The sequence below is a fragment of the Pelodiscus sinensis genome, chromosome 5 (assembly GCF_052426305.1).
Source record: "Pelodiscus sinensis isolate ZL-2025 chromosome 5, ASM5242630v1, whole genome shotgun sequence".
Classification (NCBI taxonomy): Eukaryota; Metazoa; Chordata; order Testudines; family Trionychidae; genus Pelodiscus; species Pelodiscus sinensis.
The window spans coordinates 69,311,346-69,513,497 of NC_143056.1; the positions used below are offsets into that span (position 1 = coordinate 69,311,346).

Here is a 202,152-nt window from a genome sequence, read left to right on the forward strand (position 1 = left end):
CAAAGCCAGAATGTCCACATTGCTCTTGCTCGCATACTAACTCTCACCCCTCTAGCACAAGTCTGGCTTCCAGCACCGGCAGACGCTCTCCCAGCTGTGGTGTAGATACCCCAAGTGACGATGCATTTATTATTTGAGTGCTGAGAAGGTGCTGCCGTGGTAATTATAAATAGACACCAGTGAGGGAAATTCCACAAGCACCACAGCTCTCAGGTTTCTCTTTTATAACCACACCAAAAAAAAAAAAGTTTGAAGGGTTACATCAAGCCAAGTGAACAAACCCTTTTATGATGTTTTGTTCTTAAGCCATCTCTTTGCACCTCTCCCATAGCTGCGGCTAGCAGAGGGCGCTGGCAATGTGAGAATAAGCTTGCAAAAAGAAGCAGAGGTTTGAGGCCTCCACATTTCCCGGTGAAAATAACACTTATAAAATTAAACCGTGATTTCACACATCCTGACACTCTGTGAACATGATTTGATTCAGCGTCTGGCGAGGAGGGAAGGGTCTTGCTGAGATTTAGTTCTTTCTAATCATGTTTTGTTTTGGTTTTTTCCCAAGTGAATTCAGTGTTCATGAAAGTAACCAGGAGATTGATGTCTTGATTCGTCCCCAGAACAGGAAGAACAGACACATGGTAGTGCAGCTTCCCTGCTGCCTAGCCGCTGTGCCTGTCCCTTGGGAATGCAGAGGTATCCATTTTTCATTGAATTGCTTTAAAAATGAACAATAAAAAGTTCAACCTTAGCTCAAATATGTTCACTATAGGCCAAGACCTACATGCATGCAAACTGTTGTGGAAATTTGACTCGGCGTCCCAGAGTATGCTTTGCTCCTTCCAAAAAAAAGATCTTTTCAATGTCTTCATTGTAGCAAAGCGGGATAATCAGGCAAGGGCGCTACGTGTGGATCTGTCCATGGGTTTCATACTGTGCTCATCAGTGACCTCTGAATTGTAACAAGCTGAGTGGATTGCCACAGGCTACTTCTGTGCAGAGCAGGTGGAGGCAGAATGCCATTGGAAGCGCTGGGAGTGCAGCACTTATTGTAGGCTGGAGGAAACTATGATGTGTGCTTCACACAGCGCCTTCTGCCAGATGCTAATAGATACCTGTGGATGGGTCCTTGGCTCTGCCCCCCCAGCCTGACTGGCAGTGTGGGTTGTGTTAGCCATTGGCCTCCAGTGCATTTGTGGAGTCACAGTAGCAGCATTCTGCCTGGGTCTGTGGGAAAGGAAAGGTGAAGGGTTTTTTTCTTTTTTTATTGGCAGAGAGAAGAGGGAAGTTCCTTCTGCTCTCTCCTCACCAGGGGAAGCTACTGGAGGAGGGAAGATGACATAAAAAGGGAAAATAGAAAACAAAGGTACAGGAAAGTGGATTTGTAAACAAGGGCCCAACCCTGTTTTGGATTCACAAATCAAACTCCCACAGAAATCTTATACAATCAGTAAGATGACCACAGGGAAATGTTGCATGAATCAAGGTGCAGTGGGGAGCTCCAAACCAGTTGAGGTAATTAACAATATCCCAAACAACCCTTATGGAATTAAGCTAACCCTTACCGCATGAGGGCAATGCCTTTTGGGCACATCCTATTTATTGTTTATGGGCTGCTGGGGCATTCATGTACCTTCTCTAGTAGGGAATGGGGATAACTAATGAAATTCCTCAGTCATGAGCCCTTTGAAGCATCTGAGACCTTCATGCGCTAGTTCAAACTGGATCCTCCAGAGACCAACAGTCACAGATTTGGGTTTTAAACTGACTCCTGAGCCAACAACTGACAATAAGAACGTCCATACTGGGTCAGGCCGAATGTCCATCTAGTCCAGTATCCTGTCTTCCAACAGTGGCCAATGCCAGGTGCCCCAGAGGAAATGAACAGAATAGGAAATCATCACGTGATCTATCCTTTGTTGCCCATTCCCAGCTTCTAGCAAACAGAGGCTAGGGACACCATTCCTGCCCATCCTGGCCAATCACCGTTGATGGGCCTGGATAGATTAGGGGAAGATTGGAAGGACTTATCTTAGAGGAGCTGGGCAAGAGGGCCATGGCCCCATCACTTTTATGCTGACCGTAAAGGTGAGCTATTGGGGCGGGGGGTGGTAGAGGGAAGGAGTGGTGTGGGAGGATGGGGGCAGAGTTTGGGTGCTGATGGCCCCTCCCCACTTTTAGGGAGCTCCTGTCACTCCTGACTTGACCTACTGAGGCCTGATAAGACTGGGTACTTATTCAGAGTTGAAAGCTCTGATGAATTTGTAAGCACAAAGAAATCTCTAGAGTGGGGTGATACCCTGTAAGCTTATTAACACGTGTTTAGGTGACTTGATTGTTTTTACGGTATTTTCGCTATCTATATGCTTTTCGCGGTATATATGCTTTTTACAGCACAATTCTTTCTAAGCAAGCCCATCTTATTCTTAAGAGCAGCTGCCCTGAACTGTGGCACTGGCATAGTCTGAGAGTGTGCAGTGCCTAGCACAAGAGAGGCCTGATCCTGGCAGCCCTGGGTGCTACTGCAGTATAAATGCTCAAGGGGTGATAAGAGAGAAGATGACCCATTTCCTTTTTGGTTCATACCCCATGCAGGCCAACAGGAGTCAGTTTCACTCACATGGCAAGTGCTAGCTAGTGGGGAGACAGAGTCTGCTTAATACTCTGCCCCTCTATAGTGTGTTCCATACTCTGGCCCTGTAGGGTTGCCAACTCTGATCAGAGTGGTTCTGGGAGATTTTTCTCCACCATGATGTAGAGTTTATAGGCACCAACTATCTCTCTAGCCTGGGGGTGCTTCACCTGCAAGCCCCCCCCCCCATGTTGCCTCTGCCTCCACTCCCCCACCTCCTCCCCTGAGTGCACCCACTTCTCTCCCTTCCTCCAGGAGCTAACCTGCATGCTGTGAAATAGCAGTTCTTCTTCGAGTGGTTGCTCATGTCCATTCGAAGTAGGTGTGCGCACCGCGTGCACCGCGTCTTCCGGAGCATTTTCCCTAGCGGTACCCGTAGCGCCAGCAGGGCGCCCCCTGGAGTGGCACCACCATGGCGGGGCATAAGTACCCCTGCCGGCGCTGCCCCACCTCAGTTCCTTCTTACCGCAGTAACGGTTGTTGGAGCATCTCTATATCTCTCAGTCTCTTAGTTACTTAATGGTTCCCGTTCTCACATTGGTTTGTAAATAGTTCTTGCAGTTAGATAGTTAGGTTCTTTGTTTTGTTCCTTCCCCCTTGGGGGTAAGGAATGCCAGGGCCGCAAGGCTTCAAGACGTGCGCTGACTGCGGGAAGTTTATGCCCAGGGGCGACCCACACGACAGTTGTCTTAAGTGCTTGGGTAAGGCTCATCTGGCTATTGCCTGTAAGATCTGTAAGTCCTTTAAGCCCCATACCAGAAAAGAAAGAGTTTCCTGCCTGAAACTTCTCCTCATGGAGACAGTGCTTCAACCTGTGCCGCCGGAACAGCCTGCGGTGCGCAGCGCACCGGCCTCCACGCGGGAGGCTCCTCACCGGCACCGTGCGTCGGCGTCGAGGTCTCAGCACCGGTCTCACTCTCCTCCGACTAAGAGAGTGAAGAAATCCCGGGGAAGGTCCCCTTCGAAGAAGGCAACTTCGGCTGGGTGCCGCGGCGTGGGCTCACCGGTGCGCGTAGCGTCCCCACCGCACTGTCGGCGCCGAGGAGGCCTTGATAGTCCTGGTCGCCTGCCTACACACCACCCGTCCACGCCGGACACGTTTGAAGTGGTGCAGGACCTTATTAGCCTCATGACGTCCCCTCCAACCTTGGTTGACTCGGAAGGGTCGAGGTCGCCATCGTCGGAGGCTCGACTGGCTATGGCTTCACCCCAGCATGGCCCAGGTCGGCATGCTAAGGTGGCTTATGCATCGGGACCACCCCATGTGGGGTCAGTACCGATCGCTACTTCGGCACCCTTCTCGACGCCAAACTGTCAGTCTCAGGGAGTTTCCAGCCATGCGCGAACTTCGCTGCAGATGAGCTCCTTGCCAGCTCCCCGCCTGGCGGTACCGGTGCCGTATCTCAGTAGCCTGTGGCATCCACTCAGACATCTCTCTCCTCCATGGAGGTCACCCTGGAGCCGGCGTCCGTCTCCGTGCTGTCATCTGCACCGGCATCGACGCAATGATCTCGCCAGGCACCGGGCCTGGGTACCCCTGTGCCGCAACTGCCGACCACAACTCAACCAGTACTGGGCCTGAGCACCCCAGTGCCGCAGCCATTGGCGGCATCTCAACCGGCACCGAGCCTGAGCACCTCGGTGCCACAGCTGCTGGCGTCTCAACCGACACTGGGACTAGGCACCCCGGTGCCGCTGCTGCTGGCGACTCAACCGGCGCTGGGCCTGAGTACCCCGGTGCCGCAACTGTTGGCGGCTCAACCGGCACCGGGCCTGGGCACCCCAGTGCCGCAGCTGTTGACGACTCATCAGGCACCGGGCCTGGGCACCCCAGTGCCGCAACTGCTGACGTCACAATCGGCATCGGGCCTGAGCACCCCGGTGCCACAACTGGGTGCCGTAGAATCCTCAGCACCGGGTCTGGGTCCCCCGGTGCCGCAACCGTCAGCGAGCCTCCTGGCACTGGGCATGGGTCCCCCGGTCCCACAGATAGTGTGGCCCCACCGTACTCATGTGGGTAAGCCTGAGTCCATGGCAAAGTTTGCCCCGCATTCTTCTTTGGCTCCACCCTGGCCGGAGTCCGATTATTCCTCAGACTCGGATGCTGTCTCCATCCGATCGGGGTCTTCAGGAGCATCCTGGGCCCACAGGTCCAGGTCCAGACATCGGAGGACCACACTCAACAAACATGGCCTCCGCAACCACAGTGGCCTTTTTGGACCTCCTGGGCCTACCATCAGTGGCAAGGTCAGCTGCCTCCTTCTCTGGGGTTGGAGAACTCAGGGCACTGCTTCCAACCATCGGCAAGCCTGTCTCGAGCCGCCCTCCACCTCCCCTCTTCAGGCGCCGCAATCCGATCCAGCGGCACCGCAATCGCCGGCACTGGAGGCGGACCCATCGGGAGCGCAAGCTGCCCAGCCGGCACCGCAGTTGGCGACAACCGTTCCTGTGCCAGTTCAGGAGTCCTCGTCATCGTCGTCTCCGGACGGGGCACTAGCAGACCCTACACCGAGTCTGCCGTCAATGGATGCTCACACACACCAGGATCTCCTCCACCGCATGGCTTCCAACCTGGCCGTTCCGGTGGAACCTGTCATCAAGGACACGGATCCAATGGTGGACATCCTCACGGAAGATGCGCCTACGTGATTGGCCTTACCGCTTAACAAAACGGTGTCAAAAATTACTAATGCCCTGTGGCAAACGCCGGCAACCCTGACCCCTACCTTAAAAGGGGTCGAGAGGCGTTATTACATCCCGCAATCGGGGCATGATTACCTGTACTCACAACCCATCCCCGGGTCCTTGGTCGTGCAGGCCGCAACCCAAAAGGAAAGACTCCCTCAGCCCAGTCCTTCTCCAAAGGCGGGGGAGCCAAGCAGCTGGACCTGTTGGGCTGTAAGGTTTACACCACAGGGGCACTACAACTCCGCATCGCAAACCAGGAGGCGATGCTAAGTAGGTATGCCTTTAACACCTGGCAGGCCGTCGAAAAGTTCCGAGACAGACTCCCTGTGGAGGACCATCAGGAGTTCGCGGCTGTTGCCTTGGAGGGTAAAGTCATCATGCGAACCGCTCTCCAGGCGGCTCTGGACACTGTGGATTCAGCAGCCCGCACGATGGCAACTGGTGTCGTTATGCGTCGGGGGGCATGGCTCCACAACTTGGGAATTCCCCCGGATGTGCAGCATACGATACAGGACTTGCCTTTTGAGGGCAAAGCTCTGTTCTCGGAGCACACCGACTCTAGGCTCTATACCCTAAAGGACACAAGGTCCACCTTGAAATCCTTGGGCATCCACACGCCGGCCCCGCAGCGGCGGCAGCTGCCCTATATAGGCAGCAGGGGAGGGCGCAGCCCCAGGTCCCCCGTGGGGATTACTGGAGGCGCCGCTCCCGGGCCTCCGGTGGAAGTTCCGGGGCGGCTGCGCACCCTCAGGGGGCTAGGGGTTGATGTCGTCGCCCCAGGACCGATACCCAGCGGGGAGGTCCTCACGGTCCTTCCCATCAGGGCAAGCCCCAATTTTGACGCCCTGTTCGAGAGTCCCGTACCAATCTCCTGCCCTGGCCCCCCATTTGGGGCCAGGCTATCCCTTTTTGCCCATGCATGGGCCATAATAACATCGGATGCCTGGGTTCTGAACATAGTAAAAGGAGGCTATTCTATCCCTTTCCTAGGCCCACCGCCCTCAAAACCCCCTTATCCGTCCTTAGTAAGTGACACCCCTCACGAACACATCCTGTGTCAGGAGGTGTCTGCGCTCCTCGAAAAAGGAGCAATAGAGGAGGTTCCTCCGCATCTGCCAGGAAGGGGTTTTTACTCCCGTTATTTTGTTGTCCCCAAGCCGTAGGGAGGGGTCCGCCCCATCTTGGACCTCCGAGATTTAAACAAGGCGGTCCTAAAACACAGGTTCAGAATGGTGACCTTGGCATTGGTCATCCCAGTGTTACAATTAGGAGACTGGTACACGACTCTTGTCCTCAAGGACACATACTTCCACGTGGCGATCAGACCCAGCCATAGGAGGTTCCTCAGGTTTATGATGGGCCAATACCATTTTCAGTTTACGGTGCTCCCTTTTGGTTTATGTACGGCACCGAGGGTATTCACGAAATGCATGGCGGTGGTTGCCGCATATCTCCACAAACAAGGGGTGCACGTGTTCCCGTACCTCGACGATTGGCTGATCCGAGGTCGCTCGTACGGGCAGGTAGTAGCTCACGTGGCACTCACAAGAGCCCTTTTCCTAAGGTTAGGACTCATGATAAATGTCAAGAAGTCGTCTCTGACTCCCTCCCAGCAGATAGAATTCGTGGGAGCCCTCCTCAATTCGGGGGTGGTGAGAGCGTTTCTGCCCAACAGCAGGTTCCTCTCCATAGTGGAGCTGATCTCGGGGTTAACCCGGTCCCCTAACACGACCCCTCGGGTCTGCTCCAGGCTCCTGGGCCATATGGCGGCGTGTACGTACACGGTCCACCATGCCAGAATGAGGATGAGACCCCTGCAGGCGTGGTTGGCAAGGGCCTTCAGCCAATCCAGGGGTCTTTGGGACTCGATAATTACGGTGCCCACAGAAATTCTGGACTCCCTCCTATGGTGGACCCAGGAAACTGTGGTACGCAGTGGGGTTCCTTTCAATGCCCCTCCCCCCTCCCTGACGCTGGTCACCGATGCGTCCGACCTGGGCTGGGGAGCACACCTGGGGCGCCACAGGACTCAAGGCCTCTGGTCCCCCTCCGAGCGAGCCCTACACATAAACGTCCGGGAATTGCAGGCGGTAAGGAGGGCCTGCGAAGCCTTCCTGCCAAGGCTCGCCCACTGCTCGATCCTGGTTCGTATGGACAACACAGCGGCAGTCTTTTACCTCAACAAGCAGGGTGGGGCGCGGTCGCCTCCCCTCTGCAAAGAGGCCCTACAACGTTGGCACTTGTGCGTCACGCATGATATCACACCTCAAGCGGAATACCTTCCGGGGTGCAAAAACCTGCTAGCAGACACGCTGAGCAGATCCTTTGGAGCCCACGAGTGGACGCTCAAGGACTCTGCCCTCCGCCAGGTTTTCCGCAGGTGGGGTTATCCCCGCCTAGGCCTGTTCGCCTTGGCACGCAATGCCAAGTGCAGGAACTACTGTTCCCTGCTGGGGCTGGGGAAATATTCCTTGGGGGATGCCCTGACGACCGTGTGGCCAGAGGGCATTCTCTATGCTTTTCCCCCGTTTCCCCTAATTTCCAGGGTATTGACCAGGGCGAGGACCTTTCAGTCCTCGATCATTCTCATAGACAGTTCTGGTTCCCCATCCTAGTGGACATGCTTATCCAGGACCCAATAGCACTCCCTCTAGTCTGGGACCTGCTAACTCAACCCTGGGGCAAGGGGATCATGGTTCACCCGGATCTCCGGTCTCTCCACCTAACGGCATGGTTTATCCGTGGTTGAGCCAACCGGAAAAGGAATGTTCCCAAGAGGTTCAGATGGTCCTCCTCAGTAGCAGGAAACCCTCTACTAGATGGTCGTACGCTGCCAAGTGGCAGCGCTTCTCGTCTTGGGCGTCCCGGAGAGGAGTACACCCGTCCTCGGCTCCTATTCCAACTATTCTTGACTATCTTTTCCAGCTTCGGTCTAGTGGCCTATCTTTTTCTTCTATCAAAGTCCATGTGGCATCTCTCTCTGCCTTCCACGTTGGTACGGCAGGAGTCTCCCTTTTTTCTAACCTGGGGGTTAAAAGGTTTCTTACTGGCCTGGAAAAGCTGTATCCCTCGGTGAGGGCCCCGCTTCCCGCCTGGGACCTTAACGTGGTCCTCCACAGGCTTATGCTACCTCCCTTTGAACTGCTGGCCACGTGTTCCCTGCAGCACCTTTCATTGAAGGTTGCTTTCATCGTGGCCATTACCTTGGCTCGAAGGGTATCTGAACTAAGGGCGCTAACTATAGACCTGCCCTACCTTGTCTTTTCCAATAACAATGTAAGGCTACGACCTCATCCAGCCTTCCTCCCGAAGGTGGTATCACCATTCCACCTGTCCCAGGAGATTTATCTCCCGGTTTTTTCCCCAAAACCTCATGCCTCCTCTAAGGAGCGGGTGCTTCACTCCCTGGACGCCAAGCGGGCGCTGGAGTTCTAAATTGATAGGACCAAGCCGTTCCGTAAATCACAACAATTGTTTATTGCGTTTGGGGACAGGGTGAAAGGGTCGCCTATTTCGACACAAAGGCTATCAAGATGGGTGGTGCAATGCATCATAGAACGTTATCAACTGGCTGGTAAAACCCCACCCAGGGTGAAGGCACACTCTACCAGGGCACAGGCGTCCTCAGTGGCCTTTGGTGCCCAGGTACCAATCACAGAAATTTGCAGGGCAGCCACTTGGTCTTCCCTTCACACGTTTGCAACACACTATGCGCTACCTCAGCAGGCCAGAGAGGATGCAAGGGTGGGCTCTGCAGTCCTCGAATCTGAGATGTAAATATGTAAATATATATATCCAGTTGTCTTTGTTCTTAATATGTGCCTTATCAGTGTTGGATTGTTCAAATAAATCCATTTATTGTTCACCTTCCTTCATGACTCTGGTGGTCTGACTGCTCCAACCCCTCCTCCGTGGGGTTAGCTTGGTAGTCACCTACTTCGAATGGACATGAGCAACCACTCGAAGAAGAAGAAAAGAACGGTTACTTACCTGTAACTGTTGTTCTTCAAGATGTGTTGCTCATGTCCATTCGGCTCCCACCCTACCTCCCCTTCGTCGGAGTCTCCGGCAAGAAGGAACTGAGGTGGGGCAGCGCCGGCAGGAGTACTTATGCCCCGCCATGGCGGCGCCACTCCAGGGGGCGCCCTGCCGGCGCTACAGGTACCGCTAGGGAAAACGCTCCGGAAGACGCAGTGCACGCGGTGCGCACACCTACTTCAAATGGACATGAGCAACACATCTCGAAGAACAACAGTTACAGGTAAGTAACCGTTCTTTTCACAGCAGTTGGGAGGCACTGGGAGGGAGAGGGGCGCTTGTCTGCCAGTTGGAGCTGTAGCACCCACTAACTTTCCCCAGCCCTGGAGCAGCCATGGAGTTGGTGCCTATGGTAATGATTTACACTGTGCCTATTCACATCTCTGGGATGGCTTTCAGTAGTCACTGGGTGATCAGTGCTGATTGCGATAGCGTCCTGGCCAATCCAGGAGGACTGGAAATGCTGCCTGTGAGACTGATGAGCTCCTCGTGTTCTGGAAGGAGAAACTGAGCACAATCAGTTTGTCTTGCTCAAGGTTATACAGCAAGTCAGTGGCAGAGTTGGGAATTGATTCCGGCTCTCCTGGCTTCCAAGCCTGTCTTCTCTCTCACTTAGCAGTGTGATTGGTTACCCAAGTGAGCCTGTGAGGAAATAACTGGTCTGCCCCCACTCGGGAGGCCCTACAGAGGTGGGACAGCACATTGTCAGTGGAGGCCCTTAACCTTGGAAACTGCCCACTGATGACAAATCTGAACTCACTCCTAGCCATAGGGAGGCGTAAATCCTGTCCCAGCTCCACAGAAGGTATTGAATACAGTAGAACCGGTGTGATTTTGCTGGTTGGGAGCGGAGAAGCGATAGGGAGAAGCAAAGTAGCACCACGGGATACACACAGCTACGCAGGTATACCTTGGGCCTAAGCGTTAGGTGACTGCAGAGGCATGGCTGGGTCACAAAATCATGCCATGTGGCCACCTCCAGGAGGATGCATTTGGGAGTGTCCACAGGGGCTTCTGAGGCTGCAGCAATGAACACAAGAGGTTTTTGTCTCCCCCACAGTCTGCAAAGACCTCGCCAGTGAACACTGCCTGTTTATTCAGGCTCAATGCTAAATCTAGGAGTGTGCTGGAAGGACTCCTCCGACCAAGCTTTCCATTAACCACACAGGTTCTTGAAGCCACTGGCATTTAACTGACTTGACAAGGTTTTCCCATCCTTTTTCTTTAAGAGCAGCAAGTTTGGTGTTGCACTCTGATAGTGATCCCTATTTTGAAGTTGGAGACATTCCCCTGGGATTTTTATTTGTAGGGTTCTCTGAGGCTGAGAGAACTCCTTGATTGCAAAATATGGTGGACTAAATGTTTTAGCTAGTTTTGCATTGAGGTGTGGCATTTGTACAGTCGAGGGGTTTCCTGAGTTGCCTGTGATTGGAGTATTGTCTTGCCTCAGGAGGAAATGCCTAATTTCTCCATCAAGCCCTCATGGGGTGGAATGTTCCCAGGAGCTGAAGGTTTTCAGGTTCATGCCCCAAGTTTACTTCCATCAAGATGGTAGTGGCAGTGCTTCTTCCTTGGCTTGAGTCACTGCTACAGCTGCCAGTGTGATGCAGTGTGTCTCATGAAACATACCGCAAATAGGTAAAAATGATGAAATTTTTTCATCTGGAGTTTCTGTTCATGAGCCCCTGGGAGTTCTAAATTGTCCTAAAAATGAGTAATTTTGTGAGGAGCTTATGTTGTGGACTAGTTAGAAAAGTGGCATATATCCCTTTTCAGTGGTAGTAGATTGGTTAAGTGGTTTTCCTCCCCACCCCACTGTCAGGTCAAATAAGCAAAATGACCTGTTGCCATGCAGCCCCAGCCATGAAAGGATTAAATGTACATGCCATTGCAGGACTTTAACAGGGTTCCCCCAAAAAAACAAAAAAAGAAACAAACAAACAAAAAAAAGCTAGATAGATCACAAAGGTTAGTTCCATCAATGGCTATTAGCCAGAATGGGTAGGAATGGTGTCCATAGCTTCTGTTTGTCTGGAAATGGGTGACAGGAGGGAGATCACATGAAGATTATCTGTTGTGTTTCTGTCCTCTGGGTTATCTGGCATTGGCCACTGTCGGCAAACCAGATACTGGGCTAAAGGGACCTTTGGTCTGACTCAGTATGGCTGTTCTGATGTTGTTATGACACCCTCCCAATATCTGAATAGAGTAGGCTTGCTAACTCAAGGTTTAGGACAGCTAAGGGAAATGTTCCAGCCATTCCTAAGTTAACCCCCCTATTGACTTCAAAGCAGTGCTCCTGTTTTGAAAGGCTGCTTTGAATTAGCAGCTTACAAAATGGTTATTCTGTAAACCAGACCTGCAGAGAGAGCCACTCCAAGCCCATAGCTTAAGTGACCCCTTGCCAGTGAGTGATAGCCAAGCACGTGTACTTGCAAAAACAAATTGAGGGTGTTTGATTCAGGGTGAGAGACGTTGGCTTTCAAGCAGTATGTGGAAAGAAGCAGAGGACAGTGAAGTGTTTTGGCTGGACAATTTGAACATGGGGCTGGGTATCTGTTCTTTTTGCTCTGGTCGTTCTTATTCATAGCATTAACAGAACTGAGTCCCTGCTCTAAACAAAAAACAGACTAGGAAGGGCCCTGAGCATATATGTCACTCTTTCTTCTCTCCTGTTTGAGAAGTCTAGCTGCTCAGAAGATAGGAAGATGCAAGCCAGATGAATGGATGTGGACACCTGGGGTTTGGGGAGGAGGTTGAAACCCTCATCTCCCCCCAAAATGAAAGAGATTGTATTAACAAATAACACTGGTTGGAATAGATATTTTTTTCTCATTTTATTAAGTGGGCCCATTGAGTCATGAAATAGAAATACCCATTGAAGTGACAGACCACTGCTATTATTTTTAACTCTAGCCTGTCCCCTCTCAGTTTTAAAAAAAAAAGCATTCTGAACCCCTACTGTGTGACAGCAAGAGGTTCAGCATCCACCTATAAGCCCATATTTAGAGCCCTACCAAATTCATGATGCATGTTGGTCAATTTCATGGTCATAAGATTTTAAAAATAATAACTTTCATGATTTCAGATATTTAAATCTACAGTTACAGTTTTGACCCAAAAGGGTACAGTGTGTGTTCCATTCAACCCATTCAAAAGCCTTCTCTTAGTTGTGGCACAGCAGCATGCCAGTGTACTCTGGGGCTGAGTGCATTGATGATAGCTGCATGTGTTGCCAGGTAAACTGCAATCTACAATAACCCCTGGGTCTCAGTTAATAGTAGTAACAGAGTCTAGCCTATCAGCAGGGACCTTGGCAACCTGAGTGAAAGCTGGATGGAGGAATCTAGATTGCTTGAGGGAAGTGTGTAAAGAAGGCGTCAGGAAACCAGTCTGTGCACATGGCTTCACTGCTAGCTGGCACTGCAGCACCTCTGTAAATAGTGCTCTTAATGCAAAGCCAGTTTAAGTTTAGAAACATGGAGCCCTCTCAATGTATTGCTCGGCATATGGTACATGAAGCAGCAAGTATCTTGGTATCAGTGTTTTAAAAGGAAAGTACCTATGTTAGAGGCATAATCACTCTTGCCTTCCAAAATCAGTGGGAGATTCATTGATTTATGGAACTCGAGATAAGTCTGGGAAATGTACGTAAATAAAACGACAGGATTGGGAGTGTGATTCTTTGTTGGATCTTAGTATCATGCACCTGAGAACCCATCAGAACCCAGAGACTTGCCTCCAGGCTCCTAGTCTAATCTCTTTGCTTACTGACAATACAAACTTTTTCTACACTGAAAGCTCTTTATTCACTAATGGCCAAGAGGGGGTTTCAATAGGTAAACTCATAGTTGCACTATACTTCAATAATCTGGTCTTTGTTTATTTGGATCTCACCAGAGAGAGAAACACTGTCTAACAACTTACATTTTGGGTTGTAGCAGAGGTACAAGATTTAGCAATCACTCTAAGATGTCAAAGTATTAGTTATAGGTGCCTTTCCACTCCACTCTCCACCCAAACCCCCCAAGAGTTTTCCCTTGCTGTCCTCCCTAAGTGGCAACCAATACACTGGGGGGAAGCCTTTTAAAATGAAATCAATTAAAAAGAAAATCCTATTCCATACCACTACAGTGTGTGTGTTGCCTCATCTACTTCACCACAGACCAGCTGTCAGGTAGTACACTCCAACTCATTAGTCCTATCACCCTATTCCTATGCACTCTTTCTGCCCTAGCAAACCACGTGTATGCCAATACAGCTGTTAATAATCAAAGCTAAATGGAAAGCTTGGAACAAATGGAACACTGAGTGTCCTAGAAGCTCTTTCTCCACAATAGCCAGCATCTTCTCTTTCCTACTTATCCTTCCCATCCCCTCCTTCACTTCTGTCGGTCACCATATGTACTCTTTGGAAGACATCTGTTCTATTTACAGGTCCTCTGGGCCATGACTTGCTTCCACATCAAGAGAGAGCATCTGCTAGTCCTGTTTCTTTCCTCCTTCAAGTACAATTCCAGCTCTTCTAGGAACTGTTCATGCTCCACTACAGTACTGTAATACAACAATGTCAATTGAATGCCCAAATGGGAGTGTATATTGGCCTGGAGCAGTATTTCAGGAATCCTGCTGAGCTCCCTTCTCGTTCTTAACGTAAGCGAAGGCATCTTGGAAATAGACGCCTTTTGTCCATGGGCCTCCAAGAACAACTTGGTGCTGTAATAATTTTCATTAAGGACCTGATCTTGCAAAGACGTATGCACAGACTTGACTCCCTACAGGACTGAGACCAAGTTAGCTTTATCCTCATGATAATGCAGCTGTACAGTCTTACCCCTTGGGCAAGATCTGGCAGCTGCCTCTGGAAATGGTGTGTTATGTGCTATGCACGTAGGAGTGCCTTTCTCCTTCACCAAGAGTTCTCTTAGCAGTGTTTCCTAGGGTTCCCTTTTATATTCTGCTGAGTGCTTTCAACCTTCTATTATTTCTTTCCTTATTCTCAAGATCATCCATGTTTTAGCTCCAGATCAAGCTCCTTGCCTTCCAAGTCCCTAATCAGTTAGTGCATCTGGACATTTTGTTTCTGCCTCCACTTCAGTCACTCAATTAGCAAGTTCTTTTGTGTTTCTCATTAATTCCCCTGAGCAGGTTTGCATCTTCCATCCCATTGATCTTGATTCAGTCATTAATTCTCTGTGTGCCTTTGTGGCACCCCTCTCCTTGCCTTCCTCAGTTAGACTTAATTTGTGATGGCACGTTGGGACTTTGGTGACTTGCACACACAGGCTGTGCTGATAGAGAGGGCTTCTTTGCAGGCGTAAGTTTCATGGTGGGTTGTTTTAAAATGTCATGGGTAAAGTCTCATGGAGTTCCATTAAGGAGCAGCCCTCTTGCTGGAGTGACAGCTCCACTCGCTCTTGCCAGCAGAAGTCCATCCAATGAAAGAGATTCCCTCATCCACCTTGTCACTTTAGTAGCCTGGGACGACCATGGCTACCACCACACTGCATATATCACCATTCCTTGGGTATTTGATCATAGTGAGTTATGAAACTGATCAGATAGAAGAGAGAGAGAGAGAGAGAAAAGTTTGTGGAGGGGAGTCTGGTAGACAAAAAGAGCCTGTCCTTTTGACTCACAGCAACTCCACTGGTGGGTTCTCCAGGGAAGAAGGAAGCAATCCCCAGTCCCTGCCTGTTCTGAGCTCCCAACAACCCACAAGTGGGTCCTCTATTCTTTCACATCAGTAAATCTTAATACTTAGGCTGGCATCAAACACCGCATTGGGGATTGTATAAGCAGTAGCTTTTTTTCAGCAATAGGTGCACCTACACTTGTGCCTTTGCCACATTTAGGCTGGGTTACTGCCCTGCACTCTGATTGGGGCTGCCAAGTTGCTTGAACACTACTCAGAAGCGACCATAAAACAAAAGGTGGTCTGTCTGCTTTGTGGAGTGAGCTGACACACTGTTCCTGTACTCTGGGAACTGCTTGAGTTCCTATTTGCTTCCAAGGGCAATGTAAGGTGTCTCTAATCTATACAGGCCCTCCAATGTATAGGATCAAGCTACCTTAAAGACCACCTTTTCCCCATATGCACTATCAAAAAAAGCTAAGATCAGCTGAGGCACTCCTGTTTCCAGTCCCTAGATATCCTATCTTGAAGAATGGGTGATGCATTGGTGAGTTCCTGACCAGGGAATATGCTCCCTATTACACCGCGAGTTTGATTTTTCTGAACATCATGCAAGGACGATCCTTCTGGTCCAGAAGTTGTTCTGTAGCTCACATGTATGGAAAATTTTCCTGGGGTAGCACAGGACAGGAGATGTTTGGAGCATCAATTGTTTAAATCCCCATATTGCTCACTTTTAAGTATGTTTTTAGGTGCCAGAGTGCAGAACCTTCAAAATCATGGCATACTCATGTAGCACATCCCACCCAACATTGGAACATAGCAATGTAGTTTTTGACCCCCTAAATGAAACATTAAAATGAAGCTCCACTCGGAATAGATATGGACATTTTCTTCTCACACAGGTCTGCCCTACTGAGTAAAAGGAAGCCCTACAGCCAGGCTTCCACAGTCTAGTGATTTAAAAGATTTTACTCCTGTTTGCCTTGCAGAGTCCACCTAGCTCAGAGTAGGAGGGACTATAGTCTATTCTGCCTTCTGCATCGTCCACAGAATTCCAGTTACGGGCTCAACCAGTCACACCTGTGAATGAGGCTAATGGGGCTGCCCAGCAATCCCTGGGATCTTTCATAAATGACAATGGGGTTGCACAGGTGACACCAAAGACACGATTTGCCCTGCAGCTTCTTTATTGCTAGTGATGATGATGCCTGAAGAGTCCAGTCATGCTCTGAGTCTTGGCTCTGTTTGCAGAGCTGGCTGTTAGAGAAACCAGCATTTTCCCTGTAAACTGAGCTCATTTGCTCTGAAATCACTGACCCATGATGCCGTTTGTTTGTTTGTTTGTTTGTTTGTTTTGCAGTCACTTTTCAAAGTAAAGCTTCACTTTTAGGGTTCTCCACCTGAAACCCTACTAGCAAATACTACATTATCCAACCCCTCCTGATACTGAAATGAAGCTTGATGGAAGCTGAATGAAGAAGAAAAGCAGAGATATGAGAAACATATAGATAACGAAAACCAAATGATCCAAGGCCAGGTTTGAATGAAAAGGGCTACTCTTGTAACACAACGTTGATTTTAGTTACTTGGAGCCTGTTTGGGGACAGACAATAAGGTTTTCAATGTTGTGTTGAGTGCTGAATGAATGGGACAAAGGTGAGTAAAAGGAATACATATTTGAAACCCAGTTGCAGAATCTAACTTGTGAAGATGTTAGAGGAAGGAAGAACTCAGCTGGACTTTAAGATTGTGGATTGAGTTTGTTGCATGGACAGGCAGAAAAAAAAATCTCTTGATATGAAAAACTGCACACCAGCCCTGCAAGTCTTACATGGCCCAAGTTGTCAGTATGAGTTTTGGAGATGGCTTCAGTTTTGAGTGTGCAAAATATGTGTGAGTGGTTCCTTGATCTGGAAGCACTGATCGAGCACTGAAGATAGTATTAGCAGGACACTCTGATCCCATTACCACACACTGAGGCGCTGAAGGGGAATATTTTACAAAGGCTTTTGTTTTACCTCACACAGTACAAATAAATAATTATCAGCTATGGTTGTCATGGTCTGGTATGTGTTTGTGGTAAGACAAGAAGGTGTGATCCATCTATGAAAATGAAGATAAAAGTATGTTGTTGGAAATAGTCCATTCGTTGCACTTTGCTGTTTTCTGCTTGGTTTTCAGTTAACAAAAATCACTGCTGCTGAAGTCCAGTATGAAAGTGAAATCTAGGTCCGTAGTGGAAGAATGTAATCTGAAATCTAGTATCTGTACTATATACAAGACTAACCTACAATAAGGTACATTTTTCATTGGCAGATTTGGATACTTGCTTGCCTGGGTGATATCCAACAAAAACCTTTTAAGATTGAGAAAATTCATCCCCGTATAGAATGGGGGAGAAAAAAAAGAGGGAAATGTCTGGGAGCATTTCTTATCTGTATTAGGCACAATTTCATGTACTGGATAGTAGAGATGAGATAGTAGAGACACAACATGGCTGCACAACGAAGAGTTGTTGTCTTAAATTTATTATCGAGCATAAATGTGTGTGTTGCCCCCAGTCCTAATTCCTATCACCTAGCTATTGTAACCTGACACCTCAAGTCTAGACCTGCTCTAACTGAGAATTAAACAAAAAATAATTTTCAAACCACATACAAATGAATTGTGGCTTAGAAGAGCTTCTGCACCTGCCATTAAGGGACACAGCCTTTTCTACTCAAGAACAGAAGCTATTGGTTTAAATCAGGGGTGGGGAACCTAAAGCCCAGGGGTTGGATGCTGCCCCTGGCTTGCCTGGATATGGCCCCTGAGGTTTGGGCTCCCCCCCTCCGCCCTTAGCATTGGCACTCAAGGCCCCCACCATCCTGCCTGCGGAACTGGAACACACGAAATCTACTAGCCTGGGCCCCCTAGGCTCTGGTGTGCAAAGGAAATGTGGGGAGTGTTTTTCTCCTCAGTCAGGGGCCATGTCAGTGAGGTGTTTTTTTGGTTTTGGTTTGGGGGTTGGGTTTTTTTTTTTTTTGCTTCATTTTTCACTTGTGTGCAACCTCCAACTGATTTTTCTGTGGGTCAGTAGCTCCTGACCCAAAAAATTTTCTTCACCCCAAGATTAAATCCAGTCCTGAGTTATTGTAGTGAAATTCCATAGTAACTCCTTCAACCACAATAAAAGTATAAGCATCAACTCAGAGACAGCAATAAGGGCAATCTGAGGAAAGGTGTGTTTGAGGAAAGGGTTCAGTCTGGTAAAATGAAGTGCCTGGCATCAGAATAAACCTCATAAGTCATGCATACATTAAGAAGTGGAAAGCAGTAGCACACGAAAAATGTGGTGCCGAACACTAGCCACATGTGTCTTCTTGCTATAACCACAGCTCTAGCCAGCTCCCTAGGGTCAGTCAAGTAATAGAAATAAAGACTCGTTAACATTTCTCCACAAATGTTTGAGGTGTGCAATGATTTGTGGTCAAATTTTCAGACAGTTGCTGCCTTGTGTGTGAAAATATTTGAATCCTGAATATTCACTAATCAGAGCAGGAATGGTTATTTGGAAGAAGATGTATACCTGAAGCTCATCATTCGTTGGTCTCTTGTTTAAAATGTCATCCAATCAGGGGAGCCAAAACAATAGCATGTACCATGGTGATGACCCACATACCATGAAGAATGAAGAGTGAACAGCTCACAGACAACCCAGGAGCTAAAAATTATTCATCCATATTATGTGGTGAATTTCTGAAATAACCAACATGTTAGAAGGGCAAAAGATTAGGATCAGCTTTTGAAGAATTCATTAACTAAAAAGAGGGCTAAATTTTTTAACGTGTTAATTATAATGTACAACCAGTTCCAGTTTCTATACATCAAATTGACAAGCATTACTAGCTAATCTACCATACACGACAAAAGAAGTACAACAGTGCTTAATGTAAGTGGCAACCACCAAGCAAGTTTGACCAGGAATATTACAGGACTGAATCCTGATCGATGGATTACAGTTATCATGGCATATCAATCTGACAAAACAAACCTCTGATCCTCACTTTAGTGTATCCGATAAGGGTTAATATTTAATAAATTCACAGATGGGCAATATAATCTATCTAATGAAGTCTCATGCCACCCCTGTATAAAAAGCGTGTAATTCATGTTTGTATGACAGTAGTGCCAGAGGATTGGAGCCCCCTTCTGCTAAGCACTGTACCAGTTACTGTCCCAGTGAGCTTAGCCTCTTTATAGACATGTTAGACCAAGGTAGGAAGTAGGAGCTCTTGCTGTTAGGGTTGTAAAATCCTATTTATTTGGTTAACTGGTTAAAAGTTATGTTTAACTTTTGCTTAAACAGTTATGGTTAACTACTTAAACAGGGACAGGCAGGGGGCTGATTCGGCCAGGCTTGAGCGCCCTCCACTGGTTAACTGTAATCAGTAAGCATCACACCTGGGCAGGCGTGCCTCTACCCCACCCCTCCTGCTATGGTGGGGCTGGAGCAGCCCCCTGCTGTGGGGAGGGGCTGCTCCAGTCAGGCCCAAGCACCCTCCTCCTTGTTTAACCATAATCTGTAAGGGTGACGCTTACCAGTTAACAATTCACATCCATAGGAAATTGAATGTCTAGGCCAAGGTCACACACAGTGGCACAGATGGGATCAGAAATTAATACTTGTTGGCTCCTGGTTCATAAAGCTGTCCTCCTCCATCATACCTTTCTCAGTCAGGGCTCAGGATGAGTAACACAAGGAAAGGCAAACCACTGGTACCAAGTCTATTCTTACATAATACAGGAATAGGTGTAGTGACAGTCACATGACTGACAATGGCACCAGGGCTGGTGTTGGTCATGACTCAGGCACCATGTATCAGAAGAAATTGAATGAAACATGACCATATGTGCAGCTGCCTGTGGCTTAGGCAAAGCATTCTAGCCATCCCCTGACATACATAGATTCCAGGGAGCAATGCCACACAGCTGGTTTCATGCATAGATATTAATTGCTGGTTTCTGTGTGTCAGGAAGTAAGGATGGTAGAACTGTGGAAACCTGAAGTTGGCCAATAGTGCTAGAGAGGGCACCTGGTTTTTGTTTTACGGAGGCCCCATGTTTGTGTGTGGGCTACAATGCTGTGTACCTATTGTGTTGTGAGTGTGCCTCGTACTGTGCAACTGAGAGCTGCTCCCAGATCCCTTTCCCTCTTATTGCCAGGTCTGCCCCAGTTACTCAAATGAGCTGCCTTCCCTGTGTCAGGAACAGCACATCTTCTGTGTTGCACAGGTGGGTGTTGCTTGCTCTGGAGGGAAACAGCTGGCTAATTTGCAGACCTCGTTTCTCAGGCTCAAGTCCTCTGCCAAGATCCCTGATGCCTGTCTGGTTTCCTAGAGGGAATATTTACTCTCTGCCCTGTGTAGGCTAGAGGCCACGTTTGTACTGCTGACTCTGCAGTATGGGCTGGGTTATTTGTGGAGAGCTGGAGTCATGAGCAGTAGTGGCTGACTATTGGGAAGCTGGGTGTGCTTTCAGCAGCTAGAGTTCACAAGTACCATACGTGTGTGAGACTTTGTATCCTCCGTATTTCGCTAGGCAGCCCTCTGCTATAAATGCATTTTTTCTGTAGGTAGCTTTTTTCTGACTTGTCTCGCCTTCCTTGATTAGCTTCTCACATCTTGGCATCCCTTTCCTGTCTTACCTGAGACTGCTATGTTTCTGTATCGTGGCAAGACTCAATTTTTTTTCCAGTTCTCTAGATCCTGTTGTGGTACGGTTGGATGGGCCAATGGCTCCTCCTTGGCTTGATTCCCACACATATGAACCATAAATAGGCTACTGGGGATTTCATGGCTATGGAAAATCTTCCCACCTGTTATCAGTCTGCCTATTGATGTTGCTGACTGTGGCCTATTTGTGCCTGTTCTTACAGATTGACTGTCATTTAAAGCAGCTTTTAAGTTAAGTTACAGGGAACAGATATGAGCTTTCTGCAATTCAGGAGCCACATAACTGCTAGTTGCCCCAGACCATGTCCTTTTCTCCATGTGTACATCTGCTGTTGTGACGAGCCAGGACTAAGAGCAATTAAATGGTTCTGGAATAGATTCTGAATGCTCCTGTTCTGCTTTGTGTCACTAGTCAACATAGTCACTTTTGATATGGCCAATTTGCACTTGTGTAAGTGCTTAAGTCTTCAAACTAAAAGCTGTTGCTTCAAAACACAGCACAAGTCAAATGATGAAAGAATATACCAGGATGAGGAGTTTACACTAGAGCAAAGAGTAAAAACAGTGCATCCTTCTACAGGGGAGCTTATTACTCTTCTGTATGCTGTAGAGTTTGAGGACATTGCTCTACAATACTGTGGTTTCATAATTCTTTCAGAGGTAGCGGTAGCCTATGCTGAAAGGTAAATCTTATGAGAGATATTCACCAAGTTTGTGCATGACAAATATAGAGGCAATTGAAGGCTGTGAAAAACATTGTGTGTCGACATAATTTTGTGTCCTGCACAAAATGCAAACCCATGTTCTTTTCTGTGGTAGTGAAACATGCCCAGCCCAGTCATCTTATGCCAAATCAAATGGCAACATGTGAGGCAGCACATATTTTTAGCCTGAAAATTATTTGCCACCTCACAAGTTATTTGACTTTGGTTAAAAAGATGAATGGGTGGATGCTGCAACCACAAAACAAAGCATGTAATTTCAAATGGATACCCAGGGCGCAAAAGCTAGAACTGACTGTGCCTATATTATTTTCTTGTCTATATTTAATCTCTCAGATGCGTTTGGCAGATACTTTGCAAATCTTAAATTGAATCAATATCTTTTGCTCTGAAGGTGAGCTCCTGATAGCCTTCCTTCTGTCTGAAATACACAAGGAACAAAGTCAAGTCAATATACTCAGAGGTTACAGTGGTGATTCCTGTTCAGTGTGTGTGAAATGTAATAAAACGGGTCTGTATTTATCTGGGCAGGGTTTGTCTGTGGGTTTCTTGTGATTGTTTAAAGCAAAAAAAAAAAAAAAAAATCTGGCAGCCTCCCTCCGCCCCAATTGCGAAGAATAAATATGCAGGGCTTGTAATTCTGTTGCAGTTCTTGCTCCCAGCTGATAGGGTGACGTGCGGTTTGGAGGCTTGGAGATTGGTTTTTTTGATTTGGCTCCTTGCTGCAGTTGTGCAAACCTCGTTGTCTGTCAGAAGTCAGGCTCAGCGGCTTGCCTTGTGCTGTCATGCCGGCAAGTCTCCGCTGAGCCCCGATGGTGTGGGAGAAAAGGGGGAAGCCCGGCAGATTCGATTGCAATTGGGGCACAACCCAATTTTTCCCTCTCCAATCCCCAGTCATCGCTCTCCTCCTTCCCCTCCCCACATCTCCCTCCCTCCCCAAACTATACTGCACCCCCCTGAAGATCACGGCTGGTGGATTTATCAACATTCAACCACCCCTCGCTCCCCCCACCCAATTTCCCGATGCACTTCCCCGCTCACCCTGACAGCTGCAAAAGAGAGCTGAGGTGTTTTAGCAAGCGAGGCAAGTTGGACTGACATGCAAGGAGGACCCCGCGCCCCTCTCCAGTCAGTGACTAGCCACCAGATGCAATGAGCTCTCTTTAAGAACCAGCAGGATCTGTATTGGGGAGCAAGCAGGTCCCCCCGGGAGCCGGCAAGGCAACTAGGAGGGGTAAGTAAGAAGGCTCTATCCCCTCTATAGGCAATGCAGGGCGTGTGGTTAAGTTTCCTGCTATGAAGCGGGTCCGGATTTATTGCACGCCAATTCCCAGAGAGGTACGTGTGTGTGTGTGTGTGTGGGGGGGGGGGGGGGGATCTCGCTGTAAGATCATCCAGCAGAGAAGGTGCTTTAACGTGGTGAACCCTCACAGATTTGTCACATTCGTGCTGTTTTCCTGCCCCCCAGCCATAGTCGTTGTGGGGGGGGGGGAAGACGCGCACAGATGGAGATAAGCCGCCTGCTGCAGCTTCGCAGCCCGGCGCCAGCCGCCCCCGCGCTTGGGCCACGCGCAGGCAGAAGCGGGTGGCTCCGGGGCGTCTCGCTTTATTCCCCTCCCCTCGGGCATGTCCTTTCCCGGGGCCCAGGCGCCGGCCGGCCGGCTCCAGCTGTGTACAACGCCGCGCCGGCGGGAGCGCGGGGGAAGCGCTCGGCGGGCTCGAGCCAAGCCCGGCGCCGCCGAGGGCCCTGCAGCGCGGGCGCGAAAGCCAGCGGCTGCCGGGCAGAGGCGGCAGCTCCCTTGGTGCGGCGGGAGAGGGGCGGGCGCGCTAGCCGGAGGAAATGCCTCTAATGCAGTGCTATAAATTTCGTGTCTTTTCGCGGCCCGACTCGGGCTAGGGGAGCATCCGGCGGGCAACGTGCAAAGGGGCTGGCAGCGGCCAGGTGCACTTTCCCTCGGGACACGGAAAAGCTGGCGGGAGCCCCTCAGCGACTCTGCCTGCCTGCGGGCGAGGGCGTTTGCTTCTGTTTGGTCAGGGGAGGGGGCCACTGACCCCCCCTCCTGCTAGAATCGGGGGGCAGGATTGAACCCTTCGAAGCAAAGGGAGCCCCCCGCTGTGTCTGCCTGGCTCTCGCGGCGGGCGCGCTTAATCGCGCACAGCTGTTGTGCTCCATCCACTTGTGCTGAGATCTTGTTTACCTCGGGTTTCAAATATAGCTACTGCGCCATGCTCTTCCCTAAATAGGGCAAGAGCGGGCTCCTGGGTAGTACCAGACAGGCTGGGATTTCTGCGCTTGGGAAGGGGGTTACCCTGCCCCTCATGGCTGCTTATGCTCCCGAGAGGGAGCAGCCAAATACTGCCAAGCTTAGAAAGACATAGTACTTTCGTCTGTACCCTTTTAAACAATGGTTTCTTCCAACCCCCACAATCCTCTGAACACACACACACACACACACACAATTTGACCTAAATGTTGGATAATTTTATACTCCTCCCTCTCCTCTTTATTTGATTTTTTCACCAATAGGTAGCACCTTGGGCCTGAAAGCAAACACCTGTGCATTTAAAAAGTGACATGGCCATTTTTCTCAAGCTGCACTGCAATGCAACAGTGGGGGGGGGGGGGTCTCCATTTGCGTGGGATGCCCCTGCAACTTGCTTTTAGGGTTAACCCCCCTAAATGTATTTAAAAATTAAGGATCTATGAAGGCCTCTTGGTTGGGATCTCAAAGGAGTATTTATTCACACCATCCTCTTTTTGGTAAAGTTCATCATTTTGGGGGTAAAGGACAGTTTTGCGGAGCCATTTTTTATTCTGAGAGGAGTTCCTAAATAGGGAGCACTGGCAGACTGTAGGCAACCTCTAGCCCGCACCTTCCCATTCAAAAGCTTTCTGCTCTTACAGTCCAAGAGAGCAAGCCATGGCTGTTGGGGTCTATTGAGCCTTAGAGGCTTGGTGCAATTGGGAGCAGCAAGGCAGCTTTCAAATATGGCGCTGACAGTCTGAGCAAGTTTATAACTTTTCCCCATCTTCATCTGAGATATTGGCATTTTATTTCCCTTTTGTGCAATTTTTGTAATGAAGGTAATTTGTGTTTGGTAGCTCATGTGCTTGATATGAGCCTAGGTGACTGTCTGCTGCAAGACTTTTTTTGTTCCCTGGATGGAAGTAATGAGTTAGAAGGAGCAAAGGCATAAAACCCCTATTAAGAATGAATGGTCCACGAATGAGGAAGAGTTATCTAATTAGAGCTGTGACATGGGAGCCGGAACTCCTGATTTCTCTTCTCAGCACTGCCACTAACTTGTAATGTGACTAGGGGCATGTCCCGCAACTCCCACCCCCCCCCCCCCCAGTTTACCTATTTGTACATAAATGGGCATCATACCTACTGCTGGAGGGGGAGGGAGTAGTTGAGGCTTTATTTATTTATAAAGCCCTTTAACTCCTCAGATGAAAGCTAAAATATATCCAATCAGAAAAGGCTTAGTTAGTCTAATTACCCATAACACCAATTAACATTGTTCCAAATTTAAAACAATCCAAACACACTGTCCCAGGGTTGGAAACGGCATGCATCACCAAGGACCTGCGGTTCAGATGCTGCATTTAGAATAGGGGAGCCATGGTTTCACTCCTTGCACAAGATCCCAGTGAGCCTGTTGAAGAAGCAACTCACTTAATCGCTCTGCAGCTCAGTTCCCTATCTGTAAAATGGGGGAAATGCCATTTCCCTACCTTCCAGGGGTTTTGCAAGATAAATTCATTTATAACTTGTGAGGTGCATAGCAGCACTTGCACCATTCAATATTCAGCATACATATCCCACTTACATGTATAAAGATGATTTAGATTATGACTAGTAGTGACTAGTATCCAGACTGGATAAGCCATCATGATCATGCAAACACTCTCCATTTTTCCAAACACCAATCTTCAGAACTGCACAAACTAGGATATTACCCTTGTATTCTAAATATTAGTGGAATGCTTAGGTCATGTGAAAACTACATCATATCCCAGATGTTTTTCTGTTGCACTGAGCACATGCAAGAATATGAGCTGTCCAGTACAACCTGTATTAAAAATAATATTTTTGTTACTAATGAATGTTGGTGGAATACTATAATGTGTCTTTTGTAGATTCATTTGAAATGCTGCTCCTGAATTTTCTTAACTTTCTATTTCAAAGTTTATAGAATAAAAGCTGGAGGTGTATGAGTAGAGTAACAGCAGGGATGAATTTGTCTATGTAGATTTTCATTTTCCTCTGGGTATAGAAGCTGGATGGAGAGAATGTGAGAGTCTATGGCAGATCCTACATTTATTGCTGGTTAAAAGGTGGTTGGCTAAGAGATGTGAGTAGGCCATTGAGTTCTCTTGTGTTTCCATACAATTGAACAGTTTCAGAAAGTCCTGGCTGAAATATACATCCTTCCTTTCCAGTGCGTGTCTGCAGTTATTAGAAGCCATATTAAAATGAATCTTTCCACCATCAAATATTAAACCAACGTTTATAAATATAAATGGACTGTCCCTTTTATTCAGTCAAAATACAGCAACCCCCCCATCTCAAACCTTCCTACAAATAACCAAGAAGCCTTTTTAAAAACATGTTTGCATGTTCATACAATTAAAAATGGCTTTGCCTGCCAAATTTAATTTGTTTTTCAATCAGGCTGTAATATGATCTAATTCTGTACTGAAAAATAAATAAATAAAATAAATTAAATTACACAGTGTGTGTGTGTGGGAGGGGGGAAATCTCTGATGTTAAAATAGAAAAACCTCTGAAGCCAGGAAATTCATAGCTGAGATATTCTAGCATCCAATCACCCCTCTGTGTCCAGATAATTTCACAGTTGTTATAGTTTGTATATCATTTATATTACAGTAACTGCTAGAGCAGGGGTGGGGAACCTCAGGTCTGGGGGCTGGATGTGGCCCCCGGCTTGCTTGGATCTGGCCCCTGAGGCTCTGGGCTCCTCTGCCCCCTCCTCCGAACATTGGGGAGCCTGTGCCTACTGCAGGACTGGAGCACACAAAATATACTAGCTGGGCCCCACTAGACTCTGGTGTGCAAGCGGAATGTGGGGAGGGGAATGTGGGGAATGTCTTTCTCCTTGGTCAGGGGCCACGTTAGTGATGGATTTTTTTTTTTTGGCTTCTCACTTGTGTGCAGCCCCTGACTGATTTTTCTGTGGGTCGGTGGCCCCTGAACCAAAGAAGGTTCCTCAACCCTGTGCTAGAGGCATCAGCCAGATTGGGGGCCCATGTTGCTAAGTATTATACAAATGTAGTCAGTGATAATGTGGATCCTATAGAGCAGTGGTCCCCAACCTTTCGGGCCTGCCGGGCGTCCGGGGGCGGGGCCACTCACATGCCGGGCACCTGGGGGCGGGGCCGCGCACGCACACCGGGGAAGGGACCACCCATACGCTGCATGCCCAGTGCCAGCGCCACCCATGCACCGCACTCCCGGGGCTGGTGCCCCTCCTGTGCTGCACACCCAGGGGTGGGGCTACCCATACGCTGCGTGCCCGGGGCCGGAACAGCCCATGCGCTGCATGCCCGGGGCCGGCGCCACTCCTGTGCCGCGCATCCAGGAGCCGGCAGCGCCCATGCGTCGCGTGCCTGGGGCCGGTGCCGCTCCTGAGCCATGTGCCCAGGGGCGGGGACGCCCATACACCGCACACCCAGGAGCCGGCAGCACCCATGCGCCATGCACCCGGGGGCGAGAGCAGGGCCAGTCCGATCACTCGGCGGGCACACAGAAATGGCCCGGCAGGCGCCATGGTGCCCATGGGCACCACGTTGGGGACCACTGCTATAGAGCTTATTCATCATTAATAACTTGGTCTAATTCTGGTTGTTGATCAGGGTGCAGGATGGGTGGGTGGAATTTTCGTGGCTTGTGATATATGGAAGGTCACACTATGATTTGGTGATCCCTTTTAGCCTTAAACTCTTAGGGTATGTCTACACTACCACCCTAGTTCGAACTAGGATGGTAATGTAGGCAACCGGAGTTGCAAATGAAGCCCAGGATTTGAATTTCCCGGGCTTCATTTGCATCTCACTGGGTGCCGCCATTTTTAAATGTCCGCTAGGCTTCCTAGTCTGAACTACCTAGTCTGTGCCGCGTATAGCCGCGTGGCACGGAGTCCGCACTAGTGGAAATTTAAAAATGGCGGCGCCTGGCGAGATGCAAATGAAGCCCGGGAAATTCAAATCCCGGGCTTCATTTGCAACTCCGGTTGCCTACATTACCACCCTAGTTCGAACTACCCTAAGGTAGTTACAGAAGATCATCATCTGTTCTTGGGAAACCACACCCTGCATGGCTACCTAAGAGCCTGGTCCTCCTGTGCTTGTTAAATTAAATAGCAAATCTCCCTTTGATTAAAATGGTGCAGTATCATACCATAACTGAGTTTTTGACCTAACTGGGGACACTTACCCATCCCCCACAAGAAACCTGGAACATTCCTGAGTTTCCTAGCACATGTGGGAAAATTAGAGCCCTATATTACTCTGGGGATCATCACGCACATAAATTACTTAGAATCTCCTTTCCTGTTTAGCCTTTTTTGCCTTGGATATTTACATTGTAAACTTTTGGAGGGGCAGAGGGGCAGCTGTACAACATCTAGCACAATGGGCCACTAATCCTGAATGGAGACTTGAAGCATTACTGTAATGTCAATTATTCATAACAATAAGGCATCATTATGCAATGATGTGTCATAATGCGGTGTCACAACCCATCTTTCCAATGACACAGTGAAAAGAACCAGATGTCATATAGCTGGTGATGCATCATCACCGAGTACTTACGTTATCCCCTCCAGCAAATTATAAGCAGGTAGCAGCTCCAGTCTTAACTCTGAGCTTCCTGATAGTTCCAGTTTTAAAACCAGCCATTAGCCCTCCTTATCATCCAGGTGAATGTCCATTGATGTCACTTAAACCAGATCTATGCTCCTCCCCCTGGTTGATGTAATCTGCGTAGCTGAAGTCAACGTACTTACTGCTGCATCTTACATGCAGTAATTTCAGCGGGGGCTCCTCTCCCTTCGATGCCAGCTACCCTTCTTGTCCTGGTGGAGTACAAGCATCGACAGGAGAGCGCTTGGAGATCGATTGGTAGTGTCTAAACAGATGTGATAAATTGATAGCCAGTGGATCAATTGCTGCAACGTTGATCCAACATAGTGGACACAAACTGCCTTTTATCTGAGTCTCCCAGCTACAAGTACAGGCAGAAAAATGGTGGTAAAAACAGCAAGCAACAATATTAATATCCTATACATCTACAGAGCTTTTTATCTAGAAAGATTTCAAAGAACCTTAAGGTTAGATCCACAAAAGGATGCAGACCCCAAAGTCCAACATTTAGGTGCTACCGAGATCCTCAGTACCCCATATCACCTGACCGCGGAGATTCCTAAAATCCCTTGGCACCTGAGTTTCTAATAATGAGCATGTGCACAGCCACCTCAGGCATGGTTGTGTAAACCCAGCAGGACCCTCAAACCAGGCAGCCCCCAGATCCAGTAGGCAGACTCAGAGTGTGCTTCAACCCACACAGAATGGCCTGGCAGAGGGTAAGGGGTGGGGGAGGAGGCAACAACAGCCTCCTTTGGACTAAGGATGTTAAGCATAATGTAATTGACTAATTGAGTAGTCAATGCGTTTTTGCATTGACTATTCGATTAGTCGATAGGGCGGCGCTGCCACTTTGAGAAACCATGGCAGCGTTTTAAAGGGGTAGCGCCGCACGGAGCCCGGGATCAGCTGTGTGGCACTGCCCCTTTGAAATGTTGATAGAGGCAGCAAGGGAGGGGGAAGTGACTAGTTGACTATCCTGTCAACTGTAAGCATTTTGCTTATCAGATAGTCGACTATCCTTAACATCCCTACTTTGGACCAGTAATTAGGGCACTCAACCACTGGGCTGCAGAGCTATTCCTGCTTTCTCTCTGTCCAAGTGCATATTATTTATACACACTGGAACAGCTTCAGCGGGGAAGACTGAGATACCATCAGGGTGGCTGACAGAATTGCCTGGGATATGTGGGGGGTGGCTCTGGGCCCTGGAAGGGGTGGAGCCTCACATGAAAGGATGGGGACGGTGCTAGCCTCTTCCAGCCAGCCCTTCAGGGCTGCATGGCACACACTGCTCAGAGCTCCAGCTGCTGCCACGGCCGCAGTAGCAGAGGCAGCTGGGAGCCCCAGGCCCTTTTCAATTGCACTGTTGATGTCACTTAAGCCAGTTTCTCTCACGCACCCACCCTCTGTAAGTGGCACTGGCTCCCATAGTCCACAGTATTGCATAGTTCTATTATTACAGCACTCACCTGAGAATTGTATGGGTTCTAATTCCTGCTCCCCAGCCACTAGAAAAGAGAATTGGACTTGGTCTTCCAAATGCTGGGTGAGTGCCCTTAACTCTTCTCCACACATACAATAGAGCTTTCTTAAGTGCCTGACTCCACAGTAGGTTTCCTTGCTGTGCAACCCAAGCAGCGATAGGGGTCCCACTCCAGCCCAGATTTAGGTGCCTAATTCCCTGAGTGGTGGGAGGGAGGCCTTGTGACCTACCCCTCTTTGTTGGCATTTCCTACCAGCTAGCTCAGACAATTCTCTCACTTGGCATGCTGTTTTTTTGGGGTGCCTAACTTTCCCAGTGTAATGTATAGAGAATCTGGGCATCTAATTTGGGACTGGATGACAAGGTGCCTAAAAGTCCCTTTGTGGATCTAGCCCATGGAAAGTATATACTTTTAGTAATCCCTTGAGTCTCCACACTGATAAGCAGCCACCTCTGAAGCATGACATTGCAGCTGTTTAACAGCACAAAGCATTGCTCTACAGCTGTTTAGGCAGTAACGTAGAATACTGCTGTGACAGATTGACAATATCCTGTAATACATGGAAGAAACCTTATGGAATTGAGATAAGGTTTACTGAGTTCAGTTTACCCCATTGAATTAGAGTTAACACCTTTGGTATCCATTATATTAAAAACGCTTTTGTGTACATGGTGTTGTGAAATTATGGTACCTTTTCTAGTAAGCAGCAGTGATGCCAATGTACTTCAAATGATTGATAACAGGAGAAGACATCACCCCAGGGAGATATTCATACCCTAGTTCAAACTGGATTCTCCAGAGACCCACACACAAAGACATTTGGAAAACCTCAGGATTTTCTTCCTGGTCCAGCAAATGGAACAACTCCTGGTCTGCAGAGGGCCTTGAATCCTTATGGAAGGATTGGATGTACTTGGCCTACTGAGACCCTGTGAGACTGTACCTGTTCTGAGCTGAAGCTCTGATGAACTAGTAACCACAAGACTGCTCTAGAATGGGGTATTAAAACTGCAGCTGACAGAGCTAATGTGAGAGCAGTAGTGATGTCTATAATAAACTTGTTAGCATGTGTGTGGGTCCTTCCACTGGTTTGAACTTTTTCCATGTAATGCTTCTTACACAATTACACTGATGGCCCTCTCTGGAGAGAAAGATAGCAGGAGTCCCAATGCAACTTCTTTGTGCTGGGAATGCCACAGTGAGGGCAACCCAGCCTGGAAATACCCCTGTCAGAAGGACGAGAGGCATGTGTCTCCACCCAAGAGAGGTCACAGCTGGGTAGCTGAAAGCCAAGTTTGGTGGCATTGCTGATCACTAGGCAATGGTGCAACTAGAGGGGTCTGGTCTGGTATATCGTACCACTAAAGTATTTATAACTGGTATGATGTGCTGGAAAAACTCAGGAGAAGCCCACCCCCAGTCCTTCCACTCAGCTTAGTCTCCTGAGTCCCCCTTCGTGGAATCTTTTCAGCAGAAGTCTCTAGTACAGTGGGAGGATGACAGAGCAATGTTTCTGGTATAATGGGAAGGGGACAGGGAGAGTGCAGAGGACTGGGTGGGGAGAAGTCGCTTAGGGAGGCCAGATGCCCTGCCACCCTTGTGTTCCTTCTATGGGTGTGTCTAGACTACAGAGTTTTGTCGACAAAAGTGGACTTTTGTCGACAAAACTATACCTGCGTCTACACTACTGCTGAGTTCTGTCGACATAACGTCGACAGAACTCAGCAGTTTTGTCGACGCTGGTAAACCTCATTTTACGAGGCATAACACCTTCTGTCGACAGAGTTTCTGTCGACAGAAGGTGTTATTGAATGTAAACTGTCCTTTGCGTCTACACTACCATGTCGACAAAGCAGCTTGCTTTGTCGACAGAACTCAATGTAGTCTAGACGCTCTTTGTCGACAGAAGTTTTGTCGACAGTATCTGTCGACAAAACTTCTGTCGACAGAAGCCTGTAGTCTAGACGTACCCTATGAGTGCAGCATGCCAGCAAGAAATTATTTCCACTTGCACCACGGTCTGGGAGAAGGGAGGAAAATCCAGGTGCAGTTGCCCTGAACTGTGACAATTTCATTAAATACAAGCTACAGAGAGACCTTAATAGGGTGGAATGTAATAATGTTAGTTGGGAATTCTGGCTATAATGCTGAGATGAACAGCTCCTATTATTACTAAAATTATCATGGGGTCTCTAAAACCATGTAATGCTTCTTACACAATTACACTGATGGCCCTTTTTGGAGAGAAAGCTAGAAGGAGTCCCAATGCAACTTCTTTGTGCTGGGAATGCCACAGTGGATCCTTTAGGATTTTTTACCATTTACCTTTTTCAAAAGGGGGTATCCATCAGTAGCTCAGTAGCCCATAATACTACAAGTTCCACACTGAATATTATTTATCCAGAGAGACGTGTGTAACCTACTAAACTACCAGCACTACTCCTTGAACACTTTGTACTTCCTTGCTGATCTTCCATGTCATTAAAATCAGTCTATGGTTGTGTGCCTGTTAGGTGAGCAGCAGAAACCAGTGATTTGGTCAACTTAATGTACTCTCTGTACATACATGCACATCGCACACCATTTGAAAGCCGATTGTTGCTTTAAAATAAAGTATGATGTGAAACTTTCAAGTGGTGCCATAACCATGGAAACAGTGATAAACACTGACACCATCAAGATGTTAAAATGACTCCTTTGAAATATTTGCATTACTTTGTTAGTTTAATAACTATGCATTATTTTAAAACATCAAACTGGATTTATTTGTGACCTCAAAAGATCGCAATAGCCGTCTAAAGGGTAAAATAATCTAATAATAAATCTATATATGTATCATTGACACGTAATAACACAGGTGACATTTCTAGTCAACATCATTCTCATCATCTTGTTCATCACTGTTCTCTGTCAAGAGTGCCTGGGACACCACAGTCTTCATTGCCTTAACACAGACACAGTCCTGTGCAGGGAAGGTTGTTCTCACTATAGACGAAGGTGATTGTGCAGTGATCTCTAAAGGTTCAGGGACAAATAGAGTCTTGTAGAAGCCCAGGTCCCATTAGGCTCTGGAAAAATATAGAAAGTAGTTCATCTCCACTTTTCCATCCATGTTGCAAAGGTGATCTAAACTGTGTGAAGGCATCCAAGTCTTTGTCACGATGCTCTTTTGAAATGCTCTTCAAAACTGCCCGCACATGGTGGAAGTTTGTCCTCTTTGATGGCTAAATGGAGGTTCAAGCAATTCAGGCATCTGTGGGACTTTTGTGTCTCGCTCTGGTTAGACAGCACCGCTAACAACTTCTTTGCTGCAGAAATTGTGGCTTCTCCATCAGTCTCTCCGGCTACGTCTATACTGCAGAGTTCTTGCGCAAAAGCGCGTCCACACCTCAAAGTGCATTCTTTAATGCAAGTAAAGCTCACACCAGCATTTGAGTTAATATTGAGCCACCTCTAGCTCTCACTTTTCTCTTGCCACGCTTGCTGAGAACACCACATTCAGCAGAGATGTTAAAGCCCATGGATAAACATTGTATGGCTGGGAGCTGAGTGGTTTTTTGGGGAGGTGGAACACTTGCACTAGGGATTGATCTGAATTCAAGTCTAGTCAACTTCGGAGCACAATGCAAGTAGTGGCTCTCTGGGCAATGCTCCACTTTCAAGGAAGGCAGCTGATTATATTCTGCCCAAAAAGGAGATGGCCTGTGACATGTTGATATTTCATTGTTTTTACTCTGGTAACCAACATGCAAGAATTATCCTTCAGAAAGGTTATGACAGGCCAGGGCAGAGAATATAGCCCCAGTCAGTCAGCACAAATGCTTGTACTAATGCTTGCAGTTGGCACCTGCGTTATGATGATGGACAAATTAGAAGCTGGACAAATGAACAGATGATGGACAAATTAGAAGATGAGTCTTCTCCTTATCCTCTTGTAAATTACTTGCACGTTCCAAGCATCTTTTTTCCTTGTGTTAAACTTAAAGGATAGCTTCAGGCTTGCTACTTCTCATTATGGTTTCCTTTTCCTACCTTAAATAATCCATCTAGCCAAACACAACCTGACAGACATTGCCCTCACTGTGACACTGAGTGTGCAACATGCTGCATGAAAATCTGGCTATGTGGGTGAACGTGGCATGAGCAGTGACCCTCCTAGCATCCCTGCTAAAAATAAAACTCGACCCTTCTGGCAATCTTGGGGTTGCTTTTAATAGGTAGCCAGTCTCATCCCAGGCTTAGCGTGCCGAATACTAGGAGCTGGCTCATCTTTGGGAAGCTGCACTGAGGTAGTGAGGATGAGATCGACCATATGCAGAAAGTGTTATCTCAGTGACTTCTCCACAGACTGCCAGGTTATCTGCCATGTATAGGTGTGATGCTCTGTGCTTCCTAGCCCATGTGTTACATACATCTGTGAGCCTCTCGGGCCGTGTGTTCCTCCTACCACCCAGCTTCCTTGATACTCCTTAACGTAACTTTATCTTCCCACTTGCATAAGGCTCTCACTGTCCTTGGTTGAAACCCCAATTACCAACTCAACCCTCTGCCAGCTGACTTTCCCTTTTAACACCCTGCTCAAAGTGTTGCAGATCAGCACCCCTCTCAGCTGCTGGTTAGCTGTCCCTCTCATAGGAAAATAGATATTGCCATGCTAGACCAGACCAATGGCTAGGCACTCTTCAGAACTAGATGCTTCATTATGAGTGCCTTTACACCTCCGTTTACAGCTGCAGTAAAATTCCTATGGGAGGTAGGTTTTGTTCTAGGGATGTAAAATCCCATTTAATTGGTTAACCAGTTAAATAGTGTTTAACTGGTTAAAGCGGGGCGGGAGGGGAAGGGGGACTGCCAATCGGAACATCCCCTGCCTGAGATGGGGCAAGGGGGACCACTAAAGCCTGGGGGGGTGGTGAGTGGGTCTGCCGGCTCCCGGTCCCATACAGGGGCTGGAGCAACCTTCTGCTTGCAGCTGGCCATGGGCAGGTACTGGTTAACAGTTTCCAGGTAAGGATCACCCATTAACGATGATGGTAACAGGTTACCTGATCACATCCCCAGTTTGTTCATAACCCAGGGAAGCTAGTGGTTGGATTATATACTCAGTGATGAACCCTTCTTTGAATCCCACCAACTTCTTAATTTATATTGTGGAAATTAGTTACACAGGGCATATGCTATTTTGTTTTTAATTCCACCATTTCCCCGAATAAATAGGTTGGAGCCTACATGCTTCTCCAGTCTGTTTCCCTTAGAAAAATCTTGATAACAGTTCCACACACCTCTCCACCCCTCTCTCTACAAATGCTACCTTCCACAAGTTCCCCATCTCATACAATGCCCTAATTTGAGGGTTCCAGTTAATTATGAGAAGCTCTGTGATTTCCACTAGCAGACTCTACTGACCTGTGGAAAACAGGAGTGCTCTCTCTGCCATCCCTCACTATTGGCGCAGATTGATTTACCCATCTTTGTTTGACAACTGAAGGGCATCAAATCAATGGTTCCCTGCCAACTTTTGCTGAGTTTCTGCCACCAGGCGTGGCAAGATAAATTGACTTCAGTATACAAATGACATACCCAAGAAGCAAAGTAACCAATTTTAAGGGGTAAATTAATGCTAAGTAAGAGTTAGTCTCCTGCATATTTTCTTGTGCATAATGTTTATTTTAAACTCGATGGTTTAATGCACACACCTCTGCGGGCAGCGATATTAGCACTGAGTAAAGCTGGGTGGAGAAGGCAGTTCTGTTTAGCAAAAATTTTGCTCTGCCCTGGAATTAAAACTAATTCTTCCAAAATGTTTTAGCAACATGGGTTTGTGTCAAAAAGGTCATTTTTTCAGTTTCTGTCTCCCACACCACACTAGAAATGACCAAAGTGTCATCCTTGGATCTCAAAATCCTACCAGCTGGAAATGCACAGCATTCTTTGATGAAAAAACATTTAGTGGAAGATATTCTGACCATCTCCAGTGCTAAGTGCTTTTCAGGCTTCCAGCTGGTAGAAGACATGCTTACTCCAGATAGTAACTGCCTTGTGGTGGTTAATATGGTTAACACATTTTCCAGCATGGTGTTTCTTCTTCAGAATAGATGAGTTCTATAGTGGATCCATATTCATGGCTCATTCAGTCCTTGTCCTTTTTGCTGTGGCTTGACAAGTGCTAATTGAGATGGTGGGGTTTTTAAATAATATTTGGATGCGCATGGTTTTCCACAAGAGCTGATTTGTGATACTGTTTAGAGGAGTTAAATGACTGTGGGAGCCTTCTACAAGTTTGGGTCAAAATTTAGTGTTGCCATCCCCAAACACTCACTAATTAAGAGTCAGACCCCGCAAAATCATGAAGTTGGACTTAAAATCAGAAGATTTTTAAAATAGTACTTTTTGGGATTTTTGTTTACTTCTGGTTTCCAAATCTTATGGGTCCATTGAGGTCATTTTTCAAGATTTTTCTCTGCAACCAAAAGAGTAGAAATTTTCTCCCCCTTCTCCCTTATGAAAGCTGAGATCCTTGTACAATCTCTTGATTCCAACAACTTGGACATTAATAAAAAAAAAGAAATATCACATGACTGCTGATAAAATCAGTGTCAGTGTAACCCACACACCTAGGCTATGTCTAGACTGCAGAGCTTTTCTGGGATACTGGAGGCATCCAGGAAAAGCTCTGTCGTGTCCAAAGAACGCATCCATTTTTTGGAACAGTTTCCGAAAAAGCAGATGTCTTCTTTCGGCATCCCTGTATTCCTCTCAGTGACAGGAATAAGGGATGTTCCAAAAGAGGAGGTTTTTCCAAAATTTGGCCCCTTGTAGATGGCGCCCCCCGGGGGTAACTGCCCCCCCTCTCACTATGCCACTGGCTGGGGATTTCGATAAAGAGCTGAGCTGAGTGACCCTCGCTGGAGAGGGAAGTTTCAGAGGAGTGGAGTGGGGAATTCAGAGTCTGGTTGTTCTCAATCTTTGTTTCATTTTGAAAAAGGACTCTGCAGGGCCAGAAGGTTTTGGCCTCTTGAAAGGCCTGGCTGTAGGCCAAAGGAGAGGGGTGCAAACTTGAGGTAGAGTTGCTATGCCAGACCTTACTGTACCTTACTGTAATTAAGCACCTTGACAGCGTTAACTCTTAAAAGACAGCCACTGTAAGGAAAGGAAAGGAAAACTGAAGCAATGTTTCCCATTGGTGAGATCTATGGTATTGTGCTGTAGAATAGTGTCCCAAGGAGAGCTCTGTGAGTCCCATTTAAAGCTATCTCTCAGGAATATGCTGTTGGGCACAGAACATCTATATGGCATTCAGGAGATACAAGCTGACTGGTCTCTTCCAGCTCTAGTTTATCAGGCTTGGAAAAGACACCACTTAAAAAAACAACACGACCAACTTCATGCCTTGTTCATCTTTAGAAGAAACTTGCTTGCCTTTGTATTTTTTGTTAAATCTGGGGCATATATTCTTCTCGCTTTGATGTGGATGACCCCCCCATACTCGTGATAACAGAGGTGTGTCTACCTCAAAGAGGGCAGACTTACAGTTTAATTGTTCTCAGCATGGAATTGTTGTTCTTTGGAGGTTTTCTGTAGATATGTAGGGACACTTGTGGCAGTTCCTTCTATTCCACAGAAGCAGGTTTACTCATTTACTTTCCACAGATTTCTCAGATGACAGGAGTGACCATAAACTGATCACTGAAATGCGGGTCATGGTATGAAAAGTCCTTCTGAACTCCTGCCTCAGATGTTCTCAAGTCTGCTCTCGGCTGCATTGCCCATGAGAGAGGGATTCTGTGCCCTATTGGGGATTCTGATCTTAGCTGAGGACATAAACTTCACAGCAACTGGACCACCACCCTCTTTTAATCTCTCCTCACAGACATGCAAAGAAGGAATTGCTACAATACTTAAAGCATATGGGGTCTCTTTCCTCAATTAAGCCAGGGGAGTGCCTATTCTCTTTTCATTAGGTCCAATAGGAATGTCTTGAGTATTTCCTGTACACCTCCATAATAGCATGGAGTCTGCCCTCTCTTCGCTTAGTGGTTTGAATAGAATGCCCAGCTTGCATATGGGCGTTGTTTTAGACACACATTATAAGTAAATCCTTACTCTGAATGTCCAGGAATCAAAGGTGCTTTCAAAAGCAAATCCAAAGTGGTTCATCTCTAGCCACATAGTGGTGGTTACTTGGAGCATGCCTCACAATTATGATGCTCCCCAGGCATACCTTGCTATCCTCTGCCCTTAGCGTAAGGAAGTCTTGTCTGTGCTTGCTGTGGATCACCTCTCTGACTCCACCAGCTGCTGGCAACACAAGCACTATCGTCCAGGCTCCACAGGCCTTGCTGTCTCTGTGCAGATTAGTGACAGGCACACAACAGCCCCTGAGTCCTATGCGTATTCCTGTGGAGTACTGATTCCCAGCTCCAATAAACACTCACAGAAGTTTCAGGGGGTGCGTCTACACTGCTCACTTATTTCAAAATAAGCTATTCTGGAAGAAATACTCCAAAATAGCTTATTTTGAAATAGCATGTCTACACTACAGGGAAGCCTCAAAATTAGTCCAAGGCAGGCTTCCCTAATGTGGGTGTGCTACTTCAATTTAGAGCCTCAGGAAGCACTGGGGAGTAATTAGTTTGAATGGCCCAGGGCCATTTTGAAATGGCAGCAGTGGAGTGTCCACACTACCGCTATTTCAAAATCGCTATTTCGGAATAGGCATTATTCCAAATGGGGTTTACAGTAGTTGGAATAAGCCGTCCATTAGTTCGAATTTATTTCAAAATAGTGGAATTGCTGTGTAGATGCTCATATTGTTATTTCAAAATAATCCTGGGTCTCTGTTCTCAAAGGAATACAGGTTAGACCTCCCTTGTCTGGCACCTTTGGGACCTGGCTGGTCCCAAACAAGGGGATTTGCCAGACCAAGAGAGGTCCCTTTCCTCATGGCCCATCAGACTAGGGCTCCAGCCTGGCCCTGCTGCTGCCCCACCTCTCTGGGGCTTTCTAGCTGCCACCAGCCCCACTGCTGGTGGGGCTAGAGTGGCATGGCTGGAGCTCTGCAGTGGTGGTCAGAGCTTCGCAGCTACTTGGCTCCATGGCCAGGGCTGGGACTCTGCAGCTGCTTGGCTCTGTGGCCAAGACTCCACAGACCCCGCCAGAGCTGGGGCCAGAGCCTCATGGCTGCCACTGGGTTGTAGCTCCCTGGCTGTGGCCAGTGCTCCATGGTCACTGCTGGGGTTGCAGCTTCCAGGCTATGGGCAAAGCTCCTTGGCCACTGCGATTAGAACTCCCTGGCACTCCCACCCCACGCCGACACTGGCTTCCAACTGAGTTGCCAGTCCCCCCTACTGCATTCTTGCCCGGATGCCAGGCCTCCCTGTTCCTGGGCTCTGTGGTCCAAGAATGTCCATGGTCGTGCCAGACCATGGATGTTGCCGGACCAGAGAGTCCCGGTTAATAGAGGTACAATCTGTAGTACATACCAGCCTACTAATTTCACCTCAAGATCACCGCTCTGCTTAACACACAGCATGTATATGTGTTTACAGTGAAAACAGTACTGTTTATTATCTAAGAACAGATTCAAATGATAGTAAGGAAGGATATTGGAAACAAATGTTTACATATAAAACAAACCCATACTTTACTTCCTAGAGTCTAAACTTAACAAGATGTTTCCCTACTTCCTACAGGCGCTCTCACCTCAAGTCCTTTCCCCAGTCGTTTCAATCAGAATGGCTGAGACCCTCTTTTCATAAGATCAAGGCCACAGGCAGCTTGTCTTCCTAGATTGAAGGAAGCCCCCACTTACATCCCAGAAGTTCATTGTCTTGAATGATAAACATGGTAGCCCCTGCTGTTTTGGTAGCCCCTGTGGTTATCCTTCAGCACTTGCAATCTATTCATTAGCATTTGATTCAATATGCAAATAGACACCAATTGTACAATATACAACCTGGTAAATACGTGGTTCCCATTTCTTGTCTAGAGAGGTTTGTCTCACCTTTGTGTGACTTGCCTTTAAGAACAAGGCCTTATGTACATATATAATTCATTGTATGTTATTTGCCCTACATTTTGCCCATACTGTGATGCATGCTTTGAGAGACCTTACATTACTTGTTCTGGCATGTGCACCATTTTGGTAGGTCAGGGGGCCCCTACAGATGCACATACTGGCACATTGCTTGCTCTTCCTCTCACTGTCAGGGAGTGAGGAGAAAGTACTCTGCTTGGATGCGTTTCTTTCATTCCCAGCTGCTGAGTAGAAGGGGAAGAGGAGTAATTGGCACAAGCTGCATACTTTCCCCTTGCTCCCTGATTGTGAGGGGAAGGGGAAGAAGAGCAAGCAGCATCCCGGTACATGCAGCTGCAGCCCCCCCGCGCTTCCTAAATGGCGCCTTTGCGTTTTGGTGAACCTAAAGGATTCCTGCAACCATCTGTATTTCTGTGCTCTCTTCCAGTGGGTATCGGTGGGTCCGTGGGTCACAGCAAGGTACTATCCAGGCCTTTTTGTACCAGGAGGTGGATCTGTTGTTGTGATGAATGAGGGTTTTCTGTATTTGTCCCTTTGGGTGCGTCTAGACAGCACTCTTTTGTAGGAATAAACTACGCAATTTGCACTATGCAAATTGCATAGCTTATTCTGAGTCAAAATCGAAAGGGCTTATTTTGAAATTTGGCACTGTCTACACAGCACCAAATTTCAAAATAAGGCACTCTTCCAACAAATCCCTTAAACCTCGTGGAATGCGGGTTACAGGGACACTGGAATAGCACTCCTGTTATTTTGGGAAATAGCGGGTGCTTTTAAAGATGCGGGGTTGCTATTTTGGGATACTTCTGGCATTCCAAAAGAGCAACACAGTCTAGATATACCCTTTCAGAGCTGTCTTCTCTCATGACTCAGCCACTTCATATATTGATTAGTTCAAGCAACTTGGGGGCTGTTGAATTAGGACCTACTTAGGGTTTGCCAGTTTGGAGTGGCATATGGTAGGAAAATGAGTTGGGATAAGGAAGGGAATGGCAGGGATGGAAGAATTGTATGTGAGAGAGAATGAATTATGAGAAGGGAGGTGGACGGAGGTTTCCTATTGAGCAGTAGATGGAGTGCTGTCAATACATAGGGTCTGATGTTTCACTAATATAACTCACCATAACTTGGTCCAAGAGTCATCTCTATTCTCTAAAACATCCTTCAGCTGAACTTGAGGGGACAAGCAGGCTTTTGGCCCTCTCCAGACCTGAAAGAGACTTCTCATTGTATGGTCTCTGCACAAGGAGGCATTTTGGCAGAGAAGGGATGGGGAAGAGGGTAAATGGTGTTCTCAAGAATACTTGCATCCATAGTTGGATGTGAATAGGATATCTAATTTTAGAATCCTTTGAAAACCAGGTCTTTTTTAGGCAGCTGAGATTGACTTTTTTGGCCTAAGCGACTTACCCAAGGTTTCACAGATTTCTTGTCTTCTGGAGAAGGAGGTAATGGAAATTCATTAATAGGTTTAAGCTGTTGAGGGAAATCCAATCAGACAGAGCCTGATTTTTTTCAAAGGTACTTGGGTGCCATTGTTTTCAATGGTGGTTATTCACCTTAGAAGGTCAGGTGCTTCTGAAAATTCCACTAGGTACCTATCTGTATCTTTAGATTTCTAAGGGTACGTCTACACTGCAACATTATTTCAAAATAACTAGTGTTATTCCAAAATAACTTAGTCTGCATCTACACAACAGGCAGTTATTTTGAAATAGTGTCAAAATATTGTCAAGCTGGAGGACTTCTTACTCCAACACCTGTAACCCTCATTGTACGAAGAATAAGGGAAGTCAGAGGAAGAGTGCTCTATTTTGAAATAAGTGCTGTGTAGATGCTCCCTATTTCGAAATAAGTTATTCTGAAATAAAATACGCAATTGACGTAGCTCAGTTTGCATAGTTTATTTCGAGTTAAGCCCTGCAGTGTAGCCTCTCCCCAGGGGCGGATATAGGGCAGGGCGAATGGGGCGGCCGCCCCGGGCCCCGCGCTTCAAAAAGCCCCGCGCATGCGCCGTGGCGCTGCTGCGCATGCGCATGGCATCACTGCACATGCGCCGTGGCAAAGGGGGGGCCCCGCATAATTACGCTGCCCGGGACCCCGCAAAACTGTCATCTGCCCCTGCCTCTCCCTAAATATCTTTGAAACTCTGGCCCATAGTGTTTCCCTTGCTGATGTGACGTACATGAGACATTGTCAGTTGAGGCTGAAAGAAGTAATAGTGTTGCAGAGGAAAAACATGTATGGAGATATTTCTCTGGTTGCCAAGAGTTGTGTAATTGTTTGCATCCTTGACAAAACACACGGCCAGCTGGCTGACAAGAAACTGAGGATAGATAGTAACCCAGACCTGAGGTCTAAAGGCAAATGTCAAAAGAAAGAAGCAAGCGATCCTTTCTGAGGAGACTGTGGAGGAAGAAATCCTGGCCTGTCTGTAACATAGCCAAAGAGAACAAAATGGTGTATTGCTTTTTGCATCCCATGAGAGATGTGACCAAAAAAAAAAGAGAGAGAGAGAGTGGGAGAGTAGGGGAGTCAAAGGCCTGAACAATGCTTCCTCTTACTGTAATCACTGTAACAGCTGAGTTTCCACTTATTGCAGCCTATGTGATCGCTGCAATTACTGTATGATAAATCTGACTTCACTCTCTAGTAGATAATAGAGTTTATGTTAGAGAGAATCTGCAGAAAAATAATACATAACTGAACAAAGAGCAGTAAGCAGCCTGCACTTGTGAAGAATTAATCATGCTCAATTTAAAAAAAATTAATTACAAAATTAGCAGCTGAATGAAATTCAGTTGCTGTGACGTATATGAACGTCAGTTAAGTAGCTGCTGTGTTGCACCATGAAATCTTAGTTGAGATATTAAGTTAAATGAGGGTGAAGTAAGCATTGTCACTTACCAAAACAGGTTGGAGTATTGAATGTGAACAATACTGTCAAAGGCAGCACATTGAGCGTGGGAGTGCTGGTGTGGTGTGGGGTAAGGTTTGGTGTGAGGCAATCCGGTTTTAACGTGTATTAACAATGTAGAAGAGGGGCTAAACCAACTAATTAAATGTGCAGATAATAGTAAACTGGGAAGTGGAGTTGTGTGAATTACTGATTTTTGGGGGGGGGTTGGCAGAAAAGCTGGAAAATAATGATGATTAATTGTGCATTGACCTAAACACTTTATTCATTTATTTTGGTAAACTGAAAAGATTATTTCAGGTAAAATGATTTTTTTTTACCTCAAATGAATAGTTCACTTTTTGAGGTGTTTTTCTCTTAAAAATTAATAAAAATGAACAAAAAGTCATCTTGGTTAGAAACATTGAAATATTTCATTTCGAAAATGTCAGAATGTTTGGACTGCTTCAGATTTTGGGAGGATTTTCTTTGAGGAAACAGTTCAGCCCATTTGACACAAATTTTCCATGTTTCCTTTGACCTGGATCTCTATTTTTGTGAGGATGTGCGTGTATTATAATTCTTAGTCTGAGAGTCTGACATTTCAGTTCAAGCTATAGAAACTCAAGTTTTTAGCCAGTGCATTCTCTGGTTCAGTCCCTAGCATGTTGGCCAAGATTACAACCCTCCATCACACAAGCACTAGAGAAAACAGGCAATTCAGTGAGAAGGGAAAAATCTCTATAGACTAGTTAGAAACTATAGAAATCTCTATAGACTATTTCCAAACTATTTTGTACCGCAGACCAGCAGACCCATTCACAAACTTTCAGCGGACCGGCAACATTTTATTTGCATATTTGCCCCCAAAGCCTCCCAGTCCCAGCACTAACCCCTAGAGCTCCTCTCCCCCAACCCTTCACTACCTCCAGTGCCAGCCACTTCCCCCGGTGTTCCCTGCACCCAACACCTCCCAGTGCCAGCCTCTTGCCCTCAGAGACCTCCCAGTGCCAGCCCCCATCCCAAACGCCTCAGTGCCCACCACCAGACCCCCAGTGCCAGCCTCCTGCCCTCAGAGACCTCCCAGTGCCAGCCCCCATCCCAAACGCCTCAGTGCCCACCACCAGACCCCCAGTGCCAGCCTCTTGTTTCCAGAGCCCCTCTGCACCCAACCCCTCTAGGACGCCTCCTTGTCCCACCCTCAGACCCTAATATTAGCCTCTCCCAGTGCCAACCTTGCCCCCATAGTTCCCTCACTACTAATCCCATCCGCCAGAGCCCCCCGTTGCCACATTCCGGCCCTAGTGCCCCCCAGTGTCAGCTCCCCACTTCTTAGAGCCCTCCACCTCTTAGAGCTCCCTAGTACTAGCCCCATCCCCAAAGCTCCTCAGTATTAGCTTTTCCCCAAGAATCTCCCAGTGCCAGCCCCTTGCCTCTTAGGGCCCCGCACCCGCAGAGCCTCCTAGCACTAGCTGCGCCCCTGGACCTCCTAGTGCCTGCCCCGTCCCTCTCACCCAGCCCTGCGCTGCCTCCCAACTGGTGCTAGCTGTCTCCCAACTGGTCCCATTGCTGCCCCGTGGCTACTCTAACGCTGCTGTTCCAGGCTCTGTGCAGCCCTCCTGCCGCTCAGGGAAGCACTTCTCCATGGCCAGGAAAAGACCTCGCCTCTGCCTGGCGCTGGTTGGCTGAGAGACGGGGCAGGACACACCTTTCCCAACAGCTGTGACAGGGGAGGTGCTGAGCGGTGTATCCCAGCCTCGGCCCCCAGAGCCGCTGTGGCCCAGCAGCCAGCAGTTCGTGGCCCAGCGCCAGTCCGCAGACTGGCAGAAACAAAACCACTGCTATGGACAATAAAATGAGACCGTCTGTCAGGAAAATTGTGATTCAATGTATCTGGCAAATCATCACCATCGTAATCCCAAATTCAAATATACAGTAGAAGGAGAGGGAGGAAGCAGGAAAGCAATAACAACAAATTAGATAGGATGACAGCGGATAGCAACTGTAACTTGAGTTTCAGCATGGTATCTTTCTAAAAAAGTCAGCATCTACAGTGGCATAGTATCATAGAACTAGAAAGGATCTCAAGAGATCTCATCCAGTCCCCTGCACTCACAGCAGGACCAAGCACCATCTAGATCATCCATGACAGGTGTTTTGTCTAACCTGCTCTTAAATATCTTCAGTGATGGATGCTCCCTAAGCAATTCATCCACAAGCTCCCTAAGCAATTCATTCCAGTGCTTAACCACCCTGATAAGAAGTTTTTGCTAATGTCCAACCACAACTTCTATTTCTGCAATGTAATTCCATTGATTCTTTAATTTTTCTCCTTCCTCCTTGTAACAACCTTTTAGATATTTGAAAACTCTTATCATGTCTCCTTTTCATCTTCTTTTCCAGACTAAACAAAACCAGTTCTTTCAATCTTCTCTCATAGGCCATGTTTTCTAAATCTTTAATCATTTTTGCCTCAGAGCTTTTCTCACGGTTTGTCCAGATAATTTTTTAATTATAATCCCATCCCATGTCTTCCCGGGGGGTTGCAGCGCTTAGATCTGGCTGTCCGGGGGTTGGGTGCGGCCGCATGGCAAGGTGCTTAGATCTGTCCAGCTGGTGGCTGGGCCAGTGCAGCCTAGATCTGGCTGGCCAGGGGCAGTTGGCGGCCCCCACGACACGGGGGAGGGGGGCGCAGATCAAAAAAGGTTGCGCACTATTGGTCTAGACTGCAGAGTTTTTCCAGGATACCAGAGGTAACCTGGAAAAGCTCCACCATGTCCAAGAAAAGCGTCTGCTTTTCCGAAAAAAATTTCGGAAAAGCAGACGTATTTTTCGGCATCCCTGTAAACCATGTTCTACGAGGAAGACGTGATGTTCCAGAAGAGGCTTTTTCTACAACATTTGGCCCAGTGTAGACGGGCCAATTGTCGGAAAAGCCTCTTTCAGAAGAAAAGCGGAAATTTGCAATTTGCGTATCTTTTTCTGATAGAACTTCGTAGTCAGACACAGCCTCAATGGAAGACGTAGTAATAGAGATGTAGCTGTGTTAGTCTGGTCTTGCTAAAACAAAAGACAGGACTATGCAGCACTTTAAAACTAACATGATGGTTTATTAGGTGATGAGCTTTCTTGGGCCAGATGTTACTGACATCAGTGGGAACCAAATCTGAGATGCTGGGCTCCTGAATATTAGTAGGGTTATGACTAGCTAGAAATGAGTGATGATCAAGACAAATGATTAAATGGCTGACTGGGCTAATTGATGAAGGAGAGAGAAAACAGGTGCTGTCTTGCCAAAAGATTACTCTGGAGGAAAAAGCTATTTTCAAGTAACAGAAGTAAGTACGTTTCTAGGAGGGAGGCGAATGCTAGACTATACCCAGGGCATATAAGAACCAGTAACATGAATGTTTTTAATTCCTTCCTAAACATAAAGAAAGGACCCAAATCTCTGGGATATTTCTTGAGTAATGTAAAAGTACTAGTCAAAATGCTGCACAAAGTAATACTCAGTGTTTAGGGAACAAATTAGCACTGGCTGCTGAGGTGATGGGGAACTTTTTTTTTTATCATTTTTGGTCAGGGACCACTGACCCATCGAAAAATCATTTGGGGACCACATATAAGTGAGAAGCAAAAAAGAAAAACCACCCTCCAAAACTCACTGACCTGGCTCCCAACAAGCCAATTCCCCCTCCCCGCCCCCCAATTAAAAACCTTTACTGACTTGGCTCCCATCAAGCTTTGGGCTTCCACCAGCAGCTGGGCAGTCCAGTGCTCACACTTCAGTCCTGCGGGGGGTGGGGAGTTTTGAGGCTGAGGGCTTCCTTGGGCAGCAGGGCGAGCTCACACTCCAGCTCCATGATGGTGAGGGGCAGCACCGAGGCTTGCCACATGGCTAGAGCATGAGCACCAGCTTGCCTCACCATGGGGGAAAAGCCCCGAGCTTCACCATGGTCCAGATCAAGCAAGCTAGAAGCTGGAGCTGGCCCACGGGCCATAGGTTCCCCATCCCGGAACTTGATGATTTAAGAGGCCAATTCCATCTCTAATTTTAGTAATCCAGAAATCTTTAGTAATTGGGCTTAGCCAGAACCTTTGCTAACCATTTCAGTACCTATTGCACGGAGAATTCTTAGCTCTTCAGTTTACAGCTAAGACTGAAAAGCTATTCTTTTTTTCCTTGGCAGCAACAGAATATTTCTGAAGATCAACCTTTTTACCCTTCCATTTCCTATTGTCAGTCTCTTTCCCTAAAATCCTGGGGAATAGAGAAGTGTGAGATCTGGAATTTCTGCCGTGAGGACATTTTTGTATTTCTGGGGGAAATTGATTTGAATTAGAATGAGAAGTCAGAAATTCAAAAGTTTCCATGGTTCAGAATTAAAAAAAAAACTTTTGGAGAACCAAAATGGAATTTCCCAACTGCTCTCCACCAGCCCATGCAGCTTCGTGGACAGCCAGAGAGTCTGGAGGAATAGGTAGCCTGCCTGTACAGATACCTGGTGTGATCAGGCAGATTACCCATGAGCCAGCTAAAGAGCTTAGGCTCTGGGTGAAGTGTCAGAGCCAAGCAGGTGAGCAGCAGAGGTGTTGGGGATTGGAGGGGGGGGAGGGGGTGGAAGACCAAGCTGACCAGCTAGTCTGGTGTCATGTTCTTATATAAAGTTTAATTTCCATGGAACTAGTATTTTCAAGTGGAAAATTGCTCTTAGGGAAGACTTAGGACAAGCTATAAGTGGTTCTATATATATGGGGAAAGTAGTGGACATGAAATACCTGGACTTTAGTCATGCTTTTGATATGGTCTCCCACAGTATTCTTCCCAGCAAGTTAAAGAGGGATGGCTTGGATGGATGGACTATAAGGTGGATAGAAAGCTGGCTAGATTCAGGCTCAAAGGATAGGGATCAATGGCTTGATGTGTGGTTAGCAGCTGGTATCAAGCATAGAGATGTAAGCGAGTACTGTAGTTAGCTACTTGACTATTTGCACTTCCTGTCTTCCCCGGGGAGGTCAGGGGAGGAAGCAGGAGCAAGTGCTGGGGACAGCCAGCTTAAAATCTGGTCCCCCCCAGCACCACCTCCATGGTGCCATCTGCCCCCTCTTCCTCTGCGGTGCTTCCTCTATCTTCAGAGGCTCAGGCAGCAGCCCAGGGGGCCAAGGGAGGCCACTGCAAAGCAGCCTTTGCCTGTAGTGGGCCCAAGCACCGTGGGCAGAGGATGCTCTGGCAGCAGCCCCTGTCCACGGGGCTTCCAGCTTCCTGAGCAAGCCCGACTCAATTCTGGCTGGTGCCAAGTCCGGGACCTACCCCCAGTGTGTCTCCACAATTTAAATGTAGTAGGAGCTGGGCTGCTTGCCGCCCGGCTCTTACAACATTTAAACTGCAGAGTCACAGCAGGGGTAGCTGCTGGACCTGGTGCGAGCTAGAACTGAGTGCCTTCCCTTATCGGCTAATCATGCAATCAATAAAAATTCTGATGACTTCACGATTAGAGAAAAGCCCACTTCTTAACATCCCTAATCAAGTGGAATGCCCCGGGCACTGGTCCTGGGGCAGTTTGTTTAACATCTTCATTAATGATCTGGATGAGGGCATGGATTGCACCCTCAGCAAGTTCATGGATGACAATAAGCTAGGGGGAGAGGTAGGTAGGGTCCAGAGTGACCTATACAAATTGGAGGATTGGGCCAAAAGGAATCTGAGGTTCAACAAGGCAAGTGCAGATTAAGACAGAAGAATTCCATGCACTGATACAGGCTAGGGACTGACTGTTCTGCAGAAAAGGACTTGGAGTTTGTCTGGAAATGGATGACAGGGGGGGATCACGTGAGGATTACCTATTGTGTTCCCTCCCTCTTGGGCATCTGGCATTGGCCACTGTCGCAGACAGGATACTGGGCTAGATGGACCTTTGGTCTCACGCAGTATGGCTGTTCTTTTGTTCTTATGGGTTACAATAGATGAGAATCTGGATATGAGTCAACAATGTGCCCTTGTTGCTAAGAAAGCTAATGACATATTGGGTTGCTCTTCTCTGAACTTTCTCCAGTTTGTGCATGTTTTTCCTGAAATGTGGAGGCCGGAACTGGACACAATACTTCAGCTGAGACCTAATCAGTGTGGGGTAGAGCAGAAGATTTACTTCTGCTGTCTTGCTTCCTACAATGATATTTGCTCTTTCTTCAAGATTCAGATTTTGCTTGTTACACTGACTTACATTCAGCTTATGATCCACTATAACCCCCTGATGCCTTTCCCGAGAACTCCTTCTTGCGCAATCATTTCCCATTTTGTATGTGTGCAACTGATTGTTCCTTCTTAAGTGGAGTACTTTGCATTGGTCCTTACTGGATTTCATCCTATTTACTTCAGATAATTTCACCAATTTGTCCAGGTCATTTTGAAATTTAATCCTATCATCCAAAGCTCTTGCAACCCTTCCCAGCTAGATATCATCCACAAACTGTATAAGTGTACTTTCTGTGCCATTATCTAAATTACTGATGAATAATGTACCTACAGACTACTCCAGACTGTAATCAAATGGCACATTGAAAATAATTTCCCCATATTACAGCAGTCTTTTGGAAATGGGACTGCTCCAAACCAAATTGGCAGGGTGTATGTGTGTCTGACAGAGAGGATAGGGGAAGTGTTGCACTTTGAAGACTGTAATGTTTTTTGCTCGACAAATTCAAATTTTCCCTGGTGGTCACCTGGGGTCACCAACTGGTTAGGACCAGCCCTGTTTATTCTCCTCAGCCTCCTAAACATTCAAGGAAAGATTTTCAGCCTCTTAGCTGGCCTTTGATTTCACCCATAAAATTGTGAGCACTTGTCCCTTTAATCCTATCAATTTTGACTGTAAAAAGTAGTGTTTGCAGGCAGAGTTGGGTGTGCAGTGATAAAAAGGCCTCATTTGTGCTTACAAATAAGTGTAGGCACAGTAACAGAAAGGTGTTAAAATCTGACTTCTGTAATGGAGCCTTCCAAACTTAAAACAAAGAATGGAAATGCATAGCTGTCACTTAGTCACCCATGTGTCCTGTTGCAGTTACTGCTATAATGAACATCAACCCATAATTTCTTTAACACAGTTAAGTGTATTCACCCTGCCTACTCAGCTTTTGGCATAGTGGGGGTTGCAGTGTAAATAATTACTGTTCTAAAGGACATGGCTGAACCCTGCAATCACAGATGTCCCTCTAATTCCTGCGTCCATGTTCTTTAAATATTTATACAGGCAGTATAAACCATTCCTCTCTCAGATGTGCAGCTATATGAATGGATCTTCCCTGAATGGGTGGCGTGGGGGTGTACTCACATTTCTTCAGGTGGTCTCCTGTGTTGGTACAGGATAGGGTCTCTCCACACCATGATAGTGTTCTCTCTGGTCAACCTCTTACCCATGCCCCACTTTGGAAGCTGCTCTGTTTGTTGCCCAGTTCCAGAGGGGCTGGACACTTTGTCCCTACCCCCACCTCATACTTCTGCTCTCTTAGGTTATGTCTACACTGCAGCGCTATTTCGGGATACTGGGGGTATCCCAAAATAGCTATCCCACATCTTAACAGCAAGCCCGTTATTGCAAAATATAATAGGCTCACTATTCTGACATCCCTGTAAACCTCATTCCATGAGGAGTAAAGGAAGTTTCAGAATAGCGGGTTATTTTGAAATTTGGTGCTGTATAGACAGCACCAAATTACGAAATACGCTATTTCAAAATAAGATCGAAATAAATACGCAATTAGCATAGCTCAAATTGCGTATTTTATTTCAACCTACAGTGCAGGCAGAGCTGGCCCAAGCTACGGGCTGACCGGGCTACTGCCTGGGGCGCCCCATTGTAAGGGGCACTGCACAGGGCTGCCGGACTGGGTGGGGCGGGGCCACGCATGTGCTGCACTCCCAGGGGTGGCGCCATGCTCCCGGGACCAGGGGCCCACGAATGGCTCGGGCCAGCCCTGGGTGCAGGTAGATGCACCCTTAGAAACTGGACCTGCTTTGCTAGCTAGCAGGATCATCCAGAACGCTTCCTCTGCCAAGGTCTAAGTGCACCTCAAATCAGTGAAGAATCTAAGGTTCCCTCTTGGTTTGGACATCATGAAGCCTGATGCTGGTCTCCTCCAGCAACCACTTCTCTTTCTCTCACTGCTGTGCTTTGTGCCCATGGGGCAGGCAGTAAGCACAGCAATGCGGTTCTCTTATTGCATCACAGCCTGGAAGAGGACCAGGAAATAGTGGGGCTGCTCCCTTTTCAGCTCAGAGGGCAATGAATTACAATCCATTATCATGGGACTTGGGGGATGGAACATCAAGTACATGGAATGCAGAGCAGTGGTAAAGGGCCATAAAGGAAACAAGAATCAAGCCAACGAATATTAATTTGCCACAGTCATCCCCTCCCCCCCCCCGCACCGCCCCATGACATAGTAGCTTTTGTGCATGAACTTGCTTTGAAGGAAAGGGAGCTGTATTAACACACATTCATGGGATTATTTTTGTAGGCAACTGAATATGTTGCTATATAAAACCTAGATTTTTGGCACATTCACTGTGGAGCACAAAGCAATGACAAGCAAGAGCCGCCTACTGTTTCCTCTTGTGACATTTTTGTTAGGAGCCAAACTAAGAGGAATACATTGAGGGACTGATAATGAAATTTGGATGTTATCCTGCTGTAAATCGCTGGTTCAAATACAGCCCAGGAAGATAGGGAGCAAAATCCATGAGTATTTCATAACTATTTGGTGGCCTATTGGAAATGAGATGGTAAATCTCAGTCCAGTTTCCAGTAGAGACTTATCCATCAACAAAGTTCTCATTAAGACTTGGTCTATATTTAAAAAATTGGCACTGCTGCAGCAATCAATGTACTTACACTGGTCCAACTTTTTTAACCTGGACGAGCCTTAGCTCACACTCTTGTTGGTTGCCCTAGTGGTTAGGCCAAGGATCAAACAGCCTTGACTGGAGCTGATTGAAAATGTATTTTATTTCCACTGAAAAACTTTGAATATTTTGTTTCTTTCAACACTTTTCTGTGAAAATTTGAGGGATTTTGTGGAAAATATTGAAGATATTGGGTCCTGAAAACTGAATTATTTGGATTTCAATGTTTTGATGAAAATCGAAAACTTCAGCAAAAACAGATTTTCCCAGGAAACCTTCTGTTTAGTCAAAAAAACATTTTTTTCATGAAGACAAAGATTTGATAAATTTTGACCAGTTCTGTCACTGAAACCAAACTTATTCCTGCTCTGAAGGGGCAAGAGGTGGGGCAACTTGGAGGAAACTTACACTGCAGCAGCCTGTACTGTTGTTCTGTTGCAAAACATGGGACTTTACTCTGCCGGATTGCCAGTCTGGTATCTATCACCAATGCAAAATTCTGAATGTGATGAAAATAGCCCAACATTTATGCACAACAGCAAGGGCCCACATGCAAACCTGGTGTGGGAATATGGATTCACATGGATCTGAATGTTCTCAGTTGCTCTGTTTGTCTTTGTTGTCCTTTTTTTGGCAAAGGGACAGGGACTGTCACGTTCATCCGTCTGAGATTTGAAGGCCAAATCACAAGGTTCTAATCTAGATAAAACTCCTATTTTTGCCTCAGTAGCAAGTGAGTAGGGACTCTACTTTGACTTTTTATTTGTGACTCTCTTTCTTTATTTAGCAGCCTATTCAGGAGGGAACATGTAGCTTTGTTGTGAAAAGCAATAGTTCCATGCAGCAATGCATTATCTTAGCAGGAGGTCAAGGACACCCCACTTCCTTGCTCGAGTACAGGTTATCTGGGTGTGCTAGCTTCAGGAGACTCCTTCTTTCCCCAATCCCAGCTCCATTCAGCAAAAGACCTCATAGAGGCCCTTCAAAATTACATTTGCTTTTGTTAGCAGAGCTGTCCCACAGCATGAATGAGAGAGAATGACTTTACGTTTTGTTTGAGTAGAGCAACCTGGCTGTGGCTTTGGTGGCATGTGGCGAGCAGCCAGCACTTACCTGCTGTCTTCAGGCAAAACAAGCTGATTTGCTCTTTTGTTTGCAGATGCCTGCATGAATGTAGTGGCTGGCAATCTTTCAGAGAGAAGCAAGCTATATTGTGAGGGGGAAAAAGCTCTCATGCAAGTAATTGTTTACACTTGGGTAGGGCGTCCATGCCTGGAGTTTTTCCCACTCACAGTTGCAAGAATTTTGCTACCCAAGTGAGGAAAGGAAATCTAAGGTAGACAAGGCTTGAGTCTTCTCAAATTTCTCTACTGTGATAACATAAAAACCTACTGTCTAGTCTCCTTAGTTAGCTTCCTGCCCAGGTTTAAAGTGACAAGATCTTCGAGGCACTATCCGTGCTAAAGTTTGGGTTTTGTCCAGCAATATTTTCCAAAAGCTTGAAAAAAATTGTGGGTAAGAATTGTTAGCTACCATAGAATGGGGAATTTTTCTTGGATCCTTCTAATCAGAAAAGCTGAAAACCATTCTAGAGACCTGGGATTGAACACTAATTCTTGAGCTATTCAATTTATATTGCAGCTTTTGGCTTCCTTTTCCCTACGCTCTTTTTTCAATAATTTATCATTTATCTCTGTGGTGCACACTCACCTGGTATCTCTTTCCCTATAGCCATTTATCAGTATGCTTAAAGTGGTAGCTGCAGGAAGGCATGCAGTTGCATAAGCAGTTAAGTGGGCAGCTATGTCTGATATTATAAAGGTAAGGGATATAAACAGGGAGAGATTAATAAGCCATTGTTATGCTGGCATGTGATACTGTATGATCAATTTTTAAACAATTAGAAGCATTCTGAGAGGTGTAGTTAGTGCTATTAATGCTAGACTTAGATTTTCAGAGTCTGCATGTGAAAATCTATGTGCATAATCATGTAATTTGCAGTGCACATGTAAATTAAATCTCATATCAGAGTTACTTTTGTGCATAATGTCCACATACTTTTAGCAAAATAGGTGCCCTCTTCTTGTTTAACCTACTCACTTATTTTCAGCTTCTCACAATGCATTTACAATATCTGTTTCATTGAAAACATGGCTGTTGACTGTGCAGACTTTCCATACATGCAGCTTATCTTTACTGCAATTAACTGCTTTGCTTTGCTTACTGTAGTCCCCAGTTCAGAATCTGAGACAAATGCAGATGATGAACTCCATCTTATGCTACTCTAATGCTGAGAAGATACAGTGACAAATGTGGTTTTCCTTTGTCTTTCTATGGGGCCCGAAGAACAATCTCTTATCAGAGATTGAGTTTAAAGGGACACAGTTACAAGAGTGACTTGGGGTAATGGACTGATTAATTTAGACTGAAGTCCTCTCTCTCACCCGAAATAGAAACACTACCATGGCAAGGTTCTTCCCATTGTCCTCCTGACATGCCCCAACACTGACCTGTAGAAACAACCTGTCTAGGAGAAAGCAGGAGTTCAGATTTCACAAAGCATTCAATCCTTGAGCTTTCTGCTAAGAGTACCACACATTGGGACAACAGTTGTGGTTTTGTGCAGTAGGAACCGGTTTGAGACAAACATTACATGGTACCTGGCCCCCCCTCAACAGCTATCAAATGGTGTGAGATTTGGTTACTTCCTCTAGCCCCCACCATGCCCCACCTCTTCCTGTCCCCACCCCACCTCTGTCCGTCCCTTTTCCCAAAGCCCCATCAATACCCCACCACTTCACGCCCCCTCCCCTGAGCATCCCCCACCATTGCTCCTCCCCCTCTCTCCCAGTGCCTCCTGCTATGCTGAACAGCTATTCCACGGTGTGCAAGCAGTGCTGGGGGAGAGAAGAAGGAGCTGATCAGTGGGAAGCACCAAGGGGAGGGGGTTGGCTGCCGATGGTTGCTGAGTAGCCATTAACTTTTTTCCATGGGTGCTTCACAGAATCAGTGTTTATGGCTATTACCATCTTGAAGACCATTCAAGAGACTGTCAAACAAAAGGGATTCTTTAAAAAAAACTCTCTCCAGCTAAAGGGAAAAAATATAAGGGATTTTGTTAAAATAAACCCCTTATTTAACACTTCACAGGTCATAATAAAAAGTTAAGAAAATTATTACAACTGTTTTGCCATGGTTCTAAGCAGGCTGAGGTCTCTCTTTACTAAATCCCAAGCCTTGTTTAAAATTGCTTGATGATGGACAATTTCAGGGACTTGTTAACAATATGTTGGAGTCTTTGGGCACATCTATTCCATCTCTCTTAATACAACAGCTCCCACCCATGTTGCCATGGCCACGCAGCTAGTGCATCAGCTTGTGTAAAGTTAGTGCATATCTGTCTCCTTGGGCTAGGAAGCACTCTCCCAGTGTAGAGGTACCCTCAAAGACAGGAAGAATGCTGCAAGCAGTGTTGGCTGGTTCTCCTGACTCAAGAGATGGGGAATAAGCCACACTCATCTGAACGGCTGACACAGAGACTAAGCCAGTGGTCTCCAACCTTTTTAAGCACAAGATCACTTTTTTAATATAAGCGCAGTCCAAAATCTACCTCAAATATAAATACCCTTGTCCCGCCTCCCTCCTGTCTCTTCTCCGAGGACCCTCCTCTGCACACTCCATCATCCCTCTCTTGTCCATCCTTACTCACTTTCATCAGGCTGGGGCAGAGGGTTGGGGCACAGGCTCTGGTCTTGGATTAAGGGATCTGGAGTGTGGGAAGGGCTGTGAGCTGCTCTTGGGGCAGGCAGTTGGGATGTAGGAGGTTCTAGGTGCAGGCTCTGGGATGGCATTTGGATGCAGGGGTGCTCGGGGCTGGGCCAGGGGCTTGGAGTGCAGGAGGGGGTTCATGACTGGGATAGGAGTTCAGGCTGTGGGCTCCAGCTGGACCCTGCCTACCTCAGGTGGCTCCTGGGTGGTGGTGCAGTGGGGCTAAGGCAGGCTCACCCCTACCCTGGTTCTGGACCACTCCCTAAACTAGTTAGCAAACTCCATCCCAAGTCCTGTTGTGCCCCCTCTGTGCTCCATGGAGAAAGGATGCAGAGTGGGAACCTTGACATCAGCACTCTCCTCTCCTTCCCCTGCCTTGCACAGAAAGCAGGAGGCTCCCCAGGGGAAGGGGCAGCTCCAAGGCAAAGGGCAGGACAGGAGCAGCAGTGGGGAGAGGAGCAGCCGAAGTGTTGGCACTTGATAGCCTCTTAGCCAAACCAGTCAGGATCACCTGCCAGAGGCTCCAAGATCTACCAGGTGACCACTGGACTAAGCACTGATAAGGAAATGTACCTGTAGATCTCTTTGTTATTTTTCACCCACTTTAAGCATAGCATACCTTACAGGTGCAATAAATCCTACTTGGTTTGGAAGTAGCTGTTTCTGTCTCCTTGCAAGTGTAAGCTGTCTCAGGCTCCCAAAGAGAAACCCTGGAGGGATCCAGTTCAGTTGGATCCAGTGAAGTACACTTCTTTGGGTACCAATGGTGAGTAACTCAGAGACCCAGTCAGAGAGAACTGGATCGGGAAATCACACCCCAAAAAGCAGTGGAGGGAGGCATGGGCCTGCCACATGAAAAGGATGCAGGGAGAGCTGTGCCAGTAATATAGAAGGGCTAAAGTTTAAAAGTGAGGGTATCCTTTGTAACAGAGTATTCTGTTCTATTTGTGACAGTGTACTGTTATTTATATTTGATTTAATATACAGCCAGCCAAATTCTGCTTTCAGAGAAGCACAGGCAACTCCAGTGATTTCAATCTGAGTTGCGTAGATGTATACGAGGACAAAACTGGATCTTGCATAAGCAATGCAAGTGATTTATGGTTGCAAAGAGAACCTTAGCTTTTGCATTTCCTGACTTATGAATGTTTAATATTTACATTAATGTTTTATTAATATAAATTTTTTAAATCTAGTAAATGTATCATTGCAAAGTACTTTTGCATTGGTTCCCAGAGGCCTATGGAGGATGCTGTATTGCGGTTTTTAAGACAGTTTAACTTAAAACTGTTATTTTATTGAAAGCATATTAAGGTCTTATCTTGCAGTCACTATGCAGACAAAATTCCTTTGGCTCTCACTGGAGAATTTTGTCTGTTTCAAGACAGGCAGGATTGGATCACTTATTACACTGTCTCTAAAAATGATTTTGACTTCTGCTTACGGGAAACCGGGCCCATCGCAAGAGTTAATGAACAAGAGAAGAAATATGTTGCTAAGCTTGTGTTTTTTACTCTGGTACCAGAGTCTGGGTTTGGAAACCCAAAAGTATAAATGGAAGCTACCAGCAAGAGAGGTTGCTTTAGAAATCTCATTCAGTTAGTTTGAGGAATAATCAATACAATTATTCATTAAATATTTTTTTTAAATATTGGCTGGCCAAGCTTCAGAGTAGCATGAGGAATGAACTGCAGTAAAAGCCAGTAGAGCAGTGTTTCTCAAAGTGTGCTCCGTGGAGCCCCAGGGCTCCACGAAACATCTCCAGGGGCTCCGTGAGGTTGACAAACTTGAAACATCCATAGGTACAACACATACAGTCAGTGGACCGCTGGGGCTCCGCATAAATACAACACATGCAATCAGTGGACCGCTGGGGCTCCGCATAAATACAACACATGCAATCAGTGGACCGCTGGGGCTCTGCATACATTTTTAAGCATGTAAAGGGCTCCGGAGCCCAAAAAGTTTGAGAACCGCTGCTTTAGAGCAACAAAATACAGATACATAGAATCCTAGGGGTGAATGGCTAGAATGGACTGTATGGAAGGTGGACCAAGTAAACCTAGACCATCCCTGGTGGGTATTTGTCTAACTTGTTCTTAAAAGCTCAAATGACATGGATTCTATGACTTGCCTTGGAAGCCTATTCCAGGGCTTAACTCTCCATATAGTCAAAGCTTTTCCTAATATCTAACCTAAATCTCCTTGTGTTAATGATAGAAGGTCAGAACACGGAGCGGGAGGCTGGTGGTAGCAGTGATTGATTTGAGGGATGGAAATGTCATTGCTAATCCAGTGTATGGATGAGAGTCTGACTTTGAATGATACTGAGGCACCAGTCACTTTTGAAAATGGAGTGCAGTTGTAGTTGTGTTGGTCCAAGTGTATTAGAGAGACAAGGTAGGTGTTTTATGTTTTATTGAGTCAACTTCTGTTGAAGGAGAGCTTGTTTCTCTCTCCAACTATCAGAAGTTGGTCCAGTAAAAGGAATTATCACACCCACCTTGTCAAGTCTGAAAATGGGATGACGGATGAACTGTAGTAGAAGCTATTACAGCTACAGAAGGCCAGATAAATAGAATTATAGGGGTGTATGACTGGGTCGAGGGGTACGATTGGGGGTTGTCTTACTCTGGCCTGCCCCTCAAATCTAGGTACTTTAAGGGTGGGGCTCAGCTTTCCTCCAAGGCCGCTCACACTCCCCCCTCACCCAGAGCTAACCCAGCCAGGTGGCCTGCATCCATATACCAGTCTGTTAGTGACACTGAAGCTCTGAGGCCTAGTACTCAGGTGGGTCCCTTCTGTTAGAGGCAATACGGCCCAGAGCTCTAGTCCAGAGATAAGCCTCCAAACTTCTATGGCACTGATTTGTTGTGGGGGAACCTGGGCCCTCCTGCTCTACTGGGTCCCAGCACAGGGCCTTGGTGGTGGTGGAGCAATCTACTGCCTGCTCAGTGGGGAGTCCTACCGCAACACGCTGAGTGCCCAGAGAACAATTCTGCACCCTTGGCTACTTCCTACCATTCCTGGCTCGCTGCTTCACTTTCATTGCGTTGCTTGTGGGTAGTGTCCTTTCAGACGGCCTCCTAAGCTGCAGCTTCTGCTGAAGGTTCTGGCTGACTCCACTCCCCTGTGCATCCTCTTCCTTCTGTAGTTAGCCATGACTAGGGTTGCCAGGTGTCCGGTTTTGAACTGGACAGTCCAGTATTTGAGCTTTCTGTTCAGGAAACAAATTGAGAAAATATAAATGTCCGGTATTTTCTAAATAAGATGTAATGTAGATTTTTATGTAATGTCAAGTGTGTCCAGTATTTTTGTTGAAGCCATCTGGCAACCCAAGCCCTGACTGAGTGGCTCCAGAGGTTTTTATACTCCTGGGAGCATGCCCAGCAGGGCTGTGGGGGCAGAGGCCCTTTCAGCCAGTTGGGCCAGGGCAACTCCCTGATTCTCAGTGCAGGGTTGATACACCCCATCACAGGCTGGAATGGACTTTACAAGTGCGTCTAGTCCTGCTTCATGTGCTGAGGTAGGACCAAGTAAACCTAGACCATCCATGGCAGGTGTTGACATTTCCTATTGCTTTAGACAGGGTCACACTGAGACATGTTGACAAAGCAGGGTGGGGATCAGGCATGGTTACTGCCTGTATTGTACCTGTTCCATGGATACTTTCAATTCTGAGTCTATCAGTCAAGCACTGTATAACAGTCATAGGTTAAAAAAAGAGAAACAGAAGGATAAAGCATAAAAGAGAGCAAGTTGGGAAGAGTCTGTCATTTCTGAATCCATTCAGGTAGCATCAAACAGGTGTTTATTTCTTTCCATCTTTTTCCATACCAAAGGGGGTGATACGGATTTGTGGTTCTGATACTGCATAATCAATCACTCCTCTTCGCTGTGCTTTGTCAAGGATGGCTTTGTTCATTTGCAGTCTTTGTTCATTCTTTCCTTCCTATTTTGCTTGTCTCTATAGATTCTTACCTGGATATTGAAAACATTTTTGTAGATTGAGGGAGATTGTGCCTGCTTTTGAGGAGAAGTGAGTGACACAACAAGATGATGATGATCAAATAGCCGTTGCAATGCGTTTGTTCACACCAGTAACATTAAAGTGCTGCCTAGAATAGACACGGTGCTCTCAAGCCTCTTGAGGAACTTGTGATGGGGTTTTCAAAAGCATCTAGGGGATGGATTTGTAAAGGCACCTAAATGCCTTTTTTAAATCTGTCCCTGAGTGACTTGGGAATACAAGTCCCATTGAAAATCAATGGATATTGAAAGTCCAGTGGACGTGTGGTCCTAAGATACTTAGCTGCTTTGGAAAATGCTGTTGTTAAGATCAAGGTTCCATGTGGCACTCTGTTCAGGTTCAAGGGACCCATTATAGATTAGTTAACCATGTTACTAAATACCTCAGAAAGCACACTGTGGCTGTAAGAGACAAAATTGCCTATTCTGTGGCAGCGTATACTATTTAACCCCAATTGTTAACAAATGGAAGGCCTATTAGCACAGAATACGAGTAGCAAAATACAGTAGGTGGGCCTGGAATGTGATGTACTAAGTTCTTCAACTTGGTCATCTGTCCTGGTTAGATTAGAGGAGAGGCAACGTTTACTCTATATAGAATTTGAAAACAGGTAAGGTTGTGTGTTGTGTCTAATCTGTCTAGGGGAATATTGGGAACACCAGTGGGTACTTGAATTTGCCACTGTATATTCATTAGCGTGGCTCTTCTGGATCTGTTAGTACCAAGCCTTTAAGCAGAGCATTACTAAGTTCTTGGGGGTTTTATTTTGTTTTTCTAAATTTAGCGACACACTGGTAGCCCTGGAGAGTGGAGTCATCTGTGCATAGTATGGGTACATAATGACAGTTGTGTGCCACACTCGCCTGCCACCATGTCTACCCTGACTTGCAGGCACTTCTCAGGGAAGAGAGAATGTCCATCTCTGCTTTTTGTTTAAATTTCCAACAAGGGAGCCAATTGTGATGGTTGTTTGGACATGTGAACACCTCACTTAGGGTACGTCTACACTACAGCGCTAGTTCGAACTAACTTAGTTCGAATTAGTTAATTCGAACTAAGCTAGTTCGAACTAACGCATCTAGAACTAAAAACTAGTTCGAACTAGCGTTTTGCTAGTTCGAACTAGTAAGTCCACATTGAGTGGACTCTGAACAGGGCTTAATGATGGCCGGAAGCAGTGCCGGCAGGGCATAAAAGGAGGACTTAGAGCATGGAGATACTGTCTCAGGCTAGCCGAGGGCTGTGCTTAAAGGGTCCCGACCCCCACCCCGGACACACAGTTCTAAGGGGTGCCCCGCTTGCAAAGAAGTTCTGGCTTGGAGTGCCCTGAGTGCCCACACTGGGCACATCACACCACTCGGCCATCAGCCCGGCTGCACTTGCCGCAGGCTGCCATCTGGGGAGAGGGAGTAATTGGGGGGCTGCAGGAGAGCTTCCACCCCCAGAAGCCCGCAGAGCCAGCCCAGTCCTCCCCATCGGGGGCTCGTACCCCATTCCTCCCTCACCTCCTTCCACTTGCCCTTCCCTAGCCCCCCTTCTTATTGATGTACAAAATAAAGATAACGTTTCTTCCAACATTGACTCTGTCTTTATTGAAAAAAACTGGGGGAGACTGGGAAAAGGAGGTGGGAGAGGGGAAGAGAAAGGCTGGGAGAGGGGAGGGCAACTAACATGATCAGGGGTTGGGAACAGGTCCCAGATGAAGAGAGGCTACAGAGACTGGGACTGTTCAGCTTAGAAAAGAGGAGACGGAGGGGGGACAGGATAGAGGTCTCTAAAAGCAGGGGTTGGGTGGAGAGGGTGCATTCAGAAAAGTTCTTCCTGAGTTCCCATAAAGAAGGACTAGAGGACACCAAAGGAAAGGAATGGGTAGCAGGCTTCAAACTAGTAAGAGAAAGTTGTTCTTGACAAGGCAAATAGTTAACCTGTGGAACTCCTTGCTGCAGGAGGTTGTGAAGGCTAGAACTAGAACAGAGTTTAAAGGGAAGTGAGATCAAGTGATGGAGGTTGGGTCCATGGAGTCCTATTAGCCAGAGGGTAGGAGTGGTGTCCCTGCCCAAAGTTTGTGGAAGGCTGGAGAGGGATGGCACGAGACAAATGGCTTGGTCATTGTCTTCGGTCCATCCCCTCCAGGGTCCCTAGGGTTGGCCGCTGTCGGCAGACAGGCTACTGGGCTAGATGGACCTTTGGTCTGACCCAGGACGGCCATTGTAAGCTCAGGGCTCAGGGTCGGGGGTCTCAGTGGACCCCCTTGATTTTCATGCACACCTGGTCCTGGGTGGCCAGGCTGGCAGCTCTCCTGCCCTAGACGGCCACTTTCCTGTGCCTAGTGCGGAGATCGTGGACGAGGTCCACGATGTCCGCACTAGCCCAGGAAGGTGCCCGCCTCTTGCGGTCCAGGGCAAGCTCCTGGGAGCCGCCAGCCTGGTCCCGGCAAGAGGGGGTGGGCTGGGGGGCATCGGGTGGGTGGCTCTGTGCCGTGCCAGGTGCAGGGTCTGCTAGCTGGGTGCTGGCAGGCTTCCACCTGGCACGGGCACCGTAGCCAGCCCGTGCCCCTTTAAGGGGTCCGGGGCCGGGAGGGGGGCATAGAGTTTCCCTGGTGTTGGCCAGAGTGGCCACCAGGGAAACCTGGGGAGGGCTAGCCTCCCACTAGTTCGAACTAAAGGGCTACACAGCCCTTAGTTCGAACTAGCTAGTTCGAACTAGGCGTTAGTCCTCGTAAAATGAGGTTTACCTAGTTCGAACTAAGCGCTCCGCTAGTTCGATTCAAATTCGAACTAGCGGAGCGCTAGTGTAGCGCATAGGAAAGTTAGTTCGAACTAACGTCCGTTAGTTCGAACTAACTTTCTAGTGTAGACATACCCTTAGTTTGCTGGCCTCAGTTCCTCTTACTACTTTCATATACAGGCTAGTCAACAGCCACTTCACCCTCTTTCAGTAACAGGAGGAGGGCACAAAGGAGGCAAAGTAGATAATTTCTTTGTTCCTTACACCACCCTGATCCAACTCCAGTTTATTTTGTTACAAGAGGATTTGCCCAGTGTTGCTTATGTCCTTAACTCAATTTTTGTTTTTCTTCATTTAAATCGTTGTTCCGGGGTGGGGCCAGGGATGAGGGGTTCAGCATGCAGGCTGCCGTAGGAGCAAGGACTACCCCATCCTTCTCTCAGTGCAGCAGCTTGGGTTCAAGTGAGAAGCGCCTCCCCATGGCCACTGCAGCTCCAACAGGCACAGTCGGGGGAGGGGTGCATGTCCCTTGGCTGGGGCAGGTCTAGGTTAATCTGCCCCCTGCACTCCCCAGCCACATTGAGGAATGGAGCAAACTGTGTCCTTCCCCCTCGCTCTCTGACCAGCAATGTTCCTGTACGAATGTGAGGGAGCTACAGCCTCCCCATCTTCCCTAAAGGGGCCCTTGGGGGTGGGAGGCTCAGGGCAGGGTCAGTCTCGGGGGGGGGGGTGCCCCCATCCAGCCCCTTTCATTTACCTGATAATTCTGTCTCTTTTCTTTATGGTTTTATGCATCCCCATACGCATTGGGGGGCAGCTTCAACACCCCACCCCCGCACAACCAATCCTTTATCTTGCTTTAATTTATAGTAAGAGGAAGCTGCATACCAAATTTGGTGGTCCTAACTCTTACTGTTAGGAGCAGTTACTGAACAAATGGAGAGACAGACTTGCTTGCTCACAAACTCTCCCAAATATATGGAAACTTGCAGCTGGGTACTTGTTCCCTAAATTAAACAACTTGTTTGTCAAGATTGGGTTAAGATCATTTCCTTCTCAGTTACTTGTTTATCAGTTCCTCTCTCTGTTCAGCACCTGACCTTCCAAGACAGCACTGCTCTTTCTGATTTACTTTTAAAGAGTCTCTACCACCGGTAAAAAAAAAATGTTCATAAGTGGTGGAACACAGCCCATGTCTTTCTACTACTACTCCTTAGCAGTGAGGTACTGAAGTGCATATCTATGAAAACATTGCTTCTTGTTTCCCTCTATCTCATGCTTCCCTCCCATTTGTTTTGTTCATTTCAGATCCTTGGCGTTTTCAGAAGACTGTTGAATCTACACAGTGGAAGTCAAATCTTGTGTATGGCGTGGTTAAGGTTGCAGCCTCTCACCTCAACCTTCCTCCACTTTGGGCTGGTTACCTTTGTGCTGTTTTTGCATAGTTTGCAGGTGGATGCTGGCATAACAGGAGAGTCTCTAAGTACAGGACAAAACATCTCATGCTCAGGATCTTCTGATTGCAAGGAAGGTGTTATCCTGCCAATATGGTACCCAGAAAACCCATCCCTTGGGGACAAAATTGCCAGGGTTATTGTTTATTTTGTGGCACTTATCTACATGTTCCTCGGCGTCTCCATCATTGCAGATCGTTTCATGGCATCAATAGAGGTCATCACGTCACAAGAGAGAGAGATTACAATCAAGAAACCAAATGGGGAGACCACCACAACTACCATTCGGGTTTGGAATGAAACTGTTTCCAACCTGACCTTGATGGCTCTAGGTTCTTCTGCTCCTGAGATTCTTCTGTCACTGATAGAGGTGTGTGGTCATGGATTCATAGCCGGAGATCTGGGACCCTCTACCATTGTTGGCAGTGCGGCTTTCAACATGTTTATCATCATTGCCATCTGTGTCTATGTGATCCCGGATGGGGAAACAAGAAAGATAAAACACCTGAGGGTCTTCTTTGTCACATCTGCATGGAGCATCTTTGCTTATATCTGGTTGTACATGATCCTTGCTGTCTTCTCTCCAGGAGTGGTGCAGGTCTGGGAAGGCTTGCTCACTTTGTTCTTCTTCCCTCTTTGTGTCCTCCTGGCTTGGGTGGCAGATAGAAGGCTGCTCTTCTATAAGTACATGCACAAAAAGTATCGTACTGACAAGCACAGAGGCATTATCATTGAGACAGAAGGTGAACATCCTAAGGGAATAGAAATGGATGGCAAGATGATGAACTCCCACTTTCTGGATGGAAATTTAGTGACTATGGAGGGAAAAGAGGTAGATGAATCTCGCAAAGAGATGATCCGGATCCTCAAGGATCTGAAGCAAAAGCACCCAGAAAAGGACTTAGACCAGCTGGTAGAGATGGCCAACTACTATGCCTTATCTCACCAGCAAAAGAGCAGAGCCTTTTATCGCATCCAAGCTACCAGAATGATGACTGGAGCTGGCAACATTCTGAAAAAGCATGCCGCTGAGCAAGCCAAGAAAAGCACCAGCTTGAATGAGGTGCAGGCGGATGAACCTGAGGAATTCATCTCCAAAGTTTATTTCGATCCTTGCTCCTACCAATGTCTTGAGAACTGTGGTGCTGTCCTCCTGACGGTGGTGCGGAAAGGGGGCGATATGTCCAAGACCCTCTATGTGGACTACAAAACAGAGGATGGCTCTGCCAATGCTGGTGCTGACTATGAGTTCACAGAGGGAACTGTGGTCTTGAAATCAGGGGAGACCCAAAAGGAGTTCTCTGTGGGGATCATTGACGATGACATCTTTGAGGAAGATGAGCATTTCTTTGTGCGGCTTAGTAACCTCCGAGTGGTTGAGGTTGAGGAACCTGCCGAGCTCAACAATTCACCTTACCCAAAGGCTCTCCTGGCTTCCCCTTGTGTGGCCACAGTGACCATCTTGGATGATGACCATGCGGGCATCTTCACATTTGAGTGCGATGTGATGCATGTCAGTGAAAGCATTGGTGTGATGGAAGTCAAAGTCCTTAGGACTTCAGGTGCTCGAGGTACAGTCATAGTCCCATTTAGGACAATAGAAGGGACAGCAAAAGGAGGTGGAGAGGATTTTGAAGATGCTTATGGGGAGCTGGAGTTCAAGAATGATGAAACCGTGTAAGTACCCCTTAATTTCTTTTCCCTCATACTTAGGTTAACTCCAAGTTTGCCTTTATCACAGGAAACACAGACAACAGATAATGGGCTATTTTCTCCAGCTCTCCTTCAATTTCCATACCTACCTCTTCCAGGCAAGAACCCTACAGCAGGATCTAAGAGGGAAATACCTCTTGTCTCTCCCCTCTCAGGCATGACAAAATGGGGTTTGGAAATCTTAGTGAGAAGACTCATAGGGTATGTCTACACTACCCCGCTAGTTCGAACTAGCGGGGTAATGTATGCATACCGCACTTGCTAATGAAGCCCGGGATTTGAATTTCCCGGGCTTCATTAGCATAAGCGGGGAGCCGCCATTTTTAAATCCCCGCTGCTTCGAACCCCGTGTAGCGCGGCTACACGGGGCTCGAACTAGGTAGTTCGGACTAGGGTGCCTATTCCGAACTACCGGTACACCTCGTTTCACGAGGAGTACCGGTAGTTCGGAATAGGACCCTAGTCCGAACTACCTAGTTCGAGCCCCGTGTAGCCGCGCTACACGGGGTTCGAAGCAGCGGGGATTTAAAAATGGCGGCTCCCCGCTTATGCTAATGAAGCCCGGGAAATTCAAATCCCGGGCTTCATTAGCAAGTCGGTATGCATACATTACCCCGCTAGTTCGAACTAGCGGGGTAGTGTAGACATACCCATAGTCCTCAAAATCATGTACTCAAACTGGCTAGTGAGACTTGGAGACTGACCTTTTCATAATCAATCGGTTTTGAGGATAGCAGGTATGATAGTGAGTAGAGGACAAACGCATTTTGTGGTCCTGTTGCAGACCTTAGTTAAAATACATAGCTACTGCCAACATAAATGGGCAGATTATCAGTAGTTGCTAAATAGGGTTGGATTTCCAAAAAGGCTCCACACTGGCAGAATTCTGCTCCTGTTCATGTCAGTGGGAGCTGCAGAGAGCGAGCAGCTTTGAGCATTTTTGAAAATCCCACCCAGAAGAGCTAAGGTATCACTGAGAGCAATGGGAGCTGTTGGAAGCTGAGCTTAATCTGGCTCTAGGTGATGTGAGAAATAGCTGCAAGATCAGGCCCTTGGTCACTAAATTGAACCTTTATTGCATCGGTACGTCTTCCATTAATCGCCACTCCCTATTAGGGATGTAAAGGGTTAACTGGTTACCTGGTAAGCATTTGCCTTACGGGCATGCTTATTGGGTTAACGGGTGCCCAGCCCAGATGGTGCCACCCCTCACCTGCAGTGCAGTACGCTGGGCTCAGTCTGGCATGGCCAGAGCAGCCTCTGGTGGGTCAGGCACAGCTGGCTTGGAGCAGGCCCGCTGCCCACAGTGCTCCAGCCCAGCTGCGCCCACTGCAGCGCAGGCTGGCTCACCAATTAAATGTATAGATTAACATTTTAAATGGGATTTAACATCTCCGCTCTCAGTCTCTTTTATTTTCTTCCCTCAGCAAAGAGCACATTGAGGACTGATTTCCCCATGCAGTAGAAGTGTTAGTTATGAGTAAAGGCAGAAGGTAGAGGGAAAAAATCCTCTCAAATAGTTTTTAATGGACTCTTGAATATGCTAGTTTGGGATATTAAAAGTCCTTCTGTAGGTATGGTTTTTAATTAGATCAGCCACCTCTCAGTAAATATAAGCCACTTACCTACCATGGGCTCTTCCCCTCCCTCGAGCTATACAACTACACAACTACGTGGTCTGTCTGTGCTGCTTGTACAACCAGCTGATCCATGTGGTAGCTAAATCCACGATTGGCAGCAAAGCACACCCTCTTGCTGGCTTGTGGCAAAAATTCCAGTCGGTGTGCCCTTGCTGCCTCTGACTAGAACTGTTTGAGCCGAAGACTACTCTACCCAAAGGCCTTTCTTTACATGGATCCTAACATAGACATTAAAGGGGTGGGAGACATTTTTAGCTTTTGAGTAACCTTCTGTGTGACCATTACTGAGTAAACTGCTTTTCCCTGTGAATTTATTTACTAGTGATTCCCCCCTTAAAAATACTGCAGTATTTTTCTGTAAAGAACGCTGCAACACTGCGCTTCCCTGTGGCGCCATGACCTAGTGTTTTCATACAAAACAAAACACAAGCACTCCTCCAGCCAGAGGAGGGAAAGGATTTCATGGCCTCCAATGGTGTGGACCCATCCTGTTATTTCAGCTCTTTCATTATGTACAAACATAGCTGATGAGAGAGTAGTGAGTAATAAAGGGCAGAGACATAATAATGTCTACCTGCTTTAACTACCTTCCATTAACATTAGTGGAGGATGAGGAAAAATCTCTTAAGAGAGTAGAGAGAAGTGGTGTATGGAATAGGAATGATGGTAACATTCCCTAATGCTGAGTGCTCAGGTGTCTCTTGTTAACACCAAGTCACTGAAGAAATCAAAGGTAGAATTGTGCTGACTTGCAACTGGCAGCAGAGAAAGGAAATCACTGTACCAAGGCTCCTTATGCAATACATATGTAGATACTGGTACCCTGAGCAGGGGTGCCAAACTCTCACATCTTCCCTTGGGCTGTGCCTACCTGCCATATGCTTCTCTCCTCCCTCCCCCCCCTGCTTCCTGTTGATTTCTGCTTGATTGTACTTGGCTATTCTTCCTTGATAGATGTACAGACATTGCTGGTTGGCTGAGATCACCAACAGTAAAAAAATTACAGAAAGGCAAAATAAGAAAAATGCTGATTGGGAAGGTATTTGATTTAAGGAAATTGACTTTATATATTTTGACAGGTGATGTTGACAATTTGTGTTTCAGGCATTCGCTTTTTGAATCTCATCTATTAGCCTTAAATATCCTGGCTTTCCCTCATAATTTCCTGCAACTGTGGCAAAGTTACAAAGATAAAAATAGAAAAAAGATTTAAAATAAGCTTCAACGTGATCTGTCAAAATTATGAAAACAGACAAACTGAATTGTGCCAAGCCTGAATAAAAGATTGAGGGTGATTAGCTTTGTCCTCAGCTTGCTGCTCCAGGGAGAAGGTGATCATGCTTCTCTGCTACTACAACTGCTCCTCAGGCTGCACTCTCTGGACAAAGTAGACCAAGGTCTCAGTTAAAATCTGTTGTGCTGGGGGACACACCTACAACATGGTTTAGTTCTGATTGTGTGGGGCACAGGAATGTTTTAACTGGGTTCTCCATGATACATATTACTGGGGCATTTGGAGCCCAACAGGCTCAATTAGTGACAGAACTAATATAAACACTGTAATATTCCAGCCAGCCTCTCCTCTGCCACTAAAGCTTTCTTCTTTACAAATAGGGTAACATTTTAAGGTCCTGATCATGCTACCACTAAAATGGTTTACGCTAAACCATGTTCAGCAGAATCATGTTTGAGTCTGTTCCCCAAGATAGTCATTGCACTTGCACACAACAGACGCTGCCATTTGCAACACTTCTCCTTGATCTAGTCAAATCACAGTTCTGTTTTTAGAGCGGGGGTATAATAGAACACGCTCCAGTGAGACAGTGGGTTCCCATCTGTACTTCAAAATGGAATTGTGCTGGGGGCAAATATATTGTAACGGAGGCACCTTACCCTTCAGAATGACACCAACTAGTCATAAGTGAGCCTCAACACATCTGAAGTTTGAGTTTGAATAAGTGCCTATTATTCTAGACATTTATTCAGACATTAGACAAATCCTGAAATGGTGTGTGCCAGTGAAGTCAGTGAAGATGCAGTTGCTTACAGCATGGCTGCATTTACCCTCCGAGCCTCTTGAAACGTTGGTGAGGATGTTTCCTGCTGGTTATGAAGCATGGTGAGCACAGCTTTTGTTGCCATATTGGGAGAATTTGGCTCAGAGACTCAGCTGGAATAAGCAAGTGAAGAGCTGTGAAGAGCAGTGATTTTCCAGAAGGGAAAAATAATTTTGGGCAGATGTTTAGGGTAGAAACTGACCACTGTGGAGAATTCAGATCCATGTCTGAGCTGCTTGCAAAGATCAGCATTGCTCAGATCCCAGGTTTGGGTTTGGGCACTTCTCCAGTTTAACAATGTGTCTGATTCATATACAAGATGAGTGATGTGAGGTGATCTTTTCATCACCACAATGTTGTATGAAAACACTGGGTCAATAAAGTATCTTTCTTCACTCACTATGGATTCACTACCCAATTCCCCCACCTTTATCCACCCGTCACTCATTTAGACTCATTCTCTTTGTAGTACCCTCGTTAAGGAGTCTTTTGCTCATGGAGGAGGGAAGAGCTATAACATGTGTGCCCCATTCCTGTGAACACTTAGGGTATGTCCTTAGGGTATGTCTGCATTGCAATGAAACACCCACGTCTGGCCCTTGCTTGCTGACTCAGATATATAGGAGTTGGGCAGTGGGTCTGTTAAATGGCAGACTTGAGCCCAGGCTTTGGGACCCCATGAGGAGAGAAGGGCCTAGAACTCAAGCTCCAGCCCAAACATCCACACTGCAATTTTATAGCCCCATAGCCCAAGTCCTTTGAGCCTGAATCAACTGACATAGGCCAGACATGGGTGTTCTATTGCAATGTAGACAAACCATTAAGCATGTGCTTCTTTTGACTATCAGGAATAGTCCCATTGAACTGCCACCTGCACTGGGACCACTCAGGATAGTAAAGTTAAGCATGTGTGTAAGTATTTGTGGAAATGGGGCTAATGAGACTTCCAGGCCCTCTGACTGACTATGCAGATTGATGTAACTTACACACTAAGGAGCTGGCGTAGGGGGAGAGCCTCATTTTTCGTTCTCTTCTGGCTCTTGGTGAGCAAGTTACTGATTTAGACTCCACTGAATGGTGGGCAGAGTGGCTGTAAGCAGCTCAATGGGAGTCCTACTGAGTGTAAGAGTGTCTACATCAATGCTTCAGAGGGGTAGCGGAGTTAGACTGTAACAGGATAAACTTAAAACACAACAAATAGTCTGTAGCACTTTAAAGGCTGACAAAACATGTAGATGGTATCATGAGCTTTCGTGGGCACAGACCACTTCTTCAGATGACTGGAGTGTTGAAAGTCCAGAACCAAGAATCAATATGAGGGGCTCAAAACTCCACATCACCTCTCTATTGGATAACCCTGCAGTCTACCAAATCCCTAGAGCCAGCAGTTGGAGATGATTTCCCCGCTCTCTTTGAGGGAATTTCACTTCAGTTTAAAAAGATAAAAGAAACCATCCCTGTTTTTAAGAAAAGCGTTGAAGTCCCCAGGGAATGAAGGGTTAAAAATAGCTGCACTGATGCATAAATTAAACTGTGAGAGGGAGGTAGATCCTGCCTCAGGGTCTTGCTTATTGCTTCTGTGATTCTCTTAATCCTAATATGGTCAAAGTTTCCTTGCCTGTATATTGGGTGGGATTGGGGAGTGAGCTGATTTCATTTGAGATGTGAAACCTCAACGATGCTATTATTAACCAGCCCTCTTTCTATGCTCTGTGTGTGTGTGTGTGCGTGTGTGTGTGTGTGTCTTTCTATGGTGTGTGTGTGTGTGTGTGTGCGCGCGTGTGTGTTGTGGACCACAGTGGTAACCCTGCACTCTGCTATCTAATGAGAAAAGTGAGTAATCACAAAAGCTTCAGACTCTTGGTGTTATACCATTTTAAGAAAATAAACTAATACATGTTACTGCCCGTTGCCATCATCTAGCACTGACACTCCAGATGGTGTCTTTCCATTTTACATGGCAAAAACAGCTGATTGAGAACTGTCATCTCTAGTCTGGTAATACTCATAGTGAGGCTCGTGCACCACATATCGCTCTTTAATGTGTTTCCTGCTGCTCTTTTCAGCACATGATATTAAAACACTGTGTGATTTAACAATCAGGATGCTTTTATTTTGTTATTAACCAATTGCAGATGATAAAATAATATTTGGCAGTCATGTTGTTATGAGAATTATACTATATATAGTAAATGAAACAATGAATTCACAGCATTGAGGCTCTTTTAGGTAACTCTGCTAATTTGTCTTTTGAACAACTGAGGTCTGAGTGTCACTGTTCTAGTCTATTAAAAGGATACTGTCAATTAGATTAGGCCGAACATTTAAGTTTTATGAAAGGTTATGCAAACAAACAAATAAACAAAAGCCATAAGAATCGCTGATGTAAAGCAAATTGTGTTTTTAAAAATATTTTTGCCTTCTATAATAGAGTTACTAGACACACAGGGAAGGAATCTGCATCGTACAGTTCCAGGGTTGTCACTTTGAAGCCTAGGATGTCTGAGTCAGCGTGGAGCAAAGGAAACAGAAACAGGCATGGATGAGGGCTTTTTGTTTAGCAGATCACTGGGTACAATCATCACTGGGGTTTGTAGTCTGTTACCATCCACCGAGTAAGTTCTCAGCCTCTTGAATTTGACTTATACCTGTGCAGTATATAGGAAAGCAGGTATTTATACCATGCCAAGAGTCATAGATGATTAGGATATCAGAAGTAACACAGCCAGTCACTACCCTTACTCTATGGTAACAGTTTCCTTTGTTCTAAGAGGGAGACTGCATGGATAGTGGATTACTTGGCCAAACTGTCACCTACACAAACACAAATCTCCCAGATTTCCACCCCCCCACACACACATCTCCCAGTGCAACCTCATCGTCACAAATCAGCACAACTTCCCACATGATAATACAACCAGCACACACCTCTCATTCCCCCTCCAGAACACAGAACCACCCCAAGCATCACTCAGATGTTTGGCTTTTTTTATGCCTATGATTTTATGAATTACACCCATGTGACAGCACAGGCTTTCAGTTACTAGTAATACCTTAATTTATAATTAGACTGACTGTGTACCTTCTTGCATTTGCCTGTGTCCATTTGGAATGACACACATGCTATTAGAAGCCAGTTTGCATGCCATTTGGAAGCCTAAGAGCTAAATTATATTCTGTGTTCCTTGCTGCAATCTCCAGGATTTCAACCTAGAGCTCAAGCAATAGATATACTTGGCTGCTTGCCTTTGTCACTGGGATCAAAGCGGTTTTTGGGATCCACAGCCGTGTATGGCTGGAGATTAATTTTTGTTCAGGACAGGAAGGAGTGTGTCTCCTCTCCAGCAGTGTAGCTGTTTGCCACAAGTCCAGAATTTTGTAAGCACTGTTTCATGGATCAGAAAGGGTATTAGGTGTCAGCAGAAGCTGTAATGTTAAACTGGTAACAAATGGCTTGCTAACCCTCTTGGCAAAACAAGCAGCGCTGAGACTTTGGATGAAATGCGTGTGGTAACATGTGGCCATTTCAGTGGGAGGTTTTTATGCTAAGCTTGCAATAGAGGTATAAATGGCAAAAAAGCTGAAAGTAGCTACCTCCTCCTGATTTGAGAGACTCTGCCTCACACTATCCAAGAAATTAAGGAACCACCTGATAAGTATTTTATACAAGAAACAGAAAAACATCAAGAATGACATTTGTGGAGACTGAGGTCTTGAAAAAGTTTATTGCCTGTGGCTTAAAAACAACGCTGCCTTTCAATATTTTTGGAGGTGCATTTTTTTGAAGCACTGAATAAGTAGTTACCAGGGAGCAGGAGATTTTGGAGTATGAGTTGCACTGGCACCCTGCTTCTGAGTTCGCTACTGAATCACTACACACGTGTTATGTAAGCTCTGTGCTGTAGGGACTATCTTCTTGTGGTTCGTGTGCCTAGTACTATGTGTCTAGGAAGCACTTGGTGCTGCTGCAGTACAAATAAGAAATTCCAGGTTATTTTGGGCTTTGAAAACAATCTCCTTGCTGGAAACAGCAATTGCACGGAATATGGGGAGTTCAGAAGATGGGGCTCAGGATGGGGCATGGAAGACAGACTGGCTCTGAGCTGTTTGGAAAAGACCACGGTGGAGCCTGTTGTAGCCATTTGTGCTTCTTTTTCTAGAACTCACCGCTGCAGGAAACAGTGTCATTTTCAGTTTGATGAACCACCCAGCTGAGGTGGCGTGATGATTTGGGGATTCAGCAATTGTCTGTTTGGGAAGCTCTTCCTGTCCTAGGCTCTTCCTCCTCCGTAACTCAAGACCTTGAAGAGCCAGCTCAGACTATTATGTGCTTCTAGTATATCACATAGGGTGACCATATTTCCCCAAACGAAAATGAGTCACATAGGTGGGGCTAACCTGAGGCCACACCTCCATGCAGGGCTGGCTGAGCTGCTCTCCCAAACCCCCAAATCCCACGCTGCTGGGAGTAAGACGTGCCTTTGGCATTGCTGTTCACCTGAGCCCTGTCTCCACCACTGCATGGGACTGGCATTGCTGCTTATTCCCCCACACATTCCTCTGCATCCCATTTTTAAACAAGCATCAGCATTTGTCCTGTTTGCTCTTGCCAAGTGATCAAAAAAGTCAAGATGGCTGAGATAGGGCTTAAAAAGGGACTGTCCCAGGCACAATGGGATGTATAGCAACCCTATTATTTCTCCAATCCCGTCCTCTTAATCTCTCCCATTAACATGCAGGATCATTCCTGCCTTCTCACCCTTCCCGTCCAGTAAAGGAGAGGTGACACCTGACTGGTTCTGATCCCGGGCTTCTTCTCTGACCCAGGTTAAGAAGCAGTAGTACCAATCTCCTGGGATACTGTGCTCCCACATAATGCTCTTCCAGGAGCGGTCCCTGCATTATCCTGTAGCCAGGTTTTATCATTTCTGAAAGAGGAAGGTGCCAGTACGTCTGCTCCCTTGCTTTAGTTAGTCCATGTGTCTGTCCCACTCACTCCATGCAATCCATTTTCCCCCAAGCTCTGATTTAGTGATCAATGTGGGTCATCTCTCGGCATATCTCTAGCGTGAGAGATGCTGTGTTTAGTCTTCATTCTGAAATTCCCTCCTTTAGGTCCTGCTAAGACTGCTCATTCCTAGCTTACCACACTCCATCTACATTTACTACAATCCACTGTGACTTCTGTGTTGACTGATCTGGTGAGGCTTCCTATGAGATGCTGGTGGAGGATATCAGAAGAGTGTAAAAAATCAGCCTGCAGAAATGTGAGACTGAGACCAGCATGTGAACAAGAGAAGCACTGACCTGACCTTTACCCTCTCATAGTCTTGGTGACAGGTGTTGAGTAGAGATACATGCCACCTGTCCATGAGAAGGACAAATGACATCCTGTCTGGGGCTATGACTTGTTGCCCATCAAAGGCATTTAGATGTATTATATGACTGCAGCAAACACGGGGGCGTTTAACCTCAGTAACTCAGCCTTCAGTCAATTTAGGAAGGCATAAATATGGGCCTGATCCTGAGAGGGATTAACCCTCTCAAATAGCAGTGAAGTCAGTGGGAGTACAAAGTAAGCGTCACCCTACAGGATCGGGCCTTAGATGGGGAAGAAATGAGAATATTTCACAGTGGCCTGTGTCTTCCTTATTCTACAGAGAGCGCTGGGACACTGCAGCCCCAAAGTGGATTAAAAAGGTTAATCCCAATTCAGGTCAAAAACTAATTTACTGTGGGTTGGGTTGGGTTCAATTCAATCTGATTACCTGAAGTGTCTCAATGAAATGTCAGTGCTAGTGACACAATCCTGCCCTGTGGGTTTGAAAAGTTGGCAGATATGCACTTTGCACACATGCCTTCATTGCCCCATTTAAAGACTCTCCCTCCTTTTCTTTTCCCTGCACATACTGCTACTAGGAGGAAAGGAATCTGCTCCTAGATGTTTATGATTCGGTAGTGTCTGTAATGGTCAAGAGCACTTGCACCTCTATTCCCCTCTAGATCCTGAAAGAGCACTTCCCTTCAGGCTTTGGCTTCCCGGCTATGGCCTTTCTGGGGCTAAGACCCATGTCTCTCTTCCTTCTGGCTGGGATAGCTCTAGGCTGCACAGTCTGCTTCCTTCACAGTGTCCTTCTCAGCAAGAAACTCTGCTTAAACATGCTAGCTTACTTTCCCTTCAGAGACAATAACAGAGTAATCACCCACTATATGGTACCACACAGCACTTCCTATACAATCCCATCATAAGGCAAAAACACTCAGAGAAAACATATTAACCAATAAAAGAACCTACATGTGTATGAATAAGCTTACCTAAAGATCACTCCAACCCTAACATGAGCTATGGCTGAATTAGTCCTTCAAAACCCCACTCAAGGGATTTCCTAGTGGTTTGAAGTTTCTCACAACTTTGGTTTAGACCAAGCACACTCATGACATGCTTAGACCATCCTTTATACAGTTCATGGGTCTTTGAGCTGACATTTCCAGAGCCAATAATGGGTGGACAATAGATTTCTCTTTCCAGGGTGTAGTTTCAAAAGGATGGCTCTAAAGTTGGTCATTTACATTCCCCTCACTTCTCAGGTATTGCTTAGGAAATCCACTTTATTGCATTGTTCAAAAGTATTTTTGATGTTCTTCCCATCTTCCTGAAATGGTGATAATCTTGTCTTCTGGCTCTAGAAGTTTGAACGTTTCCATAATAGAACATTAAATTTGCATTTTTCATAAATAGGACCCCAAGATATTGAGCTGCATTCACAAATGTTAAACTATTGAATTAACTTAATCTTAATGTCATAACATTTGTCCAGAATATTGGGGAATATTTTCAGTCTGTCCCAGTATCAACCTTTAATAAATGTATCTGTGGAGCAGGGTATGGCCAGGAACTGGCTAGCTTGGATGACGTGTATTGAGATGACATTCACATTTGACTCTGGACTTCCTGAGACAGCTTTGGATCCCCGGAGAAAGACACATGGAATTGAAAGGATTTAATTTTGCACAGAGAATTCCCAACATCCTACCTCCTCGACCCGTATGATCTGGAGAGACACTGTGACTTCCTCCAGAAGAATGGAAGGTAAATAAAGGTGAAGAGGTGCAAGAAAGATACAATATATGGATACCAAAAATGGGTGGATTGGTGTTTTCTGTTCCTTTTCACCTTCGTAGTCAGAGGACAGAGATGGGTCTCATTATCCATTGTCTGGCATGTTGCAGTGATGTGAGAGACTGTGGAACACATGTGCCAAGTGTCCAGTCAGAATGGTAGCATTTTACACCCGCTCTTTGAAGGTGTGATTATAGACAAGATGCAAGGCGGTTGAGAATGAAGCCCACCAATGTCCTCCGACCAGTAAGATGAAGAGGAGCTGCAAACATTAACCCTCCCACTAGGGAGGTGATAAGAGAAACGACATCTTAACCTGAGGGGAGGCCCAGGCAGCAACTGGCAGCCTGGGAGATGCTGATACTATTATGTACTGAAAAGGCTCTTTAAGCACTCTTTAAGCATAAAAATGACAAGGTGGGCAGAGCAACACAGAGAATGCACAAGCACCCACTTGTGCTGATGCCTTGAATGGTATTATCCAAACTCTCCCTCATGTTTGCATGAAAAGAAGCAGGATGCTTTCCTACAAGCCCATTGATAGAGAGGTATCAGCTACCACATTTCCATTCAGCAACCTGAGCATTGCTCTTACAGATGAATGTGGCTTGGGCCTGTTCAGTGCATCAATGGGAGACTGCCAAAGATAACCCAAGGTGCTTATGGAACTGGAATGTGACACGTCGGGCCAGTGTTCCTTCTGACTCTAGGTATGTTAGATTGTGCCACAGTAACACCTGATGACTGTGTAGATGTACCCTTAATGTTAACTTAAGGCCCAGTTATTTTGGAGGGGCATGTGGGGGGAAGAGGAAATGTGTGGCTAGCCAGGCCATCTTTCAGACTAAATATAAACCAGGTTCTGACTGTAATTTTCCTTCCTGTCAATCCAGCCAGGCAAAATTCCACTTATGCATTTACCTGAAGTGAATATTTTTTTAAAAAATATTTCTTTAGTGGGAGAGTCACACAGTCATTAGCCATTGTTAGCATGGTATGTTGGGGGGGGGGTGTTCTATGCGATCTCAAGTTTATGGAGGGTATGGTATGATGAGATTGGCTTATAGCCCATCCGCAACTGCTATTAGGAAATATCTCCAATGGCCAGAGATGGGACACTAGATAGGGAGACTCTGAGTTTCTACAAAGAATTCTTTCCCAGGTGTCTGTGGTGGGTCTCATCCATATGCTCGGGGTCTAACTGATTGCTGTGTATGTGGTGGGGAACATTTTTTCTTACAGGTCAGATTTGCAGAGACCCTAGGGAGAGGAGGTTGCCTTCCTCTGCCTCATGGGACACTAGTCACTTGGTGGTTAGAACTAGACTATGTGGTGGACACCATTGGTAATTTGACACCATTAAATCAAGATTTGAGAATTTAAGTGACTCATCCAGAGGTTGTGGATCTGTGACATGCAGGAGCTCAGACTGGTTGATTATGATGATCCATTGTGACCTCAAAGTCTATGAGTAAATGCCTTAGGATGGGCCTTTGATGTGCTGCAGTGCCTGGATGCACAGAACAAGATCCCAACAAAGCCTAGAGTCTCTTAAAGTGTGTCTACACTGCAGGCTTAACTTGAAATAAGCTACACAAATTAATCTATCTCAATTGCATATCTTATTTCAAAATAGGGAGCGTCCCACAGCACTTATTTCGAAATAGAACACTCTTCCTCTGACTTCCCTTATTCCTCATACAATGAGGGTTACAGGAGTCAGAGTAAGAAGTCCTCTAGCTTGACAGTATTTTGACACTATTTCAAAATAACTGCCTGCTGTGTAGATGCAGACTAAGTTATTTCAGAATAGCTCTAGTTATTCAAAATAGTGTGGCAGTGGGATACCATAAAAGCACATGAGGTAACATTATGGAGCCACCACTAAGGGATGTTACACCAGGTTTATATGTTCCAAAATCCCTTGCTCTATGTTACCCATAATTGGTGTAGCCTCAGAATGTACGGGAACAAATGGCTAATGGCAGGTCTATATGGCAAGAGAGACATAATGGACCAAATTCATCTTTTTTTGAGCTCCAGGAAAGTCAGTGGTTTTAGAGCTAAAAAGAATCTGGGCCAGAGATATGGCCACGCTGAAGCCTCCCACATGGTTTAACTCCCTGGATGTCTAGGTGTCAGAGTTTATTGCCTGTTTTTTTGCAACTGAGGCTCAGTTGCAGCCAGATCTGATTGGCTAATCTGGACTCCATGCCCCTTGCCAGAGTCTGGCTGGAACATGAATTGGAGTTTGGCATTGGAATTTTCTATTTCCTGTGTCGGTCCATAGACCTGTTCTTCCTAGAGTAGACTAAGTATCTATTCTTCTTGCCAGTTATCAGCTAGCTGTATCTGCCCTGTTTTGATCTCCTCCACCACAAGTCACATTGAAAATACTCCACCCATACTAAATCTTTATTTTTTTCTAGTCTTGCATTTGCTTGCTTTGCTTAAGCTGTATTCCCCTTGTTCCTTGGCCACCTGCTTTGCTTCTGTGCCTACCTTTGTCCCAGGGAAATAGTCAAGTAAGCAAAATTAAGTCATTCTCTCTCCGGCCCAAAAACCTTTCAACTTCCACTGCTTTCCCCTGCAATCACAAATAATTTCACACTATCCACTCAAGTTGTCACCAAAGAAAGTGTTGGCAATAATTTCAAATTATGCCACTCCTTATGAATGTCAGCGAATTTAGGATGGGCCATTCCTGGTTATTGAGCAAGCCTGGAGACCAAGCAAATAAAGGTTTAAGATCTAGCCTCTTGATATCTTCCTTACATTGCATATTTTCTGAATCCAATGGGTGTTAGAGATGCTTGGGATGAATCAGCTTTATCCCCTCTCGCTTTACTCCTTCCATCCCCATGTGCACTATCCAAGACAGAAGTTTTGTTGTGCTTTCACTTGTGATCCTTTCCAATGGGCCCCTCCATGGACAGTTTATTCAGGGATTTACTTTCTTCCTGCCATGTGTGTTAACGTATATTGTAGAGATCACCTTTTTGCCTCTACATTTTTTTCTTTCAACGAGAGAAGCAAAAACATGCCCATACAAATCATAACAAATGTCTTGCCTTGTATTTATAGCTCCAGTTATCGTATGATAAATATGCAAATATTTAACTTGGAAATTCTGCTAAATTAAACTCTGCTTTATATCCTTTCCCTGATGAATTAAAGGATTAGGATCAATGTGCAAATCTCTCTCCTTTGCCTCATCTGATTGATCCTCTTACTCTGACATTCCCATCCTCTCCTTTCATCAAGACGCACCTGGCAGAATGCAATGTACCAGGAATAGTTTACTGACCTTACAAGGCCAGTTTAGCTCTGTGTAGTTTTCTAAGACATCAGAATTTATCTTTAAGATGCCCAATTGCTTAAGGACTCATTTTAATTTTTCTCCAGTGAAGTGTGGGTTGTAGAACAGGAGTATTGTTGCATTTTTTAAGATAATGTGCTCTCCGCTGAAAATAGAGTGGATAAAACTGGGGAGAGGTGCGCTCTTTCTAAACTCAGAGATGAATGGAGGATGAAATATACTGTAAGGTATATTTCAGTTTACCCAGAAGCCACTCTCCTTGAATTTGATCAGTTTTGTACTTGGGCCAGCGAACAGTGGGGGTACGTCTAGACTACAGGCTTTTGTCGACAGATACTGTCGACAGAAGCTTCTGTCGACAAAGAGCGTCTAGATTACATCCAGTTCTGTCAACAAAGCAAGACGCTTTGTTGACATGAGAATGTAGACACAAAGGACAGTGTAGATGCAATAATGCCTTCAGTCGACAGAACTCTGTCGACAAAAGGCGTTATTCCTCGTAGAATGAGGTTTACCGCCGTCGACAAAACTGCATAGTTCTGTCGACGTTATGTTGACAGAACGTGGCTCTAGTGTAGATGCAGGTATAGATTTGTCGACAAAAGACCACTTTTGTCGACAAAACCCTGTAGTCTAGACACACCCTGTCTGAATAGGTAACAGAGTGGACGTATGTTAAGATCCTAGCTATTTCTGACATAAGGGATGCAGCAATGTTGAAGTCAGTGCAGTTGTGTGTTTGTGTTTGTCTCAGAGGTCACTTTGATGCTATGTCTGTAAGGCCGTGGTCACCAACCAGTAGATCGTGAGCTACCGGTAGATCTCGGAGGCTCTAAGAGTAGCTCTTGAGCCCTCTCTGAACTGCGTGCCTGCATAGTACATTTACATTAGATTTCCTCATTTCAGGAGCACAGGGGAGTAGCTGCGAGGAATGGTGGGAATTTTTTTTAAAGTAGCAGTATAAGGATTGGGGATAGCAAGTGATGGAGAGGAGGAGAATAGAGAGGGCGGGGCTTCAAGGAAGGGGCGGGGTGGTAGATCTTGGCTTGGTCTGTCATTTAAAAAGTGATCTTGGGTGTAAAAAGGTTGGAGACCACTGCTGTAAGGAGTTCTGCATCTCCTATAGGTCTCCTGTGCATGGAATAGAAAGGCTTCATGTGGCCTGATGGAACGGTGTTAGATGGGGAAGAGAATGCTGTTAATGGATCTCAGAGCTGAGGAAAGCTTTGCTGGTCATGAGACTTGTTCACAATATGCAGCTGGTGCTGTCTTTCCCCTAAGGAAACTAGTACATGGGCTAGGAACCTGCTTTTCCCATCCTTGTATGGCACACAGCAGCAGGAAAAGACATAACAGGTGCACCATCTGCCCCAATTAACTGCAAGTTATGCACAACAGTAGCAGAGCGTGCAAGAAGGAGAACAGGGATTGCCACTTAAATGAACTCTTGAGAGTGCATGGTGTCCCAAAGGGGGCAAAGAGCGGGGGAAGAGGTGGGACCATTACCCTCCTGCCTTGTCATCTAGGCAAACCAGCACAGCTGATTTCCCACCAACAGAGCAACTTACTTGGAATAACAAAGAGATAACAGAGATCAAATGGACTCAAAATCTTTTACAAATATATATATAGGGCAAATGCATATTTAGGAGCCTAAATGCACACTTAAGAGTATAACTTTGGGTACTCAAGTCTGAACATTCTGTCCCCAGAGCATTTGTTAATAGTTACTCTACCACAGGATCATTTCCACCACCTCTGGGCCATAGCATGGCAACTATTTAGAGCTGCACATGTTTTTTGCAGGAGAGGAAGTGTCGGCCAATATCATATTCAATTGAAGCCACAGAGGGAATATCAGATAGGTGAAATGCAATTACCTAGATTGGAATTCAGCCAAGAGACTGGAATTGATGTCTTTACCATGAGTGGTTAGGACCTCTGTTCTACAGCTAGCTGAAAGAAAACCCCTCCATCGACACTGATCTTCCTGACACCATGCTGGGGAGTCAGAGCAGTATCGACTCCATGAGGAGAGAACGCAGACTAGAAAGCTCTCCTTTGGTTAACAAGCAAAAATTCCATTTTATAGAATTTGGGGTTGCAAGAGGTGGGCACACAGGGTTCAGTTGAAGAACTGGAAAAATAAAGCAAAATTCTTCATAAAAAGATAGAGGCCCACAACCTACTTTTTGGGTTTTTTTTTTTAATAAACTAGTTCATAAAGTACCAATGCACTCCGTGGAGGGGGCCTCTAAATGAATTAGAGGGTGTCTCTGTGTTGTTCCAGGCAGCAAGAGAACAGCACCACTTCCTTTAACCACTGCCCAGAATGCTTGTGAGACACCCTATAATTCAATTAGAAGTACCCTCCAGGGAGCATATAATTATATCATATCTGTGAAATGTAATGACAGCCCCCTCATATCACATGGTGAGCAACTCTATACTGCTGCCCAGAACCTTTCACCGGTAAGGAACTAATCTGCTTAGCACAGATTGAACTCGGCGGTGTACAGCACTTACCCAAATGCTTCTGAAAGGAATCCCTGCCAGCGGAATAAACCTGTTAAAGGCACACACTTACCACACACTAGGGCTAATGCCTTCCCCTTCTCTGCCCTCAGAGCCTGCCCTGACCATCTTGGTCACTCTGGGTATGTCTACACAGCAAAGTTATTTCGAAATAACAGCCGTTATTTCTAAATAACTTTACTAGCATCTATACAACCAAACCACTATTTCGAAATTAATACGAAATAGCAGCGCGCTTATTTCAAATTTGGTAAACCTCATTCCATAAGGAATAACGCCAAATTCAAAATAGCTATTTCAAAATTAGTGCTGTGTAGACACTTATATCAAAATAGGGGGTCTCCAGCCTTCCCAGGGTGCCCTGGTGGCCACTCCAGCCTCAACCAAGAACACTCCTCTCCCTCCCCGTAGCCCTTAAAGAGGTAGACTCTTGTCACAGTGCCTGTGCCAGCGCCAAGCCTGCCAGCCCAGAGCCAGCAGTCACTGCCCCTGACCCAGTGACCCCAAAACATAAGCCAGCAAGCCACTGGCAGCCAGCCCTCCACCGCTCCCCAGGAGCAGTCTGCCAGCTCCCAGGAGCCTGCCAGGGCCTGGAGAAGGTGGGCACCTTCCTGGTCCAGGGTTGAGATCATGGACCTTTATTCAGGTTTGGGGGGGATGCCCCCAACGTCCATGAGCTCCACACTAGAAGGAGAAATGCAGCCGTCTATAGCAGGATAGCTGCCAGCCTGGCCACCAAAGGCCACATGCAAACCCAGGAGCAGGTATCCATGGAAATCAAGTTGGTCCAGCAAGACCCCCAACCCTGAGCCCGAGCTTCCTCTCCCCCTTCTTCTCCTTGCTTCCCCCTTCCAGGTCCCTCCTCCCAGGTTTCCCTCTCCCCTCTCCCACCCTCTCTCTTCCCCTCTCTTACCTCTTTTCCTCAGTCTCAGCAGAGTTTCATTCCTGCTCCCCCCAGGTTTGTTAAATAAAGAGAGTTTGTGTTCATGAAAATATGTGTATTTAATTTGACATCAGGAAGGGGGATTAGGGAGGGGTAAGTGGAAGAACATGAGGGAGGAATGAGGCACAAGCCCCCAGTGGGGCAGACCAGGGAGGCTCTTAGTGCTCCTCAGGGTGGAAGCTCTCCTGCAGGGCCTCCTGGATACTGACAGCCCCCCGATGGACCTCTCAGATGGCAGCCTGCAGAAAGTGCAGCCAGGCTCGCAGCAACACATCCAAGAGAAGCACCAGAGTGCCCAGGGGCAGCTTTGTCTCCATGTTGCAGAGTGCTGTGGTGTCCCAAGTGAGGGCAACCAGAGCACACAGAGACAAAATGCTTTGTTGTCCCTCATCGAGGTAGACAAGCAAGCAGGATACCTGAGAACTAGCTGTCCATGGGGGTGTCCCTTTAAGCACAGGCCTCAGATAGCTTCAGGCAGCAGCCACACAAAGTAACTCCTGACCGAATGCCCTGCTGGACCTGGTTCTGGCTGGCCTTAAATGCGATTAAGTGTCCACTCAATGTGGACGCACTATTTCAAAATAGTAAAATGCTATTTTGAAATGCATTTTGTGTGTAGCTGCGTTATTTCGAAATAACTTATTTCAAATTAACTATTTCGAAATAAGATATTTCGAAATAACGCTATAGTGTAGACATACCCCCAGAGCCTCCCTGGAAAGGCTGGGATTTTAAAGGAGACAGCTGAGCTTCTCTGTAGCCCTTTAGCCAATATTGGATAATTCACTTAAAATCAGCATGTTGGGTAGATTGGATTTTATAATGGGCAAATGTCCCTCTTGGATAAACGTCGTGAAGTTTCTATACAGGCCATACACTTTGTGTGAGAGAGAAGTAAGTGCACTCATCATGGAAATGCAGCTACTTCTGGTGTGAAACTCAGCAACCCTTCAACAAGCAGCCTGCAACATTATAAACTATTCAGTGAAGAATACTGTGCTGTGCTAAAATTTGAATTGGATACTGGAATTTCAATTAGGCAGAACACGATTATCCAACAAGAAATGTTGGGGGTGTTTGAATCTGAGAGCATGCGCCTGCATTGGCAAACTTACATCCTCTAAGCCTCATCTGCCTGAATAAATAATGTGGCTCAAAGAATTAGATGAGTGGGCTGCTGGTCAGATTTCATTGGAAGAGGTACCTCTTGTTAGTCACCAGGAAGAGGCCATGCTTCTGACAACACTGGAGCTGACCAGTAACAGGAAGATTAGAAAGAAGATTTTCATTATAGTGAAAAGCAAAGTGGGGGCAGGTTGAAAGTGGAGGGTGCCCCATCCCACTTAAAGAAATCCTCTTGGAATTTCTCCACCAACCATGGAAAATGGTCTTGCCAACTTCTAGCCACATTGTGGCAAAACGAACCCGGATGAAATCATCCTCCTTACTCCGAATGAGTCTGAAAAATGCTCTTGCTCATCTGAGTTGCCCCCCATCCTTTTCCTTTTTCAACTGATATGCCTGTCTCCAAAAGATTTTTCGCTCCAGAGGAATAACTAAACCAATATCTGTCACCAACGTGTATTTAATTCTAATGCTTTAACATTACTGGCTGTCAGTCTGAAAAGTGTCCTTTACAGCTTCAAATCCCTGAGGTCTGAGTGAGTTGGATGCCACTTGAATGCCAGATAAAAGGAGCAAAGAGCAGCTCTCTGAGAAAAGACTGCCAAAGCAAGGCCTGTTCCCATCAGAAGGCAGGGGAACTGATCTGAATCCCCAGGTAAATCTTTTATGGGAAGCACAGTGTGAACTGAGTCAATTGAGACGGATGGGGAGCAAGCGCGGTTAGGCAAAATTCTTCTGTTCTCAAGAGATGATTTCCTGAGGAAGCACTAACTAGCAGGGCCACTGGGTTGAAATATGAAGCTATTCAAGAGGGAGCTGAAGTGTGTTTCTAAAGACACTCAAGAATGAGAGAAGGGTTTTGGGAACATTGTAATGCAAAAAAGAAATGGGTGAGAGCAACTTGCCTAGAGCTGCTTTGGCCTCTGTTCGTAGGACAGAATGAGGTTGGAAAAAGGTTATCTCCTTTGGTTAGGGTTTCTCAGCCATGACCAGGAAGTGGATTGAGGGGCATGGAGGGAATATATATAATTTGACATGAGCTAGGATCTGTCTGGGGCTCAGGCAGCCTTCCCACTTTCTGCAGGTGCATCTCTTCTGATGCCAGCTCAGTTCAGGGGGCAGAGGAGGAAGCAGTGTGTTCTTCAGTCAGCACTGCCCTAGAGCTGTGTTGCATGGAAGGGAGGGAAGGGAAGAGAAGGGGTGGCCTGAAGAGAAAATGTGTCCCCATCCATCCTGCACTCAGCAGGCCCCGTCCCCTTCCTTAGCATCCAGAGCCTGCCATGTTCTTTCATTTGCTATGATCCAAATCCCACAAGTCCGAAGGATATTTGGCTTGGCTGGGTTGCAGCAAAATACCACCAGATTAGCTCTGATGTGGGAGAAGGGGGGAATGCCAAGGATGAAGATGACATGGGACCTCAAGTGTCTTGTCCTTACTAGGCAAGTGCGATTTCTGAGTAAAACGAATTGTGAATAGAGCAGGCGCTTTCCTTGTTTATGCGAGGGATTTCCTTTTCAATACACTTTGGCAGCATATTGCAGTGGGTACTCACATTTGCCCCTGCTATCTCGCGGTGGGTTTACAGTCTACAAAATGATACCAGTGCTTCAACAAAGCAACAGGTCGGAGCTCCGAAGACCTGCATTAGGAAGCTGCTCCCCAAACACCTCCTTTTACCAAGGGACTTGTCCTTTGGTTGCTCTTAGACTGCTTACATTTTAAGGTCAACCAAAGCCATCTGAATTTTTCCTTTGTAACTGGACAGCAGCAATCCCCATGTTGCCTAGTTTTCCATCTGCTGGAATGCCTAGGGAATAGCGAGGATCTGCTTAGTTACCATAAGCAGTCTCGTGCATCAATTAAAAATACCTTGTATTTGCATAGCGCTCTTCAGATTGAAGGGCCCCAAAGCACTATAGAAATTATTTTAAATTCACCACTCCAATACAACTGCTTCTAGGTATCCGCTGCTTCACAGCACATAGTACGCCAGGACAGGATGTGAAGAAGAATGTGCACTGACATTTCTGGGGGAACATAGGAAGGCTGCATGTAAGGCTCAGAACTGGAATTTGGGTGGAACACAAGGATTAACACTGACCCGTGCAAATAATGGAATAAGATCTTTAATGACAGCAGGTGAGCAGGACACATGACCTATAACTGGAGCCTGAAAGAACTGGGTTTGTTCAGTTTAGAAAGAGAAGACTGAGATGGGACATGATAGCAGCTTTAAAGTACCTAAAAGGGTGTAATGAGGAGGGAGAAAAATTATTCTCGTTAATGTCTGATGATAGGACAAGAAAAAATGGGCTTAAATTGCAGTAAGGGAGATTTAGGATGGTCATAGGAAAAACTTCCTAACCGTCATGCTATTATGCACTAGAATAAATTGCCTAGGGAAGTTGTGGAATCTCCTTCATTAGAGATGTTTAAGAGGTTTCTTCCAGTTCTAGTATTCTATTAATCAGTTTTACTTTTCAACTGAAAGGAGGCACCTGCAGCAATGCAGTGCCTCCTAACATCTCCATGGAGCATTGTCTCAATCACAGCTAATAGTAAAGAGTGATCCTCTCTGAATCCCTTGTACCACTTCTTGCAGGGTCCTCGAATGTCCTATGGAGGCTAAGAAAGTTGTTTAATGAGGGAGCCTTTGATTAATAAGGGTTGTAGCAGCCATTGGTACTAGGGGTGTAAAATCCTGTTTAATTGGTTAACCAGTGAAACACAATGTTTAACCGGTTAGCTGATTAAAGTGGAGGCAAAGGGACTATGGAGCCCTTCAGCAGCTGCGGCGGGGAGGGAGTTGATCCAGCTCCCACCAGTTAACCAGAACCAATAGGCTTACCTGTTAATCATTCACCTCCCTAATTGGCACCACTTCAAATATATGAGAAACCATGTGCTTATTCTCCAGTTGGAGCTGCCACAAAGGAGAAGAGCTTGAGAAACCAAATGGTTAAAATGACAAGAATAAAGGAGCAGCTAAATCTCCTAATCCCCTAGCAGCTGAGTCAGTGTGCTAGGAAAGAGCAAGTCATTTGCCATCCTTGGAATAAGAGGAAGGATGAGCATAAATTCACTGGTGGTGGTTTCGAGGGCCTAGATGCCCGTTGGTCATGGGGGCACCTGCACTGGATAGCATGAGCACATAAACAGTCACCAGTATGTTTTGGTGAAGGCAGATTGTAGCTCCTGTTTGTCTGAAAACCATTTCACCTCTCCAGGAGAATATGTTTCTCCGGATCCCAAACCCTAGAAAGTGGCTCGCAGCAGCTGAGTTCCAGCACTACTTGGTAGGAAGTCCAGTCTGTTCATTTGAATCTGTATATGCTGCAGCCTGTAGTCCATCACCCTGGTGGCCAGCTGGCAACTGAATGGGTGTCAGTAATGTAAGTGGTTTAGAGAGAGAAATGGAGCAGCATGTTGTTTAAAAATCAGACTGAGTCAGGATAGCCAGGTAGGGCTGGAGCTAAGATTCAGGGAGCTTGAAAATGCCAGCTTGTGTCATCATCAGCAAAAGAGCAAATGAGATCAAAGCCTGCATCCCCACATCGTTTGTGACTGAAATTAGAAATTTGGGACATCATATCTCCAGGGGTGGCCAATTTAGGACAGCCCCAGATGCTCATCAGTCATTGCAGACACATGGAGCATGTAGATTCTTCTTGAAAGCACGGATCTTGTTTAGGCTTAACGTTTATTGTAGCGCTGCTACCTCATGCCACCTCTGAGTTCCCACAGTGCACTGGAGCCCACCCTTTCTGAGCAGATGATGTAGATCTAAATGTCAGTTATTGCTTCAAGGCTGCTGCAGGGATGTGGTTACATACCAGAGCCCTGCTGCTTAAAACATAAACCTCTTGCTAACCCCTTTGCAGCGTGGAGATATTTATCCACCTCCTTCTTTCTCTGTTTGCCATAACAAGCATAGCTTTTCTTTCTCCGGTACTCTGTCTCTCACACAAGCCCGTACACTGTGTACACAAGAAGAAAGATAATTCTATCACTGCCCCCCTCCAGTTATAGTTCTTGCCTCTTTTCCTACAGATACCTTTGTGATGCGGATGGGAGGGGCTTCCACACTCCAAGGCAGTCTGCATGGTGAGCCGGGGATCACGGATTCCAAAGTCCCTGGTTCTGGGGTAGCCCTACCATGTGGGCTGCCCTAATGCCAGGGCCCTATTTCTTCCCAGAGAGTTTTTACATTTTTGGTTTTCACTCCATCTCAGAATGAAACCAGTTCTGAAGTCGTGAAACCCTCTGTGAAAAAGAACGACTTTTCCCCACACAGCTCTGTCCACTGAACTTGGCGATTTTTTGTCTCAGACCCCAAAAGAGACCAGGTGGAATATGTGGTGAGGATGCCACTTTATCATCTTTCGTCACAGAAAATTGAATCAGTCTGGACTGTCCAGTGACTTTGGACCCACCTGAGCTCGATATCAGATGCACGTGCCGTCATCCAGTAATTTGGGGAGTACATAAAGGGCTGGAGGGAATGTGTACTGAGTAATCAGCTACCTTTAGGGCCCTTTCCTACACTAACTCAAGTAATTTCAATGACAGCAGGATCCTCATAACTATATGCTCTGTAGCAAAAGCATTAAACATCAGTGATCAGGTTTGGAGATGAGACATGGGAGATTAGATCTGGGATCCCATTCTGCTCCTGCACCGATAACAGGAACTTATCGGGCTGCCACTTTTGCTTTTATTACTGATGCTTGAGATTGAAGAAACTGAAAGATAGAGATGGGAAGTGACTATTGATCGGCAGTCAGTAGAGGCTGAGGCTCTTTCATCAGCCATGTGCAAGTGCAGTGCATGTTATAGCAATCGGCAAGTCCCAGTGGTGCCAGTGTGGATGTGGGGAGTTATCGTGACTGCATGCTGTACACTCTGATGTGAGAAGTGATCAGACTTGAAATGTAGTGTCCTTGGCGTTACCCCCACCCCCATGTAAAATGGAGCTTTGTGTGACAGACTCGCCAAGTGCCCAGTCTAAGGTTAGCAGCAAGCGAGGGGCAACAAAGAGCAAGGGAGGGAGGAACAGTGTGTGAGGCTGCGTCATGTTTCCCTAAATAGCAGTGCTCCACTTCATGGTGCTTTAAGCAGTATAGACTTGTGTTCTTACGCATAAGTCAGGGACACATCTGTCAGTGAATCTGAGGATGTGCCTGAAGTCCCCAGATGTGTGAATGGGGGCCACACTCAGTGCCCTTGGTTCCCCTTACTTTTCCTCTCTACCTTCTCTGTGTTCCCTCCCATTTAGATGACCCGTTCCCTCCTTTTGTCATTAGATATCTCTTCATTTCTTGCTTCAGCTGTGCTTTCTCCTCCAGTCTCTCTATTGCTTCCTTTGTTTCAGACGGTAAGCGTCAGGGGAGGGGACAGGGTCAGGGAGCACGGCAAAGAGTGAGTTTCTCTTTCCTGTTTTTCTCCCTGAGAGAACATGATGAAAAAGGGCCAGTGTCCAGGGCTTTGGATGCTCTGGGTGGCAGACACGGACAAAACAGGGTGCCGCTCCAGTAGCCAAAGGAAACGTGAGATTTAACATTCCAGAATTTTCAAAAGGACAATCTCTCCTCATACCTCTCCCCCAAGGGTAGCCTCCCTCAGGCACTGGTCAGTCAGTGGAGTGTACCGCCAGCTTGTGTCTGTTGTGCTGCCTATCCCTATCTCACACACACTAAGGGGAAAAACTAGCTAGTTGGAGGTTGAACTTCCTATCCATCTCTGTCAGCCTAATGCTCAGTCACTAAGGAGCAGCTCCGGTAGCAGAGCCCAGCAGAGACTTGGTTATATAACAGCCTGAAATACGCAATCTCTGCTGCTTATTTCCTTTTAAAAATAGCCCTAGATTTTAATTTTTAAACTGAAGTGCTGCTGTAAGAGTGATGCTGCCAAGGTGGCAGAGTGACGTGGTGCCTTCCATTTGCTGTGGCTTATTGATTTTTGAAAAGTGACATGTATGAAAAGCCAACGCGATTCTGAAAAAAAACCAGAATCTTTTAAAACCTGCCCAGTGATAATGTAAAGGTAAAGTTCAAGGCCTCTGGCTTGTATTTGGATTCCCTAGTGAAGATCCTTGCGCCCATGCAATGAGGCATTGACTTCAGTGATGCTCTACACAGATTCAGGTACCTCCCTGTGCAAAGTGTATAGAAGGCTCAGGCCCTTTGGTGGTTGATGTCATCACCTGACATAGGGTGAACAGACTCCAGAATTCAGGTCTTCACGGGTAAGTAAAAACGGAACAGATGTTCCGCCATGTTCTGCAGTGTAGTATAGCTGTATTTTTAAGAGTACCTGTGTATTTTGTTACAGATTCAGGATCTTTTTAATTTTTAAAGGGCACTTACCAGGTTATGAATCTAGATACTATATGTTTTAAAACAAAATGTTTAGACAAATATTCTTCCCTATATTGTAAATAACAATTTAGATAATTAAAACAGAAAGAATTTTTGAAATGTTATTTTCCATTGTTTCCACTGCTTGTTTCCATTATAATACAATGCAAAAAGTGGTTGGACTATGAATATGGATTAGTTAGTTTGGGGTCCACAGGGGTTCTTAGGCATTGTGTGAAAGCACCTAACTTTTAGGTGGCTATAAAATCACAGGGACAACACTGTTATAGATAACACCTGAGGCTAGGTATACACTATAGCCTTTTTTTGGATTGCTTTTTTTGGATTCGCATAGCTTTTTTTGATTGCTTTTCTGGAAGAGGCTTTTCTGCCATTTGGTCCCGTCTAGATGGGACCAAATGGTGGAAAAGCCTCCTCTTTCCTCCTCTTTCCTCATAGAACGAGGTATACAGGGTGCCCTGAAAGAGCACATCTGCTCTTCCAGGAAAAAAAAGCGGAAGAGCAAACGTGTTCCCTGGATGTGGCGAAGTTTTCCCGGGTTACCTCTAGTATCCTGGAAACCCTGCAGTCTAGATGTACCCTTAGGCACCTCAGCCTCCTATACAATGAATGGAGAGAGATAAGTGCTACAGCATGAGACCCACAAAGCCAGCGCAGTAGGCAGGGGCCTCTTAAACTAGCCAGTGGGAGATGCCGGCAACAGGGATATGTGCTAAGGCCTGCCTCTCTTTCCGAGGCAGGCACCGAAGTTCTAGCTGCAGGGAGGTGCCTAGCTCAGCGAGTGATCCATAAACTGGGAGAAGATTGGTGTTGCATGTGGGGCCCAAAACAAACTGTTCCCACCAGGAGAAGGTGGCTTGGAAGTGGCCTCCCTTACAAGTTTTAGCCTGTGCATGGAATATCCTTGGTTCAAGCCCCCCTTCCTCCTGAGGGAGTACGGGGATTTAAACAGGGAGATGCCAGCTCCTTGACAAGTGCACTAATCACCGGGCTAGAGTCATTCTAACTGTCCCTGGTCCAGTTAATTGTCCAATTGTTTAATTAAAGCAGAACAACTTCAGTGGGAGAGATTGAGGGAGACACATTTCAGAATATCCTGTGCCTTGGTGGCTAGGCACTCCCGTGAGAGGTAGCAGATCTCTGTTCGAGTCCCTTCTCCCTCTCAGGAAGAGGGGGGACTTGAACTGGGCATTTCCCATGTATGCTAGGTTAAAGGTTATAAGGGCAGTCTTGCTGGCCCCAGCCCCCAGTCATTTTATGTGAACATGCCTAAGGGGCCCACTGCAGTAGGTATGCTCAGAGGCTGCCTACCAGATGCGGCACCAAACAGAATGTAGCTCCAGATGTTTTTGGAATTCCACAGTAGTCAGGGATAACTTTGATCTGCCCCCTATGTCACAAAGGCCATAGAACTGCCTTGAAGGAGCCCCTGGTTGAATTAAGCGTAGCTTTTAGAAAAACATCCCACTTTGATCTAAAAACTGCCAGTGGTGGAGAATCTGCCACAGCCTCTTAGTAAATTACCCTCACTGTTAGTTTGCCCTGCCCTAGCTCTAGCACTGCTACAGCTCCACTGCTGCTGCCAGTGCTCACACAGCCCTGCTGTTGCTGTCTTACTAAATGACATCCCCTCCTCCCCCAGCAATTATTAGCTCTGGAGGGAGTAATGCTTATCTCCCCTTCTCCCACGCACATTTAGGAGTCACTCAGAGGGGAAGATGGAGCTTTCTGAGCCTGCTGCTTAGTGTAGGTCAGCTCTTCCTCTCTTCCCACCTGCACTTCATCAGAAGGGCTGGGAGGAAGTTGCAGCTGCAGCTAGGAGCAGCTCTGTCCTGCTGGGCAGGTAGCAGGAGCTATGCTCTGGAGTCATGGAGACCTGCAAGGCCCCCAAGATTTTAGTATGGGGGGACTATTTGGGTAGGTAAGGATCTGAGCACCAGTCCAGCTCCTTCTCCCCAAGTAAGGGGTGGGACAGAGAACACAAGATGGGATGGGGGGTGGTGTGGGGGACACATCCAGGAAAGAGCTTTGTGGGGTTGGAAGAGAGCACAGGCTTGGGTGGAATCTTGGAGAGGGAAGAATGAGGGGTATTCCTGGGAGAGGGAGACAAAAATGGAGATGGGGATGTTGTAAGGGGTCAGTGGCCATTTAGAGGGAGGTGTTGATCTTTATTGTTGTTGGGGGATATGTAGGAGGAGATTTATACTGCTGCACTCAGGGGGGTGGTTGTGTTTATAGGGCTGCCAGGTGTCTGGTTTTCGCCCAGACAGGCCGTTATTCGTGGTCCCTGTCTGGTAAAAAAAACCAGAAAATACCAGACATGTACATTTCCTGCTTTCCTTGGACAGAAGGCTGGTGGGGACAGTCTTCCCCTGCCGCGTCTGGCGAGGAGATTTTTAAACCGTATGTGTGTGTGACACTGTAAGGAGGGCCTGTGGTTCCCCCTCTCTGACGAAGACACCATACTGAGCATGGGGTACAAGAAAAGCGTTTTGAGGGAGGTGATATTTAATTTGTCCCCCTTTTTCTTAATAAATAAATAAATAATGAAGAGCCACCCTCAGGGACAGGTCTGAGCAAAATCCCCTCTGCTTACTTCAGAGTGGAGACTTGTTCATTGGATTGTGTCCCTGCTGGAGGAGGGATCCAACCTTTGCTTTAAAGCGTGTTAACATCAAATGAATGACAGTGCAAACACTGGTCCCCCAGACCTCACAGATCTGCTTCCGGGTGCCCTGACCATCTCATGTGGAAAGGACCCTATGCTGGGATCTAGGAACACTTTGAGGATGTCACGTAGTTCCCTCCAAATTTGTCTATTAGCAGGTGGAGGCACCCCACTGTCCTACACCCAGAGAAGAGGCAGAAGGCTTATCCATCATAATTTGGCCTTTCCCTGCAATCTTTGTGGGTAATGAGGGAGCCATTGAGAAGTTGTGTCTGCCTCTTCCAGATTTCCCTGCCTTCCTTTGTTGCCCTGGCTGCATAGCTGCACTGGATTGGCAGGTCAGGCTCTTCAGTGCAAAGAGGGCTATGCAATTAGTTACACAACTTGAAGCTGTATGAATTTCATTGTTGATTCTCTGTCACGTTGATGTGAGTACATTTCTCTCCCCTCTCCTTTGCCAGATATGCTGAAAATAGAACCCATGGGCAAGGGGAGGAAGGGTACACACTTCTGTAGCGATAGTTGATCTCTCTTTTCCCACTCCACACCAATTTCTGAATTAAGAAGGGGAGATTTATATAAAATCTCCAGCGCATGGTCTGTGTCTGTTCTCCATCTCTATCCGCTTTGCCAACATGTTTAAGCTCCTACAGATGCAGTATAGCTTCAGCAGAATGAACTGGAATTGTCCTGTAATTTTAGATTGCAGGATCTTTGTTAGTAGGAATAGGATAAGAAACAGAGGAGGGCGTGTTTGAATCTCACATCCCAGGCTGCATTTGCTGTGCTGGCAGTTTAAAAAAAATCTTTTTACTTGTAAACTGAGCATATTTCATATGGAATCCATTGGGAGAACACAAATTACAGAGCCCCTCTTCTAATTGTAACTCCTCCTTATGCAGCTAAATCTGTCATCCTCAAATATTCCAGGCATCCAATCTGCAAAACCAAGCAGTAATTGAAGAGACCACTAGTCTTCTTGGAGTGAAACTCTCCTTAGTGGTATCATTTACAAGGTCATCCCTTTCTTACTCTTCTGCCCCTCCCCAAAAGTGGCATACTGGAGAGCATCTGCATTCCATTTCCCGTGCCAGAGAGTGACAGGAAAGGTGCAATGAAAGATGCATGACTGATGGTAGCAGAGTCTTGTTAAAATATTGCTTGTTTTGGGGGGAGCAGAGGTTTGCTTTTGGGATGCTGGATCCTAAATCATCTGCCTTTTGTTCTTTTAAAGGTGAGCTGAAGAATTTTTAGAAAAAGAAAAGAAATGATCCACTTATTTAAGAACTCACATCAGCACCAAGCAATGTTTGTCTTAAGACACAGAGATGCATTTACTTTTTAAAATTAAAACAGAAAATTTAGTTCCTCATTTATTTATTCTCTACCAAGGCCTGAGTTCAGGTTTCTGCTTTTCTCTAGCAATAGCTGATATTGCTGCCTCCTAAATCAATATAAAGACTAATTGTACATTCTTGTGCCTTACTTCTCTAAGCACTTCATTCTGTACACAGACATTCCTTTTCCAGCTTTTGAGGTGCAGCTGCCTCTTAGGTAATCTTACAGCTTTAATACAATACACAAAGTGTAGGCAGGAGTTGCAAAACATATTTTTTTCCCCATTGAAATTGCTGAGGAACTTTACAAAAAGATGGACCTACTTTGGAATTTGGCCAGGACGTCCAACTTAACACACCTACCCCTTGAAAAAATGCTACATCAGACTTCATTCGGCTTTATTCGGCTCTGGTGAGGCCACATCTGGGCTACGTCTAGACTACATCCCTTTTTCGTAAAAGGGATGTAAATTAGACGTATCGCAATTGCTAATGAAGCGGGGATTTAAATCTCCCTGCGCTTCATTAGCATAACAATGGCTGCCGATTTTTTTCGTCACGGAGCTTTGCCGGAAAAAAACGCCAGTCTAGATGCGGATCTTGCGGAAAATAAAGCCTTTTCCGAAAGATCCCGTATCCCTTATTTCAGAGAGGGATAAGGGATCTTTTGGAAAAGGCTTTATTTTCCGCAAGATCCGCGTCTAGACTGGCGCTTTTTTCCAGAAAAGCTCTGTGACGAAAAAAAGCGGCAGCCATTTTTATGCTAATGAAGCGGGGGAGATTTAAATCCCCGCTTCATTAGCAATTGTGATATGTCTAATTTACATCCCTTTTACGAAAAGGGATGTAGTCTAGACGTAGCCCTGGAGTATTGTGTCCAGTTCTGGGCCCCCCACTACAAAAAGGATGTGGATGCATTGGAGAGGGTCCAGCGGAGGGCAACCAAAATGATTAAGGGGCTGGAGCATATGACTTATGAGGAGAGGCTGAGGGAGTTGAGTCTGTTTAGTCTGCAGAAGCGAAGAGTGAGGGGGGATTTGATAGCAGCCTTCAACTTCCGGAAGAGAAGAGGATGGAGAAAGGCTGTTCTTAGTAGTGACAGATGGCAGAACAAGGAGCAATGGTCTCAAGTTGAGGTGGGAGAGGTCCAGGTTGGATATTAGGAAAAACTATTTCATTAGGAGAGTGGTGAAGCACTGGAATGGGTTACCTAGGGAAGTAGTGGAGTCTCCATCCCCAGAGGTGTTTAAGTCTCGGCTTGACAAAGCCCTGGCTAGGTTGATTTAGTTGGGATTGGTCCTGCCTAGAGCAGAGGGCTGGACTTGATGACCTTCTGAGGTCTCTTCCAGCTCTATGGTTCTATGATTCTAAGCCAGGATTTTGATTTTAAGTTTCACTCAGCACCGCTAGAGCCACAGGGCCCCCAGTGCCATGGTGAGCCATTGATTCCATCCTGAAAGGGAGGAACACCATCTTCCTGAAGTGTCAGGACCAAAATCTGGAGTACTTCTTTATTCTGTAGAAGTCACTTTCACAGTCACAAATACTGACCTAACCCTGCTTCAGTTAGAGCTGGATTCACAGTCCTAGGTGGTATGTCTGAAGGAATGAGTTTACTTGGGCATGGGACTTGTGGGAAATAAAACTGGATGAGCCAAGACATGGAAAAGTAAAGCAGAGCAGATGGAACACAGCCACAACCCCAATGTGTGTAAATTGACATAGCTCTATTGACTCCATTGCAGTGCAGTGATTTGTATGAGCTGAAGAGTCTGAGTTCCAGTCTCCTATAATATATAATTTGGTCTTAAGTAGCAGCTTCTCAGTCCCTTTTACAAACATTTATTTAGTGTCACAGCACCCCATTTCACAGCTGAGGGAACTGAGAGGCAGAGGTTTTGTATCTTACTCAAGATCACCCATCAAGTTGGTGCAGACTAGAATCCAAGTCTCCAGATTGTTAATGCTTTGCCTTGCTATAAAATCACAGAATACTAGAACTGGGAGATACTTCAAGAGGTCATCAAGTCCAGTCCCCTGCCCACACAGCAGGACCAAGCACCATCTAGATCACCACTGACAGGTGTCTGTCTAACCTGCTCTTAAATATCTCCAGTGATAGAGATTCCACAACCTCTCTAGACAATTTATTGCATTGCTTAACTACCCTCACAGTTAGGATTTTTTTCCTAATGTCCAACCTAAACCTCCCTTGCTGCAGTTTAAGTCCATTGCTTCTTGTCCTATCCTCAGAGGTTAAGGAGAAGATGAGACCATCCAGTCTTCCTTTTAAAGAACTTGGGGATTTTTCAGCTTAGAGAATTTCTTCTCCTTCTAAACAAAACCCCAGCTGTGACACATTTGATAACCTGTCTGCCCAGGAGCGGAGGAAGGCTATTGGATGGCGGTGTTACTCTGGTAGCTGCTATGTGGCTAGGGTCTTGAATGGTGAAAGTATGAGTTTCATACAGAATTTCAGTCAGTGGCCAGATTGTGTAGCATCAGTGATGAGTTGGCTGGGTACACCACAAGTGCTACTGGGAGTCAGTTTGCCAGTACTAGAGAGAGTCAGTTCAGAGCGTGTTGGTGTTTATGGCAGTTTGGGGGTAAGCAAGGCTGCTGGAATCTGACCCTGAATGTTGCCTTCCCCCTACACTAATCCTGTGGAGGAGATTGTGCCCATCAGGCTGTTGCTTCCTAACCAGTAAATGTAACTTGGGTCTCATAGCCCTACATAATGCCTTATTAACTCGTACAACTAGTAGGGAACTAAAGGAGGCAGGATGTTTTGGTTTTATTCATGATCCCTATACCTCTTTTGATACGAGTTCCAGTTTCATTTAAGACACAAATAAAAGGTTCATACAAAGGAATCCTCATAATTCCTATCTATCAACAGTGCAGATCCCGCATATACAGTGCCATGATTGTTAAATATCTTCATAGGAGGTACTCAGGACTGGAAATGCAGACGATATTGCAGCTCAGGACTCAGGTATGTTAGCAAAGATAGATGATATAACAGAGGTTCTAAATCAGGACTGAGGTGGACTGACAGGTTGTAGGAATCGAAAATTGACATCCTAGAATTGTGTCCGACTCCCGGGGTATGTCTAGACTATTGAGCTTTTCCAGGATGCCTCTGGTATCCTGGAAAAGCTCTGCCACATCCAAGGAACGCATCCGCTTTTCAGAAACAAAATGGTGGAAAAGCGGACGTGTTTTGTCGTCATCCATGTAAACCTCATTCTACGTGAAAGAAGGTTCCAAAAGAGGGTTTTCTTCTGACATTTGTCCCCATGTAGACAAGCCTAATGTTGGAAAAGCCTCCTTTGGAAGAAAAGCAGAAATAGATATGCAAATTAGGTTCACAATATACATATCTTTTTCCGACTTTTCTTTGTAGTGTAGACACAGCCCCAGCTGCCCGATACCTCATATCATTTCCCTTTCTCATTTTATTGTTCTTCTACCTGAGTTCTTAGAAATGGAAAAAATAGAAGAAAGCCTCCTCCTGGTTTTATTTGCTCTTCCCTTTTCTTTGCACGGCATTGTTACACGGGATGCAAATGCATTCAGAGGAGCAGAATTACTCTGTCACAGTAGTCACGTCCAGTGGGGCTGCTGTTTGTGTGGTCTGCCCCTGAGATCGTGCACAGGTTTTATTAAAGCACAGCCTGCTTAGGAGATTCCACCCCTCTTCATCTTTCTTTTTATTGATGTAATAAATCCCACACCATCTCTATCCTGGGTGGAGGAAGAGGGAGATTTCCTGTGTAGTGCATTCCCAGGTTTTATTGACTATCCAAAGTGGCAGTAAATCTGAAGCAGCAGGTAAATTCAGCGGTGGTGAGTAGATCACGGAGCATTGTCGCCTGTGGCAGGTGAGGATAGATTGGAATTGCTCGCTATTACCATGCGAGGTTTCAAGGTTTCATTCTGTTTTTATAGTGGCTTTTGAGGGATTGGAAAGTGAGCTATTTTTACCTCAACTTTAACCTTTTTTAAATTTTCTGATTGCTAGTGCTGAAGAGTGAGGGAAGCAGTGTTTAAATCTCCCTCCCCCACAGGCCCTGCATATAAAACACCTATCATCACGGCAGCTTTCCATCAGCTGAAGGTGGAAATAATTTGTAGACTCCATTCAACTGCTCTGAGTAATGCTTTGTAGATCTGCTAGCAGTGTGTACTGCAAGAACAGGTTCACTTACGCTTTCCTGAAACTGAGACTGGAACACAAACGTGTCTCACACTGGCTGATTTTGCTCCAGTGCTCTGCTAGTAGAAGAAACTGAGAAAAGAGTAGCTCACATTCTTGGTCTAGCTGAGAGGATGGGTGATAGTCTTACCCAGGGTTCAGGTCAGTGTGCCTTTGGAAATCTGCCATCATTATGGGAGCTGTGTAAGTTCACTATCTGACAATCTATGCTGGAATCTTCTAAAATGTACGTCTTTGTGCTGGCAGGTTTCTAGTCCTTCGCTTAACTTCGGCCAATTAGTAAGATTTTCTGTATGGTACAAACTCCATCTCCAACCCAGAAGCAGGCAGCACTTTACTATGTTTGCTTTTCATCTTACCAGTTTCTCTTCTCCATTTCAAACTGCTGTTTACGACATAACCACTGGCATGACATTTTTATAACCCCTTTCAGACAGAAGGATATTACAGTGCTTATCAGTCTAATCTTCCAACCCCTAAAATGTAGCAATTTGAGGGGTGGAACATAGTGGCAACACTATACAGCCCTTCAGGACAGGGAGAGAAGAAGACTCCTGCATCTAATTAAATTGCAGGGAAGATTGGCTGGCAGAATGGAATTGCCAACACTGGCAATCAGAGTCTTTTCCTCAATATCCATGGGCTTTATATGATAAGGTTTCCCACTATATCCTCTCTCCCTCACTGAAGTTGTGGAGCATCAGCAGTTTCCAATAGTTCACCACTCCAGCCACTAGCATTGCCTGACCCAACAGGGGCGATTGATTGTTTGTTTCCTTGATTAGGCATCAGTCTGTTTTCTAACTGGGCCATGGCCATGCAGGCAGCCAGATTTCCTTCTGAGGACCCACCTCCACAATAATTGCAGTTGTCTAATGCCCTGGGACAAGGATACAAAGAAAATCCTCTTGGTGAGTTGCTGAGGAGGGGTGCGGGCGGGGGGGGGGGGAGGAGCTTTCTCCTGAAGGGAGGAGGTGAATGCCTTGTGTCCTCCACTGGAATGTGTCCTCCACTGCTAACACAAGTGGGGTCTTGCACAACTCCATATGCTGTGAATGCTATTCGGTTTCCCAGCTCATCTAAGAAGTGTCTAGACTATGGCTCCTTAACAAAACCATGCTGAGATTTGGTCTGTCATGACATGCTACACACCTGCCATAAATATTGTGTAGTCACCTGGGGAAGGGGACATATTAAGTTGCTTTCCTCATCCAGATGGCTATATAGCTCTCAAAACGGTGAGAGGCAGCACATGGATCTAACATCAGTGGTGTCCCCTAGGGGTCTGTGACAAAGGTTCACTGGCTAACATGTGTGGTGGTGATCTCGATGAGGACTAACAGAGCACTGGTTCTTTCGGTCACCTCCTGTAGGTTCCCCATTTGTTAGTCACAGAAGTGTGTGGTGCCTTCTGGATGAGCTGGTAGCTCCGCATAGCCTGCACCTCTGTGGGGTTTCTTCTGTGGTTCGTTTATGCTGTTTAGTGGGTTTGGTCATGTGAGACGCAAAGCCAGTTTTACCCTTTTCCTCCTCCTCCCTCAACTGCCTCATAACATACTGTACCCACAAGTATGGATGGGGTTGTGAGTGGCTGATGCAAATCCTTCTCAATTCCCTTGTCTTCCTGAACCACCCCACAAGTTTGGCCCTGCCCTAGTCCCCGAGCTCTTAGCAAGGGCTTGCTCTCTTTGTCTCTATCTTTGCATGCGTCACACCCAGGCTTTTCCGTGTGTTTGGAGTTTTTTAAATGAGTTTGGAGCAGGAGTCTGAGGTGTTAGTTAGTAGCTTAACTTTTGTTTCCTGGCTTAACTGTGCCCCTCTCTTGAGTTCATGGGGTCTCAGGGCACTTTGGGAAATGCAGTTTGGAAACTGAGACCATTATCCATGTCCTGGTCCCACCTCATGGATCAGCATGCAGAGTGCATGCATAGGGCACTTGAGATATGACCAGACTCCTTTTCTGAACATCTCTGTGTCCCAAATTGCATGAAGTCCCAGTTAGAGCAAGCAACAAGCCACTGGTGTCAACACAGGCTTTGGGAGAATGTGGTCAGAATTTCTTCCATTTCACAAGCTAGAGATTTTATTTTCTGTTCCCAGGTTACCCAAATCAGGTGATGAGGTGTGAGGAATCATTCTGGGGGCACTGCAGACCCCAAGGCCCAGCTCTGGTTTTGCAGTACATTAATGTTCAGTTAGACCAAGAGACAGTGAACCAGCCTATAGAAATGTAATAAAGAGAGGGAGTGTGCATGGTATTCGGCAAGGAGTCAGGGGAGAGCACATTTTCTTTTCCAGACTTCATGGGTTAGATCAGTTCTGAGATCCACATCAGTGATCAAGGGCCACCCTGCAGGAATAGAATTGTGCAAGTGTATGTGCTGGGGGATTTTCTCAATTGATAAAAGGGATGGATGGCAGAGGCAGGGCACTGGGCAGTGAACCACTGACAGATGGCACTGTTACTAGGGAGGGCAGGCAGGGTAAGACTCCTTGTTTAGTAAATGCTTCTCCTCCACTGTACAAGGCATTTGCTCTCTTTTGCAGTGAACATGTATATGAATTAATCATTAGGATCAGACTTTTCTGTCAATAAGAATAGCATTTGCAGTTACATTAACAAGGGGTAAGAATCACCAGGGCTCAGACTTCAGGACATAAACCAATCAGTAGTTGGGATCAGGAAGAAATTCACACTCCAATGGGACAGATAACATAGGTACATTATGGGCAAATTTACACTTTCCTCTGAGCTACAGTCAGAGACCAGTTACCAGACCACATGGGTCCTTTGCTCTGTTCAGCAAATTGTATGCTATGTTTTTATTATCCCTAAGTGTCAATCCTCCATTTTCTAGGGCTTAAGAATTCTAGGTTGTTTTTTCTTTTGGGAAAGTAGTCATAATAGCAGAAGCTACAAGCTTAGAGGTAGATTGGATGGTCAAAATGCCTTTTCCCCATACTCTGTTGCAGGTTTCCAGATGACACTGCTAGGAACATTAGGAAATGTACTGCATCAGCTCAATGGTTTGTCTAGTCCAGGATCCTGTCTCCTACTGGCAGCACAAGATGCTTTAGACAGAGGAAGGTGCAAGAACAGATATGGGATAATCTGTACCCAATCAAAGTCTCATCATAACCCCTCAGAGTTTTATTGGTGGATAAGTCTTGAAACATGAAGTTTTATATCCCTTACAAAAAATTTAAGAAGCATTAACTATTCTGATGATGGATATAACTATTCTGATGATGGATATCCTTTTTATTCATATAAATGTCACTCCTCACTTTAAATCTTGCTAAGCTTTTCACTACTATGGCATTCTGTAGCAATAAGTTCCACAGTCTAGTTATGCATTATATGAAAAAGTGTTTCCAGTCATCATTTTAAAATGACCTTTTTACAATGTCATTGAATGCCCCCTTCTCATGCCCCCTAGGAGAGAGGCAGAGCAGAAGTTCCTGGTTTACTTTCTCTAAGGCTTCGTCTACACTGCAGCACTATTTCAGGATATTGGAGGTATCCTGAAATAGCTAATCTGTGTCTTAACAACAAGCCCATGATTTCGAAATATAACAGGCATGCTATTCTGATGTCCCTGTAAACCTCATTCCATGAGGAGTAAGGGACATTTTGGAATAGCAGGTTATTTCGAAATTGACTCGAAATAAGCTATGCAATTTGTGTAGCTCAAATTGTGTAGCTTATTTCATGCTATGGGTACAGTGTAGACACACCCTAAATCAGCAGCTATTTCATATACTTTTAACAGGGCTTTCCTATTTATCTCCTATCTAGGGCAAACAATCCCAGTCTTTTCAGTCAGTTTTCAGAAGAAATGTTTTCTATTCCCCTAATCATTTGGTTGTTCTTCTCTAACTTCCTATATCTGGAGAGCTCTGCATCTTCCCTTTTGTTAATACTTTTAACAGTGAATACCATGCTAGAGGGACGGCATTGCTGACTGTACAGGACAAGTACAGATCTGGCAGCAGTAGAGCCTCAAACTGCCCTTTGCCAGTGGGCCTCAGTCCTAACCAGGGATGGGAATGGAGTCCAATTTCCACGGCCCATTCAATCTGTGGTCTGACTCTCTCCCTCCAGATTGCCAGCAAGGGCATTTAGGGCCAATTGTGCTGTTATTTTTGGGATGAGGACCCTATTCATTAGAAACTGAACTGGCCGTCGTCCATTAGAGAACATTTGGTCTCTACCACCTTGGGGCTGGAGTTGAACCAGTAACCTCAAGATGAAAGGTTCCATAATCTAACAATCCTCCACATTCTTGAGTGCCTAAAAATATTCCTTACTTTATTTAGCCTGTCCTCACTTCTCAACGTTTGCTGTTTTTGATGGCTGCATGAAAAGCAAAGGAGAGAATAGTTCTGACCCCTGTGGGTCGTATATGGCCATGACAGTAGGTGCACCACTCACAAAGAAATATGGTGTAATGGGACCACAACTGCTTAACTGCAAAGGTGTAAACTGTCTGCCTGAGGAATGGTCTATGGCCCTTCCCCCACTCTCCCTTGCCCAAGGTCACATATAATTCAGTGACAGATTTCAGGGGTCCTGACTCCTCCATCAGTTCTCTGCTCCTGCCCCTAGATACTTTCCTTTCCTGCCAGCAGAGAATGGGTTAACTCAAAAGAGGAATCTTGCATGCAGCATGGTACATTGGTTGGAAGCATCAGGAGGAAGTGGATGGAAAAGTGATTTCAGTGCCCTGTGGAATGCACTCGCAGAGCTATATTTGGCCTTTTTAGGTTTCATCTCCAAGGTAGCTTGAAATTCAACCTTTCATTCCAGTCCAAAATATCGCCACTGGCCTAGTGTGTTCCTTGCCCTCTCTTCCCCCTGCTCCCCCCCCCCCCCCCACAGCTCTTTGTGTAGACTGGTTCACACGAGATGTCCATAGTGGCGAGCACTCTCAATGGACACTAACATGACATGCAGAGCGGAGCTGCCAGGGTTCTGGCCTGGGTTTAAGCTCTGGTGCTCAAACTGCTGCTTCCCAGGCCTCTACCCAGTGCTTTCGTTAACATTTCCCTGTGGGCGTGTTGGGGGGGCTAGGGAACAGAAAATGTCCCGGGGGGGAAAGTTGAGAGGGGGGGGAATTTTCCTCATTTTCTAGTTGGAACAGAGAAGTGGTGGTTGAGATTATTTGGTTTCTCATTTGCCCTTTCTATGTTAAGGTTCCCAGCAATCTGTTTCTCCAGTTCCCTCACTCCTCCTCATTCTGTAAGTACAGACTCTCTGAGATAGATTCTGATCCCACTGATGCTGATGTAAATCAGGAGTTACATCAGTGAAGTCACTGGAGCTAACTGGTTTAAATGCTTACTTTATATGGGCTTAAGTTACAGGTAGGACAGTTTAGGTTGGACATTAGGAAAAACTTCCTAATTGTCAGAGTTGTTAAGCACCGGAATAAATTGCCTAGGGAGGTTGTGGAATCTCCATCACTTAAGGTTTTTAAGAGCAGGTTAGACTAATACTTGTCAGGATGGTCAAGATCTCACAAGAAATATTTTGGTGGTCTCAGAGTGCAGCTACGAACTCTTGCTGGTGGTCGCACTGATGTTTTTTTTCTAAAATACTTAATTAACTTTAGGAAAAACAAATTAATATGCACTCATACATGTTCAAACCATTGTAATTTATTTATGCAGGGTTTTTATGCAGGGTTTTTTTGCCGACTCGGTAATAAAAAATAATGTCGTTTTCTCTGTTCTTTTCTGTACTTAGAATAGAAACAAATAATGTGTTTTGCATGTTCCTGTCCCTTTTTTAAAAGACTTGCTAGCTAGTAAGTCTGTTTCTGTCAAGAGTTATATCTATATGTTCTTAAAATCACGTTTCACAGCCGCAGACATGCTAGCTAGCAGGGAGGCACTGAAAAGTGATATTATCAAACATGCAAATACCCCCCGCCCCAGTAAATTTTTTAGAATCTGGCTCAGTGCCAGCAGGCGCAGGGTCTGGGAGCTACCCCCACTGCAGCTCTGCATTTAAAATACATTAGGAGCTGGACGTGCAGGCTGCCTAGCTCAGTCCTAGCTTGCGCTGGGTCCTGGGAGCTATCCCTGTGAGCGTGAGCTGGGCTGCCTGACCACCCGACTCCTAAATTACTTTCAGTGCAGAGCCATGGCGTGGGTAGTTGCCAGACCTGGCAGGAGCCGGGACTGAGCGTTATCCCTTATTGATTAACCGCATAATCGACAACATTTTTGTTGACTACACAATTAATGAATTACACACGTCTTAACATCCCTAGTCAGAGCCCACTGCTGCATGGCTGGAGCCCAGGGACAAAGGAGACAGTGGGTGGAGAGGGTGAGCCTGGGGCCAGGGCTGGGCTCTTGGGTCAAAGCCCATGGCCAAGGGATGGAGCCTGCTGCCTGCCATCCCAGGTCCGAAGCCCAAGCCTCACTGCCTGCCTGCTCCTCCAGAGTCTGTGGCTCCAGAGGGGGACACCACCCAACCCCTACTGGCAACCCTGGGGGAGGGGCCACTGCTTCCCTCTTTATCCCTCCCTCCCCCCCGCATCATGATGTAGGAGGTTGTGGCCAAACTAAAAGCTCTTGATGGCTGCATTTGAGAAATGCTGGTAGATAATACTTAGTCCTTCCATCAGGGCAGGGGGCTGGACTAACAGGTCTCTCGAGGTCCTCTCCAGTCCTATGATTCTATGCAAGGAGTATCTCCCCCATCCCTGATCCCCCATTCATCCCACTCAATTCCTGTGGAACAAAGTCACATCTGGATACTATGAGGGAGCCACAAAGAGAGTGTGGAGCTGATTTTAAAATCTTACTTAACAGCAATTACACTGAATGAAAGTCTCACATATGCCCAGTAACAGGGCCAGCTGGCACAATGGACATTTGAAAGAAGAGGTGGAAGATTGGCCAGTGTCTGGAGCCAAGAGGACTGGGTATGAAAGCTGGGAGACTGGGCATTCAGTAAGCAGCAGAGAGATAGTGCTGTGGGCCCTATAGGTTTGTAGGCCAAATATTCTTTGTAGCTATGTGATGCCACGGCCTGTATTTGATAAGCTGCCCAGGATGTTTGCTAGCTGTTTACATGGACACAGGCTCCTTGCTGTAAGTCAAGGTTTCCCAACCTACGGGTTGCAACCCAAATATGGGTTGCCATTACATTTCAAAAGGGTCGCCAAGTGTCTCCCCAGGTGGCTTTGCCCTCCTCCTCCCCCCATTTTTGAATTGCTCTGGGTCACCAAGTCTTCCTGAATTGTCAAAATGGGTCCCCATCTGGAAAAGGTTGGGAACCACTGCTGTAAATGGATCTCCAAGTTTATCCTAGTCATTTTTAGCAAACAACCACCATAAGTGTTTTCCCTTTTGCTGGTTCAGATTGTCCTTCTCACCTGTCTGCCTTGCAACAGCCTTGCTAGCTTTCACCCTTCGCGTGCCTAGCTGTAGTGTATACCCATAAATTGCCTGGATTGCTGCAGCTTAGTTTCTTTGAACATAATGTCAGTCTTATCGGGGTTCTGAAGAGAGAAAGATTATCAAGGGCGCTGATCTGCACTGTTTGAAACTATACTTCTGCTCTGAGTAGAAGGTGAGGAGAATTCAATTTACATTTATATGGAGCTTGGAGGTAGACATGGCATTAATGTTTTACCTCTGGAAACCTCAGCTCAAATGCTGGCTGGATAAGAGTGCAGTGAATATGAGGGCATCTCCTCTTAGTCTCCAAAGGATAATTGTATGTTCTACATAGACCCCCACACTGCTCAGCATAGTTTGCAGTCTGTGGGGTGGGTGCTGCAGGGCAAGGCTTAAGAGCTGCCTGCAGGGCTGGGAACAGGAGAGAAAATGGTGCTGCAGATCAGGGCTGAGATGTAGCGCTGCATGGGGAGTCTGGGGTGAAACAGCAGGGAAGGCTGCATGTCAGAGCTGAAATGTTTTGGTAGAGCTGTTAGAGACTCTACGGGAAAACTCTGCTTCATCCATTCAGGACAACTGTCACTGCTGCTGTTGTCTGCTTACAGCTGCACATCTCTGCTACTCAATTCCCACCTGTGCAGTGACAGCAGTTCTAAGACTCTGGTGCCTCGAACATGAAGGTCTGATAAGCTATGATCACTTGTAGCTGTGCAGTTCCCCTCTCTCCCTCATAGGCCTCTTCTCCTCCCCTTCTGTGCTACAGTGAAATGGAAAATACCAGTCAGCTAAAAATTGTATTACCGCTGCTGTTTCTGTGCTGCCAAACACGGAATCCCCCCCACAACCCAGCCTCCCCCTGGGCCTTCCTATAAATCTTACCTACCCAGAGTCCGGCGCTCGGAATATACAAGTGGTTGTTCAGGAACAGAGGGTGAGCGTATCAAAATACATTAGTGCATTGATCTACCAGTTGCCTCTCCCCCCTCGCCCCCTGCTGCCTCCTGTCTGATGGCATCGTTTTATTTCTGTCTGCAACCTAATTACGGCAAGATTAGAACTTGAAGTGCTGTGTGCCTGCTGAAAGCAGCAACTGTGCTGCAGACTCCCACAAAAGCCATAGGGGTTGGAGAAGTGTGTGTGCACGTGTCAGCGTGGGGGAGAGGGACGGAGGCCTCAGACGAGCTTTCTTTAAAATTCCCACTCAGCATATGGTGGTGGATGGTGAGATGGCACTTGGAAGGCTGAAGGACTCCAGAACCTTCAGTCGTCCCCATTTTGCTGAACAATGCTCTGTGTTGTTTTTATCTAGAATGCCCCCAGTGATCTGCACTTTGCCTGCCCTCCTGTGCTAAGTGTTGTGAAGAAGGGGGACAGGGAGCAGATGTGAGAATGTGCCAAAAGCTCATTCTGTGGGAGATGGAGGACACAGAACTACAGAGGAGGGTCCCTTTCTAAAGCTGCCACCATGAGTTAATACTAAGAGTGGGGAGGGATAAAATTAAGCTGGGATGGGATTTGTACAGCCTCAGTGTATGAAGGGTAGGTGGCAGTTGCTTCTGCAATAACATCCTCCATGACATCCTCTCTTGGACCTGCTCAGTTCCTGCTGCAGCCATGCCCTGCACCCTCTTACTGGTGTCCTCTTACTGAGTCTTTGTAGCTGGCTGAGACATATTGCCTGAAATAGTGCACCCTGCTGGCAGGTGTCAGTCCTGCTTGGAAAGAGTTAACTTGGGTCTGCTGTCTCACTGACGAGATGCCCAGTTACTCCACGGGTGCGTAACCAGGTGGGAGTGGCTCTGTAGGGTACTGAGGTCTAAAGTTTGTGCAGCACGATGGGCTTGGCTGGGTAGGAGTAGCTCCCTGCTGCTTCGACCAGGATGCACCATGGATTTATATAGCAGCCACAAGATATTCTCTCTCTCATAATCTATCTCTTTCTGATTGATTCCCAACATTCGGTTTGCTTTTTTGACTCTGGCTGCACATTCAGTGGATGGTTTCAGAAAACTATCCACAGTGACCCCAAGATGAATGGTAACAGCTAATTTAGTTTTCATTATCATTCTCTCCTCATGCTCGTCTCTGAATTTTCTCCAATTTGTTCACATCTTTCCTAAAATGTGGTGCCCAGAACTGGACACATTCCTCCTAATATCTTCCAGGTTGATGTTTGCTTTTTTTATTGCACAGTTCACTAGTATCTAGCTCAAGGGTAGGCAATAATTTTTGACCAGCAGCCACTTCAGATATTTTTGAAATGGCCCTGGGTCATCCGGAGATGGTGGGGCCTCAGGTGGAAGGGGTGGGGCCAGTACACTTCCATGTTTCCCCACCCACAGATAGTGATTGGCCTGGAGTGGCGGGAGCTTGCAAAGTCTTTGCCCCCTACCCAGAGGGAACCGCCAGCTGTTCTGAACAGCTGGCAGTTCCCACTAGGTACCAGTGCCCCTGGCAGTGGGTGGAGACTTCACATGCTCCCCACTGCTGCCCCCAGGTCAATCAGGGCCTGGAGACGGGGAGCACATGAAGTCTCTTGCTCCCTGCCCCCACCCTGCAAGGGAGTCCCTTGCTTAGAGTCAACTGCCAGCTAAGCCTGCAGGGCAGGAGGAGACTTCCCCCGCCCCTAAGCCCTGATTGACCTGAGGGCAGGGGGAGCACAGGGAGTCTCCCCTCACCCTGCCCCCGCCCTGCAAGGAGCATGCGGTGCTTAGAAGCGCTATGCGCTCCTGGCAGGGTGAGAGGAGACTTCACGTGCTCCCCGCCCTCACACCAATCAGGGCTTCAGGGTGAGGAGAGCACACGAAGTGTCCTCCTGCCCTGCAAGGAGTGTGCGGCGCTTAGAAGCACCATGTACTCCTTTCAGGGCAGGGACAGGGAGGAAGATTTCCTGGGGCAGAGGGAGCAGCTGGGCCTCCATGGGCCAGATCAGCTCTCTTGGTGGGCTGGATTCAGCCCACAGAGGCAATTTTGCCCACCCTTGATCTAGCTTGTAATCTATTGTGATCCCCAGCTCCTTTTCCACAATACTTCTTCCTAGGCAGTCATTTTCATTTCCCATTTCCCATGTGTGCAATGGATTGTTCCTCCCAAAGTGGAGTACTTTGCATTTGTCCTTATTCAACTTCATCCTATTTTCACTTGACTATTTCTCCAGTTTGTCGAGATCATTTTCAACAGCTTGGTATCATCCACAAGCTTTATAAATGTACTCTCTATGCCATGACCTAAAAAATTGATCATGGAAGGTGTAATAGCCGTCTGTATTCACTGATGCAATTATGTGCCCCTTCTGGGAAATGCAGACTTCCTCAGAGACCGCAGTTTTTGGCCTCTGTGTCAGGGTGCCATTTAGGATTGCCAGGTGCCTCTGATTTTCAGACCAAATGTCCAGATACCTGCAGGGTGGCTCCTACAGATGATCCAATGAGCAACAAGGTGAGGGGGGAAAGAGCAAGTGATGGAGGCAGGGCCTCGGGGGAAGAGGTGGAGTGGGGGCAGAGCTCAGAGGACACAGCAGAGCAGGAGCAGGGCCTTCAGGGGAAGCAGAGTAGAGGTGGGGCAGGTTACCAGCCTTTAAAAAGGTGGCAACCATAGCTCAGTGTGATGAAGGAACCAGTGGCTAATGACTAATTTAGCCCTTCAGGCAGAGCAATCCCACCATCCTCCTTGCCTCCTCAGACCTGGTCACTGCACCTCAGTTCTGCCTTTCCAAACCTCTGACTTGTTTAGTGATTCTTGCCCAGGAATGCTCTCTAGGGACCACAGAGTGTTTTCTGGTCTGAAATCTGAATGCATGGCGTGTTCCTTTTGGTCATATTTCCAATAACTTTGCAAGTTTGCTGAAGGTGGTTGCAGTGATGGGATCCGAATAATACTCTTCTGGGTATTTCCCCTGCTGCACTGAGATGTCTGGGTATAATCCCTCTAGTTCCCCAGCTACATGTGGGGAAGATAACAACAAGAAGGGCCTGGGTTATAGTCCATCCTTTCACTGTGGGGGAATGTCTAGACTGCAGAGTTTATCCGGGATACCAAGGTATCCCAGAAAAGCTCTGCTGTGTCCAAGGAATGCGTCCGCTTTTCCAGAAAAAAAATTCGGAAAAGCAGACGTGGTTTTTTGGCATTCCTGTAAACCTCATTCTATGAGGAAGAAGGGATGTTCTAAAGGCTTTTTTTCCAACATTTGGCCCTGGGTAGACGGGCCAATTGTCAGAAAATCCTCTTTTGGAAGAAAAGTGGAAAAAGATACGCAAATTGTGGTTCTTTTTCCCTAAAGAACTTCATGGTCTAGACACAGCTTGGAAGAAGAAAGGTGTCCCTTTGAACTCTTCTAATCTCTGGAGTTTGAGGAGTCTCTTTTTTTCCTAGTCCCATTTCTTCATACGTTTATTCTAACTGACACTTCGTTTTATGCATAAAGCTAGTGCTTTAGGTATAGAGGCATTACTGTAGGTTTCTAGATCCAAATTCTGCCCTCACCCGTGTGTGAAGGCAGAATTTGGTCCAAGCTATATATATGCAGATTATTGGAAGAGAGCTGTCCTTGGAAATTAGACATTTAAGGTTGCTCCAGCTAAAGGCAAAGAAAATTCAAAGGAAAACAAAGGACAGCTGCAGGGTTTTTTCCCCTTTCAAAAGCAGTCTAACTCAGCTCTTGGCCTTGCAGTTTGAAGCCCCTACAGACACTTTGACAATAACTCCTCCTCCAACCCAACTATCAAGCCCTCTTTCAGCAAATGACTGTTGATGACCTCATTTGGCTTAGGCATGGATGAATCACCATGTGCATATGTCAAGTTGAAAGGAGCAGCCTCCCTCCCCTGTATGCACTTGTGTGCGTGCGCGCGCACACATATACACATAGAGGCTTTTGAAATATTTCACCTGGAGTCCATGCAGGAGATGATCTTTCTCCAGTGCAGCGGGGGCACCCACCCTATCTGCAAAATGTCTGAATGAAAATAAAGATTTGGGATTTTTTTAAATAAAGGAAATAATAGTTTCCATGTATGTGAAAATGCAAGGGTCTAATGATTTGGATTCTGGAAGCATAATCAAACAAAAGGAGACTGGTTAGCTCAGGGGATTAGTGAAGTCTTTTCCCCTTCTGTCCCTGTTAGCACCTGATAATAGTCCAATGACTTGTATGAAACTTGAAACATGCATTTTCACATACATGGAAACTATTATTTCCTTTATTTAAAAAAATCCCAAATCTTTATTTTCATTCAGACATTCCCACTTCTCCTGGGCATGTGTTCACATCTCAGCAACCACTGTCAGACCTGACACAGGCCCATTCAAGAGGCCACGGCTTGAGTGGGCTTGAAAACTGGTCTTCCCTTTCGCTGGCAAGGTTGGTTCCTGCAGAGGAGCGTAGAGACTCGCGAGCAGAGCAGAGGATGAGCACTTTGCAGTTGGTGATATACTGCCATAGTATGAATATGAGCCTCCCTCAGAAGTGCCCCACCTTGGATGGCAACGCGTGTGACATTCTTTGGGTGAAACACATTCTGTCCCCTCCTCTGAAAACAGTAAATCATCAATTCCACGCCCACCAAAACATTTCAGTCCTGCCACGACCTCCCCCTTTTTTCATTTCCCCTCCCTGTGTCTCACACTAGTCAACCCTTCCCTCTCCATTGCCCTTAGCTACAGTCCTTCACTCATCTCAGCACCCTACTGAAGTGCTTGACCGCTGTCCTTCACAGCAGCTCCAGTGACAGAAGGTGGATCATTCTGTGGCCCAGTGCTGAGTGGTGGAATTGTCTTTCAGACTCCATCTGCGGGTGGAGTCTGGGTCCCTCTTGGCAGAGGGCCAGCTAGCTTTGTGGGGATGGACTCTTCTTGGTTAGTGGAGTAGCCAGTTCTCCACTAGCTGGTGGATATGTGAATGAATCTTTCTAGGTAGGCCTGTAAAGTAACTCTTTGCACCACCCCCAAAACTACCTGCCTCTCCGTTATTCGCCATTGATCACGCCACCATAACCGCCGAGCTTGAGGCTTATGGGGAGAATCAGTGAGACAGCTGTGTGACATATAGCTCACATGTCACTGACTTAGTTTACATTAAACACCTGTTAAGATTCAGGACAGAGGGGAAGTGTTTAGGTTTTTCCCCCTCGCTCAGCCTCAGATTTCTGCTGCAGAAATGGATCTCAGCTGCTTGTTCCTTTGAACTTGGAGCTCTCTGTTTATACTGGATTACATTTTCTCAGGCATTTCTCATGGGAAAAACATGAAGAGGAAGAGTTTCCATCGGGCCCACAAGCAAGATTTATATAATTTTCCCCACAGCCCTGCCCCTGTGCAGCCAACATGAAAGTCACTAGAAATGACTAATTTAGAAGGCTAGAATGTAGAATGTTGGCTAGTATTAGAGCAGGGAATGGGAGTCAGGACTCTTGGGCTTTCTTGCCACCTCTTTCACTGGGTTGCCAAGTGTTCATAGGTAGGTCATTTAACTTCTCTGTGCATTAGTCTCCCCCTATGTAAAATGGGAATAAATCCTACACAGGGCTGTTGTAAAGCTTAAATAACATTTTGGAAGTGCTTTGAGATCCTTCATGCAAGACACTATTTAAATGATGTCATTATTAATTAACACAAGCCTGCTTTAAACATAAATCAGATCAAATGACAGCCCCCTCTTGTTTTTCAATTTGCCAGCAGCAGTACCTTGTTTAGTTTGAGCATCGATGCTGCTTTTGAAATAGAGTTCAGGATCCCAGAATCGTGATGTTTTCATTTTTACATTCCACACACAGGCAAACACTTCACACATGCTGTGTCTTCCTTAAGACATTTCAGGACATTTTAATGTGCAGCACGCCTTGCCTGCAGAACCATATCTCTGACCAAAATTGGGGTTGTCCTTTGAAAATCAGGAATGAGTATTAGAAATCCTGCTTCACGGTGGTTGCCTTAGTGCTGCTATTCGTCCTACAGTCAGAATGTGTGTGAGAGGCTGCAATGAATGGGAAAACACATGTGTGGATATGTATTTGAGAGTTCTGCTTGTAGAACAAGCCGACTGCATGTGTCCAAGCCCTGAGGGGACTGTAGTATGTAATATAACTCCAATGAACCTCAGATGCTCAGGATGAGCATTGCCCAACTGTGGAAAAGATGTAATGCACAGGATAAGTGCAATCAAATTGTCGGTTAGTAGCTGGCCCTCTGAAGATGAAAAACCTTCCTACAATTGAAAGCTAATACAGATTCACATATAGTCCAAGAAGCAAAGCGTGGTGATTCTGGAGTCTAGAGGTTTTGGGTTCTGCACCACATGGTTGCATGACACTTTCTGTTCTCTTTCATGTGTGTGCTTGTGGGTGTTAGAGAGGAAGGGAAGGGCGTGGAGAAGATCAAAGGAAAACTCCAACTCTTTTTCCTGTCCTATAGTACTCATTTACTGAGCAGGAGGAGGGATTGTACCATTGGGGTCACATTCTGAAAGTGCAGGGATGATCAGAAGGGTTAGCTCCAGCAGAAGGAAGCTAACAAGAAACTTGGCAAGATATTTCTTTCCCAGTCTTTCAGGCACCAGGGGCTTGCCTAAGTTTGGTAGAAGCATTGACACTGTCAGGCCAGAAATCTCAAACCTGTACCTCTGGGTGCTGACTCGCTAGCCCAAATCTACAGCAATAACCACAATTTGTGCAGCATGCGACAGTGTTCACAACGTAGTGACGCTGCATTGCGACATACTGACCAATGGCCACAGTAACGAGGCACAAGTCTGAACTAAAACCTCACAGCCAGACATCATCGCTGATCTCTCATGCTGTAAGAGTGATCCAGAACTCAGGATGTGGACTCCCTTGAGCTTTGGGTAAGTTTATCTAGATGTAAAAATTGCATCTCTGGCCTGTCTTTGCAAAGCTACAGTCTCCTGATGAGCACATCCTCCAGGACAAAGTGTGCAGAGTAGCAGCCCTCTTCTGCCAGCATCCTAGACAGAAAAGAGATGGCCAAGGGGATCAAGAAGACTTGTTATAAAGCAAATCCAACTTCCCCCCCACTCCCCCTCCCCCGCACATGTCAAAATATAACATTTGTGTGGGAGGTTGGGTTTAGCTATTTGTGATTTTTTTTTTAATTTGGAAGGAGAAAGAGGGGAAAGAACCTGAGTACACAGAGCAGTTTACTTACTGACCTGGTATCCTAGCTGAGAGGTGGTGGAGTGAATAGTCTGCATAGCTGAACCCCTGGCATTTGACAATAACCCAGTCTTCCTTCACTTTGCTTTATCTGGACCTTGGGCACAGGTGATATTACAGCAAGGCTTTCTCTTCTTGTTTTCCACCTCCTTCAATTGGATGTCCTCCCAGATGTGAGATAGAATTACTTCTTTGTGCCTCTCCAGAGTATGTGCCAGACCTTTCCTTCAAGCCTGGCTGCTGCGGAAAACAGTCTCTGTCTGTTATACCTCAGTCATTTCCCATCTTTCCCAGCAGGGACATTGCAGGGGTTTCTGACTGAGCTATCATTGTATCATAATTGCAACCAAGGCTGGGAAACTGGGCACAACCTGTTTGTCCCCTGATTTAGTTAAAGCCTGTGTCCAGTGTGTAATCCATAAGGAACTGTAAAGATGTTTCATAAACCTTGGACATGTCCCAGAGTCCCCTGCACAGAGACACTTTCTCATCAACATGGCAAAGTGAAACCATACTGCAGCCAAGCTCTTGACCTGATTATAACTGAAGCATGTTTGGGCCCTCGCCAACTCTCCTCTTCCCACACAGTCACCTGGCTGCAAACTGCCCAGGACTGGACACTCCCTAGCAGTAGTGTTCCTGTTCTGTTCTGCTCTCTGTCTGTTTGCTTAGGTGTTAGGACAGGTGGACAGTTGGTCAAGAACAGAGTGGAATAGAGTTCCCGGCCACCCCATTCAAGCCTCATTGCCCTCACCTGTCCCTGAAAGGGGCCTGCCCCTTATCTGAAGGCAAAACCTTTTGAACTGTCTCCTCCTATCCCTCCTCTTCTCCTCACCCTTGTCTCCTGGAGCAGTATGAGAGTGAAGACTCTGCTGGAGCATATACCTCACCCCCCTGCTGAGGTACAATACCGTGCACCCATAAACACAGACTACGATGACTGGAAGTGGGCATGATAAGTTTGCCTATAATCTTATTGCCTCTAGCAGAGGAGGTAGCATAGGCGTACACGAGATCTCCTGTCTTCTGGTGGGGATGTTGTTTAAGCATATGTATAATTAGTTACACAGTGATAGTATATATTACTGTGTACACCTACACATCTATTATTTCTATTGTAGGAATACAGAACCTGTTATCTCCAAGTGTGTAGCAGAGGGGTTTGTGGGCATACGTGTAGGTGATTGTATTTCCGAGCTGACAAAGGTATATGCATAAACACTTCTGGGTGGTTGCATATGCACATAGAGTGCACATCTGGAACTCTCTCGCCATGCTTCCCTTAGGTAAAACTTTAGGAATCTTTTGAATCACTTCTCAGCCACTGCCACTCAAACTATCCAGTGACACCTAGTCATCCCACCACTTCAGCTTCTAAGTAGAAATTCAAGGGGCTTGAATCTTCCACTGGAGAACACAAGTGATGCCTGTTGCACTTACTCGAATTCTGCAAAGGGAGAGCAGGCTGCCAGTGTTGTCTTCTATAACTCTTCTTATTCCTCCTGTTGTCCATTGTTAGCCAGAAGAGTGCAATAGAGGAAGTTTCTGAGTGTGCTGCTGAGAATATCAGTTCAGAGTGAATTGCTTAGAGGCAGGGCTACGTCCAGCCCAAGTCTGGGAGTTCTCCACTGTAAGGCACACCAAACCAGTCACAAAGAGCACTCCTGTTCACTGCACTGGCTAGCAAGAAGTCACATCAGCAATTCCCATCAGACGTTCTAGTTCACCTGTATCCCCACCAGTACCACTCCCTATAGAGGTGAGAGGTTATGAAAACCAATCTCACCAGAGAAGAACAGGTTCCTCTGATCTCAAAGGACCAGCCACATTCCCAGGTCCATTTGTAACTCAGATTTTACCCCAAAGAGGTTAGCCAGTCTCATAGAATCTAAAATCTAAAGGTTTTTTCATAAAAAATAAAAAAAGGCAGAGAGTTAAAATGATTAAAGGAATCAAATTACATAGATCAGTTGCTAAGTTCTTGACGCAGGCTTATAACAGAGATGGCATAATCTTCTGTCTTAAATCAAGTCTCTGGAATACACCATCTGTTAGGTTGGGTCATCAATCCCATCGAGCTTCAATTCATAGCAAGGATGCTGCAGAGGTGATGAGCTGGATTGAAGCCAAATGAAAGAATCCCAGGGATCTTTTTATAACCCTGGCCATTAGGGATGTCAGCGGTTAACCGGCTGATGCTTTACTGGGTGATACTTACCAGTTAACAGGCAGCCAGGCCTGGCTGGAGCAGCTCCCCACCTGACATGGATGGGGGCCAAACTCCGTGCCATGCTGTGGCCCGGGGGCCACTCCAGCCCAGCTAGGCTGCAGTGCCACCCCCCACCCCGGCACCAATCCTATTTAAGCCGTTAACTGATCAAATGGGAATACAGGCAGTCCTCGGGTTACATGGATCTGACTTACATCGGATCCCTACTTACAAACGGGGTGAGGCAACCCCGCACTACCTGCTTCCCCCCAGCAGACCAGGGAGACGCGAAGCTAGCGCCCCCCCACAGCAGACCAGGGAGACGCGGAGCGGCTTTTCTCAGCAGACACCTCAGCTTGAGAATAAAGGACTGAGGGAAGTGAGGTGTGGGAGAATAAAACTGAGCTCTGGAGAAATGTTTGGCTAGAGTTTCCCCTACAATATGTACCAGTTCCGACTTACATACAAATTCAACTTAAGAATAAACCTACAGTCCCGATCTTGTACGTAACCCGGGGACTGCCTGTATACATCTCTAGTAGCCATGTGGAGTGACTCCCATTGTTCTTGCTGTGTAACAATATGCCCCAAAACGGAGTCTGTCACATGAGAGAGTCACCTGTCCATGCATAACTCAGTCCTTTTTAGACAGATGCCATGGCCCGCATCCCAGATTGAAGGTGCGCAGGAAAGTCCATTCAGTGTAGTTGGGTGCCTCTCATGCTTCATTGTTTGTTGAATGTTCTTTGATGGGCTAATCAACTTGAATATCCTTTCCCAGAGGTGCTGGCTGGCTACTCTGAGGGTGTTACTCCAGGAGCTAACATTTGAAATACAGACACACAGCTAATGTTCATATCTTCAAGTACAAAAATGAACACTAAGTATAAACAGAACCAGTGAATTGTAAGATTTCTGTAGACCCCCTCCCTTGGCTCACTTTGTCCAAGATTTGGTGCAAACATATAGCAGTGGCTGCAACAATGATATGTAAAGACCCATCACACTCCAGTAACATCACACAGTTTAATATATTGTATTGTATTTAGTGGGATAGATTGTGTAATTAATTAGCCTAGCTGTGGTTACCAGAGAGAGTCGCAAAATCAGATTAAACTCCATATCCCTGACTGATTCGATTTCAGGAGTAAGAGACTAATAAAGGTGATGCTTGTAGGGCTCTAGTTCAGATTCTGTTATTGACTTCAATGGGATTATCCCTGATTTACACTGGTGGAGAGTCAGAACCAGCCTCCCACCCCCACCCTGCTGTCCAGGCCATATTGCTAAGGAAGTGCATGTTATCATAAGTGATTCTGGGTCTGTGGGGTCTGCATTTGTGGGGTCTGCATTAGGAAATGGATCACAGAGTTTGAGAAGTGTCTTGTGATGTAACAGGCAAAGTCAGAAAAAGAAGTTTGTTTCTTCCTGCTCTTCTTAATGACTTATTTCTCCACCAGCACTGATGTACAACAGTGCCCAGATGACTAGGTACATTACTAGGATCATCCAAATGGTATTTGGTTCTGCTGCGAGGGCAGGGCACTGAACTTGAGGACTTCTCACGGACCCCTCCAAGTCTAGGATTCTATGGTTCTGGAAAGCTCCCCACGCTTTTTTTTTTTTTCTTTTTTGACGCCTCATCAAGTATTGGCCACTGCCAGAACTAATAAAAAATCAGAGATGGGTTTGAGATGCAAAGTTCAAGGGGTGGTTTTGCATGGCCCATGTTATGGAGCTAGTGACTAGGCAGAGAATTGAAATCTGGGTTGGAACTTCCCTAAAGGTTGAGTGTTAGGGTCAGGCTTTTTTGTCCAGCCCATCTCTGCCTGTCATGATGTAAATCTATTTAATTAACAAACTAGATGGGCTGATGGAGTTTGTTAAACCAGATTAGATTGTTTCTCTGAGAAAATCATGTTGTAACCTCTTGTGATCCTGGCTAGCAGTCTTAAATCAGCATCCATGTCTCTGTTTACATGCAGAATTGTATCATTTTCACTGAAGGTGTTTTTAAATATATATGTCAGACTTACATTGATTTAAGAGTATATGTCTACACTACAATGTTAGTTCGAACTAACATTCATAGGCGCTACACTAGCGCTCCGCTAGTTCGAATTAAAATCGAACTAGCGGAGCGCTTAGTTCGAACTAGGAAAACCTCATTTTACAAGGATTAAGCCTAGTTCGAATTAAGGGGTGTGTAGCCCCTTAATTCGAACTAGTGGGAGGCTAGCCCTCCCCAGGTTTCCCTGGTGGCCACTCTGGCCAACACCAGGGAAACTCTATTGCCCCCCTCCTGGCCCCGGACTCCTTAAAGGGGCACGGGCTGGCTACGGTGCCCGTGCCACGTGCAAGCCTGCCAGCACCCAGCCAGCAGACCCTGCACCTGGCACAGCTCGAGCCAGCCACCCGATGCCCCCCAGCCCTCCCCCTCTTCCCGGGACCAGGCTGGCAGCTCCCGGGAGCTTGCCCGGGACCGCAAGAGGCGGGCACCCGCCTGGTCTAGTGCGGACATCGTGGACCTCGTCCACGATCTCCGCACTAGGCACAGGAAAGTGGCCATCTAGGGCAGGAGAGCTGCCAGCCTGGCCACCCAGGAGCAGGTGTGCATGAAAATCAAGGTGGTCCACCGAGACCCCCAACCATGAGCCCTGAGCTTAGAATGGCCGTACTGGGTCAGACCAAAGGTCCATCTAGCCCAGTAGCCTGTCTGCCGACAGCGGCCAACCCTAGGGACCCTGGAGGGGATGGACCGGAGACAGTGACCAAGCCATTTGTCTCGTGCCATCCCTCCCCAGCCTTCCACAAACTTCGGGCAGGGACACCACTCCTACCCCCTGGCTAATACCACTCCATGGACCCAACCTCCATCACTTTATCTCACATCTCTTTAAACTCTGTTCCAGTCCTAGCCTTCACAGCCTCCTGCAGCAAGGAGTTCCACAGGTTGACTCTTTGCTTTGTGAAGAACAACTTTCTGTTACTAGTTTGAAGCCTGCTACCCATTCCTTTCCTTTGGTGTCCTCTAGTCCTTCTATTATGGGAACTAATGAAGAACTTTTCTTGATGCACCCTCTCCACCCCACTCATGCTTTTATAGACCTCTATCCTATCCCCTCTTAGTTTCCTCTTTTCTAAACTGAAAAGTCCCAGTCTCTTTAGCCTCTCTTCATATGGGACCTGTTCCAAACCCCTGATCATTTTAGTTGCCCTCCCCTCTCTCACCCTCTCTCTTCCCCTCTCCCACCTCCTTTTCCCAGTCTCCCCGAGTTTTGTTCAATAAAGAGAGATTCTATTTTTGACCACACCTTTTCTTTATTTTGTACATCAGGAAGGGGGGCTAGGGAGGGTAAGTGGAAGGAGGTGAGGGAGGAATGGGGTACGAGACCCCGATGGGGAGGACTGGGCTGGCTCTGCGGGCTTCTGGGGGTGGAAGCTCTCCTGCAGCCCCCCAATTGCCCCCTCTCCCCAGATGGCAGCCTGCGGCAAGTGCAGCCGGTCTGATGGCCGAGTGCTGTGATGTGCCCAGTGTGGGCACTCAGAGCACTCCAAGACAGGACTGCTTGGCAAGCGGGGCACCCCTGAGAACTGTCTGTCCAGGGTGGGGGTCGGGTCCCTTTAAGCACAGCCCTCGGCTAGCCTGAGGCAGCAGCTCCACGCTCTAAGTCCTAATCTGATGCCCTGCCGGCACTGCTTCCGGCCATCCTTAACCCCGGTTCAGGGTCCACTTAATGTAGACATGCTAGTTCGAATTAGCAAAACGCTAATTCGAACTAGTTTTTTAGTCTTGATGCGTTAGTTCGAATTAGCTTAGTTCGAATTAACTAATTCAAACTAAATTAGTTCGAATTAGTGCTGTAGTGTAGACATACCCTCATTTACATCCCTCTGCCAACAGAGGGATGTAGTTTAGACGTACACCCTGTGTCCTGCCCTGGCTGAAATCTGGAAGTGCAGAGACAAGCGAAAGACTAAACAAATAATGCAGGACTATGTAGCACTTTAAAGACTAACAAGACGGTTTTAGTCTTTAAAGTGCTACATAGTCCTGCATTTTGCTTCAGCTACACCAGACTAACACGGCTACATTTCTATTACTAAACAAATAATGAAACTCTTCTCAGATTTAAAAATTGGGGTTCAGTTCAGGGAGATTCAGGCAAGTTGTGAGGAGGACTTTTTTAAATAGTAAGGCTCTATAACTCTCAAGCATCTACCAAGCACCTCAGAGCCAATTACAAACATTAATGAATTAAATCTCACAGCCCCTCCGTGTAGAAGAGCCAGAAATAGCTCTGTGGTATCCTTCATAATATAGGAGAGAGAGCAGCCCTCTTGCTAATGAACACTCAGGTGATTCGGTACTGAGAGTGCGTGGTGCCTGCAGACACTAATTCCCTGTTGCTGTGTAGCTGACCAAGGATTGTAACTTGTGTATACCGAGGGTATCATTCCTTGTCCAAATGAAGCAACCCTACGTGGATTGTTGACTATCCTACAAAACCTGCCTGGTTCCTCACCCCTTGTTCTAATCACTAAATGCTTCCTTAATCAAACTGGGTTGCCCATCCCTAATTGTCAAGCTGCAGATGAAGAAGTAGCTCTAAGTGAGTGTGGAGTTCTTCCACGCTATAAAGGTTGTCAGGGCTGCTGACTCACTGTACCTGCTAGCGGCAATGTGCTGTGATACTTAGTATGAAGTGGGAGGGAGAGTGAATGAAGCAAACATTGGTTGAGAGAGAAGGTCACCTACTGCCTCAAGAAACCAAATCAAAGTATCTGGGATTTTCACTTCTGTCACTTCCTCACATGGGAATAAACCCTGCTCCTTATACATGACACCTAGATGAGGCGCATTCTAAACAGTCTGGGCTTTGTTCATCAGTGTGATACAAAACTAGATGTATCACAACACTGATTCCAACCGTTAGCTAGTTTTATTCCCTACGCCAGAGGCTAGCTGAAATCAGCCCCATCCAGTGTGTGTCTAGCTGTATGTCAGATGCATGTCAACTAATCAAATATTTGGTGGTTTGCTAGATACGGGTTGAAACCCTTCATTTCAAGTAAGAATGTCACAAACTCCCACCCCGCCCCCAGCAGAAACTTTTGAGGAGGTTCAAAAACATTTTATTTTAATGTTTGTTTTTAATTTCCCTCTACACTGCCTCTGCACTTTCAGCTGGGAGCAAAAATGCCAACATACCATTACACAGTCTATGCAGGAGACAATTTTTTCAGGGCTGGTCTGAGATTGGGGAATGGCCTCTGCCAGGAATTAAGGACCATCACAAGCCATCATCATCTTCCATTCCAAGGACAAAGAGCATTTCTTCAGCCTGCCTTCTCTAGCATAAACAGAGAGCAGCAAATTCAATGAAAAATCAAAACCCTACCAAAACAAAACATTACAGACTAGTGGATATTAGTCACATTTCTTGCTGAACTACTAGAAGATGCTCAAATACTACCGTGAGGAGGGCAGTATAAGAACCTGAATAGAACAGAACAGACAAAGCTGTTCACATAGAATTTCTGTTCTTAAGCCAAAGCCTTATTACAGAAACATTGCAAGAGACCCTGTAGTCACAAGAATTTCAGTCCAGTTTTTCCAACGGGCGCAGGGAGGATTTTGAACAGCACATCAGTTAAGTGCCTCACATCAATTGAAAATTAATGGGGCTTGGACATCTCTTTTATGCCTTTGAAAATCCACCCTTGCAGACGTTTGGGGGATTAGCTGAACTGAGCCTCCATACATTTTGAGATTCCTTCATTATCAGTCTCAAAGATTGTCCAATTGCTTTTTCACTTTTGGATTCCTCTCCTCTTGCAATCTCTTATTCCTGATCTCACACCTTCCTGGACGCAATATATTGCTTAATTATTTGAAAATGAAGTACTAGGTAAGGCTCCTGGGTGATGGCCCAGGGCTCCAACTTGTGTCAGTGTGGTTAATTTGCTCCCCCTCTGTATGGGACTTTAAATACATCACTTCCAAATTTTGTCCTGGTGCTTGCAGCTTTCAAGGGTCTAATTTGTTTATGTCACTGCAATTTAGCTGTGTGCTGCATTATACATCTCCCATTTTAGTTTTGTCCACAAATTTTAGTATGTCTGACGCTACAGTATAAAAATCAAAAAACATCCATCAGAGAGAACCATGAACTACCAATACAAGGTACAATATACAAGCTTGGGTGTTGGTCAAAAACATCTCAGGAGACCTGGAAGTCTCAGAGTAAGCTGCAGAAAGCAAGAAGTGTCACTGCTTGAAAACTGGCAGATGCTGCCCCATTATGACAGAAGTAGCTCTGTGGGCCAAATAGAATGACTGTGAAGGCCAGCAATGCGCCATAGACCAAAGTTTAAGAGCCACTGCCTGACATATGGGTTTTTAATAACACGGTCTTTGTGCTTTTTAAATCACTGAATTATTTAGCATCTTTTTACCACTCAGTATTGGCTGTTTTTGTTCAGGATCTCAGGAGAGTAGAACTTAAGTTCATTCCGAAAGGCTTCTTTAATCTTCATACTGAGCAGACCACATTTTCCTTTTAGGAGGAGAGATTCAAAGCCCCACTTAACCTGCTCATAAAACTCCAGTTGCTAGTTTCATGGGTCTCAGAACAGCTGACCATCTATCCCCTTTTGCCTGTGCATGGCTACTGAATCTGGTTGGAAGGGAGGGAAAGAGAGAACAAGGCCTGCCACATCATGTGCTTATCAAAGAGGGGCCTATTTCAGGATCTCATTGATACATGCAGCGAAAGGTCTCAGGCTATGTCTAGACTGCAAAGATAAATCGGAAAAAGCAATGCAATTTGTGGTATGCAAATTGAGTATCTTTTTCTGTTTTACTTCAAAAAGAGGCTTTTCCAAAATTTGGCCTGTCTACATGGGGCCAGATTTCGGGAAAAAAAGCCTCTCTCAGAACCTTCCTTCTTCCTTGTAAAACAAGGTTTTGTAAGCATCCCTGTAAACGTGTCTGCTTTTCCGACATTTTTTTCTGCAGTCTAAATGTACCCTCAGAGGGCCACTAGAATATAGAAGGAAAAAAGAACAGTTGCAAAAGGTGAGCCTAAAATTGACCAGGATCTGAAAGAAAATATAACGCTCTGAAGAGGAGGAGATGGGTATAGATGGGGCTGGTTAAATTCATATAGCCTTGTGTAAGGCCAGGTATTCACTAGATCTGGAAAGTTGGGTTGAGGTATGCAACTCCAGCTATGTAAAATATGCAGCTAGAGTCGGCTTACCTTAAGCAGAGCTAGGCACCGTCTTCAACGAGGAAGGCCAAATGTTCCTGTCAGCTTCTTTTACTCCTCACAACTGCCAGGAGTAGGGGTGCAACCAGAGCCACCATCAGCAGTCAATTTAGTGGGTCTTAACTAGACCCACTAAATCCAATGCCAGAAGATGGATCTCTAGCACGGCAAGTATAGACAGGGCCTAAGAATGTCACTTGGTGCTTAGAGACATAACTCATGTCATCTGCCTGATTCTTGCAGCTCTTTGACTGACTCATGCAGACAGCATCAGATTCCACTTGCTGTGCTGACATTAGGTCACTGCAGTCTAGGCACTGCAGTCTAGGCTGCTTCCTATACCTTTGGCTGTCAGGGCAACAGGTAACATCTTACTTGGTGACAAGGAATCTGAAGGGGGCTCTAGTACTCCCAGGTGACGGTCTATCTCCATTGCATCTGTCTCTTTTCTACCTCTAGGCTATGCATTCCTCCCAGAGGGGTGCAAGTGAAGGCCTATCTGCCTCAAAAGATGGTTCCTTCTCATTGAACTGACTTGATCCTCATACATACAATAGGGGTAGTGGATAGAAGGTTGTTGGGCACTGAGATTGTGGTGGGAAAACCCCAGGAGAGGGAATTGTATTTTTGTGTGAATTTAGTCAAATATCATTGACCCTTTGGGGTATTTGTAATTTAGCACAGACCGTAGCCTATTGTTTCTGACATCTCAGAATGAGACTCCTCTACTATTCACCCTTCAGGTGCTGCCATTTTCATATACATGTAAGAAAATTCTGTCAGAGGAATAATCTGTATCTGGGAAATTAATGTTTGATGGCACCTTACATCTCTGAGCTTGTGCCCGAAATAGATCACCAGGTGAAGAACTGGAGGTTCTCATTTTGGTCATTAGTGGACATATGTGCCCACGCCACAAAACCAGCAACCACCCAGTTTGGCAAAACTGGTAGTCACTGGTCATAAGATGTTCCTGCAGGAATAGCAGTGGGGGGGACAGGACTGCAGTGCATTGTCAGGATGGTGGGGATAGGAGTTGGGGTCCCAGGACTAGAAAAATGACATCCTACAGATAAAGAATTTACGTTTACCAATGTACAAAATCCCCATGGCACTTGGACTCTTTCCTTTGCTTTTTTCCTTCACAGAATATTTCTGCTGATCAGTAAAGCAGTGGTGTGTACCGTGTGGCCCTTGAGTGTCTGGAGTTGGGGAACTGTGTTACGACGAAAATTGGTATTTGATTATTAACAGAAAATGTGATTCCTGAACAGCCCTTGTTATTTTTCAATAACAGTCAAATTGTAGATATTTATTTATTTATTTATTTATGTGTATTGCTGCAGTGCTTAGGTGCTCTAGCCATGGATCAGGATGCTGTTGTGCCTAGCACTGTACGAACTCAGAACCAAATGATAATCACTGGCCCAAAGAACATGCAGTCTAAGTAGAAGACAAGAGGCAACAGGGATGCAGATGAAGGAAGTAGAAGGAAACTGAGACCGTATTGGTCAAGATGATGGGACTCTCCTACCCAGAGCCCAGGCTCCAAGCCAAACTCAGAAGTCTGCACAGCAATGAAATCATCCCTCAGCCTGAGCCCCATGAGCCCAAGTCTGCTGGTACTAGCCAGTCACTGGTGTGTAGATGTACTCGTAGGGGTTTATGTTCCTTCCCTGCTGCAGCTAAGCACTGGCCAGCTGCTGAATCACAGGGCAAGAAGATGAGAGAAGTTTTGATTTGTTTGCTGCCTGCTTCACTGTTAGCCTGTGGGTGCTCCAGGGAGAACAGAAAAGCAACTCAGGGTCTTCCTCTTCTGGAGCCTAAGGAAGTGCTTAGCAGTGGATGGCTCTCCTCCGCAACAGAAGCACCCAGGAAAGGTGAAGGGAGAAGATGCTGAGAACCAAGCACAAAATATGGATCCCTGATTTTCTGCTATAGCCTAGGTTAGAAAAGGCTGGGGCTGCTTTAAGTTGTGCCAGCTGGCAGCCATACCCTAGGGACCATATGCCAGTGGGGATAGCTGGAGTGCAGTGTACTCCAACCAGGCCTCCTCTTCCAAGGGTAAAAAAGCAGACACAGTAGAAGGAAGGCTCCAGCAGGGAACGTGTTGCTGGTTTCTGCTCCTTGCTCACAAAGGGCTTGGACAGAGCAAAGGATCTGGCCCAGTGCATTAACTGTAATCCCTTAACTTCCTTGAAATAATGTATTTGTCTCCCAGGCTGATTAAAGGTTGACATTGATGCTGTGAAATCTCACCAGGCACAAGAAATAGTTTGCAGTCAGCTGTCTGCAGGGAGCCACAGCCAAAACTCTTTACCATGGGGGCCTAGAGTTATGCACCTACCTAAAAGTGGTTTGATTTTCAGAAGCTGCAGATGCTCCCCTGCTCTGGAGAAAAAAATATCAAGCCACTATTGAAGTTGCTGACGTAGGCACCCAGGTTTGTAATAGCTTTGTGTGTCCATGTGTGCATCTCTGCATATATTTATCTGTTGCAAGAATGAAAATAAACAGAAGAGGAGACTGGCAGAGACCTATGCAAGTGTCAGCCATTCAGAAGAGTCCCGTGTCTGCTGTAACATTTGAAATACCACATGTGATATGGAAGAAGAGTGGGGAGCTAAAGAGAAATGGTATAGATAGAGCAGTAAACTGAGACTTGCTGCCTGCAATAGACCCTGGCAACCTGTTACTCCAGGAATGAGGGTAGAGGAGAAAGCAGGTTGACCTTGGTGCAAACAAAAATTACTTGTAAAGGCTGAGAGTCTGCTGACATATCTGATTAAGAGCAAGGCCATGCCTACTACTGCACAAAGGAGATATGTCCATGTAGGTATCACAAGTTTACAAGGCAGGGTTCTTTCATTATTGCATGCTTAGCCTCTTCTGAATTAATCATCTGAAAGATTTTGTCTTATATTGTTTTAACCTGGAGAAAAGGTGTGTATAGCACACTAGCCAATTTATACAAGCCTGACTGACTTAACCTCTTGATTCAAGCAGGTCTTTGCTTCCTACCACATGGAGACAGATGCACTACAAAGCTGTCTCTGTGTGGCAACGTTGGCAGCCTCTTCTCTGGACAGAGGCAGGGTTCAGATGACAGAATAGTTATTGCAGGCCAGAAATGAATGGAATTGCTGAAGGGGAGAGCTGAAGATGGATCTAGCTGAGATGCAGCCAGTGAGGATTGAGGGGCATTCGCAGAGTTGTGTGGTGACGTGAGTGCTGGGACAGCAGTGTGTTATTCAGGCCAGAACAGATTGTTGAGCCTGGTGGAAGCTTGGTCTGTGTCCTGCTCTGGAAACCCAGCAGAGTTTCTTTTAAATAAAGGGCAGCTGTTTTATCATTTATGATAATCTTTCACCTTCTGCTCCTTTCATCAGCTGCTGCAGCAGCCCATTAGGAGGATGTAAGTGTGCTCAGACTCCTTTTTGTAGATGATACACTAGACTCCCTGGTTAATTAACAAATCCAACCACCTCTTTCCACTTTCTGGTGCACTGTTTTCTTGAAGCTCTTAAAAGAACAAAGCTAATACAAAGCAAAATGTTAAGACCCACTACAGACCGATTTCTATCCTGGGTCCCCAACCCACTGTTTTTAGGCGGCTTTTAGCAACAGTAAATTAGAAAGAAAAAAGCAGGAACAGTCCCAAAACATAGATTCTCCAGACTAGAGGCCTTTCTTTGAGCTACCTATCTATACTGAAGGAACCCTGCAAATTATGTAACTCCAGGCTCTCTCTCTCTCTCTTGCTCTTTCCACCTGTCTTGTTGATTTTCACTGCAGTTGTCATTTTCTAGAAGGCCTCAAGGATCCTTCTGTTGATAAGGAGTGGAGCTACTGGAGTGGGAGGTGGGAAGCATGGTACTGTATAGAAGGTGTTTCTGCACACTGAAAGCATCTCCAAGGGAAGCCTGCAAGGGAGAGAGAAGAAGGAAGGGGAACAAGGGCAAAGTTCTGAGCTGCTTGGCGAGACAATGAGCTGTCAGTACCATCTGCCTCCCTGCGAGAGAGAATGAGAGAGAATAAGAACGAATCTGTCTGGCTGAACCCTTCTGAAAAAATCTCTAGAGTCACAGATGCTCCCTTCTGGATGTCTGCAAAAGCCAATAAGCAAAAGTTTTTTTGGGGGGGGACTATTTGTCTGGCATTCTGGTTTTCATGTGCCCTCTACTCTCACTGTCTAACATTAACCATCTAACTCCGCATAGGAGCCTCCGTAATGGTATTCTCATTATATGGCTCCAGTTCTTATTGCATAATCAGTATTTTGTCATTTCTAAACCAGCTGGATTTTTCCTGTGGTCCTAGAGGAGACAGCTAGTCTCTCTCTCCCTTAAGGTGTATGGAAAACTAAGTATTTCCCTAAGAGAGTTAGAAGCCACTCCTGCTCTTAGTATTAAGTAAAATCCAGAGGTTGCTTTTTAGCTTGATCCTTTTTCAAACTTCTTTTGTTTTCAATAAGTACTGAGTAGATACTCAGTTAAAACCTCAGAATGTGGCCCATTATTATTTGGTTCCTTTCTCCCCCTTCAAATATTTGTACATCATTTGCAAGGTCTTCTCCCACTGCATGCATCATTGTTTATCCAAGTTATAGGTAATGCACGTGGCATGGTATGTTACTTCTGTAACTCTAGAAGTAATTATCTCATTGTTTATGAAAATAGAGCAAGATGGTATCTTTGTGGGATTGGGTAGGGAACAAGAATAGAAATATATTGTTGCAATGGATGCTCTTACTTGCACCTGTTCTGATTGGTCTCAAGACAGAACTGTACTTGAAAGCTACTGAGAAGTCTGCTAATTTTTAAAAGCTAGTGCAGTTGCCTATTTGTTCTCTACCACTCCTTGTGACACCTTCCATATGTTAAAGGAGTTATGTTAAATGAGTTGTAAGTGGGCATGTCTGTGATTCTCATCACTGCTGTATCTGAGTGCCTGGCAAATATTACTCACCTCCCTCCCCCGCCTTCGAGGCAGAGCAGGAGGAAAGTGAGGTCCAGAGAGGGAAAGTGACTAGCTTGAGTCTGTTAGAGCCAGAATGAGAACCTGGGTCTAATGACTTCTAGTGCTGGGCTTCCCCCCATTAGAAAATCTAAGTTAAAGAACTCCAAATGGGTGCTTTGTAAGTACACGCTCTGTCTGTCTAGTCTTTGTTTCATGTACTGCTTGCTAGGTAATAAGATAAAAGGCCTCAAAGTTTCTAAAACTAGATTGCATACAAAGATACCACAACTACAGTTAGCATTCAAGCCATGCACTGTCTGATAATTGTACAGTATAAGATGATTTGCAAGCTTATTTCAAATCTCCACTAAATTTAACCTCAGTATTTCAGATTTAAAAAAATTCCTGGGCAAACAGGAGTATATGAAACTGGCCTCATTTATTTTACACATTGCCATACAGAAGGTATTCGGTAACCTAGTGGGGGAGGGCCATCAGGGGGCCATCTTTATTGAACCATAATGATGACATGCAATGGTCCTGGAGTAGTGATTCAGAAGTTTTGGGCCATTAATGTAATAATGATGGGGAGGCTGCAGCAGATAAGTAAGACCTCATTGAACTTTTCACAAGCATAGAAGTGTTAGCCAATTGTAATGGCCAAATTCCCATGTAGATAAATATAGAATATGGGCCCTAAATTCTCTCAACGGTGTCAGTACTTTTTTACCTGTGGGTGTAGTGCTGCTGTGTGCTGTTAAATAGAGGTTTCACTCCAGAAGTGAATGCATTTTAGCATGGTGGTCTAAGCTGAAGAGGAGTAGCTGATGAAAACTGCCTCCTAGCTTAGGCTGGACATACATATCTGGGTAAACTTTTTCAGTAGGAAGAGTTTTCACACCAGCAGGAAATGTACTATTAAAGTAAAGTGGATCTCTTTGTCAATTAGTACATGCCATTGAGCATGCCTCTCAGAGCATAAAGGGTCCAACTGTGAGTGCAGCAACTAGGGGAAATATGAAGTTGAGTGTTTTTTGCATCCTGAAACTTGAGAAGGCATACTTTGAGAACAGGGCTGGACAGAAGCTTAGGCCAACATTTTCAAAAGTGGACCCTGATTTTAGGTGCTTCAATCGAGACATCCTGTGTTTGATTATCAGTCACATTGGTTACACACAGCCCTCGTTGGGCTGAACTGGCCTTAAATCACTCTGTACCCCTGTGCTCTCCATCTCTGAAACAGGGAGATGATAATACTGACCTACCTGCCAGTGATACTTTATTAATGTTTGCTGAGCACATTTAGATCCTTGGATGGGAAGTGTTGTGCAAGTGCCTGGTTTTATATTATCCCCGAAATACAATAAGAGGTAACCCCATGCTGCGTCTCAGATTGCCTCTGCACATTAATATCTAACACGGGCTTACATAGTGCAACCAGTTCCAAAATGGGAATTTGGCTGGGACATCTGAGCTAATGCCCTTGCTCTTGTAAAAACTGCCATGGGATATTTAATGAGACCACGCAGCAACTGCCTCCATTCTGAATCTCTTTGGAAAGCCAGCACCTCTAGCAGCGAAGTGCCCCCGCATGCCATGCTCCAGCACTGGCTGGTTTTTACTTTCAGGGAAAGACACCATCTGTCAAATATCCAGTCCTACTTCCTGCAGTGACCTTGATTTGCCTTGGGGGTCTCCCATCTCAGTACTGACCAGGTCTGACACTATGTAGCTTGTGAGTTCTGACAACTGCTTGCTTTTAATGGAACGGATTTTCATAATATTAGCGCACTGAAACCAGCTCCCTAATTTATCCTTATTTTAACAATGTTTGTGCATGGCTGAGCATAATTAAGAGTGACTAGTAAATATTTAGCTTCATGCTGAAAAATGAGCAAGATTTGCTTTTTAAAGAAACCTACACAGTTTGGATATTTAGCTGCAGATGACTGGCTAGATGAAAAATTATATTAAAAAAAATCCCAACTCACATTTTTTGCTGCATAGGTTTTGTGCAAATCCTTCTTTGGCCAAAGGCCACCTCTCCTTTGCTCTCCACAAACAAACTCTCCCTTCCCCTTTTGTGGCAAAGTGAAGCTCGTTACCATGGAAGTTTCATTAAATTTGCATCTTGCTCAGCCTCTGCCGCACCACAGCAGCAAGTTGTATTTTTGGCTTGTGGTCGTTACATAATGAGAGAGGGAGAGGAGGGAGGTTCCAGTGGGAACGTTGCCTTGATGTAGCCCTCTCTGGCTGACACTTGGCTATCTCTGTTGAATTGGAAACCTGTGGAACTCCCGCACCTACAGCTGTCCCCGTCACATAGCAGCAGCTGGGTTAGTGTGAGTCTCCCTGCTTTTCCTTTCCATGAGCTCAGCAGCCTGGCAGTAGATGTCACTTAATCCCAGAGAGATGATTGATTGACTACCAGCCTGTGTTGCAAGCCAGAACTCTGAAGTGTCGTTCTGTTTAAGCAAAGCCCAGCCTGGAGTACTAGGTCTTATCTTTCGTACTGGGAGAGCACAGGACCATGTGTGCCTCCCACAGGTGGGATTTCTCATTGCCCCATCTCTTTCAAAGAGTTCAGTTTCTGGGAAGCAGTGGTGGAGAAGCAAGGGAAAGCAAAGTCCAATGCATTGATGTGCTTTCCCCTATGTGCCCCGCTCACTCACCGCATTTACTCACCACTGATGGAGATTGTGGCCATGCCCATCTGGCAGTGCTGAGTGTGACATTCAGTTGTGAACATGAACCTCCTCGTGTCTAGAGGTTCTGGGGTCTGAACCTCTGCAGTCTCTTCCAAAGGTACAGCTCAGAGGAGAATTGGGTGGGAAAGATGACTTTATGTCCACTTTGTGCCTTCCAAACCCTAAGCTGCCCCGGCGTGCTCCCACTCCCAACCTTGTCCTATATACCCCCGTGCTAGAACTTGGTGGATCTGTGCTATGTCCATACAAGGGAATTCTGCCGGGCCAGTTCCAGCTCTTATGGTATTCATATACATTTCCAGAAGTTCTTATCGGGGCTGGAGCCTGGGACAGAATTTATTTTTTTTACAAGAGTCTAATTTTTCTGTCGTGCATATGGATCATCAGATCAAAACAGCACCAGTTGCAAGCAAGTGGCCTTTAAAAGCCAATCCAACCACATGATTCAGAACATAAAATGACCTGCCGGGAGGTTAGGAAGAAATTCTTCCCAGACACCCTCCTGTGACCAGCTCTAGCAAACACAGCATTGTGGTGTTAACTACATGCATTATGGGGCATTTTGCTTTCATTTGAAGTGCCTGGTGTTGGCCATGCTCAGAAACAGGAGAATAAGTTACATAGTGTGAGGAATAGGGTGGCAAACACTATGGACCAAATTCATTCCTCGTGTAACTCCAATGACTTTAATTGCCTGGTATTATTCCATTAACACCAGGATGAATTTGAGCCTTGGTACCTGCTTTAAGGACAAAGCCAATGAAGGATCTAAAATATGTGCCTACTGTGAAAAGACAGTGTACACGAATAGACAGGGATGTTTGTGTATTGTCACTCAGAGATTCTAGATCAGGGATACTTAACTTTGGAAACCCTGGGGGCCACAGCAATACTCACACACATGCCGAGGGCCGCAACTTAAGTGTGGTTGTATATACATGCAAATATTTATGCAAATATATGTAAATAGCTTCTTTCACACTAATGGGCATGAATACAAAGATTAAGGCGAGATTATACAACACACAGGCCCCATTTAAGCCAGTTCTGCTGATGGGTGGAAATAGTTACCCGATTTCCACCCATATGACATCACTTTTAATGAGCAGTGACAGTTCAGGAATCAAACTACTAAAATGCATATCAACAGAAGACCATTATATTGACTCACCATTGTGAAGCGTGTTCCCAGTGGAGGCCATGTTCAAAGAATCCCAGCCGCTGGCCGTGTGTTAAGCCCCGCATAAACCCAAACCACACTGCAGGCCACAAACAAAATGGGCCGTGGGCTGCATGCGTGTGTTGAGTAGCCCTGTTCTAGATCAAATCTGTTCTGCTTACAAATAGAAAGATGGTGTTTAATATTTGCCAGTACTGCAAACATGGCCTGGATCTGAATGTCAAGCTGGGCTCTTTCCTTCTCATCAGTGATAAAGAGTCCACAGGCCAAATTCTCCCCCTAGTTACACCTTTGCAATATGTTAGCCTTCAGTTGCTGTACAAGTGTCGCAGCGGGCAGAGTGTAGGCCTGCAGGATTTTATTACTTGTGTTGATGTGTGAGAAGGAACTAACTCAGCTTGACTCTAAACCAATAATTCTTTTCTTTAATAAAAGCAATCTCTTTGTTCGTAAACTGAGAAAATTTGATCTGGAATCACTGGGATACAATAAACACAGAACCCCAGGATGCCATTCTTTATAGTTAGCATGTCAAACTGGAGCCACATTTTAAGCTGCTTGAGGTATTAGAGACATTGAATGTTATTGTTTTCTAAGGGGATGATGATCTCATTAACTGTTGTTTAGAGAGACAGTCCTCTGAACTCCACTCTTGGTATTATTTGTAATTTTCCTAGTGTGCACTAGAAATGTAGTGGTTCACCTGCTCCAAATCTCCCTGACACAGCCAAACTTTGCAGCTGTAGCCTGTCTCTGGAGTGGGCCAAACTAGAATTCTTGATCCAAGATTTGGATTTGCCTCCATTTTCCAGTTTGATCTTTGCAGGGCAAGACCTTCTCAGCACTAGAGTGAAATCAGAGGTTTCAGTTTGCAGGTGAGAGGATACTCCTTGTTATTGCAGTTTTTGTGGGGGTTGCAACACAAACCTAGTTTTGGTTTGAATTTTGCATACAGAGACTTAATGTGAAACTATGCCCATTTCAAAATAACAGAGTGCATGTCTACACAGCAAGCCCGTTATTTCGAAATAATTTGGAAATATCGGGCATCTTACTCTGACTTCTGTAACTCTCATTTCACGAGGAGTAATGGAAGTAGAAGGAAGAGTGTTCTTCCTTTGGCTTCCTGCTGTGTAGACAGTGCCAAAAGTTGACTTAAGGTATTTCGATTTCAGCTACGCAATTAATGTAGCTGAAGTTGCGTAGCATAACTTGACTTTAGCCTGCAGTGTAGACGTACCCTTACAGAGAGAACAAGAATGAGTTTGCTTTACAGCCTTAGCTGAGAGCCTGTTGACTTCATAGCTCAAGCTGTAGCAGCTCATGCACTAATTCCCGAGGTCCTAGGTTTGATTCTGTCTGTTGGCATTACACACCTATCATAGAGCACTAGACCTGGAAGAGACCTTAAGAGATCATCAAGTCCAGTCTCCTGCACTCACTGCAGGACCAAGCCCTGTCTAGATCATCCCTGACATGTTTATCTAACCTGCTAAATATCTCCAGTGATGGAGCTTCCACAGTCTCCTTAGGCGATTTATTCCAGTGTTTAACCACCCAGACAAGAAGTTTCTCCTAATGTCCAACCTAAACCTGCCTTGCTGCATTTTACTGAATCTGGGCCAAGTCCCAGCTTTGGAGCAGAAAGCAAAAGCTGGAAAACTTCTTGGGATTTTGGATTATGTTTTAAACAGCTCTAGTCTATTTTTGATGGGCCAGCTGTGGCCTAGAGAATTGAATACAGGGGTGGGAATCAGAGGACTTAGAACTTTGTTCATCTTTTCCTCACAGCCTCTCGACACCAGGTAGGCTGAGGCAAAGAAGTTGCAAGACAGAAATAGGATGCTACAGCCAGACACAAAGTCAGTACTGCACAATTTCTATAGCAGTTCCAGATGCAAAGGGTGTTCCAGTGCAGGCTGGAGGGAACAAAGAGGAGGCAGGAAGATGGAGGGCTGTTTTGTTCCAAGCAAATCCCCATGTGGACAACTGCTCATAATGTGGGTCAAACTGGTCCCTCCAACTACTGCATAAGGGAGGTCCAAAAAGCCTAACCTCATCCCTAACCTGATGCATTAATCATCTGACTGTTGGATTTTATTCCTGATTGACACAGACACTCGGTGCAATATTGGGCAAGCCAATTATAGTCCCTGCCTCAGTTTCACCATCTGAAATCCAGTATAACACCAAAGTTTATAAAGTGGTTTCGAGCTCCTCAGGTGAAAAGCACTATTGAAATGCAAGGATAACGAAATATCAAAATCAGCTGCTTTTTTAAAAAGCACAGAACATTTACTTTTCAGCATTATTTCTGGTCATACTTCTTTTCAAGTTGGCTAAACAAATAGCTGGCAGGACAGATGGGCAAAGGGGAGGGGAGACAGAAAGAATCAGAAAAACAGAGCAACCAGGTGATAAACAATGACAAACACTCTGGCAAACAGACAGACAGAGCGGAAGGTTCCCATTCATGACAGTCTTCCAAGTGTACAGATAGCACAATTTCCATGTAAGCGTTGTGATGCTCACTTGAGGGCACATGTGAACCGAACTGGAAGAGAGCTGAAGCTGGAATCGGGAGGGAGCGAATGCCAATGCCATTTCAACCTAATTACACTCAAGCTGGACAGAAAAGCCAGCTCAGGATGTGCACAGAAGAAACACACACAGTCCCCCTGCACTCTGAGCCACTGTTTTCCTGCACTCTGAAGGAACAGGCTCTGATCTCAATTGTTACCTCCTTTTGGGATGTTCCATAGCTTTAGAATCTGGATTCTAAGCCAAGGTAGGGGAAAGCACTCTTAGAATGGCCAAGTGTTTTATTGATCAAGTCAGCACTATTTAGAACAGCAATCTCTGTGCTGAAATTCAGAGGATCCATTGTCCACGCATGGCATGACATACTAGCCTGTATAGCTCTCATCAAAGCCATGTGACTAAAACCCGGTAGGCTGTTTGTGTAGGCTGGAGTGAATGATGCTTCAGTTACATATTGTCATGTTTTATTCCAAGGAGATGTCCGACTCCCATAGTGCTCCTACAAGGAGGTTAGAGGTACAAGGCTTTCATCTGTAGGGGCCTACGGCTTGGTGCCCTTTTCTCTGTAGTTGTATACACCAATGCAATGCAATGATTGTAAAACTCTCCCATAGTGAATGACACCATTTTACATTCACCCTGCAGTAGCAGTAGAGCAAGAGTGAATGGGGCCCTGTGTGAACAGCAGAGGGCGGTAATTAGCACAGTATTTGTTATCGGATGACTGTTTGGTGGCCTATACAAAATGAATTGGAGGTATCAATCCAGCTCCTAATGGACCAGCATCTATCTACAAAATGAAGTCATCTGTCCACATCACAAATACAGAGTAATTAAAAGATTCCCTAGGTTGTAGGATGGCTGTGCACCTTGCAGGAGAAAGAAATAGTGGCAGAAGGGAGTTGTGTGATTTTGGTTACTTTTGTACTCACGTGAAAAGGAAACAATAGCTGTCTTGCTTCTAGAGGGGGCACACAGCCCATACTAACAATACTTCTCCCTACCCCACCTCTTTTTTGGTCATCTTGGCCAAGGACAAGGACTGAATGGACCTTAGACACTCAGCTCCCTCAGTGGCAGCCAATGTGTAGCCCCTACTATTTGTTACTTCTCTAGAGCTTTGAAGTGCTGTGAAATCAGAACAGTGGTGGGGGAGAAATGACTCTCTGGGCTGAGTGACAAGATTTGTGAAGGTAAAAGCCACAACGCTATCCTTTTAATTGTCCTGGGGGTGAGGGAGTTGCATTGGGAGGATCTTGTCCACTGAAAGGGGGAATCCGATGAAGACACATATTTGGATGGGCAGCACATGTTTGGACGGGTGGGAGAGAATAGATGAGGGCATTTGTTGTCAAGCAGAGATGAATGGGTCTATGGCAGATGTTACTGGGGAGCAGGGGCGGATATAGGGCAGGGCGAGTGGGGCAGCCGCCCCGGGCCCAGTGTTTCAAGAAGCCCCGCGCATGCACCCTGGCAAAGACGGCCCCCGCAAAATTGGGCTGCCCTGGGCCCAAAATGATCATCTGCCTCTGCTGGGGAGTGATGGGTATGAGTGCAGGGTAGATCAGTAAAAGTTCAAATGGGGATGGACTGAGAATAAATATCAGCCAGGGAGGGAGAGGTTGTGGGTGGGACAGAGTTTGGGGCTCAGGTCACTCTCAGAATGGTGCTCATTTCTTTCTCTCCTTATCCCCAACCTTCCCCCTGCCCTTCCCCGGTCATTCCTTCCACTTGTAAGCACCCCCTTACCATTATGGTTTTCAACTGTCCCTCTGCTGGGCCTCAGTATAGATTTTATATCCTCTGTTGTCCTCTTGAAGCTGCCCGTGCGACTTCATGTGGAAGGGAGAGCAGCCTCAAAAGACTAATGGAGGAAGGAGCAGGCTGTAAACGGGAGCTCAGAATTGAGGTAGGTAAGCTCTGAAGTCCCCACTAAGGTAGGGAAAGGAGCAGTCATGAGCGAGGTGTGACAATAGGAAAAAGTGGAAGAGGAAAAACAGATGAGCAAGGATAGATGTGGGAGGGGAGTGGGTGGATGGAGTCCCCAGTCTCTAACTTGCAGAGCCACAGGTTCTCCCACAGAATCTGGCTGGATTCCTGCTGCCCTCAGACATCGCCAGCAGGAACAATTCTGCAAGTAGAATTAACTTGACAATTTTGTTGCTGAAACCTGAGACAGAAACCTGAAACTTGTAGCTATATTGGCTCTGTAGGACTAATGAAAGCAAAACCATGAAGTGAGTGGGTATGATTCTGCATCCATAGCTCAAAATAAGCTACGCAATTTGAGCTATGCAAATTGCATAGCTTATTTCAAGTCAATTTTGAAATAGCCTATTTCAAAATTTGGCACTGTCCACACAGCACTTATTTCGAAATAAAGCACTATTCTGAAACGTCCCTTATTCCTCATGGAATAAGGTTGATGGGAACGTCGGAATAGCAAGCCTGTTATATTTCGAAATAACAGATGCACTCAAAAGATGCAGAATAGCTACTTGGGGATACCTCCCAAAATAGCGCTGCAGTGTAGACGTAGACGTAAAGCTAATCTAGACCAAGCATTGAACAATGTACTCTAGGGCAGGGTTTTCCACATTTTTTTCCTTGAGGCCCACCTGCGCAGCTGCAATGGGCAACATGGCCCACTATTAACACTTCTTGAGGCAAATTATTAATTTTAATTTTTACATACATATAAACTATAATACTGTAAATAAACAATGTACGTATTTCCTTTTCATCTAATGTAAACAATTATAATGATAAAAATCTGAAACAAAACAGTTTTAGTAAAACTACACTTTAAAAAATGTTGAGAGCAAAATGCAATAATCAAATAGGGAGAATAATATGTATAAATGTACAGTGTATAAAACTGAAAGTTAAGTACTACAACATTAACAAAATTGTTAAACACATTGTGTTATTTTATTTTAAAACAAAATAATTATCCAACTTTGAAAACTAGTATAAAATTTGTATTTCTGTTGTGTAAATAAAGACACAACGCTACTCTCTAGAAAGAATCAAATTTTGTAAATAAAAATATAAAATAGGTTATATTACAACACATTTTTATCACTTTCTGTATTATTGTGGCTGGCTCATTTCATGTAGCTATAGATGGTCTGGGACTTTCATTATCTTCTCCACCAGTGTACCTTTCTCATTTTTGAAAAATAAATCAATCTTTGTCAGATTGAAATACCTCTTGCCATTTTGTACAGTTGTAAATGGTGGTCTGTGTGTACGTTGCTAAGTTACTTTACAGTGCAATGCACTGTTGTATTTGTGAGAATTAAAACTTGAAATATTGCAGCTTGGCTTTTAAATAAGTATTTTTTTCCTATACTCTATCCAACATATACAACTCAAACACTACTTTTACATAGCTTTTATTTGATTACATGAGTCATGTTAAGTTAGAAGGGGGTTGGACTCGATGACTTCCTGAGGTCTCTTCCAACCTTCTGATTCTGTAATTCTAAGAGATTGACTGGAGAATGCAGTTGTGCTGACACACCACGCAGAAGGGTGTTGTGGTCATGGCCCATTGTTTGGGAATCTGCTCTAGAATAAGCCAGGAGTGGCAAAGGGGATGAAATAGGTGACTGAATGGGACTTTTCCAGCTCCAACCTCTCTGATCTACCATTCAAAGGAAGTAAAAACCTCCAGGCTGGAAACTGTTGTGAAGAGCATGGCTCTCCTCGTTCTTAACCTTCCTTTCCCCCTTCATCCCCGCACTTCTGTCCTCACCAACATCTCCATAGCAACACTGTGTGCTAAAGAATAGAGAAGATATCTAAATATAGCTTCCAAATCTCCATGCCTACAGCTAAAAGCCTAGGGTAGAACTAGGCTGCTAATGCAAGACAGTAGAGAATGCACAGAGGATAGGAGCCGAGAATGATTCGGTGGGATTGCTAGGCAGAGCCCTGAGGTCATTTCCAGTTGAATGCCTGTTTCACAGGCATGCAGGGCACCCAAAGGCATTTTGAGGCAGTTTAGTCTTCCATCTAAATTCCAGAGGATTTCCAGTCATTCAGCCTACTGGATTTCTAGGTCCATGTTTTAAAGAAAACAAAAACACCTCCAGTGCTTCATTGGGCTATCAAAATCCATGATGGGTTTTGACATGGCAGCCTCTTATAATAATACATAAAATTAAAGTGGAAACAGAGAAATTAAAGGAGGAAGCAGAGTTGTTGAGCTCCCCCACCACCCCGCTTTTTTTTCTTATATTCTGAACTGGCTAAGGGCAATTCCAGTGTGGTTGTTTTTTTAACACTGGATCTTTATCAAAGAAAAAACTATGTTTGTGCAATTATGAAAATGCTACAGGGAGAATGAATAGGATATAGAGCCTTACACTTCCAGGCCCGCTGGATCTAACTAAACCCAATCAGATATTGACAACATTTTGTTTGTTTCATGGAGCTGCATAAAATGAGTCAGTGGTGTGGTTAAAATTCTTAGGAGTCAGGTGCTCACAACATGTTGGGCAGTAGCAGGCAAATTCAACAGCTAACTCAAAGTACGAATGAGCCATGTAGACTAAACTTCCCTCTCTCTCCTTGAAGTGGCCTCTATTGGCCATTATTGAGGCAAGGTGGTAGGTCACTGTAAAAAAACACCCCTGCAAAGCAGCTATTCATGCTGTTATCTGTTCTGTGTATGAAGAGACTTTGGTCTCCAGAGGTGACCGGCTGGAATTTTCACAAACATTTACACGGATGTTAAGTTTGGAATGAGGAGTTTAAGCAAAGATCACACACAGGACTGTAAATGTTCATAGTGACAAGTGGATTTTTTTAAAGTGTGTGTGTGTGTGTATGGGTGGGTAGGTGGGTGGGTGGGTGGGTGAACAATATTGAAAGTGACTTGCATAATAGCAGCCAGTATTAGACACTTATCATATATGAAAAATTGAAAAACGGAGTGCTTTGAAAATTTGCTTATCTGGCAGTCTGGGTGATTCCACTAAACTCACGGAGCATTTTCTTGTGGTCTCCTAGAATGCCCTTTGCAGCTCTGCCAAGTTCTTTGTGTTGAGTGATTGACAGCTGCCATTTAATAGCTTGGTTGCTGACTCATGTGGTTGACAGGTGAGGGTATGTTGCATCTCTAGTGTTGGCCTAAGTACTGTTTTGGGGGACTGCAGGTTACTTTGAAGATTCTTGGGAAGACCAAAAAGGTTTACCTGCCTGGCTAGTAACATAAAGGGATCTGATTTTTTCCCCCCTCACCATTCACCTTTCACAGTGCATGTGAAATGCTACTGTGCTTAACTGGGGATGATTCACACTCATTTCCCCCCGTTGTAAATGTCAGTCCAAGGTGCAAGGCAGGAGAGAATAAGGCCCCACATGCAGGTTGCCTCCCAGATTAAATTGAGGGAATGCCATCTCTTCACATAGCACCGTGACGCAAGAGGTCTGGGAATATGATGCTGACAGTAAATGAAAATTAAACTGACCAGTTTAGTTTCACTGTCCCAAGCTGAATGAAGATGAAAGTTTAATAGACACAAGCAGAGGTGAAAAATAAATTTAGATCATTCCAGATCTTTCACAGTTAAAGTAATGGGGCGATAACACAATGAAAGACCTTTTAAAAAATGTGTGGCTTTGGTCCTGTCTGCGTCCTTTTTAATTACCGAGTGCCAGCTGCTAAAGTATTTACCCATAGCTCTAATTGAAACACAGGCCAGTTTACTAATTAGTCAAGATTACAAGGGGAATACACAAAAGCAAATCGCTTTTTCTGTCAATATTTCTTTCTTTTTCCTCCCGAGACCTTGTACAACATGAGCAATTTTTTCCCCTCCCAACCAGGTTAGAGGTCAAGCTTCTCTACTCCCTAAAGCAGGGAGCCACACACAGATCAGAAGGGTAGAGTGGGGTGGAGGAGCAAAGTTGCATTTCAAGCAGCGCTGCCTGTTTTCAACCCATGATACAGCAACCCTTTGTGAGAGCAGTGTACGAAGGAGCTGGGAAAATAAGTAACCTCCTCAGCATGCACCTTCTCACTCTGCAACCAGATGCTTCAAGGAGACTGGTGGTTGTAGTTCTCTGCTCTCTGTCCCCAACTCAGCGTAAAGAGGGACAGGCTCTGTGTGTTGTAATGCAGCCCAGGAAAAGGGTGGTGAAAAGCTACCTTTGCGCTTCCCAGATTCTGGGTTTCTCTGGAGGTCACCCGCACTGCTAGTCCCCCAGGACCTCCTCACCTGCTTCTCTGTGTTGTTGTTTTTAAAAGGGTACATATGCCACTCCTGCTTTGGGGACTCTTTCACTCCCCAGAATGGCATAAAGGGATGCTGGTATGGAGGAGGATACTTAAAATGATACTCCTTTTAAAGTAGTGGCTGGGGTGACAAACCAATAGGAGCAACAGTATCAATTGCAGGTGGCACGTGCAGGTTATGAGGGAAAAATGGGCACTTGACTAGAAATAAACTCTGCGCTCAGTGACAGATCCTCTTTAACTCCCTAGCAGGAAGCAGAAAGAGCCCACCTTTCACTGCATGTCTTTCATCGGGGCTTAGAGACTCTTCCTTTTCCTCACTCCTGTTATAACAATACATTGTGCTTCTAAGGCTTCTTTCATCTGAGGATCTCAAAATGCTTTGCTAATAGTAACTGAGTCTCACAGCTCCCTTGGGAGAGCAACGAGCAGAGATGGGAATGGAATCCAGGTCTCAATCCCATTCTTGTGCTCCCTCTCCTAAGCAAGGAACAGGAGATACTGTGTAAGTCCTACCCCTTTGGATGTTGTCTTACTATTTATTAATTTTATAAGAATTCAAAACACAGCACAGTGACTTGGTAAACAAAATTTTTTTCTGGGCAGAGTGTGTGTGTGTGTGTGTGTGTGGTGGGGGGGGATTGCATAGGTCTGGAGGAGAGGTCTTGTGAACCAGTTCAGGGAAGGGATTTCTAGATGTATAGGGCAGCAAGAAAGAAGATGCAGAGACAATTGCAGGAAACGAGGACAAATTGGGGTGCAGAGGAAAATGGACGGGACTGAGATGATGCAGGACAAGAGCCTGCAGGTAGGGAGAAGGAAAGATTTGAACGCCCTTAAGATGAGGACAAGGAGTGTAGCAGAAAAAAAAGGAGCCAGTGGAGGGATGAAAGTAGAATGGAGACATAGTCAGAGGGATGGTAAAGAAGACGATCTTAGCAGCGGAGTTTTATATGGACATGAGAAGGTGATGGTAGATGCCAGGGAGGCACTCGGGAGTTGTTACAGCAATCAAGGTGGGAGAAGATGAGGCCCTGGACAGAGGGAAAAGTCTGAATTTTGGAAATGCTATGGAAGTGGAAGGGGTGGAATTTGAACACAGCCTGAATATGTGGTGCATGGGGGAGATGTCAAAGATAACACCCAATAGCAGGCCTGAGTGACTGGAGGATGTCAAGAGTGGCAAGGAATGGTAGGAGCAGTGAAGGTTTGGAAGAGAAGAGAAGCTGGGATCACAGAAGCAGAAGTCAGTGGAAGGAGCATGTGCCTTGCTATTCCAAAGCTACCAGGAAGCAGTTCAGTCTTGATTGCAAGCTAGGGGAGCCCTCTGCTGAACCCAGCCATCAGGGACTCTGTAGGCCTATAGAGTTGGGCAACATGCCCGTAATTAACAGAAAACAAGCCAGTAATGGGAGGTGTTAAGGAAGCAGGTTAGAGAAGTGAAATGGATGAGTGGAATGCAAAGGGGTGGTTTGGTGTATGGGAGTATGGTTATGTAAAAATATATACAATATAATTCCAGTTATCTAGTTTATCCATAATCCTAAGAATCTGAACCCATAGCATGTCTCTGTGTTAGTTAAGATAAACATCCATTTCACATGTTAGCCACATGTTTCAGGTGGCCCCCAGGCCATTTGGATAAATGGGTGTATACTGTGTTTGGTGTTTAGGGCAGGTGAGTTGGAAGGAATAGATATGGGGCATTTCGAACTAATGGGCGGGTGTGGAAGGGAAGTGGAATAAAAGACAGGGCTATACAGCACTTTAAAGACTAACAAGATGGTTTATTAGGTGATGAACTTTCGTGGGCCAGACCCACTTCCTCAGATCAAATACTTCCTCAGATCAAGTGAGTTTGAGACAAATGTGTGAAGGCCAGCAGAGAATGAGAATAGAGCATGTATCACAGAGAGGAGTGAGTGCATTTGAATTCTGGTCATGTATCATGGCTAGAAATAGAGATTATTTACTAGTTCAGGTGGTAGACACCTCTGGCCTTAGAGCAGCAGGACCAAACTCTTATCTGCAGTGCCCTACTAAAGTTCAGAAAGCCATGGTGAGAGAACCACAAAGTGTCTAGGTGTCAAGGGAGCTGCTTAGAAAACCCAGTGATGAGCACTGCATTCCTGAGATTGTGATATGTTGCTTGAAGCCAAAACTCCAATCATGGTTACTTGTTGTTAAAGATTCCAAGGTGCTTTTTACAAGCTGAGGGGTGTTACCCGAGGTGCTCTCACTCAATAAAGAATAATTGCATTCTCCCTACCTGCTGCAAACACCCCTCCTCCACAATCATTTCAAGTAGATCCTGTCTTCTTCACTTCCTGACTTACATAGTTTGGCTGAGCTCAATTTTATTTCCCACCCAAAAATCACAGACACATCCTCATAGTCTCCACAGCAATAATTCTCAACAGAGAGACAGATACTGAGTTTTTTCTAGCACATTAATCAAATAACCATCCAGTTGTTTCCTTATGTGTTCGAAGCAGAGACATTGTCAACTAAAATGATTTTATATATTACTCTCTCCACTTTTCAGATGGAGAGTTTAGAAACTTCATGAGCATGAAGTCTTGTAGGAGAAGATCAGTGTCTGTTCATTTCATCTGCTGTGTACTCCAGAAAGTCACATGTCAAGTCACAGTTGTTCCTAAGTGGAGCTTGCTCTCCCTCTGCAGTTCTGAAACCAGTGATTATTATTAACTGAATATTTAAAGCAGTAGTACTTAGGGCTACTTTGGCAAGTGCTAGGGCCCAAATTATGTTGGATAAAATGGAAGAGGGAGATGATGTCCTCATTGTCAGCATGGATATATGACCCATGTCAACTATAGATTCCAACTTGCTGTGTTCCATCCTCAGCCAATCCATGTTGACTGGATTTCCGTACAAAAACTGAAGGCAGCCATTGTGGGATGTTATAGGCCACGCTTTGGCCACTGTGGATGTAAAATTACAGATTCAGCAATCTACATGAGTGGATTTTAGAGAAGCAATTTATCTATATATTTAAAAGATAAAACTTTCAGGGGGCAAAAAACTACCTGGCTTCTTAAACTACTGGTGTCTAAACTGTGATGCATGCAGCAGTCATGCCCTTTCAGATCCTGCATGGCGTGTGACATCTCTCCCCTCAGTCATTTGGGGCAGGCTGCTTGGCAGCATAGTGCTGGGAATCTTAACTGGAGCTTCTTGTAAATATGAAATATATCAGGTCAGCTGATCTGGGCTGGGAATCTCATAAGAACAAGGGCTCTCTGAAGAGATTTCTGATGCTTCCTGTTAGGCCAAAAATAGCTCTGTCACTCTGTGTTTGGCACCTGTGCCTCCACCCCCAGTCTGAACCCAAGCAGGAGAGGTTAACCAAACTTTTTTAATCTAAAAACATGCAGAACCTAGCTGAGACTTGGGGAAATTCTCCAGAACGCTGAATTAAAAAGATGTTTACACCATGTCTGACTTTGGCCTATGGAGGCTCAACCTCCATTTGACCTTATGTGAAGGTTTGTGCGGGTTCTTGTTTTTGCAGGTTGGCTCATCAGTCCCTGATGCTTGTTGTGGTATTTAAAGGAGGCCTTTGATTGCCAGGTCAAACTTTTGGATGGCTGGTGTCATTCTCAGCTTCCCAGCTGTCAGCTGTCCATAACAGAACTGTCAGACAGAGGGAGAAAGGACAGGAAGTGTCCCTTCCTGTCCCCCAGTGCTGGTGAATCAAGGATTTGTGAGGGCATGCTGCTCGGTTGATCCAGGTGCTCTTCAGATCTCTCTTTCCATGAGGATGAATGCATTGTCAGGACTGGTACAATGAAAACCCCCTTGTGCCTCAGGCTGCCTTGATTAATTTCAAGAGACGGTCACAGTGTTCTCACAGCAAAATGTTCTGAGCCTCCCTCGCTCGCTCGCTTTCTTCCTGTCGGTGTCCTGTCACAACTCTCACATTAACATGAAGTCTTCCCAGAGTGTTGTTATGCTCCAGTTTCTCTCCCCATCCATCTCCCTGGCTCTCCACACACTACTAGAAAGCAGCTGTCAGGCCGTTTGCATCTGGGACGCAGGTGACAATGTTGCAATATGCATTTTGGCCTGAAGAAAATGAACCAGAGCATAAGGTGTGTCTGCAGTTCAGCTTGCTTTTTGCCACATATGAAAGGTACACCAGACACGGAAATCTTTTTGTATAGTTACAGAACACACGCAGCCCCGCTACTGTCAGTGCCCTGCTGCCCTGCTAATGTAATTCAACCCAGGATCACCCTCCTAGGTAAGCACCCTAGTAGGAGACCTTAGGGATATTAATGGCCTGACAAAGGAGAAGCACTCTCAGGTTTAAGCCCTCCAAGTCAAGTTTGGGAGTGTAAGTCTCTTATAGAAATCTTGAAAAGAGGAATCAGCTTTCCTTGAGATAATAATATTGCCATTAACCTTCTGTTTAAGAGACAGGAAAAAGGGTTTCTTTTCTCAGCATAGCTTGTAGCAAAGGGGAAGCCAGTGCTTTGCTGGATTTGTTATGAAATTCAAAGCCCTTAAAAAAAAGCAGTTTAAAGCTTGAGGGTTCAGTAACAATCCAACCTATAGCCAAATTGAGTCGATCAAGGAATTCAGAGGATTTGCTGCTCTCTTGGTTACGCTGCTGCAGAGATTTTACTGACTTCCCCGAAGCCAATGGTTGCCTTGGAGTTAAACTTTAATGTTGGGAAAAACTTGAAAAATCTGTCTTCAAGATAAATCAAAGCATTCCTAATACTTCCCCCCTTTGTTTTCTTAGTTCATTATATTTCTTTTTTCAGCTCAGTTTTTTCTTTCTTATAGCCAGCTTCAGTCTCATTGAAGCGCTAATGATTGTCTCTTTGCTAATATCACAATCATTTCCATAAGAATTCGTATGTTAGAGTATCAGTATTTTGTATGCTTCCTGGAGATCTAATTCCTTTATCCAAAGAACACATTCAACCCAGACAGCAGCAGTGCAGCCTTCCTCATTCCCAGAGTCTCTCTGCCCAGGCATGGAGCACCCACCATTAGGGAGAAGTTGCTTCATCTCCATGTTCCATTGAACTCTTGATGGTCCTTTTAAGCTTCCAACGTGATTCTGTCCTATGTCTCCACCAGATCGATTTGTGGGGGCCATTGAACAGATGTCAAATGGTGGCAACTTTTGATCAAGACTGATCTTGGCTGGATTAGATTATAGGGAAAGGGTTGTTGTTTGCAAACACATGACCTATATCAAGTTCAGTTGCCTGCTGGTATGTTTCTATGTGCAGGGAACTATTTCAGCAGCTCTGATCCAGTCTGAACTAGTGCAATGTCATTCATTCCAATTGAAAGTCAGGAATAGGGGTCATCACAGTTCTGGGTTTTAATTTAAAATCCAAAAGACACAATGCCGCTTACAGTATGTGACTCAATAGGTTTGTGATCGTCTGGCCTGGCAATCAAAGGCCTCCTTTAAATGCCACAACAAAGCAACGAAAACCAGCTGCATTATTTGACTGATTGAGTTACCTCTGCTCTTGTGTTATTTCTCTCAGGGAGCAGGCTATTGGAAAGGACCAACAGTAGCAGGATTGGGGGAGTGGGGCAGAAACACAATGAGAGCATCCTGCAACAGGAATACCATGCCGATTAGTCTTCAGTAATTAGAAAACAGGAACACACATAAGCGCAAGTTAAAAAATGACCAGGGCAGGCAGTGCGAGTGTCTCTGACTCTGCAGCCACTAAGTGTTTCCTGCCTAGTGAATGGAGTACAGCCTAAGACAGGATCATTTAGCTCAGGACTTCATCAGTCTGCTGGCGATTGCACTTGAAGCGTCATACATTTCTTAAGGCATGATTGTTCTCTGCCTGCATCCTACCCCTTCATTGCCTTGTGCACTTATGAATAAAGGAGCTAGCAGACAGACTTGAGACTATAACCATTCATGACAGTGAACTGTTTGTAACCTGTAGTGTTGTTTGTACGCATTCTTAGGCTGCACTCACCGTTGAGCCAGAAAGCATCATAGAATCACAGGGTTAGAAGGGACCACAAGGGTTGTCTAATCTGACCTCCTGTCCAGGTGCAGGATTTGTTGTGTCTGAGCCATGGGCGGCAGGTATAAGTGGCAGGGGAAGGCATTGCCTTCCCAAACTGACAAGCGTGGCCCCACCCACACTCCGCCCCTTGCTTCAGCATGGCTCCCAGGCTTCAGTCATGCTGAGGCTGGAGCCACACACTGCTCACTCTCGTCATGCCTCGGGGGGCTGGAGACCTGCCCCTGGGGGGGCTTGTCTCCTGAAGGGGGTAGGGCCTGGGGTGGATAAGGTAGGGGTGGGAGCTTGCCTCCCCCATCCCTAAATTCACTCACCATGCATGGTCTAAACCAGGGATGAGGAACCTAAGGCCCTGGGACCAGTTGCAGCTCCCAGATTTCCTATATCCAGCCCCCGCGGCTGAGGGCTCACCCTCCAGAATTGGGTTACCCAGACTGCTGCTCCAGTACCTGCCAAACCCCCTTCCCCTGCAGGGCTGAGCACACAAAATCTACTCACCTGCCCGCCTCCCCCCCCCTCTCCCTCCAGGTTCTGATTTTTCCATTAGTCAGCAGCCCTGACCCCAAAAAGGCTCCCCACTCCTGGTCTAAACCATCCAAAAGAGATGGCTATCCAGCCTCCTTTTAAGAACTTCCAGTAAAGGACTTTCCACAACTTCCCTAGGCAGTTTGTTCCGTTGTCCTACTGTTCTTAGTTAGGAAGTTTTTCCCGAGATCTAGTCTAAATCACCTGTGCAGAACCTGTTGCTTCTTGTTCTGCCTTCTGTGACAAGAAAGAACAACTTTTTTTCCATCTTTTTTTATGGCAGCCTTTCAAGTATTTGAAAACTGCTCTCTAATTTCTTCCCCTAATCCCCTCTTTTCCAAATGAAACATACCCAGTTCATCTGCCTTTGCTCACATTATTTGCATTCTGTCCTTTCGATCATCTTTGTCACTTGCCTCTGGATCCCTTCAAGTTTCGTTACATCCCTTTCTAGGCATTGGTGACCAAAACTAGAGACAGTCTTCCAGATGAGGTCTAACCAGTGCCAAGTAGAGTGGTAGTATCACTTCCCTTGACTTGCGCGCAATACCTCTGTTAATGGCACCTAAACTTGCATTTGCTTTTTTTGTAACAGCATCATTCTTGCAGCTCCTATGTATATGTATGTATTTGTCAGGATACATTAGTGTGAGTATGCACACACATCATACAGTTAATTGTTAAAAGAATGTCAAGGCTTCAAAAAGAAACGCTCAAAAACCATGAAATGCTCAACTAATGTTTTCTGTATTGAATTCTATAGATATTGGGTTTTGGTGAATATTTCTTTAAAGAAAATCTATAAAGAAGTCCCGTCCTTTGGAATTATATGCTAGACAATAATAGAACACTCTGTACTTTACAAAATGTGCACTCAGTAAGTCATTGGTTCATTGAGTGCACAATTTTGAGTATTCTGTTTGCAGAGAAAGCAACCACATAAAATCAGGAATTCTACAAACGCCCTCAAGAGATCATATTCCACACATTAAATGAGAATTTCTCCTTGTCTTACATATTCATGCATAGTATCAATGGAACACTGCAAAGCTGTTCATAAAACTGTTCTCATGTAACATAAAACAAAAAAACCCATGTGCATGCATGGAAATGTGTTTTCTAAACTCTGAAAACTTGGACAAATCCAACTGGATTTGTACTGGATCCCAGAAAGTTACATTAATGAAGCAAAAACTATGTCCTTCTAACCCACTGAAGCTGTTCAAAATGAGGTTACAGAAATTGTTGTAAAATGACAAAATTGTACTTTTTTCAATTTGCTTTATATTTGAACTATTTTGTTCAATGTTTTAAAAGTATTCTTTCTTGGACTGAGAAAAAACTGGACAATTTCATATTTTAGAAGTAAAAATTCATGAAAGCTGTAAGTGGAAAAAGGCCACTGGAATGGTAACACTTAAGCTGTGTTAACTACCAGTACACCTTCACACTGTAGATGGGATTTTCAAAACTTGTCAGTTTGTAACCTATCCTTTAAATAATCTTTGATACCAAATGGCTAATGATGCCGGTTTTTAAAAAGGGCTCTAGAGGTGATCCTGGTAATTACAGACTGCTAAATCTAACTTCATTACTGGGCAGATTGCCTGAAACTCTAGTAAAGAACAGAACTGTCAGACCCATTGATGACAAACTTAAAAAACAACAAATACTCTAGTAGCACTTTAAAGACTAACAAAACATGTAGATGGTATCATGAGGTTTCGTGGGTACAGCCCACTTCTTCAGAAGACCAGAGTGTTGGATGTCCAGGACCAATTGATGACATAATTTGTTTCAGGAAAAGTCAATATGGTTTCTGTAAAGGAAAATCATGTGTCACCATTCTACTAGAAGACTTTGAGGGGGGTCAACAAGCATGTGGACAAGGAAGATCCAGTGGATATAGTATACTTGATTTCCAGAAAGCCTTGGACAAGGTCCCTCACCAAAGGCTCTTAAGCAAAGTAAGTTGTCATGGGATAAAAGGGAAGTTTCCTCTCATAGATTGCTAACTTGTTAAAAGATGGGAAGCAAAGAGTAGGAATAAATGGTCTGTTTTCAAAATGAGAAGAAAGGTGCCCCTAGGGCACCCAGTCCTATTCAACATATTCACAAGTGATTTGGAGGAAGGGGTAAACAGTGACGAGGCAAAATTTGTAGATGATACAAAATTGCTCAAGGCAGTTAAATCCAAAGCAGACTGTGAACAGTTTCAAAAGGATTTCACAAAACTAGGGGTATGTCTAGACTACATGCCACTGCCAACAGAGGTATGTAAAATAGGCTACCCGATATAGTCAATGAAGCGGGGATTTAAATATCCCCAGCTTCATTCAAATAAAAATGGCCGCCGCGCTGTGCCGGCTCAGCTGATCGTCAGCACAGCGCATGAGTCAAGACGCGGATTGGTTGACAGGGAAAGCCTTTGTCGACCGCTCCTGTAAACCTCATTTCACAAGGCATAAGGGAGCGGTCAACAAAGGCTTCCCCTGTCGACCAATCCGTGTCTTAACTCGCGCGCTGTGCCGACGATCAACTGAGCCGGCACAGCGCGGCGGCCATTTTTATTTTAATGAAGCCAGGGATATTTAAATCCCCATTTCATTTACTATGTCGGGTAGCCTATTTTACATGCCTCTGTCAGCAGAGGCATGTAGTCTAGACATACCTTAGGTGACTGGGCAAAATGGCAGATGAACTTTAATGTTGATAAATGCAAAGTAATTCATATTTGAAAACATAATCCCAACTATATTTATAAAATAATGGGAACTAAATTAGCCATTACTACTCAAGCGAAAGATCTTGAAGACGTTGTGGATAGTTCTCTGAAAACATCCACTCAAAGTGCCGCAGAGAAAACTGGAAGGGGAAAGGCAGAAGCATTTGCAAAGTGTTATGGGCCTAGTCAACTTCCATTTTAAAAAGAGTCAACTCATGTAGGCCTCATGTGCTGCTAAGCATCTCCAGAGAAGCATAGAAAGTATTCAACAAAATTATTATGAAGAAATCTCAGCACAGTACTCAACATTTTCATCAGAGACACGTTGTTTAAAAGCCTATGTCCTTTAAGATGGATTGGTGGAGACTGAAAATGTCCAGATAAGGGAGATGAGACTGTCTAGCATTAATGCACAATTTCTGTACAGCAAGCGATTGCAAAAAATTTGGATTATTTAACCTAGCAAGGAGGAGGATTAGAAATGATTCTTCTTGCATATTTGTAATGATGGACATAGTGAAAGCTCATCAGTCAACATTTTCCCCTCTTATTCTATAATATGAAAACAATGGATGACAAAGAGGGCTAGGTCAAACCGAGAACCATGAAAAGGAATTGCTTTCCACAAGGTGGTTGGACTGCAGAACTTCTTAAACAGTAGGTCATGGGTCTAATGCTGCATCTGGAAATTTGTGGGAGGACTAGATAGTTTTATGATGCTTACCAATGGGTATGTAAGCTGAAGTAAATAAAGTAATCAAACCTCATACTTAATAGTAAAAAACTGTCATCTGCAGGTGTTCAAAAGGACACTCTTCCCCAATGTTACAGAATTGTCTAACTGGCAAATGTTCTCCTTCCTATATTACTCTTAAGTGAAGCAGTTTTGTGAATCATTACCCAACAGGCATGGCTCAGTACTTACAGTATTAGTCTTGGTTTGGCTGTTGGCAAGGTGATATCATGGGAACTGTTTGTTTTACTCTAAGACATAGCCAGGTCTTTGATGACAGCACTATGCACTTTGGCAGGGGCATCAAGCAGAGTGGTTTGGGATGCAGCAGAACTTGAGTGCAGGGCTGAATGCTTGTCTTTCTGAAGAACTCTTGGATTTTAAGATGCTGAAATAAATTTAGTGCCTGGTGCTTGTAGTAAGTTGTCTGTGCTCAGTTTTGAGCTATATACAACCAAGACATAAAGACATGAGAATAGAGATGCCAGACCTCAGAGAGTCTCTCAGGGTATGTCTACACTACCCTCCTAGTTCGAACTAGGAGGGTAATGTATGCATACCGCACTTGCTAATGAAGCCCGGGATTTGAATTTCCCGGGCTTCATTAGCATAAGCGGGGAGCCGCCATTTTTAAATCCCCGCTGCTTCGAACCCCGTGCAGCGCGGCTACACGGGGCTTGAACTAGGTAGTTCGGACTAGGGTGCCTATTCTGAACTACCAGTACACCTCGTTTCACGAGGAGTAACGGTAGTTCGGATTAGGAACCTAGTCCGAACTACCTAGTTCGAGCCCCGTGTAGCCGCGCTGCACGGGGTTCGAAGCAGCGGGGATTTAAAAATGGCGGCTCCCCGCTTATGCTAATGAAGCCCGGGAAATTCAAATCCCGGGCTTCATTAGCAAGTGCGGTATGCATACATTACCCCGCTAGTTCGAACTAGCGGGGTAGTGTAGACATACCCTCATTTCTTCATAGAGTCATAGGGATTTCCTGAATATTTATGGATTTGTGGTTTACTTACTGAGTTAGAGCCTTACCTTCCAGATGGTCAACTCAACACACTCAAATCCCATCAAAGTCAATGAAAGCTCTGTGGAGGAAGCAATACCTGTGTGTATTTATAGATAACTAAGTTATAGCACAGTAAAAAACGCTGATAACTGACCAATGACACTAGCTCATTTTCTCCTACCGGGAGAGTAAATAATTCCTGTCATCTTGGATGAGGAATGAAGAAGCACAGTGCATACCACTGATTAATATTTCCAAAGTCAGCTGAGTTTGTTGATGAAATATGTTTGTGATGTATGCCACTGTCTCTAGTTTATCTCAAGATTTTTATCACTATTATTGAGTGCTGTCATTGTGCTTGCACTGGGCATACGTAGGAAATCAAGTCCTTGCCCTGAGGAGTTATAATCTAGAGCAGTATGATCATACTTTCCAGTTTTCTAACACTTTCCAGTCAAGGGTCTGAATGTGCATTACAGACATTAATGGATAAACTTCCCATTGTGGCTGTGAGGGAGGTGTTATCAACAACATTTCATACACAGGGAAACAGAGGTACCAAAAAGAACTTTAAAAAATAGGACCATACAACAGGAATTCCAGTCCTATGATTTAACTGCATGGCTACTCCTTCCTTTCTGCACATAGACACAACAGGTTAGACATATTTAATATACCACGTATATCTGAAATTGAGGAGGTGTCAGAATTTTGCAAAGGTCATATTGTGCAGAAGAAGCATGTGGAGGATGGGATTGTGTGGAGATTAGATTATTCACAGGCTCAGGGCCCATCATGTGGTGAATTGGCTAGCTGGTTTGAACTTCAGGGAGAGCTGACCTATGGCTAGAAAAATGTAGGGCATTTGCTACAAGTTTCTTATTTCGGAATTGTTAAGTGGAGACTGTTTCAGATTTTGATTGTAACTGCTGTTCACGGAGCTTGCCTATTGAGGGCTTTCAATGTGCCTGCAGTGTTTGGGAGCCCCGAAATGTATAATACATACAGCTATTTATAATGTATAACCATATGTGAGCCTAGCTAATATAGATATAATATATGAATGTCAATGCACACACAAACTGCTTTGCATTAAAAAGCGTGAAAAATTGCACCAGAGTCTGAAAGCATGAACTGCTTTTACAGTGAGAAAGTTGGGATGTGATTTCATATAGCCTTTCCTGCCAATCAACAAGAAAGAAAGCAAAGTGCAGGTATAACTTACAGCCTGAGGCAATCGAGAGCAGCACTAAGTGAAAGCAAAATAACACAACTGGCTAAGCCTTCAAGGCATGCAGAGACTCTGTGTGTGTGTGTGCGTGCGCGCGCGCGTGCCTTCAAGACATGCAGACTCTGTGTGTGTGTGTGTGTGTGTGTGTGTGTGTGTGTGTGTGTGAGAGAGAGAGAGAGAGAGAGAGAGAGAGAGAGAGAGAGAGTGTAAAAAAGTCATTGAGGAAACAGTTTCTACCTGATTAAGGCATTTCCTTACCAGGAAGGGAGAACAGACTGGCAGAGAATCCCTCATACTTTTTCAGTGAAGATATTCATGGAATTCAAGCGCATTTTGCCTGGGTAAGGGTATCAGAATTTGCCCCAGAATTAGTGTGCCCTCCATAGCTGGTGGAGGCCTCCCAAGCAAGATTGTCCAGTAGAACTCTGATTAATCTACAGTATGCTTTAGATTGAGGTGATATGAGATTAAGTTGAAGTATAGTCCCATGTGTACAGGAGGGCTGGTTTGTTCCCTGCTTTTAGAGCTTCTTTGTCTGGTTGGGAGTCGGTTTCAAGTGAAGTGCCCCAAGGATCGGTTCTAGGGCTGGTTTTGTTCAACATCTTTATTAATTACCTGAATGAGGGGATGGATTGCACCGTCAACAAGTTTGTGGATGACATTAAGCTAGGGGGGAGAGGTAGATATGTTGGAGAGTAGAGACAGGGTCCAGAGTGACCTAGAGAAATTAGAGGATTGGGTCAAAAGGAATCTGATGAGGTTCAACAAAGAGAAGTGCAGAGTCCTGCACTTGGGACAGAAGAATCCCAAGCATTGTTACAGGCCGGGAACCGGTTGGCTAAGCAGCAGAAAAGGACCTGGGGATTACAGTGGATGAGAAGCTGGATATGAGTCAACAGTGTGCCCTTGTAGCCAAGAAGGCTAATGGCATTTTAGGGTGCATTAGGAGGAGCATTGCCAGCAGATCTAGAGAAGTGATTATTCCCCTTTATTCGGCTCTGGTGAGGCCACATCAGGAATATTGTGTCCAGTTCTGGGCACCCCACTATAGAAAGGATGTGGATGCATTGGAGAGGATCCAGCGGAGGGCAACCAAAATGATTAGGGGGCTGGAGCATATGATCTATGAGGAGAGGCTGAGGGGTTTGAGTTTATTTAATCTGCAGAAGAGAAGAGTGTGTCGGAGGCTCAGAAAAGGATGGAGAGAGACAGTACTCAGTAGTGATGGATGGCAGAACAAGGAGCAATGATCTCAAGTTACAGTGGGGGAGGTCTTGGTTGGATATTAGGTAAAACTATTTCACTAGGAGGGTGGTGAAGGACTGGAATGGGTTACCTAGGGAGGTAGTGGAGTCTCCATCCCTAGAGGTTTCTAAGACCCAGCTTGACAAAGCCCTGGCTGGGATGATTTAGTTGAGGTTGGTCCTGCTTTGGGCAGGAGGCTAGACTAGATGACCTCCTGAGGTCTCTTCCAACCTGAGGATTCTATGATTCTAAGGATGTTTTAGGCCAGAGTTTCAAACCTTTAAGCAAAAGTTGTGCCTGTGAAGTATGTGCGTGTGTACACACATCCATTGAGTAATTGTGTAAGCAAAGCATGACTGTGTGTGTCGATCAGATGCAAGGCCGAAAGACTAGTTGCCTTGCAGTTATCCATTTTTTTCTGACAAAGCGAATTCATAGCAAGGGGAAGTAAATTTCTCTCTGGGGCCACTTCGAGCCTGTTTGGTGGGTGAGTAAACTTTGACTGTCTAATTTGCCTATTTGGTTTCTCTTACCTTTTCCCAGTCCTTGCTTTCCTATCCCCTCCTCCTCCTTATGACACTTATTATTTTTCAATCCACAGCAAAACAGTTCACATCAAGGTAATTGATGATGAGGAGTATGAGAAAAACAAGACTTTCTTCATTGAGCTGATGAGCCCACGCATGGTGGATATGAGTTTACAGAAAGGTGTAGTACTCATCCTCCAGACTAATGTTAACATTCTTATTTCCTCTTCTCTCTGTTCTCCTGCCTTCTTTTCTCCTCTGTTTTTTTCTTTTTCTCTTATTTCTTTTTGTTTTCCAACCGCTCTGTCCTTAACACTGCTGTGCACGCACAAACTTGTCACATGGTACCTATGGGGTCTTAACTGGAAAGGGCAATACTGTATTCTGGGGAGAGGGAACAAGATAGAGAGATGGGGTGTGAATTTGTGTGTGTGTGTGAGTGTGCGTGTAGAAGAGGGCGATTAGTATGCCTCCCTGATGTTGCTGAAATGGCTTGTGGTAGGGTTTTCTATTGCTCCTGTTGGCTGGAAGGACTGGACCACTGCATGCCCATCTGTGCAGCTTCAGTGGCAAAACATCTACAGGAAACATAACCAGGTTCTGAGAGGAGTTGTCATCCTGCCAGACCCATTCTAATAAAAACACAACAGTCGAGGCCCATATGAAAGTAGCACATCATTTCTCAGAAGTATTTGGTAAGATCCTTTAACTTTATCACAGGCTGACCCAAGGAACAAGTGCCATCAGGGTAAGGAAAGTGAAGAAAATCAACTTTTTTTTGAGAGACAGACAGACAGACAGACCATGGAAGCTTTTATACTTTACAGTGGTGACATAGTGTCATGAGCTTGCCAGGGGGAAGACTGAGCAATGCCAGTCTAGTGTGCTGGGTACTTTAAGTCCAGCCTTCCTAGTCCACTGGGATATTTTAATACACGTCTCTTTTCCCAAGCGGTGGCCAAGTAAAGCTGAATCTTTCAGACACAGACCATCTACTTTAGGGGCACAGTAGGGGTATCTGCACAGGGATAAAAAAATCTGTGACTGGCCGGGGCCATTTGAAGCTCTTAGGGCTCACGTTCTGGGCCTTGAAAATAGCACTTTAGACATTCAGGCTTAGGCTGGAGCCCAGTTCTAGGACCTTGCAAGAGCTGGAGGGTCTACACTACAATATTTAGCCTTGCAGCCTGTGACCCTAGAGCCCAAATCAACTGACCTGGGCCAACCACAGCCATGCTGCAGGACTTTCATCCCCTTGTAGACATACCCAATAGGAGCTGGTGAATAATGCTTGTTAAACAGCTTGAAAACAACTAGAAACAAGAATCTAAGATATCTGTTGTTTTCAAATACAAAGAGAGAGGTTAAAAAAACCCAGTTACCTCACAGCCAAATGAGAGCTCCACCCTGAATGGACAACCCCCCAGCCTCACGCACAGCCATGCGTGTTTGTGTGTATGAGTGTATCTCTCTCTGTCCTGCTCCCCACCTCCAGAGCCAACCTGTTATGAGTCATGAGAGGGTGGGAGAAGCATTTGGTCTCTCAGCTAAAATGTGTTTGATATCTTTGTGGCTGTTTTGCCCTTGGTTATTTCTGATTGGTCAGTGCTCAGTCAGCTGATGAGATATTATTACCATGTGACACTAAACTCAATGTGCTGCAGAAGTCACCTCCCACTAACCATCAGCAAGGTCCAACCCTCCCCTCCTCCTTCACTCCCTTGCCCACCCCCATCTTCCTCCTCTAATACTTTCCCACTCACCCTCAGAGCAACTACGACCGATGCGCTATATCAAACAAACAAAATGCTGCCCAAGGGAGCAGCAGGAATGGACTGCATGTGAGAAACGTGTGGTACTACTGCATCTGCTCCAACCAGCCAACCCATCGTACACGGTTGTCTTTCTTGTTGTCCCTACAGGAAGACCGTAAGGGTTAAAATAGTAAATGAGGAGGAATACGAAAGGCAGGAGAATTTCTTCATTGCCCTTGGTGAACCGAAATGGATGGAACGAGGAATATCAGGTGTGAGATCCTTTTTGAAAACAAACCAAAAAAACACAAACCCCAAATCCAAAAACTCCCACTTTTCTCCCCTCTCACCCACCTTTTTTCCTCCTCCTCCTCCCCCTTTAAATGAATTGACTTTTATTCTTTTCCCTCCTGTATTCTCGATTTCACCCTGTTTCGGTGTCATCTCTGCCTTTTAGAGCCTAGCTTATTTACGATCCTCTTTTTGTGCAATGCTCAGGCCTCAGGCCTTATTAATATCATCAGTTTTGATTTGTTTTGTTTTGATGACATCTCTGCTGCTATCCGTTTGCCCCCCCCCCCCCCCCCGCCCCTCATGTCAAGACTAAAGGAAGTGAAAAAGAACAGAGAAGAATATAGTGCATGGCCTTCAACTCCCCTCTTCAGTACTGTATCTCCCACTGTCCTTCCCTCCTTTGTACCCTGTCCCTTATGGCGCAACGTTGAATATTGTTGTTGGGTTCCCATGAATCTTTGCTAAAAGCCTACCACACGGTACGGGAATCACGAAGTGTTTTAGCTTTGCGCCTCTTTAGCTTTTTTTCATGCAAGAATCTTGAAGCATTTCACATATATTTATTAATGAAGCCTCACAACACTTTTGCGAGAGAGATATGAAGCCTTATTTCCCAGTTTGCACTCAGATAAAATGAGGCATGTAGACGTTAAATGACTTGGCCAAGATAACACTGCAAGTCAGTGGGAGAGCTGGAAAAGAACCCAGACTTTTAGTATCCAGTTTTGGTGCTAAACCATACTTAAAAATACCTGTGTCCGCCTGCCTGACCACACGCTAAACCTCTCCCTGGGCCACTGAAATCCATTTGTCATTCCATTGCCACAGTGGTTCAGGATCTGCCCCTAAAGGTAATATTTGAACATAGGCACCTAATAAGTGGCTCTCCTCTTTTGGTGTCTGAGCTGACATGCAGGTGGATTGAGGTACCTGTCTGAGCATAATTTGGGCACGATAACATTTTAGGTGCTTCTGCAACAAAGATGCCAGCCGGGGTAATTAACCATCATGTGAGTTTAGAGTCTTCAGATAGAACAAGATTGAGAGAAATTCCATTTGTCTCAGAGGGTGGCTATTAATATAAGTTTGAGTCCCACAGGAAATGGATTCTTCTTTGGTTGATTTGTGTTTTCTGAGTTGGAATGCATCCCTACTACAGTCTTACAGTGTGTGCATCCAAGATCACTTAAAATTCCTCTGTAGGTTACCCCATCAATGCTACACAATGCAGAACTGGTTCAAACAAATCAGGATTTCTCTGAGAAGCTATTTAATGGTGTTCATCCTTACAAGGCCAGTGTAAATTGAAAGTAACTCCGTTACAGACAATGGGGTCACATAGTGTAAAACAGGTATAAATGAGGATGGTGTCAGACCCAAGGTCTGCCGGACAGCTCCTAAAGGGCACCTGCCTGTCTCTGTCACAACACAGGCACACCTATGGGCAGCCTCTATTTACCAGCAGGGCATGTGATACAATAGAAGATGAAGCACTTGTCCATTTGTGAATATTATCTGCAAATTTCCAAGAAACATGTCCACAGAAGGAGAGGTATGCACATTTCATTAGCCTGGTAAGACTATAGCCAGCACAATCTCTCAGCACTTAAAAATAAAGGAAAGGAAAGAGGGATTCAATGTATTTTTACATGGCCACCGTCTTAATCCTATGGCCTCTCTAAAGAGTCCATGTACTGTAGAGGGCTCCCACGAGAGGGCACTGTTGCAGAGGTTTTCTGTTGGCTTTAATGAAGAATTAGATGGCACATAGGTAGGACCTTGTGAAATTCACAGACATGAAAAACATGTCATGGACCATGAAATCTGGCCTCTCCCCCTCTCCATGAAATCTGGTCTTTTGTTGGCTTTTACCCTGTGCTCTACAGATTTCATGGGGGAAACCAGCCTTTCTCAACTTGGGGCTCCGAAAGGGAGTTGCGGGGAGATGATCACATTATTTTAGGGTCATGGTATGGCCACCCTTACTTCTGTGCTGCTGCCTTTAGAGCGGGGTGGCCATGGAATGGTGGTTGCTGACTCAGGGTCTAGCTATGCAGGTAGAAGCACAGAAGTAAAGGTGGCCATACCATACCAGGCCATTCTTCTGTACTGCTGCTGGCAGCACCTCTGCCCTCTGGCTGCCCAGTTCTGAAGGCAGTGCCACCAGCAGCAGCAGTGCAGAAGTAAGAGAAGCATTATCATAGCCCCCTCCCCCACCCCGGCACCCCTCTCACCTTTTTGGGTCAAGACCCCCCACAATTACAACTCCATGAAATTTCAGATTTAAAAAGCTGAAATAATGAAATTTACAACTTATAAAATACTATGATATATAGATACCATTAACTTTAAAGTTCATCAGTACAACAATCACTATTGTCATCATGTAGCATGGGCCCTAATGACTCACAAGGCCACTAAGAGAAACAGATTCAGTAACTCTTGGCAGGCCCAGATAAAGTTGTTTTTGATGAGGAATTTCTGCTTGTATATTCTACTGGCATATTTGTAACCTTTCACACGGGATGTGGATTTCATCAGCTTGTGCTCTTCTTGTTGTTACTCTCCATTTATCTCTGTTGCATGCAGGCTGTTTCCAGAATGCAGTCGGAATAGCTCACGCTTCTAGATTGTTCTCCAGAGTGCTTTCAGAGCATTTCTTCTGGCCTCTCTGGGCATGCAAGCATGTCCCTTGGCTCAGCAGACTAAGAAGTAATCTTTTGAGGTAATCACCATTCAGGCCTTCTAGTGCAAGAGCCAGCATATCTCAGTTGTGCTTTCTCAATCGTAGCTTGAGTACCAGTGGTTTGGACTCCCCCAGGTGCCTTGTTATCCTGCCAGTTCATCTTAAGAATTAAACGATAGGCAGCACTGATGAAATGCATCTGATTTCAATTCATTGTCCACATTTCACAGCCAGAAAGCAGAGTCAGTTGGCACTTAGGTGCATAAAGAAGCATTTACATGCTTAAGGATCCATCCAAAGATCCCAGGGCAGGATTTGGCTGTCTGAATTTGTATCTACATATTGGTTTGATACCTTGTGCCGCTAAAATTCCCAACTCTGTCACTGCTAACTCGCTCTACGAATTCAGCAGTTGACCATAGACACCTAACTGAAGATGTGCCACCCAGGACAGCAATACAGGACACGGTGTTCAGCAGAGTATAGTCAGTCCAGATTGCTGGCTAAACTCTCCTATATACATAACAACAGAAAGCACCAGCAAAGAATATCTCTTATGTAGTATTCACTAGAACTAAGACTTATACTGGAGAAGTCTTGGCCCTCTGATTGGGATCCCAACTTAAACTGGGATTTGTACCTTTGCAGGCTCATGCTCAGAGCTTAGCATCTAAATTGCAATATTTGTGAGGCACCAAGATACAGACTAATGAAATCTATCCCATCAGGACTTTACCTGTATCTATCACAACACTACTGTGAGACTGGCCTTCCTGCCAATACTTTCTGCCCCCAAAATAAACTAAAGTGGTGAAGGGCCACTGAGGCAGCATTCACTCTGAGCAGTGATGAAGATCGCAGTCCCAGTGTTCAGCTGGAACTGTGTAGGGAGAATTACAATACCAGATCAGACTGATCATCCAGTAGGACCTGTTTCTAAGAATGGCCAGTATGAGAGATGATTGAAAGGGTTTTTTTTTAAAGCAGAAACGGGACATTTGGGGGGCTTCTGCTGAAAATGTTTCAGTTTTTTGATGAAAAGTCAATTTTTTCTATGGGAAGAAAAACATTTTCAGACCTGCTCTGGCCAGGACTGGATATTTCAGAGGCAGGTGCAAAGATTTGTGTCCTGGATAACTGTGGAACATCCTTTCCCTAGTCGGTGGATGTCTTCATGATCTGCATAAATCTCTAATACAGCTTTCTTCACTACATAATTTTGTGTCACCTGCAATGTTTGCCCCTTCCCTGCTCAGTCCCTTTTTCTGATCATTAGTAAATATTTTAAACAGCCTCCATGCTGGGCTGGTACCTTATGGCATGCAGTGATTAACCTTTTCGTCATGACAGAAATGGATGGATTTTTCCTAGTTTTTGTTCCCTGTCCCTTCGGTGCTTTCTGATCTATGATAAATTTCACTTTGCACCCCAGGGATGTTTAGTTTCATGAATAGCCTCTTGTGAGGGGCTTTTTAAAAAGACATTCAGAAAGTCCAAATAGCTAAATCGTGTAACTCTCCTTTATCAGCTACTATGTCAATATGCCCAGAGAATTCAAATAGAACAGATTTCACATTGGTATCTCTCCAATGTTCGTAATGAAGACTAATAGTAATTCAGTAAGGGCATATCAAGGTGCAAGGAGCACCAATAAAGGTAACTCTTACTTCAATTTGGTAGCACAGAAGTGAACAAGCAAAACACCAAAAGGAAATGGGCACTTTCTGCCTAGCAAGTAAGGCCAGGATGGTGGGGAGGCAGGGAGGTTGGTTTGCTCCAGTCTGCCACCTGCCCCCCAAATTTTCTACTCTTGTCTCCCTCTCCTTTTCCAAGAAGTTAACTAATGGAGTCTCATGGCTACATCTGTTTCTCTTATTTGCAGTAACAGTGACCAAATCCCTGTCTACTGAGCATAGCAGTTCTTAGAAGCCTCCCACCTAGGGATGTTAAATTTGGATTAATTAACTCATTGAATAGTCGATTGGATTTCCACCGACTATTCGATTAGTCAATAAGGACTAGCTCAGTGTTCCACCTTTGAAATGTACAGGAGTCCCAGCAGGGGCTCTTGTGCATTTCAAAGATTGAAATTCCATGTGTAGCCCTGCTGGGGCTCTTGTATATTTCCAAGTGGAAGCGCCGCATGGAGCCTGGGGCCTGCAGAAGACTCACCGTCCCTGGCTGGCCCCAGGCTTCATGCGGTGCTTCCACTTGGAAATGTACAAGAGCCCCAGTGGTGACTCTTATACGTTTCAAAGTTGGAACATCGCCGCTGCACCCCTGCCTCCTCCCATGGAGCTAGAGGGAACAAGCTTTTAAGCTGGCTCCCCCCAGTACTCCTTTCTCTTCCCCCCTTGCTGCCTCCTTCTGATAGAGGCAGCACGTGCGGGGAGAGCAACTAGTTGACTAGTGTGTTGACTATCCGATAAGCTTTTGCTTATCAGGTAGTCAACTAGTTGATTAGTCGTTTACATCCCTACTCCCAGCACATTGAGCCACCTGCCTGGCCAGCCTTCTATCAGTCACTTTTAAATGCCTCTCTTGTGAATCAAGTCTTCTTCATTGAAAGATGACATCTTTTAGTTTCACTGTTACTTTCATGGTAGTTCTGGAGTCACATTAACTTACAATTCAGACAGATATTTTGCTATTTGCTGCCCTGCAGTGCTTCTCGGGGTTCAGAGAAATTCCAGCCTGTCTGTTCTCTGTTCACACATCTGCCTCAACAATTTTTTTTGCACTCCAGAACTGCAGGAGTGGAGCTTGCTTTTCTTGGAGCCAGTCTCCACCTTTTGCTTGCCCTGTGGTTAACCCAACTGTTAAGCAGAGCACAGAGTTGGTGTGAGCAACTGCAGAAAAGACACCTCTTTGGAAGATTCCATTTGACATTGCATAAGCATGGGGCTCACACTTGGAAAATTACAATTCATGCGAGTAATTGGGACAATTCACAGCAGACTGGCAAAAAACTGAATTTCAGGGATAGTGGCTGAATATTAACTTTGGATTATTCCACTTGACAGAAGGGTGAGAATCCTTCTTGGAAACTTCATGAATAAGTGGTTCCTTCAAGCTGTGTCCTCACAACAAGTTGAAACACAGAATCCCTGTTAGCAGGGGCAATGGATGTGTCGTTTGCAGGGATCTGCATAATAGTGGGTAGCACTGGCACAGAAAACTCCACTTCCAAGAGTGCAGTTGTGGCTGAGAGTCATAGTTGGAAGATTGTTTCATGATCAGTGGATGAGAATAGTTCTAGAAAATTTTCATTTCTTTTTCCAAACAGTCCTCTGCACCCCATCAAAAGTTTGCACCTTGTGAGATTATATTTCCTCTGCAATATACTGACAGAACTAACTTGTTGTAGCAAGTTTCCCAATGAAGAGCTAGTGTTACTTAATTACTTGACCTACATGAGAGGCAGAAGCTACATAGAACTGGTGTAGACAGCACTTAGGTGTCTGTAACTTGTGTTGCTCGGCAGGGTGTCTTTTTCACACCCATGAGTGACATAAATTAGATTGGCTGAGGTGGCCGTATAGACCTTCCCTTAATCTATAATGTGTAAAGAATAAAATGTGGGGCTAATTCTGTGGTGAAGCAAACAGTGATGAAAATAACATAAGGGATTAGAAAATGGATGCACTATACAGTTTGCACGACTCTTATACTGGACCAAAATCACTTTGGGAGCAACCTTCATTGATCTCAGGGCTTATCTAGACTACGTGGAACAGTTGAAAGAGGATATGCAAATTCCATTGGAATTTGCATATCTTCTTCCAATTGCAAGTGAAAGTAGTTTAGATGCAGCTTTTTTGGTGAACCCCCCCCCATTTCAAAAAGCCACATAAACCTCAATTTTTGAGGAAGAGCAGCTTTTTGACAAGGGGGGGGGGGTTCACCGAAAAAGCTGCATCTAAACTACTTTCGAAAGTGTGATTGGAAGATATGCAAATTCCCACGGAATTTGCATATTGTCTTTTGACTGTTCCGTGTAGTCTAGATGAGCCCTCAGTGACTTACAGCAAGATGAATGTTGGCCCTGATGCATCACCTAGTTGGCCAATGAGCTTCATACTGTATAGAAGACACAAAAATCGTAGACATTGGATACTGGCCTGGCCTGTGAAGTTCAGATACCAATTACCAGACTATAGAAAAAAGCAAGTATTCAGATCTGGGACTTTGGTTCAGCCCCTTATGCAACTAAGGCAACAAAACTACTTTAGGAGTTCTGGGATCCAAGGTTTTGATTCAGATACAGGCCAAATACAGGCTCATGCACTAGCAAAATGAAGGCAGCTTCAGTAAATGACAAAGCAAAGCTGCTTCAGGAAAAAGATTCAGATCTGAAAAGTTGTTCTTGTATATCTTGGCCATGCCACCACGCTCGTCTGTGCTCCTGCTGAATTCTCCTTCAACTGATTGGATTCTCACCGGCCGTTACCTCTCTGTCTGGAACCAAGCCAATCAGACCAAGAAAGTATCAAAGCAATTTCACCCTAGAGTTGTCATGATGATTCTGTAGTTTACCAGATGCCCCTTTCAGAACCTTAGGCTACCTGGAGTCCTGAGCCTTAAAGGACCATCTCTGTCTTGATTCTGATTTTACAAGTGATTATGCGAAACATTTCATTCTCACAGGGTAGTTCTTGCAGCTTAATTAGGCATATATACAGAGGCCAGACATATATAAGGAAGAACATGTGTTGAATTCATCCCTAATGTACTCTACTGGAGCTCTGGATATTACACTAGGGATTTATTTTAGCTTTATATGCCTTTTATCAACTCTTTCATTTTATCAATGAAAACGGAATCCCCTGTCCTGCCCTCTTCATCACAGTCTGGAAAATGATACACTGAAGAACTCCTGGGAGTTCAGCAGAATAAATGCTTCCTGCTTTGTCTGCCATATCCTGTGTTCATCTCTTCTCAGATCTTGCAAGATTTAAGCAAGGAACACAGAGGGTTGCTATTAGGGTGTAAAAGCTGGGCTTATTTTAATGGCTTCCTATAGTAAGGTGCATCAGGCACTTAAGAATATCCTTGACACCAATAACAGTAAGGCCACACTTCAGGAGTGGAGTGCGTTGACTTAGCTGTGTCATGATCAGTGACTGGAAGAGCAGAAGGCACTGCAGATCTGGAATGAGGTACTCTAGTTAGCAGACATGTGTGAGAGCCCCAGATCACAAAGCAAAGGGGTGCTCCAGATGAGAATTGGTGTGTATTGGCAGAAGGACAGGAGGATCCAGGACTAGACTGACAGTGGATATTACAGGTCAGGACTAAAGTACATTAAGCAGGTCCATGTGCAAGAAGGAAGCTACTGCCTGTGAAATCATATTCTGTGAACTATATTCACTCAGAAAGATAAAGATAAAGCAGTCCCTTGGCTTCCTCTTCTGTATTCCTGATGTTTCATTCCTAGCTTTACAGGCTCCTTCAGATATTCATGTATCATATCATAGCATAACTGAAGAAGAGAAAAACATTTCTTTTTCAGGCTCAAAAGCAAATGAAAAGTATAAACTCAAATCCCAGAGCACCAGAATATGATAACAGCTTTATGAAACATGAAAACTGGTGATGTTTTATAATCATTGTAGCTTAAGGGTCCAGTGATATTTCACTATTAGATTAATTTTGAACACTGAGTGAACTCGCCCTAATAATATTTCTGCTTGTGTGAAGCAATTGAATTATATTTGTCCAGAGTTATAGCAGAGTAGGGATGCCATTGAGGTGCATTTGACTAGAGCTGTGAAGAGACCCAACATGAGAAATGAATGGAGTGCTGTAGATGAAGGAACATTGAGGAATATTGCCTAGGCTGTGTGTAGCCACGGGCAGTTCGTTCGAACTAAGGGGGATTTAAAAATGGTGGCTGGACGGGAACATGCAAATAAAGCCCAGGATATTTAAATCCCGGGCTTCATTTGCAACTCCGGTTGCCTGATTTGCCTACCTAGCTCGAATTAACCCCTAGTCCAGCGAATTCTTTGGTTTGGGATCCAAGGGTGCCGGACCAGGGAGGCACAGCCTGTATTACAAAGATTGTTCATCAAAAGTACTGCTGAACAGAAGCTAACTGTGGTGTTTTCCAGCCTATAATTAATCAGCTGAATAGCAATAGTTAACATGCCAGGCTTCCAGCTTGCAAAACTGTATGCTCTGGAAAAACAAGTCAGGAGGGCACAGGGTCATGTTTACTCCTCGAGGTCACTCACTTCTCCCTTCCCTCCTGCTCTGTTAGGTGTGCTAAGGTTTCAGAAAGGCCTGTTTCAGCAATGAGCATCACAATTGGTATTCCAGCTACTGGCAGTGGTTTAATCACGTTACTGAGCTCTGGGCTATCAAAAATCTGCTCCTACTTTGCATTTCTCAGAATTCTGCAACCATGAAGTCTGTCACTGCATCCAGTCTTGTTATGGAATGAGAATCCAGAATCCAAGCATTAGTTTTAAGAAAATTTGAAGTCAGTGAAACTGCATCTATTTATACCAGGAGAGGTCCAAACCATTTATTTCTAATTCTTAAGGTTTCAGAGAAAACTTCCAAACATAAGCCAGGGTTAAGCAACATAATCTTCCCAAACTCCTGATGCTTTTTAAAATCTGTAACTATTATCTGCAGATATGCAATGGTGTTACAACTGTGTTGGTCCCAGGATATTAGAGGCCCAAGGAGGGTTAGGTAGTATCTTTTGTTAGATCAGCTTCTAAACAATCTGTTTCACCATGCTCAGAATACCTTTCCCAGACCCAAAGAAGAACTCTGAGTGGCTCAAAAGTTTCAAGCTTGTCTAACAGAAGTTGGCCCAATAAAAGATATTACCTCGCCCACCTTGTCTCGTGAATATCTGCAGATAGATTAATACAAAAATAGTGGCGCATTGAAAATTTAGAAGTAGTGTAAAATAAATTGAATTAATATTAAACAGATAACACCAGGATTACAATATCAATACTATTAATAATTTTCATAATTAATTCACTTAAAATCTTCTGAGTGTTCCTGAAGCTACTGCACGATATTCACTCTGTCACATTGAAACATCACTACAAGTAGGAGGTCCTGCAGTAGAAGTTAGATACAGTTTGCAGGGGAGACACATGGGGCTTTGCCAGAGCTGTATCTAGGCCCCAGGACTGGAACAGCCTGGGGAGCTACATTTTAGAAGTGAGTTGGACAAGGGGAGCTATAGAGTAAAGACCTCATGCTTCATATCTACATCATAGCTAGTTTTAGTAGCAGTATTAGTTCTTTTTCTTGCATAAATTCTCAAAAATATTTCATGTTTACGTCATTACTTTGGAGGACCGAGGAGATTCTTCTCCTTTTAGGATTTACTGAGAATAGACTCTGAAAATCCATAGAAGGCTTTAGTTCTAGAGGTCTGAATCTACTCAGAGCCCTTTCACTGCTGTGACACATCTGCTATGCTGCTGGCATTCCATGGGCATTCCTTCCAAATCAGTGCAGTATTAGGACATACCTCAGACATTCCCATCAGATAGCAGTTGTCCAGCACATTTAGGGGAATAGCAGATGCATTCTCACTTATTGCTTGAATGGCCCTGCTATTTACAGTAGAAGCATGCCAGAGGACTTCACATTAATTAATAGTGTTCCAGACAATTCTGAAGCTTGTAACCATTTTTTGATGCCCTCTCCTCCCAAATCCAAATAGACACAGAAGGACAATAAGCTGCTGCCAGACTCCAGGCTGACTGTGTGGTCATGTAGAGTCCAATGATATTATCATGTTCACACCAAATCATGTGGCTGATATTTATTGCCTGTTCAAACACTTCACTGAAACTTGAATCAAAAAAATGTGGTGGAGAGAATTGTCCAGTAGATGCAGTAAGAGATTGAGAACCAAGACTCACAGTTACTTTTCCTAGATTTACCAGGTGACCTTAGACAAGTCTCATAGGCAAAGTTTCCAAACTTTGGTATTTAAACGGTGGTACCTGTCTGCATGTGTTGTGAATATTCAGATGGGGTTAGCAGACACTAAAAGCAATGGGTGATGTGGGTGTTCAATGCCTTTGAAAATTGGCCCACGATTTAGGTGCCTACGTTCAAATGTTCTCCTTAAGCTTTCTTTGCCGTTTCACCATGTGTAAAGTAGGGGTGCTAATACTGATTAGTTGTCTGTGCAGTGTCTTGAGATTCTTGGACTGAAAGAGTTATAGTAACAGTTAACAAGCATTATCACCAGTTAACCAAATCTTCACATCATCACAACCCAATCTTTAGATGCCAGTTGCACAGTTTTCCATTTGAGGGAGGAGTAGAGGGCAAACTTCACTGATGGAACTGAGGCTCAGTTCCTAGACAAAGGTTTGCTATTGTCAGCCAATATGAAGCATTTTACCTAGTTCTTGGCAGGATTCATGGAGTTGGTTGAATATTAGTCGGTTTTCTAGGGATAATATGTAGAACAGATGCAACAGGATCTTTCTTTCTGACCACTATTGAGACTAAGGGGGCGAGGGGAACATCAGGTAATGAGAGTGAATGACAACAGGCGAACAATACTGAGCATTTTTGGAACTGGGAAATTACATTGTTCCTTATAGGGCTGTTCTCTCCTTTCTTATCGTCTCCTCCAATGGTCTACTATTTCAGCCTGTACTAATCTTGAGGCCCAAATAACTGTTTGCAAGGCGTTTTTGCAATGGAGTTGCATCCTTATTTGATGGGGGAGACTCTGTGGTGTATGTCAGTGCAATAGCTCCATGCATAGGTGCAACTAAAAGCCAGGAGACCTATGAAGACTGAACACGGTGGTGCATTGTGACATCTGGGACTCTAAATCTTTCAGAGCTAAGCTTGTGAGACATGGGATGGACCTGTGCAAATCAGGACTTCTCTGAATTTTTGGGGATGATGCCTAGCGACATTACTTCCATCTCCATTGGTCCAAGGACAATGCCCATTTTATAAATTTGTTGCCCTTGCCAAGTTCTTCTCAGTGAACCCCTTCGTTCCTCTTACCCCCACACTCACATCTGATTTACAAGAGAAGATCTGACAGGGCGCCAGTGTACCAAGACTGCCCTGTTTTTTGCAAGACCTCTCCACTTCTACAGAGTGTGCCTCAAACAGGGACACTTCAAACTCATTTTAAATCACTTTGGCTCATCTCAAAGCCTGATCTCAGGAGCAACAATCCCCACACACTTTTCCTCTCCCTTCCCCACTCTCCTGTCCCAAGTCCCATCCTTCTGCCTTCGCTCATGGGGGAGGGGGAATACGTCTGACCACAGTGCCCTTGGGATGCACCTGTTCCACCAGCCTCATTCTCATCCTGCTGCTACTGGGCATGCTCACAAACCTGCGCCAAGCATGCGGCTACAGAGAGCTTACACGTTGCACTAAGCCAACTTCATCACTCATTTAAAACTGTCATCTGCAAATAGCCTTTGCATCATCTCCAACTGGGGAATTAACAGTCTTCCTGTTTTCTTCTTTCCTTCTTTTGTTTTTCGTTTCCTACAGCGCTGCTACTCACGCAAGGTAAGAGTGCTCTCACTCCTTTCCTCTGTTGTGTGGCTTTGATTTCATTCTCCTCCTTAGGCCAGGGCTTTTTGTGCTCATGCTCATTGTATCACAATTAGTAGTGAGCTGTGTGCCCAAGGAGCAGATATATTCAGCATGCGCCAATTGTGACAGGGTGCGGTCATGTGAGACCCCTTGGGGCTGCTTCCTGGTGTGCTGATAAAGCCACTGACACTCACCACCTTACTCTCTGGGGCTTATCACCACCCTGTTCTGCTGGGCCAGATCTCCTGGTCTCCCCAAGCCAAGGCACAGAGCTGAGATCATCGCCTTCCCTCTTTTCTTCCCCCCCAACCCTTTTGCTATACAGACATTGAACCTCTTCAGGACTGAGGAGAATGCAGTTTTGGGCAAAACTTCCAGGAAACCAGCCCCCAAGTGGGATCAGAACTCCACATAAATGATTCAGGCAAGCCCCCTTTTAACAATGAAAGGTGGATGTGCACCAGGCCTGGGCAAAATACCCTCCACGGGACAGATGCGGCCTGCCAAGCCACGAGATCCAGCCTGCAGATGCAGCGGGGAGTCTCAGGCAGACTCCCTGTCTGCCCCCCACATGCCACTGAAGAAAGCTGCTGCGGGACTTTGTTTGAACAGCTGTGAGCCTTCACGTGCTGCTCCTGCCTCCAGCACAATCCCATTGAAAACAGGCAGCTTGCAAAGTACCTTCCCCTTTTTCCCCTCAGGCTCAAAGCTGTTCAAAAACCACATGGCCCCTGCAGCCCGTGCAGGGACGGGGCAGGGAGGGGGTATGCTTGAGAAGGCTGCTGGCTGGGAGTCAAGCAGGTATGTCTCCCAGCCAGAGCCTGCCTCTGGCACCCCCAACCCTTTGCCCCCCTACCCCACAAAACCCAAACCCTCTGCCCTCCTCCTACCCCCATACTCCCTCCCATATCCTTTATCCCAATCCCTTACCCCAGTTCACAACCCCCTCCTGTCCTAGGTCACAGCCCAAACCCCACCACCCTAGTCCCCTAACCAGTCACACTGCCTCCTTCACCCAAACTCCCTCCCAGACCCCACACCCTCTCTTGCAACCCAGTCCCTTACTGCAAACTCCTTTCTGTGCCCAACCTCCATCCCAGACCACGCACTTCCTCCATTAATATTAAGGTTGTCAGATGGTTTCAACAAAAATACTGGACACACTTGACATTACATCACAATCTACATTACATTTTATTTAGAAAATACCAGACATTTATATTTTCTCATTTATATTTTCTCAATTTGTTTCCCGAACAGAAAGCTCAAATACTGGACTATTCGGTTCAAAACCGAACACCTGGCAACCCTAATTAATATGGAAGTGTGTGGCCATTGACCACTTTCCAAATTCTTGGAATGGGCCCCCCTAAAAAATTATTGCCCACCCCTGATGTGCACCCTGATTGCTCCCCCAGGTAACATTTATTTACACTGGCATTAATAGTAAATCAAAGTGATTTTATTAAGCACAAATAGTAGGATTTAAGAGGTTGCAAGTGAAAACAGGCAAAGCAAAGTAAATTACCAATTCAAAATAACAGAAAATGCATAGCTAGTTCTAATGTATTAAAGCTTATTGCAAACTTATCCTAAAACTGTTCTTATTTCAACCAAACCTCCAAGCCAAGGAAAATCTTTTTTCCCTGGGAATCTCTGGCTTATTTCTTTGGGTGTGTCATGCGAGCCAAAGACTAAGAGCTTGACAACTTTGCATCTTAAATAGCCTTCCTTTTGGGTGGGAATTATTTGTTTCTGCATTCTCCCCTTTCATGGAAAATTACCTGGTCAGACTTTGCGATTTGAGGTGGAAACATGTTTTCTTAAAACCAGCCACTGCTTAGACTTAAAGGACAAAAGATGATGTTTACAGGTGATCATCCAGACATTGAGGGAAACACCCTTGATGGTTTTCATTTACACATTTAAAACCATAAACCATTTCATACCCATATTTCCAACTTCACATACAAGAATGATACACACACCAAAATGAGATACACAGATCCAGCAGATTGAGACATTAAAATTGATAGGCTACATGAGGTATTTTGTCCAAAGCATCTTCGAGCTATGCATATTTGTATCCGTACGTCAATTTCATAAAGCATGGGGGAGGGGCAGTCTGTAACATCAATTATTGACATATGAGGTAAGACCTCAAATCTAAGATTTTTTTCCCTCCACCAGTCTAGGGAAAAAGACCTTTCCTGTACCATACAGCTGAACTTACAACTCCTGATAGTTAAACTTTAGACTATTGGCCACCTCACCTCCCAGTCCCAATCACACAGCTTCCTGCCTGCTTCTACAAGTACTTCGCTGCAATAACACAGACAGGGCCTAAGTGTGGTTTTACCCCCAGAAATCCCTGTGGCAGGTAGCCCAAAGGAAAGTCCTGGAAATTTGGGCATAAGACAGACACAGTGCCTCCTAAAGAACAACTGATGTGCCAGCTATGAAGAGGGTGTAGTGTAGACTTCTCCACCACCCAACGGAGGCAAGATCTTCTGGACAGCATTATGAGGAGTGCAGGGCCATGGCCTTACCCGTTGTCACTCTGGCCTGCCCTGCTCTTGGAAACGTATTACCAGTAATGGCACTAAACAGAAGCAATCATTGCGCTCAGGTAGTAGACTTGAATGGTCCGTACCTTACCTCCCCTTGGCACCCAGATACAGGCTACATACAATCATGCCCAGTATTAGGACACTATGAAGGGAACAATATTAAACTTCAACCCTTGTATTCCTCCCATCCCTCATATTGATTCTCTTCTCTTGATCTCCTCTCCCTGGCTACGTCTAGACTGCAGCCCTCTGTCGACAGAGGGATGCAAATCAAGCACATCGAAATTGCTAATGAAGCAGGGATTTAAATATCCTGCACCTCATTAGCATAAACATGGCCACCGCTTTTTTTTCTAAATGGAGCTTTTTCAAAAAAAACGGCAGTCTAGACGCAGATCTGTCGAAAATGAACCCTTTTTCGACAGATCCTGTATTCCTCAAAAAATGAAGTTTACAGGATCTGTCGAAAAAGGTTTATTTTCGACACATCTGCATCTAGACTGCCGTTTTTTCGAAAAAGCTCCGTTTTTGAAAAAAGCGGCGGCCATCTTTATGCTAATGAGGCACGGGATATTTAAATCCCTGCTTCATTAGCAATTTTGATGTGCCTAATCTACATCTCTCTGTTGACAAAGAGGTGTAGTCTAGACACACCCCCTATGTGCAGGACTTTCCATTTATTAATACTGCATCCACACACACCCCAGGACCCAAGACCTGAATTTCCTCTACTCTTTCTCAGTAGCTCCCACAGGGCTGGCCCACAACATTTTGGCACCTGAGACGGGGAACTCAAATGACACCTCCATGCCCCCTTGCTTGGGCCAAAACTTTAAAAGGTCTCAATTCTGCCTTCTTCCTGTTATATGCACCAGCAGCAGACACAATTTTCTACACTTTGGGTCCTAGTGGCAGCCACCTCAGTTCGCCTCTTGATAAGGCCAGCCCTGAGTTCCCAGTGAAATACGGGTTATTCCCTTTGTATTTGTGTGATCCCTCCTGCTCCAGGTTTGATGAGTGTTGTATTTGCACTAAAGAAATGTTTAGCACAAGAAACAGGCACTCGAGGGCCCAGAGAGGGGCTTGGGTTTTTGTATTTTATGTAGTTGGACAAAAAATATTGCAAGTGTCCTGAACTAGACTACAATTGTCAGGAAGCGTCCCTGCTTGGAGCTGACAGGGGCTTAATGGCTGTGAGAGTAGCAGCTCTTCAGCAAACCCTGGAAGTGCTTTGCAAGTCACCAGTCCTCTACCGCCCACAGCTTGCTTGAAGAACCTTTGTACTAAGAGGAGCTTAAGGTTGATGGACCATTCATGCATGTTTATAATGCCCAAGTTATGGTGGCTTTCACATTGCAGGTCATATCCAAGACTTCATTGCAAATCAGTAGGAAAATATCTTTATGCTGCAACCTTCAATTCCTAATAGTCTATGAGGAGCCTAACGCAGTTGTCCTTAGAGTATGTCCAGATTCCCAAACTGGGATAATTAGGAGAGAACTAATGATAGCAAAGCTCTCAGGATCAGCCCATTCAAGTTCAGGATGTGCATGAAACATCTCTGTCCCACTTGGGCAGGAAATCTTTTCAGAGGCCTTTTTCTTGTAGGAATTCTGTCCATTTTTCAACTTCATCAGGATTGGAAATGAGTCAAGCACAGCCTTTCTCAGGGTAATTTTGTTAATTCAGTAGCCACTTAATTTGATCAGAACCTCTGAAACCAAATAATTTGTATTGACAAAATTTCCACTCTTTGTGGTGATTAAATGTGATTGCTTTTGGCAGGTATTATTGGATAGTTCCTCACTGGCTATGGAAAGTTGCTGTCCAGTTAATAAAAAAGGGCCAAATTTCTGACCTGGAGGAAGTACCAGGTTCCTGAGAGTAGGGTACTCTGTTCCCCCTAAATCACACTAGCTAGAGTCCTCCTCCCTTTGCCAGGCTGTCTAGAATACTTGTTTATCTGATGTCATGTCTCTTGTATGAAGCACATGAATTCTGTGCCCAGCTGGGCTGACCTCGTATGTATGTTGTATGTGTTTAAAACTACAAATATCAAGTTAGAAAATATCTAGACACTATCAAAAATATCCCTGCCCCCGCATTGCAGAAACACACATTAGCTTACCACTCCGTACCAATCCTGGGTAATGAGGAGCGAGTGCAGTGACATTTTCACTTAGTCCATGCCATGTCAGATCTGGAAAAGGAGAGCAGTCGGGAGTATTTGTAAAAATTACATTGAAAACTACCTTGCAGCTTCTCATCTCACCCGCCCCTCGCGCCTCATGTTACTGTTCTACCTCGCTCCTCATCTCCCTCCAGCTGCCCCACTGACCTGTCTGAGCCCACAGGTAGGTCCACACTGCAGTTGAGCACCTGTGGCTGGCCCAGTCTCCCACAGCTTGGGCTGCAGGGCTATAAAGCTGCATTGTCAGTATCAAGGCTCTAGGACCTCGTGAAAGGGGCCCAGGCTTGAATCCAAGCCTGAATATCTACACCATAACTGTATAGTCCTGCAAGCCAAAATCAGCTGTCATGGGCCAGCAATGGGTTTTTTATGTCAGTGTAAACATACCCTTAGTGACCTAATGGCTCTATCACTTGGCCTCCTTTCCGACTCCCCCTAGATGTCTCATATTTTTCCTAGTGACTCTTGTTTCTCTTGTGTGTATCTCATGTCTTCCACACACCGTTGTTTGCCCTCCAGAAAGCCATCAGCATTTAGGGCTAGGGCTCCTGCTGCTGTGTTCCTTCACTCCTCCAGCATAGAGCACAATGCTTGTCCCTTATAAGGCTTTCCTCATCGCTCGTCACAAGCTAGCTCAAGTGGTTCTGTCTGCATGAGCATTTGAGCTCTGGATACATATCAGCCAAACAGACAGCACAAACCAAGACCCCCTAAATCCAAACAGCTCTTGATTTTAGAGCAATTTCCTATCGGGATTCAGACTTTGCAGCTGTGCAACTTGTATGTTTGCATCACATGAGTGTGCTAAAATCCCACAACAATCTGGCTAGCAAGATTTCCAATACTTTCTGGTTTTAAAATCTCACAAGAACAACTTTTTTGTGTATTATTGGCACTGCTGTTTCCAGAGGCTAAAAGTAAAGAACCACATAAAGAATGGAAAATATTTTTAAGAGTTAAACTCACAAGTTTGGATGAGCTTCAGGCACCGATTCAAGCCAGTGCGCATTTGATCCAAACTGATTCTGCAATCCGTATTTGTGACTCAATAAACATTGAAAGGAACTTTAAGGGTGGGCCTGCTAGCTACTCAATTCAAGTATCTGATTCTGACTGCATTAAGTGAATGTGCTGGGTTGGTCATGAACCACAATTTAAATTTTTAGAGACAAACATCAGATGTTTCTATAATTTTTTTTTAAAAATCCACTGCTCATATTTTTTGGTTTTCATCAAAATAGTCCCTGCAGTTTGCAATGGAAACTGTAATGTGTGAGGATTTTGAAACTGAATGTAAACAAATGTGAAATTGACAAACACATTTTCATTGTTTGAAGTAAGAGAAATGCACAAGGCAAACAGCATAAATAATGAAAAGTGAGTGAGATTTTAAAGTAATCTCAGGAGTGCATTTACTTTTAACTTGTGGATTTTTAAATGCACACCTAATATTGAATTAGTGTTGTTCATCTGAAGATCTCAAGTGTAAATTGAACATAAAAACCTCTTTATGGGGTGGGTGCATATTAGCACCATTCCATAGATGGAAATAGAGAGGCCAGTGTGACTTCCCCAAGTTCACACAGCACGTTAACAGCAGTGAAAGAAATAGAACCTGGAATCCCGTGCTTTAACCACAAAGCCCTGCTTTCTCTACTTAAAGTAATATTATGCCCATTTTTATCACGTTGGAGAATTCATTATTTGTATTGGTCTTATTGCTGTTAGTATTAGAGAAGTGGTGACCATCCTCTTTTATCTGTGAAAATAGTTGTTTACTTCTGCCCAAAGGAGGGCTTGGTGAGTCAAGTCAGAGAGAGGGAAAAAGCTGGAATTTTGACCTAAATCTCAGATTGAATCCAAACCTTTCCTCACATTCAAAAAAGTTAGCTTGCATTTTTGCCATTATCTCTGTACTTTCTGGTGCTGGCTGGGTTCAAAAAGAGACATGCCAGATTCTGTGTGAATGATTAATTATGTGGCATTTGTAGCATGACCAAATGCAGGAATTACTGGAAATCTTACCAGCGGCTGTAAAGGTTTCAATAATTGATTAAAGGTTTGGGGAAGCATTCAAATGTTTGGCTGTTTATTAGAACGGACTATTCTAACCTGTTCGCTCATAAGTAAGAAAGTGTCTCAAAGCACATTTTCTTTATTAATGAATGAAGCCTCATTCCTATAATCCAAGCAAATCTTCATATCCCTGTTTTCACAGAACAAGTGACTGAGGCACAAATCAGACAGTTGATTTGTCCATGGTCCCTTCATGTGTTTGTGGCAGAACCAAGAATTGAATAGTCTGCCGATCCCATCTGGTGCTTTCGCAACATGAAATCCTTCCTCTTGTAGAGGTGCAAATTCTTCTACCTTACACTTAACAAGCTGCTTCATGTAATGCCAGATGGCTCACACCTCCAAATTACCTTCAGTGGCTACCTAAATAAATCCACACTCCCCCTGTTGTTGAAAGGCATAAAGAATATTCTGTGCTCATAGTGGGTTGAGTGCATGTGTGTTCAGCTAACTTACATATCAATTTGCTAACTTCAGAAATGAGATTCTCTCTTGGCCAACAGCCATCCCCAAGTCCAACTGATTGATAGGCAGTTGTCAAGGGAGCAGAGTTTATTCATGCCCAAGATTTACTTTACTTAGCTGGGATTTTATTATTCTGCAGCTGCAAGAAAAATCCCATTTTAATTATCATTTCAGTTGCTTCCTAACACTGCATTACCCAAAAGGAGTGAACCTCACTTGCAGAAAAACCCATTCCAGACATGGGCACTAGGTAGCACATGGCATGGTTACTGAGCTCTAAAAGAGCCCTTTACCTCTAGGCTGCTGGTTTGAAACCGCTCTGGTTCAGAGAATAACTAGACGTTGTTACCAGTTGATGGCTGTTTGCTGATCTTGGTGCTGTTTACAATCACTACCTGGAGTTCTGCTCCTCCAGTTCCATCCTGGACCCTCTCCACTCTGGTGTCAGTCCCTTGCACTTCTCTGAAACTGCTCCCACCAGAGTTTCTAATGACCTCTTCCTGGCCAAAGCTCAGAACCAAGATGCCATCCTGACGGACATGTCTGCCATTTGCAATCCCATCAGCCATGCTCTTCTTCAAATCTTGATTGCCTGGGACTTCCATGATTCTGTCCTCTCCTAAGTTCTCTTTCTTCCTTCAGCACATTCTGTGGAGGACCCTCCATCCCCCCTCCAGCTTTCTATGGGGGTTACACAGGGCTCAGTCCCCCTCACTTCTCCCTCTCTTCTTTGGATAATCTCATCCCCAAATAAAAATTAAATTCCATCTCTATGCAGACAACTCAGAGATCTACCTCTCTGCTCCAGACCTGTGTCCTTCTCTCCAAACTAAAAGCTCCACCCATCCATCTGACATATCCTTGCAAATATCTAACCAGCAGCTCAAGCTCAACATGATCAAAACAGAGCTTCAAGCCCTCTCCATTACCTGCTTTCTTGATCAGTGTGGATAACACCATCATTCTGCCTGTTGTCTGGGTGTCATCTTTGAGGAGTCTAACCTCTCAGTATGGCCTTACCTCCAGGTTGTGTCTAAATCTTGCTAATTCTTTCTGCAGAATATCTCCAAGATGCAGCCAATTCCTGTCCATCCATATGGCTAAAATGCTCATCCAGACTCTCATAATCTCACATTTCAATTACAGCAACTTCCTCATCTCTGGCCTTGACCAAGGCAATCTTGCACCACTCATACCACTGAAAATACTTCTGCAAAGACCATTTTCCAGTTCCACCACGGGACTCACCTTGCTTCTCTTTTGCGTCCATCCCTTTGGTTCCCTTTCTCTACCCACATCAAATGTCAACCACTTCATGTTACTTTCCAGGCCCTTCATAACCTATCCACATCACGATAGCCTTTGACAGCCACTTGTTACATTTTCTTTGTGCTTTCTCCCAGGCTGCTCCTCATGCGTGGGAGGCAAAGCTACCTCATCAGCCACCTTCAAAGCCCTCCCTAAAACTCTCCTTGTAGTCTCTTCAGGCCTCTGTCCCAGTGAATCTCTCCCTCCAGGCTGTAGCCTCTAGCACTATTGTAATGCAAAGACGTAAGCCCAGTTGTGTCCTGGACCCTGGAGAGGGGCCAGCAGAGCCAAAGCCCAGCAGGTAATCTGTGAAGTAAGGTGTAGGATTGTGTCCCCTCACCCTCCGTGCCCAGCTATGCTACTCAGTGCTCCTGGGTCACAGAAAGGGCTTGTGCCTTGGACACAGGAGGGTGGGGCAGAATTTGGCTCTTAGAATAAACACAGCAGAAGGAAAAGTCTCCGGGCAGTCCCAGGAGCACAGTCCTGCATGTGTTTAAAGAGCTCCACTTGCCAGCAGGAAGTGTGTGCCACTGAGCACTGACATGGAGGAACTTCTCTTGCATGCTCGTGCTGATGCCGACCCAGCCAGGTTCTCTCAGGCTTTCCCTAAAGGTGACAGGCATTTTAGAGAACAGGTTGGGGGATGGGCACCTCTGAGTCTCCTGCTGGCACCTCCTGCAGAGTCACTTTATCCCCCAACACCAGCTGGGGCACGGCCAAGCAGGATACGTGTCGCTTCACTCCGGTGACAGCTATGTGGAAAGCCTTAGAGCCCTGTCCTGCTGGACTTAGGTGATTACGTCTGTGTTCAGGATCACCCCTCTGTCTTTGCATGACAGCTGCCCCCACCAGCCTGCCCTCACCCAACGTGAGCCACGCTCCTTCTCCCTCGATGTGTCCCCTGATTGCCCTGAGCTAAGCGCCTCACTCTACCTGCCCATGCTGGATGGGCCATGCGTCCCGTCTCTCTCGGCCACTGTTGCTTCTTCCTCACCCCTCTCTGGAGCTTGCAGTGCGCCACCCCTCCATCCTGCCCATGGGCGATGTTGAGAAGCGATGGCAGGGGCAGCTGGCTCACATCGTGACTATACGTCAGGCAGGTGGAGATATTCCTGGCCAGAAGGCGACAAAGTGCCTTGGGAATTGCTATTTCTAAGACTCTTCATTTGCATTTGTCTCATGGACTCCAGACATTTTCCTTCTTCCCCAGTTAGCCTGGGTGTTGAAGAATTCAGAGGGATGTTAGGGGCTAGGGATGCTATGTCCAGCAGATTAGCAAGGGTTAAATGTCATAAATGTAGCTACACCTGTCAGCCTCTTTCCCCCATGGAGATCTTCACATGTTTTGGAGCACACATTTTTATTCTAGATGAGTGCTACTGGGTCATCAGATTAGTAAGCACCCAAGGATCAGTGAATCCTCTTCTCCTGCTATTGCAGGCCGTCCCGTGATAAAGTGAGCCAGTGGCAGAGCCATGAGGAGGAGATCCCCGAGATCTGATGCCCTACAACATTCTCCTGCCTTCCTCCGCAGAGAGCCTGTCCCATTCCAGATAGGGTTAGCAGGCTGATAAATGCTGGGGTGTTGATTGAAACTCTTTGTTACATATCATAACAAAACATTTTGCCCCACGGGAAGGCCATGTGGGCAGGTCGTGACCCTGACTCGGGCACCAATCTATCCCTAAGCCTGTATTGCCTTCCTCTTGAGCTGTCCTCACTAACACAGACTGTGTGAGGGAATTGACTTTAAAAACAATAAATAGTCTGGTAGCACTTTAAAGACTAGCGAACCCTGTAGATGGTATCATGAGCTTTTGTGGGCACAGCCCACTTCTTGGTATCTTCATCACTTCGACCCTCTCCCCACTACCACAGTGGGGCCTGACTGAGACCTGCATGTGCTCCCAGGATCTGTATGTGAAAGTACAGTAATAATGTTTGCATGTGCTTATGTTCAGACTAGAGGAAATTAGGGGGAAGCCTTTCCTATCTCTAAGAGGCAGGAACCCAGGCAGAACTGGCAAGCTCCTTTTCTTGCCTGCTGTCTCCCGACCTTATCAGGCCTAATTAGACTTGACAGCCAGGAGTCCAGGGTGCAATCCACATTGAAAGCTTGGTGTTGAGGCTGATGCAAACAGAAATCAGGACTGGTTAATAATTAAGCTGTGGGTTGGCAGCATTCACCTTGACAAACTTGACCTGCCAAATTCAAAAACAATTTTTTTTTAAACCTCGCTCGTTTTCTGCTGAGGAGAAGTGAGTGTGTTGTGCACACTGATGTAGAGGGGCACATGAAGGTAGGAGCATTTGACCACATCCCTCCTCCTGAAGGCCCTCCCCCAAATTTAGCCAATGACTCCTTGGGCACTGCAGCTAGACACACGCACTGCTGGGCATATCCCTCTGGGTTCCGGGACCTGTATTTTAGGTCAACCCAGACTTCAATGTAACTGTGGTATTTCCTGTCAAGGTAGCATGGATTGCTTAGAAAAAAGGACAGGAAGTCAGGGCACCTGGGAGCTACACTGCTTATTTGCTCGTGAGAAATTCTGCTCTGTGCTTCAGGTTCTCCATCTGTGATGTAGGAATAACAAAATTTCTCTGCCTCTCTGCAAAGATACAGGATGGGAGGCTTCATCAGAGACTCTCGGGGATGGGAGAGACAGAGGTGGTGAAATGTGGGTTGGTTCAGTCCTTTATGTATATACTAGGCACAATGGGTAAGCAACTCTCTGCCCTGCTCTGTGGAGTCCTACAAGTTTCAGTCTCTTCTGCATCCTATTCAACATGCAGCTGCAGGAAGAGATCAGGCAATAGCCCCATCTCCATTGACAGCTATCTGCAAATGACACGTACAGCTTTACATTTCAGAGACAGCCAACACTGTCTGCACCATCTCCCAGATACAACAGAATCATTGACTGCTGGGTAAAGACCAGCTGGCTGAAACTCAGCCTGGAGAAGATGGAGGTTATGGTGATGGCTGGAGGGAAGTACATGAGAAGTGCCTTGAACTCATCAAGACAGATCAGGCCTTTTTGGCCTCCTCTCTGCTTCTAGATACCTATGTAGTTGCAATCCTAAAAATGTCCTCTTCTATCTACAGATGGCCCATGCACTTAGCAGTGCTGTCTACATCACCTCACTCTGTGCATTGGCTCTGGTAGAACATAGAATCAAAATCAAGATTTTTCGTCTTGATAGCTAAAGCCCTCCACGGGACTGGCCTTGGTTACCTGAGGCCCTGCCCCCTCTCAACAGGACAATGACAGCCATTAGCAATGATGTTACAGCAAAACAGTGCAACTGTGAGACACGGGTGCAGGAGACAGAATGTTCTTCCCAGCTGCCCCTTATTGATGGATTCCTTAGCAAAGAATACCCATTGGCCTCATCGTCCACAGGACAAATCATAAAAACTCACTTAATTTACTTAGATTTTCCACAATAAATAAAACAAATAGAACGGAGAATGAAAAACAAAGCAATGGATGTTTTTAAGGGTCTTAGATTTGAAGGTGGCTCAGCTCCCACGGTGATGAGCATGCTGTAACGCTTGGATTTAGTGCCTAGAAATGGCGGTGTTGCTGTCTTGTTACCAGACAGAATGGGTCATGTAGGAGGCACCCACAGAATGTGTTTGGGTGTCACTCAGAGGCAGATGGTGAGTATGACACAGTTGAGTTGATACATGTGGCTCATACTGTTGACATTGTAGATATAAAGGGTCCAGACATAAGACTGCTTCCTAAATTAGCCTGGAGAACTGGTGGAGATACAGAGGCAGAGTGGAGAATTTTTTTGAATAGTCCAGCTCTACACTTCAGTACTTGAAGGATTTTTTTTAATGTCACTGGCTTGCTACCATTTGGTTATTTATTTAAACCCATAGTTGAAGTTTTCTTTTTTCATTCCCTTATTGAGATGTAATTTCAGCTCTGGCCCCATCTGAATGAATCATTTAGGACTTGCCTTGGATGTTTTAATTTCCAAACATTTTCTACTAATTGTTCTGTGACATATGCCTCTGAATTGCTTAAAAATAAAATGTGCACTAGGAACCCCTGGACATGTAGCAAAGGACCAAAAGGCAGGGCCATTGTGCTCTGGTGCTGCTATCCTACCCAAACTGCACTCCTGCGCCTGCCACTTTTTGCCCACTGGTTTCCTCTTCCCTTGCATGGCAGCCTGTCCTGTGCCCATTGCCTCGTTACTGCTGGGGGTTTTCCAGCTGCTGCTGCCTCTGTTGCTCTGGGCAGTTTACCATCTTATTCAGAGCAGCTGAAAAGGAGATTGCCAACTGTGGCACTTGAGAAGTCTGCTCCAATACTTTATAGTACATTATTGATTTCGAAAGATGGATGTTTGTGTCAGCTTTTGTGATGGATGAATGTAGTATCTACTGCCTTAGGGTTCCTTGTGTGCTTTATAAACTCTGCAGGCTGTGTAGGGTTTATAATGTTTGCAATCAATCTGGCAGGGTTTGTGAGCCCAGGCAAGGGGTATAAAAAAAATCCATGCAGAGATTATAATCCCTGCATGACTTTTTGTGAGGAATAGGAGATCTGCTGGAGTCTGTACAGGACTAATAAGCCCCTCAGTGTCTGTGACATTAGGGGGTGTTTATAACCTGTACAGGAATTGCTGAGTAATTCCTGCCTCAGTTCTGGGCTAGAGCAAGACTCTCTGTGTTGTACCTTTCCACTTCTTACGGCCCTTCCACTCAGGATCAGAAAGACAGCAGTCTGAAATGTGGGTGGCCAAAGTGGCCACTAGCAAGGCCTCGGCCTGGCATCCTGCCACCCCTTGTTGATGAAAGTAGACCTGTCAGTGGGAATGCCGCTGTTGTCAGCTAGACCCTTTTGCCAATCTACAGATCTGCTTGTTTGTGAAATTCCTTGACACTTGTTCAATAAGAGTGGTGACCATTGAGTCTGGAAAAGGCTTTGGGCACCAGCCTGCAGATCAGAAAGTTGTGACTCACTAGCAGCAGGAAGGTAGGTGCGTGCCCTCCAGCTGCCCCAGCAGCATCAGGAGACTCCTGGCAACTAGCCCTAGCACCAGAGGGAGTCACACACACCACTGACTGTCATCAGGAGAAGCAACAGTGGCTATTTCAGCAGCCCAGGAACAGAAAGTCATGGATGCTGCTGACCTAAGAGCAGGGAACAGCAGTAGCATCCACTTGGCTAGTCCCAGCAACAGCAGCACTGGTACCTATCCACTTCATGAGCAGCTCAGGGACTAGCAGCAGGCACAGCCTCCGTGCTAGCATTCAGCTAGTCATTTCTGGCCTCTTAACTAGCTGCCAGGTCTGACTCTTCAGTCACTTGCAACTGCTCATCACTTGCTGTTGGTACAGCTCCAGCTGCCGACACCTTTCTCCCTCAGCTTTGCTGGTGCTGCACCAACTCCTGATCCTGCTGCTGGATTTACCCGTCTGCAAGTTCCTTGTCTCTCCTATCCAGGGCACATACCCACACTCTGCTTCCCTGCAGCAATCCATGGGCTTCTGCCATCCTAAGTCCCAATGGTAAAGTAGCAGCAAGGAACTCATCACCACCTTGCTGCTGCAGCTGGTTCCCCAACTCTGCCCTAGTCACTGGCCCAGCTGCTTGATGGGTCGCCATTTCAGCCTGTCTATGGCAGTGAGCTTGATGGTCCGTCTGCCAGCAGCCACTCAGTGTCTTGCTGTCAGGTGACCACATGGCTGCTTATAAATAAGCTTGTGGAGCTGGCAGAGATGGTTTACCAGGGGATCTGAGCCTCAGGGTCTAGGTACACTACAAACACTTCCTGCAGATAGACCATGGGCCAAGTCAGGGCCATCATTAGGATTTCTGGTGCCCTAGGCGGGATTATCAAACTGGTGCCCCTATGCCTGACTTGCTCTCCCACCCCACCCCCTCTCCTTCCCTTCCCAGAGCCCCACAGTAGCCAATCCTCTCCCTCAGACTGTGCTTCAGGCAGCGCATTCGGCCCTCTCTAGGACCCAGCCCTGCTGTTACATGTGTAAGCCTTCCGCCGGGTAGGCCTGGCAGCAACCAGGGCCGGGTTCAATATCTAGGGCTATGTCTATACTGGCGGGTTATTGCGCAAGAATGGCTGTTCTTCCAGAAAGCATCCACACTGCCCGCCCGCTCTTGCACAAGAAGATGTACAGGACGGCGTGGTAAGAGAGGGCTTCTCGCGCAAGAGCTACGCTCTTTTTAACAGGTGTAAGCTCTCTTGCACAGGAGCTCTTGCGCAAGAGAGCAGTGTGGACACTCAGCAGGGATTTCTTGCACAAGAAAGCCCTATGGCTAAAATGGCCATCAGAGCTGTCTTGCGCAAGAGAGCGTCCACACAGCCATGGATGCTTTTGAGCAAAAGCACAGCTCGCACATGGCAGTGTGGACGTTTTCTTGCGCAAGACTTCTTACACAAGAAGCTGGCAGTGTAAACATAGCCTACGGGTCCATCTCACACAGAACCAGCTTGAGCCCCCACCCAGTAGCCTGGGAAATTCACACACCCCTGGGTGCCTCTGAGAGGCAATGCTTCCCCACTCGCAAGCACAGCATCTGAGTGAAGAAAAGAACCTTTTAATGAAAGAGAGAGAAGTCACATCGCATTATCTTGGGAAAATACCACAACAGAGTTCACTTACTCAAACTTTCTCCGTACCCCTCTTCAGATGCCCCACTTACAGCTTTGTCCAGTCAGTGAAGACCCTGACACATCATCCAGATGACTCCCCTCCTTTTGCCTGAGGCTAGGTCACTTTTGTGCTACTCCTGGGCTACATCTATACTGGCAACTTCTTGTGCAAAAACTCTTCCATAAGAGAGCATCTACACTGCCATGTGCTTTTGCGCAAGAGTATCCATGGCAATGTAGACACTTTCTTGTGCAAGAAAGCTCTGATGGCCATTTTAACCATAGGGGCTTCTCGTGCAAGAAATTCATGTTGCTGGTCTACACTGGCCTCTTCTGGAAGAGCTCTTGTGCAAGAGGGCTTAATCCTCATGGGGAGAGGAATAATTCTTCCGGAAGAAGCCCTGTTTTCCAATGCTGTACTGTAAATTTACTTCTGGAAGAATGCTCGTGCCGTGTAGACAGCAGGCAAGTTTTTGCACAAGAACAGCAGTTCTTGAGCAAGAAACTGCCAGTGTAGACATAGCCCTGTAGTCCGCTGGCCGCTCCTGCCAGCCGGTCATTCCCACCAGCCACTCCACTGGCTGCAATGGGTCTGGCTCCCGGCCAAACCAGTGATGTCAGCTCTTAGTGATTTCAACTGTTTAGCCATTACCTAGGCTGGCAAAAGATTCCAGCTTCCACTGGACTAGCAAAAAGACTCCTCATGGAGTCTGCTTTAGGTCTGTCCTTAAAACCAAGGGGGCAGGTTGAGCCAGTCTTTCACCTCCCCCCCGGCAGGCATGAAGCAGGCTGACTCAGCCCTCAAGCCCTTTCCACCCCCAACTCAGTTCACTCAACTCTGGCAGGGGGGAGGCTTGTTCCTCTGAGACCTCTTACAATGATGGTCTCTATCCTGCAAGCACTGGTGTCATATTTTAGTTTCCACATTTAGGGGTAGTATGATTTGTGACCCCCCCACAACAGCCCCAAATTAGTTACAATACACCACATTCCATTCCAACACTGATCCTCCATCAGCCCTGGCTGAATTGGATTTACATAACCACACCCCGGATTCCTTCTCCCTCCTGGCATGAGCTGTATTTACATATCCACAGTTAACAGTTAATTATCCTGCAGAGCTAAACAATTGGAGTGAGCACACCGACCCCAGGGCAGCTCTCTCCTTTTAGCTGGCTGATAGCAAGCGGTAGTTTAGCCCCTGCTTACACATGCTCCACTGCTTCTATCCATCCCAGCAGAGTGATGGCCCAGAAATACTGGTGCCCTAGGCAACTGCCTATGCTTAAGGACAGACTGGGGTCAAGTGTCTACAGGCTGTTGTTCAATCATCTCCATGTCTCTCCCCCGTCTTTCCTTCTCTGTATCATGTCACTAGTGTATTTATTATATTTGTGAAAGTAAGTGATTTTTTTCTGGGTCTCACCTACACTAGCCAGGTCCTCTTACAAACACATGAAGCCAATATGTAGCGAGGGGCCAGGAGACCACTTCCATCCTCAATAGGTGCATGTGCACATGAATCCCAAAAGTCACATGACAAGAAGTTCTGCCCCAAATGGCCATGTGACCAAAAACCTATCACATGAACGTCAGTAGGAGTGCAAATAAACATGGCCCAGAGCAATCACAATGCACTATTTTAAGATGAATAATCATGCGCACCTTCATTGTGTTAGTCTAGCAAACTAATCAGGACCATAATCAGCACCATGGACAGCAGCCACCTCAATGGATCCCTTGGTTCTGCAGCTTCACCATAGACACCAGATGAGGAGGCCTTCAGGGCAATGATGCTCAGATCTCAGTGGTTTCACATCACATTAGCCATTAACATGACCCCCCCCCCCCCCCAAGTGACAGGAGTTCATTGTTTCATTTGCAAGACGCATTAAAGAGCCACTTGTGGCTCAGAAGCCTCATTCTGAGTATCACTGCTTCAGGGTATCATTCATGATTGAGACCAGAGACAGCTTCCCAAGGGGAGCTCTCAGTGGATTGCTCCTCACAGGCAACACCACATGGGACGTCTTGTTCCCCACCATCAGTAGCTTGGGAAAACTTTTTTCTCCATCAAGGATTAATCATCCAGTTTTATATGAAAAAGCACACCCTCTTGGTCCCTGACCTATTTTTTTCCTGTACATTTTCCAGTGATAGGAATCCCCTAGGAAACGCACAATGTGGCATAAACGTAATTAAAGTGCAGAATGAAAGAATTAAGAATGTGTGTCTGCCCCTGTGAATATATATCTGGGTGAGAGTTAAAGCAAGCCCTGAATAGAACAGACGGCTGAAAGCAATTTTCTAATCAAAGGGGAATAAAAAGATTCTCGCTCTTGTTCATTTCAAGCTAGAAAACATGTCTGCACATTAATGTTTGCTTAAAAGGGCTCTTGTGCTAAAGCGTAAAAAGAATTGGTGCTTCAAACCCACCGAAGCTGTGGTTGCTGAAGCAAGTGGGAGGCATTGGGGGGAGGGGTTGTCACACTAATAAAGAGGTTCAAGACAGGGTAAAAAAGCCATTTTTAATTTTTTTAAAATAATGTACTTATGTTCCTTGGTATATATTGGAATCTGGGCCTTTTCTGGGTGTTTTCAGTGAAATCTTGGCTTTTGCGCCTCAAAAACGTGGGTGTTTCTATTAATAATCTTAATAGGAGCGATGTATTTGCAGGCTGCCAGAGCAAATGACGGCAGCCCTGCAGGAGAATACCCTTTCCCAGTCTAGACATTTTTGAGCTTCTGGTGCCAGTTCTCACTATGTTCCAACACTAGGCAATGTCCCCCTGGGGGGAAGTAGGCCCCTATGCTGTCTCTCACAGCAGTGAAGCAACCTGGACACAGCCCCACCTTGACATTCTGTAAATGGCAAAGAATGGGTCTGGCAAGCAAGAAGTGAGCGTGGGGGCAGTCATGGGCCTGGTAACTGCTCCTTCCCTCTTGACTGACACCTGGGCTGTGTCTACACTGGGCCACTTATTCCGGAAAATCAGCCGCTTTTCCGGAATAAGCTGCGAGATGTCTACACTGGCCCTTGAATTTCCGGAAAAGCAACGATGCTCTACTGTACAAAATCAGCCGCTATTCCGGAAAAACTATTCTGCTCCTGCTCGGGCATAAGTCCTTATTCCGGAACACTGTTCCGGAAAAGGGCCAGTGTAGACAGCCCAGTAGTCTTTTCCGGAAAAGCGCGTCTACATTGGCCACAGACGCTTTTTCAGAAAAAGGGCTTTTCCGGAAAAGCAGCCTGCCAATGTAGACTCTCCTTTTCCGGAAAAACTGAAAACGGAATAGCATTCTGTTTTAAGCAGTTCCGGAAATTCATGCCAGTGTAGACATAGCCCTTGTGACCAGCAGCATATTCCTCCTACAGCCCTCCCATTGCCATCACTAGTGGTGCTATGCAGATGAAGGGGGCAGACAATGCCCACATGGTCTGTTCTATGAAAATCAGGTTGAGGGGCGCTCAGTAGTGTAGTAATAGTGACTTAGCACTTTTCATCACTAGGGTGCCAGTGCTTGATCCTGATCCCATTCAAGGCAATGAGGAAACTCCCATTAGCTTTAATGGCTCCGGATCAAGTCTTTAATGCACTAGGCTTTCACTTCTGCCCAGCATATGCTGCAAAGGCAATCAGTAGAGACGTCCAGGGTAGGAATAGCCACGGATGCGACAGATCCGCAGTAAGGCACATGGGCAGTAGAGGGGAAAGGACAGGACTAGTCAGGGTGAAGGCTACTCAAGTGAATTAGTATTCCAGGGGATGCTTGCCCCAGTGTGTGCCTGACTCAAAGGATGGGATCCTCATTTTCAGAAGTATAATGCATTGAAGGCACAGCCAGGAGCTCTTTAGAAAGCTCATTCAGCTAATGGCCCAGAATTACTTTCATGAAGCTCATTGTGAGCTCAGCAAAATGGGAGACATGTATTTGTGCCCCAGGTTGGCACCCAAGGCATTTCACAGCCTCCACCAAGTGCCCCTGTCTGGTGCCCAAGGGCTGGTGTCTTCAGCTGAGTGCTGATGCTCTTTTCACAGAAGTGGCAGAAAGGAAGCTGTCAGTTGAAGAGGAGGAAGCCAAGAGGATTGCAGAAATGGGGAAGCCGGTGTTGGGCGAGCATCCCAAACTAGAGGTCATCATTGAGGAGTCCTATGAATTCAAGGTCAGTACTGGGTACCGGGTCTCTCTGTGAGGAGATAATGCAGTGTCACTGGAGAGGGCGCAGCCAGAGGGAAGGGATATAAGTAGTGGCTTGAGCAGAGAGGGCAGCTGTCAGAGAGAAAGCGGGTGGCCAAGGCAGGAGAGAGCATGCACCCAAAGAAAGGGGCCTAGCAGAGAGAGAGTAAGGGAGAACTCGGAGGGGAGAGGCAGGAGGGAGCAGCCTCAGGAGACATGAAGGGAAGGTGCACAAGCATCTTCTGGAGAGAGCAGGTAGGTCCCTTGTGTTCAGAGAGGAGGAGCAAGTATCCTGACAGGTTGGGAGACAATGCAACACCTATGGATGGAGCGGGTGGGTGGAAATGCCTGGGGAAAGGAAGGCTGGATGAAGGACAGGGAGAAGCAATTCTGCATGAAGAGAGGGGGAGCGGCATGAATCTAGCCACCAGCCCTATGGTCAGGAGCTTTATCTCCCTGGCAGGGTGAGTGTCTGTTCCAGCCCCTGTGGAAGGGCAAAAGTTCTCCTCTCAGCACAGCACTGAGCAGGGGGAACCAGAGCTGCTTTAACTGCTGTGCATTTTTGTCCCATTGACAGAGCACCGTGGACAAGCTGATTAAGAAGACAAACCTGGCATTGGTTGTAGGGACACATTCCTGGAGGGACCAGTTCATGGAAGCCATTACTGTTAGTGCAGGTGAGGGGATTTGAGGGTGCCCAGCTACAAAGTCACCAACCCCAGAGGGATGTACCAGCAAGACTTGGCCTCTGAGCATTTGTGTGAACCAACCTGAAACCGCCTGTGCTTCCTCAATGCTATTCAGTTCTAACAGTTACACCTACCTCAGACATGTATGGATCATGCATATCAGATAAACCAGGGTCTTTGATTCTACAGCACAGGCCTCTCACACATAAGGGCTGGTCTACCTAGCAACATAGTGCATGGCAAGACACAGCTCAGTCACCACGTGGACCCTTGCTACTGTACACTACAGGTTCCATCCTATTGCTCTTCAAAACCCGGTCACTGGACCAGAGAATGACACTGCAGCCTGGTGGTGATAGCACCAGCCCTGCTCCAATGTCTATTGAGTTGTTTAGAAACTGTAAAACAGCTTCAGCAGGAGAGACCCTTCCCCTCACATCTCTCCGATCAGCACCCTTTCTTGGGAGGTGGGAGAGCTCTGTTAAAATTCTTTCTCCCCTCCTGCCAAAGGCTGGAATTGATCTGGGTCTCCCCTATCCCAGGTAAGCATTCTAACCAGCAGGCTGCAGTTCCTAACATGGGCAGCACCTCCTCTTCCTGGGGCTTTTTTGTGTGAAGTCAGGCAAGTGCCTGGTTCTTTCTCCCAGCTGCGGATCTCACACAGACCTGCCTGCCTGCCTGTCTCTTAGACTTAGGCACCAAATTCTGTGAGGGGGCGGAGCATAGGGCAGTGTTTCCCAAACAGTGGGCTGCAGGCTTGGCATGGAACCCATGGACCAGAGAGTAAGTCTGTCCTGCACTCACCCCACAGAGGTGGAATGATTTTCTAGGTTAGGCTAGACAGTGGATCCCAGATCAAGCACTCTCGGGATGCTCAGCAATTTGCAGGATTAGGCCCCTATTGTATAGACTTCAGGAATGCTTTGCAAGCAATAGAGACTAGTATGCTAAAGCACAAACTGAAAACCCTTAGCTATGTCAACACTGTCCTCCTGAGCAAGAAAATATGCAAATGAGGTGAAGCGGTGAATATTGCTATGCCTTATTTGCATACTTAATGAGCCACCATTTTGCGCAAGGGGCTTTTGCACAAAAAGGAGCTGTCTACACTGCTCCTTTTTGTGCAAAAACCCCCTCTTGGGCAACAGTCGTTCTGCTGCTTCTTTTCAGGAAGAATGGCTCTTGTGCAAGAGGGGGTTTTTGCACAAAAAAGGAGCCATGTAGACGGCTCCTTTTTGCACAAAAGCTGTTTGCACACAAATGGTAGTTCATTAAGTATGCAAATGAGGTGCAGCGATATTCATGGCGTCGCCTCATTTGCATATTTTCTTGTGCCTGAAAGAACAAACAGCTGGTGGCTTTTTGCCTTTCAAGCCAGCCGCAGAAGAGTGACAGGATCACATGTGGTGCAAGTTCAGCATTCAGAATGCACCTTGGCCATTTGGTGCTTTGGAGACCTCTCAAAAAGGGGTTAATTCCCAGCCAGCTCTGGGGCTAGGCAGCTGCAGTCGATTAGTTGGAGCTGCTTGCAAGGGAGTGAGCCCCAAGGCAGCTTGTGATTCATGCATCTGAGACTGATGAGAAATAAAGGCAGAAGGGGTAAGAGATAGCTGGGGCTATAGCTACACTACGCAGGTTTTCTGGGATACCAGAGGTATCCCAGGAAAACTCTACCGCGTCCAGAGAACATGTCTGCTCTTCCACTGTTTTTGTGTGTGGAAGAGCAGATGCGCTCTTTCGGAAGCCCTGTCTTCCTCATTTTATGAAGAATAAGGGCTCCTCCAAAAGAGGAGTTTTTTCCAAAAAAACTGTCGGAAAAAGGTACACAAAGTGTAGAGCGCAATTTGGGTATCTTTGTCCAATAGATCAAATAGTGTCGTCTAGACATAGCCTGAGTTTCTTCTTGCCACTTCTTTCTGTGTAGACTTTCCCCCTGCTGGAGAGAAATAGCTGCATGAAAGGAGAATTCCAGTGACATATCTCTTTGGAACAATATTTTTACAATTCTGCTCTTCTCTCTCAATCCCTTTCCCCCATTTCTCTCCTTCCCTCCTCCTCTCTCTATTCTCTCTCTCTCTGTCCATCCCTGATAGAACAACGGGATGGCTGCTCCATCCTGTGCCCTTAACTCCAAAGGTTAATTAAACCCTTGCTCAGTATTTTCTGCCAAGCACACAATCCGGCACTCAACCACAAGGGCACCAGCGACTAGAGTCAGTGCCCACACCATGGCAGAAAAGTGAAAACAAATTTTTGAAAGTTTAGTCCAGTGCTTTTGTAATTGATTGCACTCTGGGGAAGGAGAGGGACAGGAGAAGAGTGAGATGGGAATTCCTTATACAATAGATGCTTTATTCCATCCATACTTCAGTGAGCAAAACCAGCCTTTGACTCTACAAAGGAATTGTCACAGAGCGCATTCCCCCTACTGCATTTATCCCTTTGGCCATTTCTAGACAAACCAGCCATCTGTAGAGATGCTCGTTCAGCTCCCTCTAATGAGTGCCATCTCAGTCACGAACTTCTTGTACACAGAAAGTTGCAGGGCTGCGACTAGCATACCAGGCTTCTGTACAGGTCTGAACAAGCGACAGAGCTTCCATCATAGAAAGAGACAACAGATGTGTTCCCTTTAGGAGATTTTAATGCACTGTCAAATATTACTGTTACCAGCTCAGGGAAGATATGTTACACATGGTGCCATCTAGTGGCTGATTGTTATAATACAGTTTTAGGATTCCATCACATCTCTCCTTTTGTTTTACATTCATGCTGTTTATAAAATGTATACTAGCTTTATAGCGTAATATGTATCAGTCTGTTAAGTTTCTGAATCAAACTGGCTTTTTAATTACACAACCTGAATGCATAACAACTTGATCATATGGCTATCCATTAGCTACAATGACTATTCTGGTCAGTTAGGAATCTTTGCGTCTTCTTGTTGTTATGCATGTGCTACTTGTAGTGTCTGCTCTGTTGAGTTCTGTTGAACTCTCCACTGGCAGTCTCAATTACATATGATCTGGGCGATTCATTCTTTTCCTTTAAGATAGCTGCAGTTCTTCATTCTCCATCCAATGTGACACATACAATCACACCAGATTCTAGACTTGACAGCATCATACATTGTAAAAGTGTCCATACACCCTTTCAGACTTTTTATCCAACTGTTTACTCGCTTCATGTCTGGCCACTTTTTGGAGATAGAGTCTTTTCTGAAGTTGGAACAGTAGTCCTTAGTTGTCTTCCCATCAGGAGTTGTGTTGAGCTACATGTTGGAGTGTATCTCAGAAGAGCAAGGAATGTGGTAGGATTTTTCTTAGTTGTCCATACTGCTCTCTCAGATTCTCCATTCACTTGTGCATAGTGTGGGTTGCTAGCAATATGAAAAATTATATTTTGTTTGGAAAAACTTAAATTCTGCTACAATTCTCTATAGCATGTAGTCCACCACTAGTTTGTTCTGCTATTCCAAAATGAGCAAAAAAGCATTTGCCTCTCAATAATACTTTGACATGTTACTTCTTTCTAGTACATTATTTCTATCTACCTGGAAAAAAATAATCCATTTTGACCAGATATCTTCTGAATTTGCATAAATCTGCAGCTAGTCACTTCCAACATGTATCTGGTAGAGGGATTGTTGAAAGATTTTTTTGTGTTGTATTGGTCTGTGAGAGCTGGAATACTCACATGGAGGTACTCTATTTTTATGCCGTGCTGATGCCTGGTCATGACTCACGTTGGTTGGTCTGTTCAAAGCATATAGTTAGCCCTTGTCCTTTGAGGATGAGTTTAAGATTTCTCCTCTTGTTGCATTTGGAATTATGATGCAATCAACTTTAATTATGTCCATTTGACTCAATTGTCCTTGCACTAAAAAGTAGTCTCTTGTTACTTTCTTAGTGTCCTTAAATACTCATGCTAATTTGGTCCTCATATAACTTAGAACTTCTTGAAATGTATGTCTATTGAGGCAGCTTTTTGTAGTAGGTATAGTCTCCTTTACATCTATAGCAGCCACATACAGCTTTATGTCATCTTCAAGCTCATAGATAGATGAGTATGATGCTGGGCTCCATGACAGCATATCTACTATTGCCAGATTTTTTTCCCCCAGGAATATATTTAGCAATTGGGATATGAATCATTCAAGGTGTATGTAAAGTTTATGGTTCAACATTATCTGACAGGATTATTTGTACTGCATCTTCTTTCAAAAATGCAGTCTCACCAAATACTTGTTTGAATTCTTCCACCTTTCTCTCTAAGCACATCCTGGCTATCGGGTTTGGAACTTTTGATAACATATACTCTGATTGGAAACTGCCTTTGTAAATTGTTTCTGTGGTGAACTGGCCCGTGCTGTTAAAACATCCGCAGCACTAGTCAGGGCTGTATCAGGTGATTTCAGCTCTAGTAGGTATTGAAGGTAATTATACATCCCTTCTGCTATGACTGTCATGTCTGTTCCTGAGTCAGTTTTCAGGTCAATAGTCTTTCCTTTAACATTCAGTCTTGCTCTCCACGTGGTCTCTATGTTATCACATTGATAGATCCCAGAACAAAATGCCTCTGGACTATCTGTTCTATGTCTGTCTTGCTATGGTAAACAATTGCAAGATGTCCATATTTTGTGCACTGATTACATTCTGCATCTTCAGTGGGCCATGCATCTGTTAGGCTGTGAATTTGTCCACATCTTGTACATTTAATTTGAAAGGTTTTGTAGTTAAGTCTGGGACGTGTCCAATATGCCTTAGTGGTCTTATAATAATTACATTTTGAAGTCATGCTGTGTCTTTTTGCTGTCTTATTTCCAGTTTAAATATGTCTGGCTTTAGCATCCAGCCCCTGATGCCTTTCTCTGGTAGATTAAAGAGCCCAGTGTCATTATACACTGTAATGAAGTCATGGTTTTCATCCATTTCCTCTGGCTATGGGCCTAGCACGGTTCCTCCATATAGAAGATCTTAGTTCCTATCACAATCACATGATCCCTTAAGAAATAGGCAGCAGTCCTTAAATCCAGGAACCAACCAAGGTTCATGTTCTGTCCTTGGGGCAATTCTGAGAATTCCTGCACCAGACATATAACACTGTTTGGGCAGCTTTTGGAAGTTTTGACTTAAGTGCCAGTAGACTGTATGGAAAATTGGTGTTAACTTTTGTAGTTACAGTTGAGTAGAGCTTTAATCTACTTATGTTTGGTCACTGAAGCTTAGCACTCTCTTCTTTCAGAGTAAGGGGGTGTGCAGTCCTCAGCATTTGGTCCAGTCACAGCAATTGGATTTGTCTGACTAACTTTGTTATGAGTAACAATAAGGAAAACAACAGGAAGAGACTGAACAAGCATCAAGCTGGAACTGCCCAATTGTCCACTTCATTTGATATTCTGTGTCAGGAACTGCCCTGTGACAGATATTTCAGGGGAACATATCCCCCGCTCCCTCCATATAATGTATGTTACACTGTAGAATGGATGGACATTTTCCTTCCTGATGTCAGCTTCCTCTGCCCAGAAAGATGAAGATTTAGAGCCCTTGTAATTTTAGCCAACCTTCTTACACATAAGGGTCTTAGTTTATCAGTTTCTGCTCCTTTACTGAATATTATTTAGCTTTGTGCCTCTATAATGCCAATCAACAATGAGTTCCACAGGCTAATTATGTGTTGCATAAAAAGTATTTGCTTTTATCCCTGTACAATTTGTTGCCTTTCAATTTCAAGTACTCACTTATGCTTATCATCTGAGAAAGGGTAAATAGGAATGCCTGACTGGCCTTCACTATTTTCCTGATGCTGTCTACGTTGCTATGGTGATAAATATGGTCAAATCCTCTGTGTACCAGTACAAGAACAACATTAAGGACATTATGAGATGATTCTGTGATTGCTGATCCACTTTCAAATACCCTGATGCCATTTCAAAGCAATCCCAATATTATCCTCAGCCTCTCCCCCAGCCCCTCACTAAACCCAGAAAAAGCAGAGAAGAGGTGAAGTTGGCAGAGGAGTTTATTTGCACCAAATCAGCAAGCAGTAAGGAAAACTTGCATGTATTTGACTGCTGGCTATCTCTCCGTATCCCACAGAATGTAGCTGCTGCTAAATTCTAAAACCACATCTGGATTGGCATCTCCTGGTATGGTCCAGGATGTCCCAGGAATAGTGCCGCCTCGGAAGCTCCTGTTGCACTGCTGAATGTACAGTTCCTGTCATTCCACTGATAGTATCAGAATGTGACCTGACGGTGACAACACCGCAGGCATGAGGATGAGCAGCTAGGAGAGGGATAATTTGGTTAAGGTGTATACTCTGTGATGCTGCAAATATCCAAGAGCAGGAACATTTGCAGGCAAATCATTGGTTGCCATCATCTCCTGGGCAGCAGAAGACAAGTGCTTTTCTGCCATCGCTCTGAGTTCTTAAGGCTGTCAGAGAGAGAAACGTGTCCACAGTTGGTTCCTTTCCCTCCAGCGGTAGTTAGCATTCTCCCCTGAGCCCTCACTGACTGAATCCTAGTTGTAGCTTGGATGGACTGTTCAAGGTAAGACCACTGTTTTCTGGCTTGAAATCCATCCAGACAGCAGCCAGGCCTCCATCCCGCCTTGGCCAAACAAAAGATTTAAATTCTTGCCTGTGCGATTTCAGGGACATGTCACTGTTGCAGTAAGGACCAATAGAACATAATCCATGTGACTTCAGCTTATAAAATGCAGCAGCATTTGGAACCCTGGTATTTCAGAGCCCTCTGGTGATCTGCTTTCTTGTCTTGCATTGCTTGCAGCGGGTGAAGAAGATGAGGACGAGTCTGGTGAGGAGCGCCTGCCATCCTGCTTTGACTACGTCATGCACTTCCTGACCGTCTTCTGGAAGGTGCTCTTTGCTTGTGTGCCACCCACCGAGTACTGCAATGGCTGGGCCTGTTTCGTGGTGTCCATCATGATCATTGGCATGCTCACCGCTGTCATTGGGGATCTGGCTTCCCACTTTGGCTGCACCATTGGCCTCAAGGACTCGGTGACCGCTGTTGTCTTTGTGGCCTTTGGCACCTCAGTACCAGGTGAGGAGGCCAAGGGCAAAAGTGTGGCAATAGGACTACATAATGGCTGGCACTACAGTCCTAGCCCATTGCTCAGGAGTAGCAAATCTGAGAGGGGCTCAGCCCTTTCATCCCACAATCCTTTGCATGGGCATCTTTGGTGTTTCTGGAACCATTGGTTCATATGATGTTGTAAGGGATGTGAAATCTGATTTGGAGCAGAGGCTCTAGGAGGAGACTCATACCCTCTTTCCCTGGGCAAAAGCTGTTGACACTATAGGGTTTGGGATGCACCAGAAGAGAGTCTCTGTGAGCTGTGGTTCAGTGACAGGATTCTGTCTGGCTATGGAAGGATTGCTGGGGGCGTGTGTTTTGAGCAGGGTGGGTAAATTAGGGACTTGGCAGTAACTGCCCTGTAAACCAACACCTTCTGCTCATAGCCACCCACCTGACATGGTGGGACAGCTGAACGCTTGTCCTGCCTGTGGGAATCTTGACATCATGTGCTTTTACAGCAGGTTCCTGGTCCATGATTGGGGCTCCTAGGAGCTATAGCAACAGGTAATAGTGATAATAATAATGATGAGCAACAGGGAGTGTCCTGCTCTGTTGCCACTGGCAGTGCTCTCTCTACAGCTGTGTCTACATGGCCATGGGGGATGTGGCTGCACCTTGGGTAGGTACCCACACCAGTGTAATTCCAGATGCCATGGCCAAAGCTAGCTGTGAAGACATGGTGACATGCATCTGGCATGGAGTATCAATGTGAGTCTGGGCCCAGAATTCCAGGTAGGCTTGCACAGCCCCAGCTGAAGCCTACACTGCCATGTCTTCATGGCTAGTTTTAGCCATGCTAGGCAGAGTAACACTAGCCTGGCTGTGCCTGCTCCAGCTGCAGTCATACCTCCAGTTGCAGTGTGGTCAGTCTCTCTTTTCAGAGGCCACTTCCAGGCAATGGTACCAAAGCAAGTGGTAGCAAACAGCTACTGAGGACAGAGATGAGCCCTATTTATATCTAGTCAAATAATCTACTCTAGCTCTAGAGCATCAATTTCCCTCAGAAATAAAGTCCACCCCTTCGTGTCCCCATCCCCATTGTGAGTGTAGGTTAATGAAAGTACTCTCCACTAGCCCCCTTCAACCCGATGCCTACACAGGTCTCCTATCTAGCAGCAGCTTATTATGCTATTTAGGGCTTGGCTGAGAAGTGGTCCTACTTCATGGGCAAGATTTATAGTGTCTGCTAGTGACTAAAAGAGGAGCCATAAGCACCCCTCTGGATGGAAGGTTGAGTGCCACGGGCTGTGTGATCAATGAAAAGGAGAGGGAACAAAGTGCAGTGGGTGCAAAGAGCAAAATGAAGGCCAAGGCATGCCTATAAATATCTCGTAACACCATGTACCAGTCTAGGAAGAAGGTGCTAAAATGGCATGAGACCATTAATAGGACTCGCTACCAGAGCTATTTCCAAACCACTCTTCTGCAGCTTCAGAGATCTGGCTTCTGCCCCCCTCAGAAAAGGGGCATCCTTAGGCCAACTTAGCCTCAACAAATCATGCCTACTTTGTCACAGTAAAAACTGCCAGGGCCCCATCTTTGGGCAGCACAATTTCATTTTCATTGTTAATTCATGTCTCTCCCTTCTAGACACTTTTGCCAGCAAAGCAGCTGCCATCCAGGATGTCTACGCTGATGCTTCCATCGGCAACGTCACGGGCAGCAATGCCGTCAACGTCTTCTTGGGCATTGGACTGGCATGGTCTGTGGCTGCCATCTACTGGGCTTCCCAGGGACAAGAGTTCCACGTGTCAGCAGGCACGCTGGCCTTTTCTGTCACGCTTTTCACCATCTTTGCTTTTGTTTGCATCAGTGTCCTGCTGTACCGGAGGCGGCCTCACTTTGGAGGGGAACTGGGAGGCCCCAAGGGGTGCAGACTTGCCACAACTTTGCTCTTTGTAAGCCTGTGGCTCCTGTACATTCTTTTCGCCACGCTGGAGGCCTATTGTTACATCAAAGGGTTCTAAGCCGTGGAACGGTGATGAAGTCGGGGGAGGGGAGTCTCCCTCCTGTGTTACCTCATTGGACACCAGTCCTCCAAGTGTTGTTAAACCAGAAGTGACAGTGGTCAGTCAGATTCCACAGGTGCCCAGGCAGGAGGACAACTGGGCTGCAAGAAGGGCAAAATTATCATGAAACAAAAACAAGTTAAAAATACAAAATAAGTTAAAGGTAATTAAAGAAATCCAAGAACATACACCCAATCACCGACCCCATTCACTGATACTCAGAATCTTCAGCCACCTTCAAAGATCACATTTTCTTTATTTTATTGTGTTCTCTTTTGTCTCCTCCATTCTGAAATAGTATTATGTATTTTTAAACAGGATTACAGAAATAAGTTGGATCAAGGTTTTGTGGGGGAAGGGGGAACGACATGTTGCTTTAATTTTTTTTCTTCCTTTAAATAGATAAACGTATGTTAACAATGAAAACCAAAAGCTTCAAGCTGCCATCAGCGCTGGAGTTGAACTGTGCATTTTCTGAAGCCACAGAAACAAATGTCAATGTCAAATGGCTCACTGTTATCCCTTTCTCCCTTGCATTTCTTTTAAGTATATCATGAGACTGATGTATTTTAAATGCAAATACAAACACACATGCAGGAAAATACAACAATGAAGCTAGAACATGAAGCAACCCATACACCCGCCTTGGATTAAAGAAAAAGACCTCTACCATAATGTTGTATCCTGGATATTTTGAGTATGGCATCTCTCTTCGCGTAAAAAAAACTTAAAACCTGTGATACTGCAGGGAGAGGAAAATATGTTCATTTATAAAAGGCAAAGAAATGAACAGATACACAGACTTCACCTGCTATGTGGGGAAAAAAAGGAGCCAGGAAAACCAGTGCACGTCCCTTGGAATCATAATGGTATTGTGCTTGATTTGTGGGAGGACAGCAGGGTGTTCCATTTTGCTTTACAGTTAAGGTGAATTCATGTAAATAATTTGCTGTTCTCACATTTTGGTGCACACGAGAAGCTTTGAGGCATCCCATGCCACTCAAATTTCCTAAAGGATCATCTTAAAGAGTTTACTTTATTCTTAAAAACACACATACGTCCCAAAGGGGAAAGGTTCATGCTAACTCTTCATGACCTCTCTCTGTGCATCAGGGCCAGTTATTTCCCCATGTCTTTCAGGTCAAGTATGTCTGACTGGATGATGACCCACAGCTGGTTATTATAACTCACTGGTATCAGAGATGCTAAGCCAGGATGACACCAGTCTACTTTTTGGGAAAAATCCCAAAACCCAAGCAAAACCACATGACTGTATTTTTCCAGTGCACTGGACATTTTCCATTTTGATTTGGATCATGTCTGCCAGTTTTCTCCTTTAACACGCTGTCTTTAGAAGGGTCAGTGCTCCACTCACGGTCTTTGCTAGGTTGAGAGGCACAGTCTTAAAAACTGCCACAGGTCTCAGGACTTCTGTGTCACCTTAAGTAAATTTTAGAAACGTGCCCTTTTAATTATAAGTGCATTTTTAAAAGAAAAAATACATAAAAAGGGGGGGAGGGTACAAGCAAGATCTCCTATCAGGAATTATGTCAACAGCTGTGAATTGAATGGTTGGGTTGGCTAAGCAAATAAAAGCTATACTTATATCTATATAAACATATTATCTATATACATATTTCTTAAGTGCAAGAACTGGAAGAGGGTATTGCAGCTTCATTCTTTTTCAAGTGTTTTTAAGATGAAGATGTTTTCTTCTGTCAAAAACTTAGGTACTGTAAAGGGAAATGTCTTCTCATAAATTTCACATTCATTAAACAAACCTGGAGCATCAGCAAGTGAACCAGGAAATGGAGAGAGGTTCTTCTTTCCCTGTGTTTTCATAAGAGTGAGCCAATGCGCTGATCATGCCTTAAAGGCCAGGCAAAAGCACACAGAGGGAAACTAGTGATGATAATAGTTATTTTGTTATGGAAAAGAAGATGCAAAATGATCTCAGATGTATGGAAGAGTGTGAAAATGATCCTTAATTGACAAATGAAATATTTATTTTCATACAGATGTGTATCAAGTATATATAAACAGTGTGAGAAGGGCAGGCAAAATTCTTCTCTCTGATAGGATATGCGCAGTGGGCACTTTGTTGAAACTAGCACTGGGTGAACATTAAAAGGTGTGAATCCAATAAGGACCCACATTTTCTGAATGCTTATCCCCACATTATAATTTTGCCTACAAAAATCAGGCAAGCAAATTGATGAGAACAGGATGCCTACAGAGATTTTCAGTGTTTCTTGCTCCTCGCATGGCAAGAAACACAAGAACAAGCTTTTGTTAATTTATTTCAATGCTGCCACTCTCATCCTGGTAAGCAGAGGTACAGGAAATTGAAAACACAAAGGTTTGGGGAAAAAAAATTGTTTGAATTTGAGGCAAAGATTCAGAAGGTTTCTTATTTTATCCAGACCGGTTCTCTCATTGCTAGTTGGAACCTGGCTTGGTTATTTGAAATGCTGTTATGTTGCTTCTGCTGTATCAAACACATGCTTTTCATCTGCTTCTTTATTAAGATCACTTTGTTGGGGGGCGAGGGAGGGCTAGCGGGAGGAAGACGCACTATGCTAATGCCAATCTCAGTTACTTTGCTACCCTTACATGCACAGAGAAAAACTGCTCCAGGCCAATAACCTCTGTGGCGTGATTCTTTATTTTATTTTTTACATCATTAAAAAAATACAAGAAAAGAAAAACAACCTTTGTTGCCTTTTTGTTTGGTTGGATGGGTTTTTTTGCTCTGGAAATTTGCATGGAACCATTGGTACTTTTCTTTTTCTTCCTCTTCCTGTTCCTGTTTGTCTCAATTAGATTTTGCGGGAATAAGCCGCCTAAAGTTGCATCATGGATGTTTTGCACATAGGAGCCCTCCTTTGTTCATTAGAGCTTTCTGGTTTCATTGCCATTGTTCCTTACTCTTTGCTTTTCCTGTCAGCTTCACGTCTCAGTCTGGAATAAAAGCCGCTTTCTTCTTTCTGTTGGCTTGTTGCTTTTTAAATCACATTCTGTACAGTTCCTTAACCATTCGCACAAGTCCCTTCATTTCTCCTGCCCTTACTGCTGGATGAGAAAGAAGTCTTTTCTGTTGTAGGTTGCATAAGACTGCAGAGTTTGTATGGCCACCACGAAGAGGTGCGTTGAGAATCCAAACAACTGCACTGTACCTCCTGACCATCAATGACTCAGGAACACAGACTGAACAGATC

At 45.6% G+C, this 202,152-nt stretch overlaps 1 protein-coding gene across 5 annotated transcripts; it reads left to right on the forward strand.

The window, feature by feature from the left end:
- The first annotated feature begins 22,113 nt into the window (after positions 1-22,113).
- SLC8A3 (solute carrier family 8 member A3) lies at positions 22,114-201,929 on the forward strand. 5 transcript variants are annotated; one of them, XR_012903475.2, is made up of 9 exons: positions 22,115-22,660; positions 63,467-65,289; positions 155,477-155,583; positions 169,656-169,673; positions 188,993-189,117; positions 189,709-189,808; positions 196,614-196,889; positions 198,516-199,097; positions 199,337-201,929. XR_012903475.2 is itself a non-coding variant. In XM_006130304.5 (8 exons), the coding sequence occupies exons 2-8, from the start codon at positions 63,524-63,526 to the stop codon at positions 198,890-198,892; spliced, it is 2,766 nt and encodes a 921-aa protein (XP_006130366.1). In that variant the 5' UTR covers positions 22,114-22,660; positions 63,467-63,523; the 3' UTR covers positions 198,893-201,929. The 5 variants fall into 5 exon arrangements, 4 of the variants coding, with proteins under 4 accessions (XP_006130366.1, XP_075783432.1, XP_006130364.1 ...); XM_006130304.5 differs by lacking the exon at positions 155,477-155,583 and adding an exon at positions 157,325-157,428 and having other exon boundaries at positions 22,114-22,660; positions 198,516-201,929; XM_006130302.5 differs by having other exon boundaries at positions 198,516-201,929.
- The last annotated feature ends 223 nt before the right edge of the window (positions 201,930-202,152 follow it).

What these genes read in the sequence shown, in the direction of transcription:
- SLC8A3 (XM_006130302.5), top strand. Translation starts at nt 63,524, where the DNA reads ATGGCGTGGTTAAGGTTGCAGCCTCTCACCTCAACCTTCCTCCACTTT. An exon ending in TTCAAGAATGATGAAACCGT is followed by an intron (nt 65,290 to 155,476) that starts GTAAGTACCCCT and finishes TTCAATCCACAG; the next exon opens with CAAAACAGTTCACATCAAGG. An exon ending in AGGAGTCCTATGAATTCAAG is followed by an intron (nt 189,118 to 189,708) that starts GTCAGTACTGGG and finishes TCCCATTGACAG; the next exon opens with AGCACCGTGGACAAGCTGAT.